The sequence below is a fragment of the Podarcis bocagei genome (assembly GCF_964188305.1).
Source record: "Podarcis bocagei genome assembly, chromosome: 10".
NCBI lineage: Eukaryota > Metazoa > Chordata > Lepidosauria > Squamata > Lacertidae > Podarcis > Podarcis bocagei.
In genome coordinates this window covers 11,819,960-12,108,317 of record NC_138135.1, presented here as the reverse complement: position 1 = coordinate 12,108,317, position 288,358 = coordinate 11,819,960, and the positions used below count along the sequence as shown (strand labels likewise).

Genomic DNA, 288,358 nt, shown 5'->3' with positions numbered 1-288,358 from the left:
ACGAAAACTTCGGTAAAGATGTGCAGTATTTTATTTTTTAAGAATCTCGGTGCAGCAACTGCAGGAGCCGGGTGTGTGATGCTGATTCATTCAAATAAATAGGTTGTACACGGACTTCAGTGGGAGGAGGATATTCCAGGTCTGAGGGAGGGGGGGTGGTTTACACATTCCAGTCTGAGTGTGCTCCGAATTACTTGATCCAGAATCAATACTACTGCAGGGGTGGCTAATTTAATGCTGGTCAGTTAGCCTGGGACATTTTCTTAACTCTCTTTTACATTTCACCACCATGCCAAAAGACATAGGATCGTAAGAGTTGGAAGGGACCCAAAGGTCATCTAGTCCAACCCCCTGCAATACAGGAATTTAAGGAAAGTCGGAGTTTCTGCCCCTTCCCTTTCATACACAGATCCAGTGTCTTCATGCTCAGTGGCGTAGCGTGGGGGGTGCAGGGGGGCCGGCCGCACCGGGCGCAACATCTGGGGGTTAGGGTTAGGGGGCGCAAATCCACGGGTTAGGGGGCGCAAATTACTTGCCTTGCCCCGGGTGCTGACAACCCACGCTACGCCACTGTTCATGCTCACTAGTGATGCATCAGTAGGGAACCAGCAGTTATTCCTTATTCACTAATCCGGGATAAAACAATGTGCCAGGACCTCAGACAATCTCTAAGGGGTGTGTGTGATTTATTCCTGATGGGGGTGATCTATCCTTATACCAGCCAGTGTGAGTAGCACTGCAATCCTACCCCACTTACCAGGGAGGGGTGAGCCCCACTGATTCTAATGAGCTTGACTTCTGATTAGCTAAGAAGATGGCTCAGCAAGAAAGCACTGCGATCCTATCCGCGCCTCCTCGCAAGTAAAGTCCCAACAGGCTCAATGGGACTTGCTCTCGAGTTAAGTGTGTATAGGACTGTAGCACTCAGCATGTATCTGAAGAAGTGTGCATGCACACGAAAGCTCGTACCAATAACTAACTTAGTTGGTCTCTAAGGTGCTACTGGAAGGAATTTTATTGTGTTTTGTTTTTTATTTTGTTTTGTTTTGTTTCGACTACGGCAGATCAACACGGCTACCTTACCTGTAACTAGCACTGAGCATGTTAAAGAAGAAACATGCACCCCCCCCCCAAGAAGGGCCGGATCTAGTGTGATCAGGTAGCTAACAAAATAATGTGGTTCTGTTTATCACGAGCCAAGTTAGACCAGTAAAGCATCTATTCTGACGGACAGCAGCTTTCAAAAGGGAGGGGGGGTGTTATATTCCAGTCGCCTCCCTGGTCCTTGGGATCCTGTAGGTGGAGAGGGCGGGGATTGAACCTGCAGTCTTCTGCATGCCCAGCACGTGTCCTTCATTCAAGCAAAGGGGTCCCAAAGAACTCGGGGCTAGCTGACAGAGAGCAAAACCGCCTGGCCTCTCCGAGTTCCTCTGTGACCTTCTAGATTACTGGCACCTGGTCTGAATTTCCCTGTCTCCTTGCTGGGGGAGAAAGGAGGGGGGCTCGGAGAGCACACATACACACATGCAACACACACACACACACACACACACACACACACACACACACACACACACACACACACACTTCATCCCGTCGCCGAACTGCTTTTAGCCCGCATACAATTGACTGGAATAGGATTATGTTACGTTTACTGGGCTGGGATTTGACAGGGAAAGCAGCGCAGCGCAGGTAAAGCTGTGTAAACAGCCCCGAGCGAGGCATCGGAGGGTTATGGAAGGGACACGGCCCAGGGCTGAGATGTGAAGGCTTCTCTTCTCCCAGCCCCCCACCCCATCGCAAAGCAACTCGGGTTCCCCGGGAGTGGGAGGATTCGGGGACAACTTTTGTTGCGCGTGGGGGTCGGGAGAAAAGGGCGCGTCGCTTCTTCCTTGCCAAAAGCGGCTGGACGGCGCACGCTTCCCTGGCGAAGACAGACGTGAGACACAACAATCTCTGCAAAAGGAACCCAAACAGGCGAGCCCTGAATCCCTGTCCGGGGGGGGGGGCGGGGGACAAAAGGGAGCGGTTGTTCAGCGCCCGAAACGTCGATCAAAACCAAACACCCGAAAGGGGAAGAGGAGGGGTCGCCTTTCCGCGCACCCTGGTGAGCTCTGCAAGCCTGGACCGAGGGCTTCGGCTCAGCCGCGCGATCCTAACGCAGGAGTCACACCAAGCGAGCCTGACAGTGCCTGCCTAACGCAAAAGAAGCAAGTCCTATTGAATTCAATGGGGAGGGGGGCTACTCTCAGATCAGCTTGTCTGGAATTGCTGCCTGCCTGTCTGCCTGCCCTGTGGAGGCGCTGACACCCCTAGACCAGCCCTGCTCGGTGGTGCCGGCGATCAAGGAAATACTGTAGCAGCTTTGCAAAGTTTCAAAAGAGCATCCGCCTCGTGGATCTCAGGGATGGCAAAGGAGAGCGGTTCGAGCACGTGCTACGGCGCTTCCACTGAACTCAACGGGACTTCGCAGATGCTTAATTCAGACTGCAAGGCTGCTCCCCCCCCCCCCTGTCTGAGCGCGGAGAGAGGATAACCCCTTCATCGCTTTCAACTTGGCTTGCCCTTCGTTCTCATTGGTTTTCTGGCGCTTTTTCCTATAACGTTTTCCCTCTTTCTTTCTTTCTTTCTTTCTTTCTTTCTTTCTTTCTTTCTTTCTTTCTTTCTTTCTTCATCGATTCTCCATTCTCTGCCAACTGTGGAAGCCTGGAAAGTACCAAGCCTGACGGGTCAAAAACTGGAAATTCGTGCGTATTGCAGGGAGAAAAAGAGGAAGCGAAATAACGCCTCGGCCAGATCTTCCAGATCTTCCACGCAGGCCAGATCTTCCTCCACCGCCACCGACGTGGTGGCCAGCTTCCCTCTGAAGATCTCGAGAGATCGGGAGAGACGTGGGGGAGGCGGGGTCCGGGTAGACCCTCTTTCAGACCTCTAGAAATCTGACTTCTAGAATAAAATTTGGGGAGAGGCCCATTTGAGAAGGGGGGCAGATGGTTGGTGAGTAGGAAGGTGGCCTAAAGGAAAATATATACAGTCTCTCTTTTCTTTTCTTTCCTACCCACCATTCCCCCCCCCAAAAAAAAAATCCTTTTCTGAACTTAAAAGATCCGCTGCCTTCAGGACAGTTTAAAAAGTAAGCAAAAGTGATATACGGGAGAATCAAACCGGCTACACCAGTCCAGGAAGCGACCCTTCCCCCTTCTACATTCCCAAGAGAGGGAAAGAAGACGGTGCGGAAATAGGGGGAGTCGAAAAGTAAGAAACAACCTCGTCGCAAGCCACGCTTAGGGTTTTGGGTTTTTTTTAAGGGTTTTTAATTTTCTAGAATCTGCACGGGGATCTCCCTTCGGCCCCGCGCATCCCCGCGCAAACTGCAAGGCTGCCTAGGATCCAGTCAGTTTGAGCTTTGGATCTAGTTAAGTTTCACTTTCTCCGCTGGGAGCCAGGAAGATCCCACAAGATTTCCTGGTGGATGGTGTGTGCGCGGCGTCGTGGGTGGAGGGTTTAAGCGAGCGACAACCATCACCGCATCAACTCGCCCCCTTTCCCTTCCCCACCCCCTGCAAACACGCAGGCCAGCTTGCAAGTCAACAGATACACACTTCGGGCACCTTGTTGCCCTCCCTCCATAAGAGCCCCTTCCCAAAAGAACAAATACCCCTGCGCGCTTGCTTGATTGCTTGTTTGTTTGTGTCCACACGGTGGTGTGCACGCGCACTTGAACAAACCGCGCGTAGAGAGGAGGTGGTGAAATCTCTCTCACACACACCGACACATAGTGCTTCTCTCTGCCGGCGTCTCTCGCGCGCTCCCCCCACTTAGCAGTAGGTGTTTAAAAAGAAATTCCTCAGAAAGGCTCTCTCTATTGAAACCTACAATCCTGGGCCCGTTCGCTCAAGCTTCTGAGCAGACATGTCTAAGAATCCGGAGATGTCTTCAGAAACGTGCAGTTCTGGGAAATATAACCGGCGCGAGATAAAGATCTTGTCTTTCCCCGCGTCGATTTTAAGGCAATAGATCTCTCAACCTTTACTCTCCTCAAGACCCCCGAATTCTTTTTTTTATTCTGGCGCCTTTCCTTCAGACCTGCTCTGCGCGAGTGTGGAATTGGGAGTCGTGTCCGCGGGCTCGCTGCCACGTGTGAATCCGGAGCACTTGTACTTCTGGTTGTTATGAGCTTGAAAGGAGCTAAGAGGAATGCATTGGGGGGGGGAAATACACGGTGGCTGCTTGAATGCAAGGTTTGAGTACCTCTAAGAGCAGCCCTTTGACCCTGCTTGGGAACCCAACCCTGAAATTGATTTGTTTATGAATGCGTCGGCTCTTAGATAATAATGCTCTTAGAATGGTGTCATGGTGTCAATCAAAATGATACCTTTTAATAATTCCCCCATCCCCCACACACACCTAGACATTCTCTGGCCTCTAGAATAGTACATGAAGGGCCTGTGCTTTCTAAGAAGTTTCTGTAACTGAACAAAGAAATTAATCTTGGCTTAATCTTTTAGGCACCTTTCCAGGCCTAAGAGTTTTTTGGGGGGAAGGGGGAGGACCAAGCCCTCAAAGTTTTTTGTTGATGTTTCTCTGCTGTTCAGACCTGTCGTGTCAAAAACAGAGGAGAGGTGAGGGTTGATGGTGGTGCAAGGTAAATAAGAACCCATGAACCTTGTGTGGTGTGAACACATGGTCTTCCCAGGCCTGCAGAAAGATGACAGACAGGAAGGAATTCCTGATTTCTGAATCACCCTCTTCTCTAGAAATGGATGTGGAAGAAAGGCTGAGCTCTCTTCAATATGAGATACAAGGTTCTTGGTTTCAGCTGAAGCTCCAGGCCTTCTTGAGAAGTTAGTCTTATACCTGGCCTGCATGTTAGCCAGCTGAAATAAATTTATTTTAAATATCTGGTGGGTGTGCTTGTTTAAGCTATTTAGATAGAGACAGACAGGCAGGCAGACAGACAGATAGATGAGAAAGAGAGAAGATAGACAGACTGGGCCAATAAATCCTAGATTCTAATAAATCTCCCAGGTAATAAACAAACCTGTAAACCAAGTCAGTCTTCACTTTTATCCTCAGTGTGGGCAGGATAGCACCAGCCCACCTAGAGGATTGTTGTGCAGATTGTTCTGGGGATGTAGCTCAGAGTTGCAGAACCTTTGGCCTTCCAGATGTTTGTTGGACCACAACTACCATCATCCCTGACCATCGCTCCATGCTAACTAGACCTGGTTAGAAACGTTCCAACAACATCCGCAGGGCCAGAGGTTGCTCATTCCTTATGTAGATGAACACTTTGAATACTAAAGCACTATATACATGCTAAATGCAATTCGGAAATATCTCGGTGTGTCTACATATGCACATAGAGGGGTGTAGGTGTCTGTACAGGCATCCATTTAAAACTCTAAATGAAGCCTCTTGGTTGGGTTCATTAGCCTGGAACAAACCTTTGTCAGTAGTATACCTACAACTAACAAAGCATTTAAAAACAAAACGTGATTTCATAGACTTGCCAAAACAGCCCAGTTTGTACTGAACGTGATTGTTATCGACTAATCCCGAATTGCGGGCTGCCCTGTAATTTAAAGAATGATTCATTGGAAATCTTAAGGAATTTCGCATCTATAGGATGATGGTCCACTGTACAGTTTGGAAAGGTCACTGCTTTACTCTGGGTCTCCCTCTCTGGCTATCTTTTCATTCGGGGGCTTCCTTAGAAAACTGAACAGAGCGATGAGAGGAGGAGCAAAGGAAAGACCTTCCCTCTTGCATGGGGTGGGGTGGGGGGCGTGATGGGTACCGCCGTGATCACTGTCCTGGAATAGCCCCCTTGTTTGAAGTCAGCCGTAGTCAGCCACGGCACTGCGCCACTGCAAATTCACGCGCGCGCACACACACTCACACATTTTTTTCTGGCATCTGAAGCCAATATTTTTTTTTGGGGGGCTGCTCATTTCTACCGCCATCAATTCTAGAAGCAAAAGGGAGCTGATCATTCGGATTGCTATTTGGATCAACGGCTTTGGAAAGCCGACGTGAAAAGGAAAGAAAAACCAGACGGTGGAGGCTTTCCTTCAAGAGCGAAAAATTGGCCCAGTGACCCAGGACGGTTGGGGGGGGGGGAGTAGATTGGCGGCCACAATCATCTTTGCATTGAAATCTCTGTGCGCCGGATCCACAGCCTCTCTAGGGTAATGTCAGGCAACGCTGCTGCTCCAGAACCCGTTGGATAACATATTCCAGCGGTTGGACTAGAAGCCCCATTGAGCGCTCGCTCCTGTTTAACTGGGTCGTGAAGTGTGGCGGAACGGTTAGCACGCGGGGTCACAGACACATCTTTTTCTCGAAAGTGCGTGCCTAAGCAAGGTGTGCTTTCGCACACTCACCGGGTCACGGAAGTCTTGGAGTAATCCCGGAGAAAGTGACACGCGCGCGGGCGATGGAGACGCGCCGCTTCTCGCTGCCCAGAGGAGAAACTGACTCGATTCAAAGCGACATCGACGAATATAGCAAGGAGACACCCGCACACAACCCAGCGAAGACGGCTAAGTTGGAAACATAGAGTAATACGCACTTCATAGAACCTCGAGAGCTTAAATCTCTATGACCCGCGCGCGCGCGCACACACACACACACACACACACACACACAAACACACACACACACACACACACACACACACACACAGCTGGCAGGAACTTCTACATCCCCCACAACACAATGAAGTGCATCGCAACGAAGAAACGCACGACCCTCCGGGAAATCGTTCCCCTTCATTTCTGTGGGGTTCGCGCAGGAAGACATAACCGCCAGATTCTGCCCCAAAGCAATATAGATCGACGCGCGCCCATAAGCGAAGCAAATGCCCAGATGGAAGCTCATTGTGTATTAAGCCAAAAGGCACACACCCCCCCCCCAAAAAAAAGAGGAGAAAAGGCAAAAATATGTGATCTGGATGCCTGGAAAGCGGATCCATGCCCAGAGAACAAGCTACAGAGATGGGGGACTTCTGCAGCTACCTGAAACCGTCTCCTCTTTCTCTGGAACTGTCGCCGTACGCCGGTGAATTCCGATCTAGCGACCGCAAAAGTCCACAAATGCATCATAAGCACACCTACCTGGAAGGCCGGTTGCTGAAGTCAGCTTACTTCCAAGGAAAGTATCAGAATACTTATGGCTCCCTCCCCCTCCCCCTCTCCCCTCCCCGCTCTGCCTTTTGCGTGGGAGGAAATTCCGTTGATTTTTTTATTATTATTATTGACTTCCTTCGAAGTCAGCAACACTCACGATCCGGGTCAATCCGAAAACCCGCGAGGGTCAAGAGACTCGTGAGTACTGGGCTGAACAAACACGCGTGCGCCGCGGTCAAGGACGCGCCGAAGTGGGGGTCACTTCTTTCTTAGCAGAAAAATAAAAAAGGCTAGGTGTTTCAAAAAGGAGAGAGGGCAGGACAGAGCTAGGAGAAACTGTTCCATTCACACAGAGATCTAAGGAAGCCTGTGAACCAAGGGGAGGAACTGCAGCAACGCGAGCCCCTTGTTCCAGATTAGTCTCGTGGATTTCCACAGCGAAACCAACGAGAAGGATTCGAATTAAAAGCAATATATATAGAAAGGGCCGCTCCGGTTCTGTCTCGCACGCGCACACCTACCGCTTTGCAAAGGGAGCTCTTTAGCAAATGCGTTGCACGCAGGACCCGGCAAAGATTTCGCCATCACGAGCATCTCCTCTCTCTCCCACCCACCAGTCCCATTTTCAAACAGCGATCTGTCAATTGCGGGTGTGAGAATGCGCAGGAATACGCTTGCCGCTTGCTTACGATAAAAGTCTTCCCCACGCGCGTTTTTACGCCAACAAAATGCAGGCTTCTTTGTTTATCCTTTCTCGCGAAGGGAACAAAACACACACACAAAGATTCTCCAACGATCCGAGCTCTGTTCAAAATGAATTTCGTAAAATTCCGCAAGCCCCACACTCCCGCCGCCCCAGCTCGGATCTGTCGTATCCAGACAAGACTCCTCTCTGCAAATCCGGCTTGACACATTTCAGGGGTCCTTTCCAGATTCCCCTTTCAGGTCCACGAATTGAATTGCGGTTATCATTACGCCCCAGGTGGCTGGGTCTCGTGTCCCTCGCTCCGTCCCTCCTTTCTTAACGCAACACTGCCCTTAATACCTCGCGCAACAGAATCCAGAGGCTAAAACGGCTCCGGAGAGAAGGGTGCCTTTGATACGGGCAGCGCCTGCCAAGGGGCGATTGTTTCTGGATCCACACGGCACTTAAGCAAAGGAGGACGCGCCTTTTGAAAGCGGCTGGGACTAAGAGTTTCCTTCTCCGGCGTAATTTCTTGGTGGATCCGTTCCCCTCGCTCGCTTCCATGTTTCTATTCCTACGCATATTTATATCCCCGAGCTAGCATTTTAATACAGTTGCAGTGCTTAATTTCTCCGATCCCATTAGAAAAACAAAAACAACCAATTGCATATTTACTACTGGAAGAAGGTGCAGTCGGAATTGTTGATACATGCAGGTGTGTTCAGTATCCTGAGAGTGCCCGCCTGATTGTTTTAGGAAGGAGAACTAGTGATGCCAAATTACTGAATAACCAAAGCGAAGGAAGCTGAATCGGAGCGAGCCCGCAGACGTTATTTGCAGGGCACGGCAGGTATAAATTGTGGAAGGGATAGCAAGGGGGCTTGCAGATTTTACAGCGGATTAAAGGAAGATGGAAAGTAACTGGCGGGACTGCAAAGATGGAGGCAGACAAAGGCGGACCTTGAAAGTGAAATTGACAAGAGACAGGGAGCATTTTCCCCCGATGGTCTAGACTAGACTCCAATGGAATCTCTTAAGCATCTCTATGGAATCTCTATATGTATCTTCACGGATACATATAGATTAGAAGGGCGATGCTTTATCTCGATGTTCCAAGCCTAATGAGAAGACATAGGCTAGAGAAGGTATTATGGGCGTTAAATAAGCGTATATCCTTATTTGATTGAATTAACGTATCGGTGTTTTTAAATTGCTCGCCGCTTCCTAAGGCCCAAGGGAGGGTAGCAGCAAACTCGCATCAATTAAATAAACACTATTTTTAAAAAATAAATAAATAAAAAGAAATCCCCGGCATCCATTTGATTTTATTTCGATGCAAGGACGAAATTATCCCCTTGGGCTGCGCGATGGATGTCACGCAAGATTATGCATCCCAGTTATCGCGCCTGCCTTTGCAGATACCTGCCGGCCATCATTTCACCCCCAAGGAAATGTGGGGTTCCTGAGCGTTCCGCAGGCTTTCTACGAAACGCGGGCCCGTCTAACGTTGGCATTCTCTCTCTCTTAGAACCAGGGGCGATTTCAGATATTTTGCGTGGACTTGCTCCCCCCAGCACCCTCCCTGCTCCACCAGGACCAGCACCACCCTAGTCCGGAGGCTTAGCCACAAGCCGAGTCGGGGCTGCCGAGAAACCTGCAAGAGGTCATCTGATCTCACAGGGGGAAAGTCCGGTTCACCCACCTTCCCAAGTCCCCTTCCAAGGTCACCGAAGAGGAAAGGAGGGATGGGGATAGAGAGGATGTTGGAGGGGTGGAAATATATCATCCAAGTGCATCCTGAGAAACACTATTTACGGATCGTTCCGTTCTGTGCAGGCTTGTGAAGGAGATTCTCGACGGGGTCCCCCGCCTTGACCCACGTGGAAAACCAGAGACCGCGCAAAGAGGAGAAGCCGAGGGGGAGCTGAGGAATGGCTCTCTCTTTTTTTGCACTGACCTGGGAACGAGCGCCGAGAGCGATTTATCTTCTCTCGATCAGCTGGAGAGGTGCGCTCAGGAAAAGCAGCAGAGTCCACCCGCGGTTCTTGCCGGTGCCGCCGTCGGGGCCGCGCGCATCGCCGAAGCTGCTGCCAAGCCGAGATCGAGGGATCTGGGTGATCCGCATCCTCCAAGCGCCCAGCCCAAATCTCTCTGACCTCCCTGCTCCTCCTCCCTCCCTCCTCCCTCCTCCTCCTCTTCCTCACCACCGTGCGAGAGAGAGAGAGAGAGCGGAGCGCTTCCGGGTTGGAAAGAGGGCAGAGAAAGAGTGAAAGAGACGCAGGAGGGGAGGGGAGGGAGAAAAAGAGGACGGGCGGGTCTTTACGCAGCCACCCCGCGAATCGCAGGTGGGGTTTGGGGTGGGAAGAGGAGGGGGGAGGGGAGGGGAGGAGGCTTCTTCGGGAATCGAGTGGAGCTGCATGTGATGTCATGGAATCAAGCCGGCCCGGGCCCGCCTGCCGCTGTCGCCTGAAGGATTGACAAAGACAGGCAGGAGTAGCCAAGAAAGCTCGCGGGGGCTTTGGGGAATAACAAATAAAAGAGCCAGGAGCAGGGGGAAGCGTGTGGTCCGTCACAGGGGCTTGGCGTCGGAAGCTTTTGTCATTGACCAAAGTCGACCTGGATCTAGGGCGCACGGTGCGCTTTCTGGAGGGAGAGAGAGAGGGTCCTCGCCACCATGCGCGCATTTAGGGAGCAGAGAGCTGACACGGAAACATCCACCCGGAGACACCTCCGCAGCTTTAAAAGCACAGTTCCCTCACCCAAAGGATACTGGGAACTGTAGTTCAGCGCCTAGCAAAGCTCCAGTTCCCAGCACCCTGGAGGCAACTACCCCTGCTCGCAAGATTCTCTGGGCGGAGGGATATGCGGGGTGGGCGCATGAAATCACTCTGCGCGCGCGATTGTTTGTTTGTTTGTTTTATGACGTCTCTTGCTTTCTTCCCACCCAAATTAACGCCCAGATGGGGGGGTTGCGGGGTGGGGGAGGGGGAGAGAAGGAGAGAGGCAAGCAAGGACCCCTCTCCTCCAGCGTGCGCGCGCCCCCGCGCCTGAATCCAGACATAACAGCGAAGGGGAATGAGACAAAACACGCTCACGTCCACCAATCGCGCCCTGGAGAAGCTGGACTGAAATCGATTAGACTTAGCGTGGGGTGGGGGTACACACGACCCTTGTGACACATTCCCTTGTGAGCAAATGCCATTGTTCCGCTTCATCACCCACCCGTACGCGCATTAAGGTGTTTCAGGATTGGGACCAGTTTGGCTTAAGTGGATTGTGGATCGAGGGCCTGGAAGGGAACAGCAGCACCCCTCGGGGAGAGTGGTGGGAGAGAAACCCCACCCCTCTGTCTTTTACACACACACACACACACACACACACACACACACACACAGTGTCTTATCTCTAACTTAGCTTTAGCCTCTTACCTTCTTAATGCCTCCGGAGGCGGCGACGGGGAATCCCTGGCCGCAATTTGGGGTATTTTTCGACAGCAGCAGCCCCTAAACCCACGTCAAGTCCTTCGCCATTGTCCGAGGCCAAACTATACACTCAGAACAGCAACAACCACAACAATCCTCCCTCTAGCTCCTTAGAAGCTGCAGAGCCACATTTAACCCCTGCTCCACCGACAGAGATGTCCTGATTCCGTTGTTAGGACCTTGCCAAGCTCCCGTTTCCCTCCCTTCCTCCCTCCTCCTCGCCGGTCGTTTGAAAAGACGGTGAGCATAAAAAAAAAATTAAAAAGAGCCTTGGGTTCCCCTATTATTTTTACCTTGTCGGATCTATAAATTACACAGACAACACAGAGACATATACAAACCGCTATAGCTATTTAAATCTAATAGAATAGGAGGAGGGAGAAGGACTCGTCTTTCTCAGTCCCTGAAACCTTTCGGTGGCTGCAAACGTGTCCTTTCAACACAATGTTAAATGCATTTACTTGTAAGTAAGAATCAGGTAGCTTCACTTTTTCGCTAGAAATGACATGTTAGGAAAAGACAAGCTTTATTTCCCCGAAAGCTGAGGCTGTTAATATCTTTGAAGATTTTCCAAGTTTCTATCTATCTGTCTGTCTGTCTGTCTGTCTGTCTGTCTGTCTGTCTGTCTGTCTGTCTGTCTGTCTGTCTATCTATCTAATTATATAGGTAAGATACGTAGTGTATGTACGCGCGTGCACACACACACACGTGCGCGCACACGCACATATAATCTGCACAAAAGATATAATGATGCGCGAGACATGCGCTCTCTCGCACAGAGAGATCAATTTCTCTTCCACCATCTGTTCCATGGATTCCTTTGAATCAAGGCGGGCATAGAAGCGGGCAACAGAACGCCCGGTCAACTCCCTTCATTTCCACCTGGTTTAAGGGCTGGAAGTTCTTTCTGCGCCTATGTTTTCCTGCCTCACAAAAGAACAGGGGGTGGGGTGGAGATTGTCCGTGACCATCGCCGATGAGAGAAAGAAGAACAAAAGATTTGGAGTGGGAAGTGCGGCTGCTGAGATGCGCGTAGGTGCCCTGAATTCGCACGCGCGCGGGGAAAAGATCCACTTTTCCTTTGCCACGTGCGTGTAAAGCGTGGACACTGTAGGTATGCCGCCTTCCTTCTTTGCTCCCCGCTCAGCAATCTTTCTTTCTTTCTTTCTTTCTTTCTTTCTTTCTTTCTTTCTTTCTTTCTTTCTTTCTTTCTTTCTTTCTTTCTTTCTCTCTCTCTCTCTCTCTCTCTCTCTCACACACACACACACACAAACACGAGCAGCGATCAATCATCTCCTTTCATTTGCGCAATCCTGCCCAAATCTCCGCAGATGTAAAGACACACACACACACACACACACACACGTATGGAAAAGACCGACATAATAAATCCAGAGCATCGACCGCCCACCCCACAAGTCAAATGATAACGATTTCCAATCGGCATGAGTTTGATTTTCCAACTGTATTCACATTTGCTTGAGTTTACACCAGAAAACGGCGGTCGGGTTTAGGGAAGACTCACAAACCACAAGGCCGTGAGAGCCAGAGGTTGAAATTGACTAAGCAAAAGAGGCAGCCAGGCTTATTTGTTTTTGATTGTTTTCTGGGGAAGGTAAACTCGTTCTTCGCAAATGGCTTTGTCCTGGCCAATAGAATCAGTACTCAGTTTAATATTGTTTATTTCCCATCTTGGGCTATGGATTATATTAAGCATCAGTGCAAGCTGGGAATGCTAGTCGGATGCAAATTGAATCCCTTTTTGCTTATAGGCTTAATTTAACAAGGCTGAAGCAATATTATTATTATTATTATTATTATTATTATTATTATTATTATTATTATTATTATTATTATTATTATTATTATTATTATTATTATTATTATTTTAATGGGTTTGAATACCGCCCTATATTTCGCCCTAACGGAAGAGGTGGGGTTTCTCTGCAGGGTTGAAAGAGCTTTTATTCTCTGCTTCCCTCACAGACCTCCGCTGAAATCTTAAATCAGGGGGTGTAAAATGAGCACATTTATACCTAGCAAATATCTTCTCCCCGCGCCGTCCCCTCTTCCCCGCCCCCCCTTCCTTTCTGTTGACGTGGGGAGTTTCCTATCTGCACTTCTTAAGTGACTCTCCCTTTCTAAGGTGAAAGGTAACGCGATCTGACGTCCACGTCTATCTTTAGCAAACAAATTCAATTAAGGTAATAAATTAAAGATCGTTTTGGGGGGGCGGGAGGGAAGGCGGCGGCGGCGGCCTGAGCGTGTCTGCCTGGAACAAAACAAAAAAATTGCCACTCACGGATCATCATAAACTTAAAAAAATAATAATAATGCCAATATCAGAAACAAATCAGTGGCTCGCTGTTGGGTAAAGCAGAGGGGGTGGTCTTGAAACTGAATGAAATTGGAAATGTAAGCACAAAAGGCAGATTTGCAGGGAAAGAAGGGAAGAGAATTTGGGGGAATGGGAGGGCGCCAGAGAAATGGGGGGGGGCATAAACACAGAGAACCTGAGACTGGGTTAGCACAGTGCCATGAAGAAAATGGCGGGGGGTGGCGGCTGGAGAATGAAATTAATGGTATATATGGGAAATAGATAAGCAAGGAAGAAAGGAGGAAAGCGATCGGTTGATGTCTTGGGTGATAAGGCGAAAGTCTCCCTCCGTCCCTCCCCAGTGGCGCTGTCTACTATCTATCTCGGCAAACCCACCCGCTCTGGAAACTGACACGCGTAATTTCGCTCATTGTGACATCCTCGAGTACTTCCCCAGTCTGGGAAAGGGCTTGGGGAGAGACACACATTCGGCTGATGGTGTCTCCATCTATCCATCCCCCGTCCTTCCCACCCACCCCAAAATAAATGGGGGTTCTTCCTCAGCCTCCGAACCGAGCCCACCAAGCTCGGCTTCTCCCTTAGTACTAGCAGAAAGCAGCCACGTGGCTTTCCTTCTCCGTTCACACACACAGAAAGAGAGCCCTCCGAAAGCTTTGGCAGGCGATTCAAAGGTTACTGACGCGGCTTGAGACGAAAGAGGACCAATTTAAGTCCCTCTCGCCAGTTAGATGGATGGCTGGAGCGTAGATGTTTGATTGTGGTAGACCATTGGCTTAGAAATCATAGAATAGGATTCGTGTTTTTTGAGGGTGAGGGTGACCTCTTTTTCACAGCAACGCACACGTGTGTATGTGCGGGGGCGCGCGAGAGAGAGCGCGAGTAGGATTCCAGCGTAAAAGCCATGATCCTGGCGCCACCGTTAACTAGAGCACTGAGACTGGGACTTTGTGTGAGGCCCTGCATGTTTACTCGGCGGTAAGTCCCACCGAGTTCAGTACCACGGGCTCCTCAGAAAGTGTGCCGGCATGGGAGGGCGAGAGCCTTAGGCCTGGATTGGAGAGACTCTGGGAAATCCGTGTAACTCTCACGTGTAGCATGTTCATGGGAAGGGGATTAGGGGCCTGATCCCCAGCGTATTGCTTAAAGGTAGGCCTACACACACACACATAGGCCCACCACTGAGTTTTTCACCGCATCCCCGGTTGTTCCAGAACCAGGTATCCTTCTCTCCACTCGCTTCGTGAAATGTGGTCGTGTGCATTCGCCTTCTCGCCACCCAATAACCTCAGTCACCATCGCCTGAACTAGGCCGTCTTCCTTTCCTACGTTGCCGGACCACCCCTTATGGCAATCGTTCCATAAGAGTTTTCAGGGGTCCCTTCACTTTGTAAAAGGGCCGCCGCCAACTGAGTGCAACTTTTTCTCCCAAACCGGCGCACGCACGTGTTATGCTCAAGTACAAACCGAGATGAAATCCTATCGCTAATGTTCTCTCCCTGCTTATTTAACGCCATAGTTGGTGTGATGGCTTTGAGCCATGCTAAAGATCCGGAGCAGCGTAACCACAGTCCTGCCACACACACGCGCGCGCGCGCGCACACACACACACTGCTATCACAAGCACTGTGATGGAAGGGGAACGAGGACCAGTTCTCGGTTCCATTGGAACTGAATTCATTTCAACGGGGCTCGCTCAACAAATCTACCCCACTGGATCGCAGGCTCTTAATTGTTTTAAATTCTGCCACGATCCGTCCCCCCTTATCACTATTCTCCCGCTACCTCTCTTCCCACCATCGATTCGCTGCTTTTATGTCTGTGCCTTTAGAAATGATTTCCGTTAGACCTAGAATTAAAACATGTCTGCTATTGAAGAAATGTGGGATTTAAAAAATAATAATGTGTGTGCTTGTGTGTTTAAATCAATGCCTTTGGAATAAATGAAGGTAGCTATAGATTTCCTACAAACAGAAAGGCACACTTGAAAATCCCCACTCTTGAAAAAAATATACGTCTCGTTTTATTTAAAATTTCGGTTCCCAATACACGTGTAAGTAAGTGCACGTTTGTATCGAGGGAGGGTGGCGATTAAGTGGGTGGGAGCGGTGGTGTTAATTAAATCTTGCTGTTGGGCTCAAGTAACGTCGAAGTGATTTTTCATTCTGAGCCTGCCATCTTTTCGCCTGCGTGTCTGTGTGTGTGTGAGAGAGAGAGAGAGCGTGCGCGTGTGTGCGGGCGCGTGTGTTTTATGACGTTTCCTTGCCTCTGACTTTATTTTAAAATATTAGGCGAGGTGAAGAATTATAAATGATTTCGTCCTTATCTTTGCCGCTCACATATCCAGGATCAGAGGAGCTGATTAAGAAAGGAGTCAGAGGCAACGCTGGATTCATAATGATTCAGAATAATGAATTCTTATCTCTGGTTTCCAGATTATCAACCTTTCAGCTTCCAATGTTTTGTTACTTGGGATAATTTATTGCATCTAATACATCACAATGGATCTGATGGCAGAAAGCGATGGGGAACGTTGTGAAAAAGAAGGAGCCCTCTTTCTCTCTCCCCCCCACCCCCACTCTCCCCCCTTTTTTGAGGACAGCAAAAACTGCTTCCTTTAAAAAAAAAAGGCAAATTTTAATTGGGGAAAATATAAAATAGATCTGATATACCCCAAACCGAGATGTTCACTGCTTCTTTAATTAATGTGTCAATTTCAGCACGAAATTAGCAAAATCGACTCGCTTATGTTCTCAGAACGGAGAAGGGTTTAAATTTTTCATTATTTACTTTACGGAAGGGGGGTTCGAAGGGGCGCACACATATACACACACATATCACAAAGCCAAGTTAAGATAAGATGAAATTTGCATCTGTTAAAAAAAATAAAAATAAATGTATAGGGGTTTTCCCCCCTCCTTTTACTAGTCCCTCACAAATACACACCTCCCGCGCACATATATGAAGCAAAAAAATCCTATATATATATATAGGAAAGCACAGAGCCAAGCCGAGATAAGGTGGAATTTGCATCTTTTTTATATAAAAAAATGTGATTGTCTATATACTTTTTCCTTTCTTTATTCAACCCCTCCCGCCCTCATATACCCCCCTCCCCAAACACAAGTGCATGTGCAGAAAACCAACAGGGGGGAAAAATCGATTCGCCATTTGGACGACCGATTTCATTGTTGTTTATAAATCAGGACCCATGCCCTCCCCTCTTCTTTCTCTCTCTCTCTCTCCCCCCGCCCCCAAAATTCGTTGAAGCAAATCTTTTGGCTGCTTTGTATGCAAATGAACGCGGAGACGTGTTTGTTTCTCGTTTGCCAAGACTTAAAGAGGTATTCCCCTGAAATTATATGCGTGCAAATCGGAAAAGTAGGGTGGGATGGGGAGAGCGTTGGAATCTGTTGACAGTTAGCGACACGTTCAGAGGACCTCCAGCTCACCCCCCAAAAATGGAAAAGCCGCTATGGTGAAGCCGGATCCTACCCCTCTTTAATCAGGAATAAGTCCCGAGGAAGCTTACTCTCTAGCAGGCGTGTTTAGCTAAGGGCTGCAGTTCCACTTGCTGGAGACCTCATTGGTTTCAGTGAGACCTACTCCCGAGGAGGGATCGAGGCCAAACATCTCTGAAAAGGAACCACCAATCGGCGGAACCTTTATTTTCCTAACACCCACCCGCGATCGCGACGTCCCTATCTTTAGCCCACCTCCGATAAGCTAATACCTTATTTACTTCCTCTGTGCCGTTGGTTAACCGTGCAGCAGGAATTCCCTTTTTTAAAAAAGCATCTTTGTTGTTTGCAATTCGGTGGCGGGGAGTGGGCGAGGGGAAATTTCTCTTTTTTGGAAGGGAGGGGCGGCGGGCTCGTTGCCCTTTCCGATCCCCCCACCTGAGTTGCCCTTGACGCCTCCGGATCAAGGCTGGTTCTAAATTGGCCGGGGCGCGTTTGAAACGCGCCCAAGCTCATGTCCGCCTCGCAAGAGGTGGCTCGGTGGGGCCCTGTGTGTTTTGCTTCCCCCGTCTCGGCAGAGGAAAGGTGTCAGGCTCCCTAACGCGCGGCGTCCCTTTGCCAGCTCCCTTCTAAAAAGCATCCAATCGGATTCATTATGGGCTTGATTGCTGGAGGCTTCCCAGCGCTCTCTTCAACCCACGCGCGCCTTGTCTCTCCAAGCAGGCGCGCGTGCGAGCATCAAAGAAAGAAAAAAGAGAGAGAGCTTCCTCGAAGGATGAGGGGGCTGGCTGGGGGGAGACACACAATCTCACGCTCCTTTTTCAAAGCGGAAGATTGAGCTGATCCTCTCTTCCCCCACCCACGAGGGATCTAGGTGATCGTTTCTGTTTGCTTCCTTGTTTTGTTGTTGTTTAGTCGTTTAGTCGTGTCCGACTCTTCGTGACCCCCTGGACCAGAGCACGCCAGTCACTCCTGTCTTCCACTGCCTCCCGCAGTTTGGTCAAACTCATGCTGGTAGCTTCGAGAACACTGTCCAACCATCTCGTCCTCTGTCGTCCCCTTCTCCTTGTGCCCTCCATCTTTCCCAACATCAGGGTCTTTTCCGGGGAGTCTTCTCTTCTCAGGAGGTGGCCAAAGTATTGGAGTCTCAACTTCGGTATCCGTCCTTCCAGTGAGCACTCAGGGCTGATTTCCTTCAGAATGGATAGGTTTGATCTTCTTGCAGTCCATGGGACTCTCAAGAGTCTCCTCCAGCACCATAATTCAAAAGCATCAATTCTTTGGTGATCCGCGATGTTCAGTGGAAGCTGTTCCCAAGTAAGTGAGCGAGGAGTGTTTGGTCCCTGAAGGTTTTCTAGAAAGTATGTTCTGTGACATTCCTCCCCAAGGAATTTCAAGTCAAAACCATGGATTCAAGCTAAGGTATCTTAGATTTTACTTAGGAGCATATACATAGATTGTGTTACCTCCACACACACACACACACACACACACACACACAATCCCAAGGGAAGCCATTACAGTATTTGCAAAAGTATTTCAAGTACTGACACATGTGTTCAGAATATTGGCCTCATCCACAACCTAGTGAATTCTGAATGGTTGAAATCATGTGGACTAGCACCCTGCTTCAAACTATTAGGCAGTAAATCCAATTGATTTCCGTGGAATTCATTACCAAGTAAATGTGCTTCTGGTCAGGGCCTAGGGCAGCTTAAATCCAGGCACCCTAGTGTCATTGAGCACATTTGGTTTATCTCTCTATTGGCTTAACCTCTCCCACTGAAATCAGCAGAGCTGAACATTGACTGCAAGCCTTGGGACATTCTCACTCAGCAAAGCTAAGCCAACATGCATAGGATTGTGTTGTCTGACTGTTCTTCTTTGGTGATCACTCTTAGCCGAGTAATATTGTCTTCCATAAACACGGTTTTAACAATGAGTCCGTAAGTGACTGTGGAGGCCAATTCTGGACCCACACGTCCTGACTATATGATGCCCTTATATCCATACCTTGCGCGTATGTGTATGTAGGAAAGTATACATCTGTGTGTGACTTCTCTGGATCAAGCCAAAGTCCATGAGATCAACAGCACTCTCCACATTCACATTTCCTAGCAATTAGAATTTTTTATGTTTTTACATGTGTTGGAAGCCTTCCAGAGTGACTGGGGCAACTCAGAAAGATGGGCAGAGTATAAATAATAAAACTATTATTATTATTAATTATTGTTAAAGGTATGTTCCCTCTGGTTCCAGAGGTAACCTATAGCTATCATGACTGGTATTGATAGTCTCTTCCCCCCTGATTCTGTAGATCCCCCTTTTAAAGTCATCCATGATGGTGACCCTCATCAGATCTTGGAGCAGGGAGTTCCATAGTTTAACTTCATGCTATGTGAAGCTATTACCATACTTCCTCCTGTCTGCCCTGAGCCTTCTAACCATCCAGCTTCATTGGGAGAAGCCAGGTTCCTTTCTCTTCACTATATATAATTTTATAAAAGCTGTGCTGTCTCCTAAAGGGAAAGGGACCCCTGACCATTAGGTCTAGTCGTGGCTGACTCGGGGTTGTGGCGCTCATCTCGCTTTATTGGCCGAGGGAGCCAGCATACAGCTTCTGGGTCATGTGGCCAGCATGACTAAGCCGCTTCTGGCGAACCAGAGCAGCGCACGGAAACGCCGTTTACCTTCCCTCTGGAGTGGTACCTATTTGTCTACTTGCACTTTGACGTGCTTTCGAACTGCTAGGTTGGCAGGAGCAGGAGCCGAGCAATGGGAGCTCACCCCATCGTGGGGATTCGAACTACCGACCTTCTGATTAGCAAGCCCTAGGTTCTGCGGTTTAACCCACAGCGCCACCCACGTCCCTCGTGCCGTCTCCTACCTCTAAACAAACAAGAACCAGAATAGTCTGGAGCATTTCCTTACTACATTCCCTTAACATGCTGGCTATTTGTTTCTGCCCCCTTTCCAGTTCCATACAGTGGTACCTCAGGTCAAGTACTTAATTCATTCTGGAGGTCCATACTTAACCTGAAACTGTTCTTAACCTGAAGCACCACTTTAGCTAATGGGGCCTCCTGCTGCTGCCGTGCCGCCGGAGCACGATTTCTGTTCTCATCCTGAAGCAAAGTTCTTAACCTGAAGCACTATTTCTGGGTTAGCGGAGCCTGTAACCTGAAGCTTACGTAACCTCAAGCGTATGTAACCTGAGGCACCACTGTACTGTGTTCCCATATGGTGTGTTAGCAGAGCCCTATAACTGGATCAGACTAAAGGCCCATTTCACCAAGTCCAGCATCTTCGTCGCACTGTGGCCGGCCAGAGGGCAATGGGAAGCTCAGAAGTGGCACCTGAGCGCAACAGCAATCTCTCTCCACTAGTATTTCCCAGCAGCTGACATTCAGAGGCCTATTGCTTCTGTGACAGAGAAGGTGGGACACAGCCACAGGCTTGTAACCACTGACAGCCTTGCCACAGAATTGTAGAGTTGGAAGGGACCCTCTGCAACACAGGAACATGCAGCTGCCCCATTGTGAGGATCAAACTCGCAACCTTGCCATTATCAGCCCCATGCTCTAACCCAGGGGTCAGCAAACATTTTCAGCAGGGGGCCGGTCCACTGTCCCTCAGACCTTGTGCGGGGGGGACGGACTATATTTTGGAGAGAAAAAGAACAAATTCCTATGCCCCACAAATAACCCAGAGATGCACTTTAAATAAAAGCACAAATTCTACTCATGTAAAAACACCAGGCAGGCCCCACAAATAAGCCAGAGATGCATTTTAAATAAAAGGGCACATTCTACTCATGTAAAAACATGCTGATTCCCGGACCATTCGCAGGCCGGATTTAGAAGGTGATTGGGCCGGATCCAGCCCCTGGGCTTTCGTTTGCCTACCCATGCTCTAACCAACTGAGATGTGCAGGCTGGCATGGCCTCCATGAATTTGCCTACAGTGGTACCTCTGGTTACGTACTTAATTCGTTCCAGAGGTCCGTTCTTAACCTGAAACTGTTCTTAACCTGAAGCACCACTTTAGCTAATGGGGCCTCCTGCTGCTGCCGCGCCGTTGTCACGCGATTTCTGTTCTTATCCTGAAGCAAAGTTCTTAACCCAAGGTACTATTTCTGGGTTAGCGGAGTCTGTAACCTGAATCGTATGTAACCTGAAGCGTATGTAACCCAAGGTACCACTGTACTTGTCTTTTAAAGACATCCTTAGCTGGTGGTCCTCATTACCTCTTCTGGGAGCAAATCCCCTTCGTTTAACTAGGGGAAGCGCTAGTATCAGAGAGAGTAAACAACAACTGATCTCTATCCACTTTCTCCCACTCAGGAGTGAAGCGTGCATGGCCATAGCACCGAAATTTGTGGGTGCCCAGCCCCTTCGTGGGGAATTTTGTGGGTGCTCAGGCGTCCAGAACCCCAGGGCTTTGGCAACTATGCTCCCACTCATGCCTAATCGTTTGCACTTCGACCACGTCTTCCCCTAAATCTCCCCTGTTCCAGATCCTTTACGGTTTTGGTTGCCCTTTGCATCGATTATTTAATGACTGAGCCATGCACAGTACTGCAAACACGGATGGGTATGGCATTCTCAAGATACCTGTGCGCATTGCATCCTCTGCGATACATACCAGGTGCAATATAACTAGATGGAATTTAGATAATCTTTAATCAAAGCCCATAAAGGCAATATCCCCCCACCGTGAGGACCTATCCTCCTGGACGTTTTCCCGCGCTTGGATGCATGTTTCATTTTCTCGCATTATCTCCGCTCTTAAACTCGCCTCCTCGGTTGCGCTGCCAAGCGCCATTTGCATAATATTTGCAGTTGTAATTAGCTGATGAGCATCTCCCGGTCTTTCTCCCCTCCCCTCCTCTCCCTCTCCCCCCCCCCCGCCCTTTGTTTTGCCTGCAGTTTGGGTCTTCAGAGGCTAGCAAGTCTTTTTTTTCTCTCTTCCAATATTATGACTGTCCCCGATAGGATATTGAATATCTCACATCTGCCGTTCATTAAAAAAAAGGAAAGAAAGAAAACACCACCACCCTCTTACCAGAAAATTTCAGAAAGGGAGGGGGGAAGGAGAGCGTGAATAGGAGAGTCCTTCCTCACAGACAAAATGGGAGGAAGACTTTGGGCGAGACCCAACACTGGACACACTCAGAATGGGCCCATTGAAATCAATGGGCAATTTAACACTCTGAGCATGGCTAAGGTTGATCGTCACCCGCTATCAGGCGCCATCCGATCACTGAACGAGAAAAATAAAACCTCACTATGTCAGCAAGTTTCCTTTGATGTGCATCCGCAGAGCTGTGGAGTTTTGTCTTAGTGGGACATTTCCAGGTAAGGCGGAGACCCTAAACGCTCGCGGGACAGGAAAGAAAATACTAGGGCTAGGGGTTGGTTCACACGTGACGGCGTCATTCTCGGGTGTTGACTTGCACGTGTGAATGGTCCCGCGACGAGCAAACCCCGCATCTGGGCCTTTCCCGCTTGGGATGGCCATCAAGGGACAAGTTCGAGAGGCTGTTCCAGTAGTCCGGAGGATGCCCGTTTTCGGCTCTCGAACCTGTGCCCTTTCAGACGTTGTTGAACTACAGCTCCCATCACCCCTGCCCATTGGTCGTGCGGACTGGGGTTGAGGGAGGTGGCAGTCCAACAAAATCTAGAGGGACACAGGTTCCCCGCCACGACCATTCCATTCTCTTCACACGTGACGTTTCCCCTGCAAGGACGTGCACGCTGCAGACCCCGTTTTACCCGGAGGTTGAACCCCCCTGGAATACTCAGGACTCTTCCAGTGCCATTGTACGCTGTTGTAGGGGAAATGTCGCGCGTGAAAGGCAGATTAAATTCAAGGCATTTTACTATCCAGACGCCCACGCGACCAGGGCAATCCCCACTAGCGTGCCAGCCCAAAACTCATTTATCGAAAGTTAAGTCAGTGCATTGGAGCTCGGCAGGAGAACTTACTGCCTTTCATGTGGGCACCTCAGTGATTCCTCATATTGAACCCTTTCACCCCGAAGGACTTGCATTTAAATTAAACCTGTTTAATTCTATTGAAACCCATGGGTCGAATTGAGTAGGCTCAAAACGCAACTTCCGATGAACCGATCTGCACTTCCTGACACCATCCGCTCCTGCCCTCACCACCAAGGGTCTAATTCGGAACCTATCTGGACCAATGTTATTTTACTCCGCATTAATGAATCTGGAGTTCCGGGCCCCATCCGATTTTGCTCTTGGCCATAGCTAAGGTGGAATCGAATCCGTTTAGCCCTAGACGAAAACTGTGTGTGTGTGTGTGTGTGTGTGTGTGTGTGTGTGGATGGGTTCGAAATCTACCCCGTACAAAAAAAGAAAGAAGCAAAAACCATCACTCAGAGGAGTAATATACAGAATTAAGTGGCTTCCTATATACTCCTAAATAATCCCGATCCTAAATCTCCTGCCTTGGATCAATGGATTACATTAAAAAAAACAAGGACTATAAACCAGTTAACATGAAATGCTTGGGATGAAACCGAAGTCTCCTTTTTTTTCTAAGGGAAAAGAAACAACAAAAATGTGATTGTAAGCCACTTGGTGACCGAGACCTGTTTTTTAACCCCATTATAGAAGTCTGGACAGCGCTAAACCCACTGAGAGATCTAACAGCGGCAACAATCACCAATTGTGCTGTGAATTTGACTGGTGTAGAGATCGCAACCATACTGAGTTTTGGCTTAAACTCAACCGGCTTGACTCAAGTCTAGTAGGACCAAGGTACCAACCTTCTAAGGTGACTGGAATTAACAGGCTTGAAAGCAGCCTCAAGAGGAATGAATTTGCATTCATTAACTGAGTTGGGGCTGGTGTGGAAGAAAATGCAATTGCTTTAGAGCAGGCATGGGGAACTTTTGGCCCTCCAGGCGTTGCTGAACTACAACTCCCGCCAGCACCAGCCAATGGCCCGGGAGGATGGGAATTGTAGTTCGTCAACATCTGCAGGGCGAAAGGTTCTCCCGTGCCTGCCTGGCTTAGAGGAATGGAGAGATCTTTTTTTTTTGCATGCGTCACATACCGTTTACTCTCGAGTAGTCACATTAAGAGGCAGAAGGGGCGGAACCAGACTAAGGAGACCGTGGTGTGGAGAACCATCGCTCTTTCTTACTTACTTCTTTATTTATTTATTAAATATAGACCGCTTTATCATTAAAAAATATCAAAGCAGTTCACAACTTTTCCCTTCGGATTTTATTCTCTTCCAAAACACTCTAAAGGAAAAAAATTGCACCGGATACTTCTTTTAAAAAGTAATTTTAAAAGTCTTACGACGAGTTCCCACGCATATTTAAGATGAACCGCCTCTCGATCCTAATAAATACGCTTGGACTCGATCCAGTCACAGAGGGACACTTAACGATGTAATCCTAGCCATGTCTTCTCAGAAGTAAATCCCATTGAATTCAGTGGGGCTCACTCCCAGGTAAGCAGGTGTTGGATTGCAGCCTTGCGATGACAGTTTCGCTTTCGCTGGGTGGGGCCCAATACTTACTGAAAGTAAAAAGTCCCGTTTTTAGTAAACTCAGCCTATTATTGGGTGGCGATCCAATCAGGGCAACGAAACCTTTGTCACTGATTGCAGAAAATATATCTGTTTATTGCATTGTTGAATGGAAATTAGTCATTTGAAAACTCACTTAAAACCTAGTTTATATCTTAATAATCAGTGATACATATATATTTATGTACCGAACATTCATCTTAAAGACCCTGGACAAAATATCCAGACTGAAGGAAGGACTTTGACTGCCCCATTGATTTCACTGGGGCGATTTAAGGCTGCAGTCCTCACTAACCTTTTTTTTAAAATAGATTTCACTGAAATCAATTAAGTTGCCTGTTTGAGAATAAACACTCCATTGAAATCAAGAAAACATTTTTTTCTCCTTTCAGTAATATTTCACATTGCTATCTGTGGTTGAAATCTTATATGCTTTTACTTGGGAGTAAGGTCGTTTGAAAGGATGGGGCCTGCGTCTGTTAAAAGGGATCAGGTGGTTAAAAGGGCCCTGTTTTGGTCAGGCTGGGGCCTTCATCAGAATGGCTTCTGCAAAGATAATTCCAATTTGACTAAACTTTTAGAGTTCTTTTGTGGGGTGAGCATCAATAAGCATTCTGATAGGGATATCTGAGATATAGGGCTTGCTTGGACTTTCAGAAAACTGTTGTCAAAGTCCCTAAGTAGAGGCTTTTGAATAAACTTATGGGGCAAAAGCTCAAGTCCTCATGAACTGGTAACATGAAGCAGAGAAAAAGAATAAATGGACAGTTCTCACCTCGGAAGTATGTAAGAAATAGGGTGCCCCAAGGATTTGTGTTTGGACCCATGCATTTCAACTTGTTCAGGGTTATGTATTTTGAACTCTATAGTTCCCATGAGCCCCAGGCAGCTGTGGGAGTTGTAGTTTGAAATAGCTGGGGGGCACCAGGTTGGGGAATGCCGACCTCAGATTAGAGGCAAAGGGGGGGGGCAGCCATGTTTAGAGCATAGCTGTCAACTTTTCCCTTTTCTTGCGAGGAATCCTATTCGGAATAAGGGAATTTCCCTTTTTAAAAAAAGGGAAACGTTGACAGTTATGGTTTACAGACCACACAAAATTATTCACGGCAAGAATAAGAAAATGTGAGTGTGATTGTGCTCCAAAGGGATCTCTCCAGACTGGGAAGATGAGCAGAGAACCGTACAGCATGAGACTCAAAGTTGTGGGTTCAGCTTTTGCCACATTGGGCAAAAGATTCCTGCCTTGCAGGGGGTTGGGCTAGATGACCCCCGTGGTCCCTTCCAACTCTGCAGTTCTATGATTCCGTGAAATGCGAGCTGTGGCTCAACACAAGGATGTGTGTAAAGTGGGGGGTGGGGTGGAGAACTGCAGTGCTCCAGAAATTGGGAATTGGGAGTTCAACAACATCTGGAGGGATTCAGGTTCCTCAAGCCTGCTGTACAGTGAACCACTCCTTCTTTGGCGATCACTCGTAGCTGAGTAAGATTGTCTTCCATAAACACGGTTTTAACAATGAGTCTGTAACTTATGACTGTGGAGGCCAATTCTGGATCCACACGTCCTTCCACAGTGGGGACATTGGTTTCCAGGCGGGAGTTGACCACAGTGTGGATTTGCCAAGCGTGCCTTCCTCTTAGCACGTTTCTCCCTTGCGTCCTGAGTTCGGGTGTCTTCAAAGCCCATGACACCTTTGGCTGTTCTCCAACTGGAGCACACTAGGGCAAGAAACCCTCACCACGTGTGTGTACAGAACTGGCAGGGACTGACCAGGAAGGAGAACTTTGGGCTGCTGAGATATAGCACAATGAAAAAGGTCGACCCTGTGTGTGTGGCAGCTGTGAAAAGGAAAGGAAAGGGAAAGGATGGATAGCACAATTGCACACATCACAACGCCCTTACGCAAATCTATATGTTGCATCGCAGCTAATAAAGAGGGAACACGTGTGTGGACTGCTCGTCATCGATCCACCACTAACCCGCTATAACTCTGCGCCAAGGACATAATGCAGAACAGACCCGCAAAGGAACCCTTCAGCAATCGAAGGGGTCGTCATTCTAGTGCCATTAAACTCCAACTTTTATACCCTGCACTTTTTTCACCCATGTGTGCGTAATCTACCTCTCTCTGAGGACCGCCAAGCGGCAGACAAAGTGGACTCCAGCCTTTAAGGTGCCACGAAAGACAGCCTCTCTGTCTTGTGGGCTTTTTAAACAAAAAAACAAAACAAAACTGCAAACTGCAAACTGACTAACGCCTCTGCAAATGGACGCACCACCCACACGCATAGGCAAAAGCGGGCGAGAGAGATTAAAGTTGGAGTAAATGGGAAAGGCGAGAGCGCGCGAGGGAGATCCTTTTCCATTCTTCCTCGCTCTGCCTCCTCGGTGTCTGGACATTTGGTGCTGGGCGGGGAGGCGGAGGCGCGCGCAAAGAATCGGGGCTGTTATTAGCCGGCAGGGTTATTAAAGTCCTTAATGAATGAGTGTTTGTGAGATCCGAGGTGGGGGAGAGAGAGAAGGAAAGAGGAGGAGGAGGCGGGGAAAAGGCCGAGGGGACTCGACTTTCATGCCAATCTCCTGGAACAAATAGCGAACATTTAACGTTTACACCCTGCCTGGCGACTCGCTGGCGCTCGGCGGACTCCTGATCCGTCCCCGAGACGTCCAGGGAGCTTTTGGAGAGGACTAGAGTTTCCAGCTATCAGGTTCTCGCGATCTGCTCCCCTCCGCCCTTCGCGCAGAGGGCTTGGGTTTCAGGGCTGCGCTGGCCCGGGGTCTGCAGCAGCGCCAAGGCGCGCTTCCCCGCGAAGCGCTGTCAAGGAGGCCGATGGTGGTGGCGCAGGGGGGGCCCGAGGTCAAGGCGGGCTGGGCAGCCGGAGCCGCCGCGGAGGCCGGAGCAGAGGCTTCTGGGAAGACACAGGGAAAGAAGAGGGGCTTGGAACAGGAAGGGTGGGAAGGGGAGAGGCAGTGCGGCCTAGGGGTTTCAGCCCACAGGGGAGGGAAAGATTGGGGTGGGCGTTTTACGCACGGGTTGCGTTTCCAGCAACCTGCGCCGTTTGCCAAGGGGCGAGCCTTGTCGCGCGTGCCAGATTCCCCCCCCCCCGTTTCTTTCTGAGAAAGGCAGAAAGACCCATCTCGCGTTACAGACAGCCCCCATCCTCAACACGGGACATACGAAGCTGCCTTGTACGGAAGACAGTCCATCTGGTTCTCCAGAATTTCAGGCGGGGAGTCTCTCCCAGCCCTTCTGCATGCAGGACAGATGCTCCGTTGCGGAGCTGCATCCTTTCCCTCAGACCGACAAGGCTTGGTCTGAGGATTTGAGCGCAGAGAGAACCCCCTTTACCTAACCGCTTCTGATGTTTTAAACAACTCTTTTTTCTTTGATGGTGTATTGCTGTAGGGGGCTGTTGTTTAACACGAAATATATATATTTTTCTGCCCTAAAAGGGGTGGGGTTAGAACTATTTTCTTAAGATATGTAAATGAGTTTTAGCCTTCTTTTAACTTCCCTCTTTAAAACCCACTTAATAACCTGGGTGAGAAAATGTGTATATTAATCATTCATTTTATTAAAGGAGAAGAGGATTCTGAGCACATAAGTAAGCCAAGAGGTCCAGCAATGAGAGGGGTGGGCAAGTTCCTTATGGGGGCCCTTGCCCCTTCTTTCCCCTCTGGTGCTATCTATGAATGAGCGGCCCTCTCTGTCAGAAATAATGGAAACTGTATGATCATGTACTTGTGCTTCAAAGCTGAGATGTCTCTGTTTCACACATGCAAACCATCACTTGGAAGTTGCAGACATCAGGTGATACCTGTTGCCTCTTTTAGTGGGGTGACTCTTATAAGACCTGTTTTTTATTTGTAGAGATGGGGGGGGTAGTTTTTCATTGGTTGGTTTGTGGTAATTGGTTTTAGTGTTTATATTGGATTTGTAAGCTGCTTTGGGTCATTTTGTAAGAAAAGGGACTAAATAATAATAATAAATAATGCAAACCAGCACCAATCATTAGAAAACATTCCAGTCACCAGTTATAGTTATAATTATAGTTATAGTTACACATTTATTAAATAATCAAACTTCTATTCTGTCCTTTGTTGGGGGATTATGGGGCGGTTTACAATATAAAAGCACAAAAATGTATAACATAATAACCAATAAAAGACTGCACACATACCCCAGTTTAAAAGCCCATAGATAGTTTAATCAATCAAAGGCCTGGGAGATGAATATATATAATGAAGGCACCAGACGAGCCTCCCTGGGGAGAGCATTGCGCAAGTGGGGAGCCACCACAGAAAAGGCCCGTTCTTGTGTTGTCACCCTCAAGACTTCTTGTGGAAGGGCCTCAGATGATTATTGCAGGATGTGGGGCAGTTTATATGGGGAGAGGTGGTCCCAGTGGTGTAGCGTGGGTTGTCAGCACCCGGGGCAAGGCAAGTAATTTGCGCCCCCTAACCCATGGATTTGCACCCCCTAACCCGTGGATTTGCGCCCCCTAACCCTAGCCCCCAGATGTTGCACCCAGTGCGGCCGGCCCCCCTGCACCCCCCACGCTACGCCACTGGGTGGTCCTTGAGGTATTGGAGTCCTGAGCCATTTAGGGTTTATAGATCAAAACCAGCACTTTGAATTGAGCCCGGAAACTAATTGGCAGCCAGTGCAATCAGGCCAGGATCAGTGTAATATACTCAAACCGTCTTGCTACAATGAGCAACCTGACTGCTGAATTCTGCACCAGCTGAAGTTTGGGAACCATCTTCAGAAGAAGCTCCTTGTGTAACGTGTTGCAGTAATCTAACCTAGAGATTACCAGAGCCTAGAAAACAGAAGTTAGGCTATCCCTGTCCAGATAGGGGCGTAGCTGGGCCACCAGCCAAAGCTGATGGAAGGCACTCTGGGCCACTGAGGCCACCTGTGCCTCAAGTGACAGCAAAGGATCTGGAAGTAACCTAACTCCAAGCTGTGTAAATGCTCCTGCAGTGGTTCTCAACCTGTGGGTCCCCAGATGTTGTTGGACTGCAACTCCCATCACCCCTGAGCTCTGGTCCTGCTAGATAGGGATGATGGGAGTTGTAGTCCAACAACATCTGGGGACCCACAGGTTGAGAGCTGCTGCTAGAGGGTGTTCAACCTCATCAAGAGCAAGCTACCTCCCATCCATCTGGTCTAGGGAATCACCCACTAACAGGGCCCCAGTCTTGTGAGCCATGGAACCTCCATGCTCAAGGGGAGTATACGCGGGTGGCGCTGTGGTCTAAACCACTGAGCCTCTTGGGCTTGCCGATTGGAAGGTTGGCGGTTCGAATTCCCGCAACAGAGTGAGCTCTCATTGCTCTGTCCCAGCTCCTGCCAACCTAGCAGTTGGAAAGCACACAAGTACAAGTAGATAAATAGGTACCGCTCCAGCGGGACGGTAAACACCGTTTCTGTGCACTTTGGTTTCCATCATGGTGTCACATTGCGCCAGAAGTGGTTTAGTCAGGCTGGCCACATGATCTGGAAAGCTGTCTGTGGACAAACGCCGGCTCCCTCGGCCTGAAAGCAAGATGAGCCACAACCCCATAATCGCCTTTGACTGGACTTAACCGTCCAGGGGTCCTTTACCGTTTTACCTATACCTTTGAATTTCAGTTGCTGTTGAGGTGAAGGGGACAAGCAATGGCAGGAAGGCTGATTGCACTCTTGATAAGAGAATGTAGAGCTAGTTAAACCAAGGATGGGGAATAATTTTGTCCCCAAGGGTAGCACACAGTGGCGGAATTCTGATAACTAACTTTCAGAAGAGGTGGGCAGCTACCCTTGCAGTCTTCAAAAGAGGTGTGCTTGGCACCTTCATGATACCACTGTCAGCGAATGCTGAATATCTGCCACTTCACCCTGGCCTTTGACACCTGAGATGTACGTATATTTTTCAGGACTTGCCAAATTTCTGTGGTTGTGAGTTGTTTCAGTGTTGTGTTCGAATGGCTGTAAGCTGCTCTGGGTCCTTAGTGTGAAGGACAGATGATAACAACAACAACAACAACAACAACAACAACAACAACAACAACAACAACAACAACAACACCCAAACAAACAACAAACACCACATAACACATCAATGAACCACACTAAAATGCATGAAGTGAGAACTGGACCATAAAGAAGGCTGATCGCCGAAGAATGGATGCTTTTGAATGATGGTGCTGGAGGAGACTCTTGAGAGTCCCATGGACTGCAAGAAGATCAAACCTATCCATTCTGAAGGAAATCAGCCCTGAGTGCTCACTGGAAGGACAGATCCTGAAGCTGAGACTCCAGTATTTTGGCCACCTCATGAGAAGAGAAGACTCCCTGGAAAAGACCCTGATGTTGGGAAAGATGGAGGGCACAAGGAGAAGGGGACAACAGAGGACGAGATGGTTGGACAGTGTTCTCAAAGCTATCAGCATGAGTTTGACTAAACTACAGGAGGCAGTGGAAGACAGGAGGGCCTGGCGTGCTCTGGTCCGTGGGGTCACGAAGAGTCGGGCGCGACTAAACAACAACAAAATGCATAGCTGAAAACTGATCAGGTAAACCAAATCAAAAGTAGGTAACATCCCACTCCTAATCTTACCCCTCCCCTCCCAGATTCAGTTAAGAGTACCCAATTCAGCAAGTTATATTGCATGCATTACTTCCTGCAGCAAAGAGACAGACATTTTATTTATTATTTGAGTTATTATTTGGATTCGAAAGTCAGTTTTCCCCCAGAATGGAAAAAATGCACGATTTCCCCCAGTTATGTTAATATAATCCAGAAAAAGAGTGCCAGACCACAGCGGGGGAGGGGGAAACGGAATCCACTAACTTTGCTTTCCCTTTTGACAGTTTCATTGCAAAGGTCAGTTTTTCTACCATGGCCACATTCCAGATATGAAGCCTTGCTTCCAGGATCATAGTTTCGGCTAATTTCTAGGCTTTAGCTATCTCTAGCCTAGCTACCATTAATAAAAAGGATATAAGAGGCTGATACAGTGCATCACTTCTCCCTTCCCATACGTTGTATGACCAGGCAGAGGGCCTTCCCGCCCTGTGGAACGCCCTCCCATCAGACGTCAAGGAAAGAAACAACTGTCTGACTTTTAGAAGACACCTGAAGGCAACCCTGTATCAGGAAAATTTTAATGTCTAATGTTTTACAATTTTTGATGTGCTGTAAGCTGCCCAGAGTGGCTGGGGAAACTCAGGCAAATGGGTGGGGTATGATGATGAGGATGAGGATGATGACGACTCAGTTATTTCCCCTTTATCTTCCTCTCTATCAATATTTTGATTTGCAAGCTCTTTGGGGCAGGAAGTTCTTAAAAAGAAAAGTTGTTCTGCAAAGCATCATCCATGCTATATGTGTGGCAATCAGTGGGAACTGCAACTATTATGATGGTGATAACGGTGGTCATATAGAGGCTGTAAATAACACTGATTTGAACACACAGGACATTGGTGGTTAGCATGAAACAGAAGATGGAGGGCTTGTTCACATGCTACCCTTTAACCAGGCACAGGTGATCTCCCCTTTTGTTAGGGGAGGGCAGAACTTCAGTTAACTATGTATTTTTATTGATTTGGGAGGGGAGCTGCCCACCTGGCTACGCCTATGTGTGCAAGTGTTTGCGTGGAATAGCGTACATTTGCTGATTTGTAGAGCTCAGTCACTGTGTACTCTGGTAGACAGACAGCTCACCCCTCAATGATATGACCTGCCAATAGTTGTAGGAGTGAGCAGCCCAAGTGTTTGTGTACACAGGTTGTGTGCTCATCGAATGCAACATGCAAATACCCTACAGTCAAAGTCCTATAGCTGCTGTATATAAGTGCTTAACGTATCATGATTGAAGAAGATTGCAAAGCAAAGGTTCATTTTTCTGGAATCTCACTGGCCCTTTCATTTGACCATGGCAGCATGAAGGAGGTTAAGGCTTACTCTTACTAGGGAGTAAATGCCACCGAAACCAATATGACTTACTTATGAGTAAAATCTTTAAGGGTTGCGATGCATGGCTTACCCAGATGTAAACCCTATGAACCAGAGGGATGTATAGGATTACATTGCACATCTCTGATACACTATTGCATGGAGGGGGGGGGGACTCCTAGTCTGATGGTCCGGCGCTGTAGTATAAACCCCTTAGCCTCTTGGGCTTGCCGATTGGAAGGTCGGCGGTTCGAATCCCTGCAACAGAGTGAGCTCCCATTGCTCTGTCCCAGCTCCTGCCAACCTAACAGTTTGAAAGCATGCCAGTGCAAGTAGATAAGTAGGTACCACTGCAGCTGGAAGGTAAACAGCATTTCTGTGCGCTCTGGTTTCCGTCATGGTGTCCCGTTGCGCCAGAAGCGGTTTAGTCATGCTGGCCACATGACCTGGAAAGCTGTCTGTGGACAAACGCCGGCTCCTTTGGCCTGAAGTGAGATAAGCGCCGCAACCCTATAGTCACCTTTGACTGGACATAACTGCCCAGGGGTCCTTTACTTTTACCTTTATTTTAACATCCATGCCAACACGACCTTACAAGGGGCCCCTCGGGACTTTGTGGAAAGCATGGCCTCCATGGGGTTGTCCCCAAATAAGTTTGGCCCAACTCCTAGCCATAGAAATGCCTTAGATCTGATGTTCACCTCTCAGGAAGTGGGTGAGCTGACACTAAGTTCCACTACAACAAAAAAAGTGGCATGGTCAGATCACTTCTTGGTGCAGCTAGACTTCTCTGTGAGCCTTCCCCTCTTCAGAGAGGTAGGACTGATTCAAATGATCCATCCCTACCACTTAATGGACCCAAATGGCTTCCAGAGAGTGGTAGGGGATGCCTTATCCCATGTTGATGGCCTTTCAGCTGATTCCCTGGTGGCCTGCAGGAATGCAGAGTTAACACCAAGAAGAACTGTTTGACAGTGGAATGGTCTCCTTCAGGAGGTTGTGGGCTCTCCTTCCTTGGAGGTTTTGAAGCTGAGGTTGGATGACCATCTGTCATGGATACTTTAGCTGAGATTCCTGCATCCTGCATGGCCCTCAGGGTCCCTTCCAACTCTATGAGGCTATTGGTCCATCTATCTCAGACTTCCTCAAACTTGGCCCTCCAGATGTTTTTGGCCTACAACTCCCATGATCCCTAGCTAGCAGGACCAGTGGTCAGGGATGATGGGAATTGTAGTCTCAAAACATCTGCAGGGCTGAGTTTGAGGAAGCCTGATCTAGCTCAATACTGCCTACACTGGATGGCAGTTGCTCTCCAGGGCTGCAGGCGGGATTCTCTCCCAGCCATACCTGGAGATGTCGCAACTGAGTAGTAGAGTGGCTGCCTTGAAAGCCTAATGTCCCAATGGCATCTTCAGATAGGATGTTTAGTAACAATGATAATTTATTATTTGTACCTCGCCCATCTGGCTGGGTGGCTTCCAACAAAGATTAAAAATACATTAAAATGTCACACATTAAAAACTTCCCTGAACAGGGCTACCTTCAGATGTCTTCTAAATGTCAGGTAATTGTTTATCTGTTTGACATCTGGTGGGAGGGCATTCCACAGGGCAGGTGCCACTACAAAGAAGGCCCTCTGCCTGGTTCCTTGTAGCTTTGCTTCTCACAGTGAGGGAACCGCCAGAAGGCCCTCAACAAACACTGGACCTCAGTGTCTGAGGAGAATGATGGGGGTGGAGATGCTCCTTCAGGTATACAGAAGGGGTTTGTTAGACAAGACAAACTGGTTTAATTTGCATAGGGAAGGGGAGACGTCTTAGGAAGGGGCTAGAGGCATGTTATAGGCAGCTTCAAACAGATAGCCATTCCGGGTGGAACTGGATTGCTTAGAAACAGAGGAAAGTTATAAGTGAAGTTCTTAAGAAGTTTTGACTGGGATGAAGAGCTGTGCTTTTACTATCAGAACAGCTAGGCTTCGTCCCTCAAAGAGGGTTGGTTAGTAAAATTCCAGTTTTCTTTCCATCATTCCTCATCTTTATTTCCAGTTCAAGAAATACATGGTTACAGGATGCCTCCTCCCAACAATAAGCAATATTCTGTGAACCGCCTTGAGACCCCTGGGTATAGGGTGGTATATACATTAAAATAAAATAATAATAATAATAATAATAATAATAATAATAATAATAATAATAATAATAATAATAATAATATAATACAGTGGTACCTCGGGTTAAGGACTTAATTCGTTCTGGAGGTTCGTTCTTAACCTGAAACTGTTCTTAACCTGAAGCACCACTCCCTTGGCCAGTAAAGCGAGATGAGCGCCGCAACCCCAGAGTCGGCCAGAACTAGACCTAATGGTCAGGGGTCCCTTTACCATAATGGCTGGTATCATCTTCTATTTCCTTTTTAAAAATCATCTACCCCCCCATCTGAGACGCACAAAACGCATATTTCTCTTTATTGCATTTATTCATCACTTTCTCAAAAAAAATAAATCTCAACATCCACAAACAAAAAATGTATTTCTATTTATTGCTTTTATTCATCGCTTTTTCATTTATTAAATTCATTCATTCAATGCAATTCATTTATTGCATTTATTCATCACTTTTTACCAATATATATAAAACTCTAAGCATCTTACAAATATATATATATAGTGTCAGCAGCTTGTTGAACATTGAAAGCCAAATACCCAGAACAAACGCAACAGAAGAAAAAAATTCTGGCATATCATGATGCAGTAATAATATTTCTACATATATCAAGAGCAACAGACAGGAGGACGGATCCCATATATCACATCACAGAGGACACAGATAGATGCAGCCGCCTACAAATATGCCTCCGACCCATGTGTGTGTATAATATATACATATATTCTGTATCCCACTAAGGGAGCCTTTCCGGAGAAATTTCTCAAATACAGCAGTGTAATTTCTCCGCTGATTTTGATTGACATGCTGTCCCTGGGATCATGTGTTAATCCCTTCCTCACTCAAGCCTTTTCATAACTCATTTCTCTCTGCTAGATGGAAACTCTGATGGTTACCGAGGCAACCATGATAGCGCTAAGCCATTTCCCTCTCTGCAAGGAGACCATTATTCCGCCTGCATAGACCATTTGCAACAAAGGTCGCAGCAAAGTCATCCCCAGCACAGCACACGTTTATTAAACTTTTATTCTTTGTTTCCCTCTGTCCGTCCCTCCTCTGCCCACCCCACCCCAACCTCTGCTTGCAACTCTCTTTTCTTAACTGAGATGCTAGTTTGGCACTTGCATATATATATATATATATCTATGAATGAGAAGGGAGGGGGCCCGCACTCAGCAACGCAGGCCGCAATAACGGAGGCAGATAATATTGTTCCTGAATTGCATACACATACAAAATAATAATAAAAATAAGGCCAAATCGAGAACCTGGAGCCTGGGCAGAGCATGTTTACACAGGCAGGCTTCACATCAGTGATTTTGGTTTGCCTTTTGTCCCTTCGGTTCGGTGAGGAAGTTTACAAAAAAAACCCAAAATAAATAAAAACAAGGAAATTAAAATGTTCAAGAAATCGATGTAGGGCATGAAAGGGAGCCAGACTTTTGAATGGCACGAACCATGTTGCTTGAAGGGAAGGATTAATATATTAGCTTTCCCATCCAAAAAAACCGATATCCGCCTTAATATCTGATTATAATGGGTGTTATCCGGCAACTCCTGCAGCCAAGCTGGTGCAAATATGTTGCAATGCTTTCCTTTGGACCATGTCAATGAGGCCAAGAGAAGTGTATTGTCATCTGGGCAGCCCAGGTCCTCCATGCACGCTGCCCAGGCTTGTGCTGCCTGGAGAGGTCACTTCCGGCTGCTAATGCAACGGTTTGACTTCACTCCTGGAGGCTTACTCCATTGTCTCTCAAGATAGACAGATGCCAACAACAAGATGCCAGAAAAGATGGAGTCCATTTAAGGCATAAGAGTCACCACCTAATGGGGTGGGTGCGGCTCTGTAAATGAAATGATGATGATGATAATGATTTGTTATTCATACCCCGCCCCATCTGGCTGGGTTTCCCCAGCCCAGTGGCGTAGCGTGGTGGGTGCAGGGGGGCCCGGCCGCACCGGGCACAACATCTCGGGGTTAGGGTTAGGGGGCGCAAATCCATGGGTTAGGGGGCGCAAATTACTTGCCTTGCCCCGGGTGCTGACAACCCACGCTACGCCACTGCCCCAGCCACTCTGGGTGGCTCCCAACAGAATATTAAAAACACGATAAAACATCAAACATTAAAAACTTCCCTAAACAGGGCTGCCTTCAGATGTCTTCTAAAAGTCAGATACAGTCATACCTTGGTTTTCGAACCGCTTAGTTCTCAAATGTTTTGGCTCCCAAACTATTTTTGGAAGCTGAACATCCGACAGGGCTTTCACAGCTTCTGATTGGTTACAGGAGCTTCTTGCAGCCAACCCAAAGCCGCGCTTTGGTTTCCGAAAGTTTTGGAAGTCTAATGGATTCCATTCTACTTCCAAAGTATGACTGTGGTTGTTTATTTCTTGGACATCTGATGGGAGGGCGTTCCACAGGGTGGGCACCACTACCGAGAAGGCCCTCTGGCTTCTTAGACTCTCACTTCCAACCCCATGACCATGGGCCATGTTGACTGGGGCTGATGGGAGTTGGAGTGCAACAAGAGGGTCTCCATCCCAGTCCCAACCAATGCTTTGAGACCATGGCCCAGAATTCCACGATGATGGGGTCACCCATTCTCCCTGAGGTTTAGAACTGGAGACTCAGGGGGTGGGGCTTGGGAGTTAGTAGGTGGGACTTGTCAGGTCAAGGGGCGGAGTCCAGCTGGATCAGAGCAGAGGGTTTATGACTGCAGTCTGGCTGCTCCTGTTGCCCCATAAAGCCTGATGACCATAAATGTAAAGTAAAGGGACCCCTGATCATTAGGTCCAGTCATGGCCGACTCTGGGGCTTTGGTGCTCATCTCGCTTTATTGGCTGAGGGAGCCGGCGTACAGCTTCTGGGTCATGTGGCCAGCATGACTAAACCGCTTCTGACGAACCAGAGCAGCACACGGAAATGCTGTTTGCCTTCCCGCCAGAGCGGTACCTATTTATCTACTTGCACTTTGACGTGCTTTCGAACTGCTAGGTTGGCAGGAGCAGGGACTGAGCAACGGGAGCTCACCCCGTCACAGGGATTTGAACCACCAACCTTCTAATTGGCAAGTCCTAGGCTATGTGGTTTAACCCACAGTGCCACCCTGCGTCCCTTTTGATGACCATAGGGTGGAACTAATAGCAATTCCTCTCAGACTGAGCAGAAAATAGCCCACTCTCTTGGTGCTGGCTCCTCCGCCTAGAGTTTTGCTCCTTCCATTGGACGCCCTGAGACAAATAAGTCTGAAATTCTGATAGTCTTTAAGCACCCAGTGTCTTGTATAAATCAGACCCATTTTCTCCCATGTGACTGAATGGCTGAAAGAGGTGGACTTTGGCCATATGGCGCCTTGAGCAAGGACAAAGTTTGGCACCCCCCTAAATATTTCTTATTTTCAAAACAATTCTTATTTTGCAGGGACATCCACGGATTTACAGAACCCACCCCGCTTTCTGATTTGATCCCAGAATTTCCCGCTTTTCCTTAGGATGTCCATATTTTCATCGGAGAAATGTTGGTGGGTATGGAATGGCTGTAATCACATTTCCACTCGGTCACCTTTTCCTGGTGTCGCACCGAATGCTTTTTTTCTGCCTGGCATTTATTTTGGACCTATTATTGTTACCTTGATGATCACAAGGAAAGGAAAAGCACTGTGATCATGCGTGGCTGTTTCCCTGTTGCATTCGAAGCTCTACAGTCCGATGGCCAATCAGGGCTCTAGAGTATTATTTATTGCATTCGGCGTTTGCCATCAGTCATGGGGGCGGGGGAGGGGAACTTAACAAAGACACGGCGGGGTTTATCTATAAGCAGCTAAACAAACACGTCTTGCTCCTCCGTTATCTACTTGTTAACAAAATGCTATTGGGCGGCTCGAAACATCAGCATTTACTGCGCGAGGGCCCTTTATCCAGGATGATGTATAGAGAGGCCCATCAATTAGTGCAGAGGATTTGTTGATATATCTGCCATATATTCCCTTCTCTTCCCCAAAGCTCCCCTGATTTCTATTTATTTATTTATTTATTTATTTATTTATTTATTTATTTATTTATAATAAAAAAATTCCTTCCAGTAGCACCTTAAAGACCAACTAAGTTAGTTCTTGGTATGAGCTTTCGTGTGCATGCACACTTCTTCAGATACACTGTGCATGCACACAAAAGCTCATACCAAGAACTAACTTAGTTGGTCTTTAAGGTGCTACTGGAAGGAATTTTTTTTATTTTGACTATGGCAGACCAACACGGCTACCTACCTGTAACTGGAACCATGGAAGGCACCTTATTTATTTATATTCAGAATAGCAAATTTAATCCAGCGCACCACAGCTTTCAAATATTTGAAGACCCAATCTAGTTTTTGTAGCCTCGACTGGCACGGCGACCTTGAGCCCGCTCAAACTTGTGGCCCTTGGATCTGATGTATGGCTTAGTGTGGCTGTGTGGGGTTCCAGGGGCCTTGCCTGTAAACTTCGCGAGCCTTCCTGGGTCCAGAAAGCAGCACAGTTCCTTGGCCCTTGGGGGCAGCCATGGCCAACTGGTCAAAAGTCATGATCTGGCCACCAGCTTTCAGGATGCGGGTACGGGCTCCTCGGATCACTCTCAGGGCACAAACCTTCAGTTTGGGGATTTCCTGGATGCGAACATCATCGGTCACTGTACCCACCACGACAGCAGTTTTGTTCTCCCGGCCTGGGAGCTTCATCTTACGGATCATGCGGGAAACGGACAGCGGAGGCCTGTTGGTGTGACTCATAAAGAGCCGTTTCAGAATCACCTTGTTGAATTTTGCATTGGTTCGTCGAGCAAGAAATCTGTAGAGCTTGACCAGGAGGCGAAGGTAGATATCCTGACTCTTAGGCTCTTTGCGTCGAACCTTCCGGTCCTTGTTGTGGCGTATGTCGACTCCCATGGCAGCGTCAGCGGCGCCCGAAAAAAAGGGCTGATTTCTTTATTTTTAATTTTTGAAAACAATGTTGTGGTCCGTCTCGTGTACTGGGTAGCTGTTGAACATGCATGCCATGGAAGGGATGATCAATTAAACCATAGGAGCATGATTAAATCTTAGGAAGGTGCCTTGTACCAGGACAGATTCTTGGTCCTTTGATGCCAGAGTTGGGCCACATGTTCCCAGTTCATCACACACCTGTGTGCATTGTGCCAGCACAGTTACTTTGATCAGAGTACAGTGGTACCTCGGGTTAAGAACTTAATTTGTTCTGGAGGTCCGTTCTTAACCTGAAGCACCACTTTAGCTAATGGGGCCTCCTGCTGCTGCTGCTGCGCAATTTCTATTCTCATCCTGAAGCAAAGTTCTTAACCTGAGGTACTATTTCTGGGTTAGCGGAGTCTGTAACCTGAAGCGTCTGTAACCTGAAGCATCTGTAACCCGAGGTACCACTGTATGTTATTGAGAATCTCAAAGTGGACAAGTTCCCCTGCGACTACAGAGGCAAGAATGTTACTTGCCCCAAAATGGAAAGAAGCAGAAGTCTCAGCAAAGGAAGAATGGATACAGAAACTTGTGGAATATGCAGAAATGGTGAAACTTACCAGAAAAAAAAGAAATCAAGATAATGGAAATGGTTTATTGAATATTTACAGATAAATTGTAAACAGATAAAAACACTGGCAGGATTATTGTAATAACCTGCAGTTACATAAGAGCATACATTTAAAGAAGATAAATAAATGAGTAAGTTAAGTGACTTTGGGTATGCAGAAGATATTAAAAATAAATTTAAGGAACAGCAGAAAGAGGGGGAAGGCAGTCAAGTTTTAAAATGTCAAAATGATTGTAAAATCAGTGAAATGTATGGATCTGAAAAGTTTTCTGTGTGTGTGTGTGTATCGGACAGTCTCCTGTTTATGGGACTAGTGAAATAAAAAGGGGGTGGTGGAGAGAATGAGCGACAAAACTCAGGTTACATACCTCAGGTTACAGACACTTCAGGTTACAGACTCCGCTAACCCAGAAATAGTACCTTGGGTTAAGAACTTTGCTTCAGGATGAGAACAGAAATTGCATGGTGGCGGCAGTGGGAGGCCCCATTAGCTAAAGTGGTGCTTCAGGTTAAAAACAGTTTCAGGTTAAGAACAGACCTCCAGAACGAATTAAGTACTTAACCTGAGGTACCACTGTATTTTCTTACATTTTTACTTCCCTGCCTTACGTCTGTGTTGTACCTGTTGTATTCCTTTTATCTGTGTCCATAACAACTGTTTATTTTCTATTTTCTATTTCAACTTATATTTCAATCATTCATTTATTCCCCTTCCCTTGCCTATTATTCAAATCCTGCTCTCGATTTCATTTGCCTATAGTTTATTCTCAAGTAGTCTGAAAAGAACCTCCCCTCTTTGACAAAGTTCTCGTCTTCTTGATCTCTTCTTTTTGCTTTCAACTTTGCCATCTCTGCATAGTCCATTAACCGCATAGTCCATTCTTCTTTCATTGAGACTTCTTCTTCCTTCCACTTCTGCACATACAGGATTCTGATTGTAGCAGGATACATAAACAACTTAACCACCTCTTTTAGGATCTCTGCCCAAAAACTTGTATCGTTAAGTTGGCTTTTGAAATGTGACATTTCCCCCCCCCCCAACAACCAGTTTTTCTTTAATATGCCATGGATATGTTTAACTCTCTGCTTTTACACTTAATCCCAGCTTGTTATATTTCCTGCCAAAGTGTGGGTTTATAAAAATGTAAATAAATAGAGAGGTTCGGTGTTAATCATATACTCAGAGTAGACCCACCAAAATCAATGGACTGGAGTAACGTAAAGCTATTATTTTTCCATAGGCCTGCCCTGACTATAACTTAATTGGATAACACCCCTTGGCTTTGAAGCAGCTAACATTGATTAAGATCGCAGCTCATTTTTAGAAACTCACCCATATCAACTTTCAAGTCAGCAATAATTAAAAGAGAAACCAGGAAGCCAGCTAAGTTGGGGAGAGGATGACTAAAATTGGAAAACCTCACTGCTAAGAAAGCAGTTTCAAAGGGACAATGATCATGCATCTTATGACATCTCTTGCAGTCAAACTTAGCTCTGAACTCTTGCGATGAAACCTTTCAAGTACCCAGGACCATTTAGGGTTTGAAAGGTCAAAACCAGAACTACCCAGTAATGACATACCCTCCACCATTTCTCTGATGAAATAGGGATGTCCTATTCCATAATAGTAAGGGACGCGGGTGGTGCTGTGGGTTAAACCACAGAGCCTAGGACTTGCCGATCAGAAGGTCGGTGGTTCAAATCCCCGCGACGGGGTGAGCTTCCATTGCTTGGTCCTTGCTCCTGCCCACCTAGCAGTTTGAAAGCACATCAAAGTGCAAGTAGATAAATAGGTACCACTCCGGTGGGAAGGTAAACGGCGTTTCCATGCGCTGCTCTGGTTTGCCAGAAGCGGCTTAGTCATGCTGGCCACATGATCCGGAAGCTGTACGCCGGCTCCCTCGGCCAATAAAGCGAGATGAGCGCCGCAACCCCAGAGTCGGCTACGACCTAATAGTCAGGGGTCCTTTTACCTTTAGCTTTATTCCATAACAACAACAACAACAACAATTTTATCATTTATAGCCCATTCATCTGACTAGGTTGCCCCAGCCACTCTGGGAAGCTTCCAGGATATACAAAAACACAATAAAACATTAAACATAAAAAACTTCCCCATACAGAGCTGCCTTCAGATGTCTTCTAAAGATAGTTACTTGGCTCAGGGGTCGCATAACTCCATACTCTCCAACATTTCTCCGATGAAAATAAGATCATCTTAAGGAAAAGTGGGACATTCTGGGATCAAATCAGAAACCAGAATGGCTGCTGTAAATCCTGGACTGTCCCTGGAAAATAGGGACCTTTGGAGGGTCTATAATGACCACTGTGCCTTTTCCAGAAATGCTTCTATAAATTTATAGAGGAAGGTATAGCAATCCCCTCTGTTTCCAGCTTTCAGGCATTGCCTACAGCAGGAAAGAACAAGGAAACTTGGGGGAACCTGAAGTTTGCATAACTAAAAACCAGTAGAGACTGTTCCCTTAGGAGAAATGGAACATTGCACCATCAAGTGGAGGAACACACACACACACACACACACACACTCATTAAAGTGCTGTAATACCACTTTAAACAGTCATAAAGGTAAAGGTAAAGGACCCCTGACAGATAAGTCCAGTCGTGAACAACTCTGGGGTTGCAGCGCTCATCTCGCTTTACTGGCCAAGGGAGCCGACGTTTGTCCGCAGACAGTTTTTCCACATCATGTGGCCAGCATGACTAAGCGGCTTCTGGCTCAACGGAACACAGAAACCAGAGCAGTGCACAGAAACGCTGTTTACCTTCCCGCCGGAGTGGTACCTATTTATCTACTTGCACTCTGACGTGCTTTTGAACTGTTAGGTTGCAAGGAGCTGGAACCGAACAACGGGAGCTCACCCCGTTGTAGGGATTCAAACCGCTGACCTTCCAGCAAGCCCAAGGCTCAGTGATTTACACCACAGCACCACCAGCGTCCCTTTTTTTAAACAGTCATGGCTCTCCGTGAAAAAATTCTGGGAGCTGTGGTTTGTTAAAGGTGCCAGGAGTTGTTCAGGAAACTTTCCTATTCCCCTCACAGAGCTACAATTCTCAGAGTTCCCTGGAAGGAGGGATTCATTCTGGGAGCTGTAACTCTTGGAGGGGATTAGAGGGTGTCCCAACAATTATCAGCACTCTTAGCAAACTACAGCTCCCAGAATCCTTTGGAGAAAGCAGGGAATGTTTAAAGTGCTTTAAGGCATGGACGGGGCCTTTAAAACACATGCAAAGTGCATTTCCCTCCTCAAAAAATTCCGGGCGCTGCTGTAGCCTACCTCTCACAGAATGACAATTCCAAGCAACCCAGGCCAAACTACAGTTGCCACAGCATCCATTTCTGATACAGTGGTACCTTGGTTCTCAAACATTATCCATTCCGAAGTCTGTTCCAAAACCAAAGCATTCCAAAACCAAGGCACACTTTCCCATAGAAAGTAATGCAAAATGGATTAATCCGTTCCAGACTTCTAAAAACAACCCCTAAAACAGCAATTTAACATGCATTTTACTATCTAACGCAGGCTTCCTCAACCTCAGCCCTCCAGATGTTTTGAGACTACAATTCCCAGCATCCCTGACCACTGGTCCTGCTAGCTAGGGATCATGGGAGTTGTAGGTCAAAAACATCTGGAGAGCCGAGGTTGAGGAAGCGTGATCTAACGATACCATTGATCCATAAAATGAAAGCAATAATCAATGTACTGTACTATAAAATAAATAAGACAGTATTGTAGATGATACAAATTAAAATTATTTTTTTTTCTTACCTGCACTGATGTTAGTCATTGTTTGGATGGCGGGCTTTTATCCATTTCCACAGTCACACAATCAATCAATCAATCAATCAGTAGCTGAACTGGGTTTCACACAGTCACAAAAACAAATAAACTGAAAAAACTGCAAAAACAAAAATGCAAAATAAATAGCAAAAACAAAAGTGCCAAACGTAATCTGTTCCAGAAGTCTGTTTGACTTCTGAAATGTTCAAAAACCAAGGCGCAGCTTCTGATTGGTGCAGGTGCCCCAGAAACAACAGCTGACAGCCGCACCAGATGTTTGGCTTCTGAAAAACGTTCGAAAACCGGGACACTTACTTCCGAGGTTTCAGCGTTTGGGAACAAAGGCATTTGAGTCCCAAGGTACCACTGTACTTCAAATCGCTACGAGTTTGCCTCAAATCACATTCATCGTTTGCCGAATCTGCTCTTTTGACTTATCTATACATTATTGCGTTTTTGATCCGAGTGATTGTAACGTTTTTTGTTTTCCCCTTGCTATTATTCTCGTGACAACCCCCTTTGAGCTCAGAACTGTTTTTGGGAAAGGGGAACGCATATATTAAATCAACTTGCAGGAAATCCCTCCAGACTTGGGGTCATTGCTAGACATTCCACATCCGTCCATGCAAGATACAACAGCATGAATGGAATATCAGAGCTAGAGGAGTTGATGTGGGGATCAAACTGCTATCAGGAGAGCCTGTCGGATGTGTTGATGATTTACGGGTGGAAAAAGTGAGAGGACGTTACAGTCCGGAATGCTCACAGCTTCTAATGGTCTATCGTCATATATTATTAGAAAACAAACCAGGACCTGCATTGTGGGAAAATGATTTCCTCTGCTGATTAATGAGGCCTGGAAATCAGGAAAAACAGTCTTAAGGTGTAGGCACTACCTTTTATGTATGTTTATCTCTTAAAGTTTATCTCTTGAGTTACAGAGACAGTCTCAGATTGAAAAATGGCACAATGCTTGGAATTGTTTATCTCTTTATTTCTTTGCATATAATTTATACTCTGCTTGATTGCAAAAAAAACCACACCCTCAAAAGATAAAGCAGTAACAACAAGAAAAAGTCACAACCATACTTTAAAACATATACACATGTTAAAAAACTAAATCAAACTAAAACTACCACAGCTTTCTAAACATCTAGGCTGTTATGGGCATCCGTTTGTCTCAAGAGACAATGGAGTGCGCCTCTGCGGGTGAAGCCAAACTGCTGTGTTAGCAGCCTCCTTGGGGCATGAAATATACTCAGAGTCGAGTGTGAATTTCATGCTCTTTATTCAGCTGATAGTAGCAATGAATGAAACTTTCCCCAAAACATTTAGCTATATATACATTATTTACACAATGGGCCCCACGTGATTGGCTAATTCCGGGCTGCTCCTGTAGGCCAATCATGTTGCGGATTCACCTCCTCCAGAAGCCTGATTGGCTGCTTCCCTGAACAGGGCTGCCTTCAGATGTCTTCTAAATGTCAGGTAGTTGTTTATCTCTTTGACATCTGATGGGAGGGCATTCCACAGGGTGGGCGCCACTACCGAAAAGGCCCTCTGGTTGGTTCCCTGTAGCTTTGCTTCTCGCAGTGATGGAACCGCCAGAAGGCCCTCGGCGCTGGACCTCAGTGTCCGGGCTGAACGATGGGGGTGGAGACGCTCCTTCAGGTATACTGGGCTGAGGAATGCTGTCCATCAGTATTTTCATTGTTTAGATCAGAGTGAGCAACCTGCAGCCTGACCCTCAGTCTAATTTCATGTGAGAAGGGATAACCCAGAGGAAGAGGAAGAGGGGGGAGAGAAAAGCTGAAACAAACCAAGTGATGGAAAGAACAAAAGGGGAGAAAAGTTTTCTGCAGGTGATCAGTTCAGAGCAAAACCTTCGGGAAGATTGAAACACTCTGGATATACAGTGGTACCTCGGGTTACATACACTTCAGGTTACATACACTTCAGGTTACAGACTCCGCTAACCCAGAAATAGTGCTTCAGGTTAAGAACTTTGCTTCAGGATGAGAACAGAAATTGTGCAGCAGCGGCACAGCAGCAGCAGGAGGCCCCATTAGCTAAAGTGGTGCTTCAGGTTAAGAACAGTTTCAGGTTAAGTACGGACCTACGGAATGAATTAAGTAGTTAACCTGAGATACCACTGTATTAATAAAAATGCACACAGAAGCAAGTCCCGCTGTGTTCAGTGGGAGGTTTCCGACCAGGTAGCCGAGTAACGGACAGCAGCCAAATATTTCAAACACACAAATCAATCACAATCCCGTTGCTTTACATGGGAGCCTCAAGGCAGGCAACTGAATCTAATGGGACACAGCACTGACCTGGGGAACTCACTGCCACAGTATGTACAAATGGTGATTCACTTAGGCACCCTTCACTCACCCCCAGCCGTGAAGGGACAATCCCTGCACTGCAGTCCTGCGTGGTTGTGATGTGTGGCTGTGGATACTGCAACTGCTTGGGCGTGGGTGGATTGCATGAGTATTTTCCACTCGACTACCATCCGGAAAACCAATGTTAAGGTGGGTGGGGAAAATCCCTGTGGCTGTTTTCTCCTGCTCTGCTTGGGTTGCACACAGAGTTTAAAGACCGCCTGAGCCCTTATAGTCTGTTGTTATTATTATTATTATTATTATTATTATTATTATTATTATTACTATTACCACCATTATGTAGGGCTGCCTCTGAAGATGGCTCAGAAACTTCAGCTAGTGTAGAATTCGGTGGCAAGATGGTTTGAGGATATTACCAATCCTGGTCCAACTGCACTGGCTGTCAATTAGTTTCCAGTGCTAGTTTTGACCTATAAAGCCTTAAATGGCTCAGGACCGCATTATCCCAAGGACTGCCTCTCTCCATATGAACCTACCTGGACCCTGAGGTCATCTTTTGAGGTCCTTCTTCATGTGCCTCCTCCATGAGAGGTCCGGAGGGCGGCAACACGAGAACAGGGCCTTCTCTGCAGTGCCTCCCCATCTGTGGAATCCTCTCCCCAAGGAGGTTCACCTAGTGCCTTCATTACATACCTTTAGGTGCCAGGCGAAAATGTTCCTCTTCAACCAGGTCTTTGGCTGCTTGACATCCAATGTCCTTTTAAATTTGTTGTGGGAGGGTGAGGAGTAATTGGCTCGTCGTCGTTCTTATTTTTATTACGTATATTGTGGTTTTTATATTGTAATTCTATGTTGTGGGCTGCCCTGAGATCCAGCATGAAGGGCGGTGTACAATTTTAATAAATAATAATAAAAACGAGCCCTGATATTCCAGCCCAGTCGCTGGGGAGCACTATCTCACTGTGTGACACAGGCCTGAGTCGGAAATCTAGTGTTGCCAGTCTCATGCTCTGAAACACTCTCAGGCCCTCTAAGTGTCCCTGTTTTCCAGGAACAGCCCTGGATTTCCTGATGGGGAGCCACTCAGGAGGTTTCCAAGGAGTGGACATTCCCCGCCCCACCTGGAGATGCCAGGAATTCAGTCTGTGACTTTCTGTAGGCAAAGCAGATACCATACCCAGCCAGCGTGGTGTAGTGGTTAAGAGCAGTGGACTCGTAATCTGGTGAACCGGGTTCACTTCCCCGCTCCTTCACATGCAGCTGCTGGGTGACCTTGGGCCAGTCACACTTCTCTGAAGTCTCTCAGCCCCACTCACCTCACAGAGTGTTTGTTGTGGGGGAGGAAGGGAAAGGAGATTGTGAGCCACTTTGAGACTCCTTAAAGGGAGTGAAAGGCGGGATATCAAATCCAAACTCTTTAAATAATAAAATTATGATGGTAGTGATGATGGAATAAGACGTCCCTATTTTCATTGGTGAAATGTTTGGATTTGAAGAAGAGTTTGGATTTGATATCCCGCTTTATCACTACCCGAAGGAGTCTCAAAGTTAACATTCTCCTTTCCCTTCCTCCCCCAAAACAAACACTCTGTGAGGTGAGTGAGGCTGAGAGACTTCAAAGAAGTGTGACTGGCCCAAGGTCACTCAGCAGCTGCATGTGGAGGAGTGGAGACGCGAACCCGGTTCACCAGATTACGAGAGTACCGCTCGTAACCACTACACCACACTGGCTCTTAACCACTACACTCTTAACCACTACACCTCTTATAGGTTCCATAGTTCAGAGGTCACATCACCCCATACCCTCCAACATTTATCCGACGAAAATAGGGACGTCCTAAGGAAACAAAGGTCCGTATAGTTAAAGCTATGGTTTCCCCAGCAGTGATGTATGGAAGTGAGAGCTGGACCATAAAGAAGGCTGATCACCGAAGAATGGATACTTTTGAATTATGGTGCTGGAGGAGACTCTTGAGAGTCCCATGGACTGCGAGAAGATCAAACCTATCCATTTTGAAGGAAATCAGCCCTGTGCTCACTGGAAGGACAGATCGTGAAGCTGAGGCTCCAATACTTTGGCCACCTCATGAGAAGAGAAGACTCCCTGGAAAAGACCCTGATGTTGGGAAAGATGGAGGGCACAAGGAGAAGGGGACGACAGAGGATGAGATGGTGGGACAGTGTTCTTGAAGCTACCAGCATGAGTTTGACCAAACTGCGGGAGGCAGTGGAAGACCGGAGTGCCTGGCGTGCTCTGGTCCATGGGGTCACGAAGAGTCGGACACGACTAAACAACAACAAGGAAACAAATGGGACATTCCGGGATCAAATCAGAAACTGGGACAGCTTCTGTAAATCCAGGGCTGTCCCTGGAAAATAGGGACCTTTGGAGGGTCTGAGATTCTGTACCATAGAGCTACAGTGAGGACTGGATTGTAATGGTTATATCTGCAGGAGTTGCACCAGAGTTTGCCTTGGTTTGACTTCAAGAGCCCCAACACTCTGAACATTCATTTAAAAAGAATTAAAAAGTCTCTAGGTTTCCAAGAAGAAAAGTTATGAAGCAAAATGTGTAGGTAATCTTCTAAGTGATATCTGTTAGATGAACCAGCCTGGCTGCTCCTTTAGTGAAGTCAGGGCTGTGACTGAGAAGTGAGTTGTTTGGCCAACAGGCTATACAGCAATCCCTGGGGTACTAAAATGCTGCTGTTTCCCCCATAGTTTCCTTCCTTCCTTCCTTCCTTCCTTCCTTCCTTCCTTCCTTCCTTCCTTCCTTCCTTCCTTCTTTCCTTCCTTCCTTCTTTCCTTCCTTCCTTCCTTCCTTCCTTCCTTCCTTCCTTCCTTCCTTCCTTCCTTCTTTCCTTCCTTCCTTCCTTCCTTCCTTCCTTCCTTCCTTCCTGAGATCAGGTACTCCCTGCACATTATTTTCATTGCACAATAAATGTGGATGGGTGTTAAAGACTTTCCACCAAATGACAAATGAGAAAAAGGTTAGAACTTGGCAAAGAGGTGCAGGTATGTTTCCTGCTGTGCAGAAGCTGAAGTCTGGGCACTCATCAAGAATTCAAGGTATATAGTTAACTTTCAACACAATGGGGCACATGTCTATTCAGAAGTAAGCCTCTTTGTATTTAATGGGGCTTACTCCTAGGTGAGTTAGGGTTACCATATGTCTGGAATTTCCCGGACATACCCTGAATACTGCAGTCAGAAGAAGTGTTTGGGTGGAAATCAGCAAAATGTCTGTGAAAACCAGTTTTGCTTTTGCTACTTTCCCTTAAAAATAGCTAAAAATGGCAACTTTTGCCCCCAAAAGCTCAAAACTAAAAAACAACAACACTCAGCCACTTTGGTGTCCGGATTTTCACATTTTGAAATATGGCAACCCTAAGGTGAGTGAATTCAGGATTACAGCCGAGGCTTTCTTGGAAGGTATAGTAGGGTATATAGTCATATAATATCACCAAGTATAGCACATGGCATTTATGAAAAAGTTAAGTCACAAACTTAGAACTGCCCCTCTTTGAAAAGCTTTCACACTTGCATTTGCCACTTGGTGGGGATTCTGTAACATCAACCCATATTTATTGTGCAACCATGTTTGCAGAAAATAATTTATCTGGAATACCTGATTTCAGATGAACCCCTTCTTAATCAAGGTAGACAATAAATAAAAGTTTATTTGAGAGCTGTGAATCTGCACGTGCTCAGAGTCCTTTTGTTTGTTTGTTTTTGTTCAGGAAAACTTGCTGTTGTTGTTGAGTCGTTTAGTCGTGTCCGACTCTTCGTGACCCCATGGACCAGAGCACACCAGGCACTCCTGTCTTCCACTGCCCAGCGGCGTAGCGTGAGTTGTCAGCACCCGGGGCAACGCAAGTAATTTGCGCCCCCTAACCCGGGGCAAGGCAAGTAATTTGCGCCCCCCCAACCCCTAACCTGCGAGTTGCCGCTGGCGCTGCCGCGCAAACAACGCTGCTTGCCCGGAGGAGGATGGAGGCAGAAGCAGCCACCGCCTGTGGCTGGGCCGAGGGGATGGCGGCGGCAGCAGGGTGCAGAGGCTGCCCGTGCCCGGCCAGGCGTCGGTGGCGGCGTCGGCGCTGCTGCAGTGGCTGCTCCTCCTGCGAGCAGTGAGCGGAGCGCAGCCACAGCGACGGCGGGGGGCGCACGCGCGCTAGGGCGCAAGGCTGGCGGTGGCGGCGGGGAGCCCGGCGGAGGAAGGAACTTGTCCCTTCCCTCTGGACTCGCGCCCCCCCAGATGTTGCGCCCGGTGCGGCCGGCACCCCTGGCACCCCCCACGCTACGCCACTGCCACTGCCTCCCGCAGTTTGGTCAAACTCTTGCTGGTAGCTTCGAGAACACTGTCCAACCATCTTGTCCTCTCTTGTCCACTTCTCCCTTCTCCTTGTGCCCTCAATCTTTCCCAGCATCAGGGTCTTTTCCAGGGAGTCACTTTTCCAGTGAAAACTTAAAAGGTAAAGTTAAAGGGACCCCTGACCATTAGGTTAAAGGTAAAGGTAAAGGGACCCCTGACCATTAGGTCCAGTCGTGGCTGACTATGGGGTTGGGGCGCTCATCTCGCTTTATTGGCCGAGGGAGCCGGCGTACAGCTTCCAGGTCATGTGGCCAGCAGGACTAAGCTGCTTATGGCAAATCAGAGCAGCGCACGGAAACACCATTTACCTTTCCGCCAGAGCGGTACCTTTATATCTACTTGCACTTTGACGTGCTTTTGAACTGCTAGGTTGGCAGGAGCTGGGACCGAGCAATGGGAGCTCACCCTGTCACAGGGATTCGAACTGCCGACCTTCTGATTAGCAAGTCCTAGGTTCTGTGGTTTAACCCACAGCACCACCCGCATCCCAACCATTAGGTCATGTTAAATTTGTTAGTCTTTAACAAGACTTGTTTTGTCGTGCTTTATTTCATGTGTTCCTTTGCAGGGGAAGGGGCCACCCAACCACCTTACTCTAGCCTTGGCTGTAGCCTAGTGGTGTCTCAGCCACTGTCTGGCATCTCTGACTGAAAGGACCTTGGGTTCGATCTCTGAATGAGACCTTAGAAACACAGAAAGCTGTCTTGGTATATTTAGCTCATCATTATCAACACTGACTGCTCTCCCTTGTTTCAGGTAAGGGGGTCTGTCCCTAAAGATGGCAAGAATTGAACCAGGTTAGCCCTTCCAACCTTAGTGAGCTGGTGGGGAAAGGAGATGGCAGGAGGCTGCATAGACCCAGCTCAGGTACCATGCCCATATTTGTTATACATTTCCGGAAGATGACTGAGTTGTCCTCTTGCATCACACTGGTATATCTTGAAGTAGTAAAAGTGTGAGAAAGATTATCTGATCTGAAGTTGAGTTACAGCTCTTGCCTGGGTGCTGATGAAGGGCACTTTGAGCAGAGATAAACAGATTTGACATTGCCCAAAAAATTAAAATAGTCAGGGGGTGGAAAGCATACACTCACACTCAGCCTAGGCATTCTTTGCACAACACATCTGGGGTTTGGATCTGGGCCCATGGATCTAGAGCAACAAGTTTGTCCGTAGAGAATCCCAGGCCTGAGTGAGGCTCCTTTTAAGAAGCCCTCTCTGCCTACATCTCTTTTTTTTTTTTTTTTATAAAATTTTTATTGGTTTTACAGAATTTTTAAGAAAAACAGACAAACATTAAGAATAACAAACATACACGTATAGTTTCAAACATATTTTCATAAACCTCCTTTCTAGGACTTCCCCATACCCCCCCTCTCTGCATCCCAATGTCCATAGTTCAACTAGCAACTCCCAGTTATTACTTTCCAATCTCTATCCTCTTAGTCCTCTCTTACACTCTGACCTTATGTCCCTGTACCCCTTTGTTTCTGGAAACTACGACATTTTAACATTCATTAAGTTTATAGTAGTCCTTAAGATAGCTTTTAAATTTTTTCCATTCTTCTTCTACCGTCTCTTTTTGTTGGTCACGGATTCTGCCTGTCATCTCGGCGAATGTCATGTAGTCCATCACTTTCATCTGCCATTCTTCCAAAGTGGGTAGGTCTTGTGTCTTCCAATACTTTGCGATAAGTATTCTTGCTGCTGTTGTGGCATACATGAAAAAAGCTCTATCTTTCTTTGTCACCAATTGGCCGACAATGCCCAAGAGGAAGGCCTCTGGTTTTTTAGAAAAGGTACATTTAAGTACCTTTTTCATTTCATTATAGATCATTTCCCAGAAGGCCTTAATCTTCGGACATGTCCACCAAAGGTGATAGAAGGTACCTTCAGTCTCTTTACACTTCCAACATTTGTTATCGGGCAAATGATAAATTTTTGCCAGCTTAACTGGGGTCATGTACCACCTGTATACCATTTTCATAATGTTTTCCTTTAAGGCATTACATGCCGTAAATTTTATACCGGTGTTCCATAACCATTCCCAGTCAGCTGACATAATGTTATGTCCAACATCCTGAGCCCACTTAATCATAGCCGATTTAACTGTTTCATCCTGTGTGTTCCATTTCAACAACAAATTGTACATTCTAGATAAATTCTTAGTATTGGATTCTAACAATTCGGTTTCTAATTTTGATTTTTCCACCTGGAAACCGACTTTCCTGTCCTGTTTAAAAAATTCCATTATTTGTCGATATTGGAACCAATTTTCCACTTTATGCTTCAATTTCTCCTGACTTTGTAATTTGAACTTATCTCCATCCTGTTCTAAAATTTCCCAATACTTCGGCCATCCGACCTCCATATTGAGTTTTTTCACTGCATTGGCCTCCACTGGTGACACCCATCTAGGGGTTTTGTTTTCCAATAGATCTTTATATCTTATCCAAACATTAAACAATGCTTTTCTAACAATGTGGTTTTTGAAGGCACTGTTAACTTTATCATACCAAAGATATGCATGCCAACCAAAAGCATTATTGAAACCTTCCAGATCTAAGATGTCTGTATTCTCGAGGAGCATCCATTCTTTGAGCCAGCAAAAAGCTGCTGCCTCATAATACAATTTTAGGTCCGGCAGGGCAAAACCCCCTCTTTCTTTAGCATCTGTCAATATTTTAAATTTAATTCGGGGCTTTTTGCCCTGCCAGACAAATTTTGAGATATCTTTGTGCCACCTCTTAAAACATTCCATCTTATCAATAATCTGCAAGGTCTGAAACAAAAACCTTGTCTCTCTGCCTACATCTCACATATCTTTGCCCAAAACTTCATCTTGACTTTGGAATCTTAGCTAACCATTTGAAACCACCCCAGAAAGTTAACTTGGTTGTTGTTTGTGTTATTTGGTTTGGTTAAAAGATAAAATACTGAGTATAATAAAAGGAAGAATTCCCTGGATGCCTAAGATCCAGAATTGAGGCAAGTACTTGCTAGTACTCTTTTATACTCCGGGTATAGGGTGGTATATAAAGTTGTCTAATAATAATAATAATAATAATAATAATAATAATAATAATAATAATAAAGTCCCAGTAGAGATTTAAAATCACAAAGCATTCAGCAAAGCATGGAAATAAAGGCTATTAGGCCTTTAAAATATCCCCTTCTAAATTGCTTCCAAAGTTCCCCACTTCCCTTAGCAGAGAAAGAGACCCCATGTCTGGTAAGTTAAAAAATGGTTTACTTACAAACTCTTCAAAGGTCAGATTCAATTGCTTTTCCATATTGCAGAAGAAAAGACAGGCAGTACAACTTACCCGTATTTTTCGCTCTATAACACGCACCCGACCATAACACGCACGTAGTTTTTAGAGGAGGAAAATCCGTAGGCATGCCACCCGTAGGCATTCCCTCCATAACACGCACAGACATTTCCCCTTACTTTCTAGGAGGAAAAAAGTGAGTGTTATGGTGCAAAAAATACAGTAGGTTTCAAAACAGTAAATGTTTCTTAATTATTTCCATAAAAACACCAAGTTGACTTGCTTAAGCCACACACTCTGGGCTAAGAGTGATCAGACCTCTTTAGCGATGGGGTTCACATGGTGGAAGAAGAGAGAACAAAGATTTCACAACGTTTCCTGCTGAGGTGCAAGAGAGTGACCTCGCTAAACCTGGCAGGACATCTTACTCTATGGTCTTAACCCCTTCATGCATTAATTAAAGCATGTTGGTTATATGAGGCTGGAAACTTGACAAGCTGATGCTATGGGGAAGTTCCATAACTCAGTGGTAGAGCAGGTTCAGTTCCTGGCATCTCCAGGTAGGGCTGGGAGCGATCTCTATCTGAAACCCTGGCTAGATGGACCAATGACCTGACTTGGCAGAAGGCAGTTTCCTGTGTTCTTGCTTCTTACTTCCTGTATTCCTCCACTAGATACTAAGATGTACTTTGATGGAGGAGTTGAGAATTATTGGTTGGAGATTTCAAGCCTCTTCCCCAAAGTACAGTTCCCAGATTCCTCCTGAGGAAGAGAAATGGCTAGGGAACCAAGTGTCAGTTTCCAGTGTGAATATATGCCAAAAGTTTGAGGGTTCGAGTTCAAGGCTCAGCAGCCCAAAGCATTAGGAGGCTGAAGGGAAGGAGGAGGAGGAGGAGGAGGAGAAGGAGAAGGAGAAGGAGAAGGAGAAGGAGAAGAAGAAGAAGAAGAAGAAGAAGAAGAAGAAGAAGAAGAAGAAGAAGAAGAAGAGGAGGAGGAGGAGGAGGTCCCTGGAATTCAGAAGAGCTTAATGTGATAGGAAGCAGCAATCTCCCTTAACTTAACATGCAGGAGATGTCTGCAGGAATCAATATGCAAACTCCAACCACATCACTGTTGCAGCTGCCCTCCATGTAGGCAGAAGGCTCCTTGCTTCACAAGGTCACCCTCCACAAATTGGATGGGTCTGGAAACCAAGCCTTATGAGAACCGGTTGAGGGAACTGGGTATGTTTAGCCTGGCAAAGAGGAGAGATGATCAGTGGCGTAGCATGGGGGGGCAGGGGGCACAAAATTATGAGGGGGTGCAACCAGGCACCCACACGCAGGTGTCAGCTTCTGTGGGGATCCCCGCCCTGGAAAGGTGGCAGAGCAGTCTGGTGGGGAGGGCGCTCTGGCACTCTTGGTGGCTTTCCAGCTCCTGGTGCCAGCAACCCATGCTACACCACTGGAGATGAGAGCCATCTTCAAATACCTAAAGGAGGATGGAGCAAGCTTATTTTCTCTTGCTCCAGAGGCTAGGACCCAGTGGGGTCAAATTATAAGAAAGGAAACTCCAACTAAGTATTAAGAAGAACTTTCTGGTGGTAAGAGCTGTTCATCAGTGGAACAGACTCCCACGAGAGGCAGTGCTTCCTTGAAGGCTTGGGGTTTTTTTTGTTTTTTTTAAAAAAGATATTTATTAAGGTTTCCAAAAAGAAAAATTACATATATTAAAAAAAAGAAAAATAGCAAAAAGAAAAAATACAAAGTACAGAAAAAATAAAAAAGACTTAAAAAAGAAACCAATCTTTTCATGCCTTACATTTCATTTCCTTGTTTCCCAGACCTCCTCACACCTCCCTTTTTTGTATTCCAGTTCAGATAATTAATTCAGCAATTCCTTTCCCTCTTTGTTTTTATCTTAATCCTTTAACTTAATATATTATAACTTTAGGCTCTCACCTATTAACAATCCATTTTTACATACGCCTTATAACATTACTGCTAAAACCACTTAACTTCATTCTGACATCATTCTAGCATTCATTAATTTTACAGTATTTCTGTAAATAGTCTTTAAATTTCTTCCAGTCTTCTTTCACCGACTCTTCTCCCTGGTCTCGGATTCTGCCAGTCATTTCCGCCAATTCCATGTAGTCCATCACCTTCATCTGCCATTCTTCCAGAGTGGGTAGATCTTGTGTCTTCCAATACTTTGCAATAAGTATTCTTGCTGTTGTTGTGGCATACATAAAAAAAGTTCTGTCCTTCTTTGGCACCATTTGGCCGACCATGCCCAGGAGAAAGGCCTCTGGTTTCTTCAGAAAGGTATATTTAAATACCCTTTTCATTTCATTATAAATCATCTCCCAGAAAGCCTTAATTCTTGGGCACGTCCACCAAAGGTGAAAGAATGTACCTTCACTTTCCTTACATTTCCAACATTTATTATCGGGCAAATGATAGATTTTTGCAAGCTTGACTGGTGTCATGTACCACCTGCATAGGCGCCGACTCCATGGGGCCTGAGGGGGCCCGAGCCCCCTCAAAAATTCGTTTGGGGGGGCTCCGCCCCCCAATAATCTCGGGTGCCCCTCCAGCAGAGCGCCACCGCCGCCCCTCCACCAGCCCAAAATGCACAGGGTCGGGCTGCATGCCTCCTGCCCTCCCTCCCGAGCAAAAGCTCCACCCAATTTCCTTCGGAGCTGATTAATAGGTGCAGCACGCTCTCCCCTATTCGCTCACGAGGAGGCGGTGCCACTTTATCTGCATATTCATGAGCTTATTTATTATTCATGAGCTTTCGCGGGCTCCCCCAATATTTTTTATAAGTCGGCGCCCCTGACCACCTGTATATCATTTTCATAATATTCTCTCTTAAGGCATTACATGCCGTGAACTTCATATCTGTGGTCCATAACTGTTCCCAGTCAGCCATCATTATGTTATGTCCAACAGTGTGACGCGGCAGCTAAAAAAGCCAATGCAATTCTGGGCTGCATCAATCGGAGTATAGCATCTAGATCAAGGGAAGTAATAGTGCCACTGTATTCTGCTCTGGTCAGACCTCACCTGGAGTACTGTGTCCAGTTCTGGGCACCACAGTTCAAGAAGGACACTGACAAACTGGAACGTGTCCAGAGGAGGGCAACCAAAATGGTCAAAGGCCTGGAAACGATGCCTTATCAGGAACGGCTAAGGGAGCTGGGCATGTTTAGCCTGGAGAAGAGGAGGTTAAGGGGTGATATGATAGCCATGTTCAAATATATAAAAGGATGTCACATAGAGGAGGGAGAAAGGTTGTTTTCTGCTGCTCCAGAGAAGCGGACACGGAGCAATGGATCCAAACTACAAGAAAGAAGATTCCACCTAAACATTAGGAAGAACTTCCTGACAGTAAGAGCTGTTCGACAGTGGAATTTGCTGCCAAGGAGTGTGGTGGAGTCTCCTACTTTGGAGGTCTTTAAGCAGAGGCTTGACAACCATATGTCAGGAGTGCTCTGATGGTGTTTCCTGCTTGGCAGGGGGTTGGACTCGATGGCCCTTGTGGACTCTTCCAACTCTATGATTCTATGATTCTGTGATCTTGTGCCCATTTAATCATAGCAGATTTCACCGTTTCATCCTGAGCATTCCATTTCAACAGCAAGTTATACATCTTTGACAACTTCCTTGAAGGCTTGTAGGCAGAGGTTGGATGGCCGTCTGTCATGGATGATCTAGCTGAGGTTCCCGCATTGCAGGGAGTTGGACTAGATGACTCTCACAGTCCCTTCAAGCCACAGGCGCCTTGCTGCGCCTCGCATTCGGGTGGGTGGGTGGCCACGTGGGATGTTATGTGCATGTACATGATGACTGCCGCATTAGGAGAGGCCAGCCAGGACGCCTCCCAGTGTTACATTTGCGCACCAGGCCACATTGGCCGCCCTGGGGCACCTTCCCACCAGACCACGTTGCGTTGGGGTGCGCCTGCTTCCAACTCTAAAATTCTGCAGCTACATGAAGCTGCTGATGTGGGAGGTGTCCTTCCCCACTGAACTATCAGTCTTGATTAACAGATTAAACGAGTATTTTGCTGTGAGTCACCATGTGACCAATGCAATTATCCATTGATCAGGGCCATGGTTACGTGGATTATAATCACCAATACAGAGAATGCCATCAAGGTACATCCATAAGAGTGTTAGATCCTTCTGGATCAGGCCAATGGCCCATCTAGTCTCACATCCTGTCCTCACTGGTCTTAACCAGATGCCTGTGGGAAATCTGCAAGCAGGATTCAAACACAAGAGTCCTCTCCCTTCCTGTTCACACCACGGTCATACAAGAGTCAAAGGTAAGACAAGGTCAATGTGAGCCAGTCACGGGAGTCTTTAGCATATGTGCCGCCGGGGTGCAAAAATCTGCCCAGTGCCCCCAAATCGTTGAGTCTGACAAGCGCCACCGTTGTGAATGACAAGTGCTGCTGCTGCTGCGGTGCGTCTTTGGTAAATAAGTGCACTAAGTCAATACATTTCAGTAATACATAGGTATATATGTACAGCGGTACCTCGGGTTAAGTACTTAATTCATTCTGGAGGTCCGTTCTTAACCTGAAACTGTTCTTAACCTGAAGCACCACTTTAGCTAATGGGGCCTCCTGCTGCTGCCACTCTGCCAGAGCACAATTTCTGTTCTCATCCTGAAGCAAAGTTCTTAACCCGAGGTACTATTTCTGGGTTAGCAGAGTCTGTAACCTGAAGCGTATGCAACCTGAAGCGTATGTAACCCGAGGTACCACTGTATTTTGTTTTTCAAGTTTGATCAAAATTATTTATTATTTCATAACAATTTAACTTCCTTCCGCAGGGCCTGTAAGACAGAGCTATTCCGCCTGGCTTTCAATTTGAACTTAGCCTGATCTTTTATTCCCCTTCATTCCCCCTCCTCCCCTTTTATGAAGCTCTGGGATCCCACAGCTAATTCTCCCCTGGTCTCTTCGCTGGCCCAAATAGGACTAATTTAGCCAGCTAGCCCTGGTTGGATGGATAAATTGATTTTTGAATTCTGAATTTATTGCTATTCACTTTTAATACTATTTTTATGCTGTTTTTTGTTGTTTTAAATTTGTTGTTAGCAGCCCTGAGCCCGGTTTTCTGAACTGGGAAGGGCTGGGTATAAATAAAAATTTATTATTATTATTTATTATAACAAGTAGGTAGTTAAGAGCTTAGGTTGCTTCAGCGCCGGGCGCCGGGCGCCCCCCAGAGTTCAGCGTCCAGGTGCCCCGTACCCCTTGCACCCTGGGTAAAGACGGCCCTGGAGCCAGTTAGACTGACACAAAGTATGTTTCAGCTAGGAACAAACCGTAATGCTACCCATAATGCTACCCGGAGAAGTTAGACTTTGTGTGGAGGGATTGGAGCAGAGCAGGTAGCGTGACTACCTTAATCCATGAGCAATCACTGCTCAGACATTTTATAATCTGCAGCAGATAACAAGGATGGTGATGAGGAGCCAGAGGCCAGCTCGTAAATCATTCGGATGGGGTAGAAGAAGGGCCAATAATAGCAGTGGTGGAGTCAGCGAGACGTCTTCCATTTGTTGACCCAGCTTCTTCACCGACTTAATCCTGGCTTTGGTTCAGCAAAGACGGCCTACAACCCATTTCCTTGCTCCCTCCCTAATCCGGACAACTCTCTTTAATCTAGGTTAGAAGCAAATGCAACTACTAATTAAAGAGTCTTCCATGGAGCTGGCAGTTGCCAGAGAGTGCTCTTCATTCCCGAAGACCACAAATTGCTACCATTAACATATTGGCTGATAAGCATCTCCCATGCAAGGAAGAAATTGTGATGCAAGTGCCTGGAGAAAATGCTCCTCCTCCTCCCCCTTCCTCCTTGTTTTCTTCTACTACTTCTGGGTTTCTGGGATCTGGGGCCGAGAATGTAGAGGTGCCACTTCAATGAAAGAGGAAATGAGGGATGTCTCGACTTTAGGAAGGGCTATGGTTCTGTGGCGGTGCATCTGCCATGCATGCAGGGCTGGCCCTACAATGAGGTAGAGTGAGACAGTTGCTGAGGTGCAGGCAGTAGCCAGAAATATGAGGACAATGTTCCCAGCTGCACACCTGGTCCTTCAGCGCACTAGGTTGATGAAAGCTACAATAAGGCATCTACATCCCGCGGGATATAAAATCCAAACTCTCTTCTTCTTCTTCCCTGAGCTGTTCAAGGCAGCTGAGCCAGTGTGGTGTAGTGGTTAAGAGCGGTGGACTCGTAATCTGGTGAACCGGGTTCGCTTCCCCGCTCCTCCACATACAGCTGCTGGGTGACCTTGGGCCAGTCACACTTCCTTGAAGTCTCTCAGCCCCACTCACCTTACAGAGTGTTTGTTGTGGGGGAAGAAGGGAAAGGAGATTGTTAGCCGCTTTGAGACTCCTTCGGGTAGTGATAAAGTGGGATATCAAATCCAAACTCTTCTTCTTCAGAGATATGAGATGATCAGAGCCCCCCCCCCAAACTTGAAGCATAGGAAGTCCCAACAAAAAAATTATAATTTAGGCAGAATATTTGGCCTATTTGATATGTTTTTGTATAATTTGGAACATTAAATGTGATTTGATTGGATTGTTAAAATAGGAAACTTAATAAAAATTATTATTATTTTTTAAAAAAGAGAAGTGCTAGAGCTGAGCTCCTTTCAGCTCCGGCTGCAAAAAAAGAAGCCCTGGCTATCGTGAAGATGTCACTAGCACACTTGATGTGAACAGGCAAGAGAACAGAAACCACTGATTTAATTTGTGGGCATGTAGGGTATGAGATGTTCTGATCTGCGCTAATTGTACACGAACCCCAAGAACACAACGTACAGTATCACTCTTCCAGTTGGTGCTTCTCTCGCTTTCTTCTCTCTGTGTGAACATACAGATTGTGTGTGTGTAATGTAGATGTGTATCTTCCTATATATATACAAATGTAAGGCTGTCATCACACAGCCCCCATTGGAGGATCTGCAGCACCACGACAATAATTCTGCATTTGCATGAAGTCAGAGTGCAGCCCGGATTGGAGGATCTGTAGAGCCACATGACAATTCTCCGCCCCCGCTCCCTGCTTCATTCAAATATCTGCTGTTGTTTTAAACCACCACTTCTCCTCAGTGCCTGCCCTTCTTACTTCCAGGGCCACGGCTGTCGTGCAACTTCCTTCTCTTTTACTCCCCGACTCGCCATGGTTGGATTAGACTAATGATGACACATGTAGTCCAGCATCCTTTTCCCACAGTGGTCAACCAGATATTTATGGGAAGCATGAAAGCCGGACCTGGGTGCAAGAGCACTCTCCCCGGTAGCAGCTACCTCTGGTAGAACATGCCCATTGTTACTGTTGCTGTTGTTTAGTTTCTGAGCACAATTCAAAGTGTTGGTGCTGACCTTTAAAGCCCTAAACGGCCTCGGTCCAGTATACCTGAAGGAGCGTCTCCACCCCCATCATTCAGCCCGGACACTGAGGTCCAACTCCGAGGGCCTTCTGGCTGTTCCCTCGCTGCGAGAAGTAAGGTTACAGGGAACCAGACAGAGGGCCTTCTTGGTAGTGCGCCCGCCCTGTGGAATGCCCTCCCAGCAGATGTCAAGGTAATAAACAACTATTTTACTTTTAAAAGACAACTGAAGGCAGCCCTCTTTAGGGAAGTTTTTAATGTCTGATGCTGTACTGTTTTTAATATTCAGCTGGAAGCCGCCCAGAGTGGCTGGGGAAACCCAGCCAGATGGGCGGGGTATAAATAATAAATTATTATTATTATAGTCATTTAGTCGTGACCGACTCTTCGTGACCCCATGGTCAAATTTGCAAGTAAGGGTTTTGTCAGTCGATCAATTGCTTGCTCATACTGCCCACAATGCAGTAGGATATGGTTCATGCAATCGACGTCCTGAGAACATAAACAAAGCCTACGATATTCTGATAATGGATGCCTCTCAGTTTACCATTTAAAACTTCTGAAGGAAAGTTTTAGATGGTAGACTGAGAGTTCCATAGTTTAACCATGCGCTGTGTTGAAGAAGTATTTTCTTCTGTCTGTCCTGAATCTTCTAACATTGGATGTCAATAATAATAATAATAATTTATTATTTATACCCTGCCCATCTGGCTGGGTTTCCCCAGCCACTCTGGGCGGCTTCCAACAGAATATTAACATACAATAGTCTATTAAACATTAAAAGCTTCCCTAAACAGGGCTGCCTTCAGATGTCTTCTAAAAGTCTGGTAATTGTTTTTCTCTTTGACATCTGGTGGGAGGGCGTTCCACAGGGCGGGCGCCACTACTGAGAAGGCCCTCTGCCTGGTTCCCTGTAACTTCACTTCTCGCAGCGAGGGAACAGCCAGAAGGCCCTCGCGCTGGACCTTATTGTCCGGGCAGAACGATGGGGGTGGAGACACTCCTTCAGGTTTACTGGGCTGAGGCCGTTTATACTGGACCCTACTTTGTTGGCTACCACCCTCTGCTCTCCTCGCTTTTTCAGTGCCACGAATCCTTTTTTAAAAGCTGCATGGGGAATCGGGGGCCCTTTTAGAAGCCATTGGACTATCTATACCTCTGTTGTGAACCGACCTGTGATCTTCGGATGAAGGGCGGCATGCAAATCTAATAAATAAAAATGAAATCCATGGTCATTGGCCATGCTGGCTGGAAGGTCTGGCCCTTCCACTTGTCAGAGTGAGGCAGCTGGTGAGAGGTGGGCAGAGTTATGGGTGCCACTCCAACAGTCTCACATCCCATAAACTAGCCTGCTGCTCTGGTGTGTATTTGCAGGAGAATGCCCCATCGCTAGTATCAAAGGAAGGGTGAGCTACCAGTCTGGGCTGCTTTTGTCCACGGAACTGAAAGAAGCACATTCTTGTTCTTTGCCTTAGATGACAAAATGCCCTGATTCCAATGCCACCTGGTTCCCCATTCCTGCTGCAAAGGGGGGAAAGTGATCATCTGAACCCACTATAAGATCACGGGGAGAAGGCCACAAACTTCTCCATCGCAACTTTTCCATGGAGAGGCATTTGTGCAGAGCTGAGCGTGAGGCACTTAACCCGAAGGTGTAACGCAGGCATTCTTTTGCAGAGATAATCTTCCTTTGGAACAGTCTGTAGAGCAGAGAATATAATTTCTGTGGGTGACAAAGTGTTTTCTTTCTCTTCTCCCTCCCCCCCCCCCAAAAAAAAACCCGCTCTGGAAGGTGTCTGCCACTAAGTACAGTGGGGATCTTTATCATCTGCTGCCTGATTTGTGATTCCAAATGTCCTGGGGAGAAGAGAATTGGAGAGTATCAGAACCTCCCCAGTTTGCCCGAGCTTTCGAGAGATAAAATATAGTGCATTACCCTTCTGTATCACCTAAACCTCTTTTGTTCCCTTTTGAATAGGACGATTAAACAAAGGCCGACTAACCAAATTAAAGTATAAAATGAACGCTGAGATATGGAGACCTTGCCAGCAAGAATGTTAATGAATGAAGTTCACTGAAGCCATGCTGGCTAAGTTTTCAATACTAATAGTTTTATGTGCAATCTTTAGATCGCCGTGGGGTATTTTCCCTCCCTCCCTCCCTCCCTCTCTGTTCAGAAGTTTTTAAAAGTCTAAAAGTGGATGCATTTCCATGCCTGCAGAATGAAGCAGATAATGTTCTGAATAACGTCTCTCTCTCTCTCTCTTAACAAATGGTGTCAGTCACTCTCTCTCTCTCTTTAGGAAACGATCTTGATTTAATGCAATTGTGGGGGTAGGGAGCCTTGGGTCTGTTTGCCATCTTCAAGGCATGAAGCAACTGTTGAGCCATGTGCTCAGCAAATCAGATGTCGTAAAGTGCAGCCTGGCAGATTGCTAGCCAGATGGGTGCGAGGTGGAGCCTTCAAAAGACCATCACAATTCTTCACTCGGCTCTCGGCATCCAATATTTCCTTGATTAGTAGTATCTATAACCTGTTCCTCTGACCACAAGCTCTCACGGCAGCACACAACTCGTTAAAATGCAGCCACCACCTTGGACGGCTTTAGAATTAGACAATTTTTTGGAGGAGAAGACTTTTAATGGTTACTAGTCATGATGGGCCTGTTGTTTTTGTCCATGGAATTTTCATGGCAGGGATACTGGAGTGGCTTGCCGGTTCCTGCTCCAGGTGGATCACGTTTAGTCAAAACTCTCCACTATGACCTGCCCGTCTTGGGTGGCCCTGCATGGCATAGCTCATAGCTTCTCTGAGTTATTTAAGCCCCTTCGCCACGACAAGGCAGTGATCCATGAAGGAGAACCTTGCCGACAAAGGTCCGTATAGTTAAAGCTATGGTTTTCCCAGTAGTGATGTATGGAAGTCAGAGCTGGACCATAAAGAAGGCTGATCGCCGAAGAATTGATGCTTTTGAATTATGATGCTGGAGGAGACTCACTGGAAGGACAGATCCTGAAGCTGAGGCTCCAATACTTTGGGCACCTCATGAGAAGAGAAGACTCCCTGGAAAAGACCCTTATGTTGGGAAAGATGTTGGGCACAAGGAGAAGGGGACGACAGAGGATGAGATGGTTGGGGAGTGTTCTCAAAGATACCAGCATGAGTTTGACCAAACTGCAGGAGGCAGTGGAAGACAGGAGTGCCTAGCGTGTTCTGGTCCATGGGGTCACGAAGAGTCAGAAACGACTAAACAACAACATAGCCAAGAAAGGGGAGAGGAGAAATTGGCTGTGACATGTTGAGAGGCCTATCCCCACCCTGATAAAGCATTAGGTGCTTCCCTAATGGATGAGGGGCAACAAACTGTGCTTGAATCTCAAGAAGACGAAGCCTCTTTGGGTGGGTGGTTCTCGTGCTCAGGAAACAGGCAAGTTACCTACTCTGGATGGGGTTGCACTCCCTCTGAAGGAGCAAGTGCGTAGCTTGAGGATATTCCTGGAGATACCCTGGCCAATAGAGGCCCAAGTGTCCTCTGTGGCTACGAGTGCTTTTGACCAGCTGCATCTGGTTCAACAATTATGGCAGTTCGTTCCTGGGCAAGGTTAGGTTGACCACTGTAGTCCATGCGCTGGTAACCTTGAGGCTGGATTACTGTAATGTGCTCCACATGGGGCTGCCCTTGGGTGTGATTCGGAAGCTCCAGATGGTTGCTGATGGAGGCATCTGGTCAAAAATGTGTGACACCAATTTTTTAAAATTAGGAATTGTAGGTGCTGAAATTCCAAGGGAGCAGAAAAGACTTTTTATGTATGGAACGACAGCGGCACAGATATTGTCAGCCCAGAGATGGAAGGAAGACAAAGTCCCTACCAGAGAAGAATGGCAAATCAAGTTGGTGGACTATGCCGAAATGGCAAAACTGACCAGAAAACTCAGGAACCAGAAAGACCAAAACTTTAATAAGGAATGGGGAAAATTAATAATTTACCTTAAAGACCACTGTAAGCAGTTGAAAACATTAGCAGGACTGCAATAACACTTGTAATGTAATGAGAAATATGGACATAGCGGAGTTAGAAAAAACATGAATTATTGAAAAAAAGATTCAGTAGAGAAAGGTTTAATAACAGAATCTATGGAGGGGAAGGTGGGAAGTCCAGAGGTTAGGAGGAATCTTTTAACTGTGGGTATGTTGTGGTGGGATTATAATTTTAAATATGTAAAACAAAAAATATTTTTTTAAAAAAGAAAATGTGTGATGCCATTGTTAAAACAGCTTCCTACCGAGACGGTTTCGAGGTTCCTGATTTAATTTACAAAGCCCTGAAGAACTTAGGTCCAGGGTATTTTAGGGATCGCCTGAACCCTTATATCCCAGCTTGATCACTGAGATTACGTGCAGGAACATCACTGGTCATTTCCCAAGTTGGAAAGGCTCATTTGACAAGAAGAAGAATCCGAGTCTTTAGTGTCATCAGCCCAGTCCTATGGACTACTCTGTCAACACAGATTCAGCAGGTGCCTTCTGTACTAACTTTCAAACAGCTGCTGAAATTTGTTCTAGTCAGTGCCCCTTCGAGACTGGGTGTTAAACACAAGGGACTTTCAAAGAAGCCGGCAGAAAGGGACTGAGAGAGATTTAAGAGCCTCGGACGTGAGGTTGCCAGGCTAATAATAGATGGACTATTGGACTATGGTTTTGGGATCGAAACCGGGGTAGGGAGGGTGGGGTCTGGAAATCCAAAGGGGGCTTGATCTTTTTCATTCGGTGTTTAATTTTGTGTTGCTATTAGTATAAGAATGGGGAATCCGTGGAAGGGAAATAGGGTCGACCTTAGAAAAAGCTCTCTACAAATGACTGAGGTACATAAGTGAAAAGTTGATACATAAACTGAGTTAAATATAATAATGAATTAAGGTTAAAAATTTATTATAAATAAACATAATAACAAATTAAGGTTAAGAATTTAGAGATAAGAACTTGTTGGATAAATATTTGGAATTGGAATACAAGAAGGGGAGGGGAGGGGAAGTCGCGGAAAAAAGTTATTGAAAATGGGACTGTAAAGAATGAATTCTTTTTTTTTCGTTGTTTTTTTCTTTTGGTTTTTTGTATTACTTGAAATTCTAATAAATATTACTTTTTTTTAAAAAAAGAAATTTGTTCTAGTCCACCAGGCCTGTACAGGCAATTAAGAAGACATGCTCCAAACAATGGTTAACCTGCATTTAACTTTTTATGGCTTTTATTGTATGGTTTTGTTTCACTGCTGTAAACCACTGATAGTATAGTGGCATACAAATAATACCGCTCAGTGTAACTTTCCTGCTAAACGTAATAAATGAATATATTTGCAAACGTTGCCACAACCATCTGTCCCCTCCCCAATGTTTGCTTGTGTCCAACGGAGGTGAAATTTTGCGTCTGAATGGAATCCCCCCCCCCCCTGAATTTACAGGTGTTGCCCCTGTGCATCTACTATTAGGGCCCTTGCACTCATCTGAGTTTGTTCTGCCAACCTAGCAGTTTGAAAGCATGCCAGTGCAAGTAGATAAAGAGGTACTGCTGTGGCGGGAAGGTAAACGGCATTTCCATGCGCTCTGGCTTCCGTCACGGTGTCCCGTTGCACCAGAAGCGGTTTAGTCATGCTGGCCACATGACCCAGAAAGCTGTCTGTGGACAAATGCTGGCTCCCTCGGCCTGAAAGCGAGATGAGCGCCCAAACCCCATAGTTGCCTTTGACTGGACTTAACCATCCAGGGGTCCTTTACCATTTTACTTTTTCTTTTCCCCATGAGTTTAAACCCTCTGCGCCATTTTGGAGCCATACATTTGTTGAAATTTCTCCTTGGGCTGTATGCAAAGGTTCCCTTCCTCCAATGGAAGGGACTTTTTCCAAAGAAAGGAATCCCTCCATCAGAAAAAGCGGACCTACAGACCCAAAATCTGCACCTGGTCTCTAACGACTGGGGGTATCCAGTCCTCGACTCTACCCAGTTTTTGTGGCAGCCACAACACTTGAAGCGACAAGAAGTGATGGTAATGGAGTCTGCCAACCAAAGTGGGATTTATTTATTTACTTTTCATGGTGGAGCTGGACCAGTGCCAAGTGATATTGAATGCACCAAGATTCCCGACCCAGAGAGAAGCTAGATTCTTATAGAAAAACAACTCAGTTAAGTTATAAACATTCCCTTTTAAGTTTCCTTAAATGCAATGCAGGAGGTAGGATTCACATTTTTTACAATAGATTATTTACCTCTTCAAGAAATGCAGTGAGATGTCCAGTAACGTTTACAAGTTTTATGGCAACCTTAGTTTTTCTGCTCTCTGACAATGGACACAGATAACATACGCCTCATGAACACTCTTCATTTGCCTTTAAAAAATAATAATGATCAATGTAAAAAGGCTCACAAAACAACTACAGCTCCAAAAGAGGAAAAGTTGTGGCTGCAGTGCTGACTTAAGCAAATATGAATGTGGTCAAGCCTGATGACTTACACAACAATCTGGAAATAGGGAGGTGATCTCAGCTCAAAATTCTTTTGGTACTATTAAATTTGGTAAACTCTCCTTTTGTACAGCTGGTGAACTTTGTGGCATTTGGGCTTTATATACAGGAAACTGGCAGACCGTATCTGAAAACTGCAGGTGTCAACTTTTTAAAAGAGAGATGTGCTAATATGTCAGAGCTTGGGCAGCAGATGCCATTCAGAGAGAAGCAGCACGCTGAAGGCCTCACGCACAGTGGATCCGCCACAGCATGTGGCATTCAGCTTTCCGGGCTGGAGAGGAAGCTGAGAGGTTGCTGGAACAACCTCCTGGCATTGCAGGGCTGTGGGCAGATGGTTGGTAACAACTGTACACTCTGAGCTCTCTCTCAACCCACTGAGGGCAACCGTATAATAATTGCAGATATAGAAGGTGAAGGAAGTTGAGATAAGTAGTGGGGAATCTTCACCCAGAGACACATTTCAAGCCATGCCTGTGGTGGTGACCCCTGATTTATTCTGGAAAATGAGGACCTGCACAATGACACATAAAGTTGGCTGGAAGAAGACCGGTCTTCCCCTGGGAAGCGTTGAAGGGGAAAGAGATGGACCTCCTCAGATCCTCAGCTTCTTCTTTACCCTAAACCGTATCTTCTGCATGCACCATTCCGTTCTTTCGCACCTCACTCTTTTAAACTGCGGTGGAGCTGTTGCATGGCATTTACCCATTGCAAATGTTGCATGTGTGCTTAAATGATCGTGTTTCCCAGAATATACAAGGAAGTGTTAGGCCCTGTCCTTTCGCAAGCATTGGCTCCAAGGTCACTGAAAGCATGCAGGCACCACTCAGAATTGTCAACACTGTGCATGCATTCTGCTGTTTAAACCCAACGGTCATTCTCACATCTGCAAGTGTCTTCAGGTATGGGAATAACCCAGAAGGTTGCATCTTTAAAGCATACCTTGAGAAGCAGCACTGAAAAGTAGGTGCATCTGGGTAAGCATTTTCTAAGCTCCGCCCCACACTCCATCAGTATATTATTGGGGAATTCTAGAAAATGCTACGCTGCACCTTAAAAATAATGTAAACCGTCCTGCTGCAATCTGTGAAAATAACAGAACCTCCAGAATATCTGCCTGAGGAAAAATCTGTTTATGCAAATAACTTGGACACGCCTGTGAAATGTGCAAGCGACAAAGAGGGCAGAATGGGAGGGAGGAGGGGGCAAGAGTCTATATCACATTATTAGAGGCTCAAGGAGCGCAAAAACACACAAACACAAAAGAAGGAAGTTGGCCACCATAGAAACTTTCCCGTCTTTTAAAAAAATAGAAGTTATTTCACAAAAAGCTCAAGCATGTTTATTAAGGTTAGGTCTTAAAAATCAAGGAGGGGCAGGAGGAGGAGGAGCGAGAAGAAAAGAGGTTTCATATATTCTTGTCAGAAAAATATTTACCAGGAAGCTACCCCACCCTGTGTCTTTAATGATTATCTGGCTACGCGGAAGCGAGAGCTGCGGGAAAATCATTTGAGTGGCTCCCAAGGGACAGCCGCCCACATTTGGGAAGACTGTCCTGTTTCTGAAAGGACAGAACTCTGAAGAGGTGGAGGGGAAGCAGCTGGAAGAAGGGCAGCAATATGTACAAGTGTCAGCAAAGCCGTGGCCGATCAACACAGCTCTCTTTGGCCATAGACTCTCTTGGCTCTTCAGCCGGTGAGTTCGTGGCAGAGAATTCCTGATCTAGGCCAACACCGTTTGACGAAGGAGCATCAGGGAGGGAAGGACAAGCAGCCAGCTCAGGGCGGACAGTGTGCATTTGTCCCCGATTCTCTCAAGAATCACACATCCTCAAAACTTGATGGCGACGAAAGGAGTCAGGGCTGAAGTGCTGCAGCGACAGTCTGGCCGGTCTCCCCAGTGGCTTCAGTGTGCTCTGTGTTTCCCCTTCTTGTGTTTTTTATCTTTCTTTTTGCTGGCACACCTGGAGCAGAACCACTGCATTTCTTCCGGGGGAGCAGCCGTGATTCCGACGCAAAGCCTGTGGGTTGGAGAACACAAGAGGCAAATGTAAGAAAATGAATGAGGGTTCCCAATAAGTGAAACACCAGCTGTTGTTTTTAACTAGGGCTGCAAGCGCTACTCTTTTGCAATTAATCCTGGAATGGAAGAGTTGGACGGGACTCTTAGGGTCATCTATTGTAGTCCAAACCCTTGCAATGAAGGAATTGACAGAAGCTTGTTTTGCAGATCTGACCCAGTTATATTGTGGGAAGGGACCCTCTCACTAATCTAAAACGGGGGTCAGACAAATTAAATCATAGATAATAAAAAACCCAGTGACATAAATAACTCCTGTTATTTAAAACCTCTGGGCACTGCATTGTGCATTATTTTGCTTATGATAAAGGGATGATATCTGGGTTCCATAATAACCATCTTAATTTCTCACATACACCTAATAACTCATGAACTATTATTCCTTTTCCTTTTAAACCCTTCTTGGCTATGAATAAAGTAAGATACTGAATGGGTAAAATTAAGGTGAGCCCAAGTTACTCCCTTATAAAAAAAAGTTATTTAAATGGCACGGTGTCACTGTATTAATGCGTTAAATTTATGGCACCTGGTTTGAATTGTAGTTTATGAGTAGTTTTGTAGTTGTCCTTTATAACAACTATGCTATATTCAAAATGTGTGCCTGCAAGTAAATAATGTAATTTTCTTTAGGACATTATATTTTGGCCATTCAGACCCCAAATTCATTGGTTGTGCTGTGCTGCACTTACAGTGGTGCCCCGCAAGACGAATGCCTCGCAAGACGAAAAACTCGCTAGACGAAAGGGTTTTTCGGCTTTGCGTTGCTTCGCTAGATGAATTTCCCTATGGGCTTGTTTCGCAAGACGAAAACGTCTTGCGCTTTTTTTTTAAAGCCGCTTGAAGAGGCGCAGTTGCGACGGACCGTGCTTCGCAAGACGAAAAGACTCGCGGAACGAATTCTTTTTGTCTTGCGCTGCACCACTGTACCTCTCTCCCCTCAACCCACTCCCCAGAATTCACTTGAACTCCTTTAAAAATCCCACCCACTTTGAAGCAGCTGATACTCTTATTTTAAGATGATGCAGGTTAGTGAAAAAAACATTTCAGGTTTCTTTTGTATCCTTTGTGCGGATCAGTTATAACTCTAAATGCACAAGATGATTAAGAATATCAGTTAACTGATCCAGCCCCCCAACTTGTGGAGCGGGTCTAATTTTGCGGCTGGAAAAAAAACTCGTTAAGATTTGGCTAAGCGTAGAATTAAGTTCAGATAGCTTCATATCCCGACTTCAGTCCCGTGTGAAGGGAGCTCAGTACTGCACATAGGGCAAACAGCAAGCACACAACTCTCGTCTTTGTCACTACTGACAATCTGGTCTCTTTAAAAGTCAACCAGCAGTTGGTTGGGACATTGGAGCCATCACACTGTTGGCCTCTGCTGCCTCAGGAATGGCCGGATTCAAAAGCAGGTGAAAATATTGCCTGCTTCATATAAGGCATGGAAGATTGTAAAAGAGAGAGGTAGCCAAGGACAGATAAAAGCTATTCTCCAGCTTGACTTTAAGTGGCAGGCACTCACCAGTGGTACCAATCGTCACAGTCGTCGCAGCCTATCATCGCACTGCCGTCATCTGGCTTCTCGCAGCCGGGACAGATCCAGATCTTGTTCCCCCATTCGTCTCGGATCTGGGATAAAAAGGAAGGGGAAAGTTGATGGCTTAGGGGTGTGTGTGTGTGTTTTTAAAGGCACTTCATGCAGCCAATTACTTCCCAAAGCGATTCAATAGAGAGAAGATTATGTGCCACCACACTCTATTTACATAGACTCAATTTATGAATGTGTGTGTGTGTGTGTGTGCGCACACACACACACACACACACACACACACACCTCTCCACTATAAACTGTTTCTATATATACATATGCCTGTTGTTTTTGACCATGGAATTTTCTTGGCAGGGATACTGGAGTGGCTTGCCGGTTCCTGCTCCAGATTGAGGACACAAGGAGAAGGGGATGACAAAGGACGAGATGGTTGGACAGCGTTTTCGAAGCTACCAACGTGAGTTTGACCAAACTGCAGGAGGCAGTGGAAGACAGGAGTGCCCGGCGTGCTCTGGTCCATGGGGTCACGAAGAATCGGACACAACTAAACGACTAAACAACAACAGTATATACATATACATAACGGTTTTGCACTTCCACATGACTCAGGAAGCTGATATCTGGTACCTGTGCAGACCTCCTGAATACTAGAAAGTACCCCGAAATAGTTGCAGTATTTCCATGTCACTTCCAGGAAGGTAGAAACCCAGTGCACACACAGCCCAAGATATCCTGATTATTAGAAGTCTAAAAACGGGACTTTCACTTCCCAAATCTTATGGTAGAAACTTGTGACGTGCCATTTTGTCTCATAATCCAGGCCAGCAGAGACTGCTAAGCTGACCATGAGATGTAATGAATGCTGTGCAGGGAGACATTGCTTTTTCGCACACAAGAAAGAGAAAGAAGGTCTTGGTGGAGGATCTTCTGTAAGTCAGAGAGTGGCTCTTCTTTACCCATAAAAGATCACGACCCATATATGCCCGCATCTCGCATCTCTGCCTGCGTGTTGATATGTGTGCAAAATATTTCTGACTTGTGGGTGGGGTAGAGGCACCACTAACTGTTTTGGGGAATACCTTTGATATTTGCTTGCCACAGTGAATGAAAAAAAAATCTCCATTTGTTTATTCCAGTGGTTCAAGCGCTGCACAAACTGCAGAAGACAATCTTGATGACGTGTCCCTAATATATACAGTCTGGGGTGCAGGTATTGCTGTGTTATTACTTATTAGCCAAACTCTTCCAACTCAACTAACTGATAAGATCAAGGGTATAAAAATTGTTACTGAGTAACTTTCCATTCCTTTGACATTTGTGCCATGGCTCCATTTACTGAAGGGTAAATGGAAAAGAGAGAGAGAGAGAGAGAGAGAGAGAGAGAGAGAGAGAGAGAGAGAGAGAGAGAGAGAGACATAGAAGGTTTACAGCATTCAGAAACAGGCTGGTGGAATCTGCCTATTCCATTCAATATGGAAGCATATTCAGAATATGACAAAATAACGTTTCCAGCCATGCCGTACATTGCAGCTGTCTCCATAGCAAGCTGCTTCAGGTAATTTCTATAGCATGTGTAATTTCTATAGCATGTACAACGAGCTTCTCGTGTCATCGCTCTTTAAAAGTTTGTTTTTACAAAATAAATAAAATAAATAAATCTCTATAAAGATAAATCTGATAAATGAAATTATAGGGTAAGTTTACAAAACAGTTGACAACTCAAGTATTAACTGAATAAATATCTGATAGAAATCATGAAATTCGCCCCTTTTTAGACTTAGATGACTTCATGACTTATGTGAAAAGCTTCACGTGCGAGAAAGGATACAGATAATTATGAACACACGCAGAGATCTGTGTCGTCCTTTTTGCTACACAGCCAACCCTTCCTCGTGGCTGCTTTATTTTATAACTTGGGGGGTTTAAAATGCTTCTATGGATGCAAATGCAAAAGGTGTTGAGTGCTTTCACTGGAAAAAGAAAGCCCCACGGCTTGGGTCTCTGAGTGCTGGACTAGGGGCTGGGGAGACACGAATTTAAATCCACACTCCTCCACAAAGATTGATGGGTGACCTTGGGCTAGCTGCTCACCTCTCACCCTACCCCGAACCGCAGAGTTGCTGTGGAAGTAAAAAGGGGGCGGAATCAAGTGGGCTGTCTCAAGTTCCTTAGAGGAAAGGCAGGATGTAAACGTAAGAACAGGAAGCGACCAGTATGTCTGCCTTAGGTCTGTACCAGGAAGCTTTTATTGTCCGATGTGTTGTTGTTAACAGTCTGCTGGAAGCCACCCAGTTGGATGGGCGAGGTACAAGTAATAAATTATTCTTATTCTTATTCTACGTCTGGTCAGTGCCCAGATGGGAGACCCCAATGCATGACACCTTGGGCTCCATGATGGAAAGGAGGAAAGACATAAAATAAAACGAACGACTGAATGACTGAATGAATGAACCCTTGCATGAAATCAAGTTGCCTTATATACTGAAGTAGGCCACTGGTCATTCTAGTGCAGCGATGGAGTGCCTCCAAGTCCCATCAGCCCTAGCTAGCATGCCTAATGATCAGAGGATGGTGAGAGTTGTAGGTCCATAGATCCCCCATCCGTGATCTAGCCCAATATTGTTTCCTCCAACTGGAACGACATAATACCTTCCTTTTCCTTCTTCCTCAGAGCCTTTTACCTGGGATTGTGCAGCCTCTACGTTCAGCCTATGGTCCCTCCTCAACCAATATCCATCTTAAGGAACTTTGATTGTATGGAATGGGTACCTACGATGAGTTTTCTCAAAGGAAAAAGGTCCCGCGGTGAAGCATATTACTGTAAGTTTAATGGATCACGTGCAGAAATTACACTGCAGCTTGCTAGCGAAGGAGGAAAGCTTCACATGCTGGAAAGCATAAAACTGCAGGCGCAGAATGACTGTAGTCCACAGGAGTGCCGGGGAAGTGTCTAACCTGCTTGGCCAGTTGTGTTACGGAAACACTGGGTAAAATGGGCCTTTCTGGCCAAAGGCAAACAAGGATCAATTACAAGCAACTGATTTGCAAGGTTTTCCTTCCTGCTTCACAGACTGAGAAGGCTTAGAAAGTGGGCCTTGAGTCCCTCTACCGTAGTTCTCACCGACGGAGATGGTGGCTTTGTGATTAAGACGTGAACTGGAGCTAAATCCCTACCTCAGACTTCCTTGTTTGGCTACAAGATCAGTAACTCCGCCTGTGGTTCAGTTGTTCACCTGTGACATGGGGAGGGAACTTCCTTTCTCTTTCAAACTCCTATTTTCTATTTCCTTTCTCTCTGAATCTCCTTGCCTAGACCTCATTTTGAGGTCTGATATTTTCTGAGCCAGATTTATATGGCACCCAGCAAAAAAAGCTGTGGCCGTTTGCTAAAACCTCATGAAATCCTAAAAGTCACGCATTTCACTTTATGGATTGCTTAGTCTTTAGTATTTCTGCTGTGTGTGTTGTGCGTTTAAGTGTTGTGTTTATGTGTTTCTAAGTTGGAACCAGAGCAGGTTAGCTGCACTTAAGTCCTACTGAAACCAATGTGAAAAGTTATTCATAACTAACATATCTTCAATGGGTGCAACTAGCTTGCCCTGGCTCTAATCCTGAGTGTATAACCCGGAGGGCTAAACATTTGTTCTTAAACACATCACAGCAATTATGTTTACATGTGAAATGTGAATATTACGCAAACACAGGCAGTCAATCAGGACTCCCAGCACAAGCCTACTCTGTTTAGAGCTATAGATCTGCTTTTCACCCTTTATGTGCTTATTATGAGAAATGCCAATGATTGCTGCAAAAAGAGAGTGAGAGAGTATGGTGCTACAAGCTGGAAATGCAGAGATCTGAATTCTCTTACAGGTACTTAAAAGAGCAAAGTAATAAAAAATGAGATCCCACAAGCCTTGCGTTACTTAAAAGTTCATAACTATGAAAAGGATTTCACAATCAAACAGGTGCTTTAATATTTTGGGCATATAAATCTCCATCCTCTGTCATACAGTTGTGTACTTTTCCTTGTTTATATCTACTCTACCATTCAGTTTTAAATGACACACACATGTAGGTTTATACACGAGGATGCATATAGACATCTGATAAATGTCCAAATCTGTGAATGATACTATCTGCTATGAATTCTTAAGGTTTTTAAGGAGGGCAGTGCCAAGTGCCCAAAACCTGTATATTCACTGGTTATTTCAAGGCCAATGAAGTGCCTCTGGTATATAAGCTGATTTAATTTCTGCCATAACTGTCACTGACCGAAGGGCAGGTGTAAATGCTAAAAACAAGATGGAAAAATAAATAAATCTGGTTTGGGTAATATGGTGAATCTATCATGGCAAACGCTGGACTTCCACCTGAATAAGGCTGAAATCTGGTTATTGGCCAAAGGTGCTTGGTCAGCCTTCAGATTTATCAGTAAACATCAGCAATGCATATCTCATGTACTGTAGTTTGTTTTGGACATTTACCAATAGGCCTCAGTAAAGTTTCCTGTTTCACAATAAACATTCACAATAAACATTCTTGTTGACTCTTTGTTGCTGTCGTCCTTAAGCAAAGATTACTACCATCTTTTTAATGTACATAAAATTCTTTTATTCAGAAGGCGATACAGGCTATTTTACTCAAGAGCCAAATAAAGTAGGATAAAGAGTGTATCCCTTCTAAAGCCCAGGAAGTGCTTCAAAGCAAAATAGCACTTTAGGTTTTATTCACAAGGTTACAAACATGAAGACAAGGATGTTTAATAAACTTGGCATAAATCGTTTTGAAGGAGGTCATCAAAGCCTGAACACGTAGGTCTCATAACAAATAAGTTAAACTTAGCATGGGCTATTTGAGTTCAGTTTGCTATAAAAATTAATAGCTCTTAAGTCTCATTTCCACAACTATTTATGTGATATTGAAATGATTTGCTGGAAACAGGTGGACTTATGGACATGCTATCAAAGAGTCCCCCAACTGGAATAATAATAATAATAATAATAATAATAATAATAATAATAATAATAACAACAACAACAATAATAATAAATTCTTATAGCACCCTATACCTGTAGATCTCAGGACAGCCCACAGCATAAAATTATAATATAAACAGCACAAAATACATTAAAAAACAACAACAAAGAGAAACCAAAAATCCCTCCCATGTTTTGTTAGCCCCAAAATGGAAAATGAGTGAGGTCCCAACTAAAGAAGAATGGCAACTTAAACTGATGGAATATGCTCAGCTTGCGGACCTAACGTATGGAATAAGAGAACAAGAAGAACATACATTTAAAGAAGGTTGGAAAAAATATTTATTGAATATACTGGGGGGGGGGAGAATAATTGTGTACACTCGAAAACATTGGTGGCATTCAGATAAATTCAACAGTGTAAATAAGTTTTGATGGATGTGATAATGGAATACTGAATGGTTTAGCTTATGTAAAATATGCAGTGATTTATGTTATGTAAAATGAACCATGGAAAGAGAAGAAGGGAAGTCACTGATATTTTAAGGTTATTTAAATGAATACTCTAAATTGTAAAACAGAAAATTTAATAAAAATTATATGTGTGTGTGTGTATACATACACACATATATACATATGTATATATATACATACACACACACCCACACACCCACACATATGTATATACACATATGTATATACACACACATATATAAACACACATATACACATATGTATATACACATATGTACACACACACACACACACACACACACACACACACACATATATATATATATATATATATATATATATATACACACAGTGGTACCCCGCAAGACGAACGCCTCGCAAGACGGAAAACCCGCTAGACGAAAGGGTTTTCCGTTTTGGAGGTGCTTCGCAAAACGAATTTCTCTATGGGCTTGCCTCGCAAGACGACAGCCCATAGGGAAATCTCCGGGACAGCGGGGAAGCGCAGCGCGTCTTCCCCACTGTCCTCGGACCTCCGCCCGCCGCGCGGCATCGGAACGAAGCTCCGATGCCGGGCGGCGGGGGGGGGGAACGCCTCCTCCCGCCGCGCGGCATCGGAACGAAGCTCCGATGCCGGGCAGCGGGGGGGGGGACGCCTCCTCCCGCAGCGCGGCATCGGAACGAAGCTCCGATGCCGGGCGGCGGGGGGGAACGCCTCCTCCCGCCGCGCGGCATCGGAACGAAGCTCCGATGCTGCCGCGCGGCATCGGATGGCTTTCCTGAAGACTTGGGGTGGGAGGAGGGTTTTCCTTCCCACCGCCAACATTCAGAATGCTGTTCTGAATGTTTGCGGTGGGGAGGAAAAACCCTCCTCCCACGCAAGCCCCGGGAACAGAGGGAAAGCGCTGCGCGCCTTCCCCTCTGTTCCCGTACCTGTCCTGAAGGCTTGCGGTGCGGAGAAAAGCCCTTCTCCGCACCACCAGCCTGGCAAGCGGTTTCCCTAGGAACGCATTAATTGATTTTCAATGCATTCCTATGGGAAACCGTGCTTCGCAAGACGAAAAACTCGCAAGAAGAAAAAACTTGCGGAACCAATTAATTTCGTCTTGCGAGGCACCACTGTATATATATATATATATGGATATGGCACCGGATGTCAATCAACCAAGGGCCTGGTTGAAGAGGAACGTATTCGCTGGGCTCCTAAAGGTGTTTAATGAAGGCGCCTGGTGAGCCTCCCTGGGGAGAGCATTTCGCAAGAGGGAAATCGACACACATTTTGTACTGAAAAGCATCCATGTACATACCACGTAATTACTGACAGTCTCCGTCACCACACTCCTAACGGGACCCTTGGAGCCTCCCACAGCAGGCACTGCAGGAGACGGTGGTGGAATCGCAGCTGGGGAAATGATAGCAGGAGGCATAGGAAGAACCCCGGGAGGAGGAGGTGGCGTCACGTGGACAGGAGCTGGTGCCGGGGATGGTGGAGGCGGTGGCGTCTTGGGCCGAGCCATGACCGATGGTTTAGCCTCCGGTGCCGACACCACTTTGCTGATGACGCTGTTGGACAAAAGGGGGGAAAAGAACGGATGTAACAGTGCACTACGATGATGCCCAGAAAAAAAACAGAGGAAAACCCGCCACAGATTTTTATCAAGGCAAGATAGCCCTTGAATAGTTTTCCTTCCCATTCATGAACCATATAGTGCTAAAACCAAATTTTGAAAATTTGCTTGCTTAAATCTTGCTGATTTTTAAAACTGCATTTTATTGCTTTTTCACACTGCTTTGAGGGTCTTTATGAATGGAAAAGCTGCTCCTAAAACAGGGGAACAGGCTGGAGAACTCACTCTTTGTGCTCTATATCAAAATGTCCCAAAAGTCACATGATAAAGAAAATTTGAAAAATCTGCATTATGGCTTTCATCAGATTACTATGAAAGCAGCCATATCTGTTTAGGATCAATAATGTATATATGCAATATATAATCAGCACCCAGATATTAATTGCTGCCTTTGCTAGAATCCATCACAGGGTGTTGTTATGGTAAATACATGCTAGAAGTAAAGCACTGCGCTGGCAAAGGATTGAGGCAATCAATATTTATTTATAGACAACTGTTTCCTACACAGCAACAGGCAGACAAGTTATCAAATGGAAGAGAAAACCACAACTGATGAGGGAGAGGAGAGAACCCACAAGATTAGTCTAGGGTGGAGCTTACAGAACCAGCAGCCTATGGACAAAGGCCATATCAAAAGATTACAACTGAACAGTCAACTTGTTTAGCTGATCAGAATGAGCTTATGTCAAGAACCCAATCCTGTTTCGATTCCGAAAGCTTAGCTAGCAGGGCAACGATGCTGATTTTGCAACGTTTGCCTATGAAGGGAAAGAAAAAGACCCCAAGCATGAAGGAAGACAGGAAGCAGATTGGAGTTGCCATTTCACATACAAACCAGCATTTCCAGTCAACATGGGTTGCCCAAAGGACAAATAAATAACGGATTATTTCCAGATAAATTAGATTAATGGGCCTAAGTCATGCCTATCAATGTCAATGGGTCTAATAGCATTTGATACATCACAATATCAATAAATACTACTACTAGTAGTAGCAGCTGTGCATTAAAATAGCAGAGGAGATGCTGAACTAATTCAACTTTGGATTTTCAATACGACTCAAAATCCCACTTTTGTTTTGCGAGGAAGTAAACAGAACAATGCCTACCAACACACATGGGATATTTTCATTAAAAGGGGATAAGCGATCCTTTAATGACACAACTAACTCTTGCTGACAACACTACACTGCAGCTATTCTGTGCGGCTTAAAGTACAGTGGGGCTAAAAGCTTCAGCCATAGACCTACATCCAGGGGAAAAAATAAATTATTTATTAAATTTGAATACCGCCATTCATATGAAGACCACAGGGTGATTCACAGCATAAAAATTCAAAATGAGAACACAAAATGTATAATAAAACAAGAACAAACCAATCGCCCCCTACCCACAAACATATGGGTAAAAACCAAAGGCCTGGTTTTAGAGAAATGTTTTCGCCTGTTATCTAAAGATGGTTGCCCAGCTCTGGCATTTGCACACATATCTTCCCACCACAAAAAGTTATGGTTATGCTGCTGTCAAGTTTTGGAAGCAGAAGGCATTTTGTGCTCCCCGCTGCCCTGCTGAAACAGCAGCAGCAACAAACACAAGCGCTCTGCAAATTCTAGGCTGAGGAGGAAGAGAGTCATTCACAGGTATGAACAATTCGAGAACAAGGGAAAGAGGAGGACTTTTCTCAATGTGGAACGCCTTCTCCAAAAAAGCGCCAACGGAGACCACCATCTTTAGCAGACAAGACATCATGACTCCCTTTGGGTGGGGGGAAGTGGAGATTCCAAGCTGTATTCTTATTAAGAGTGTGTGAGAGCGTCAGCGTTGGTTGCTATGATGTGCCTAACTCGAGAGGGAAAGAGGGATATAAATTATATAGACAGATAAATTGGCAATTAGGAAGATATAGAAGAGACAGAGGAGATGCCAAATCAGGTATGACACAGAGCAAATTGCATTTAACGGGTATCCTATCCTTCTGGGATTCCTGGTGTCTATAGAGAGCAGCCAGTGTCTATAGTGAACTTCTTGCTCAAGGTCCAAGATTGGTCCTCAGCACCTGGTAAGTCTGAATAGAGTACGGAAAAACATTTTGAACAGTCATTAGTATGCACGCTAGTTGGCTGTGCAGGACGTTTTCGGCCATGATAATATAACTTGCAAGCAACAGTCTGGAGAACAGCAAAACCGGGTGATGCGTCTGACGTGGAAGACCGACATGCAGTACTCACTTACGAAAACAAATGAGTGGATGGAGATTGGGCAATTCAACCTAATGAAATCTACGAAGCTGCCTGATAGGATATATGAAGGTAAGATTTCAGTGTAATCTGCCTGAGCTGTTGGGGTACAGAAAGATCTAAATATGTATGGGGGAAAGGTAGAAGCCCAGCTTAGGCTTAATCACGTCTTGGTTACAGAAATGTAAATTACATAGTCAGGTGTCATAATGAACGCAACTTACAAAACTGATAATGCTAAGTGGTGATCAATCAATATTACAACTGTGTGAAAGAGTTCTGCTCTATATGCCAAAGTACTTGATGTGTGCAACTGAGTGCTTATGTTATGTATCTACACCAGCCTCCCTCAGCCATCCAAAGGCCTCCTGCTGCCTGAAACAGCTCCACCCATCTTCCCATACTGCTCCTTCTGCCTGTACCTGACTCTCAAAATGCCTCTGGTCCGCAACCTGCCTCAATTCCTTCAAGCCTCTCCTCAAAACTCACATTTCCAGGATGATTGTAGATTGTCCCCTTGGTCTCTATGACACTGTGAGTAAGCCATATAACTGACATGATCACACAGGGTGGTAGTCAATGCTAGTCCTACTCAGAGAAGACCCACTGACGTTAAAGGGCATGGATAACTTAGGTTCATTCATTTTAGTGTGTCTACTTTGAGGAGGACTTTGCTGAACACTCTTTCCCCCCATTGTATCACTCTGTCTATTTTAGACTGAAAGCTCCTTAGGAATTAGGGATTGCTGTCTGCTGTTTGTAAAGTGCAAATGCATATAAACAAATAATATTTGCACCAAACTGCTTCTAACACTCAGCCGTGGGCAAATTCAGTTGAAAACAATGCAGTGGAGATGGTTAGCACCTGCACTCCGATGTGCAGTGTTGATTAAGTGTCAGCCCTGCATTGTTTGCAATTGACTGTGTGCTTGGAGGTACATCTGAGTCCACACCATGCCCTAAATTATCTGCAGAGCAGATTAATTTGCACACATGGAAGTGAACCCAAGTTGCCTTTTAGAACACAAACGAGGTGAAATAATTTCAGGAAGGTGCATGTTCTTTGAGGCCCATTCCTCCCCACCCCTGATCCGAAAGATGGCAAGGAATCTTTCCCCCCTTGCAGTTTAAAGGAGCTTATTAATGGAGGCACGTGGGCTGGATGGGTGCGCACCGGAGGCTGCACCTGCTTCCAGCCCAATCCCTCCCTAGTGCAGGTCCCAGGCTAAAGGTAAGCAAGTAGCACCCAGTTTGCTTCCCTGTAGTCTGTTAAGGTCCCAACTCAGCCAACAAAAGAGCTTGAACCTCCTTGCTCTTTGCTGGAATAGTTCTTTGGCAGCAGGAAGGCAACATGCATGCACAGCTTTCGGTCTTAGTCACTTTTCTGGGGTGTGGTGGAAGCCAAGGGGTTCTATGACATTTTCCTGCACACCTGCTCACTTCTCCCCATGTGCAGGGACCTACTTCTGCACTCTCCCATGCCCAACTTTTGATTTGCATGTCCGCAAGGTTCAAATCCCAATTTTACTAACGGGGAAGTGATTGACTGGCTCTGTTTGAAGTGCAGGCTTCAAACGTGTGTACAACAACAGGCCTGGCCTGTTTATCTCAGGTATCACATCCAAGATCTGCGCTACGAAGAGCACCCAATGGAGGCTGGCCACCACTCCCTTCAGCTAATGAAGCTCTGGCACAGCAGGCAGAGAAATGGTTTTGGCTTACGCCATTTGATTGCAATGGGGCAATCTCAGAGGGGGATGGTGACTCTCGCCATCCTATTGAAGGCAGAGGATGTGAGTGTGGCAACATGCAGGAGGAGACAGAGCCAAGTCTAATGATGATTAATAAGGTTCCTTTGATCATGCCTTGAGTGCCATGGGACTGAGCCGCACTGGGGCTCCCTGACAGATGACCTTGCTCCTGCTTCTTGATCTATCCACAGTTTTTTGATGCCATTGACCATGGCATCTTCCTGGCTCGGGTCCTTGGAATGGTAATTGGGGCACTGCGTTACACCAGATTTGGTCCTACCTGCAGGACAGAGTCCAAAAATGCAGAATTGGGAGAGCGCTTTTCAGCCCCCTGGCAGTTACGCCATGGGGTGCTGTGGGGTGCTATTTTATACCCAGTGCTGTTTAATATTTGCATGAAGCCAGGGGGAAAAGTCATTAGAAGCTTTATGGCAAGGTGCAATCCGTGTGCAGACGACACTTGGCTCTGTTCCTCCGTAACACCTGAATCAGGAGAGGCCGTGCAGGGCCCGGACTGGTGCACAGATGCAGTGGTGAGATGGAAGAAAGGAAAATAAGCTGATCTAGAATCTTTACAAGACAGGGGCACTGTGGGTGAATGGGTCCTGTGTCTCGAGAAATTAGTTGCCAGCTCTGCACTCCCCACCCCACCCCGAAGGAGCACTTTCAGTTCACAGTATGGGGGTTCTTTTGGACCCAGTTCTGCCACCGGAGGCCCAGATGGCCTCTGGGGCTAGAAGAGCCTTTTACCAGCTGTGCCTGGTATGACAGCTGCAACAGATTCTGGACCAGGGGAGCCTGACACAGTAGATCAGGCATGGGTGACTTCAAGACTGGATTACTGCAATGAGCTGTGTTCCGTGCACTTCATCTGGGAGCTGCAGCCAGTGCAGAATGCTACAGCAAAGTTGGTGACAGAAGTGAGATCCTGACAGTTTATATATATATATAATACACAATGAAAAAGGAAAAACACCCATTGCACCTATACCATACAAAAACAAATAGACTTAATACAAACCAACTCAAAGACACAAATGACTTCCCGTCTACTCCTTAATTCAAGTACACATACTTGTTGCCAATACAAACTATTATCATAATTTAACTGCATCTTAATTTATCTTAGGGCTCACTTAATTCTTAAAGCTACTACTGAAGTTAATGAAATGCTGCGACAGAGTTTAAGCTACTGTAATTATTTTTCAAATATATTTTGAAGACTTCCCATTTGGATACAAATACCTGTTTTGGTTTGTTATTTATTTTTTCAGACAATCTGTCTAGTTCCGCATATTCAATCAATCTTTGAATCCATTCCTGCATAGATGGAAGTTTATCAAAATTTCCAATTTGCAGCAATTAGGACTCTTGCTGGCACTGTAGCGTATAAAAACATATCCTTTGTTTTTTTAGGAAAGTTTAAGTCCGTAATTCCTAGAAGATAAGCTTCTGATTTTTTATTGAAAGAGATTTTTAACAGTTTTTGCAATTCTAAATGGATGCCCTCCCGAAACACCTCAATTTTCTTGCATTGCCACCACATATGGTAAAAAGTGCCTGATTTTTCTCCACATCTCCAGCAATCACATAGGATACCTTTATACATCTTGGAAAGTTTCCAAGGTGTTAAGTACCATCTAAGCTGCATTTTTTAAAAATTCTCTCTTACAGCAGATCCTGACAGCATTGGACACTTCCACATAGAGAACTGCACTGTTTGCCAATTTGGTCTATAAATCCTTTATTTATATATTTATCATTATATTCATATGCCACCTTTATTTTGCATGGATCACAAGGTAGTGTACATGGTTCTCCTCCTCCCCATTTCATCCTCACTACAACCCTGTGAGGGTTATGAAAAAGAGGAGGAGGAAAGGGAAATATATGAGGCTGAGGCTCACTCTTGCAGCTGAAAACCATAGTTTCCTGCTACACCTGAACCAGGCCTCAGGCTTAGGGCTTATACTCACACAATTTATACACAATTATTCCCCCCCTTTTAAAAACTATCTTAATTCATCATAATGATGCATCCTATCTGTCGCAGAGTTTCTGAAATAAACATAATAAATATTACAGCAAACTCAATTCCCAACCAAAATGGTCAAAGGCCTGGAAACAATGCCTTATGAGGAACGGCTAAGGGAGCTGGGCATGTTTAGCCTGGAGAAGAGGAGGTTAAGGGGTGATATGATAGCCATGTTCAAATATATAAAAGGATGTCACATAGAGGAGGGAGAAAGGTTGTTTTCTGCTGCTCCAGAGAAGCGGACACGGAGCAATGGATCCAAACTACAAGAAAGAAGATTCCACCTAAACATTAGGAAGAACTTCCTGACAGTAAGAGCTGTTCGACAGTGGAATTTGCTGCCAAGGAGTGTGGTGGAGTCTCCTACTTTGGAGGTCTTTAAGCAGAGGCTTGACAACCATATGTCAGGAGTGCTCTGATGGTGTTTCCTGCTTGGCAGGGGGTTGGACTTGATGGCCCTTGTGGTCTCTTCCAACTCTATGATTCTATGATTCAATAATGTCCTAGCCTGTGGATTGCTGCTCCCATACATGGCAAGCATACTCCGTTTTTCGGTGGAGATTATTCTGCTGCTCATTTTATATGCAGGTAGAAAGCTCTCACACACCGACAGCAGAGATGGTTTGCAGATAAAAACGGCTTCCAGTCAGAAACCCCAAGCTGCACCACATCCTGAAACATTGGTGTACAATACGTATCGTCCAACACAAATACAAAGAACAAAAAATTATGCAGAGTGCTCGTGCACACTATTTTAATTGTCGCTGCTTATTTTATATTCCTTTTCTTTTTGTTTGTAAGAATTATGGTAATAACTGGAAATGGAAGACGTTTGGCTGGCTAAAGACCAGAGGGAGGGACTGAGATCTGGACAAGGGCTAAAATGCTACACGTTCTACTTCAAACTCATAAAACTCTTCCACAAACTACCCTTGCTTCCAGAGCCTTCAGCAGATAACATCCACATGCGTAGTTTGCAGTCATGAGGACTATGGCCTTTTTCATTTTTAAAGTAAAACCCCGAGAAAGTGTAATCGTGCGTCAGGTTCCACAGTGCATGGTGAAAGTGGAGACTGCCCCCCACAATTAAAAACGCTGTTGCTTTCCCAACATGCCACCATGCCACATTCTTTCTGAACCGGTAGGAGTGAGCATGGGAATCTCTCAATGTGTAGTTAGTGACAATTCCTTTAAAAACAACAATGACAGCACCCCAAAACCCCAAAACCAACCAGGCCCACACAGAATCTGCCCAAAGCACTGGGATCACAGATTAGCTCCTCGATGGGTTGCTTTACCAGGCAGGGTTTATTCTGACACAACGATACCCTTCATTAAGAGATAAAAAGTAAATTAACAACAACAAAAATCACCACCCCAGAACGAAGGAGGTGTATGTGAGAAAAGCCTTGAAGCCTTCTTGGGATGAGTCTCCCAAGCAACCACATCAACCCAAAGTTAACAAGGTACCACACACACCACTCCCTTCCCCTGTGATGTGGGAATGGGAGAAAGGCTTTGGCAAGGAGACGGTCTTGCTCTAAGTACGCTTCTCATCGTTTTTCTTGAAAAAGGGGCTACTGGAACACAAGCAGCACAGTTCCCAACGCTGCAACGGAGCGTGGCTATTTCTTTCATACATTTCCGCTGTGGTATCAGACAAAACGCTTCATGGTCACTGGGAACTACTGAAAGCTCTATGTACACAAGGACGTTCCCACCGCCATCTTGGGGGATTCCCCCTCTGCGCATGCAAATCATTGCCACGCTCATCAAAGAGGGCACCCTTTCTGTCTGCATCACGACTGCTGCGTTGAGGTGCTCTCTTATCCTCCCCAACAAATGCACAAGATAATAGCCTAATATCCCAAACAAAGTGGGTGGTTTTCCTTATGGCTACCTTGGGCAGTGCTGCAACGATTTGGGGGGCGGGTGCTGGTTGGTTGTTGTTGTTTTTTGCCTCCAGAGGGGCGCCATTGAAGCTCCCAGCCTGTGTGTGTGCGCATAAGCAAATGAGTGTGGGGTGTGTGGCAATCTGGGTCTTTGACCCGGGTGAAATAAAGCCCAGTTTCGCCCCTGCCTTAGGCTGACATTTGTCTTGTGCTGCCTGGCTCCAGAGCCATAAAACACTACCCATCATGGCACACCAAATCTGAGCGCAGTCTTTTTCCAAAGTAGCCGAGGGCAAATCGTTATTGTCATATTCAGCTTGGACTTGGAACTTTCATTCCATTCTACAGGACGGAGCTCCCCACACGACACATTCCCAGGGAAGGCAAAGCCTTAAACCTGCAAGGGAAGAGCAAGTTCTACCAGTCATTATGATGCCACAGGTAGGCAGGCAGGCAGATTGTTTGGGATGTAATTGGCTTGCACAGACGCAAGCCATGACATGCTGTATCTGAGGCACAGCAAGACTCTTGAGATGTGAAATAATTTCCTATCTTTGGAAGCAATTTATTTGATTTCAATCTCATCCTTTGCAGGCCCAAAGCACCATGACTGATGAAAATAAACGGGGGTGGGGAGAGTGTCACCCCACAAACGCTAAAAAGGAAGCAGCTTTTGAAAGTCAGATTTGATTCCCAGGCCTCAAAGGCTGCTGTGCCAAGTGATCCACAAGCGCAAGTGTGAGGCATTACCAAAAAGGCATAAACGATGTTTCCCCCCCCCCTTGAGAAATATTTAAGATCTGCATCTAAAGATCTGCATCTGAAGAAGTGTGCATGCACATGAAAGCTTATACCAAGAACAAACTTAGTTGGTCTCTAAGGTGCTACTGGATAATATTTTTTCTTTTTTATATATATTTTGACTGCATCTAAATAAGTAAATAAATCTAAATTCTGTGCAAAGAACTGTGGCAGTTCTTTGAGATGAGTTTACTCATCTTCTGTTATTATTTCTGTTCTGTTCTATTATTTCTAAATTTACTCATCTTGTTATTATTTCTGTTCTGTGGTCATTATTTGGATTAAGTAGAAACGCATGTAACTTTGTAAATGTGTGATTGTGGGCAAGGCCTTTCCTATAGCCATTCTGCCCTCAATGTCTTACACACACCCATGCAATAATTGTATTTATAAATACACACAAACGCAGGCTAGCAGCAGACCAACAATACTGCTCCAATACTGCTGCCTTTCCTGCTGACCTCCTTTCTCATCAACGGCCCCAAACCCCTTCTGACCCTAGCCTAGAATGCTAACTTCTGAAAAGTTTGAATGTTTGTAATATTCCTTAACACCACAGCTATGAAAGTCTCATTTCAATCAACTGATGCTGGAATTCATAGACATGCATTTACCTTAGTTTTATTACTGAGTTTATCTGATTGCGGGGATAAACTGCAAAACCACTATGTTTTTCAAAATCTCAGTGTTCTTGCTTAAATATGATACCTCAACCCAGCTCTCTACAACCGCAGAAAGCGCCCTAAAAGATTACCCAAAGCTGGCGCTGATTTAATATATAATTTACAAGTGCATAGATTGAAAAGCTATATAGATTAGGGCAAACGGGAGATAAATAGTGGTCTCGTGTACTTAGCCACACTAGTAAGCCACATACCTTAGTAAGCGAGGGGTTCTCAAAACTCTGTCCAAATGAGGCCCGCTTACAGTCTTTCAAAAAATGAGTTCACTGCACAATAAATATGCATTTGTTTCTCACACTGCCCACAATTCTCAAGAGTATGATTTTGTTCCATGGACACTGCACTTTCTGAGTGCTCTGCAAGTAAACAGCATTTACATGGGAAAATGCAGCTACTATTGTGACTGAAAAGGTGACTTGTGGGAGTCTTGTGCAAAGGGGAAAAAATGGGTTTGGGGCGTGCTTTGAAAGACTCAGAGAAATGACTGCTCGAGGACCTATTTCGATAGTTATCAACACCAAATACACAAAAAGAATTAGCTGTGCATGTCTGCCTTTGTGGATAGTGACATTATATAGTTTACTGCAGCAGCAGGGAACCTCAAACCCATACTCCTTATTAGGTCTGATAAGTCACTACGTTTGGCCTGTGAGGCCATTTTGGCCAAACCACACCAACATATTAGTCCCTTGACATAATATATAAGGTGTGGAGACCTGTTATCTCTGATCAAAGCAATAAGGTAAGAGATAAGGAATATCTTCTCTCCGGTCAAAGCACTAAGACTTACCTTACTTAGCACTGTGGTGCTTAGCGCTAAGACTGAAGATAAGCCTATGCAACCACCTAAGATCATATGAGGTCCTGTACACCTGTTAAAATGGCCCACAGAATCCATTTTGTTTCACACCCCTGGTTTTGTCACTAGGTGGCAGCGGCCAATTTCCTGAGTAGCACCAGAAGTTTCCTGTTGCTTCCACTTCTTGTTTAAGAGAGGTGATAAAGTTCTTCTCTAGCATCCTGACTAATGTGTCTTCTAGCCTTCTATGACATGACTATGCCAGAAGTGTACTGGAAGAAGCAACGATCACTAGTGTTGAAGCAATGATTCTTCAACATCAACTTCATCGGACTGGTCATGTTGTGTGGATGCCTGATTATCGTCTTCCAAAGCAGCTACTCTATTCTGAACTTTAAAATGGAAAGCATAGTGCTGGTGGTTGACAAAAGAGGTTTAAAGACTGTCTCAAGGCAAATCTAAAAAAAAAGTATAAACACCAACAACTGGGAAACACTTGCCTGCGAGCGCTCCAATTGGAGAACAGCCTTTACCAAAGATGTCATAGGCTTTGAAGACACTCAAACTCAGGACGCAAGGGAGAAACGTGCTAAGAGGAAGGCACGTTCGGCAAATCCACACCACGATCAACTCCCGCCCGGAAACCAATGTCCCCACTGTGGAAGGATGTGTGGATCCAGAATTGGCCTCCACAGTCACTTATGGACTCACTGTTAAAACCTTGTTTATAGAAGACAATCTTACTTGGCTATGAGTGATCGCCAAAGAAGAAGAAGCCAGAAGTCCAAGTTTTGAACCAACGGATTTCTAATAAGACTAAGGGGAAATGGCACGGTGTCTTTCTCTGCAGAGGCACAATCACTAAACCCGTCACTGAAATCTAGCGTGTCTACCAAAGACGGCTGCCTTTACAAAGAAAAAGGAAACGAGGTTTAATACCTCAGTCTTAGCTCTATGATGCAAACAATTCCCACATTAGTTACTGCTGAAGCAAGCAGCTACAAAGTGAAATTCTACTTTTTGTGCAATTTTCAGAATAAAGACAGTTGCATTCTGAGTCAGAACTGTTATTAAAGCAGAAAAGCACAAAACATAACTTGAAAAGGGGTATCTTCCTAGGCTGTGGGCAAGTGAAGCCTTCTACAGATACCAATGCAATGTATCTTCTTGAAGACTCTTCACAGTCCAAGAATACTTGTTGACCTTGATTAAGGTAAAGATCTGGACCAAGCACAATTACAGTACCCGTGTGCCTTCTAATAAGAAAGAAGCTGGTCATTAACAGACACCTCATCACACAGTTGCACAATGCAAATAGACACAAGTCAATGGAGGACATTGAGGCTTTTGTCCATGCTGTGCATGCTTCTTCATCAGCAACTAAAAACAGGCTATTCACGGAGGCCCAGAACTTCGAGAAATCTTACTCCGTATCAAATCAGAATACTTCAGCAATGCTTCAGAGATGACTAGAAAGTGCTTTGCTAACCATGGACTAATGAATGAATTAAAGGCTCTATCTATCTATCTATCTATCTATCTATCTATCTACTTAGGAACAGAAGGAAATCATATTGATGTGTCACCGTCTATGAAGGAAATTCTAGTCCTTATCTGAGCCAAGCAGAAAGTATGGGGGGCTGATACTGGAAATGACATAGAGAACAAAATCTTATCTTGAGATTACTGCCGAAGAAATAGATCAACACAGACAAAAGGAACCTTTAATCACCACACTGTTACCCAACAGGCCTTGTAAAAAGCCAACAGCTGGCCATTGCGCATCCGGGATGCCAATATTATTCAGCTGTTATTGATTACTATTCAATGCATATTGATATACGCCCTTTTCTTGGAATTACCTGCTGTAGTGTTGTTGCTCAACTGAAAAATACTTTTGTTTGCTTTGATGCACTGGATGAACTTGTGACGGACCATGCAACCCTATTATAGGATCAGAATTCCAGGTGTTCCAGATACCCTACAATTTTCACCATGTTACCACTGGCCTTTACTATTGAACTCAAACAAAAGGTGAGCTATAGAGAGCTGGACAGACTTCAGAGAGACAGAAAGACCCATGCATTTCTCATGTAAGTTCCAGATCAACTCTACTGATAGCAATTCTGGGCTATATCCAGTAGCTAATGAGAGAATAAATACAAACACGGCTTCCAACTCCATAGAAGCATCTCATTCCAAAGTGGCTTGACCTAGGGGGAAAAATGCTGTTTCAGATTAGGCAGGAGAGGTAACGAACATTTCTACAACTGCTGCAATTTAGTGTCGGAACTACAATATTAGGAGCATAGCAAACTCCAAGTACATGGAAGACATGAGGAAACACACAGATAATATTATGTTGGGAGATCAACACAGTGAAACCCAACACCATCATCTTATTCCTGAAAAGGTACAATCACCAAATGCACGAGTAGTTTCCCAAACTCCAAGATTATTTACAGTGGTGCCTCGCAAGACGAAATTAATCCGTTCCGCGAGTCTCTTCGTCTTGCGGTTTTTTCGTCTTGCGAAGCACGGCTATTAGCGGCTTAGCGGCTATTCACGGCTTTAAGAAAAAGGAAACAAACTCGCAAGAACTCGCAAGACGTTTCGTCTTGCGAAGCAAGCCCATAGGGAAATTCGTCTTGCAGAATGACTCAAAAAACGGAAAACTCTTTCGTCTTGCCCGTTTTTCGTCTTGCGAGGCATTCTGCCAGAGCCATCCTGAAAGACCGAAAGCAATGTTACTACTCAGAAGGTCACTCACTCCTGCTGAGTTATTCAGAAACCTTTGTCAAAATAAAAAAATTCCTTCCAGTAGCACCTTAAAGACCAACTAAGTTAGTTCTTGGTATGAGCTTTCGTGTGCATGCACACTTCTTCAGAAACCTTTGAGTATTTTTAGATATGAGTGACTGAATGGGTGAACCACCAGATGTTTCAACTTGCTTTTCTTTAAATCTAAAGGGAGAGACGTGTAGAAAGTGTCATTTTAGCCATGAGGCGGCAATGAACTTAGTTGAATCCGGGTGAAGGGCTGGAGCTTCCTGTTGCTGTTCTGTTCTTGTTTAAGACACAATAAAGCTTTCTGATTGATATGACCTCTGAGACTTACATGGCACTATCTCACATCCAACTAGACAGGGGACGTCTTCATGCTTCGGGAACTGAACTTTAAGTCAAACGCAGAAAGCCATTCTGAAAAAGTACCTAGCAACTGTAACTGAACGCCACCAGTTCTAGAAGTATGCTTCCAAAAGTCAAACTGGAGCTCCAAAATAGCAGCTATCTACAACATGGATGCTTGTTCACACAAGTCAAGTGTTTGGGATATGGCATTCTCTCTCCACATGGGTTTGGGGTGAAGTAGGCTGACAATAAGAGGGTGGCAGGTGGTATAAGACCATGAGTCCTTGGGGAAGGGTGGTAACTCAATGGTGCAGCATTTGGTCTGATCATCTCCAGGTGCAGCTGGGAATGTCCCCAACCATCTGAAACCTTGGGCAGCCGCTGGCAGTCAGTGAACTGAATAGATGAACCAAGGGTAGACAGCAGCTTCCGACATTCCTATGGTTCAAGGGAGGTGGACCCCAAAGGAAGCAAGATGCCTAAGAAAAACAACCCCCCCAGCTGATTTGCTACCACCACCAAATCTGTACCAACCTATAAGCAGGGCAATAACTACAGAGACTGCCTTATTTACTATCAACAGAAGTACAACTGAAGGAGGCCCATAGATACTCTTTTGCACTGCTCAGGAAGAGGCAGGGGATGATGGTGATGATCAGAATTTGTTAGTTGCTTTATCTTTCGCAGGGTAACCTGAAGCTACTTACAACCAAACAAATAAACAGGCAACCCCCTGCCTAGATACGTTAAAATCGAGAGGAAAGAGAAGTGCATTAAAAGCATCCCACCCAGTTCTAAAATGCCACAGATACTTAAAGGCCAAAGATGTGGTTACAGAGGAAAGGCACTTAAAGACGCCTAAAGAAGTACAATGTTGGCACCAGTGTACCTGTTGCAGCACCTCACCTGCAACAAATACCCAAATCAAGGTACACAAATCGAGGAGGAAGGATGGGTCAACTGAGAGACACCACTCTCCTGCAAGTGTCTGCCAGGTCTTCACGGAAAGACCAGCTGCACACACTGAAAACCACAATCCTGTACCTCTACAAAGTGAAATAAAATACCCCTGCTGCGTGGTGCCCTTTCAAAAATAAAACTGTGCTTGAATGCAAACTCTGCACAACAGGTTCTGGGTGTTTCTCTGAAGCAAGCGCAAGAATGTTGCCCACACCTCTGCATCTGCGGCTGGGGGCCTTGGCACAATTCTGGTTCCCAGACATATGTAACTAAGGAGCCAAAGATGTGCGCGTATGTTTGTCTGTTGCCCACACTGCGTTTGCCCTGCAGGAAACACTGATGTGTACTAGCAAACATGTTTCAAGCTGTTCTCGAGCACCCTTGGCCACACCATATTGGTAGGTGTAGGGAACATTAACTACATTTGAGGGAGGAATGTTAGGAGAGCTCTTCCCTGTGCCACCAAGCTTGTAATGAAGAAATCCTGCAGGCATCCACCTTCAGTTCTGTGGCCTTGGCATGGTAAGTGTTTGGTTGGCTCCGACTCGTTTGTGCATGGAGCTCTGCTCAGGCAGGTATATGTCTCAACTTGCCTGAAGCTCTCTCATTTATTATTATTTTTTATAATTGAGATGTACACATCACACACAAGCGCGCCTCCGTCACTCTTGTGCAACAGAGAGCAGAATCAAAGAATCTTGCATCCAAGTAATTGGTCTTTTCTTCCCAATGACTCAAACGTCTTTATGGATTCACTTTGGGAGTCACTGCTTGAGTGCGGCCCAACAACAAAATGAAAATAATTTTGCACCTGCTCCCCCACCTAACACAACCCAGCGGCATAATTGGTGCGGTGGCTTCTGTAATTAAAAGGAGAGAAGAGGACCTAAATCAACACTGGGACATGTTCTCACGCTTAAAATCCAGGTTGCCTTCAGGAGAAAGCTAAAAGGGTGATTATTTAAACCTTCTGGAAATGGCAACGTTATCTACAACAGCATAATTTACTGCAAACATCTACTCGGAAAGAAAAGATGGCCTGGTTCTCTTGGTCACGAGGCATAATATGCAGACTTCTGCAACTATAATATGCAGGCCTTGCAACCATCTCACCTGCTACCTGAGCAGCCTATGTGCAATCCTCACACTTTACCATTGTGTGAGGAGGACAGAGAAAACTACTGCATGAAGCACAGCTTGCCCTTGTCAGAAGTGGCAGGCCCTATCAGTTCTGAGGCTGCCTTTCCCAACCCAGATTCAACCCAGAGTTTGAGCAACTCTAGACCTAAGCCTGCTGGGAAGGGACTTTGGGGGGTGCTCACACCTTTATGGGTTCCTCAGTAATCTAAACATGCAAACAAGGAATGCCTTCCTTAACTGAAACACCCACCCCCACTGGACATCATTTGATCATGGATTTGTGGGGAGCATCCCTGTCACATTTAGTTTAAGAATAAAGTAATAATCAGTGTTAGAAATCAAGATATGAAAGCTAGTATCTAAATGGCACCTTAAACCCGAGGTTATGGGCGCAACAATGGAACGACTAGGCACATTTCTTTAATAACAAGAATGCAAAGCTGAAAATGAATGAACCGCAGCTAAAATATTACGTTCGTTTTTCACATGGTCTAGTCCTTCCCCTGCCCACCCACTTAATATTCTTAAGAAGGTCTCTTCTCCAGTCTTCAGAGAGTGGCTGGAAGTGAGGAGGCAGAAAATGGTCCTCCTTTCCTTCCACTCTGCAGTTTTAATCTGAAATCCTAGGCGCAGTACTGTGCCAAGAGCTCAGAAACCACTTGCGCTAATGAAATTCCCTGCTGCAAAATGAGCCTAGAACTATGGTAGTTTCGAACACTGGTAATAACGGATGCTGATAACAAGCTACATATATAAAAATAATTTCCCTCCCCTGCCCAAGCTTTGGATATGTATGCATTACCACAAATATAGACTGCGGATATTTCTATACTGGGAATAATATGGAAACAAAACCGCTCATTGTATAATTTGCCCCCACCCATGCCTTCGCTTTCACAGTACATCCTTTATTTCCAAATGTTGCATCTGAACATATGTGCTACTTGACATACATTCTGAGATAACAGAACCATAGAATCTGCAGAGTTGGACGGCACCACGAGGGACAGCCCCCTGCAATGCAGGAATATTTTCGCCCAATGTGGGGATCAAACCCACGACCCTGAGATTAAGCGTTGATAATGTCCTGGAGTAAACTAACAATCTCTACTGGGAAATTTTATTTGGTAATCAAAAGTGTGGTGGAGGTGAGTGAAGGAGTTATTATTTATACCCCGCCCATCTGGCTGAGTTTCCCCAGCCACTCTGGGCGCCTCCTAATCAAATGTTAAAAACAATACAGCATTAAATATTAAAAACTTCCGTAAACAGGGCTGCCTTCAGATGTCTTTTAAAAATAGGATAGCTGCTTATTTCCTTGACATCTGATGGGAGGGCGTTCCACAGGGCGGGTGCCACTACCGAGAAGGCCCTCTGCCTGGTTCCCTGTAAGCTCACTTTTCGCAATGAGGGGACCGCCAGAAGGCCCTCGGCGTTGGATCTCAGTGTCCAGGCTGAATGATGGGGGTGGAGACGCTCCTTCAGGTATACAAGGCCGAGGCCGTTTAGGGCTTTAAAGGTCAGCACCAACACTTTGAATTGTGCTCGGAAACGTACTGGGAGCCAATGCAGATCTCTCAGGACCGGTGTTATATGGCCCCGGTGGCCACTCCCAGTCACGAGTTAAGCACTCAATAGCATCTCCCCTCCCTCCTTAGGATACATGTAAAGTAAAGGTAAAGGGACCCCTGACAATTAGGTCCAGTTGTGCTGACTCTGGGGTTGCAGCGCTCATCTCGCTTTATCAGCCGAGGGAGCCGGCGTGCAGCTTCCGGGTCATGTGGCCAGCATGACTAAGCCGCTTCTGGCGAACCAGAGCAGCACACGGAAACACCATTTACCTTCCCGCCAGAGCGGTACCTATTTATTTACTTGCACTTTGACGTGCTTTCGAAATGCTAGATTGGCAGGAGCAGGGACCGAGCAACGGGAGCTCATCCCATCACGGGGATTCGAACTGCCGACCTTCTGATCGGCAAGTCCTAGGCTCTGTGGTTTAACCCACAGCGCCGATAAGGTTCAAATCCTCTTGTCTACAAGTCATGGAGAGCTGCCCTTCCTGTTCTGAGAAATGGGTATCCCTGGAGACCCTTGGAATAAGACATCCACTTTTCTCCAGAACTGAAAGAAGCTCCCACCTGCATATAGGCTAACCTGATCTCAAGGGTAATGGTTTGAATGAGAGGAGTTAGGCAGAAACCCCCTTTTTAGACATCACAGAGACAGAGCTGGCCATTGACCAGCAGCCAGAGATGTCTATTTGAACTTTCAATATACTGATGAGATAGGACAGACTCTGCTAATACCCTCAAGCACAGCGCCTACAATGAGGAGCATTCACTCCCACTGTGCACTGAAAAGGCCAGACAAAAGGAAAGGGATCCAAGTCTGCTGCCTCTTTCTGTTAATTTAACTACATGTTTTTAGGAAAGGAAGGGAGAAAAGGTCCACACATGAGGAACATTCCCAAGCCTTCCATGACAATGTGCCGTTTCATTTCCTCTTCCTCTCATTTCTACATATAAAAAGAGAAGATTTTAACTTATCTTATCCCTGGGAGTCTCTGGACAAGGTAATAATATATATCACAACAGCCACAAAGCAGACAAATTAAAATGAACCGAATCAGTGCTAAATGTTGGGACCACGCAATCTGTCAGCTTAACACCTTTTCTCCCCCAAAAGATGCCAGCCTGAAGAAAAATTCTATCACTAAGTAGCTTTTAGCCAGTCTATTCTCCTTTCAAGATCCAGGGGAAAGGCTAAAAAATGGGACACACTAAAGTTTCAATTCTGTTATCCCACCATTAGCGCTTAGCCATTCACTGCTAAGTGCTCCTTTGTGCAATAATTGGGCTCGCCATTAGGTTTGTAATCAACAGAAGACACTGGCTGCCAAGTCCGCACTGTCTCCCGCCCCAGCTGTGCCTTAAAGCCTTCTACCGCTTTCTCTCTCCCCCCCCACCCCAAAGTATCACTTGTTCCCTGTCTTCCTATTTAATTCCACAGTCAAGTTCTCCTCCAGAGCTTTCTGCTGAATGGGAAGTGTCTCGCGGGGTAACCAACACTGCCCGCAGCTGCGTCCCACAATAGCTCCCTCCTGCTTGCGTTACAGCTTGTGGAAGATTTGGTCACGGTGCCCTAACTGCGGCAAACAGTGGTCCGATTCATAAAAACGTGCAGGAGGAGGGGCCTTCCAGCGGGATCCCTTTACCTGTTTCCCCACCACAAAACAAGGAACTAAATGGAATGGGTCGTGGGCGGCTTGGCCTGTAACGGAATCCCGCTGCCTGACAAGTCAATAAAGAGGCAACCCTCCCCTCCCCAGCCACACATGGAGAGCCAAGGTTAGAGGCAAACACAATTTGGATAGGCCTACACAGGGAGCTTAATGAGCCCCATTATTTGGCTATTGTGGGCAAACACTATGAAGCCAGTAATCTAAATTACCAAAGTCTGAATAACTTGTCGCTAAATGGCACACTGAGTTCAAAAGAAACCTTACAATGGCTTACTTATTCACCCTTTCAGAGGAGGACCATTGTCCCACCAGGAGCCCAGGACGAAGAAGGGATCCTAATACACATTCTGAGTGTTTTAAATTTATAAGAATCGCTGGACTACAACTACACTGCTCTGCAGCACCTGAGCGTAACACAACCCTCCCCCAAAAAATCTTATATGCGCCTCTATAAGGATCTAGTTATTTCCCTTATGTTTGTCCTGCTTTTTGTATTGCCCAGTCTTGGTCATTTTGAGTCAGAGTCAAAGCTTCTCAAGGCTTAATAGTTCCTCTTCTGTTAAATCCATACCTTCAAACTCTGGGGTGCAGGCGCTAGGGATCTGCAATTTGCCATAGCTCCCCTGGTGCATGTCCACTCTGCCAACCTGTCACACTTTGTGTGTTGGACCACAGCAAACTCTACTGCAACCATGGCAAATGCAATTGCTGAACAGGGTGTGAAATTATTGCAGGCTCTGCTCATGTGAAATTTCCTACTTTGTGCAGGCACTGTAATGCAGAAATGAGCATATATAGATAGATATAGATATAGATATAGATATAGATATAGATAGATATAGATATAGATATAGATAGAGATAGAGATAGAGATAGAGATAGAGATAGAGATAGAGATAGATAGATATATCCCATAAAGACAAAATCAAACTGTACTGCTGTGAAATATCCATACATCGTTAAATGGATTCAAAATATTTAAATCCGTTTTTAAATTTAAAATATAAACGTTTAAAATATTTCGTAAACTTTGTAAAAGCTTTGTAAAATTTCATTCTAGAGCTTCACCTTGGTCACACAGATCTTATTCATGATTCTCTCTATTGAAGGCAGACACTGTACGAGCGTCGAAAATTACTGTGCTACAGTGATAAATAATCTCACCTCTTGGTCAAGCAACTCTCTTTCAACCTCAGTTTTCCTCTCTGCAGTATGAGGACAATAACCCCAACCTGCCTTTCAAAGATAGTTGCAAGGTTTCCTGAAAAATTTTGACTACTTGACAGCGTCATATAAATGCTATGTATTATCATTACTGGCCATGTTCTTCCAAGCTGGTGTGCTTTAAGTTTTCAAAGAATGCACAGGATCAGTTGTAGGCATGTCCAATTTGGTACTCTCCAGATGTTGCTATACATCCTCAGTTAACACAGTCAATAATGGAGGCTGAAGTCCAATAACATCTGGAGAAAGCCAGATTGACACCAGTGATTAAAGTAAAACTAAATTGGATGCTGAAGTCTTGCTTAATGATTGCTTCATTGGACAACATCAAGGCCCACTGAGTCCAGCATTCTTTGCAAGATTCCCAGTAATCATCTCGTAGCCCACCAGAAACTGGCCAGTGGTTTGGGTCAAACATTTTTTTTTTTAAACTACAGTAGTGAATGGGGATGCCAAAGAAATCCCACTGGCAGAAAAACATTGGCTTTGTGTGAAATATTAATATATCTGGCAAAAAGGTTAATCAGACAATAGTTCTAAAAAAAAAAGCCAGTTTGTGACAACAATACACATTAGTTGCTCAAAAATCTATTGGCAATTTAAGTTCAAGAAGTCCACACAAGCCCTTTCCAGATAACCAATCTTAAATGCCTCCCCAAAGAGAGTGAATTAGTGATCTTGTAGCCTGATAACACAGGAAAACACACACATATGCACCAGCAGATCATTCAAATCATATAAAAAACGGTCATAGATTTCTCTAAAACCCAGCAAACTAATAAGTCCCAGATCCATTAAGGATAAGATCTTTCACAATAAATTAAATAAAACAATTTATTGAGGCCTGGGCTTGAGATAAAATAGATTTACTGGTTGACCTTTTATTCATTTAAAGAACAAAATTAGCTCTAATTGCATTAGAATGGAATCCAGTAAATTTCTTCTAATGTGGCATTTATGCAAGTGTTGCTGTAATTGTTTACTACAAAGATAGAAATGCTCTGATTATAATCTATTTTCCACTTGGTTTTAGTGTGCCGTCAAAGCACTTGCAAGAAACCACCACCTGGGATGTAACATGTCCTCTACACTTTGCTAGAGCTAGATTTGAATATCTAGTGACCCAAACCTGCATTTAAATTATGACAAAGGAAATCCGGTTTTTAAATAAGTTAGTGCATATTTTATTTGCTGGTGGTTCACCCAGCGGAATAGGTCAGCCTTTCCCAGTTTGGTGTTCGCCAGATATTTTGGACTACCATTTCTACCAACCCTGAAAATGTCCATGCTGGTGGAAGTTAGAGAGTTCAACTGCACCTAGAAGACAGCAGGTCAGGGAAGGCTGGAGTAAACAGAAGGGCTGTAACAGGGGTCTTATATGAAACTCAGTAGATGAACTTTATGCATTTGCTTGTGGATAAGACAAATGTTATGAAATGAAGGTGCTCTATCTGTTTTTGGTTGATGCATATAATGAAACATAGAAGGCACCATCTTGGAATAAGCAATCCCTTGGGTGTGAAAAAAGGAACTGATGAAAACAAGCAAAAGCCTATTTTCAGATGGTGCATATCACCCACCGCTTATCCAAATACATAAATGGTTAACCATTATTTTGCAAAATGCTGCCCCGTTGATCGAAAAGGTGCCCCTGATAAAACAAGTAAATGAGTAGCAACTTATTTATCAAATGTATATCCTGCACTTCGTCCCAAAGGAGCCCAGGGCGGCAGAGAAGACATTTGTCCAGATAATGGGGTTTGCACAGTGGCGTAGCGTGGGGGGTGCAGGGGGGGCCGGCCGCACCGGGCGCAACATCTGGGGGTTAGGGTTAGGGGGCGCGAATCCACGGGTTAGGGGGCGCAAAGCCACGGGTTAGGGGGCGCAAATCCACGGGTTAGGGGGCGCAAATTACTTGCCTTGCCCCGGGTGCTGACCCCGGGGAAGCGAACCCGGTTCACCAGATTACGAGTCCACCGCTCTTAACTGGAGAGCCAGTGTGGTGTAGTGGTTAAGAGCGGTAGTCACGTAATCTGGGTAACCGGGTTCGCGTCTCCGCTCCTCCACATGCAGCTGCTGGGTGACCTTGGGCCAGTCACACTTCTCTGAAGTCTCTCAGCCCCACTCACCTCACAGAGTGTTTGTTGTGGGGGAGGAAGGGAAAGGAGATTGTTAGCCGCTTTGAGACTCCTGAAGGGGAGTGAAAGGCGGGATATCAAATCCAAACTCTTCTTCTTCTTCTTAACCACTACACCACACTGGCTCTCTGCTAGCTGGAGCTGAAGGCTTTCCATCCTTGAGGAAGAGTGGATTTTAGTGTGGGCCCAGAAATTTGTGTGTGAGAGTGAGTGTGTGCGTATGAGAGAGAGATGGCAAGAGGCTCAGAGCAAAGTCCAAGACCCACTCTCAGACATGCTGAAAGTTAACTGCCCAAAGCAGCGTGCGTTATTAGAAATCTCTTGGCACCTTGTTGGGAATCTCAAGTAGGGAAAGCACTGCTGAGCTCAGGTTCCCATAGGGATCTGGTTGGTCACTGTGAGAACAAAATGCTAAACCAGATGGGCCTTTGGCCTGATCCAGCAGTGTTCAATCTGAACAAGAGTGGCTTACGAGAGCAATTTTAAAAATAAACAAATCCATAAACGATAAAACAGGAACCATACAATTTAGCAGCTCGGGAGACAACAGACTAGCATACCACAAGATCGAAAAAGTCTGGGGACAGGGATAATGTCCACCTGGTGGTCAAAGAGATCTTTGGTTTGGGTCAGTATCTTGAGGGTGGAGTTCTAGAGACTTTCCCCCAGTCACTATCCACCTCTGATGACTATCTTAAGACACGAGCAGGTTCAGGTTGAAGAACTGGAGAAGTCGGACCTTAAGGTTCCCAATTCTAAGCTGTCTGGAAACACTTGTTATCTCTTTCATACCACAGCATAATAGCCAAGTATATGGGTGCTCCTGAGAAAGAATCACATGTGATCTGAAATAAGTGACCAGGAAAGGAAGGGGCAAGGAGACTTTTAGTAATTCCACGACTGTGAGAGAAGTTACTGACCTCACCTCCAAGATGAAGGAGGGAAGAGAGGCTAGAGGACACAGAAGGTAGGAGAACTAAGAAGTGCAGACTTAAATAGGCAATTGGCATATATGGGGGGGGGGGGAGAGAAATTGCAGAAGCGGATGAAAACAAGCCACCTGCTCTGGGCACGAAAGCACCCATTTAGATGAAGCAAAGCCAGGAATTTAGATGGACATTTTAAATAAATGTTAGAAATTAGAAATCTCCATCTCTTGCTGGCTGTTTGTCTAAGCAGAGACGACCAAATACCGAAAAAGCAAGCTATGTTCTTATCTGTACGGAAAGGCTCTGTAAGACAGGATTGACGGACCTTAATAGAAACAGTCTGAGGGATGCAGACCTACAGTGGTGTTGCTCTGCTTATTTGGTCCAAAGAATTTCCAATTCCATCCTTCTAGTAGAGTGCATAAATCCCTCAAATCAACCTGCTTCTTTTCAGCTTTTATTTTTAATTTTTAAAAGAGACGTTTCTACATCATTTCGGTTCCCTCCTTCCCACATAGATACTAATGAAATGTCAAAAGATGCTCTGTAAATACTGACAACACAAGATGCTAAAGGCACAGAAACCGAGAGGTTAATTCTACACGTCGTGGTGGTTATTGCCCTAAAAGGCCTGAGCTGGCAGTGAGGCAAGATGGTGGCACTGTGGGTGAATAGTTCCCATGTCCGAGAAATTGGGACAGCTGCCAACCCCGGATGGGGTTGCACTTGCCCTGAAGGAGAAGGTTCACAGTTTGGGGATGCTCAGGTAACTTCAGTGGCTACAAAGGCCTTTTACCAACTGTGACTGGTTCAAAAGCTATGGCCATTCCTGGGAAAACCTTGCCACGGTACAGTGGTACCTCGGGTTAAGTACTTAATTCGTTCCGGAGGTCCGTTCTTAACCTGAAACTGTTCTTAATCTGAAGCACTACTTTAGCTAATGGGGCCTCCTGCTGCCGCCGCGCCGCTGCTGCATGATTTCTGTTCTCATCTTGAAGCAAAGTTCTCAACCCGAGGTACTATTTCTGGGTTAGCGGAGTCTGTAACCTGAAGCATATGTAACCTGAAGCATATGTAACCCGAGGTACCATTGTAATTCATGTGTTGGTTACTTCAATACTGGATTACTGCAATGCACTCCATGTGGGGCTTCCCTCGTGCATGATCTGGAAGCTGCAGTTGGTGCAGAACGCTACAGCACGATTGTTGACAGGAGCGAGGCACAACTCCACTTACCATGGTAAGTATGCCCCCCACTGAATGGAATGCGTTCCTCTCAAACCTGGAATTGAGGAGGGAGGGAAGGTTGTCCCTGCAGCCGTGCTGCCCTTTGGAAGCACAGTACAGTACGACTGCGGGGATAATTCCACTTCCAAGTAGCAACAACAACAAACAGTGTGACAGTGTGAATGTGGTGCAAGGGAGGCATGCAGAATTTGGATACTCCTCTTTCTACAGCACAAGTACAAAGGTGCATTACGCAGAATATAAAAGCAAGACAGTTGTGGACATGGCAAAGGAAGAACTGAGATGGTGCACTTTGGATTTGCTCCAGAAGCTTCTTGCTTTTAGCTGTGGCTTTCATTTTCTAGTGGGAGCTTGAACCTTCTCGCACCGGATGTCATATAGGATGTCAGGCCACTGGGATGGGGGGCAGGATGTGCTCCAAATGGCCTGGAAAACCTAACTAGGCTGATGGGCTGGAAACTCCCCACCACTGTCATAGACATTTCCTTTCCCTTTCACAAAGGAAGGCTGTACCACCAGACTTCATTTCTAGAAAACACTTGGGCACCTCGTTTTTCAAGTAACAGCTCTTGCTTAGTGTCCTCGTCTGTGTACAGGGAGAGACAAACAGAAGCCCTGAATCTATGCACGCAAGTTGCATGACCAGAGATGGCACCCCTGAATAGTAAGGTAAAGGTAAAGGGACCCCTGACCATTAGGTCCAGTCGTGGCCGACTCTGGGGTTGCAGCACTCATCTCACTTTATTGGCCGAGGGAGCTGGCGTACAGCTTCCGGGTCATGTGGCCAGCATGACTAAGCCACTTCTGGCAAACCAGAGCAGCGCACGGAAACGCTGTTTACCTTCCCGCCGGAGGGGTACCTATTTATCTACTTGCACTTTGACGTGCTTTCGAACTGCTAGGTTGGCAGGAGCAGGGACCGAGCAATGGGAACTCACTCTGTCGCGGGGATTCGAACCGCTGACCTTCTGATCGGCAAGTCCTAGGCTCTGTGGTTTAACTCACAGCGCCACCCACGTCCCTTACTCCTGAATAGTATAAAGGCTCTATTTGGTTGCAAAATTAAACATTCTAAATCATGACGGAAGCCAATTAGCATGCACGTTTGTCTAGGCAATATATTCATTAGAAATCGGGGAATAGTTCTTTAAACAGGATTTGCCAGGAGGAGGAAATAAACAAATGGGATGACACTGCACCCAGCCCACCCACCACCAAGATTTTATCAAATGGGGTTTACTTTATACTTACATCTTGTCCTGACCAGCCCCCACTCTCAGCGTCAGTCTCGGAATCACGGGAGACGGTGCAGGAACAACAGGTTCCACTTTCATCTGCTAAAGGGAACACATTTAACTGTTAAATGGGCTGCATCTCCTAAAGAGAAATGTAACACTGACAGTGGGACATTGCAGGAAATTACCGAATTTTTTGCTCTGTAAGACTCACTTTTTCCCTCCTAAAAAGTAAAGGGAAATGTGTGTGTGTCTTATGGAGCGAATGCAGGCTGCGCAGCTATCCCAGAAGCCAGAACAGCAAGAGGGATTGCTGCTTTCACTGCGAAGCGATCCCTCTTGCTGTTCTGGCTTCTGAGATTTTTTTCTTGTTTTCCTCCTCCCAAAACTAGGTGTGTCTTGTGGTCTGGTGCGTCTTATAGAGCGAAAAAATACGGTATTTTACGGGAAAGGAAGCACGTAACTTTACCACGGAACAGATTCTGGTTAAAATGAGAAAAGGCTGCGCAGCAGATTTTGCATTTACTCCTCACGACAGAATGGTTTAGTGTGATATTTAAGTGGAATTTTTAAAACTGTGCTGTCTTTGTATGACATTGCGCTGTGTAAATGGACATAATTCCATCCCCAAGATACCTGGAATCCAAAAGTTTGGTTTGAAATGAAACCTAAATGGTGCCAAGGACCAGGAATCAGAGTCTTCTTAGAATCACAGAAGTGTAGAGTTGGAAGGGTCCCCGAGGGTCATCTAGTCCAACCCCCTTCAATGCAGGTGATGAAGGCAAATATAAAGGCCATCTGGTGTCAAAAGGAAGATGGATTTGGCTGAGCCCTCCTGGGGAGGTCATTCCACATACTGGGTGCCACAACTAAAAAGGCCCTCTCTGGTCACCTCCTACCTAACTTCAGAAGGCAAGGTCAGTCAGAGGAAAACTTGGAAGGATTCTAACTAGTAGATTAAAGCTAAAGCGCACCTGAAATAAATACAATGATGGCCCTTGAACTTGTTTACATGTTGAAGTCATTCTGGCTCTGGTGTGTTCTTCTACAATAGAAAACCTCATATGCTATATTTCTAAGACAGACAGACAGACAGACAGACAGACAGACAGATAGATGATAGGGTTTTTCCTTCTACTAACAAGTGGTAGTTTTTCCCATCTCAGTTTTTTATGTCTTTGCATTTAAAACTGTCCCTTTCCTTAAGAATCCTCAGGAGGCACTGATATTTTGCAAAAGTGTATTCAAAGTTAATTGGCCGAGAGCCAGTGGATGAATCAGCAAGGTGCCCTAATAAACACCATTAATCACCTTCCTCTCCAGTCTTTGGCTTTAGGATTCAGTGCAGACACTCACACAGCAGGCTAGGCTTGTACGTCATTGTTTGTTGTCATTTATTCAATGCGCTATATAACAGGAGCTGGCAAACACGCACACAGGAATTGTCTTCTTGGGCTAAGAGCAAAGACAATCTGGTCCGGTGTTCTGTTTCATTAACAGCCAACCTAAGGCACTTCTGCGCTTCCAAACAAGGAGTAAAGACGGGGGTCTTCCTATCCTGTTTTGTTCCAAGCAACTGGCATTCAGAGATATACTGTATTGGGAAGTTCCATTTGGCTCTCACAGCTAATACCCATTGTTTGTTGTTTCAGGTTGCTACCGTTCATAGGGAGTCCAAAGGAAAGGGGTGTGTGGTGCTTATACCCAAAATCTCTCGGTGACAGCAGAATTGGGGGGGGGGGACGGACAGCACCCTGGATCGGAGTACAGTGGTGCCTCGCAAGACGAAATTAATCCGTTCCGCGAGTCTCTTCATCTAGCAGTTTTTTCGTCTTGCGAAGCAACCCTATTAGCGGCTTAGCGCTATTAGCGGTTTAGTGGCTATTAAAGGCTTAGCGGATTAGCAGCTAAAAGGCTATTAGCGGCTTAGTGGCTTAGAAAAAGGGGGGGAGCGGAAAAAATCGGAACACTCGCAATATGTTTTCGTCTTGCAAAGCAAGCCCATTGGGAAAATCGTCTTGCGAAGCAGCTCAAAAACGGAAAACCCTTTCGTCTAGCGGGTTTTCCGTCTTGTGAGGCATTTGTCTTGCGGGGCACCACTGTAGGACTGCTGCCCATGAACACATGCCTATGTGTCTGGGAGACTAGGCACTTGTTATAGTTCCATTCTGTTGGTAGTCTTTCCTTTGGATAAAGGTAAATGGTAAAGGGACCCCTGACCATTAGGTCCAGTTGTGGCCGACTCTGGGGCTGCAGCACGCATCTCGCTTTACTGACCAAGGGAGCCGGCGTACAGCTTCCGGGTCATGTGGCCAGCATGACTAAGCCGCTTCTGGCGAACCAGAGCAGCGCACGGAAACACCGTTTACCTTCCCGCCAGAGTGGTACCTATTTATCTACTTGCACTTTGACATGCCTTCAAACTGCTAGGTTGGCAGGAGCTGGGACAGAGCAATGGGAGCTCACCCAGTCTCGGGGATTCAAACCGCCGACCTTCTGATAGGCAAGTCCTAGGCTCTGTGGTTTAACCCTCAGCGCCATCTGCGTCCCTTATATACTGGCTGTGTATCTTGATAGACTGAGTAGAGCAAATTATTACCGAGCTAATGTTTGCGTGTGTGAATGTAATCATTATTTGTTTGTTTGTTTGTTTGTACCGCACCCATCTGGCTGGGTTTCCCAGTCACTCTGGGCAGCTCCCAACAGAATATTAAAACACAATAAAACATCAAACATTAAAAACTTCACTAAACAGGACTGCTTTCAGATGTCTTCTAAAAATCAGATAGGTATTTATCTCCTTGACATCTGCTGGGAGGGCGTTCCACAGGGCGGGCGCCACTACTGAGAAGACCCTCTGCCTGGTTTCCTGTAACTTCACTTCTTGCAGTGAGAGACTTGCCAGAAGGCTCTCGGAGCTGGACCTCAGTGTTTGGGCAGAACAATGGGGGTGGAGATGAGGCCATTTAATAATGTAATAATGTTTAGCTTTTGAGCTGCTGTTTTGTTAGCACTGTTTTATAGATTATAATTATCAATAATTGTTTTTGTGATGATTTGCCAATTGTGTAAGTCGTGTGCTGTCAACTGTGATGCTGCAGTGTGAGGTGAATGGTTTATAGGCCACTTTGGGATTTGCTTGAATGGAAGTGGCACAGAAATACAGCCAACCATCGATACACCTGCCTTACATGAATTCGCCAACTTTATTAGAAACTATCTAAGCTGGCAGCTGTCACCAGTTCTTGTGACTAAGCTACACAATGGTGAAATACATCCTATTGAGACTTCAGGACCTGCTATTCAGTTTCTGGGGGTAACATTCTAGTAAAATGGAAGAGGCAGAAAATTGTGTGACACTGTGCTGTTTAGTTTGCACCTTAAATATAGCCTACTGCTTGTTGCTTTATGATGTTCTGAAGCCACCAAAGATGCCACTGTATAAACAACTGTAGGAAAAACACTGTTTAAGGAATAAATTTTCAAGTGTCAGCATCAGTTGTAGCAGACATTTTATCTAATTAGAAAAGAAATCTTAACAGAAATCATGTTATGATTTTTTCTCCCCAATGACTAGTTTTCAAGCATGGAGATCCACCCAAAAGCTTGCTTACTTATAGGGTTAACTTTTGGGTCTCCTAATTTTTGTCCAACTGTCACAATCCGGAAAGGTTCCAAATGGTAACCTGAGTCTTTGCATTTAACAGGAAACCAGGAGGTTAGAAGAACCTCTGTATGTCTGTGAGAGAGAGAATAGATGCGTGCAAATGCAAGAGAAGCAGGAAAAGGTGGATGTTACGGAAAAGGTGGATGTTAAGGGAACATGAGCTTTCATTGGTTAAAAAATTAAAGAGCTGCAATTCTGGAGTAATACTGGAAATTCGGGCCAGCAGAAGAGCATTTACAGTGGATTACTAAGCTTCCCAAATCACCAAAGAAGTAAAGTCCAGCAATATAAGACTCCTTTGTAGCTAACTAAAAATACATTGTCAGTGGATTTGTCCAGTTTTATGTATAAGCAATACTTCTTTCACCTGAACTAATACTAGTAGTCATATAAGCCCCTTATTGCCATGTGCTGCATTTGCCCCCCTCTTTTTTTGCTAATCTTCAAGGATTTAGCTTCTTTGCCACATACCTCAGGGCACCAACTGATAAAGCTCAAACTCTCCGTTTTTCCAGGACACCAGCAGAGCGGCCTTGCAAAAAATGAAAATCACTCAAGAGATTTAAAAGGGGGGAAATTTATTTTCAAAATCCTGACTTGCAGCAAAGAGGTGGACTTTTTCGACTTTTTTTTTCCTCCAAAGCTTATCTGTCTAGATCAGTTTAAATTTTAATTCTATCCAGGGACTCTTTCATGCAGCCTGGCTTTAAAGTTTATCTTTTGACAGGGACTTTTCACCAAGGTAACAGGAAGCTTTGTCAATGTAATCTGCCCGAGCTTATATGGCTTTCCCTATAATACAATATATTTTAGGGCTACGAAGAATAGACTTTTAATAGGTGGTATTGTTCCATTATATTCCTAATGTTACACTGAATTCTAAAAAACCAGGAGACAAAACCTAGACAAGAACCAGTTATGGAATGGGAGTGGAAAACTACATTCACATGAATTATTTTTGAGTTTGTTCGCATGGTATGGTTTTGGTATACATAATTCCACCCCTTGCCCTGTATTGTGAAAGGCTGTGGCTATGATTAGTTATTCCAAAACTATTGTCATCTATACGTATTTATTTATACATGGTTTTCCACTGGGTAAGTATAATCCCCTACCTAGTTTGGTTATTAAGGGGATTTAAAGCGTGATTTCTTACCCCAAAGATTGCAAGCTAAATAGAATAAAATAAAAAGAGAAGTAGAGAGAGAGAGAGAAAGTGAAGAGGCAAATGGCTGGGGTGGATGGAAAAAGGGGAAGGTTGGAAAAGATGCACACACAGTTGCTAAAACCCAAATGACCTGATTTTCTCACTAAGGATACCACCTTGTCACGCACCTCCTCCCAAGCAGACTACGTATCTTTGAGCTGAGACAAACTTCCCTTGCCTAAGCCTGTTCTTTCCCCAGGACCTCCTCTTTTCTCAGAGAGGAGGACCACTGCCTCTCTGAAACTGGGGACAAGATTAACTGAGACAATACAGATGCCTCTCACCAATTATCTCCAATTCAGCCCTCGCTGCAGATGGTTGGGCTATGGGGAGCGTCTCCACCCCCATCGTTCTGCCCGGACGCTGAGGTCCAGCGCCGAGGGCCTTCTGGCGGTTCCCTCATTGCGAGAAGCAAAGCTACAGGGAACCAGGCAGAGGGCCTTCACGGTAATAGCACCCGCCCTGTGGAACGCCCTCCCACCAGATGTCAAAGCGATAAACAACTACCTGACATTCAGAAGACATCTTAAAGCAGCCCTGTTCAGGGAAGCTTTTAATGTGTGACATTTTAGTGTATTTTTGGTCTCTGTGGAAGCCGCCCAGAGTGGCTGGGGAAACCCAGCCAGATGGGCAGGGTACAAATAAAATAATAATAATAATAATAATAATAATAATAATAATAATAATAATAATAATAATTATCATCAGTATTGGCAGCCTGGTTTACTGCTCGTGAGGGAGCCCCATCCCCTCTCCTGCATGGCCAGGAGAACTTCTACTGAGTTTTGTTTCACTTTTAAATGTGGCAGCTAGCCTGGTAATAGGGAGCAGTTACTAGTTACTGGTCCTAAATGATCTACAATGGCTCCCAGTACCTTTCTGAGCACAATTCAAAGTGTTGGTGCTGATCTTTAAAGCCCTAAACGGCCTCTGCCCAGTAAACCTGAAGGAGCATCTCCACCCCCATCATCCAGCCCAGACACTGAGATCCAGCTCCAAGGGCCTTCTGGCGGTTCCCTCACTGCAAGACAAACAGCTACAGGGAACCAGGCAGAGGGCCTTCTCGGTAGTGGCACCCACCCTGTGGAACACTCTCCCATCAGATGTCAAGGAGATAAACAACTATTTCACTTTTAGAAGATATCTGAAGGCAGCCCTGAAGGGAAGTTTTAATGGTTGATGTTTTACTGTTTTACTGATATTTTTAATGTTTTGATTGGAGCCGCCCAGATGGGCAGCATATAAATAATAAAGTTGTTGTTGTTGTTATAAAGAGGAGGGAGCAAACTAATGCCAGTGAAAAATAGCAGCTAGATGTACATAGAGCTGATTTATTGGCATACAGGACAGAAAATGTAAAGTACCCTTTTGGAGATGCAGTGCTGGACCAGTAAAGACAAGAGGCCATAAATAAAATTTCCATTTTACCCTTACCTCCAACACCCCTGTTGTCCTATTCATCTTTAGAATGCAAGCTTTCCTGCGTATGTAGTCCCCTATATCAGGGGTGTCCAAACTTTTTTCAAAGGGGGCCAGATTTGATGAAGTGAGGGCCGACCCATGAGGGCCGACCCAAGTTGTTGACCTTTTCTTAGGATTGGAGTTGCTGAGCTTTTTTAAGGATTGATGTTATTAAGGTGTTTTGGGGATTTTACCCCAGGAAATAAACTGTCACAGGGGCCTGACCGACCGGCAGGCCAGATTAGGTTCTCAAAACGGACTTTGGACATGCCTGCCCTACATGAATAGTACAGGTACATTAACTTGAACGTGCTCAAATTTTAAAAGAAGACTTAGGGTAGGGTAAAGGTGAAAACTGCAGGAAAGGTGTGGATTTAGGGATCTGTTAACTTTTTAAACTTTCATAATTAAAAGACCAACATAAACAGAACTGCCCAAAGGCCCGTCTAGTCCAGGTAGCCAACCAAATGTCCATGGGAAGCCTGCAAGCAAGACCTGAAAACACTTTTGTGATTCCAAGTAACTGGTATTTGAAGTCATACTGTCTCCAACAGTGGAGGGAGAAGAAAGCCTTGACCTCTATCTGTCATGGATGCTTTAGCTGAGATTCCTGCATCGCAGGGGGTTGGACTAGATGACCCTCGAGGTCCCTTCCAACGCTACAATTCTAGGCTTCTATGATTCTGTCAGCCTAATTTTACTACTGTGAAATCCTTTCAATAAATTCAGTTTTTAGGTTTAAATATTTTACTGTTTCAGAACCCTATGAAGCATATATTTAGATGTTGCTCCGGTATAATTCTGCTATGGTGTGGGAAGCTGAGCAATAAAGAACCCCACCACTAAAATACACCAATTCCTTACTTTTTCGTGTTTGTGTTTCTCTTTCTCCTTTTCTTTCTTCTCCCTCTCCTTCTTTTCCTTCTCTTTCTCCTTCTTCTCCTTTTCCTTGTCCTTCTCCCTCTCCTTCTTCTTCTTCTTCTCCTTCTTGTCCTTCTTCTTTTCTTTGGGCTTCTCCTTCTCCTCAAAGAGTTTTTCCGGAAGGATCGTCGGGAGGGCCGGCAACAGCGACGGGAGTTTCATGGCAGCCGGGGTGCTGAACAAGGGCAGGGGCAGGTCTTTGGGAGGCAGAACAAGAGGCACTGACAAAGATTTATTCTTGCCTTTATTTTTCTCTTTAGCTTTCTCCTTGTCTTTCTTGTCTTTATCTTTCTTGCCTTTATCTTTCTTCTTGTCTTTATGCTTCTCTCGTTCTTTCTTGGTGCTGCCATCTTTTACCTTGACTTTTGGCTCATCATCAAAGTCTTTAATTTTGAACTTGTACGGATCCAAGTCATCATCTCTGATCAAGTCCTTCCACGGAAATTTTACTTCTTTGCCTCCATCTTTGTCTTTATCCATGTCTTTGTTTTTCTCCTTGTCTTTGTTCTTCTCTTTATTCTTCTCCTTGTCTTTGTTCTTTTCCTTCTTCTTCATTTTTGTCTTCAACTCTTTCTTCAGCTTCTTCATAACTTCTACTGAGGAAGCCAGCTTAGTTTTCTCCTCGTAAACTTTGAGCAGAGGCTCTGGAGTTGGTGGAGAAGCAGAGGGAGATGAGAAATAAGGGAAGTTTGCCGGCAAATTGGCAGGAGGACCCATATTTGCTTTTCGAATGACCTCATCTATGGAGTCATCCATCGTCCATGAAATGTCTGAGCTTGACGTTCCACCAGAGGGAGGAACTGGGGTGCTTCCTGCTTTATTTAAGCTGCTGTTAGCAGAAACAGAAGCTTTGGGGGTTGTAGTCTCTGACACAGAGAGTCTTTTAGGGCTAGTGAAAACATCCCCTTCCGATTCTGACCCTGAGGAAAACTCGAATGGGTCCGGGTCCCGTTCAGCACAAGCACGAGCAATTACAGCATCAATGGAATCGTCAATTGTCTTGTCAAGCACGGCCACTTTCTTCGCCGGATTCTCACTGTTTGGTTTCCCAGGGTCAACGGGGGTTGGCCCTTGTTTTATTTGGATATTCTCTTTCCCCATCTTTTCACTTAACGCTGCCAAGGGCGTTCTACTCGGGGTCTCCTGCTTAACTGCTACCTGAGGGACATGAACCGGAACCTTTGGACTTTTAGGACTTCTGGGGCTCTTGGATCGGCCCGGCGATTTCTTCTCTTTGGGTCCAGTTTTTGGAGAGCGGATGGGGCTTCCGGCCACTGCTGGTGATGGAGGAACTTTGGGCGCCTTAGTCTTCTGCCCTGGGGAGTTCGTTTTCACCTTTGCTTTAGGTGTAAATGCTCTGGGCTCCAACGGTTTGGAAACCGGCAACTGCGATTTTGCAATGGGAGCCAGTATGGGTGGTTCTGGAGAGAGAGGAGCCACATCGGCACCATCCTGAACGCAAACCGGGGAAAGCATGGGGGGCACCTTCTGGGCATTGATGGAACTAAGAGGCTCACGCGGTTCCACCGTCCCCTCTGGACTATCTCCTTTCACGCTAGCTAGTTTTGGCCGCTTCGTGGCAGGCATTTCCTCAGATTCGGGACTTTCTAATGGCCTCTTGCTCAAGTAGTTTTCATCGTTGACAGCCTCCTCTTCTTCCATTTCTCCCTCTTCCTCCAAAGGTACTTGCATGGCTTCTGCTGAAGTCCCGCCATCAGTGGGCACCTGCTCTTCCTCTTCCTCTGTTGAAAGAAACAAGTAAAGGGAAAGTTGTTAGCTTACTTAAGACAATGGCACAACTTTCTAGAGAGATCACAAGAAGTAAGCTCACATGGACTGAATGACTCAGTTTAAGAACTGTACAAAAACAAAGCATTTCACTTATCAGATACAGTATACGGATTAAATCGTACACAACAGCACTTTATTCACCCACCCACCCACCCACACCCATATATATAGTATTATTTTCATATTTTCAGAGAAATCCATTCTCAAATTGTGGTCCATAAGAAATTTCTCTAGTGCTATTTTTTAAAAAATCCATTACATCTACCATTTCAATTGGAGCCCATTGCAGCATCTCCCTCCACGTCAAGTGATTGTCTGCTTCTTTGAATCAAAATATCACAACCAGAGTAGAGATTCTAGGTGTGCTGGATTTCACTAGCAGGCCAAGGAAATATATATCCTCAGAATAATAATAATAATAATAATAATAATAATAATAATAATAATAATAAATTTTATTTATATCCCGCCCTCCCCAGCCGAAGCCGGGCTCAGGGCGGCTAACAACACTAAAATAGTGCAACATTATAAAAACATCATAAGAATTAATTAAAATCAAAATTGATGGCAACCATAAACTAAAGTATTGTAAAGATTGCCAAAGGAGGGAGTCAGGCTGTGCCCTAACCAAAGGCCTGATGGAACAGCTCTGTCTTGCAGGCCCTGCGGAAAGATGTCAAGTCCTGCAGGGCCCTAGTCTCTTGTGACAGAGCGTTCCACCAGGTTGGAGCCGCAGCCGAAAAAGCCCTGGCTCTAGTTGAGGCCAGCCTAACTTCTCTGTGGCCTGGGACCTTCAAGATGTTTTTATTTGAAGACCGTAACTTCCTCTGTGGGGCATACCAGGAGAGGCGGTCCCGTAGATACGAGGGTCCTAGGCCGTGTAGGGCTTTGAAGGTTAAAACCAGCACCTTAAACCTGAGAGAGAGAAATGTCTTATTTCCTTCCTTAAACCAACCAACCAACCAACCAACCTGAAACCTTATTTTTACTGAGTTTCACTGAAGTTACATGTAAAGTAGCAGCAAGGAAGGAAGAGCGAACCAAATAAACCAAAAGGAAACATAAACAACTCTGACTGACCACCGTGAGTTTTATCCAGCACTGTGTGAGTGGACTTTCACTAGCACAGCAGGGTTTCCCGTTTCTCTCCCAGGGGTTCTCTCCCTAAGCACCCCTAAATATCTGTTCCAGATTGTCCCCCAATTGTCTAGAACAGATTCTGCATGTGTGCAGGAAGCTGCAGGGGAAAGTAGGAGGAACAGTCCATTGTGCAAGCGAAAGTCTGTTGCATGAGCAAAACATCAGCGTTGGATACAATCCCAAGAGTATATATATATATATACATTTATGTATGTAGTGGCAAGAAAATATAGCTGGTCATCTAGAATCAAATGTCCCCTAATATGTGACACTTTTTGCTTATATCAGGGTGTGTAGCTTAAAAAAATATCAATGTAGCTACATGGAGTTGTATTCAATGTTTCCCCCCCCCCTGTCTTTCCTCCCAAAGGAGCCCAGGAAGGCAGGTTAGTCATATTCAGAGTCGACCAACTGAAATCAAAGAATGAGATTAATTTAGGTCCATTAATTTCAGCAGGTTTACTCTGAGTAGCACTTGGTTGGATACAACCAACGGTTCAGTCACAAAATGATTCTCTCGCTCTGCTACTGTTAAATAACCTCTGTACATTCATTTACCCAACTTCACAAAAAAAAAAGTCTGTCTGGTTTGACTTTAGCAACATGAGAGTGGGTGCAGTACACACTCGTCTTTTGCTTAACTATATAACAGCCCTCTTTTGAAGCTTAGTAATTGCAAGAATTTTAAAAACTCCAGCATGAAAGCAACCTGTAGATGCTATTAGTGAGGAATACCAAGAATTATTCGGTTTTTGGAAGGTGGCTGCAAGGAGGAATGAGTATGCAATTTTGTTATTTTAACAAACATTTTTTTTAATAAAATAAAATAAAATATTATTCTGAAACTGTGCAAAGTCTTCCTTTATTCTGAATCCAACTTAAAGAATCTCATTTGGAAGAGTTTCCTTTCAGGCTATGGGAGGGGATGTTTCTTCCCTCTAAAATGTGTCAATGCCCCGATTTAGGAGAGTTGAGTCAAGAGCCCTGGGCTGAAGCATGAATGAGTGCCAGCATCACAAATTAAGTAAAACGAGCTAACAAGTCGAGCTTTTGCCAAGGCCCAGAGGATTTACAGCAGCCAGTCCAGAGTGGAGACTTTGCCCGGGGATAAAGCCTTAGCCTTCTGTGAAAAACAGAAAAGTGTTAGGCAGTTCAGTTTTGCTTGGATGGGCATGCACATTTCTGTCTCTTAAAAAAAAGAGAAAGAGAAAGCAAATCACTCTTGACTGAGTCGGCACCTGCTAGAAATAGACTGAACCGCCAGTTTTTGTGCTGCAGGTTTCTCTAATCTGGTTCAATCATTATCTGATCTATTATGGGAATGAAATATGCTTTCTTGCCCTATAATGGTATGAAATAAGAGGGGAATGAGTGGTGGTGCTGGAAAAACATTTCAAATTCATAGGGAACAGCTTCCAAGTTATAGATGTCAGCCCAATGCAGGCCTGGAAAAATGCCTTCGCGTTGCTTAGCTTCCTGCATCAAATTCCAAGGGGCCCAAAGAACTATGATTCCCCCTAGCCCGTTTCAGAAAATACCTCTGATCACCCGCAAAAACACCATTCAATAGCTCCTCCTTCCAACAGTCCATCAAGAGTTATTAACAAGTCCTCTAAAAGGTGTTTCAGACAGATGTTGACAGGCCTACTAAAAGCCAAAGATATTCAAGGTATCTTGCGTTCTTAACAAGAGCATCTGCAAAGTTAAACCTCTTTCTAGATTGTATCAATTCAGACAAAAGGTGAGCTTTGACATGATTTTGTTCCTTCACAGCAAAATACAATTTTTTCTTCTATTTATGAATACGATTTATAGGCTACCTATAACTCACGTTCTCTGGGTGACTATAAACGCACTGTACGTGCAGAAACCCAAATGTCAGGGGGAAAACTAAGTTTGAATTCTTCTCTCTGACACGCTAGTTTTCCGTGTGCAGGAAATATTTCTGGATACAGGAGGATTCGATCCTATGAGCCCCCACCTGCAGCCTCAAAACAGGTTTACCTCTTCACCTGTTCTTTGTGAGCACTAGGCTTGAGTAATTGTGCATTGCCACTCTTCAATACCCAGGACAGCTGATAAATAATTCCAGGTTATACCCTGAATGAACGCAGTGCTACAATCCAACAATCTGACAGCAGCTCACAAGAATTATTAGAGAGAGAAAGAAATCCTAGCCATTTTGTATGGCATGGGATGGGGGCAGGCTGCAATGGAGTGCCTTACACTTCCTAAAGGCCTGACTTCCTCCACTGCTAAAATGGAAGAGCTTGAGTAAGCAAAATGTTAGCCGATATTAGGGATGCTGTAGCAGAGAGTTGTGGACCTCTTTCTACCCAAGGGCTGAATTCCAAGATGGGAAACTTTCTGCAGCAGAACCAAAAGCAGAAGTGTGCAGGGTGATGGACTAACAACTTCTTCTTCTTCTTCTTCTTCTTCTTCTTCTTCTTCTTCTTCTTCTTCTTCTTCTTCTTCTTCTATTTATATGCCAGCCATCTGAGTGGGTTGCCCCAGCCACTCTGGGCAGCTCCCAACATAATGTTAAAAACATATTCCAACCTTGAAAAAAAAGAGAAGAGTTTCCCATTAAAGTGGTACCTCTGGATGCGAACGGGATCCGTTCCGGAGCCCTGTTCGCATCCTGAAGCGAACGCAACCCATGTCTGCGTGTGATTCGCTGCTTCCGTGCATGACGTCATTTTGAGCGTCTGCGCATGCGGGAGCGGCAAAACCCGGAAGTAACACGTTCTGTTACTTAGCCGTGCAGATCAAAATTTGGGAGCGTATGAATATTTGGCTTGGTTTTCACCCTTTGCCTAAACAGAAAATGAGACTTACAGACTTAGGCCTAACTTTGGGAAGGAGGTTTTAAATGAAGATTTAAAATGGGCAACGTTTAAAACATCACTCTAAACACCACCACAAATCAACATTTTTTAACTTCCTCTCCCATGGAGCAAAGGGCCTACACAGTTGTTTCCATACAAACATACCCCAGCATGGGTCAGATTCCCAAGTGCTATGATGGCAACATGGGGGGAAAGCCATGGCATGTTGGTTCCTGAATCTCTGTAGTAACCAATGAAGGATCCCTTAGGATCCTTGGTCTTTTCAAAATGCCAGCTGAGTGGCAGCTCCTGTGACAGGGAGATGCTGCACTGTAACAGCAAAGAGATTTGAGCTATGAATGGGGAAGCTGCTGGCTTGAATCCCATCTCTGTTGTGAATTCCCCATCGGCTTACATTAAGGTATGCTCGCTCATCCTCAACTCCTCAACTGCAATATGGGACCTAGTTTACAGGGTTGTTAAAAGGCTCACAAAATAACGTGAAGTCCCTGGAACACTCTGAGGTGCCATATGAATGCAGTGGTACCTCCGGTTACAAACAGGATCCGTTCCAGAGGCCCGGCCGTATCCCGAAAATTCCTTAACTGGAGGACTGCTTTTGCGCACACACGAGTGGCAAACCTACTTCTGGGTTTGCCGCGGCCATAACCCGAAGATTCCATAACCTGGAGTTTACGCAACATGAGGTACCACTGTATTGTACCTTTGTTGTTGTTCTTGGCATCCATCTGCCTTGAGAGACAACTGAGTGTGCCCTCTGGGGTGAAGTCAAACCCCTGGAGAATCACAGCGCCTGCTGTGGCGGCAGAGGCCAGTAACTCCTAACTGCTCCCCTGGCAGCACCTAAGTGACCCCTCCGGGGCTCAGGCCTAGGCAATGTGTATGGAGGTCCTGGGCTGTCTAAGTGACAAGACCCCCCTCTCAGCCTAGCTGATGTGGTCCAAAGGAAAGCAGAGTAAGATGTTTGACAACAGCTTGGCTGCAGGAGTTGCTGGAAGGAGGTATACAAGGCAGCATCCAGCCATCTTAAGGACTCCGCTCTGGATTTGTGCAGGGTTTACTTGCTCCAAGGCTGTGGGTTAGTTATTTGCTAAGAGAAAAACTACCATCTTCTTCCAAGCAAGTCATTGCTCAAGCCCCTGGGGGGAGTGCGGTAGTGATAAGTTGTTTCTTACTTGTCTGCAAGGTTGGCTGAGGCTACCTAGTTTGTTTTACCATTTATTTACTTAGTAATTTCCTGCTGGGAAACCATGCAAGAAGTATACACATTTAAAAGCATAAAGATCATCAAAAATACTAAAGTACAATAGACAGCAGTGTAAGACTAGCAAAACGTCAACTTGCATGCCTCCGTTTTGCAAGTTTTCACAGCTAGAGGTCCTGCAGATGTAATTATCGGCTTGTGTGTGCACACACTTTTCTTTTTTTAAAATATCACTTCTGGAGTTCTCAAACAGGACATTCATTTTAACGAAGACTTTTAAACATCAGAAGGTAAACTGACTGTAGATTTATTTTTTTAAACTTGGGTTTAAAAACTTTGCTATTTGCCCTTAACCATAAGGGATAACGCAGAGCAGAAAAGTCTGAATGTAAAAACCAAACAGAATTAATTTCTGCATGGGTAGCTTCTGAAGAGAGAGGGTGGAAATATATTATTGCATGGTGGTGCCAAAATACTGGTCTGGGTTGCTGTTTTTCCTGTTTAGTACCATTAAGAACCCTCAGCTGAGAAATGTGTTAAGAATACAGTAACAACCAAAACCATCATCATGCATTTATACTGTGCTTTAAGAGTACCCAGCTTTGCTTAAAAAAATAAATAAATTATGTTGTGCTATACATTAGTTTGGTTGGGGATGCCTTGCCGTGACCACCACATACCTTGGAGATAGCAAGAAAATGACGGCAGTATGCAAGAGATACACAGTGATGAGCAACACACATGCGAAATAATTGGAAAATGCAGCACAACAGTGACAAAAGGGCAATGAGAAAGGGAGGGAGATAAATGGGTGGTACACAGGAGATACAGGTAGGCCCCATATACCTGCCAGACATAGGGGCAGCACGCAAAGAAAAGGACATGTGACTGGGCTCACATGGGAAAGGGAGACACAGAGAGATGGGCAGAGAACACTGGGACTGGCTGAACAGGAATTTGATGCAAGCTTCCAGTAGCAGCTGCAGCAACAACAAAAACAACAACACAACAACAGGATTTATGTAGTGTGCTAAAGTGTTCAAAATGTCTCATATATTCTGTATTTTTCCATGTATAAGACTATATTCCCCCCCCAAAAAAAAATTAAAATTGAAATTGGGGGTCGTCTTATACACACTGAATGTTGCAATTAAATAGTCTTAACTTGGGGCTCAAAAAATAGGGGTCATCTTATACATGGGGGCGTCTTCTACACGGAAAAATACGGTATTTAACCCAGAGTTCCTTGCAATAATCCTGCAAGGTAGGCCAGTATTGTTATCCCCATAGTGCAGGTTCTTTTTGTGGAGGCAAGGGGGAGAGGTGCAATGGCTGAGTTAGTTAGTTAGTTGCTTGCCTGATATCCCTGGCGAGCCGATGGCTCAATTAAGATTTGTAAACCGGAGAAGAGAGATCATCCGTGAGTTGCAGAGTTCGATTTTAAAGGAAGAAATGTGAAAACATGGTGTGTGTGTGTGAGAGAGAGAGAGGGGGGGGGGGGAGAGAGAGAGGGAGAGAGAGAGACAGAGGAAGCTATGCACAAATCCCATATAATTCTAAATAATTTCATTTGCTATGCTGGCAACAGTCCAGTTGCTCATCATCATATTTTTTTCCTCTGCAAGCTGCAGCCTACACTGCATCTTACCTTAAGAAGAGCAACAACCAACGGGGGGGACGGGACGGACGGGACAGCACAGAGTCAAAAAGCATCAGAAACAAACAAACCGCAAAGCTGAGCAAGTTTTCCTAGGATGTTTGCAACAGGCTCTCTCCCCCCCCCACTCTATCTGCACCTCAGCAATAAATCAGGCTTCTTAGACCAAAGAACTCAGTAAAGTATATGCACTATATTCCTTGTTTAAACATATTTCATTTTTCCCCCCTGTTAAAAATGAAATTATTAGCAAAGACAAGGTAATTAGGCAGTGACAACTTGCACACTGCAACCAATCAATAACAGGAGTATATTAACTGGGCTGACAGTTGTGTGACGCTGATGGGTTATAAATGGCTCGAGACTGACCTGCGGAAACACAGCCTTTCCCTAACATTCTGCAGAATGAAAAGGAGAGAGCCCTAAAATGCTATATAAGCAAGCTAACCTGAAATGACACCTAGTATTATAAATGGCCTAATCTATATGTTAATATGGTTGTATCACATAACTGCAGCAAGACTAAGATAACAATATGACTTTGGGGTTTCTATGGCTACCATCCTGGGCGAACGCGCCGAAAAGTGCCTCATTGCTGACACCACACAAGCTTTCCGAGGGCTTCTCTTTGGTTATTTATGATATGATTTATGATAACGACAACATCTCCCATTTTCTCCCCTCGTCAGATACAATAAATTGCCATCGTTAATCACTGCTCTTGGTTCAGACCCGATTACAATAGTATAATAGGGGCACAGCTATGGTAATAGTGTGCATTAAGGTGAGATTTCTCACACCCGCTCGTTCCCGATAAAAGAAATATGAATTTGGAGATCATCCGAGACAATGTCACTATCTGGAGTATTTCAATAATCTCCCTTTTCAAGTGCTGCTGGGTTGGAAATTTCTGAGCCATCTAAGATCCTCCACCGATCCTCTGACAAAAGGTCATGTTTTACGATCTGCAGATTGGGAATCCAGGCAGTATTTACACTTCTCAAGTGTGCTGCCACTGGAGTGAGCTGGCGGGGGGAGAGGGATGGCGAGTAAACAGTTTCCCCAGCCTGTGCTTACTTATTTAATACTGTGGAGAAGGGGCTTCTCGTGTTAGCACTGACAACGTCTTGTTTTAAAACAAATCCCCAAATTCACTCATTTTAAAACACAGGTGCAAACAGGCATTACCCAACGCAACAAGGCCATCTATCTGCCCTGCTCTCAGCTGTCTCTTCCCTATTATTTGACACCAGGGGAGCCCACAGGGAATGTAGGAGACCTGTAGCAAAGCAGAAGCAGAGACTATCGATGGCTCTCCATGGTGAGAGACAATATGCTTCTGAATTCCAGTTGCTGTAAACCGAGGAGGGGAGAGGGAGAGCACTGTTGAACTCAGGGGGTCTGCTTGCATCTATCTGTTTGGCCACTGAGAGAACAGAATGCTGAACTAAATGGGCCATTGCACACACATACCCCCTGCAAAATCCCAATCAGCATGCCTTGGGTGACAATTTTAACAGCACAATGCTAAAAATAAAAGCAAGTCAGTATGGCATAAGACTATCCAAAGGCTAGTCTCAACTGGATGCCATGTACAATCCCTCAGAGACGGACATCTTTTCAATCTTCCCCACTCATCTTCCTGCCTCCATTTTTGTTAAAAAGATCACTTAAAGCACACATAAACAAGAGGTCAAGGTTCTCTATGATTCTTTCCCTAGTAAAAGGGAGCCCTGACCATTAGGTCCAGTCGCGGACGACTCTGGGGTTGCGGCGCTCATCTCGCTTTATTGGCGGAGGGAGCCGGCGTACAGCTTCGGGGTCATGAGGGTACCTATTTATCTACTTGCACTTTGATGTGCTTTCAAACTGCTAGGTTGGCAGGAGAAGGGACCGAGCAAAGGGAGCTCACCCCATTGCGGGGATTCGAACTGCCGACCTTCTGATTGGCAAGTCCTAGGCTCTGTGGTTTAACTCACAGAGCCACCCGCGTCCCTCTCTTTCCCTAGTAAGTTGACACAAATTCATGCAATACACCAGGACCTACCTCACAAACCCTGCTTTCGATTTACACGATGGCATTACTGGGTTGTGGTCCAGTCTAAGATGGTCTGCAACAGCAGCACTACTACCATACAAATATATATTTAAAAAGTAGAAGCAGGGGCCCCACAAATGTATGCCTGTGTTAAAGGTGAGTCCCTAGTCTGAAAATAGCGAAGACAGCGGTAAACTTGGATCTGCCCACAAGCTGAGATGGCAGTCAATCAGGTTCCCTGACAAAGTGTTTGCAAACAGGTTTATCACATTTCCACCCTAACGTTTTAGATGTACACTTGGTATAACGTATTAGGTGTAAAGCTTAATGAAAATAATATGGCATGACCCTTGGTTGCCCCAGCCATATATTTTCAAGGACAGGGATGTGCTACTGAAAGAAGAGAGAGGGAGAGAGAAAAGGCAAGTCAGCTGGAGTAAGTCCCAATCTATCTACACCCTCTGCAGGCTCCTTATGAACTTCCCTACCTAAACACAAGCTCTGGTTTAAAAAGGCAACATTCCTTCCTGGTTGCTTCCATAGCAGGCTGCTAATGATACCACTCTCGATTCACACTCTTGTTAAAGACGCTTTCGTTCAAAGCCAGCTTCAGAGATCATGGTGAGAGAGGCAGCATGAAAACCTAGATGGAAAGATACTGAAATTTGCACAGCACACCCCTGCCAGGTGTTCCTACAAATTGGCAGCAAAAGACAAATTGCTTATGTGCGCATACAAGTTGCTCTGCCCCCACTAAAATAAACTGAATGCACTTTTTTAAAAAAAGTATCAATACAGGTGCTTCGCTTCTGGCACATTGCATCAGAATAAGGTATTCATAGCTCAATTAGCCAAGTATCTTTTGGCGCAGGGTAGATGAGATCTAGGCTGGGTTAGATTTGCAAAGAGCAACCTATAAAGGCAGAACTGCCACTGTTATGATCTTGTTCCTCAGCCCTTTAATAGATTTACACATCACTTGGGAAGACAAGCGAACTAATACCAGTGTACCGGAAGAAGCAAAGACCACCAGTGTTGAAGCAATGATTCTTCAACATCAACTTCTTTGGACAGGTCATGTTGTGCAGATGCCTGATTATTGTCTTCCAAAGCAGCTACTCTATTCCGAACTTAAAAATGGAAAGCATAATGCTGGTGGTCAACAAAAGAGCTTTAAAGACTGTCTCAAGGCAAATCGGAAAAAAAAGGAGTATAAACACCAACAATTGGGAAACACTTGCCTATGAGCGCTCCAATTGGAGAACAGCCTTTACCAAAGGTGTCAAGGCTTTTGAAGACAAACTCAGGACGCAAGGGAGAAACGTGCTAAGAAGAAGGCACACTTAGCAATTCTATACCGTGATCAATTCCTGGCCGGAAACCAATGTCCCCACTGTGGAAGGATGTGTGGATCCAGAATTGGTCTCAACAGTCACTTACGGACTCATTATTAAAACTGTGTTTATGAAAGACAATCTTACTCAGCTACGAGTGATCGCCAAAGAAGACCAGAATTAGAACATCTTGTTCCCTGCAGTAAGTTGACAGCATCCAGAGGATTTAGTGGGAGACAGGCAATGTTTTTGTGTTGTCAACATGTCCCCACCCCTACACCCCCCAAATGAGAGGCATCAGTGCAAGAGAATAAGACTGGGACAAGTTAGGGAAACAAGCAAGGACTATGGATTCCTTGCAGAAAGTAGATAAATGGAAAGGGGACGTCAAACTGAGATGCAAGATAGGAAGCTAATTAGAGAAGTGCTTTTGTACCAGAAGGCTGGGATAGGAATGTTTTGATAAATAGAATAAAAATTTAAAAAATAAGTATTTCCTGGAAAAAACAGAATGCAGTGTAGAGGCACATGGTGGCTGGTTTGTATCAATTGTGCAGCAAATTCAGATCTGAAGCTCCAAAGGGGGACTTGGTGAAGGTTTGGAAACCTCCGAACTGAATAACATGTAGCTCATTTGCTGCACCATACAAGGCTAGATCGTCACCAAAAAGAGAAAAATGAAAAATGGCTACTGCTGACATTGGCCTCTGCAAGTTTACACCAGAACCTTCACTCAGCTCTCACCTGTGGCTCCTAGAAGCTGTCAGCATGCGACAGAAGCCACTATCCTGAGAACAGCTTTGACAGGCATGCAAATACAAAGCTCCAGAAGATTGAGCAGAGAAGACCAAGAGTGGATCCAATGGTCAAGAGTGGATCCAATGGTCAAGAAGAAGATTGAGCAGACAAGACCAAGAGTGGATCCAATGGTCAAGAGGTGGATCCACTCTTGGTCTTGTCTGCTCAATCTTCTGGAGCTTTCTGCACGTGCTCTAGAGGTAAGTGAGGGGCAGATGTGGCTCATCAACCTGGGAAAGTCAGGTAATCTAAGAGGAGAACTTTGTTCCTAAAATTCTTCTGCCTTGCAGGATATCTTTGGGGGAAGAAAAAGGCTAAATCCTACACAAATCTGGAGTCCCTAAGACAGTTGGATGGCACCTTGTATGCCTCCTTCCAGCAACTCCTACAGCCAAGCTGGTGCCAAACGTTTGGCTGTGTTTTTCTTTGGACCACATCAGTGAGGCCAAGAGGAGGGTCTTGTCGTCTGGACAGCCCAGTACCTCCATACGCACCAGGGAGGTGACCTTGGTGCTGCTAACGAACCAGTTTGACTTCACCCCTGGAGGTGCACTCCATTGTCTCTCGAGACTGACGGATGCCAGCAATGCTGTTAGTTTGAAAATGGTTGACATGCGAACAGCCCTGGAACTTTTCAAGCCTCGATTAAGAGTCCTTGGGCATATGCATGCACAGATACAGAACACTATTTATAATAAGTAACTGGAGAGGGGGAGAGAAATTGCACGCTCAAGTTAAAATAAAGCATTAAATGCTCTGTGTCTTGAGGGAAGAGGCAATAGGAGTCCCTCCCCCTATGTTTTTTCAAACCTAAGACTTTAAGAGGGTAGATCATAGCTTTGAAAAGAGCCTCCCCCTGCCCGTTTTATCACTCAACAAGAACTCTGTTCGCTTCTCTCCATGTTCAGCTGGCCTCCTTCCTTCTCTGTGCTTTCTACTTCTAACCCATTCCGCGTCAAGTGCCCCTAGGACTGGGAGTTGAGGAGTGGGGGCAGGGGGCGGGCAGGCAGGGAATTATCAGGTAGTGTGATCTTCCATGCAGCTACACAGTAGCACCTCTCAGGCGGCACTCAGCAGCCATTTGAAACTGGAGAGGAGAGCCCTACTCTCTGTCAGCTTCAAAACGCTGCTGTCAGCACCCCTGGAAAAGTGCTACCAGAGCACCGGGCCATCACGCTGAGTAATAATTCTGCGGGTAGTTTTCTCACTCAAGCAAGCAGCGAAATTTAGAGGGCATGAGAAAAATTAAAACCACATCCACTCGAAGGCCTCTCGCTGTTTACGATGACCTTAGGCTTTTCTGTGGAGGAGGGCTGCGGAGATCTACCGCTTCTCCTCCCAGAACCTCATGCATCAGTGCAATGCCTTCTGATAAATCTCTCTGCTCAGGTCCTGGAAACTGAGCAACTGTGACGGGAATGGGGCTGCAGAACTGTTGCAAGAAGAGGCAGAAGGGTCGAGGGCAAGGGCACTAGTTGAAGTGGCGTTTTCTGCTGTGCACACCCTATCTATGTATTTTCTAAGGTCTGGATTAAATTACTGGTCAATTAAATTGTCATTTGTATAGTTCAGAATCAAAATAAAATGAAACACTCAGAGACTCTCTCCCTATATGTACCTGCCCTTGTATCAGTCAAGGTAGCCCTCCTTAAAATGTCCCAGCGCTGGGATCTCCTTGTTTGGCACTGACAAGCCTTTTCCGTGGTGGCACCCCAGCTCTGCTGCCCACTTCCTCTTGAAATTCAGATGGCTCTCATGCTGCAAGAATTTAGATCCCACGTAAGGACCTGGTTGTTTGCTAAGGCCTTTGATGTTATATTTCTGTTTTGTAATATGCAATTTTAAATGGTGGCTCGCTGTTTTCACTGAATTTACTGTAAAGCCCTTAGAGATTTTTGGGTGTCGGTAGATATATAAAGGGTAAATAAACAGATTGCACACATCCTGTGCTGGGGAAGACATCGCCTTAGAAAAGGCTCTCTCTCCAGTCAAAGAGAGAAGGCATATTAAGATAATACAAATGGTTGTATTTTAATAAGACCTATTATCTGTATACTAAAGTTACTCCATTGAACTTTCAGAAGCTGTAAGAAAATAGCCATTTGGTTCACACATAACAATGAAGCCATCTTGTTGTTAAGCCAAGTTGTGGTTGTTGTTGTTTTTTTGTATATCTGGATCCAGCCCACTAACTATGGTTTGTTTTCTGTGATCCCAGTTTGCAAATTAATGCCAAGGCAAACCATGGCTAAGCTAGAACATGTGGCCACTTCACTCTCCCTGGTTCTTCCTGCTGCAACAGTGCTCAGACCTAAGCTACGGTTTGGCTTATTTTTATGCCTGATCCTACACTCGTGATTTGTCCTACTATAGACAACCCATGAGCCCTGGTTCATGTACACTAAGCCAAACCATGGCTTAGCTTCAAGAAGCATGGCAGCAAAAGATCAGGGGAGGGGCAAAGCCTGTTCTCATTTAGCAATGGGTTGACTGGGCTGATGTGGGCAAACTCAACAACCTTGATTAACTGCAATTTGCTTGTTTACCATATCTCAGACATCTGAAGAGGCACAAGGAAGAACAGTTAGGAAACAAACCAAGTTTTGTATAGATAAGCCATTACTTATTAGCTTGTCTGTGAAACAAACCATAGGTAAAACAAATCAAGGGTTAGCATGGTTTCGACATGCCTTTCTTTTGGAGAATTCAAGTTGATGTTTAGGAACTGGGAAGACTAAGGGCATCTAGGGATGTTATACAAAAGGATCAAGGAACAATTCCTCCTTCCTCTATTTGTACTTCCTGTATGATACCTGAGCAAGAACCCACACAGGCATTCTTCCAGGCTGAGATGCAAGAGATTCAGATCTGCAAAGAAATTTATTCCTCTTGCCACAGGGTTGGGGGGGGAAACACACTAATCTGCGCTTTTGTTTATCTGCTGCTCCACTTTGCTTGACGAAAATGATGGCTGGCTCCTAGACTGGCGACGGCTCAACACCAACAGAAGGTAACCCACTTAAAATAAAATAAAAAGGGGGGGGGAGAAACAGGATAAGGTGTCCAAAGCAGTACAATTAAAAAACAGCCCTCTTCAAACCGCAGCAAGGCTTGGCCCCTGGTGCTCCAAGTGACCTTGACAAATGAAAAGTGGGTGGGTGGGGGAGGCGGGAAAGTATCTTACGACCTGGGGCTCTAAAACTATTTTAGAATGAGCTTTGAATAATTGTCCTACAATATGAGTTTCCTGATTAATTGCTTAAGATAAGGTCTCCTTTTCCTTGCTGGCCTCCAGTGGCTCTCCCTACTTCCCATAATCACTTGTGTCTCAGTTTTCCCCCTGCACGTTGGGAACGGCTGAGAAGGAGAGAGAGAGAGAGAGAGAGAGAGGGAGGGAGGGAAAAAATGAGATACACAATTCCATTACTTGAGGATTAGCCAGAAGATAACCCTACGTATTCCATTACTGACCATTATTTGAGTAATTATGCAATCAAATTGAGTCAGTTTGAAAGATACCCTAATTGTTTTCCAAGGTTTGCTCAAGCAGTGCATCCAACTAAGTCAAGTTGTGCCTGTGCACAACACAAAACTACATTCAGATTGCCAAGGAGAAATTAAAAGGAAAGCATTCCACTTGCTAGAAGCTAATTAGGCTGTTGAAGGGACCAACTATATAAAGTAAGGAGTTAAGGATCTAGTCTGATCAGCCTTATGCCACAAATCATCCATGATGGCGAGCAGAACCCAGGCGGATGATCTCCAGGTGTTGTTTTCCCAGCTACAGAAATGCAAAATTGGATTTTGCCATGATGTTTCTGGCAGTGGTGATAGCACACACACACACACATTAGAGAAGAGACTATTGCCTAAAGCTACACATCTGCATGTGTGTTACCAAACAAGTTCAGATTCCAAAGATAGGAAAAGCTGGTGGACAAATGTCACACACAGACGCACAGAGAGAGAGAGAGAGAGAGAGAGAGAGAGAGAGAGAGAGAGAGAGAGAGAGATTCTTTGAGTAAGTCCACAATTCTAAGCAAGCTCACTTAGAAGCAAATCCTATTTAAAGCCAACATAATTTTATTCTTAGTAAATATGTTAAAGAGGACATGAGGCCTTAACATGAAGAGGATGGTAGAGGAAAGACGGTATTTAACACGCAATATAGATGCCCCTTAAAGAATCTGAATTTTCAGGGTGGCAAGAAATTTCCTGATGGGCTTGAACGGTGGCGGTCCCTGAAACAATCAGGCAGATATCTAGCAATGTAAAACATTTTCTTTTTCCCTTTCTTCACTGAGTTGCTTAGCTTAAAGGGGGGGGGGGAGCGGAGCCCATTATTTTAGTTCAATTTCTATGGTTGATTGCCCGCTATATCAAAGATGCATATTCCATCCCTTCATTATATTTGGGTAAACATGCATACACCCCTCTGTAATTATAGTGGGGTGTGTGAACACAGCGGAGAGCAGAAAGGAAGGAAAAAGTAGATCATGCATGCCAAGCTGGCTTTAAGGAGTTTTTATAAATCTGCCCCTCAGAGGGCAAAGACCCTGATGCTACTCACTAGCTGCCTGTAGGGGAAACCACCAACAAAACCAGAGAGAAGAGAGGTTTAAGGCAGCAACCGGCATGAATTGCTCATACAGAGCAAAACACCTAGACTGGGGGGTGTTCCCTAGATGGATTAGCCTCCTGCCACTTTAGGGGTCCTGTGATGGGATGATGAGCTGCTTGTGCGTAAAATCGTAGTCCCTCAGAGTTTGTTCAAGTCCACAAACCTCTGTCTGTGACGGAGCCCCTCAGACATGGCTCTTCTAGTCACTGGCAGATTCCGACAGTGGCTGCTTTTGGAATCGCTTCCAACATAAAAGCTCCTTAACGGAAACACGTCTTCTGGACTCACGGCGTGACAGTTTCCGGCGAGGAGTGGGTCTCCCTATGGGAGGTCCAGAAACCTCCCCACTGTTCTCGCTGGACGTGTCCCTGAGCCCTCCCTCTTGCTCGCTTTCCCTCAGAGACCCACCTCTCCCCCTGCTGGTTCCTGCTTCAGCTGCTGGGTCTCTCCCAACCTCCGTGAGCCCTTCCACCACCTGTCCCTCCGATGGCAGTTCCCTGACAGGTCCCAATGGAGGAATACAGGAGAATAAAATGAATAAGAAGAATTTTTCAGGTTTATACATTTCAATAATTTTACAGTCATTTTTACATTTCAAAACTTGACTTCCTACCCCCTCTTTCTGCAGTTCCTTAAATATATTTTTAATATTTTCTGCATATCCAAATTAATTTGTTCATTTATTCATCTACTTTAAATATATGCTCTTATGAAACTGCAGGTCAGGGTGAATAAAAATCAATGATTAAAAAAAATCGGATTCTTAAAAATTTAAATTCAATTTTTAAAATTTAAATTGGATTTTTTTAAAAAAATGCTGTTGAAGGAAAAATCTTTCTAAAGACAATAATGTAACTTAAATAGAAAACTATCAAAAATCAGATTGTTGCTATTTCCTTGGCATCTGATGGGAGGGCGCGACTACCGAGAAGACCCTCTGCCTAGTTCCCTGTAACCTCACTTCTCGTAGCGAGGGAACCCCCAGAAGGCCCTCGGAGCTGGACCTCAGTGTTCGGGCTGGACAATGGAGGTGGAGATGTTCCTCCAGGTATTCAAGTATAGTTAAAGGTCAGCACCAACACTTTGAATTGTGCTTGGAATTTATTTCCCTTAACTATAGTTCCCTCCTCCAATGCTCAGCTGCTACCTGTGGCACAACGAACAGCTACACCATCTAACATTTGAACCAACTGAAATATGAGGAGGTCAAAACCCCAGACTCCCTGTTTCATGTGTCCAAATCGGAATATCTCCCTAGGCTCCACTGAATGAATTCACATTCTCTTTCACACTATTAGCTGTGCGCGCACACAACTATGGCTGCTTTGGCACCCCCAACAAACAATTCTTCAATAGGTGGACATGCTGGGCTGTGAACACACTCCTACGTGGCTTGGACAAACTCCACTGTGCACAGGGGCTACGGTGGATGGATGAGTAAGGCTCATCTGTCCAACGTGAGGGCCTATGGAATAGTCACAAGCAGGCATCACACTTGCATTGGGCCTGTCCAAGTCAATACCAACAGGTATCAGCTCCACACAAACAGCACACCTGTGTGTGGATATCTGATGGGGTTAGAGGTGCCTGACTGGTGGAGCAGGAACACACAATCCCGTTGTCACACCTATACATCCTGACTCTCAAAAGCTTTCTGTTGGGCTTACTTGATCTTCCCTTTCCATCTCATAAATCATACTTGTTGGCCACCAAGAAACCATGAGCAGGTCTGTACCTCTGAATGCCTCAAGAACTGTTCTCGGTTTTTTTTATTCCTTGCTTATTATATCCTGGATCATCAATCCAAGATATTATTTGGGGTGTCAATGAAAGTTTTTTTGTTTTAATCACGTAACTGTCTTGTCTTTGAACTTATTAAACATTTTTAAAAATTTTTTAAAAAAGAGAGATTCAAAGCCCACCCCATGTCACAAACCTTTGGGTGGGCAAAAATCTCCTTACTTAATTTATCCTCAGAACATCCCTGCAAGGTACGTTGCGATTCCCCCCCCCCCCCCCCGGGCACAGATAGGAAAATTAAGATTGAGATAAGGGTTTTGCGCAAAGCCACCCAGTGAGTAGTAGCTGGCTGAGACTGGATTAATTAACTAATTGAAATATATATACATCAACAAATCTCAACAGAGGCACAATTTTGAGAGTGTTAATGAAAAACACCCACCCTCATTGACTAAACAATAGGGACAAATCACTTAGCAGTTGGGAAACGCCTTAAACCCACTGCCTTAGCCAAGAGATGTATCACGATAGCTTACAGTCATCCGGGTTAGAGAAGAAATAGAGGCATATTTTATATATATACAGTGGTACCTCAGGTTAAGTACTTAATTCATTCTGGAGGTCCGTACTTAACCTGAAACTGTTCTTAACCTGAAGCACCATATTAGCTAATGGGGCCTCCTGCTGCTGCCGCGCCGCCTGAGCACGATTTCTGTTCTCATCCTGAAGCAAAGTTCTTAACCTGAAGCACTATTTCTGGGTTAGCAGAGTCTGTAACCTGAAGCGTATGTAACCTGAAGCGTATGTAACCCGAGGTAGCACTGTACATATATATATATATATATATGTATGTATGTATGTATATATGTATATATGTGTGTGTGTGTGTGTATATATATATATATATATGCTTTCGTAGATTTTCACGGGTACAGGAATGCAGGTTTTGGTGTCTTCGGGTGTCTTCCCGTGTATATATATAGGGAGAGAGAGACCTGAAATGGTTTACCACCCTGTAGAGGGCTAACATCCTAAACATTGATACTAGCGTCAAAAGAATCTGAAATATTTCTTCTATCCTATTTGCATCTAATGTATTTGCCTGCTGTGTGTGTGTGTGTGTGTGTGTGTGTGTCTTAGGAACACCTAATATAATACATGGATCTTGACACAAAATCCCCCCCCCCCGAAGAGTGAGACTGAGAAGGTACAAACTACAGTCCTTTCAGACTGCAAATACTGCAAATTGCTATACTCAGATTTTATTTCAGGCATCTGATGAAGTGGGCTTGAGTCCACAACAGTCCATGCAACAAACCAACAAACTAACTAACTTTAAGGTCTTGCAGGACTCTTTGGTGCTTTTTTTGCAGTATAATGTTTTATTTTCCTTCTTGTCCTGCCCTTTAGGACTTTGCAAGCATAGCCTTGCCCCTCCCTCTGTTTCTCCTCAATATCCACATCTCTCACAGTTTCAAGTTAGACAAATCAATTCCTTGCTGGCTCCTGGGGCTGGAAGGAGCAGTGACCAAAAAATACCCACTCAGGAGCTACAAGTTTGCATATTTCCCACATAGGCGCCTGGTTGGCCACTGTGAGAACATGGTGCCGAGTCTTTTGGTCTGGGATGATCCAAAGATGCTCTTCTGCATGTGCAAAACACTTCTGTGTTCATGCAAAGAGAGCAGGTGCCAGTTTCTCCTTACAGCACCCTCTAATTAACTCAACAAAAGCCAGTCCCAAGGATTCCCTGACCTTCTGGGATGGGCCTTCTCAGGTAGACTTCCCCTGGAAGGGGCAGTCTGAAAAGTCCTCGCTCATGCGTAGGTGGCAGAGTCCACATGCCTCTGTGGGTAACATCCCAAGTCTTTCACATGCAATGAAAAAAAGTCAACACCAGCAGGAATTAACAAACCCCCACATTTAAAAAAACCCACAATTCCCAATGATTGGTGGTTGGACATTTGTGTGTGTGAGGCACACAAGACTTTGTCCACAGACTCTGACTCTAAAAATGTAGAGTTCTGGAAGAGATTTCTTCTTTTGCATACTTCTTGAGCGTATTGGGGGGGAAGGGGAGAAGAGATTTATGGCATGGAGCGTGAACTGTGGATAGTCTCATGATTCGGTTAGAATGAAGAGTGAATCTTCTCAGCCGTAGCTGGGCAACTTCTTCCAAGTTAGGATTAAAGCCACTGCTTGGGAGGCTTCCCTTTTAATGGATAAGAGAGCGCGGCAGAGGCTGCTCAGCCAACCTCCACTACCGCTTTACAATTTGCTGATGAGCAAGGCTCAAAACCGGGTGGGGAAAAGGAGGGAGATTATCCTCTTGCTGCAGCTTGCCATGTTGAGGAACACCCAACCTATTAATCTAGTTACATGCCAACCAGTAAGCAGCAGTTTGATCAAATCCTATTAGCAACAATATGCCATTGCCCACTTCCTCCAACCCACCCCCCCAATTTGTCTGGGATGCTTCGGCAAAGAACATACAAATGCAAAGTGCAAATAGTAACCTTAGCAGCTTCATAAATCAAGGCAGTATTTGCTGCTGGGTTGGTGGCTAAGCTGGAGGAAAGGCTGAAACTTTGACCTTGTCTCTTGCAGCTTTCTTCACATGTTCCTGAAACCATTAGATGGGTCTTTCAGCGCCAGCCCTACATATCTAGGGGAAGGACGGTGCTCATTGCTTCCAGTCACCACTAATGTTTGGGAGGACTTCACCCCAAGTTCTTAACAGGCAAGAGGTTTGTATTAAGACAGAAAAAAAGAACAGTGACATCAAAGGTTAGGAAAATATGGTGTATAAATAAGACACTTGCTGCTTAAGGTGAGCGTGTAGATAACTGTTTGAAAATTTTACACCCACCCCCCCAAAAAAAAATCCCTAAGGGAAAGTCTTTCAATTTTTTAAAAGTCATTTGGTTTCTTCAGAATACTGAAACAGAGGTTGCCTTGCCAACTTTCTCTGTCAACAACGTCTCCAAAAACATTTGAATCTTGCCTATTTTGGCTTGTACTAACCGAGGAAACCAAATGAACACTAATTCAGAACCAAATAGTTAATAATCTTTTAAGTCAAAATAAAGCAGGGAGGAAATTTTGGATAAGAGTTTCCGGCAAGACTACTTTATTTTTAAAGTGCACAGTGTGTGTGTGTGTGTGTGTTTGTAGCATGGTGGAAGCTGAATAAAAGCCCATCTTATTTTCAAGTCCTTAGAAAACATTCCTACCGCACATAAAGTTAAAGACCCGTATTTCTTTTCCCAATCAACGTATCCTAGGCAATCTATCATCTAGATGACTTTTTACAGATATTTTAGGAACAGAATAGGATTTCACCCAGGAGCACACCATAAAACAAATCTACGCTTTCAAGTAGGTCTTACTAGCCTCATCAGCTAGTTAAAAGCCATGTGCGTTAATGTGTTTTCTAACATCTAGAGAACACCAAAACATCCTGGCCATCTCTCACATATGAGACTTATGACAGGTGACAGCTCACACTGTAATGTACCGAGAAATTTTATGACGGTGGTACTGATGAAGTCCCTGGCAGCAACTGGCCAAGCTGCCCTAATACCACAGAGAAGGACCAGGAAGAACCTTCTCAGAAGGGTCATGGCTCAGGAGTGGAGGATCTCTGACATCTCCAGGTAGGGCTGGGAATGTCCCCTGCCTTAAACACTGGAAGGCAGAAGAAAGTCAGTATAAACAATACTGAGCTGGAAGGGCAATCTGACTCAGTATAAGGAAGCTTCTTATGTTCCTACGTTCTCTGGCTGCCAATGGTGGAGTTCATGCATAGGCAAACTCAGCCCTCCAGATGTTTTGAGACTACAAATCCCATCATCTCTGACCACTGGTCCTGTTAGCTAGGGATGATGGGAGTCATAGTCCTAAAACATCTGGAGGGCAAAGTTTGCCTATGCCTGGTGAAGCTGTTCAGATCTTTCACAGAAGGGGGGGAAAAGAGGGCCTTAGTAAGTAGCAGATGGAGGCCTAGAATGCAGCAAAATGAGGGAATGTGATATGGAGTGGAAGGATGGGGGAGTTGGAAGAGGAAGTAGGTCATAAAGCTAAAAAGAAAAACCAAAGGGGAAGCAAGAGGTGGAGGAAAAGTAAATGAGCAGGAAGAAGAGATGTGCACATGGCTAGAAGCTAAAGGTAGATAAGGATGATTTTTTAACATGGTGATTGAAAAAAGTTAGCCGAGTCACTGACTACAGTCCTCTAGTCAAATGGAAAAGCCCCCACATTGCCAATTCACTTATATGTAGGAGGACAGGCTTTTTCTGCAAACACAGGCCTATATATTTCGATGGCAACAGCAACCTTACAGAAAACACATTGGGAGGGAGCTTTTAAGCAGAACTGGGTAATTTCCAAGGAATCCAAGAAGCAGCAATGCAACTACAAAGAAAGCAGGCATTTACTAGTATTTCAAAACACAAGAGAGTTTCTACAATTTAGGTAAGAAGGCTGGAGGGGGGGATTGGAGCAAGCTAATATATATTTTGACTGGGCAAAACATAATAGCAAGTCCAAGTGATCACAAAGAACCAAGCACCAGTCTCAATGGAAATGCTATTTATGGAAGTATCCAATAAAGTCCTTCAGCCAACGCAAGGATTTCTGCTTTGCACAACAGAGCTTCTCCTACCTTTCCTCTCCCCGCGTCCCCCAATCTGCTCCATAGGGTTGGGAAAACCCCAAAACAGATTTGGGGGGCACAGGGGCAGTGGAGAGGGAGGGGAAATCCCATTGCACAAGCAGAACTACTCTGGGTATGACCCTGTGGCTTTATGCTTTTATAAACTGCACTGGCTACCAATTAGTTTCCGGGCTCAATTCAAAGTGCTGGTTTTGACCTATAAAGTCTTAAATGGCTCCGGACCGCAATACCTCAAGGATCGCCTCTTTCCATATGAATCTACCCAGATCCTGAGATCATCTTCTGAGGCCCTTCTTTGTGTGTCTCCTCCTCGAGAGGTCCGGAGGGTGGCAACACGAGAACAGGGCCTTCTCTGCAGCGGCTCCCTGTCTGTGGGATGCTCTCCCCAGAGAAGTTCGCCTGATGCCTTCATCATACACCTTTAGGCGTCAGGCAAAAAGTTCCTTTTCAACCAGCCTTTGCTTGATTTGATTGACATCTTATGCCCTTTTAAATTGTGGGGTTTTGGGGGGAGGGACTATTGGATTGCTTTTATGTTATGTATTTTGTGGTTTTATATTTTGATTTTATTCTGTGAACTGCCCTGAGACCTCCAGGTATAGGGCAGTATATAAATTCAATAAATAAAATATCAAAATAAAAAATATATATTCTGCTGGAAACCGCCCAGAATGGCTGGGGAAACCCAGCTGGTTGGGTGGGGTATAAGTAAAATAAAATAATAATAATAATAATAATAATAATAATAATAATAATGCTGTTAACTCTTCAGTGTTAAAATATATTTTTTTCTTTTTCAATTTGTATTATTTTATATTCTAGTCCTGGAAGATAGCATTATTGGTTTGACTTAGTTTCATGCAGGTGATGTATTTGTGTAGGTGTGTGTGTGTAAAATTAAGAAAATCTTCAATAAAAATATTAACAGAAAGAAAACACCCTCTCACCCAGAACGGTACCATTTTACTCAGCCTTTACTATGCTGGTGGTCTTTGCCCTGCACCTTTTATCTGAAGACCATTCTATGTGGCTTGTGAAAAAAAGTCATTTTTCAATTCCCAATTAAGGGGGAAGATATCAAAATTGCACAGCCCCCTAAGAGCATACATGTTAAATAATCAAGATATTTACCTATATTTTTAAAAGAAAGCGCTTGCAGTTTCCCCTGGGCACAGAGAGGCCTTTTGGAAATAATGTGTTGATTCCTTTCATTTTATTAGGTCTGTTAGCAATGTGCTAGCGTTTGAGTTATAGCCAATTCAGAAACGCTCGCCATCCTATTGCTGAGGCTTAGATGAAGTGCTTACACAGAAAGGTGTTCTACAGACTTTGGCACTTCTTTTCTGGAAGTTTTAATAGCTGTAGCATTCTGTTCCTGTCCTTTCCCCCCCTTTCTGAAGATTAGGGTGGAGAGAAGGAAGAATTATCTCTAGAGAACTATAAAAGATAGAATTGATTTTTGGTAAGAAGTCTGTAGAAGTTCTTAATACTACCTTATCTTTACTCTTCCACTGACTAAGCTCCTATCTTCGGAACTATCCTTCCCAATGTTATCTATCAGAAAAGTAGCTTTTGAGGATGGGAAATAACATTTAAGTTCCTCATTGGCTCAAATATGGCTTTGTCCGAACTTGTAATGCCGAATTTAGGCTCCACGTTGGGAAGGTACTCTGTGAGTTGAGCGGCTTCAACCATTTTGCTGCTGCAGGAAAAATCATCGCGAGGCTTTGACTACAAAACTTTTTGCCATGCCGTGCGGCAGAATTTAACTGACGCCGACTGATCAGGGGCAGCTGATATGGGTTGACACTGTGCCACTGTATAAAATAAGCAATGTATGACACCCAAGGTGGGGTAATCAATAGCGTGTTGACTTTGGGTGAACCTGGGCTGAAATTCCGAGTCAGTCATGATGTTCAGTGAGTAACTCCCAGTCTAACCTACTTCACAGGGTTGTGGTAGATGATTTTTTTCTTTAATGGAGCACCTTCATGTTTTGCTGTCTTGAAGGGCAGTTACAAATGAGACAAACATCTTAGATATGTTTGAAAACCTCACAGATGCCAAATAATTTCCTGAAGAGGACGCAACAGCTGCATATAAATCAATATTCCAAGAAGCATTTTTACACAGCTAAAATTCTCAAGGTCAAAAGGCTTAAGTATTGAAGGAATGCAATGGTCTTGCTTGTACAGCATATCCATTGAAATGTGTATCAGCATCTGATACACATTGTCTTCCCGCCAGGCTGGGGTTATGCATATGAATAACAGCTTCCTTTTTATTTTTGGAATTACCTTGGCAACTAGCGCAGGGAATATGGAGAAGAAGAGCCCTGCAGATCCTCACTAAAGACCCGCAGCTGCTGCCTAGCAGACTCTCCAGAGGGTGGTGGGGGGGGGGACTTTTCTGTTCATCTGCTGAGGCAAAATATTTCTGTCCTTAGGACTTCCAGAATTCCTGCTATCTGAAGGAATTCTTAAACTGAGACTTCATTCCCTGGTGGACTGACTCAGAGCTTACGACGGTCCGCTTTGGTGCTCAATGAGCTCTTGTGCTGTGTTTGAAGGAGAAATATGATTTTCTGGCCAGCCTGGAAACCGATACTTCTTCCCACTGCAGAGATTTTCACCCTATTCTGGCCAGCTTAAATACAGCACAGTTATTTTTACTGATATCGCTAATATGGCCATTCCCAGAAATGCAAACATTTGCTGGACACAGTCCAACACAGATTTGGGGATTGCAAGCTTCAAACTGCTTACTCTGGAGGAGTGCCAATGGAGTCAATAAGGCTACTCCGATGAAAGTGATATGAGGATCCAACCCAGATCTCCAGTATGAAATTTTGAGGCTTGCCTGCTTCCTCAGGAAACAAAATAAAATGAGAAAGTGACATACTTCGGAGGGAAAAAAGTCTCTTCTTCAGCTAAGTGGCACAGACAAGGCTTCCTCCTCCAGCCACTTCCATTTCCATCAAGCGGTTCCCAGGTTCCCAATCCCAGTCCTGTCTCTCAATTCAATTTTCCTCCTGACGCATACCTATGTGCATATGTGGTTTATTTGAAAATTGGTAACCTTCATTTCGAGAGAGTTAGGTATTATGGAGGACAAAATACAACACGATGCTTTAAAATATGGGAAGGTTTGCTTAGATGGGAAACTTTTCTCCCTATGCCTGATACACCCATGCCTAAAGTACTACACCCCCACCTTCAAATTCATGCTCAAATTCTGTGGAGTCTTGGCTTAAATCTATGCCCAACTAAAATAAAGTTTAAAGTAACTGAACTGCAAGTGCTCACATTCCCGTTTCCCTTCTTAATCTCGTCTCCCCAAGTTCCACAGGGCAGAGACTGGTTTTCATACTGTAAAACACAATCTGTAAATGAAATACTTTCCCCTAAATTTCCCCTAAATTTGCTTTAAAGTCTAGTAGAATGACTAACTGATGTGCATGTGTGTAGTAGATGTGAAGATTGCAAATACAGTATGGAGCTTACCAAAAAATTCTCAGAAATGTGTCACAATTGTGTGTGTGTGCATGTGTATGTGCGTATGCACACACATATTCCCAGCAGCAGCACAACAGTTGTCCTTTCCCTGTAAATTAAGCAAACAAGGATGGCATCTGCACTTCTGAAAAACACCTGATGTGCACTGACAAATATAGGCGAATTTTTGATTTTCTTAAAACCTACCAGTAAATATCAGTCTTCTGACATCTACCGTAATGCCACTCGCTACTTTGAAGTGGTCGTTAAGAACTTTTTAATTTTGCTTTTAATTTTTCACTGATCTTACTTTTGCCCTTCTACAAATGTTTGAATTTACTGGTATGTTTGTTCAGTTTTTCAATCAAACACTTTTTTCTGCCCTGCCCTAAATGATGGGATAGAAATATTAAATAAATAAAAATAAAATAAAGCGCAGATCAGTGCTCCTTCATGCTTCCAATTACTTAGAAGTTTAGTACCTTCATTTTCCTTGGGGCCATGCAACGTCTTGTGAAGACAGGTATCTGCTCTCAAAAAGGTAGGGAATCATTTCCCCTTTATTGGGCGACATCTAATGGCGTCAGTCTACTTGTGCAACAGGGTTCCACTCATGCCCCCCTGAAGCCGAAGCCTGTTTCGGAGGGCTGGGGGACTCTAGAAGCAGATGGATATGTGTGTTTGTGAGGGACTGCAGGGGAGGAAAGGAAGGGGAAGTCAGAGAGGATGGGGAAGTCCCTGACCTGTATGAAGCTGGGTCCTGTCATTGCCAGTAATTTTATCATGATCCAGGTTGCCATTTTGTTCCTCCCTAAAGCTGACTATTTCTCCTCCTCAGTCTGCTTTGGTGTGCCCCGCAGCGCAAAATAAAATGTCCAGGTTTTTATTAAGTAGCATAAAAAAAATTATCTTGATAAAGGGCTCCCTCGGAACACATTGGAAGCCACATCCATCTGTTCAGGTGTCTTTTTCATTTTCAAGCTGTAAGTGATCCTGTTTTATATGTCTGAGAGTAGGGAGACAACCTGGAAAGCACAACTCCTGTTGAGCTTCTTACACATAACAAAGGAAATAAAATCTGTGGCTGGTGCCCTTAATCAGCAGGAAAAAATGGCATAACAAGGGCTCCCCCGCAGCAGTTTATGAATAAGCGTTAGACAAAACTCAGAGAGCATTTAAAAGCATCAGTGACTCTTCAACCAAGAACGGTGAAATTACACTGGCATACTTGATCTGAGAAAAAAAAGTCCAAACAAGTTTCTCCAAGCTCATATTCTAGCATAGCAAAGCAACTAGTAACCCAACCTGTAACCTAAACTAAAAAGTATTTCATATCCTTTCTCAAAGGAGTTATACGTGCAGATATTTTGGGGGCGAATAAAGTATCCACATGGGCAAATTTCAGCTGTTATCACTTTGGGCTGTAATTATGACCATTTCGGACTGATTATGGAAATGGCCATGCGGAAAGGCAATACAACTGCTCCTTTGAATGCACCTTTCTCAAAAGCACCATTAGCTACCAAAGCATCCCATAGGGAGAAAGATGCTAAGATAGAGATAGTGCTAGAAGCCTGAAGCACTGGAAAATGACACATTAAATTGGCTTGTAGGCCACTCATTTAATCACCTATGGTGAATAAGAACTGCTACCAGATGATCCAGCAGGTATGAAAGTTGCTGTCCTTTCATCCCATTTAAAGCTGACAATGTCCTTGCAATGAGTTGAATGAGTGTTGAAATTTAGGCTAGCAAATTCGTGGGATAAAGTACCATATTTTTCGCTCTATAAGACGCACCAGACCACAAGACGCACCTAGTTTTTGGAGGCGGAAAACAAGATAAAAAATATTCTGAATCTCAGAAGCCAGAACAGCAAGAGGGATCGCTGTGCAGTGAAAGCAGCAATCCCTCTTGCTGTTCTGCCTTCTGGGATAGCTGCACAGCCTGCATTCACTCCATAAGACGCACACACATTTCCCCTTACTTTTTAAGAGGGAAAAAGTGAGTCTTATAGAGCAAAAAATACGGCAACCTTTGTGGACTAATCTGCAATAATGTCCCCCCCGCCGCCGCCGCCGCACTACAGACCATTTAAATTTTTGTCATACCAATTTTACATATTTATGTCAGGCTTTCACTGATGGATCTAGACCTTTCTTTCCTTTATAAACAGCAACAGCATCAAGAATGGGCTGGCCAAGTTACAATGACCCAAGTCTGAAATGGCTTCTCTGAAATCAGCGGAGCTGAAACTTATATATATGGGAGAGTGGATTAAAGTGTCAGAATGCAGTTCAAATAAAGTAAACCAAAAAGAGAGTAGAAAGGGGATGCTTGGAATTGATTTTTCTAACGAGGCATTTACAGGCACTCAAAACATGATCTCCACTTAAAACATAAAATAGTCATTGTGCTGATTTGCTACAGTACGGCTCGCTAAAGGATTTGATTCCACATTATCTGAAACTAGGTAGTTATCCAAAGTCTCATCTTCGTAATGGAATGGAATGTACAAAAGCAGAGCATTCAATTTAACACACAATATATTATCTATACAAATTGGTCCTCATTCAACAGACAAACTTAAAAACCAAATTACAGCAGCCAACCAATTTGTTACATTCCCGGCAGAGGAAAAACACACACCACACAACACTAATACTACCGACTAACCGTACTGATCTCTCTAATCCGTTTCCCCCCTCCCCAAATAAATTGCAAGCTATCCTAACTACATTTCTACAAAAGTCAAGCTTGTATGACTTTTCAGATAGTGAAAAACTAGTGTTTAAGAGTAAGTGGAAAGTAAACATGTATGTTTCCTGGTATTACTACTTTAGATTTTAAAGAAAAAATATCAAGGTGGTTTACAACACATTAAAACATTGATTAAATAATGAATATTACTATAAATTTCAGGAGGAAACTCTTTTTAAACCCATGATAATACTGTATTTTCAAGAAACTGTGATGATGTGCATACTGCTTGCAGGAGGGTAGGACCAGTTCTTATATATTAGATATACTATCCTCCTTTTGCAGTGCTACTTATGTGATTTCTATTTCAGAACCACAAGAGGTTGTTTTCAGGATGTACTCAAGAATATCAGCAGTTAACATAATTCTGAATTTGCACTCCCTAAAGCTTAAGAGAGAACTGCTGCTCTTCCCCAGAAATGCAGCTAACTTCTACATGCGAAGTTCTTTTTAGCACAACGTACAATGTTGTGCTTTTAAATTGCAGCAACCTGCCCTGGGAGTGTATGGTAAACGGGCCAGAGTAAGAAATCTAATCATCACTGCAATAGCCACTGCTAAGGAGTCCTTAAAAAGAAATAGATCTATTCTCCACGACGTTGTCCAATCAAGTGCTACTAAGTGGTTAAAGTGTTGTGGTTCTCAGAACAAAGGGATACAGTGATATAAGGTCAGAATATAGAGATGACTAAGATGACAGAGGTTGGAAAGTAACAATTGGGAGTTGCTATAAAATTATGGACATTGGGATGCAGAAAGGGGGGGGGGTATGGGGAAGTCCTAGAAAAGAGGTTTATGAAAATATGCTATGAAATTATACATGTATGTCTGTCTTTTTAAGTGTTTGTTTGTTTTCTAAAATTTTGTAAAACCAATAAAAATTTTATAAAAAAAAAAAATCAAGTGCTACTAAGTTACTTTACCTAAATTGACCTTCCATGTTCAAAAGCAATATACCTTCGAATCACAGGTGCTGAGGTCAAACAAAAGGGGATCAGCCATCACTTTCTGCTGGTGTGTTTTATGCAAGTATGACAAATGAAATTTACAGAGACAACTCAGAAGTATCGATGATGCGAACATTCACTTCTAACAAAGAAACAACAGGTTCCTTTTAAAAATACCAAGCAAGTCTTGGCAGTCATAAGTGTGACAAGGTATCTGAGGATTTCCCATAAGAACATTAAAAATGATGGTTTGAGATCAGGCACCATTCAAACTGCATGCATTATCTCATTTAAAATGTACCGTATTTTTCGCACCATAGGACGCACCGGACAATAGGACGCACTTTGTTTTAGAGGGGGGAGAACAAGAAAAAAAAATTCTCCCCCTCTCTGCCCAGCGCCCCTTCAGTGAAGCGGCAGGAGGCGCTGCACAGAGAGGGGGAGAACTCTCCCCCTCTTGTTTTCCCGCTCTAAAACAAGGTGCCGTTCAGGCGTCTACCTTAGAAGCCTGGAGAGCGATAGGGGTCGGTGTGCACAGACCCCTCTCGCTCTCCAGGCTTCAGGTTCCTTTCGACCTGCTCTTTGGGGCTGGTGGGGGGAAGCCCACCACCAGCCCCAAAGAGCAGGTCAGGGAGCAGCGGAAAAGTGCAGCGGAGAGGCTCCTGCCATAGCCGTGCGTCATCTCTCCAGCCGGGAGAGGGTCGCGGGGCGATGCTTTAGCCCCGCACGCGCGCTCTCCCGGCTGGAGAGGTGACACGGGGCTGTAGAGGTTCCTGCCATAGCCGCGCGTCACTTCTCCAGCCAGGAGAGGGTCGTGGGGCTATGGCGTCTTCGCTCCATAGGACGCACACACATTTCCCCTTCATTTTTGAAGGGGAAAAAGTGCGTCCTATAGAGCGAAAAATACGGTATATACAATTTGAAAACAAATACTGGCGAATTCACTAAATTCAGCTACCAACTTTAATTTTTTTTTATAAGAAGTGCTCTATTACCAAAGCTGAAACACTTGCAACAATCCTACTTCAAATTCTGCGCCCCCACTAGCGTTTAGTAGCTTTACAGCCTTCTATCAGAATGAAGTTTATCAGATCTAGTCTGAAGGAAGGGTGTTAAAAAAAAAAAAAAAGTTTGCACAAACACAACCTTCTCATTTTCAGGTGAGGAACAAGCAAAATATAATCTAGTGCTTCCTGCCATAAATTCCAGTTCCAAAAGATGGAAATCAGCACAATAAATGGACTCCATTCAGAAGGGGCTTTAAGTGAGTTTCGGGATACTCCCATTGATTTATCTCTCTGAAACCCTCCACAGGTGTTGGATTTTGTTTTTTTGTTTTTGCTTTTTTACAGGTTGATAAATTAATGACTTTCATATGATTAGCGATTTTCAAAATACTCTCAACTTGGAAGCCCTAATGATACAAGATTCCAACTTTTTAAACACTATTAAAGGTGAATAAAGCCAAGACAGCCAGCGGGATCGATCCCGCTCGCTGTCCTGGCTTCTTGCTTAGTCGCGTGCAGCCTCTCCCGGGCAAGGGGAGCCTTCATCCCCTGCCCGGGAGAGGCTGCCCACGGCTAAGGCTCCCCCAAGAGCCACACTCCCTTTAAAGAGCGTGCAGAGTGTGTGTGAGGCTCTTGGGGGCTTTTCCCCCAAGGAGAAAAAGCCCCGAAGAGCTCCACGCGGCTCTTTAAAGGGAGCGCTGAGCAGAGCCTCCCACCTGCATTCGCTCCATAAGACGCCCACACATTTCCCCTTACTTTTTAGGAGGGGAACAGTGCGTCTTATAGAGCGAAAAATACGGGATTATTCTGCTGCTCTACGTATTGATGGCATGTATTTTATCAGTTTTTGTTTGCCACGCTGTAACTCTAACCGGCCAGTAGCGTACATCTATCAAATAAATAAACGACCATGGAAATGATTCAAACCACAGCCAATACGTTAAAAATCCACAGGTTTTCCCATACTAGCTCAGAACAACTTCCTAATTCTGATAGTTGACAGAACAGTATTAATAAAATAATAACAACAACAACAACAACAACAACAACAACAACAACAACAACAACAACAACAACAACTCTGGGCGGCTTGTAGCATATATTAAAACAAACAAACAAATCAAACATTAAAAACTTCAGGACTTAGACACCATCACACATTGTTAGAGCAGGGGTGGGCAACCTGCGGCCCTCAACGTTTTTTGGGGGACTGTGGTTCCCACCATTCCTGACCATTGCCCATGCTGGCTAGGGCAGATGTGAGTTGGAAATGCAACAACCTCTGGACAACCAAAGGTTCTTTGTCATTAAATTAGGTGAACAATACAGCCTCAAAAATGACTGACGTGACAACTCCAACACTAGTTGCCTGTTCCTCCCACTGTATGCACCAGAGCATGTTGCCCACACACTACTACGTCATGTTTCTATCATGATAAATCCAGGGGTTGCTGCATGTGTGTGTACTTTCTCCTGAGAGGGCAAAAAGAGCGCATGCACCTTGCATGTGGATTGGCCACCAGTTGCCTGGAGATAGCCATCACTCCTTTGCAAGAAACTATAACAGACAAGGACTAGCCTCATAAAAAACCAAAACACACAAAACACTATTCTGCATGGGCAACCCATCACTGAATAAGTCTGATCAATAATAAGGGTGTGCTCCTTTGCCCATTTCCGCGGTTCTGTTTAAAATTCAATTCTGAACCACCTGGGACTCTATCTGTAGCATCTATTTGGAAGCTCCAGTTTGACCTCTTGCAAGTAGATGAAAAGGTCCGGAGGGAAAATGGCGCCAGAAGACCAACAAGCCCTGTATTTCATGACTTGATTGTGCCCTCATGAATAATAAGTTTTCCCTTGCAGGAAGTGAATGTGTACAGTCCCAATTTGGATTGGCACAGGGTTACTATCAAGAATGTATGTTCAGCTGAAACCAGAGCTTTTTTGTACGCACTGCAGTGCTATAAGGGACTTGTAGTCAGTGATCAGAGGAATTCCTCCAGTGGGCCAGTGAGTGTTTATTCAGGGGAAGTTTCTCTGTGCCTACACAGGACCTGGATGACTCAGGCATCATCTCTTCTTTGCTGTGCCTGGTTTCATCTGCCCACCCCCAAAGACTTCTTTTAAATTTGTTTTCTAAAAGAACTATTAAAATGGGAGGGAAAGTCTTTCAAAGCACTCGCCATCTATGACATTTAGCATCATTAAAAAGAAACAACAACCAAAGAGGAAGACAAATAAGAAAGAGGTAGGAGAGAAAAGCGAGACGCGCAAAGGTCACTGCTGTATTTGGCGTTGGAAAAGCAGACTCAACAGCAACGGGAATTTGTCTCGCTTTAAAACTGTCCCAAGAAACCAACTGCCTATTAGGTGGCACCACTGTCATGTGTTATTAGATGGAAGTAGAACTTGTGTGAAGCTAAGATGCCAACAAACCCAAGCTACAGTGGGGCGAATTCCTTTGAAATCCACAGACATTTTATTTGTGAATTTAAATACTTGAGTATGAATACTATCACATCTATTTTCATGATCTAGTTCATGTCCTGAATTCTGAAGTCATAATTTGCATTTTTTTCCATGCACACAGACCACGACAAGGAGCAAGGATGGAAACATACACAAGGTCATGATGTCAGGATCTAGGGTAAGTTTAAGTAGACACGAGAGAGAGGGGAACTGGACACAGGACTGATGTTTTGGGGGGTAGCACTGGGTTCACAAAAGAGACATCGTATTTTTCGTCCCATAGGACGCTCCGTCCCATAGGACGCACCTAGTTTTTTTGGGGGGAAATAAAGGAAAAAAATTTTCCCTTTATTTCCCCCCCAAAAGCAGGTTGGGGAAACCGAACCTGCTGTCCCCCGAGCTTGTGGGGCTGGCCCATGTCTGTCCAGCGCGCGGGGCGCTCTGCTTCAGGGCGCCCCGCCCGCTGGGCAGCAGGCTGCGATCCGCAGCGTGGGGAGCCCTGCGGGGAACTCCTGCAGGGCTGCCCACGCTGCGGATGTCTGCCCGGCGCGCGGGGCGCTCTGCTTCAGGGCGCCCCGCCCGCCGGGCAGCAGGCTGCTATCCGCAGCGTGGGGAGCCCTGCGGGGAACTCCTGCAGAGCGCCCCACGCTGCGGATGTGTTCCCAAAGCGCCGGGCGCTCTGTTTTCAGGGCGCCCGGTGCTCCGGGAAGCAGGCTGCTATCCGCAGCCTAGACATCCCTGCGGGACCTCCCGCAGGGCTGCCTAGGCTGCGAATGTGTTCCCGAAGCGCCGGGCGCTCTGCTTTCAGCACGCCCAGTGCTCCGGGAAGCAGGCTGCTATCCACAGCCTAGACAGCCCTGCGGGAACTCCCGCAGGTCTGCCTAGGCTGTTGATGTCTTCCTGAAGCCTGGAGAGCGAGAGGGGTCGGTGCGCACCGACCCCTCTCGCTCTCCAAGCTTCAACGAAAGCCTGCATTCGCCCCATAGGACGCACCCAGATTTCCCCTTCATTTTTGGAAGGGAAAAAATGCGTCCTATAGGGCGAAAAATACGGTATAGGACTGCATAGATTAAGTCATGATTGGGGCCGCCGAAGTGAGTACGATTTAAGCTTGTCTTGATTAACTTAAGCCCCATCAATTTCAATTAGTCTCCTCTAAGAATGACCAAGCCTACACCCAACCCATAATGTGCATTTTAAAACAAGGGCCAAACTAGAAGTGATATGGCAAACAAATTTGTGGGTCTCACATTTGTATCTATAAAGTAGGGTGGCGGAGAAGGCACACACTTAGTTTTGTGTACAAGGTGAGAGAAGCTAAATTCTCCCCACTTTATCTCTTCCCACTCAGCCACCGCAAGCATTTTTATCCCACCAGGCGCAGATTAATGAGGCTGGGATAAGAGGGATGGTAGAGCCTCGGTCCTGTGTCTCCACCCCCATCGTTCAGCCCGGACACTGAGGTCCAGCGCCGAGGGCCTTCTGGCGGTTCCCTCGTTGCGAGGTTACAGGGAACCAGACAGAGGGCCTTCTCAGATGTGAAGGAAATAAGCAGCTATCCTATCTTTAAAAGACACCTGAAGGCAGCCCTTTTTAGGGAAGTTTTTAATATTTAATGCTGTATTGTTTTTAACACTTGATTGGGAGCCGCCCAGAGTGGCTGGGGAAACTCAGCCAGATGGGCGGGGTATAAATAATAATAAGTTGTTGTTGTTGTTGTTATATCATCATCATCATCATCATCATCATCATCATCATCATCATCATCATATAGACCCCCCCCACCCCAGCAACCCCACACACATATGGTGTGTGATAATCGGGTGGGTAAAGGAACATAAATACCTGCCTAGTTGGAGACAGTAATGCTCCTGAATACCTGAATACCGAAAGGGAGAGTGCTCTTGTGTGTGTGGGTTCCCCACTGGCATCTGGTTGGTCATTGTGAAAACAGGATGTTGAACTTGACGGGCCACTGGCGTGATCCAGGAAGCTCCTCTTCTTACATTCTTATGGCTATCTGGTCACACAGACCCTCTTTCCCAGCCCAAATTTCACTCTTAGTCAAAACATGTGCTTATGGCGCAGAATTTCTTCCCTTTCTGCCCTGCGGATTCACCCACCCTGGCGCCAACCTCAGAACAGCAAACAAAACGGCATGTCCCAACGACTGAAATGCCCACTGACGACATGGAGCTATGAAATGTCTTCGCCGTCTGCTGCATGGAATGAAGAGCTGCCGGGTAGCACGGCTGCTGTGAGCAAGTTAACGTCCTTGAGTCTGTCATCAGGTACAGAATAAGCCTTTATAGAGAAGTCATACTGTCCCACTTCCTGGCTTCTGTCAAGCGAACAAAACCCCAAGTACTAAACACATTTCATGCCTTGGAGTATCAAATGTTCTTTGCTAGCAGTCGAAATGGAACTCTGTTCATTTTCATTACTGCTTCATATGAGAATGTTAGCTCTATTCATATTCCACATTCGAGATGTTTAACCTGAGCCCGCTGTATGAAAAGTCAACCATGTGTGCATAAATTCAATATATTCTTCCCATTTGTGGCAATACAATGGCCTACCTTACAGACAGCGATGTTTGTATATTGATTCAAAACTATTCTCTTCTCCACCTGCCCAATTCATTTGGCATATTTGAGTAGAAGTCAGGGATATTTGGGTTAAACAACAATTTTATCATCACTCACGACACATTGTGTTTAGCACAAAAAGTGATGTCTGTACAACCGACGCATGGGGAAGGGGTTCCATTTCAAAATCATGTCACGAAAAAGGGATTTTTTTTTTAATGTACTTTGCTGATAAACAGGAAATATATTATTGCTACAGCTAACATTTTTAAGGTAAGAAAATAAACACTTTAGCTACATTTGTAGGTTTAAAATAAATTCCGGTGTGTGGGGGTGTTAGCTAAATCAAAGCCATATTTCAAGTGACAAAAACGTGGGACATTCATGAACACAATACACTTGAATGAGTCAGTAGTGCATACCAAAAAAGATCTAATGTAAGGGGAAAAAAATATTCACAAGGAGAAACTAGAGAAGTTAGAATTCTTTGATTGCACGATCAAAATAATTAAGATTGAAACTGGAGGTTTGAGGTCACAGAGGGCAGAAAAGTTTCAAGAGAATCTGAAAAGCAGTAAACTCCATTTAATGGGGTTGTAAGGCTCCCAATATGCAACAGACTAACCAATAAGGAGTTATAAGGTCCAGACCTAAGAACTGAACCATGGTTATGGCAGATGAATAGGCTTCAGGCTCATGTACTGCCAGATCCCTTAAGCTCTGATTTCTTCCCTCCTGTCCTGGTTTCAGCAAACCATAGGCTGTCATGCTGCCTGAATCTGGCAAACTATGGTTTGCACAAACCATAACTGAAAATCTGGTTCAAACTGTTATTTGCAATTCTGGTTTGGAGGGAATGGAGGCGAACAGTGCTTTGTGTATTAAGGAAAAGGGGAAGGAAGTCGAGCAAGTGGCCAATGCCAGAGGCAACAGCTACTCATATCCAAGATGAGAGGTTAGTAGAAAATCTTCTGCATTAACAGCGTGGAAAGCAGGTCAGCTGCTTGAAAGATAAGTGCTGGAGACCTTTCTTATGCAAACCCATGAGAGAGAAGAAAGGAGATTGATGTAAAGGCTGATGATGATGTCATGAGGACACTGCATAGGCAGAGCAGGTTGGCTGTGGTTTTCTCCTCTGCAAATTTTATGAGTAATTTTTATTCTGAGGGATGGGGTTTTTTTTGTTGGAGTGGGGAGTTTGGGAGCAGTCCAAAGCCAAGCTATCATTTCCCTCCATCACTTCCTCTTCCTGCTGAGGCTCCCCAAAGGCACCTTTTCTACCTGGACCAACAATAGTACTTTATATTAAATGAAGCACGGCTATTTTTCAATGGGTCTTGCTCCCAAGTGAGCGTGCATAGGATTGCAGTCTTGGTCTCTGCGCGCCATAGGAAATGCTGCCCCTGATAACAGAATACGGAGAAATAGACTTAATAAATAACGGGACAAGCTTCTATGTGATGCACTGTTTTGTTTGTTCGACGCCTCACAGCTAGGAAGCTGCCCCCCCTTTAAAAAATGAGATTTCACAACCCTGTTAGCAGAACAGGTTTGGATAACAGTCATTTCAATGCATAGGGACAAGAAGATGCTTGGTACAAATGGGGAATACAGTGGTGCCCCGCAAGACGAATGCCTCGCAAGACGGAAAACTCGCTAGACGAAAGAGTTTTCCGTTTTGGCGGTGCTTCGCAAAACGAATTGCCTATGGGCTTGCTTCGCAAGACGACAATGTCTTGCAATTTCCTGCTGGTTTTTTTCCCTCGCCCCCTTTTTCTAAGCCGCTTATCAGCTGATCTGATCAGCAGATAAGCCGCTAAAAGCCGCTAAAAGCCGCTAATCCGTCAATGGGCTTGCTTCGCAAGACGAAAAAACCGCTAGACGAAGAGAATCACAGAACGGATTCTTTTCGTCTTGCGAGGCACCACTGTACCTGTTAACTGTTATACAAATCTGATCTGAGCCTCAATTTTTGGGGTGCATGTTAATCAGGTAAAACATACAGAGGCAAAGAAGAGGAATGTCAGCAAATGCAACATCCAAGCTGCATGCTGTAAACCTGGATTTTGATAGGAAGCTGGACTTTCCAAGGTGCATCCTATGCTTACAACAGGTCAGCTAACCACCAGTTAAAGCCTCACCCATGTGCACCCTTCTTCTGGTGTGCAAAACCAAATGAATGTTTCACAGTTCCTTGTAATGCAAACCAGAGCGTGCGAGTATGAGTAACCAAGACACACCAAAGTGATTGACGTTTGCTGGCCATCAAGACCACCTGCCTAAAAACGGATCAGCTAGAAGCTTGTTATCCTGAGCAGGAACAAGTCCTGAGCACACCGGGGTATTTGAGAGGCTCAGCCAGTGTTAAATGAGTCCTAAATATCATGTCCCGGTTAATCACGTCAGAGCAACCGCTGAGTGTTGCTTTTGTGAAGAAATGCTTATGAAATTATCCTTGCAAAAAACAACAGCACAGGCGCTAGCTAAGCAATATGTTAAAACTTCCCTACAGCGGTGGAATATCTAAAACAATCACACCGCATATATTAATTGCTTGACAAGTTTTGTCTTTCAAATGCAATTCATCCTTGATGGAACATCACAAGAGTGTCTCAAACTCATAATATGCTGTTTATCCCTAAAGTCTCACCGAAATGAAAGTTTTCAAAACCGCTGTAAATAAGCACCTGGGATGTCTATTTTACTTTTTGGTTTATCAGTGTAGAACTTCTTTGTTGGCTACGCAAAAACATTTTGTAAGGGAGATTCTTCTGCTATGCTATTTCTAGTAAAAAAACAAAAAAAAAAAAAACAGCAGTGAGGCATGGTGAACTAGATCTCAGTTTTCAACTTCCAATTTGGTCAAATCATCAATAAAATCCTACACACAGTTACCTGTGGGTAAGCCCCATTGAACACAGCAGTGCTTACATCTGAGTAAATATGTATAAGGTTGCTCTATTTGTCTTGGTTCTCCTATAAAAAAGACAATAGTGTCCAGTCACAGGAAACAAAACCCAGGTTGCATAGCAATCCAAACGCTTAAAAGTAATATTAATAATGATGCTATCTTTGAAATCTCACAGCACTAAGAAAACAAATACTCAACACTGGCCTAAAACCTCACTTTGGAGAGTATAGCAGAGCTGGTCCAAAGTGGGGGATGTTATACTTCAAAGTAAAACTAATTATGTATTTCACTAATTACATTTCCAAAAGACACACAGAGCATTACCAACGAACCCTGCAAAATCGACAAGAAAGCAAAGTCGACGACTGCCCAGGCCTGGAAAAAAGCTCCTGAGAATTACCCAGGGATTCCAACTTCCCTCAAACACAGGAGCACTAATATCATCCAGATTTGCTGGCCCAGCCTCGAACCATCTCAAGAAACTGTTTACATTAAAGTTGGGTTCAGCTGGAAGGTCAGCTAACATTTAAGGCTTTCGAAAAAATCGGCAGTAGTCTCGTCTCCTCTAAAAAAAGAGAAGGGGGGTAAGAATTAAAAAGAAAATCATTAACTTGACACATGAATGAAAACTAATTTTGTTCTATTTGCTACTAGAGGAGGGGGAAACCAGTCAGTAGAGGAAAAACACCCCCTGCCCCCCAGAAACATTAACCTTAATATCCAGAAAGTTTCATGCAATATCTGAGAGCTTTTAAGCTGCAGCTACTGTATTGAAGCCATAATGAAAATAAAAAGGTACTATCTCACACAATTAGCTATGATTTTTATCGGGTCTCTGGCTTTAAACCTGCACATGTATATCAAGTAAGCGAGATAAGGCTTTTAGATTGTACATATTCAGACTTTATTCCCTAAAAATGGCTTTGATGAACACCGAGGAGATGGCCGGAGATTATTTGCCAGTTCATTATGTCCTGAGCAAGGATCAATACAAGCTGGTTTTATTTGGGTCAGGCAGAGAAGACTACAACTTTACATCTTGCAACTGATAAATGATAGCAATAAAAGTAAGGTCTGCAAGAAGAAAGCGAGCCCCTAGTTCATCTAATTGTCGAAAGTACCTAAAACGGAGTGAAAAACACAACCTGTCTGGAGTGTTTTAAAGGGCTTGTGTAATCCAAGCAGATTGCAAGCTGTAATTTTTAACACCAAAGAAAGAGATAACTCACAAAGTTGTTCAGAGGGGTAAATAACTGCAATACAGTGACATCAGTAGACTTTAAAAACTTTAATGTCAACACAGTTTGTGTGAATGATCAACACTTCAGATGATTCCAGCAGCTTGAGAAAAAGGGAGATCATTTAAATACTTTTTAAATTTACAACCAGTTGCTGTGCATGGGACAAGAATTTCTGGTGTCCTTTACATAAATTTAAGACAAGGAAGCTGGAGAGAAGCAAGCAAATGAACTGCAACAAAGCATAAACATTATTTTGTGCACGTAAAGGAATGTGCTGTTTGGAATGTGGCACACTTTTGAACATACAAAAACTGCAAGTATGATGCTTGCTTCTGTGCATATCAGAAATAACTCAAGTTGCTGTCCTAGACTCAGTTTCCCAGTGAGTCTGATCAAACTTGCTGGGACTAGTTGCTAAGTGGACATCTATAAGATTGCACTCTTGGAGATTCTAGCCTTGAAAGAATACTAAAAGCTTTTTATTCTGCTGCAATAAAACTGCAAAGTTCACATTCTTCACTGGAGGAACTTAAAAGTGGTAGTGGGGAAATGAATATCCACCAACCAAACAGTAAATGTACACTTGCAGAGTTTTGCAAATCGGGGGTGGGATGGGATGGTGTTAAGATCTCTACTCTGAATTGCTGGATCAAACTTCTTAAGAGGCAGGAAGGGACAAGCAAAAATGAAATTTGGAAAGGGGAAAAAAATCAATTATGAAGCGCCACGGCCTTAAGAGGTGAGTGTTTTTGCTGAAGGAGTGCCTGGCACCAAAACCATTTCCAAACCTCTCTGTCATTCGGACACAAAAGACACAAGAGACTGTTTAGACTACTAATAAGACAGGAACCTTTCAAAGCCATGCTATGCTATTCAACAGTGGATGGCGGCAGTCAAGAAAACAATTCCTTGGAGATGAAAGCTGCCAGCATGTGCCCTCATGTAGGAATCCTATACCACAGGGGAAGAAAGGTAGGTGTATATATCTATGTCTGTGTGTGTGTGAGTGTGAGTGAGTCAGTCAGGGAGGGAGGGAGGGAGGGAGCGAGCAAGCAAGCAAGCAAGCAAGGGAGAAGGTAGCTTCAAATCACTCTGGAGTGACAATCTCTCTTTCCTACATTTCACCTTAAGTGGGAGACTGGCATTGGTTTCAGCAACCCCAGCTGACTGCCATCTGCTCTTTCATACCCACGTGTAACATTACAGCCTGCATGTTTGCAACCTCTTTACAATTAAACTGGCATGCAGCGACAAAGGACAAAAGAATACCACCTCCACTTTAATAAATATTTGAAGGCAGGCTTCTTTAGAGAGGCAAGAACAGAAACAAGCATAGTTTTAATATGGTCACAAAAATATTATTATTTTTTTCTTCCATTTCACGAAGCAAAGCGAGATCTCGCTCAAGTGCCCCTTATGAAATTACAGTAATCTAAAACCCGAGATCTCTACTAGCGCCAGACTAAGAGTAACTGCAGAACTTCATAATTAACACATCTCTCCTATATGTTTTCAATTCTGCACATTTACAGCTGAAAGCAAACCCGTGTAGCCCAATTTAATTGCATTAAAAATGAAGTCATTTTATTAAAACCAAACTTGCTCAGAGAAGAATTATTATTATCCAACCATTTCCCTCCTTAGCTTCTTTCAAAAGGTATTCAAAAATCAAATGAATGTTCAGGGAAAGCTTTTTTAAAAAACCAAAAATAGACTAATTGCATTGCATGCAAAACATTGGATCTGTTTCACAAAGTTTGTTTACCATGGGGGGGGGGAGATGTAATACCAATGGCAAACTTTGCTATGCCAAAACAGAATGAGTTGGATGTATACCTGCTTTCAAATGAGCTAAAATGATTATACTGTAAAATCATTAGTCCAATATACTGTCAAAAGCCTAGCTTTAAAAACTTAATGATACATGTATTTTTCTGCACCACACAAAACGCATTACATACATTTGCATTACCTTCTGAATTTGGAGGTTACGCCGCATTAAATGTGGCAAATAGAAAGTGCTTAGAAAAAAAGCTGGAATTGGTACTGGCACAAAACAGGCATGTAACAGCACTGCCTGCTTCCCTCAAAGCATCATTTAAAACTAACTAAATAAAAACAGACTGGTATAATATTTTTTTTATCTTTATTTGCAGTCAATGCACTCACAGGCTCCATTTAGAAATGACTTCTCCCCTCATTATCAAGGACAATGAAAATGATTTGAGCTGATTCCAGTGACTCTTAAAAATACAGTCATTTCTGGCCTAGATAAGATGTACGTTTAGCAGTTACTTGGTCAGATCCGTCTGGGAAAGGGAAGTTTCTTGAGGTGACGACAGGGCAGCTTCACTTCTGCGATACCTCCTCCTGGAAGCAGGGGGCAGCATTATTCGGGAAGGGGAGATTTGGAAGGAACGGAAAACCCTGTTGCGATTCTCCCATGCAAACCACTCCCAACCACCGTCCACATGGCAAGTTGTGACCCACCGATAGTCACAGGCGGCTGATGGGCCAGGTCTTCTAGCTACACTGGGGTTGCTGCAAGGAATGCCACAAAATAATGTCGGAATGGAAAGAGCCGTAAAAGGAATCCTGCTAGAATAGAGGGCCAGTTGGGCACCCAGCCCATAGCAGCCAAACCATAGTTATGCGAGGCCTGCAGAAACAGCGTGAAGGTGACAAGACCAAGGTGGAGGTGAGGATCTGAGCCAAGAAGTGCCAAGTTCAAACTTCCAAGTGCTATGCTACACCAGTTCGTTGAATCTGGCAGAATGCCAAGAAATTTCTCCATGGATAATTGTTCTGTACCAGGGGTGTCAAACTCAAATTCATCGGGGGCCGCATCAACAGTTTGGTCACCCTCAAAGGGCCGGTTGTATCTGTAGGACTATGTGTCCACTATTTATTATCATAAATTATTGTCACTGCATTTGATTGTAGTTTATGGTCCCTATACCACTGTAAAGTGACACGGAAGTGGTCAGTATATCCAAAGTTTACCGCTCAGACTTTTAAGCAAACTTTTAAGCAGAATAATAAGCAGACCCTCCCTAATAAGCAGCCCCCCCCACATACATCATATGTACTTACAGTACAGGAGAGAAGGGTTCAGGCAGCCGTTGGATCTGTCACATCACAGGATGGCATGCGCTCAATATAAAAACAAGTGGAGGTTTCCTGTGTAGAACGGCTGGCGCCGCTAGAGGGCAGACGTTCTCTGGCTTGTAGGCTGCCGCGCATGCGCTGAAGAGGCGGCTTTCTTGTGTCAAAAAAAAAAAAGCAAGAATAAAAGGTGAAGGCTGGCGGCCGGCGGCAGCTACACGGGCCACATGACGAGGTCTGGCGGGCCGGATTCGGCCCGCGGGCCTTGTGTTTGACACCTGTGTTCTGTACTATGATTTCCACACACACCCCAGGACCATGGGGGGCGGGGGCGGAATACATACAAATGTGTTTAAATGGTGTGACCAGCATAATGGGGCGTCTGTTTCAAATGCTCGATGAGGAGCACCTGACAGGTTGTCTTGCAAACAAAGCCCCACTCTCAATGAAAAATTATGGGGTTTTAAAAAAACATAGAAAACTTCCAACAATGTACCTAAAAATTCAGTATGCGCTTACTCAGGCTTACAGCCAACAGTTGATATTGCTGTGCCTTCTATAAGATGCCGACCTAACTTTTCTCAAGATTCTATTAACAATTGAACTTCAGTCTTCTCATCAGTTGCAAAAAAGACCCTTCTTCTTCCCTTCCCACACTCCCAAACCACAGGACCCGAGTCAATGTAATTTGAGCATTGTTTCTGGGAATAGAATTCAGCATCTGGAAGAAGGTGGAAAAGACAGACGATCTTTGTCCAGCACATTATTGTTTTTAGAACGCAGCCATCTGAGCATGTTTGTAGTATTTAAATAAGACTGGTAACGAAGAGGCAACTACCTAGATCCTTCTGGCCATGGAATCTCTCATAACAAGGACGATAATGCATGTAACTATTTCCAAAGGCTGCCTATCTGATCAACACATGACAAAGTGATGATATTGCCCCAATTCAAACACCCCACAAATTCCGTGGTGAAGCAAGTTTAACTTGGTTTAATATGATGTGAGAATTGGCAAGCAATTGTTTGCAACCAACCAGAAATACAGAATCAGAAATCATGGTTTGACGAGGGCTTGTAAAACATGGTTTATGCTAACAATGGATTTGGCATAATACGTATCTTACCAAGGTATCCTAAGAATTAAATGTGAATCTATTATGAGAGCAAAACAACTAATGATAACTTCATAAAAACAACATTGTAGCAAGTGGCCAATAGATTACTCCCCCTGTTTAATGACTTTAACAAATTGGATACATGTGGATATATAAATAAATATGTGCATCTGAATGAAACAAATGTTTTCTGAAGCCAGTATCTAATGGTTATCATTTTGAAGTTGTTTTGTGCAGGCTACTTTGGCTTTTTAAAAATGTTCAATAATTACTGATCTGGGAACACAGTCTCTGACATACCATAGTTACTGCTGTTGCTCCACCTACAGAAGGCTTGTCCTATAGAAACAGGAGAGCTGAACAGACAGACAATGAAAGGAGATTAGAATCTTCAAATTATGATGTACCTGAATGTTTGGAAGCAAAACCATGCTTTTAAGCTTTAACCTATGGTTAACTGCAGATCACGATTTTGTGTGATGTTCACATTTAGTCAGAATGTGAAGAATTGGCTATCGGGCATGAAACTCTATGTAACTGCATAGCTATGAAAGGAGATGTGAATGTTGCTTATGTGAATTTGTTCCATAATGTGAATTGTGGAGCTGAAAGTTGGACTCCAGGTCACAAACATAAGGATTTGTAAAGAGTATTTTATGAGGATCTGAGGCTCTCCTTGCATGTTCAGAAGCAATGACATGAAAAGAGAGCTTTGCACATGCTGTGTGTAACTCATCATAACTTAGTTTACTTACCAATATCCATGCATAAAAATAAACTGGAAAACCACTTACCGTATTTTTTGCTCTATAAGACTCACTCTTTCCCTCCTAAAAAGTAAAGGGAAATGTGTGTGCGTCTTATGGAGCGAATGCAGGCTGCACAGCTATCCCAGAAGGCAGAACAGCAAGAGGGATTGCTGCTTTCACTGCACTGCACAGCTCTTGTTGTTCTGGCTTCTGAGATTCAGAATATTTTTTTTCTTGTTTTCCTCCTCCAAAAACTAGGTGCGTCTTGTGGTCTGGTGTGTCTTATAGAGCGAAAAATACAGTATGTAACATCTCCTTTGAGTCCTTTTTGCAAGCTAAATGATTACCAGATAAATTCTGGTGACAACTATTAGTGTAATGGGGGGATTTGGAGTAAGTTTAGCTTGGCTTGAAAATGTCAGCAGGAGAATCCACTGGAAAACTTCCTACAAACAATATGACTTCTCTCTCTTCACCCAATTTGTTTCTAGCTGGGTCCCAAATGCAAAACAACAACAAGTACTGTCATACCAAGACCCAGGCAAGGCTCCCGTTACGTTTTCTTCCAACCTCCCATGTGTTCTTATTTGGCAGAGCTCCAGAAGATCTTTGGTTAGTACAGACGCATAAACAAAAAATTATAAATTTAAGCGTATCTTATTATGCAAGTACAAATAGGCACTGCAAAACTAAAAGACCACCCCCCTTAAAAGAAAAAAATACCTGCCCCCAGAAAACTTACAGAGAAAGTAATGCCAGGAGGACTGGAGAGAATGTAAGCTATAACTTTTAAGCTGGATGTCTCCCTATGGAATGGATCCTTTTAAAATACTCATTCATCTTCGGAGTGAAGAAGCTGTGGCAATCTGGAATCCAACAAGCTATACCGTTGCAGGGTACTTGGGTGTTCTTAAAATAAACATTTCTTCCCTTTGTGTGGAAATGGCGTTCTTTTCACTCTACATCTTTAGAAACAAAAGTCTTTCAAAAAGTATACAGAAAAACCTGCAGAACTCCCCCTGCACGTTTGCATAACTCAAGTAAGATATACAACGGAAATGAACCTGCAAAGCTATTGCTGTAATGCAAACCATCACTGTCTACTGTCACCATTTAATTTGCATTACGGCCCTCTTTAGACACAGATCCTCCATTTAAAGGAAACATTATACAAAAAAAAAAAAAAAGAGGAGGAAAGAAAGAAAGGAAGGAAGGAAAGAAACGAAACTTTCATTTTTCTTTGCAATATTTAGTTACTTGGCTTCGTTTCCATCCCATCTCTTCCCAGAGGCTCAATGCAAGTAATGACAGTTCGAAATTAAATGAACATGCAAAACAATAAAACACAAAATAGCCAATTAAATAAAGATTATTCCACACCCGATTAACCCTGGCCACTGAATACCAATCCTAACAGGAAAGTTTTACAGCTCTTTCAAGAAAGTATTCCAGCTCAAGCTTTAATGAATTTCATGGGGAAGGGGCTTCCATCATTTCTGACTAACTAAAGCCATTAAATATCTATGAAGCAATTTTTGCATAGTATCGTTTATATTAGTTCTGGCATAGTAAGCGAACTATTACTGTACTGGGAGGGCAGAGGAGGAGGAACTACTGGATATTCCTTTAAAAGCATTTCAAAACAGTGACAAGGATACTGAGGTCGTCTGACACTGGTGCTGTTATGCTCCAAGACAAATTAATATTATGCCGATACACATTCAACGGAGGCTAACGTTGGACTTGAACATCCTGATGTCACTACTTTTCTGTACTTGTTCTTAAAAATGCGGGCATGGAACAGAGTGAGTGGCAAAAGATCTAGGCTGAAATCCGCATTTAGTTAAGAAGCACGCTGGGTGATCTTGGGTCAGGGGCTTTAGCCACTTCTCAGAGTGGTAATAAATAAATCAAAATACACACACCAGGCCTTTGGCTGATTAACATTCTATGGCCCTTTAAATATGATTGTGGGAAAAGGGGTTATTGGTTTGTTTTTCTTTTATTATGCTTTTTGTGTTCTCATTTTGTATTTTTATGTTGTGAACTGCCCTGTGATCTTCAGATGAAGGGCGGTATACAAATTTAATTTAATAATAATTAAATAAATAATACACTAAAGACTCCATGAAGGCATGTATAGCTCCTTAAATGGCTCAGGACCACAGTACCTCAAGGACCGCCTCTCTCCATATGAATTGACCCAGACCCTGTGATCACCATCTCAGGCCTTTTTTCGTGTCACCTCCTTGAGAGGTACAGAGGGTGGTAACATGAAAACAGGGCCTTCTCTGCGATGGCTTCCCATTTGTGAAATGCTCTCCCCAGGGAGACTCGCCTGGCACTTTCATCTTTAGGCACCAGGTGAAAACACTTCTCTTAAACCAGGCATTTGAATGATTAACATTCTATTGCCTTTACAATGGGGGCTACTGGTTTGTTTTGCTTTTGTTTTATTGTGTATTTTGTGCTCTTATTTTGCATATTTATGTTGCGAACTGGCCTGTGATCTTTGGGTGAAGGGTGGTATACAAATTTAATAAATAATTATGATAATAGCTGCAGTTTGGAAATATGCTGGTGGGTGGGTGCATTGACATATAGGGATCCAAGGATGAAGAAATGTTGCACTAATCGAAGCTTGTGTGGCTGGCATTAGGCAAACAGTCAGGGCACCACACAGAGAGGCTCAGAAGGATCCAGCTCACGGGGTGCGAATCTGCTGTACTCCATAAAAATCTGGAGGGCAACTCCCATCCTCCCTGACTACTGCCACATGCTGGGTAGTGCTAATGCAGTCCACCAACACCTAAGACTCTAAGTAATTTACTAAATTTATATTTATGGTTTAGGTTTACAAAAATAACCAATCAGCAGAACCAACAGCAAAACAAAAAAACCAACCCACCATGATGTTGGTTGCATTTGCAGCATAAATCATCAGTGGTTACAATTCTTGGCACTTGCAAGTTTGTGATGAATTTTGTGGGCTCTCTGCCCTTCTGAAAGAAATCATGTCCTACAAGGCAAACACTTCCCCATTAAATCTATGGCATGCTGCTTTCTTTACATGAGCAGTTCATTCCACTGACATCAGTGAACCTCTAATGTATACCTGGAGCAAACTATCAAGGTCAGAAGCCAGAGTATGATCACAGAGCAGAATTTCCCTCTAAGGCGTTTTACGTGCCATGCAGCCAAAGGTACAGCAGCTACGAAACTTAATTTCCTGTCCTCTGTGTGTGTTTAATTCTCAGCCATAAAGTTATATTAGTATCGGTTTTTCCTTAGGATTTCCTCCGATTTAAGAAAAGGGAACAAACTGTGATTGATTACCTATTCTTAACGCTGAAGAGTTTATTTGAACATGCAGCGTGAGAGTAAAATGGAAGGCACCGATCGGGGTCTGAATGTTCTCATATATACAAGATCACACACTGAAACAAACACAGCTGGGATTGATTTCAGTAGATTGAGGTCTAGCTGTACTTACTGGGTTGCCTCTGGGCAGAGACCTGGAATTATACACCTTGGTACATGAAAAATTATTGTTTAGCGCAAGGAGCAATTGTAAGCATGTCTTTTAGAGAAATTTAAGAAAGGAATACAGCGGGAAATGGTGAATATTTAGCTGTTCTACCTAGAAATTCCAAGAAAAAGAAATATTCTGAATACGAGGTTGCGAGTTTTCTGGTTCTTAGCACCAAGGAAATCTGCACAGCCACCGTGAGAATTTTTATCTTATGTCTGGATGGGACTCTACATCAGGATTTAGCCCACAGCGGGTTCTGAACCTCTGCAGTGAAGGCTGTCATAGCACCAGATGCAGCTATCAAGCTCCAGCTCAAGGAGGGATTTGTGGCGGATGCAACCCAGCTAAGAAGGAGGTTTGGATACTGTGTTCCTCCCTGAGAAGCATTATTTTGGTCTTTGCCTACGAGTTGCCTTCCTTCCTAACCTGACAGGAATACTGTGCACCTTTGTGGGGTTCAAGAGCACAATCAAGCAACAAGCACAGAGTTACAACTTGTCAGGGAATGGCAAACAGTCATGCCAGGCAATTTAATGGGCACAAACTCAGAAGCGTACGAAGGGTGTCTGTAAGAAGCTCTGTTGTTGTTGTTTAGTCGTGTCCGACTCTTCGTGACCCCCTGGACCAGAGCACGCCAGGCACTCCTGTCTTCCACTGCCTCCCGCAGTTTGGTCAAACTCATGCTGGTAGCTTCAAGAACACTGTCCAACCATCTCGTCCTCTGTCGTCCCCTTCTCCTTGTGCCCTCCATCTTTCCCAACATCAGGGTCTTTTCCAGGGAGTCTTCTCTTCTCATGAGGTGGCCAAAGTATTGGAGCCTCAGCTTCACGATCTGTCCTTCCAGTGAGCACTCAGGGCTGATTTCCTTCAGAATGGATTGGTTTGATCTTCTTGCAGTCCATGGGACTCCCAAGAGTCTCCTCCAGCATCATAATTCAAAAGCATCAATTCTTCAGCGATCAGCCTTCTTTATGGTCCAGCTCTCACTTCCATACTACTGGGAAAAGAAGAAGCTCTACTGCCAATCAATTCTTGGGGCATGCAAGGGCTCTCTCTTTGGTGCAGGCCAGATAGCTCGGTCAGCAGAGCATGAGGCTCTTAACCTCAGGGCTGTGGGTTCGAGTCCCGCATTGGATGAAAGATTCCTGCGTTGTAGTGGGTTTGGTTAGATGGCCCTCGTGGTCCCTTCCAACTCAAGCTACAAGAGGAAAACAGCTCTAGAAATCTGCCTGCCTGCTGGCTCTTCTGGTGTGCATGCGTGGTTTTGCAGTTCTTTCCCCGCCATCTACACCTTTGCAAACAGGAAGCTTGCACAGGCATGGCGTGGAAGATAATCTTGTTAGGAGGAGCATTAACTTCCACTGACATATTCAACAATTACAGAAGGGCAGGCCTACTATGGAGAGCGGCTGCTCGCCGGCCCACTTTCCATTGCCCTTAGAAACTCAAGGAGATTCACAGCATGGTGTTGCTAGAGAGAGAAATCTGGAGCCGCAGAGAGAACTGTAGTTACAACACGGACGCTGCTCCACCTACCTTCCACTGCTTCCGCATCCCATTTGCCCTTTCTATTATGCTTCTCCTCTGTGTCCTTAATTGGAGGGGAGCAAAGGAGGGCTGAGCCGAAGTTTAGGTCATGACATCAAAGAGTGCCCATAAAATAAACAGTTTCCAAGGAGAGCTCTAATACATTTCAAGCTGTGAAAATAATTAGTTCGTTCGACAACTGCTAACAGGGAACGGTAAGGGTAAAGGGCCAAAGGGATGTGTAGAAAATGGCGCTCCAGCTAAGTCCGGGCGAAAGCGGTACTGTTTATATGCCTCAAAACTAGGATCTTACGCATCACAGGAAAGGACAAAAGTGTGTCCAACTGTGAAATAGCGGAGAGGACATGAAAACTATTCCGTTTGATCAAGTTTGCCAACAATTGGTTCTTAACTTTGCAGCCAAGATTGTGCATGTTTTAAAATACATATGTATATATTTCAAAAGTTGGTTAGGAACATAAGAATTACAATGAAGGTTCAGGTCACAGGAGTAGCCAAGACAGCATGCAATTTCCAACTGTTATCCATTCAGACTCACAGTCTGTGTAGGATGGAGAAAGATGTCCCCCAAATTCTATTTTTAAATTGTGCACCATTAACGGCGGTCACTGCCCCTACTGTGGCAAGGAGTTCCAGAGGTTAGCTCCCAGTTGAGGAGAGAAATACATCCTTTTGTTTACCTTACACTTGCCATTGAATCAGTTTCACGGAACGAACCACAAGTTCTGGTGCATTGAGATAGGGGTACTTTTTCCTCTAATCACATTTCTATTTTTGTCTCTGTGAAATTCTTTTTTAAAAAACCAAAAAAACCCAAAGGCACTTGATGAGTCTACCAATGCAATGGCTTACCACACAGAATCACACTGGGCTACGACCGCATCTGCTTTTACTGTGAATCTTCTGTGGCTATCCTTGTGACTAGTGACCGGTTTGAGAACCACTTCTCCGTTATATGGATCACACATTCTAACCTCTGTCTTTTTTTCTTCCGACACTAAAAAAGTCTCACACTCCCCATTACCTGCTCACGTATCAGAATAAGCAGAATCACACACAATATTGTGAAGTGGGCACAAGATATTTACGTAGAGGTTTATTTTCAATTCCTTTCCTAACAATCTCCAGCTTCTTTGGTTTGCTTCTTTCAGGGCTGCAACACACCGACCTAGCACTTCCCTGTGAATTTTTGTTAAGGCTCCCTAAAATCTGATTCCCTAAGTGGTTTCACTTGATTTGTAAGATTTCATCAGCCTACATAGTTATTTCTCATCCTCTAATGCCTAAAGTTTGCTAAGTGCTGTGCAGAGATTAAAAACAGGTCTCGGGCCTAGTGCGCATGACATGTTAAGCCAAACCATGGCTTACTGGGACCACATGAACGTGGGGACTCCTGGAAAGGAGCCTTGTGATAGCTTTGCTCCTCCCTGGTCTTTTTCACTTCCCGGCACACTGAGCTAAGCCAAGGCTGAGCTAACCATATTGTGTGACTCTGGGCTCCTGGTTATGCTCTCTCCTTGCTAAACCCAAGCTTCCTTAATGCTAAGATAGCCATGCAGTGAGATGGCAATACAGTGGTACCTTGGGTTACAGAAGCTTCAGGTTACAGACTCTGCTAACCCAGAAAGAGTACCTCGGGTTAAGAACTTTGCTTCAGGATGAGAACAGAAATCGTGCAGCGGCAGTGGGAGGCCCCATTAGCTAAAGTGGTGCTTCAGGTTAAAAACAGTTTCAGGTTAAGAATGGACCTCCGGAACAAATTAAGTTCTTAACCCGAGGTACCACTGTACAACAAGCTGCAATATTAGTTAAACTACCTCCTCTAGATTGAAAACTAAGCACTATCTCATTCAGTGATTCACCAGGATTCCACACACACACACACACACACACACACACACACCATAATAGCTCTGCATGGTTGAGACTTGAAGAAAATTATTGAGTAACAGGCTACTTGAAAATAACTCTCTGCTGCTAGCTCCATGCTTTTAAAAGACTCCACTCTTGAGTAATATATATGCCTGTGGGCTCCCTTATCAAGGGGTTATCAATGTATATTGTATTTTATTCCTAAAAGCTTTCATTAGAGGTTATTATTATTATTATTATTATTATTATTATTATTATTATTATTATTAGAGGGGTGCATGTGGATGGTATAACTGATTCACACCTGAGACAACTGAGGTGGATTCATTCCATTTTGTCAGTCATTCTGTTTCCACAGCACTTTTTGCAGAATAAAAAACCAAAGCAGAACAAACTCCAAAATGAAGTTGCCCAGGCCAAGGGGAATTAGGCAAGCCTCACAGAAATAAAAGGAGAAGAATGATGAGAAGGGGGAGCAGGAGGACATGGAAATGAGTGGAGGGGTAAGGGGAGGGGGAATGAGGCACAGTGAGCCGGGGACTCACTTACTTAAGTGGCTTCACAGAGAAAAGCGATCAGCACCTTTCCCCAGGAGCCCCTTTAATCAACCTTGATGCAATTTCACTAAAGCAAATTCTATTTAATTTCATTGTGCCTGACCAAGCGGTACAATTCCTACTTACTGGACACTTTCTAGCCTTCATCAGGGCTTTCACAACAGCATTCATTCCCTTGGATTTATCAGTGCATTTATCGCCACATTTCCTAAAGCGCCAGCTCCATGAGGCAGAACCTCATGCTCAATACTTTATTTGTATTCCACAGACCAACCTTTGCATTCGCAGCCGTTGTTACTCTGATGATTTGCCCTGTTTCTAGGAGAACTCCTGCTGCCTTGCAATGTAATCACTCCAATATACGAACATACATCGCAGCTTGGCATTGTGCTTCCACAAGATTTTATTTTTAAAAAACAACAACGGAACAACAAATAGGTATTTTGATCAGCAGCACAGTCAAATCTGAATGTAAGAGATGCAGCAAGTAGGGACATGAGAGTTATTTTTTAACAGTCAATAAATTTTGAAATGAAAAGAAGTGGTCAGTTTGCAACTGGAGAATCATAACATGTTCCAGGCAGGGCAAAACCAGCCATTAGGCAGGGTGAAGCCTCTGCCTCAGGCGGCAGAAAGTTCTGAGGGTGCCTTGCCTACCCTGCCACTGGTGGAGAACTGGCTTCACGAGGTCTTGCCAATGTTGCCTCTTCGCCACTGGCAGAGGTAGTTGGGCAGGCAGTGCAGGCAGAAACAGGGCAGGGCTACATTTCCCATTTTGCCTCAAGCGGCAAACCAGGATGCTCCGCTCCAGCCAATGAAGAACTTGTATTCTTCCACATTTAAATATTTTAAGGACCTAACGAGATAACTAGTAGGGTGACTTCACATGCTGCATTTTCACAAAGGCTATAAAAGTAGAGAATCAGAGCTGAGGAACGTTTGATCTTCCAGATTCTGCTGAGCTGCAACTCCCATCATCGCTGACCATTGGGAATGCTAGCTGGAGCTGATGGGAGTTGGAGTCCAACAACATTTGCAGGGCCTACCATTCTCCCCCAGATCTAGTATAAAGCCTGTAGCTATGGCAAGAACCAAACTCCTAAACTTAATTGGGTTCCTTCCTTTACATAGCCAGGATCCAAAGAGACTCGTGTGGATGCACAAAAAGCTTCTGTATAGCTGCCAGCAAGGGGTAGTCACTGACCTTTTCTTCCACTGGTGGTCACCTGGCCACCTGATTGCTGTGGCAATCCTTCAGGGGTGAGGGGGATTACTAGCATTTGAAAAGCAATGACAAACCTAGACAGCATCTTAAAAAGTAGAGACATCACCTTGCCAACAAAGGTCCGTATAGTAGAAGCTATGGTTTTCCCAGTAGTGGTGTATGGAAGTGAGAGCTGGACTATAAAGAAGGCTGATCGCCAAAGAATTGATGCTTTTGAATTATGGTGCTAGATGAGACTCTTGAGAGTCCCATGGACTGCAAGAAGATCCAACCTCTCCTTTCTGAAGGAAATCAGCCCTGAGTGCTCACTGGAAGGACAGATCCTGAAGCTGAGGCTCCAATACTTTGGCCACCTCAGGAGAAGACTCCCTGGAAAAGACCCTGATGTTGGGAAAGATGGAGGGCACAAAGAGAAGGGGACGACAGAGGACGAGATGGTTGGATAGTGTTCTCGAAGCTACCAGCATGAGTTTGACCAAACTGCGGGAGGCAGTGGAAGACAGAAGCGCCTGGCGTGCTCTGGTCCAGGGGGTCACGAAGAGTCGGACACGACTAAACAACTAAACAACAACGACAAAGAGGCTGCCATTGAAAGGAATAAATAGCACACAGTGCTTTGGATTCTATATACTGCAAACCCCTGCCTACTCCTGGAACCCCATTACAAAGGGCCACTGTCCACAGATTCCACTCCCTGTTCCACGCCAATGTATCTTACGCTGGTAGGCAGCAAGCGTTTTTCTGTGGTTATATTTTATTATGGAACTCAAGACAGTAAAGAGGAACAGGGACCACCTTCACAGAAGGCAAGAATGATGGAAAATGCAGAACCTGACTGCGCAAAAGAGTCAAGGTTATGATTTATTAGCCACTGTATATTTTCTACACCAAAGTACAACTTGATGCCAATTACATTCAAAAGAATGGCTCATCTTCCCCACAAACCAAGTGCAATATGTTTATTAAACTGTTTATATTATATACCTTGCTTTTTCTAAAAGCCATTACTTCACTGATAGCATCTTTCTGCTTCTCCATTTAGAGGCAATTAAGGTTTCTGCACATATAAGCACCTTAAGAGACTGGCTCATAATGATTGCTACCGACTGATTTTTCAAAGGTGTTATTACACCTTTTGTGTATTTTTAATTTATAAAAAAGCTCTCAAGTGTCAATTGGCAGAACACACTGCACACATTATTAATGTTACTTGTGTTCATAATTGCAATTAAGCGTGTTTCATGTTCAAAGTGCATTCCCAGAACCACTGTGGGAGACTGCAGGTGGGGGAGGGGTTTGCCAGAGATTTTGAGGCCAACTGAGAAACCATGACTAAGCAGGTATCTCAGTCCCCACAAGGGCTTTCCAAGGGGAGCATAAAATGCAGGCCTAACAATATTGAACAAACAGCCATACAGAATCCCAGTAAAATTTTGCAAAGTGGAGGTTCTCCAAAGTGGGAGCAGTTGCCGGGACCATATAACACTGATGCTGAAAGATTTACAATGTCTCCCAGCACATTTCCGAGCACAATTCAAAGGGTTGGTGTGGACCTTTAAAGCCCTAAACACCCACGGTCCTGTATACCTGAAGGAGCGTCTCCACCTCCATCCGTTCAGCTCAGACACTGGGCTCCTCCTCCGAGGGCCTTCTGGCGGTTCCCTCACTGCGAAAAGTGAAGTTGCAGGGAACCAGGCAGAGGGCCTTCTCGGTAGTGGCGCCTGCCCTACGGAACGCCCTCCCTTCAGATGTCAAGGAGATAAATAATTATACTACCTTCCATAGACACCTGAAGGTAGCCCTGTATTTGGAAGCTTTTAATTTGTGATATCCTGTTGTGTTTTTGTATATTCTGTTGTAAGTCGCTCAGAATGGCTGGGGCAACCCAGTCAGATCAGCAGAGTACAAGAGGAAAAGGAGGAGGAGGAGGCTATTTCCAGAAACTGCTTAGATTCTGACCTGCTTACTATCAGGCACCACAGACCAAAGCAAACTAATAGTTTGGTAAAGACTCATGGCCAAGTTCATCCATTCTACAAGGCATTATTTGGAGCATATTCAAAAGTGCAATAATAAAGCAAGGCAGGCAAGGAAAACATGATCTGCATATATTTCATATTATAAATGAAAAGGTGAAGACAAAGCTTATCAGAATAGATTCAAATCAGCTCAAGTGGTCTCCATATTTTCCGTCTGCCAGAGATGGGAATTAAAGTATTATGTTCTGGCAATGTTTGAGCTTCAATAGTTGATTAAACCCAATTTAGCTGAGCCTCACAAAAAGAAAACACACACGCGCACTCACAAAAACCAAACCCGTATGAGAAGGTTTTTTTAACAAGATCCTGTTCTCCTCTATGACACACTTCCAGAAATAAACAGCACCTCACAATATCTGAGTAAAATATAACTAAACTTGACTGAAAGATCCTGGGAAAAAATGTTGATGACCAATAGCAACAGGCTATCAAAACTCAGCTGCAATGCAATACCGTGTTCCACTCAGGCCCCGTTTCAAAGGAAAGTCGTTTTCAATGGTTGGGTGGTCAAACACAACATTAAGTAGCAAGCACTAAAAAGTTAATTGAATGTTTGCCAGTGGACATACGAGCCATTTTTATACTGGATAATTAATTTCCTTGTTTTTATAAGAATTTTAAAGAGTGGACAACATGCACCCGGGGGTAATTAGCTTCATTCAAGGGTAACTCCCGATTTCTGCTGCCACGGGCCTCTTCTAAGCTTTTGTAAATGAGAGTAAAACTAACCCTAGTACCCTGTTTGATAATTTTCTTATATATACCTCCACCTTCTCCCGCTCACATTTTTTGGATAAACTAAGGTATGTTGTGTTTCAAGTCGTAATCGCACCATGTGCCCTTGCAGCCTAGAATCAACAGTTTAACACCTTAATATTCACAGGGATAAATGTTATCTTAGAGTCCCGGACTTAGCTGAGCGAAGCTGTGAACTGCTATCCCCAATACGCAATCCCTACACAATCTCTCAAAAGCTGCCACTTCAAGCCAAGTCTCCAAGATTCTCCATTCTGTGTACTGAAGCACGATGACAAGAGAGGGCCTTTTTAGCAGCGGCGTCCCATCTGCAGAACCTAGTGAGATCCACCTTCGCTAACATATTTCCTGCACCACATAAAGACTTCTTTTTTCCCATGCTTTTGACTGAATAAGATGATGCTATTATTAGTGTGCTGCCAAAGCTTCCTGTGGCTGTTTATTGTATTTATCTCATGAAATTTATACGCTACTTGATTGTAAAAACAAAAACCCTCAAAGCAGTTTACAAAGGGTATTTTTTTTAAAAAAAACAACAACAATTGGGGGTTGTTTTTGTTTTATGCTACATTTGTTGCATGTTATACCCAGATTCTGATTTGCTTGCACTTTGCAAAGTGTGCATTATGAGGAAGACTGCTTGAAAGGCTTGCAAATTAAAACTCAACTCCCACTGTGCTCCGACATAGCAGCATTGAACACTCATGGCCAAAGGGAAAGGAGAAGTGTTGCTAGGTAGCAGAAAGGCAGGAACTATGGAAAGATATAAGAAATCTGCCTCCTAAAATGGAAATTTCTCAACATGAAGAAGGTAGAAGGCAATTTTCATAGTGACATTTGGGATTGACATGGCAAGAGTTTGCCATTTTGGAATAATGGGACAGAAAGATCGGTGGGTTCTGTTTCAAGGCTAAGAAGCAGATAAAAAACTTTTAATTTTTATTGCATTCTGACTCTGTTAGCAAAACTGCTCATCAGGCTTGTTTTTTATGTTGTTATGTTGCTCGTTTTGATGTTGTCCACCAAGAGCAGAGCATTTCAAGGGTGGCTTCAGGGCCACGTTGACATCTGTTAGTCACCTACGGTGGATTTCACCTCTGCCCCTTTGTGTAAAAAAAATGAAGCAACCCTTTAGAGAGTGTGCAACACCCAACAACTCTATAGCACAATTCTGGGCTGTATCCAATGTTAGCTACACTCAGTGCAGACCCTTTGACACAGACGTAACAAACTTACGAGCAACATTTCGTTGGGTCTGCTCTGGGGAATGTAATTCTCTGTGTTCAGCACCAAAACTAGCCAAAGGATGCACATGTACACTTGAAACCACACCTGCACCTGGTTAAGTAGCCGCTGGCCCTTTCTCCTTCTGGAGGCAAGAAATAAATGCTCTGCCCTCTGCTTCCTACCAGCTCAATTATGTGCTAAACAAGACAGAGATGAGCTACGTCTTTCTTGCTTCCCAAGAGTATTAATGAGCTGGCAGCTAAATCCACAGTGGAGCTATGGTGGCTGAACACATAACTCTCTCTCTCTCTTCTAGAGCCCTTTAACTACAAGACTGGAAGCAGAGACAGGAAGAGGAAACAATGACCAAATGAAGGGGTCATTTCACCCCAGTTATTAATTGGGCTGCCTTACCATATATCGTCTTTCAAAAAATCATGGGTACTCTATTATCCTTATGCAACACTGTTGGGGAACCTGTGGTCCTTCAAGATGCTGTTTGACTACAACTCCCATCACCCTCGACTCTTGGCAGTGCTAGCTGGGACCGATAGGAGTCGGGAGGCGAACAAGATGCATCCAATCACTTGTGTTCCTTGGGCCATCACTTATGCAAGAATGAACGAAGAGCCACTGTTTTGCGTTCGGTTTCCTACACTGGACAACCAGTTGCTTCTTAGTGGGCTGTGAAGGCAAGAGCCCTCCTCACTGTACGTCATCCCCGCTTGATACAAAGAGCCTGTTTCTGTCCTGGTTCCCACCCTGAATGCTGCCAAGGAGGCCCTTAAGGGTCTGTAAGAAAGAAAATGTTATTTGAGGCACGGCTAGAGACAGATAATAGCATCAGGGAGGCTGGGACGGGACAAAAGCTGCTTTTAAAGGTGAGATGTGGTGTGTTCACTCGTGAGACTTTTTTTCCTCCCCACAGGTATGATGTGCTTGGAGGAGCACGCTTCTCCAAGGGGCATGGGTCTCTTCCTAGGTGTAGTGGCACCTAGTTTGCAGTGATGGGACAGAGGTCATCGCCTCTGGCTCCTCCTCCTCCAGCTGCCCAGCCTCCTCTCCTTACCGCCTGATGCCCTCCCCTGCTTTTAAGGGATCTCTCCACTCCATAAATGGGACAGGACATGGAGCTAGCAGGACTGCCTCTCTCTCCCTGGTCTCTAAAGACAAAGGAACTGGGAGGGGGCTCGTTCCACTCAGGCTGCTCCCCACCAACAGCACCCTCTGTGCCCCCCTCCTTTTCTTCCTCAGCTGACAGCAACTGCTGGCCCAGCCCCAAGCTAGTTGGGATCACAGGACTCACTACATCTCCAGCTATCCTACTTTGCCAGTTTTTGTTTCTGCGAGATTCGAAGATCCTCTAGGACAGCGGTTCCCAACCTGTGGGTCCTCAGATGTTGTTGGACTACAACTCCCATCAGCCCTGAGCTCTGGCCTTGCTAGCTAGGGGTGATGGGAGTTGTAGTTCAACAACATCTGGGGACCCACAGGTTGAGAAAGGCTGCTCTAGGAGGTTTTATCCTCAACTGCTGTATGTTGAACAGACATAGACTTGGGCTGGGATCTGTTCATTATGGAGATATATGAAACAGACAGGACCATTTCAGAGTGCAGGCAGGAACCACTCTGAGATCTACGGGTACAGGGCGATAAATAAATTGATTTAATATTAATATTAACAACAACAACTCCCTGCAGGCTGTACACTAGCACTGTAAGGAGTGAAATGGACAGAAATTTGCCCCTCTATTTCTACTTGTAGGGGATTTCTTTTACATATAAGGGCAGACTTACAACGTCTCATCCCTCAGTAGCCTAAAGAGACATAGGGTTGTATCTGAATATGTCATAACCAGAGTAGAAATTGGTGGGCATTACTAATGTAAGTCCACTGACTTCAGCAGGTCTAGTCCATGGATGACTGAATCAGATACAACCCATAACGCTGGCACCAAGTCTCCATCCATGTGTAGATTGTGGAAGTCTGCTAATAATGCTTCAAGACATCTCAGGAAGGCTAGCAAAATGGAAGCGAAAAATATCAGTAACTAGGAAGGCAAAATAAAGAAGTTAGGAAAAGAAGGATACCCTTGAAAGTGGGACAACATTCCCCACATCACAACAATTTGAAGTGCTGCCTATCGCCATGGAAGTGAAGACCCAACCCGTTTCCTACAAGCCAATGTCTCAAGGTCACAGTCTTATAGTCTACCTTCTGTTCTACAATAGAACACGCAATTAGGTGGGTTTTTTTTTTTAATCAAACACAAATTATTTCACCGCAAAAGGCTTTCAAGGCTCTAACACTACTTACACACGGTAGAAGCGTGTAACGCTGTTGCGGTCAAGTTAGCGCAAGATATGCCATTTACACTGGCAATTTTCCACGAACAACAAAGACCCAGGCCAGTTGATGCAACGTTTTCAAATCGCATGTAAACTATTTAGATGAATTCTTTTGACTGCCAATCCCAAGGGAGCGGAGGGAAAATGATTTGTTTTACCCTCCGAGCTCAAAAGCTCTCTTGGGAGGTAATTCAATTGAAATTTCACATTCAGAGTAGCCAGGCAGTGATAAACAGATGTTTAAATTAGCTGCATTACGCCATAATCAAACATCTTAGGAGGGGGGGTGGAGAGAAGTTTTGTTTTTCAATCAACACCACAAAGGGGTGTGTGCTTGCAGGAAGGGGGGGCTGCTTTTTGGTATTTTTAGAAGGAATGTTTTTCATACCTCTGTAATCAATCAACCACAGTTAGGACTTCTTGAGACACAGAAACCTCTAACAACATGGAGAATGTGCAGGCTCATCTGGCATTTCATTTATCTGATAAGGAAAGCAATATTTTGGCACGGGGGGGGGGAAATCTTCAAAAATTCAGCATGTTTTCAAATTTTATTTCCTAAAGAAATCGTTGGGCTGTACAAATTTCTGCTCTTCTCCAAGCTCCCCAGCCACTAGTTTCATTAATTCCAGAGGAAACTGGCAGAAGTATGAGCCAACTAAGAATATATACCGTATATTCTCATGCAAGGCTGGCCTACTGATGGAGCTAGGCTTCCCTCCTTTGGGAAGAAGATTGGGGCATGATGGGAGGGAGCGGGCACTGGTGGAATAGCTGCACCACCAAACAGATTCCACATGTACAAGAGACTTGTCTAAGACATGCGCGCATAACTGATATCCAGTACCAACTTGAAGATTTTCTTACCCTACGTCACAGGGGAACTTAGGGGTGTGCTCTAACTGGATGTGGCAGCCTTTGAACCCACGTTAGGTGGTAATGATGGTTGGCCCTATATATATTGGTCTTCTAACTTCTGCTAAACTGGCTTCAAATTGGTTTAAATTTGTAATGTGAAAATGCCATGGTACTCATAATAACATACAACCAGCCCGGCTGGAGCAAACCAAAGGCCTACTTTGGTAGGCCTTTAATAATAATAATAATAATAATAATAATAATAATAATAATAATAATAATAATAATAATTTATTATGTATACCCCGCCCATCTGGCTGGGTTGCCCAGCCACTCTGGGCAGTTCCCAATCGAATATTAAAAACACAATACAGTGGTGCCCCGCAAGACAAATGCCTCGCAAGACGAAAAACTCGCTAGACGAAAGGGTTTTTCGGTTTTGCGTTGCTTCGCTAGACAAATTTCCCTATGGGCTTGCTTCGCAAGACAAAAATGTCTTGCGCTTTTTTCTTAAAGCCGCTTGAAGAGGCACAGTTGCGACAGACCGTGCTTTGCAAGACGAAAAACATCGCAAGACGAAAAGACTTGCGGAACAAATTATTTTCGTCTTGCGAGGCACCACTGTACAGCATTAAAAATTAAAAACTTCCCTAAACCGGGCTGCCTTCTGATGTATTTTAAAAGTAGGATAGTTGCTTATTTCCTTGATATCTGACAGGAGGGCGTTCCACGGAGCAGACACCACTACTGAGAAGACCCTCTGTCTGGTTCCCTGTAACCTCACATCTCGCAGGGAAGGAACCGCCAGAAGGCCCTCAGTGCTCGACCACAGTGTCCGGGCTGAACACTGCTCCTTCCGGGCTGGGGAGATGTTCCTTCAGGGATACTGGACTGAGGCCGTTTAGGGCTTTAAAGGTCAGCAGCAACACTTTGAATTGTGCTCAGAAACGTACTGGGAGCCAACTAGATGGACTCCCTCCACTCATGCTTCCCAGAAACTGGTATTCAGAGGCATAGCATCAAAGATTCTGGAGTTCATAAAGCCGTCGCTGGCTTCTTCGTCACCCATAGCCTTCCTTTTCAGAAATCAACTAAAAGAATCAGTAAGCCAGGCTGTCAAAAGGAAGGTCACTAATCCCAATGGCCCCATATGCTCCGTAAGTTGGAATATAGTTTCGGAGGTATCTCACAGAAAGTTCTTCTACTAATAGGGAAGTATCCCATGTTAGTCACACACTCAAACCATCACTTGTTTGTTCACAAATGATTAATTTGTTCCCAGGAGCTTGTGGGGGGGGGGAGTATAAAAAACTTTAACCAGTAAAGGAAAATGGTAGTTTAGCTCACCCGGTATTGACTTAAATATAAAATATATTTAGAAAAAAAATTATTAGTAATATATTCAGGTAGGAATAATGTTGTTGTTTAGTTGTTTAGTCGTGTCCAACTCTTCGTGACCCCATGGACCAGAGCACGCCAGGCACGCCTGTCTTCCACTGCCTCCCGCAGTTTGGTCAAACTCATGCTGGTAGCTTTGAGAACACTGTCCAACCATCTCGTCCTCTGTCGTCCCCTTCTCCTTGTGCCCTCCATCTTTCCCAACACCAGGGTCTTTTCCAGGGAGTCTTCTCTTCTCATGAGGTGGCCAAAGTATTGGAGCCTCAGCTTCAGGATCTGTCCTTCCAGTGAGCACTCAGGGCTGATTTCCTTAAGAGTGGAGAGGTTTGATCTTCTTGCAGTCCACAGGACTCTCAAGAGTCTCCTCCAGCACCATAATTAAAAATAGGAATAATAGGAATAGTAGGAATAATAAAGTGTGCCAAATGTGTGCAGTGAAATATCCATTGTCTTATTTATTATGTTCAGTAATTAGAGACCAATGGCCCTTCTAGTCCAGCATCCTGTTCTCACAGCGGCCAACCAGATGTTTGTGAGAAACCAGCGAACAGAACATAATCGCTCTCCCCTCCCATGGTTTCCAGCAATCAGTATTGAGAAATATTGTTGCCTCCAACTGCGGAGGCAGAGCACAGTCATCATGGCTAGTAGCTGCTGATAACCTTTTCCTCTAAGAATTTGTCTAACCCTCTTTTAAAGCCATCCAAATTGGCTTTCACTGCCAGTATGGTGCAGTGGTTAAGAGCGGTGGACTCGTAATCTGGGGAACCGGGTTCGCGTCCCCGCTCCTCCACATGCAGCTGCTGGGTGACCTTGGGCCAGTCACACTTCTTTGAAGTCTCTCAGCCCCACTCACCCCACAGAGTGTTTGTTGCGGGGGAGGAAGGGAAAGGAGAATGTTAGCCGCTTTGAGACTCCTGAAGGGGAGTGAAAGGCGGGATATCAAATCCAAACTCTTCTTCTTCTTCTTCTCTTGGGGGAGGGAGTGCCATAGTTTGACTATGCATTGCATGAAGAAGTACTTTCTTTTATCGGTCTTAAATCATCCAACAACTGTTAACCGATGTTAACTAATTATCATAAATATGATAAATATATAGAACTGTATATTACCCAAGCCCCCCCCCAGATAGACAAAGTGATGCCTAATTCAACATGTCAAAAGACTAACAAGTTTACCCTCATTGCCTCAACAACCCCCTTACAGATTGCTTCATGGGAAACTGCATGCATTTTGGTGTTTATTGTTTTTATGGGACGCGGGTTGCGCTGTGGGTTAAACCACAGAGCCTAGGACTTGCCAATCAGGTCAGCGGTTCGAATCCCCGCGATGGGGTGAGCTCCCGTTGCTCAGTCCCTGCTCCTGCCAACCTAGCAGTTCAAAAGCACGTAAAAAGTGCAAGTAGATAAATAGGTACCGCTCTGGCGGGAAGGTAAACGGGGTTTCCGTGTGCTGCTCTGGTTCGCCAGAAGCGGCTTAGTCATGCTGGCCACATGACCCGGAAGCTGCACGCCGTCTCCCTCGGCCAATAAAGCAAGATGAGTGCCGCAACCCCAGAGTCGGCAGCGACTGGACCTAATGGTCAGGGGTCCCTTTACCCTTTAAGATAGTGTTGACTAATTTAAGTCCCACTAGTTTCAATGGGCTTCTCCTCTAAGCATGACCAAGCCAATATTCTTCCCACTGTCTTTCAACCTAACCTGCTTTGTGAGGCCAGAGTCCATCAGAACACCATGTATGTTGCCTTAAACTTATTGAGATATAAATAGAATTGAGATTATTAATAATAAATCATTGTACACTAGCATGCACATCTAAGTCGTTATTTACTTTGAAGAGCATTTTCCACTTCCCTTTACAATGGGTGGAATCAGTTTTATACATTCAAGTTACACACAGACCACTGCACTCCTTTCCTGGCTCTGCCCCAAAGACACAAGCCCATTTACTAGAAAAAGTGGATTTCAAGCTGAAGGCAATAATAAGATCACAGAGGCCCAGTTAAAGTTTCACGGCTAGCCGGCAGCGTGCAGAACACAGCCAGGAGCGCCGCGAGAGGCATTTCACAGGAAAGCTTGATAGACACAGTGACAGACCCAATGCTAAAATTCAAGTTCACTTGACCCCGAGGTTACCACCACACTGCGGGCTACTGCTGTGGTCTGCTTTTTTGAAACCCAATGCAGCCGAGATAAAAACAGGGGAAAGCAACCTTTCCCAGCTTCATTTGCTTTAGGAAGCTGAAGCCCAGATTAATTTCACACACAGAGCCTCGTGGGCTGTCTTAACTAACATTTAGAGAACACCAATGCAAAATGTAACACATGTTGTTCCATAAAGTTTGCAAGTTAAGAAGTTCTTGTTTAAGGTAGCTCTGCTGTGTTCCAAGTTGAGAGAGAGAGAGAAATAGAGAAATTTTGGAAAGGGCTTTACAGAAACATTTCATATGCAACAAAGGTAGGTCTAGCCTTCCTGCCCTAAAAATAATCCTGAAGTTAACTGGTCACATTGCATTCCTCTTCAAAACATGCTGTTGTGTCATTTGCTTTTGGCCAGAGATTACGTCTAGAGTACTACAAAAAACTGTTCTATAATAAGCTGAGAATCTAATAATAATAATAATAATAATAATAATAATAATAATAATAATAATAATAATAATAATAATTTATACCCCACCCATCTGGCTGAGTTTCCCCAGCCACTCTGGGCAGCTCCCAATTGAGTGTTAAAAACAATGCAGCATTAAATATTAAAAACTTCCCTAAACAGGGCTGCCTTCAGATGTCTTTTAAAAATAGGATAGTTGCTTATTTCCTTGACGTATGATGGGAGGGCGTTCCACAGGAAGGGAGCCACTACTGAGAAGGCCCTTGCATGCATGATTACATTTTAACACGTAAACTTCCACATCAGGTGTAGGTTTCCCAGCTCAGCAGGAACTCACAGAAATATTCCTGTGTCTGAAAATGGGCAATGAGCAGATAATACAGCACTCTGTTTTACAAGGTTTCCAGGGTTCTTTATTAATTCCTCAGCTTTAATCAACCATCACGCCTGCTGCAGGCGTCTCCCCTCTCTCCCAAGGACATTACGCACATAAATACATAGCTTGGAATCATACAGACGAACCGTCCGTCTTGCTCACACAGACTAGTATCTCCCTGTAGGGTTTCAAACAAGGTTCTCTCCCAGCCAAGGATTGAACCTGGAACCTTCTGCGTGCGAAGCAGGTGCTCTACCACCAAACTATAACCCTTCCCATAATCCGCTAGGAGCGGGGACATCCTAAATGACTGGCTGCCATGGCTCCTAAGAATTTGATATTAACGGCACCAAACTATCTTCCTCCGTTCTCTACGGGGCCAGCTCCTCAAACAAACAAGGCTGCCTCCCAGCAATTTCAAAAGTTCTGCTGTGGATGTTTAAGGGGGGGGGGGGAGAGAGAGTCATTTGCTTGAAACACAAACCACGTTTCAGCAATTGGGAGCCAGGTTTCCAAACCAGGACGTGGAAATGTCAGGCGCAGTGCCAAAGAAGAACTGAGTGAGATGGGAGGACTTCACGTGCAAGGAGGGCTGGGGAGGGGGGTTGAGGTTGTGATCCTGCAGCCCACTCCAGATCACGCATCGTGGTTAGAAGTATTTCTTCGCAGCCGCCGCTCAATGTATGCCTAAAGGGTATCTAAGCAACAGCTGCCAAGATATTTTGTAAAACCAGCTCTCCATTAGTTGCATTTTACTAAAGCATTAACCCATACGCTTTTATTATTTACAGAAGAGAGGCCTCGTCGGCTGTGCAGCTTCAGTTTTATTTTTAATTGTGAAGGCCTGGCAATTATTCAGAACTGTTCTAACCAGTTAAGCAGCAACAGAAGCAAGACCTTCGTTTGTTGCGCACAAGGCTCTGCCAAACACATACACACCAAAACGCAGCCATACAGAGTTGTGGGTTTCCCCTCTGTTTCTGTTTTTAAAAATAATTTTTTACCAGCCCATACTGTAGCCAGGTTTGTATCGCAAGGTCAACAGCAAACAGTATTTTTGTGTACTCTTCTAAATGCCAGAGAATGTGAGAAGACCTCTACAAACGCGGTGCAAAGAAGCTTGTTCCAGGCAAGGTTGAAACAGTGGGTCAGAAAACTGGTAGGGCAGGACAGGTGAAACGGAAAATCCCTGGAAATTGACTGGGGGCAGCTAGATATCGAGTCTCGAAGCGTTTACTAACTCTACCAACTTGACTTCAGAAACCAGGTGCTATGCCAGAACCCACAGCAACTGATCCGGCCAAAACGCTCAGCAGGAAATCAGCCTACCTGCCTTGTTCATTCTGTGAACTAACTGCTCTAAAAGCATTCAGTTATGGGATAAAGTGAGGGAAGCCTGGGAGGTTTGCAGAGAGAGTACGTTGGCAACAGGCAGAAGAACTATCATGGGGAAGTCTCACTACCTGTGGTTCACAAATGACATGAAAAGCCTTTGCCCTCCACAGTGGCAATCCTGAAATTAAAGGGCCCAAAACCATTTGCTCCTTTATGGTGATGCGTTCAAGAGTCACGGTCGCAGAAATGCAGGAACAGACATTTGCCTTGAAGAGGATGCTGTTTTAAAGAACACACACACACAAATGAAAATGCCCACTATGTACTCAATATCAGCCCAAAAGATGGTTCTGAATATCAGTTGCTGGGAACGCCAAAGGGGAATGCCGCATTCAGGACCTGCTTGGTTGGCAACTGTGAGAGAAGAACTGTGAACCAGTTGGGCCGGCGTCGTTCTAAAGGCAATTTCACCCACTAGAAAAATTCCAGCTTGGGTACATTATTGTACTTTTAAACAGCACAGTATAGTGTTTCTGCCTGACCCTTATTGAGAACTTAAAAGTGGTTTGTTTTTTAAAGTAACCCTCCTCCTACAGATTTCCGCATCCTAAAAACAAGCGAGCAACTTGTCTTGAGCACTCAGGCATCCACAGCCCTCAAAAAAACTTTGGTTTCACCTGGGTTCTCTTCCCTCAGTCAAAAGCAGAGCAGGAGAATCTGAACAGGGGGAAGAGAGTCCCTTCCTGCACAAAACAATACTGAACCTAAGTGTCCTCTATTCTGGAGGAAAATAAAGTTTATTTTAATAAGATTGACCCTGTGACATGCCCTTTGAGAGGCTCCATCCTGTGACAATGATGGTGTTTCTTAGCAACCTCCCCTTCTCTGTCCCTTGCCTTTGCTGGCATTGTCGAACTACAGTTACGAACACAGCAGCAGCATATAAATTTAAGAAAGCGCACCAGGATCACTACTTATCTCCACTTTTATTTTATTTTAACCATTAGCAACAATTATGAGCCATCTTCCTTTGAAAGGCCTAGTAATTAAGGATGGCGGTCAAACAGTGGGTGTGGTAGGAAAAGATAGCAAGTGCCGGGTGGGGGGTGTTGTATTCTTTGATAGCACAAAGCCAACAAGCAAAGCAGGCTGCTCATGTTGGTGTCATTCCTTCGGAGTTCATCGGTTGTGAGTGAATGAGCTCCGCCTTCAGAGCGATAAATGCACATTTTGATTCGTTTCCCCCTTGAAAGCCAAGTGCGCTTTCATTGGCAGGCTGATTAAAGTGGAATTAAAATGTTCTCCAAGGAAAGGGGGGGGGGAGAAAAAAACTTGTCACCTTTTCTGCAATGCTATCTGCCCCCCTTTAAGAGATAAGGACCCTCTTTTTTTTTCCTGAGTCACAGACACCAGATACTTTGGGGTAAATTAAGAAAACTCATTACATTTTGAAAAGGACGATTGTTCCTATTTTTAAAGCTCTCGTTTTTCTGAATATTGGATTAAGGCGCTGTGTTACAAAAGATAACTTTGGCAAAAACGGTCTGGTGGTATTTGGTTCCCCACCCGCTCATTAAATTCCGGCTCAATCCCAGAAGTCCTCATCAACAACTCCTTAACCCCGCAAAAAACTTTGCTCCAGAGACGATGTACACAGAGTTTGGTCTGTGCGCACAATGATGCGTGCGGGTCTACGCTAGGTAGGTGGTGGTCAACTGGCCGATTTCGGGTGGACCACCTAGACCTGTTGGCTGCAGGACGTCAGCAAACAGCTTCTCATGCCGTTGAGCTAGAATGCATGCTTTCAGAGAACGGCGCAGATAGTTTTGCCTGAACTGTGAGGAGTTCCCTGGTGACATCCTCGCTTTGTAAATTTAAAACACACAGCAGTGGGCCTCAGGGATCACAGAAAAGCAAAAAATGAGAGAAGACCACACAAGACTGGTCAGCAAACTTTTGGCCAGCCCTCTCCCGGGTCCACCACACAGGGAACTTCACCTACATGCAGGTAAATGGGCCGCAAATCAAAGGAGTGGTGGCAAATTCTGAATGCCTTTTATGTGAATAAGCAAAATGAAGAAACGGGTTTGCTATGTGCAGACGCGGTACTCATGAATCCACAGCACCAGAAGTTTACATCTTCCTCTATTTAAAAACATTTAACTAAGAGACTTGAGTACAAAGCCCTGGAGAGAAAAATAGTAGAAAAGTAGTATAATTAGGGGAGCAACACCAGCCATTGCAAGTGATATTGTTATTCTCCATCAAGGAAGCAATAACTTTGAGGAATAATCCCCTTAATGAACCACCAAGATGGGGTTCTGACTTCCTAATTAAATTAAATTAAAAGTGTCAGGTATCAAACCTCGGTGGTAACAATGAGCTGAAGCTACGTAGCTGCCTCCCAACATGATCACATTAAGTAATACTGATTTTAATTTCTGGGAATAAAACAGTTATGCAGATGGCCAACCCATTATGCCATAAAACAGATGGGGGAGGGTGGAGGTGGAGGCACATAGCGGCACTGAGCCGAGAGATTCTCACTCGTGTGGCAAAATCTGCCGGGTGCTGAGTCTGGAGTGACACTGTGTCCCATCTCTGTCTTTACGCATAGCTATTCTGGGGACAACTCAAGACACTTCCAGTGCCATGGGCAGAACAGCAGGATAGGAATGGAAACAGATGCATGAACGGCGCTTGGAAGGCTTGGCAAAAGGTTGAAACACAGAGCTGACTAAACTGGAAAACTGGATGTTTTAGCCCAGAATCATTTTTACCAGTTACTGAACCATTTCTCCGCATTACCTGAACGGCTAAATTTGAAACACTGCCGCAAAAAACAACAACACTATGTGCATTGAAGACAGTAAAAAAAAAAAATTAAAATGCCCTGAATCACAAACATGTTTAGCTATAAAGTTCTGGGCAGAGGTATTAAATTATAAAGACTGATGTTATAAAAAGATGATTGGTTTGTTTATAGTGACGTGGCAGGTTCAAAGAGAGGCGGGTAAGGGACTGACAATGGAAAAGGAAGTTTAATTATTACACCCCGTACAATATCAGAAAAATCCACGTCACCCATGGCAGCCTTTTTCACAATGTGGGGGAGCATTTTGGGGGATGAGCTCATAATTATTCATTAAAGATTCAAGCAACTCAGTTTAAAAACTATGCATGATCAGCCTTTTATGTTGGTATATATTTTAAGTTGCCAGTTGCTTCTCTCTCTCTCTGCAAACAAGGTGCTTACCAAAGACAGATTCCTGAAAGCTTTAAAAATTCATTAGAATCTTGGCAATAAATATGGCCAATGTATTTTACTGTAACAGTATTGATCGCAAAGCACTTGACTTATCTAGGGAGATAAAACTTATCTTGACCTTGTCAAATACGAACAGTCTGGACTTAAACACCCCCCCCCCAACCCACACACAACCAATCCTACGATAGCCCCTTGTGGGGGGAAATAGACACACAGAGATAACACAGAGATGATACAGAACAGTACATGAGTATTAATGTATTGGATGAAATGGGAATTTACCTTCACTCTTCCACCCACCCTAAAATGACATATACTACCATTTACACATAGAGAACAGAAATTTCTCAAAGGAGGGAAAAAAGAAAAATAAAGAAAAAACCGTGAAGCTTGCTAAACTTGAAGAGTCCGTGTGGAGTCCTATGTGAAAAGTTACCCAATCCCATCAGATGCTCAGGCACCCAGCAAAATAAAATAAAAATAGCCCTATCCCTAGGGTGCCACAAGAAGCAGAGCCCTGCAAAGTGTTCTTCCGTAACTATCTGAGGTTTTTTTATTAAAAAAAACCCAAAGTCCATTTAATTAAAATCTGAAAGCAGTACCACCTTTCCCAAAGAAAGCATTTTTTCCTTGCAATAGGAAAATGGGTAAAAAAAAAAAAAGCCTTTGTTTTCGTTTGGGGGGAAAGCTAGAGAGGTCTTCTTTAAACGCTATGCATTTTATATGGGGGAAAAACAGCACAAAAGAATCAAGTTCCAATTGCAAAGTGTTCCAAGGGCGTATGTGACTTTCATAAAAGGAACAAGAGCTCTGAGCACCCCATTCTAACAGCCTATGGTCCAATTTGGGGATTTCCTGTAGAACTATCTCCTGCTGCACTTACAAGCTTCTGTCCATTCCCATGAAATGTTCTCTTTATACTGTTGGGGGCACAGGCTGACATTCCAGAAGAATAATATTTGGTTAATGCTTTCTACTTTTAGTTGCCGTGCTTACGATCTAAACAGCTTCCTCCAAGCCTCATTTATTAAAAGCTCGCAGAGGAAATGCAAGAGAATTCGCTGTCCAGAGGTCGTCCACATTAATCGCATTGTCAAAACTTCTCGGGAGCAGAGTTCAGCTATTTTGAAAAGTTTTTTTAAGCTAAGAGAGAGGGAGATAAGAGAACCTTTCTGCAAAAATTAATCCTGCAGCAGTTATAAATCGGAAGATTCACTTGTAGCAAAACTTCTGAATTTTTATTTTATTTTTAAAAACCCTCTTAATATTACAGTGAACGTTGCAATGATGGAAAAAATGTGCCACGAGATCTAAGTGTGCTGTATCCTCTTTGAGCCCGTAAGACACTATGTGCTATTCTGGCATTCCCTGGGGAGGGGCAGGGGCGTAGCACCAATATTTTTTGAAATTATTAATAATAGGCTGTTTAGGGGAATTTAGATGCCTCAAAGTGAACTAGTTTATAGCCATAATAACTACTTATGCTGTTCATTAAACAAGTGTTAATTACGCTTGGGTGTAGTATAATTTAGATTTCAGTGTGCTGAACGCCTTGAACAATATTGTATAACTGCTCTGCAAAAAATGCAGATGAAGCAAATTAGAAGGGAAAGTGTGCCAGGTAAGAGCAGAGGGCATTTCGCTTTCTCACTTAATTAAAAACCATATATGTATTCGGCACATGTACGATTTTGTGTCTCTTCATACACATAATATTCCCCAGTATTACTCGAACATCTGAATGCCAAGACAAACAACTGTACATTAACAGTATTGTTGCAAAAGTGCCTGCAGGAATTCTGCACGTCTGTTTTTCACTCTGGGCACCTAAACGATACATAAAGTTTTGTATTTCCTCCTTAGATAGTGCTTAGCTGATAGAGAGCGTGCAACAAAACCTCTACATTTAGATGAGCAACAGTGTTTTCCATTGAGTGAAGACAAACAGGCTGAAAAACAACACTATCCACAGCAATGGCACAAAGAATAAGGCTCCATTGCTAATTATTCAGGAAACTGAATTTAATTACAGAGAGAACATTAAACGCTTTCCAAAACTGGAGGGGGGGTAGCGGAAAACCCCCACAACCAACCCTGAAGACAACTCCAACAGCCACTAGTGCTACAACAGTGCCCTCTACTGGTTTAATAGCATATTGCTAGAAACCATATAATGCGAGTGAATGAAAATTGTACTTTTCATTTGAACAACCAATAGTGCAAAGGTTTAAAAACACACAGTGTAAAATAATTTCCTCACACACAGGTGCTCAAAACATAAAACAAACCCCCTCAAATGGGTTGCACTGTTTTTCAGACACAGCTTCAGCTGTTCTGTGGAATCGGTTCTTGAATTTTATTTATCAAATTGATACTCTTGCCCTTCATGGCAAACAATCTCGGGGCCAAGTCACATTCAAATAACGCAAACGCAAAACACAGAACAAAACCAGTCAATAAAAGCATGCCTATCTTAAATATTTTTGTAGCGTATATCTTTTGTGTGTGGTATCTTTGCAAGCTGCTTAGAGACGATCGCAGTTCAGTGGTATATACATTATTTAAATAAGTAATCGGCTTCCTATACCACTTATCAGGTGGCACAACATCTCTCACTCCCACCAAAAGCCTGGAGGAGTAGAAGGGTTTTCAGCTGAACCAGATACACCTCGGGGGGGGGGGGAGCGTGTTCCACAGTCAGTGCCACCACTAGTAAGTCCTCTTCTGACCCAAAACACCTTGAGATTTGCTTGGTGATGGAATAAGAAGAGAGGCCTCCTTCGCTGGTCTTAAAGCCCAGGCGGATCAATGCTGGAAGAGGTGCTCCATCAGAAAACTGGGTCCAAACTCAGAGATTTCTACGTAAGCTCTAAAACCTTGAGTATGGTTCAGTGGGTATATAGTCAGTTGGCTCAGACTATTCTGAATCACTGGTGTTTTTTTTAAAGGTTCTGAGCACCAGTCACTCTGGCCTCTGCATTTTCCACCAGCTGGGTAGCCTCCAAACCATCTTCAAGGGCAGCCCCACGTAGAGTGCATTTCAGTAATCTAGCCTGGAGGTTATCAGAGCATGGAGGCTTGAGCTAGAAATGCTCCCAAGCTATGGATCTGTTCCTTTGTGTGTGCATATATGCATGCGCAACTGTGCACAGAACAGGACTCTAACCCAGTTCCCAGACATGCGAGTCACCAACCCACAGAGGCTCCATCTTGTTGGGATGGGTATAAGCTTGAATTTATCCAGCTCAATGCTGCAGCCAAGCCACATCTGTGTGGCCTCGTCTGATTTAGATGACAGGGACAAGCAGAGATGAGTGTCAACTGCATGCTAACTCCTTGCTGTAAGATGCCCTGAGAACTTGGGAATATTGCTAACAAAGAAGATCCCACTTGCATTCTTCACCCTTATATGCTGTTTTGCATCCGAAGAAGCTTGAATGTGCTTTCTGGATGGTCTCCCATCCAAGAGGCACAGGCCTGTGTTGCTTTTCATTTCCTGGACCCAGTCTTTAAAAATAACAACACTCATTCCCCTCCAGCCCTTAAGATGAAAATGCATCTATGTCTTCATGATTTCCCACAGCTGGCATAGAGAAGAAGAAGAAGAAGAAGAAGAAGAGTTTGGATTTGATATCCCGCCTTTCACTTCCTTTAAGGAGTCTCAAAGTGGCTCACAATCTCCTTTCCCTTCCTCCCCCACAACAAACACTCTGTGAGGTGAGTGGGGCTGAGAGACTTCAAAGAAGTGTGACTGGCCCAAGGTCACCCAGCAGCTGCATGTGGAGGAGCGGAGACGCGAACCCGGTTCCCCAGATTACGAGACTACCGCTCTTAACCACTACACCACACTGGCCCATGGCATCCCTTTCCACATTGTCAGGCAACCTGCAAGGCTGTCTTTCCAACACAGACTCCAGTTATGGTGGTCCACGTGCAAACTCCTGCTGCCCACCACATGCCAATGGCTCCTCTCCGGCCACAACACTTCTTTGCAACAACAGAAATCTACACCGCAGCAATTGATTTGCACAGCAGGACAATTTGGGAGACGCCGACGACGATGTTTTTCATCTCTCCATCCTGTGAGCTGGCCCAAAAGCTCTAGAAAAACGGACTTTAGAGAATCTGAAAGTATCTGTCCACCTAGCCTATAGTAAACTACAGGCGCCACCTCAGAATAATTGTGTGTTTCACAGGCATCGGTGCCAACTTGCATGTTGTGAAATGCTTAAATAGCACATGCTCTTACGCAAGCTCCCAAACACGGGTGTTCTTCCTCCTTCGCTGCTCCCAAAGCCACACCAGTCCCAATTGAGGAAAGCACCACAGAACAAACTTTGATTACTTTGCATTAGCCGGAACAAGCGCAGCAGAGATTATTGTTCCAACAAATGAATACGCACGTATCCGTATGCAAACATTTAGAGAAAAGAGGTCGCTTTGAATGTCACAATAGCCAAGAAAAGTAGCCTTGCATTTGCTTTGCTGCCATTCTACGGGTAGGAAAATTCTAACTCGAACCCTTCTGAGAGGACCTAGCCAATAATGTGTTTCAACTGAAGAGGTATGTAGCAACCTGAACTAAGAAATTTGGAAATACTGTACAGTTCTTTTACAACCAGTGTTACATGTTTGTGGCAGAGAAGAAAAGATCAGCCACAGTCCATAGGATATTCCAAAATAATTTGAATCACATCAAAATATTCTGCCCAAGTTCAATGTTTGCTAGATAAAATGCCTAATTATTGTTCAATAATATTGAAAATGTGCTACTGGAATATAAATGACACGTGGAATCATACAGAGATGACAGATATTATACAGAGACGTACACAGCATGTGAGCTTGATATTAATATGTCTAGAGAAATGCCACCAATGTTTCTAGCAATTCAGCACCAGCGATCAGACCTGAATGAAGACATTTTTATCGGGACATATTGAAATATTGTTGAACTGTATAGAAAACAACAACTACAAAGACAATGTAACAACAGTGTCAGTTTATTTCCCGCCCTTCACCAGCAGGTCCCAGGTTGGGTTACAACCATTTAAAATTCCACATTGAAAACAGTTTAAAACAAATTAACAACCACAGGAATAGGGTGGGTCCCAAAAACACATATCTCAGGTGTCAAAGGCCAGGTAAAGAGGTCCATACATTGTTTGGAGCAAGGGACACCAACTCCATCAGCCAGAGCCAGTATAGCCAATTGTTAAGAGCTGTAATCCAACAGGCACCATGTTGGCTACTGGAGGTTTAGAGTAACTGAATTCACACTGAGCCTTCTAGTCTGGCAGACCCTGCCCTACTGAACTCCTAGCCGGCAGGGGCTAGGAAGGTACCATCCTTCCCTCCCTCCATTCAGATGTCTCCTGAATACTTTCTTGTTTGGACAGGCCTTTGCAACATGCATCTTCTTTGTAACCCAATCAGTCTTTATTGACGTTTTAAAATTAAGTTCTTACAGATACCTTTGCCAACTTTGTTTTTAATATGTTGTGTTGTTTTTAAATTCATGATTATAAATTCGCGAATAAATAAATAACCGTATTCATTTGCTATCGGTTATATTTGCTTCTTTACTCTCGAATGTGCAGGCACAAGAGGGTGCAAAACTGCAGACCAGTCCCGTGCATTCATCTTCTAAACCTTCCTCTCTGAAGGAAATCTTGCTGTGCAATTAACTGCACCAACAGATAGGCCCATGGCCTATCAGCACGGAGTTCCATCCTACATCCTATGTGTAATGTAGAATTAGAACGTTACAGGATTCTCATCAGTAAGTGTCTATTACAGCCTAAAGCCCCAAACCTTCTTACTTCTGCCACATGGATTGAAAACTCTCTCTTGGCCTCATTTTCGCTCACATAGGTTGATTTATTTGGAATTTTCGCATTTGCTTTTCAACAGGAGTGGCCTGCCCTAGCGGGACACAGCCACAGTAACAGCCTCCTAGTAGCAGTACCACTGGTTGCAGGTTTGATCCCTGTATGGGACACGCTGCATATTCCTGATTTGCAGGGGGTTGGACTAGATGATCCTCAGGATCCCTTCCAATTCTACAATGCCATGGTTCTGCTTTTCAACTACGTCCTTAAAGCTTTTCACATAAAAATGTCCTCCCACCACCAGAGGTTAGGTGGTGAGGTAGTAGACAGAAGTACAGTAACCTCTGAACCAAGGTGTCTTATTCAGGGTCTGCAGATTTCCTTCACATCCAGAAAAAAGGGGTGATCAGCCTCACATTCTGTAACTCTAATGAAAAGCGAAATAAAGAAAGTTTCTGCCTTTCCTAACAGTTCTCTACAGAGGAAAAATGTAAATATGTCCTAAAGGTCAGCAAACATGAGTTATTTCAGGTGAGGAGGAAAGTCTCCCTTTAGTTATCAATTACATATTTTATTATGTGCTTCCCCCCAAAAAAACACCACACCAAACAAATACACTAGAGATCACTGTGCATTGCACAATTATTTAGAAGGGCAAAATCAATGGCATGATCAAGTTGAGTCTGGGTCTGGTGCCTGGTCAGTGAGGAATTACTTAAGCAATGTTGATGAAACACTTTGAACACCCTAAGGAACTATATCAATCTTATAATTAAGTACTGATCATTGTTTCAGCCTGTTTTTTATTTTAGAATTTTGTGAGGGGTTTTTTTTGGGGGGGGGGTAAGACACCTTGACGATTTTTTCTAGTAAATGGAAAGGCAGTATGTACATTTCTTAAGGAATAGTAACTATGGTGTTATTACTAAAACCCAGCAGGTTTTCTTTCACCAAATGTCATTCGATTTTGTTGTTTTGCTGTTTAAGAAGATTTGGTCAGGTCCACAAAACCCAAAACCATATATAAAATTGTTTCCTCTCTGCAGCGCTTCCAATTCTTGAAACACTGGCTTCTGCATTAACAACACATATAAATTTGCTATGCATGCAAATTCCGTCATTTGGCGGATACTGCTTTCTTTAAAAAAAAAAAAAAATCCAGAAAAAGTTGCACCTTTGGTGCCGCTGTGGCTTTAAAGGCACATGGCACAGAAATAAAAGCCTCTTTAATGGATGCTTTTAAGTTTTCCCATACAAAATCAAGCATTGCTTTGTTTCGTATTTAATTTGCAATAGGATACCCAGCAGCTTAGCTAAAAGAGCTTTCCTGGCCAGGGACTCAGCATCGCCTGCTGAGATGGGCTCCACGCAGAGGCAAAGCGCTATCGGAGGCCAGCTCCGCCAAACAGCACCACGTTCTCTTTTAAAGTTAATCTGAACATGCCGGACTTGAGGGGAAATGAAAGGTGAGTTTCTCTCCCTTCCTATGGCACGGAGACTTCCTGAGCAAAGCTGACTGGGCAAAACCTGCCATTTCCTCCTTGGTATTCCCAACTGCGTCTGTCAGACAGAGTTAGAGTGGCACACATGGGGGGGGGGGGCGACCAAAAGCTAACACAGGAAAAAGTACTTTACACAATATAAGGACTCTTGTAAACTCTTATTATCCGAAAATGAGCCCCCACTCCCGCCAATATTTAAAATCACAAAGCCAGCCTGATACTGACAACAAGCCAAAAGAAAACACGCACACATATATCTAGGAGACACCAGAACATTAACAAAATACCACATATTTACCGTATTTTTTGCACCATAACACTTTTTTTCCTCCTAGAAAGTAAGGGGAAATGTCTGTGCGTGTTATGGAGGAAATGCCTACGGGTGGCATGCCTACGGATTTTCCTCCTCTAAAAACTACGTGCGTGTTATGGTCGGGTGCGTGTTATAGAGCGAAAAATACGGTATTCCAATACTGGGGAGGAGAGTGGGATGCACAAAAAGCTGGCAGGGGAGTTTTCCAGTCCACTCACTGGAAGCCAAGGAGTATAGCAAAAGTTGCCATGCAACAGTTGGGTTCAAATTCCTGCTTAGCCTGGAGTCTCATTGGGTGGTCTTGGCAAACTCAACTCTCTTGCAGCTTAACATGAGATAAGGAAATGATGTAACCTGCCCCGATCCAGTGGGGTAGGGTGGGGAAGCAATCCAACACCCTCAATTCTCAACCACACTTCCTCGGATGCAAGCATCATTAATTTTCAGTAAGAACCTGCTTTCAAATATACATGCCTTGTATCCCAAGCTAAAAAGGAGAAAGAAAACCTAACCAAGTCAGCCCTCAGAATGGTGTTCTTCTGGCACATCCAAAATGACCAATTGCATTAGCTAAGCACCTTCCATAGTGACCCTTTCCCTTCTTCCCAGCACAGACACTCATGACCACAATGTTCCTCACAACCATAACTGAACACTGTGGGTTTTCAGAAATATCTTTTATTGATTTTTCAACCAATTTACCCACTTCCCACCCTGCAGATACAGGTTCCTTGGGGGAAAGAACTGTTCCACTCTGGGTGGCTTCCAACACATATACAGTGGTACCTCTGGTTGCGGATGGGATCCGTTCTGGAGGTCTGGTCGGATCCCGAGGTTTCCGCAACCCGAGGACTGCTTCTGCGCATGTGCGCATGGCAAAACCCAGTAAAATACTTCCGGGTTTGCCACGTGTGCACCCCGAAGTTCATGTAACCGGAGGGTTATGTAAACAGAGGTAAGACTGTAAAAGCCTAATAAAACAAACATTAAAAACTTCCCTATACAGGGTTGCTTTCAGCTGTCTTCTAAAAGTCGCACAGTTATTTTTCTGTTTGGTATCTGATGGGATGGCGTTTCACAGGGTGGGTGCCAAAACCGAGAAGACCTTCTGCCATGTCACTATAAAGTTACCATCTCCTCCTTTTCCGTCTAATGCGTTGTGACTTCCTTAGTTAATTTATAACTAAACCCCGTTATTGGTATTGGATTATGTTCATATTCCAGTGGGATTATTGCTGGCAGTATACCCCAGCAGCAAAATCAACTGTCTACTCCACAACATGCTCATGCATTTTGCCCTCAACGTCCAAATCAGAGGTGTGATGTGTCCATCCACTTAAGGTGCGATATTCCCATAGATGCCACATTTCTGTTGAAGATGCTCAAACACATCCTTGCTGGCTCAAGTAACACCAAGAAATGAGGGGGGAGACAATTTATGGAACACTTCATGATTTCAATAAAGCAGAAGGCTTTATATCCACATATATGAGCCCTAAAAAAACAGCACCTAGCATTTCAATGTAGTAACTACATTATCAGTGGTGATGGCAGTGGTGGTTAATAAATTACATTTTTATCCCCATATTCTACATGTAAACCCCATGTACAACTCACATATGCCACAAGTAGAAAACAGGGCAGTAATCTGGATGTTATTTCATTCATGCAATTCAATGTGGGTTTTGCAGAATTTGGGGTTTTCTGTTCCTGTTCTTTTAGCAGAAGATGGTGGCAGGCTTGGAACACCTTAAGGCTTTTGGGAAGAGACACGTGCAGAAACACAAAACATGCAAACTGGGACTGGCAAGGAAAATAAGGCAGAAATGAACGGGAACTGAAAAAACTACTGATGTATGATTTTCCTTTCAAAATCAGTTGCACACTGCATTTTCTGTTGTTCTTTTTTAATTGCTCATGCTTAGTTTTTATTTGTGATACCCAGCAAACACCCATTTATTTAAAAATATATAAATAAGATTTTTTTTTAAAAAAAAATGTTGTGTGAAACCAAAGAAGGGAAATATGCCTCCACCATACAATGGGCACAATCTGCCTGGAACTTATCAACAGACGTTATTAAATGAATAGGAACTCCTCAAGAGCTCTATACACAGAACAAGGGAGTTCCCTGTGGACTGTGCTTATTAGACTAATTTGAAACAGATGGATTCTGGGGGAGAAAGGTTCCTGATGCTCCAAATGTAATGAGATCCTCAAGTTGTACACAGTACAGGAAGCAAAGTGACCACCAAATAAAGCAAAACATTAACAAGAAATGCAGTGGGAGAGAACAAAATGGAATGACGGCTCAATTATGGGATTTTAAAAAAAATATCCTTGAAATAATCATGCTATGAAACTAAAATCATTAACCCCCCCCAAGAATCAAATTTATTTGCTAAAAACCAGTGGTCATTACAAAAATGGAAATATACGCAAGTTGTAAGGAATGTACATTTTTACACTGGGCTCCATTTTGTGCTATACATTTTTGTCTGATCTATTGGGCTGATAGAGTAAACAAAGAATCTTTGTACATAAATGTATTTATTCCTATCAACCAATAAGTAACAGATTATCTCACTACTGTTCCAAAAAGCAACTGGCCCAGTAATCTCTTTCAAAGTCGTTTCCCAAGGGGAATTATATAGGCAGCAATACAATATATAATGGGAAATTATCTTCTACTTCTCTCTGGCCACAAATGTAAAGATGACAATAAGCACACACAGACCTTAAATATATGCTGTGAGCACAGCATGACGCATCAAAGCAATAAATGCTCTCATCGCATAATGTGGAAAAAAGTTGTATGGAAGACCACAATCAGATTTAACAGAAAAATAAAATGGTAAGAATTGCCTAGTCTAAAACAACGTAATTATACGTTGTGAACCGCCCTGAGACCTACAAATGATGGGCAGAATATAAATTTAAATAACAACAACAATTTCGTACATATCTATTGGAAATTTGCTCCATGCAACGTTTTTTAGGCAACCTCATATAGAGCATATGCTTTAATTTAACCATTATGGAAGCAAAACTGTACAAATTGTGGGCAATAGCAAAGGAAACCCAACCTCGAATTTCATCATGAGAACAGGAGCGTCATGTGGGAGGTTTAAGAGCAAAAAGAAATTTGGGGAGTTTCCAGTTTGATGACATTTGCCCACCCCACACTTCTGTAACATGTGCCACTTGTCTAAGATCTTGTCTAAATGACCTCCTTGAAAGTGGGCAAAGTTTAACAGGGTCTTAGTCACTTGTACCGTTAGAAGTCTTGTCGATTCCAGATGCCCTGCCCGCATATGATTCTGCCTAAGCAAAATTCCTACATACTTAATAGGGTACAAGTTAAGGGTTTTAATATTATCCATCCTTTTATCAAATCACATTAAACTTAGTATCAGCACAGCTCAAAGGAAGAAGTTCCTTTTTAGAAAAATGATCCAAGATCTCTACGAAGACGCCTCATAGTTATCACTGTAACGGATACAAGTGCCATGCCAACTTCAGAAACTAGTATGGAAACTTCGTCATCAAAAAATGTGGGAGATAAATGCTGAAGATTAAACAAAAATGGCACAGACATCAATGTCCTACGGTCCTCAGAGCAGGGACTGTATAGGCCAGTTAAACCAAACCCAGCTTTAAGGTCAATATAAGAAGAAAGATTTTTAATTAAATTTAGTGATTCTCTTATCACAACATTTGTACTGAACAACTTAAAGCAAGTGTCTGTCTGACAAATCAAAATCTGAAAACAGATCAAAAATTGCACATATTCAGAGGAGTAGCTGTGTTAGTCTCTTCCAGCAAAAACAGCAGAGAGTCCGTGGCCCCTTAAAGACCCACAGATTATGGCGTGCCACGTGAACCCACATTGTGTCAGATGAGCCAAAAAAACTTATGTCAAAGAAAATTTATTAGTCTTTAAGGTGCTACACAACTTTCTCCCCCCCCCCCCATAAAGCTATAGGCTCTTTCTAGATATATATGGACCAAAACAGAGCACCTATGTATTCTCGGCTTTCCTTTAAAGAATCCATTCTATCCTTCCACTACAGTATTGTTTTCATCAGCATCAATTGCTAATTTCGGCAATATAGGGATTAAATCTTACATATGAAATCCAACAGACTTACGAAGCGATAATTCTTGGGTCTCTCTTGGAATAGATACAAAGCTTGACTCCCATCATAATTGAATCTTACCAGAATTACAAATAAGTAAAAAGCTTTGGAAATACTGGGGCCCACCAATTAATATTTTGTATATAAATTGGGGGGGGGGGTACCATATCCTCATGAGATGCAATTATTAGCAAGATCCTGAAAAAGCTTTCTAACTTTGCCCTCTGTAACTGGAGGCATTAAGGTGTATTCTTAATATCAGGGAAGGTTACTGGCAGACACTTCATTGCCAAGCTATTCCAAGAATTAAATAGAGATTAAAAATGCTCTCCCTACTGTGTGGGTAACATCTGTGTTCAATGGACTATTTGGTTTCCCTCTTTCTATTAGCCCCAAATATACAGAATAATGGGCTTCTTTTTCAGTCAACGTTGTTCTCCTTTATTCTTGACCCCATGACAATGAAACTAAAACAGCATTTTGTATCTCAGCAGTGCAATTTCTCCTTCAATGTAAATAATTCAGGATCTAATTAGCAGGTTTTATGCACCATAGAACAGGTTTTTTTTTCCAGCAGGTGGCTGAACTGAATAACTATTACGCTCTTCCTCTGAAATTGTGTCCTTTTATATAGGTTGAAGCATTAAACTGGCAATTTTCATTTAATTTTTTAAAGAATTTGCATGGAAGTAAATAAAAATTCCAGCCACTGCAGAGACTTAAGCCTAACCTTCAACGCAACACCTAATTTATTCAAAATGATGCTACAGTCGCAACAGGCTGCATCCCTCACTTGTACTTATCCCATAGATTGATTAATAGCCTGAATTTCCCAGTCTTGGGGTAGCTACCTATCTAGGCTCATCATGCACCTTCAGTTGTGTTTTTAAGGCAAACACATCCTTCTAATCAGTATTCTTACAGTATTCTCCTTGTTAACTACATCAAGTAAGATCTCAGGCAAATTTTAACAATATTTTCAAAAGGACCACTTGATTGACACTCTGTAAGGGGGGGGGATACTGAGCAGACTCCCCCCCCCACCCTCACCTGCCCAGTCTCTGCTCACATCCCATATTATTCTCCCTTTGAAATCTGTCTTCCCTACTGGCTCTCCTCTAACGGCATCGTCTGTCTGCTTCTCAAGCTTGGCTGCCTTTCTCATTTTGTCCGTTTCTCCTGTTGCTTCTCCCTGCTAGGTCGATGAATACATGGAAGCTCATTTGTACAAAAAGCAATCAGTGTCTGGCACTTGACAAGTGGAATGGCAGAGGGAACTTAACACAGACTTTTACAGTACTTAACCACCAGGCATGGGTAGTTGACAGGAGAAGCTGTTTCAGGCTGGCCTCCTAGCCAGAAACGCAAGGGAACAGGGAGACAGGAAGGCTGGCTATACAATACAGACTTAAGAGCGTAGCACTGCAAAGCTTCTCTGCCTCCAAAACATGCTGCCTGAAAACCGGCAGCCTATCATGGCTACTAAAATTACGATTCAAAATGAGAAGAGAGAAGGAGAAATGGGCACTCCTCACTGTTTCCAAAGGGTGACACACAATGCAGGTATTCCTGTGTAATGGCGGCTTTGTGTCTCCCAAAAGCAAGTCACATAGGCGGGCAATATCCACAGCCCTTTTGTCCACTTGGCCTATGCTAGGTTTTCATCCAAAAATTTGCGACACATAACAGCAGCTCAGCAAGGTCTCCCGCAGAGACCCAAGACACACAGGTTTCAACCCTACTCTGCCACCAACAGCTGCTGCGTTGTTTTATAAATCTCGGCTTCCCCAATTTTGTGTCTGTTCCACCCACCCTTCCTATGATTCATCATTACTTTGCTTCCCCATATCTGCTACTTCCTGCACCTTTCTTTCCCCAAGTCTGCTTTCACCCATCACATTCAATCCCAAACCCTATTCCTTCTCTGCCCGATTCCCATGGTCACTACCCCGCTCAAACTATTGCCTTCCATTCCACCGGGCTTCTGTCTCATCACAGGTTAGCCAACAACTGAAGAGAGGTAGTTGGGTAACAACCAGCCTTGGGGATTTGTCCCTTTTCTTGAATTAGTCTTGAATTAGTTTTTCCAGCAAAGTGACAGAATTGGTATTTGACACAGTGGCATGTTCTTTGCTTTCATAGGGTACCTCATTCTTGCCTATGATTGAGACAGACACCCTAAAAACACAATGGGTTTTATCCAATGTTAGTCCTACTCAGAGTAGACCCAGATAAACTAAAGATATAACTGAGGCCCATTAATTTCAACAGGTCTACTCTAAATATAACTCAACTGGAGACTACTCAAGGCACTATATATGAAATATGTCCACCCACTGTATTTCCTAATGCACTGTCCTCATAACTACAAGCTTATTAAGTAATACTAAATCCACCGTTTAGCAATGGTCCTCCATTCTTGCCATGGCCTTTCATGCTAAACAAAGCAGCTATCTTTGATCTAATCAGGATTATACAAAACAGAATCTCTGTCTCAACAGAGAAAAGGGAAGATCTGTTCCTCCCTAGATATGGAGGCGATCATATCTATTTACATCGAATGGCAAGCAAAATAAACTAATTCTATATCCAGAAGACAGCAATTTGTTTAAGCTTGAATGTGGTATTTCAGCTCACAAAGACCAGCACACGCAGCAGACAAGAGCGCTAACCCGATTCATTTATAAGGTAGGAGAGCAACACCTGCTGGTCATGGGTTATAGTAAATACACAAAAGTCTCCACCACAGAAAAACTATCCAAGCAATAGGCACTAAAAACAAAAACTTCACTTCTCAATAGCTACACACATACAAAATATTTGAGAGAGATAATAATGTGAGAAGAAACTGTCAAGTTTCACCCATGGTAAATGTACGAACAAATAAATTCTCAAGGGCCACTCACACAACCTTGCAGCCGACGCTGGCTCAAGAATGTAGCAAATGAGGCTGTAGCCTATACTGGAACTCCACTGGTGCAGGCCCCTCCCATATTGTCAAAACCAGCTTCAGGGTTTGGGGGACACACCCACCCCGAGATTTTGTGGTGCACGGAAGGAGAGGAAACGTTAAGTCTCATTGGGCCCAGTGGAGCCACATGTGCAGAACACTGACTGCAACCCACAGTCAGCTCTATTTGGCAGAAAGCGCTTCAGATTCTGAATTATGTACCTAGAAATGGAAACCTGCAAAAACTCACAGGTGTGTCGTGTTGTTGACAACACTTCTCTGTGTGTCGGTTCCATGCATCCACAACATTGGAGCATGAAATGAATACATAACACAGAAGTATGGTGTGACCATGCTTGGAATACTATGTGCAGTTCTGGTGGCTGCATTGAAAAGTGGGTGTCGCAAGCCTGGAAAAGACGCAGAAAGGAGTGATCACAGAGCTGGAGCAATATGAGGAAGGTTTACAATAATGAGTAGTGGCACGCAGGAGCACATTTTGCTGTTCAGGGTTTTCCAGTTATGGAGGAAAGCCCCCTTTCTGGTCATCTTGTGCCTAAATTCAAAACATGGTGGGACTCAGTGGACAGGTTGTGACAAAGATCATATGGTCCAGGCAGATTCATATGATATAGACCTGCCACATTTTGCTTCAGATGAACTGAATGTAACTGTATGACGAATGTGTGCCTTTAGGATGCAAATTTTACACAGTCCATAGGAACTTTTATTTATTTCTACCTTGGCTTTTCTCATATTGTTAGTACAAAGCAGGTGTCAAAAACACTAAAATATACAGTGGTACCTCGGGTTACATACGCTTCAGGTTACATACGCTTCAGGTTACACACTCCGCTAACCCATAAATAGTGCTTCAGGTTAAGAACTTTGCTTCAGGATAAGAACAGAAACCGGGCTCTGGCGGTGCGGCAACAGCAGGAGGCCCCATTAACTAAAGTGGTGCTTCAGGTTAAGAACAGTTTCAGGTTAAGAACGGACCTCCGGAACGAATTAAGTACTTCACCCAAGGTACCACTGTAATATAAATAACTGAAATTGCTATCCAAGTGATGTCTAATACTATATAACTCACAAAAAATGCAACAATCAATACCATGAAATCTGCACAGGGCACAAGGTTTGGTTCCTATTTGTATTTGTTATTTTAGGAATTGGCCCAATCTGTTCCGAGTTGCTCTATGGTCTGTCCAATTTGGCTCATGCTTGGGATCTGAAGCAGCTTCACTGAAAACAAATTTCACTTTAATAGGAAATCAAAGCAGACAGAAGTGGATGAAATTTGCAGGCATAGCAGCCCCTCAAAAGTGTCTTAAACCTGCCAAATTATAAAAAATATGTAGAGATTTGATTTGGGACGGGACACCTTGATTTTTGTAGAAAAGGGAAACATTTCCAACTTTTTATTTTATGTTCCAGAGAACTATATGAAATATGCAGCCACAGTCGCCCCTTAGGTTTCACGAACCCTACAAAACATTTCAAGAGGAGCAAACATACAACCCTACAATAGGACTCCTATCACTGGAACGAAAACCTTCTCAGATACAAGGACTCTTTGCGCCACTTTATCCTCACTGACATATTACTGTCCATCTGTGTAAGTGGGTTCTGAGGCACAGTTCACTCAGCGTTCCAAACTCATCAGCTGAAGTTAGTAGCTCACAATAATTTTCACCAGCCTACCTACTTGCCATGTCTTTTGAAGCAATTCATAGCACATTAAATTCCTGAAAAGAGGTGGTGGAGAAGAGAACCTACTTTTTCCACGGTACAAAACCTGGTTACTTCCCTGTTATTCTTACTCACCCATAGTGACCAGGTGAATGTCTAAGCGAAAATTTGGCGCATTAATACACATCCCAATATGCTTTGCTCACATGCCAAGTTGTAATCCACCCCATGACCAATCTTAACCCTACAATGTTTTTAATTCAGGTTCTTCACAACTTTTATCTGGGAAAGCAATGCTGGGACATTAGTGAATTGCCCCAAACCTAACAGGGCTGAGCAGTGATTCTAACCCAGCTCCGTTTCCTACAATGGCAGCTCTTTGAGCCATTTGTCAATGAAGCCAGTGGAACTACCATGGTAAACCTGAACAGCAAAATGTGCTGCCTGCCACTACACGTTATTGCAACACTCAATTCTGCTGCTAGATGTAATGTATCCTCACGATGCGAAACAGAAGGTAGCAGACTCCAAGCTTCCTGAAATGCAAGCGAGCAGGCATTACTGCTCAAAAACAAGCAGATAAAAACAAAGCAAAGAAATTGTTAATTTCTCACCTTCTTGAGAAGAGACAATGGGTGGCATGTAATCAGGAATATACTCTTTCCTCTCTTCTGCATCTTTGCTTCCAGGCTGGGGGAACTGCAGGACATTATTCTTGCTGACAGGGTATAAGGGGATTTGATGCGCAAAAGTGACTGGCTCAATATTGAGTATGTAATCTTCCAGCTCATGCAGGTTGACCCCCATAAGATTGAAGGCCTCACCTACATCCTCCAAAATTGGATCTGTCCGGCCATCTGTTAAAAAAGAAAAGGAAAAAAGGAATCAAGAAAGGTTTTGAAAGCAAACATTGCAAGTGCATAAGAAATATGTTGATTTAGTAGCTTCAAAAGGAAAAGCAGCAAATCAGTGTCAAGAAAAGTCCCAGCTGCCTCATTGCCTGGGTGTCCAAAAATCTGATTCTGGCAACTAGGAATATCAACACTTTTTCACAGGGTTCTTTAGGTCCCAAAAAACACCTGACACTGCACTACTCGCATTTAAAATATTTGTTTCTACTTCTAGTTCAGACTTTTAAAATATATGCACACAAGGCTACAGCGCCATTGGAATAATTTATATCCATACATGATGGTGAGTCAAACTCAGGTGGCCAAGAATTACAGAAGCAAGTCAGCATGCCAGTGGCTCAACCTATGTGTAGATGCAGAAAAGTGATGCCCCATGATAATTTGTGGGGAACAGAAGGGGACGGGCAGGGACCTGGAAGACTTCCTGTCTCTTTTAATTCCAATGCTTTCCTCCATCACCATCAACACGACCTCCACAAGGGAGCCCCTCTGGGAAACCCATTTGGTTGCAGGGATATAAAAATATGTATTTCACCATGTGGTAGAGTTTAAAGACAACGAGGTGTCCATGTGGCTGCAGGTGTCTTAGGCTCATATAAGCTCACATGACTCCTCAGACACTCACCTTTTTAGCAGCTGAAAGTATATACATTATTGTGCAGCCATATAAATATGAACAGATTACCCTTGTTAGTTCCCCACCACCACCACCACCGCAGACACTAGTTTTATTTGGACCATCTGTATGGAGTACCATCACATCCTCTGCTAGTCCCATCTCCCCAGTGCTAGGGGAAGGTATGAAAGGGAGAGGTCTACTCTAGGCACATTACCCACCCACCCCGGTTTAGAGCTCTGAATGATGAGGATATGAAATCAAAGTGGGGAGCCTAGAAAAGCAGAGGAGACTCCCCTTGTCAGGCCTTCCCCTCGACATGTGGATGGTGGAGGACAGGGGCAGCAAGGGATGGGCCTCCTGTTCTGGTGCTCCATGAGAAGTTACAGAACTACCGTATTTTTCGCACGATTGGACGCACCGGACCATAGGACGCGCCTAGTTTTTTTGGGGGGAAATAAAGGAAAAAAATTTTCCCTTTATTTCCCCCCCAAAAGCAGGTCAGGGAAACCGAACCAGGTCGAGGAACAGCGGGATAGTGGCGCTGCGCCTCCCTGCTGTCCCCCGAGCTTGTGGGGCTGGCTGATGTCTGCCTAGCGCGCGGGGCGCTCTGCTTCAGGGCGCCCTACCCGCCGGGCGGCAGGCTGCTATCCGCAGCTTGGGGAGCCTTGTGGGGAACTGCTGCAGGGCTCCCCACGCTGCGGATGTATGCCTGGCGCGAGGGGCGCTCTGCTTCAGGGTGCCCCACCCGCCGGGCGGCAGGCTGCTATCCGCAGCGTGGGGAAGCTTGCGGGGAGCTCCTGCAAGGGTCCCCATGCTGCGGATGTGTTCCCAAAGCGCCGGGAGCTCTGCTTTCAGGGCGCCCGACGCTCCGGGAAGCAGGCTGCTATCCGCAGCCTAGACACGGCTAGCGGAGCGCTAATCCCGAAGCTTGGGGCGTGCGGAGCTCAGCGTGCCCCAAGCTTCTGGGCGCCGGCAAGGTCTCCGCTAGCCCTGGGAGAGCCCCGCGACGTCGCGGGGCTCTCCCAGGGCTAGCGGAGACCTTGCCAGCACCCAGAAGCTTAGGGCGCGCTGAGCTCCGCACGCCCCAAGCTTCGGGATTAGCGCAGTGGTCCGCTAGCCCTGGGAGAGCCGTGCGACGTCGCGGGGCTCTCCCAGGGCTAGCGGAGACCTTGCCAGCACCCAGAAGCTTGGGGCGCGCTCAGCTCCGCACGCCCCAAACTTCGGGATTAGCGCAGTGGTCCGCTAGCCCTGGGAGAGCCGCGCGACGTCGCGGGGCTCTCCCAGGGCTAGCGGAGACCTTGCCAGCACCCAGAAGCTTGGGGCGCGCTCAGCTCCGCACGCCCCAAACTTCGGGATTAGCGCAGTGGTCCGCTAGCCCTGGGAGAGCCGCGCGACGTCGCGGGGCTCTCCCAGGGCTAGCGGAGACCTTGCCGGCACCCAGAAGCTTGGGGCGTGCTGAGCTCCGCACGCCCCAAGCTTCGGGATTAGCGCAGTGGTCCGCTAGCCCTGGGAGAGCCGCGCGACGTCGCGGGGCTCTCCCAGGGCTAGCGGAGACCTTGCCGGCACCCAGAAGCTTGGGGCGCGCTCAGCTCCGCACGCCCCAAACTTCGGGATTAGCGCAGTGGTCCGCTAGCCCTGGGAGAGCCGCGCGACGTCGCGGGGCTCTCCCAGGGCTAGCGGAGACCTTGCCAGCACCCAGAAGCTTGGGGCGCGCTCAGCTCCGCACGCCCCAAACTTCGGGATTAGCGCAGTGGTCCGCTAGCCCTGGGAGAGCCGCGCGACGTCGCGGGGCTCTCCCAGGGCTAGCGGAGACCTTGCCGGCACCCAGAAGCTTGGGGCGTGCTGAGCTCCGCACGCCCCAAGCTTCGGGATTAGCGCAGTGGTCCGCTAGCCCTGGGAGAGCCGCGCGACGTCGCGGGGCTCTCCCAGGGCTAGCGGAGACCTTGCCGGCACCCAGAAGCTTGGGGCGTGCTGAGCTCCGCACGCCCCAAGCTTCGGGATTAGCGCAGTGGTCCGCTAGCCCTGGGAGAGCCGCGCGACGTCGCGGGGCTCTCCCAGGGCTAGCGGAGACCTTGCCGGCACCCAGAAGCTTGGGGCGCGCTCAGCTCCGCACGCCCCAAACTTCGGGATTAGCGCAGTGGTCCGCTAGCCCTGGGAGAGCCGCGCGACGTCGCGGGGCTCTCCCAGGGCTAGCGGAGACCTTGCCGGCACCCAGAAGCTTGGGGCGCGCTCAGCTCCGCACGCCCCAAACTTCGGGATTAGCGCAGTGGTCCGCTAGCCCTGGGAGAGCCGCGCGACGTCGCGGGGCTCTCCCAGGGCTAGCGGAGACCTTGCCAGCACCCAGAAGCTTGGGGCGCGCTCAGCTCCGCACGCCCCAAACTTCGGGATTAGCGCAGTGGTCCGCTAGCCCTGGGAGAGCCGCGCGACGTCGCGGGGCTCTCCCAGGGCTAGCGGAGACCTTGCCGGCACCCAGAAGCTTGGGGCGTGCTGAGCTCCGCACGCCTTAAGCTTCGGGATTAGCGCAGTGGTCCGCTAGCCCTGGGAGAGCCGTGCGACGTCGCGGGGCTCTCCCAGGGCTAGCGGAGACCTTGCCGGCACCCAGAAGCTTGGGGCGTGCTGAGCTCCGCACGCCCCAAGCTTCGGGATTAGCGCAGTGGTCCGCTAGCCCTGGGAGAGCCGCGCGACGTCGCGGGGCTCTCCCAGGGCTAGCGGAGACCTTGCCGGCACCCAGAAGCTTGGGGCGTGCTGAGCTCCGCACGCCCCAAGCTTCGGGATTAATGCAGCGCTCCGCTAGCAGTGGGAGAGCTGGGTCTCCCTCTGCTAGCAGATAGCTTCCTGAAGCCTGGAGAGCGAGAGGAGTCGGTGCGCACCGACCCCTCTCACTCTCCAGGCTTCAGCGAAAGCCTGCATTCGCTCCATAGGACGCACACACATTTTCCCTTGCTTTTTAGGAGGGAAAAAGTGCGTCCTATGGTGCGAAAAATACGGTACTGATCTCCACGATCCCTGGGAGAGATGAACTGTCCTTAGAAGAACATAAGGATCTGCTTTTTACCTTCTTAGTTCACTTAGCCCAACACTGTCCCCTCAACCTACATCAACTGAATTGGTACTTATTTCTACAATGAGCTATTTCTTTTGCGTTCGTAACTTCATACCATTCTATGTTCATGTATATCTCTTGGGAGCACTTTTTCCCCTGTGATAACCCAAGTCCATTAAGTATCCTATTTAACCTGCTTCCCTCTTAAACATGGCATCTGTTCTAACAATCCGAATGCTACAAGTTATCCCACTGAGATGAACCTCCGGGTCCCTTCCAACTCTATGATTCTATAATCCTCTTCATTCATTAAACATGCACTTGTTGTTGTTTAGTCGTTTCGTCACGTCCGACGCTTCGTAACTAAACATGCCCTACTGCCTTGTTAATCTCCAGATCCACCACGAGAGGGCACCCCATCCATTCCCGACAGTAGTTGACAGTTGCAACATTTTTTCTCCCACCTCAATTACAAAAAGGCCCACAAATATTTGTGTTTGTGTTTATTGTGTTTATATACCCGCTTTTCTCCCAAGCAGCTCAAGGTGGTTCTCCTCTCCTCCTTTTATCCTCACAACAACCCTGTGAGAGAAGACAGTGACTGGCCCAAGACCACCCAGTGAGTTTCATAGCTGAGTAAGGATCCGAACCCTGACCTCCCAAGTCACAGTCCAACACGCTAACCATTACACCACACTGGCTGGTAATGGCAGGCAGTCAAATTGTGTACTTGCCCAAACCCTGACTGCCTCCACCAACCTCATATCCAAAGTCCAATCAACTGGGAATAACTCTCCATAGGTCCCAATAAGGGAAGAATGGTTACGGAAACTAAAGGAGTATGCAGAAATGGCGAAACTTACCAAAAGCGTAAGAAATCAAGATAACATTTTTTTTAGAAAGGAATGGAAATGGTTTATTGAGTATATACAAATAAACTGTAAACAGATCAAGACACTGGCAGGATTATTGTAAAAACCTCAGAATATATGAGAGAATAGACGAGTAAAAGTATAAGTTAAGAAAATTTGGAGCATGCAGGAAAGGATGAAAATGAATGTAAAGAACTGCAGAAAGAGGAGGAAGGGAGTCGAAGTTGGAAATGTTAAAGTTATGGTTAAATAATTGTTCTGATTTATATAAATGAAAATTATAAACAAAATTATATTAAAAAAGAGAGTAAGTCTCCATACACCCCTCCAAACTGGAGAAGAGAATAGGAACCAATCTGTGCCCCTCTTGCACGATTACCTCCTGCAAGACAAACAAACAAGCTGGCAGAGTAGAAGGCTGCTGTGCCACCAATATTTCTACCCAGACTTCTTTCTGCCAGCTCACTTGCTGCTTTGGAGCTATCTGGTATTTAGGCTGACCTCAGTCAACCCTGTTCCAACATTAAATGCACCCATTTTCTCCTTCATCTAACGGAATCCTCATCTCTTCTCTTTCCTTCAACCATAATTCCCAAATAGGGAGCAAACAGGGAAACTGGATACTAGGCCGTGAGACGCCCCAGTCTTTGGTCCACCACTTACAGAGAATATAACCCTATCAATTACCTTTAGCACCACTTTCCTATCCACCCCTTCAGTGAAAACTGAACTCCATACCCAAAAACGCAACTAAAGAGCTAAAGGAGAGCCTGGCCACTGTAACATCATGCATTGATAAACTCAAGATTTGGCTACTGTAATACATTCTATGTGGGGCTGCCTGCAAAGCAATTCTAGAAGCTGCAGCTAGCTACAAAATATGGCAGGTGGGCCATTCTGGGGTTTCCTACTGCTCATGTGTTGCCAATTAGTTACCAGACTAGGTTTAAAGTTTTGATTCCAACCTATAGAGCCTAAAACAGTTTGGGACCAAGTTACTTGAAGTCACTGCACCCCTATTTGATCACTACTACAATCAGCTGGGGACGCAGGTGGCACTGTGGGTTAAACCACAGAGTCTAGGACTTGCTGATCAGAAGGTCGGCGGTTCGATTCCCTGCGACGGGATGAGCTCCCGTTGCTCGGTCCCAGCTCCTGCCAACCTAGCAGTTTGAAAGCACGTCAAAGTGCAAGTAGTTAAATACCTTCCAGCAGGAAGGTAAACAGCATTTCCGTGTGCTGCTCTGGTTCACCAGAAGCCGCTTAGTAATGCTGGCCACATGACCTGGAAGCTGTACACCGACTCCCTCGGCCAATAAAGCAAGATGAGCGCCGCAACCCCAGAGTTGGCCACGACTGGACCTAATGGTCAGGGGTCCCCTTACAATCAGCTGACTGGGCCCTTCCAGAAGTGCAGCTTGAACTTCTTATGCCTAGTTTGTATGTGTTGCCACAGATGGCTTGGTAACAGTGTTAGAAACTCAGGTATATAATCTAATTGCCAAATGGCGCTTTAAATCTAGGTTATGTTTGCAGCAATGGAACATCTAGGCGCATATTATAATTATTGTGCAATGGGGTTTATTCTTCTTCTTCTTTTCATTTCATTTCTATACCACTTTATACTTTAAAGAACAAATCTCAAAAGTGGTTTACAATACATTAAAATATCAAATAAAACAATACAGAATAAAACAAATTCAAGCTTCAGGGGAAATATTTCAGATCCTTCTCTAAGTGACATTTTGCTTTCCTCAGTCGCCAGCCTGGCAACTAGAGATCCCCACATGGTCGCAATTAGACCCACACTAGTTGCAAAATGGGCCTGCCACCGGGCTAATTTCTAGCACTGTTCGGTAAGCTAGTCACTGAGGCTTGGTAAACTTCGTGAGCTCTGCAGGTCAGAGGACTCCCACACCTGCTAGTAGAGGTTCAATTGGCAGTGGCCAGGTGGAGGTCTTTTTCTGCGGTGGCACCCTCTTTATGGGACGCAGGTGGCGCTGTGGGTTAAACCACAGAGCCTAGGACTTGACGATCAGAGGGTCGGTGGTTCGAATCCCCGCGACGGGGTGAGCTCCCGTTGCTAGGTCTCAGCTCCTGCCAACCTAGCAGTTCAAAAGCACGTCAAAGTGCAAGTAGATAAATAGGTACCGCTCCGGCGGGAAGGTAAACGGCGTTTCCGTGCGCTGCTCTGGTTCGCCAGAAGCGGCTTAGTCATGCTGGCCACATAACCCGGAAGCTGTACGCCAGCTCCCTCGGCCAATAAAGCGAGATGAGCGCCGCAACCCCAGAGTCGTCCACGACTGGACCTAATGGTCAGGGGTCCCTTTACCTTTTAACCCTCTTTATGGAACTACCTCCCATCTGATCTCAGGCAGGCACCAACCCTCATGACATTTCAGCACCTACTAAAAATGTATATTTTCAGGCCTTCACCCATGTGATTCCAGCAGGTTGTTAGATTTTAATTTTGCTCTGGATTATCAGCGGCATTCTTATTTTTGATCTGATTAATCTTAATGCTGATATTACATCCAAAAATTATGTATATTGGACCGATGTGGTAGGTGGCACTGAAATTTCAAAATAAATAAATAAGAGACTGAAATGTGGACTCTTCCCTCAGCCACAAACTCGTGGAGGCTCTAATCCTACACACGTCTTCCTGGGATGAAGTCCCTCTTAATTCCACGGGATTTACTTCTCTTTCGTCATGCTTGTGGATGCAGAACACGTGAACTTAAGTAGGCCGCTGTTTTCAGCCTCAGCTCCACTCCTGCAATACTGAGATAATCATACGATGGTACCATAAAGGACTCTTGTAAAGAATGCCAATATAATGTTTGTGAAGTGCTTTGAGGATTACTCAGGGCTATATAAATACTAGTGTTAAATACATGCTAGTCCAGGAATGCATAACTACACCCCTTCTCTGTCATCTTTATAACAACCCCTTTCCCCCCTTCTGGTAGGCATCTGGTTGGCCACTGTGAGAGCAGCATGCTGGACTAGATGGGCCACTGGCCTGATCCAGCCAGCTCTTTGTATGGTTTTTTAAAAACATTATTTATAAAATTTTTCAAATATAACAATAAAGGAAAAACATTCCATTCAAAATATACATCCAATTCTAATCTTTCCACTTTCAGACTTCATTCAGTCTATCTGGAAATTTTCCATATTATCACAATTATTCACATTTCTTCCATCTGTATTTTTTTTTAACCAAATTAATATTAACAATTATTATAAAACAATATTTCTTTCCATTATTATCACAGAGCTTCTTGAAAGCCTACAAACGTTAATTGTCATTCGGATATATTTTTAATATACTCTGTAAATTTATTCCAGGCTTCGGTAAATCTTTGGTCTCGCCGGTTCCGAATTCTCCCCGTTAGTTTGTCTAATTCTGCGTATTCCATCAACTTCATTCTCCATTCTTCTTTCATCGGGATTTCTTCCTGTTTCCATTTTTGTATGTTCTTATGTAAGACAACTCCAGCCCTTCACTCCATGAACCTGCGCCGCCTCCGCCTCTGAAGACAACCACACAGTGATCCTACTCCCCCCCTACACTCAATATTAGTCAAGTGACAACAACCCACGTGGGCATCACTCTCTTACTATGACAACCTTATGGTCCTCCCCACCTACCCACTTCTTACCATAACAACTCCATGGTACACCAGTGTCCACTACTCTAGTCACCTCGCTCTCCAGAACACCATATGCCCCCCATCGACTGCAGCCCCATGGCCATATCATGCCACCACTATAACAACCAACTTGGGGGGGGGGTCTCCCCAGGGAAGCTTGCAAAAACATTCGTCTTCTCCCAGGCTTTTGGCTGATGAAACAATCTACAGCCTTTAAAACTGTATGTGTGTTTGTTTGTCACTGTGGTATGCCTTTTGTGGTTTTTATACTGTAAATGACTCTGTGATTCTCGGATGAAGGGCGGTGTAGAAATTCAGTAAGTAAATAAATGAACAGCAAACCCCACAGCCCTCCTCTGCCTCCCATACTGCAACAACCCCCCACCCTGCCCCCCATATTTATTATTATTATTGAATTTATATTCCACCCTATACCTGCAGGTTTCAGGGCAGTTTACAGAATAAAATCAGTATATAAAACCACAAAATACATAACCAAAACAACAACAACCCAATAACCCCCCAACACATTTTAAAAGGGCATAACTGAAAACAGTGAAAAAACTAAAAAAAACAAAACAAATTAAAAGCAATTTAAAAGAAGAAGTGCCCTCCAGTCCCATGGCTGCATCCTGACACCTCTATGCCCACCCCATCTCCACGTCCCCCAAATATCTGCTCCAGCCCCAAAGCCACGTTGTGCCAGCCCCACGCTCCACCTACCTAACTCCAGCCCCACATCTACACCGTGCCACTATGATAACCCCAAGGCCCTCCTCTGCCCCTCACACTATGACAACCCCCCACACAACATATCCGCTCCAGCCCCATGGCTGCATCCTGACACCTCTATGCCCACCCCATATCTGCTCCAGTCCCAAGGCCATGTCGTGCCAGCCCCACGCTCCCCCTACCTAACTCCAGCCCCACAGCTACCCTGTGCCACTATGATAACCCCAAGGCCCTCCTTTGCCCCTCACGCCACAACATCCCCACACACCCCATATCCGCTCCAGCCCCATGGCTGCATCCTGACACCTCTATGCCCACCCCATCTCCACGTCCCCCAAATATTTGCTCCAGTCCCAAAGCCACGTTGTGCCAGCCCCACGCTCCACCTACCTAACTCCAGCCCCACATCTACACCGTGCCACTATGATAACCCCAAGGCCCTCCTCTGCCCCTCACACTATGACAACCCCACACACCCCATATCCGCTGCAGCCCCATGGTCGCATCCTGACACCTCTATGCCTACCCCATATCTGCTCCAGTCCCAAGGCCATGTCGTGCCAGCCCCACGCTCCCCCTACCTAATTCCAGTCCCACAGCTACCCTGTGCCACTATGATAACCCCAAGGCCCTCCTCTGCCCCTCACACACCCCCACACTCCCCCCACACACCCCATATCCGCTCCAGCCCCACTGCCACGTCGTGACGCCTCCACGCCAACCCCACAGCCACTTTCCCCCATATCCGCTGCAGCCCCACGGCCCCCTCCCCCAGGATCACCACAAGTGCGCCCCCATTCCTTCCTCCCCCCTCCCCGTGACAGCCCCGTCGCCATGGCGACACCCTGGCACCCCCACCCCACACCCCGCAGCCGTTACTCACAGAGCTCGCAGTAGCGCCGGCAGCCTCGGCCCAGCGAGTGCAGGTACCTCTGGAGGACGTCGGTGAGGAGGTCGCAGGCGGAGAGCTGCACGGCGTCCCAGCCCAGCGCCTGGCACACCTGCGCCGTCGACACGCGCAGCAGCCAGCGCGAGTAGCTCTCGCACATCCTCACGGCCCCGCAGCCATGGCCTACCCCCTCACGCCGGAGACGTCGACAGCCCCGCAGCAGCAGCAGACGCCCCCCGGGGTCCCGCCGTTAACGCCAATGCCACCAGCGCCCACCGCGACGACGAAGACGCCGCCGCCATCTTGGGGTCGCCCGGGCAGACCGCGCCGGCCGAGCCCAGAGCCAGCAGCCAGAGCGAGCCGCTCGATTCGCTCCGGCGTCGGCTATCCAGGAGGACGGGGGGAGGAGGAGGCGTGACGTCACGCCGAGAGGGGCGTTCCCTTCTTCTGCCGCCGCGGCTCTTCTTCTTCCCTCACTCGAGGAAGACGGAGGGAAGGAGGAGGACGAAGGGTTGTTGTTGTTGTTTAGTCGTTTAGTCGTGTCTGACTCTTCATGACCCCATGGACCGGAGCACGCCAGGCACTTCTGTGTTCCACCGCCTCCCGCAGTTTGGTCAAACTCATGCTGGTCTCTTCGAGAACACTGTTCAACCATCTCGTCCTCTGTCGTCCCCTTCTCCTTGTGCCCTCCATCTTTCCCAACATCAAGGTCTTTTCCAGGGAGTCTTCTCTTCTCATGAGGTGGCCAAAGTCTTGGAGCCTCAGCTTCAGGATCTGTCCTTCCAGTGAGCACTCAGGGTTGATTTCCTTCAGAATGGATAGGTTTGATCTTCTTGCAGTCTATGGGACTCTCAAGAGTCTCCTCCAGCACCATAATTCAAAAGCATCAATTCTTCGGCGATCAGCCTTCTTTATGGTCCAGCTCTCACTTCCATACATCACTACTGGGAAAACCATAGGTAGCGGCGTTTTATTCAAGCAGAAACCGGATTCTGGTGCAAGTTGTGCCGGTTAGAGGTTGCTGCAAATGCATGCCCTGCAACATTTCTCGGATGAAAATAGGGACGTCAATAATAATAATAATAATAGAAGAAGAAAAGCATAATAATAATAGAACAACAACAACCATTTTATTATTTATACCCAACAACAATTATTTTATTATTTATACCCAACAACAATTATTTTATTATTTATACCCAACAACAATTATTTTATTATTTATAACCAATGTGATACGAATTTTGAGGTCTTAGATATATGGTAATGTTCATAAGTGTACCAACCAAGCTCGTACATAGATCAGCACAGGAAGACCGACCTGGAACCATTTTGATTCCTAAACTGAGCAAATGTTTTCTCTGCAAGGTCAAAGTGGGAAACCTCCCCATTGTCTCTTTCCTCACAAATCCTGTCTTAAGGGCACATTTAAGATATGAATAAGGTGTGAGCCTGTGACCTGGCCCAGGGACTAAGTATTTATCATTACAAAAGACTGACCAGGCTACCCAGGCAATCCAATCAAGTAACCTGCCAGACAGGAGATAAACAACATTCAAATTTCTGTTTTTAGACCGCCTTTTCTGTGATGTAGCTATTATGTATCTCGGGGTGGTCTTGATCTACAGAGTGGCAATTTCAAAAGTCTTTATAAGGCCTTGTGCGCCATTTTTCTGGGTTCCTCCTCCTCTCCTGCGGGTGAGGGGAGCACCCTGTTGCAACAGTTTAATAAAGATCAAGTTTACTAGCTGCTTTGCTTCTCAATATTCTCTGGTTGGCCTCTCCTACCAATAGGGAACCTATGTAAGGACTCTATATGGGCTCTTGGATACCCCATAAGGGAAAAGGGCAATTTTTGTTTAAAACACCAACAAAAGCAACAATTTTATCATTCACGTTTTATACTGTATTTTATGCTCTTTTTTGTTGCATCAATTAAGTGTTTTAAATTTGTTGTTAGCTGCCCTGAGCCCGGTTTTCTGAACCGGGAAGGGCAGGGTATAAATAAAAAATTATTATTTATTATTTATGTCCAGTAGCAACAACAATTTTATTATTTATACCCTAGCCATCCGACTGGGTTGCCCCACCCACTCTGGGCAGCTTCAAGCATATAGGAAATCATAACAAAACATTAAACATTAAAAACTTCCCAAAATGCTTTTATTTAGGGTTGCTGTCCTGTCTCTGCTGCGGATCACAGTGGACTCCTTTGAATCTCTTTGTGTCTTAAAAAGGTTAAGGACCCCTGACAGTTAAGTCCAGTCGTGAACGACTCTGGGGTTGCGGCGCTCATCTCACTTTACTGGCCGAGGTAGCCGGCGTACAGCTTCCGGGTCATGTGGCCAGCATGACTAAGCCGCTTCTGGCGAACCAGAGCAGCTCACGGAAACGCCATTGACCTTCCCGCCGGAGGGGTACCTATTTATCTACTTGCACTTGACGTGCTTTTGAACTGCTAGGTTGGCAGGAGCTGAGACAGAGCACCGGGAACTCACCCCATTGCGGGGATTCGAACCGCTGACCTTCCGATCGGCAAGCCCAAGAGGCTCAGTGATTTAGAGCACAGCACCACCCATGTCCCCATTGTGTCTTAGGTCTATGTAAAGTGCTACGAATTGCGACCCCATAGTCGCCTTTGACTGGACTTAACCATCCAGGGGTCCTTTACTCTCTTTTTTTTAACCTCACGAATTGCAGGGGCTTGATGAGCTTCAAGGTCCCTTCCAACTCTATGGATGCTGCTGTTGTCTGATCGTAGCTAAGCTCTGGAACTCATTGCCACTAGAGGCATTGATGACCACCAATTTAGAATAATAGAATCACAGAATCATAGGTCTTCTGGGACTTGCAGCCAAGATGGCCATCAGGTATGCCGATGGCACCTTCTCACTTTAATATGGCTTAACCAGAGTACATTTATATACCAACTTTGGCTTCCCAGCTTCATGGCTGGGTGAGGATTCGAACCCTGGTCTCCCAGGTCCTAGTCCAGCACTCTAACCACTGTACCACATAGAACACTGGTACTGTACCTTTGCAGGTTACATAACATTCAGATGATATAAAATACGTCTTTGCAGCCCCAAAGCTAAAAGAAACAAAATGGCTTTTAATTACAAGAGCACAAGGAGTTTTAAAGGAGACTCTTCTCTTCCATATGAGAGCAGCAAGCAGCAGCCGCACTCACTGCTGGATAGTTTGGGCACTAAGAGGATCCAATTCCCTCTCTCTTGAAGCAGCAGCCTTAATTTTCCATGAAGGATTATATATATTTTTCCCTCTAATATTTAAAAAGGGGCAGAAGTTAGCCAAAACTCCCCCCTTCCTGCATTAGCTATCCATATCTGTCGGGAATTTGCTTTTTTTACCATGCCAACTATAAAGCTGGGCATTTGTCCCATTTTAAAGCATGCTTGGACTGGAACAATTACCTTCTAGTCTGCATTACGTTTTGAATCCAAGTTTAGGGCAAGCCTGGGAAAAATGTCATCTCTCACAATTGGGTTTTAATCGAGGACAGCAGCAGGCAAATTGATACTCTGAAGAGGCAATTAGTCCCATCTTGGCAACTCTCTTATAGCTGCTTCCGTAACAAATACCTAAGCAATCCACGGAGGTGATAAACCTGGGTTTCGGCCACTGGTTCCCAAACAGTTGGGGGTACCACCCCCTTGGTTCCATAAACTCACCCCCAGTACACCCTAGCCTATAAAAAACATCGTTCAGAAAAGTAGTTGGCAAGATCCACTTAGGAAGAGAACAATAAAATCCAAAACAGTAAAAACTAATTGCATATTTATTCAAAATCCAGTTAAAACTATTCAGGTTAATTAATTCAACAAAATTGATTAGTTTGATCCAGTGAAGCGAACTTTTTGAAGTCAAGATAGTCATTTACAACTCCAGTGCCCCTCTGCTTCTTACTCCTAGTTAATTCCACAGCACCCCACTAGTCTAGGTCATGGGTAGGCAAACTAAGGCCTGGGGGCCGGATATGGCCCAATTGCCTTCTAAATCTGGTCCGCGGACGGTCCAGGAATCAGTGTGTTTTTACATGAGTAGAATGCTTTTATTTAAAATGCACCTCTGGGTTATTTGTGGGGCATAGGAATTCATTCTCACCCCCCCCCAAAAAAAATATAGTCCGGCCCCCCACAAGGTCTGAGGGACAGTGGACCGGCCCCCTGTGGAAAAAGTTTGCTGACACCTGGTAGGCTATACCACTTGGACCCTTGCATGGCTGAATACTCTTCCCTATAAAAGATATACAGTGGTACCTCGGGTTAAGTACTTAATTCGTTCCAGAGGTCTGTTCTTAACCTAAAACTGTTCTTCACCTGAAGCACCACTTTAGCTAATGGGGCCTCCTGCTGCCACTGCACCGCTGGAGCACGATTTCTGTTCTCATCCTGAAGCAAAGTTCTTAACCTGAAGCACTATTTCTGCGTTAGTGGAGTGTGTAACCTGAAGCGTATGTAACCTGAAGCGTATGTAACCTGAGGTACCACTGTACTCCCTGCACATAGAAAATTAGCATATCAAGAAGGGTGCAAGCCTAGACTTAACTCCCGACATGTCATTTTTAAATAAATGTAGAACATAATTTTTAACGGGGGTAAGCATTCACTCCCAGCTGAAATGCTGCAGCCCAGACAGCAGGTTACAGAGCTCAGTGCTAAGGCCAGAAGGATAGACCAGATTACCTGAGAGGTGAAAGGGAAACATTCTGATCCCAAACTGTTGTCATGGTCCGGCTAAATGCTGAGAAATGGTGGGAGGCACCAGCTGGCGAACCGCCAAGGGAAGAAGGTATGAAGAGGGAGGAGCAGAGACAGGTGCGTTGGCATAGTCTCAGATTACTTGGGAAGAACCCAGTGAAGATTTAGGCAGCTGTTGGAAGGCAGGGACCTTCACCCTCTACAACTGCAAGTCCTACTGAGAAGAGTCACCGTGCTCCTTAGGTCTGGCACACCTGGGCAGACCTTGTTTCTTCTAATAAAGAGTTAACTTCACTTACTCAGTGTGATTTATTACTGACACCTGTTATTCCCCCCATCCGTATAGTTAAAGCTATGGTTTTCCCAGTACTGATGTATGGAAGTGAGAGCTGGACCATCAAGAAGGCTGATCGCTGAAAAATTGATGCTTTTGAATTATGGTGTTGGAGGAGACTCTTGAGAGTCCCATGGACTGCGAGAAGATCAAACTTCTCCATTCTTAAGGAAATCAGCCCTGAGTGCTCACTGGAAGGACAGATCGTGAAGCTGAGGCTCTAATATTTTGGCCACCTCATGAGAAGAGAAGACTCCCTGGAAAAGACCCTGATGTTGGGAAAGATGGAGGGCACAAGGAGAAGGGGACGACAGAGGACGAGATGGTTGGACTGTGTTCTCGAAGCTACGAACATGAGTTTGACCAAACTGCGGGAGGCAGTGGAAGACAGGAGTGCCTGGCGTGCTCTGGTCCAGGGGGTCACGAAAAGTTGGACACGACTAAACAACAACTGCAAATAACCATGGATCACTTCATACAATGGTCAGACATAAATGTCAAGACATAACATGAATGTCACAGGTGTTTCACAGCACACTGATCAGGAATAAGAAACCTGCAGATCTCCAGGAGTTCCAGATTCCATCGACCCCAGCCAACAAGGCCAAGTATTATGGAAGCTGTGGTTCAGTAACATCTGAAGGACCATGTATCCCCCAACCTTACCAAAGATCCTCGTTGCTCCCACCAGCCCCAGCCAGAATGATCAATTGTCAGGGATAACAGATGTAGCCCCAAACCTCTGGAGGGCACAAGGTTGGGAAAGGCTAGTATATAGCTGGAAAGGTTGGCATCTGTCTTTCTCAGGAGACAATGGAGGATAACACCTTTAGGAGTGAAGTCAAACTGCTGAAAGGTAACAGCACCTGGTAGCAGCTTGTGAAATGGCTCTCAGTTGGACTAAGTATCGTATTTTTCTGTCTATAAGACACCCCCATGTATAAGACGCCCCTATCTGGGGGGACTCTGATTTAAGAAAATGGGAGATCTATCCATTTATAAGACACCCCCAAATTTCAGACATTATTTTTTAGGGGAAAAACCTAGTCTTATACACAGAAAAATATGGTATTTCTTGTGGCTAAATGTATATAACACTGATGTATTCTACATGTCAGAGCTAAATAAATTTCTATACTGTTTAGGTAGTTCTGATTCTATAATTCCCAAGAGAAAAGCTGCTGGTTTAGGTTTTTTTTTACAAATGTTATCTTAAACATCTTTTCCAATTCATTATATATCATTTCCCTGTAAGTTTTAACCTTATTACAAGACCACCACATATGAAAAAATGTACCTTTCTCTTTACATTTCCAATACTTACTCGATTTTGATTTATACTGTACATTTTTGCCAATCTACTAGGTGTTAGATACAATCTATATAACATCATATAATTTTCTCTCAAAACCATAACATGCTGCAAGTTTCATATCCGTATTAGTCATTCCAATGCTTCCATGCCAATATTCAGTGAGAATCTGTGGCTTGAGGTGTATATCGAACATAAGGAAGGCGTGTGAGCACATCTAACCTACTTACTGCATTGTCTTCACCCTAGGGCACGGCTGGTGAAGCTGTTGCCCTCCAGATATTGTCGGACGGATAGAACTCCCATCATTCTCAATCACTGGCCATGGTGGCTGGGGCTGATGGGAGTTCGGAGTCCAACCACATCTGGAAGGTTACACGCTTTCGCTTCCTGTTCTAGCGCAGAACCTTTACCCCCATAGCCCTAATTTAGCCCGGCAAGTCTCAGGGCTTGGACTGCAAACCACAGCCACGTTGCCCACACCTGCCATCATGTGATCTGAAGCTTAAATGCTCCCTATTCTTTATTTTCATCAAGAAGTCCACACTTTTAGAATCTGCCGGCTTTCTCTAGACCCCCGCATGCGAACAGAAGGCAGTGCCGAGTTCGAAAGCTCCAACCTCTTCATGCAACAGATTGAGAGCATGCTTTATCGATTTCCCGATTCTTCCTCTGAATTGCCAGCTTCAAAAATGTTCATCTGTAGAAGATTTATGCTCCAGCCTCACCAAAAAAAGCAAAGTGTTGCTCGGTCATCCACCTTCATTGTGACGTCAGGTGATCTGACAGGTGGGCAGACTCAGGTTACCAAATTTAGGACTGAAGCTGTAATACCTTAACACCAAATTATTTCACTAAGTTTTTTTCAAACTTACAACGGAGAGATTTTGGATGTTACCATAACTGCATAGCTCTCACTTACATCAAAGAGGCTTTTGCACACACACCCTTTCTGTCTCTCTCTCTCAAGGTGTCTGAAGAACGTTTTTAATGAGATTGACATGCTGGCTGAGAGCATAAGACACTGTTGTTTACTTGTATTGCAGTCCAGCCACCCCCAGTTCCACATACCCAAAGAACCATGCCAGCTCTTTTCATGTAGGACTTTATTATAATATGATTTACAAACAGTTGGGATTCTTTGCCTGAAAATCCTTCACAGAATGAGAGACCAATAATTTCGTCTCTCTAGAAAGGAAGCGGGATAAACTGCTTGCCAGAACAGCTTTTCTTCTTTACCTACAGAGAAAAACATTGCATTAAGGGAAGTTTGAATGTCACTCTGACGGGATCGGCAGCTTTGTTTACTAATTGCTAAATTGCTGCAGAACTTGAACGGTTTCTCATTTTCTCCTTGCTGTGTTAGTCCTTTCTTAAAAGTTTCATTTTAAAAATTCTAAACAGACCACGACAGCACTGTAAAACATTCCATAGAATGCAATGGACCTATTAAGTAATTTAAACTATGGAAGCAGTCTTTACATCAAACTGATCTCAGTCTATTGAAACTTTTAAACTGTATAAAAGGCATTGTACAGTACAATAAAGGTATTGCTAATAGAAATGTTTATGCAACTAATTTTTTTTTGGAAGACATCATCTCAGATGAGACATAAAGTATGTGTTGTTGTTTTTGTCAAAGCTATTGTCATATGAAAATGTGTACAGATTTTAGAGATCAATGCTTGTGGTTAATTGATTTCTGTTTCTTGAATCGGGTGACAGTCCTTTGCAAAAGGTAACTCACAAAAAGTAACTGTGGAAATATACCAGCAGATATGCCTATACTTCAAAGACCAGTCTGATCTGAAGGAAATCCTTTGCCTTTGTACAACGTGGTCATCGTAAGTGCCATGACCTAAGTGCAAGAAACTTTGCTGCCTGTTTCCTCAAAGCACTTTCTACACTCCCACTTTGCAGACACTTTAGGACAGGCTTCATGAGTAGGGAAGAGATGAGGCAGGACTATCTTTAAGAAAGAAACTGCCTTTCGATTATTTGCAACTCTGTAATTTCTTGAACTCCACTGATAATCCCACCTCAAGGATGAGACAACTGAACATCTTGCTGTGGAATTTTAAGTACAACTGCAATGTAGTATTTCCAGAACATTTGAAGCTACACAGTTAAAGATAGTATCAAGCATGTCTCTACAACACCCTTCCACCATATCTCTCTAGCGCTGTCTAGAAAAACATTGCACTTTGATCTCATTTCTGCCAAATGCGTGGATTGATTTTAAGCAAAATTCTGCAGGGTGCAAGTATTCATGCAATACCAGGCATTCATAAACAAGCACTTCTAGAACAAACATCCTAAGTACTTTAACTACATTCTATTTTTTATTTATTTCACCACCCTTTACATCTATTTTCCAGCACCACTTTACCTGTTGACTTTGGACGACCCTCACTTTCTGATTACCCCTTAGTTCCTAGTTGTGGAATGGTAAAAAAAAACAATACAAAAACATGCAGTGAAGCAATTAGCAATGTAAATTAAGGCAAAACATGCAATGCATAGCAAAAACACTGTTGGAAGTCAGATCAACTAAAGAGATATACTGATTAACACATGGATTAAAGTCACAATTGCTTTCCATTATACAAAATGCCATTTTTCTCCAGCTTAATTGCATGATTTCAAGGCATGCTGAGGATGCACTTCTGCATTCTGTGGAGAGAGCTTGATCCAAAGGAAAGCTGCAGACTGAACTTTTCAGGGGGAAAAAGTTTAAGTCAGCATAGAACCAACATAGGGAATTCACTGCCACGAGAGATGGAGACGGCCACTGACAGCCATCTAAACTGATGATTATTAACCATAATGGTTACATGGAGTTGCTGTGTTCAAAGGCAGCGTACCATTGAATGTAAGTTGCTGGGGAGCAAAGACCACTGAAGGCTGTTGCATTCTGTTATTGTCTGTTGTCTTGCCAAAGGCAAGCAGGGTTCCTCTCCATTCTTCCTCAGCCACCCAGGACCTAACAATGGGAACTTGGACGCAATGTGGCTAGTGTGCAGCCTTAATAAGCACCCTTCCAAAAAACACATGTGCATCAACTCAGGTGCAGGACACAGAGAAAAGCAATATCCTGCAAGAAAACTCCAGTATTAGCCAACAACCACTGCTGTATGTTTGGAATTAACGGGGAGGGGGTGGTGCCAAACTGTGCCATGCACTGATCACTGATTTTTTTTAAGCATAAATGGAAAATTCGCTGCCCCATTCAACCGCACGGAACAGAAGGCCTAAAGGTTGGAAACTCGTATGCCAATACTTACAGAGCAGCAGCACCAGAGATGATCTCAATAAGCTCCTTGGTGATGACAGCCTGGCGGGTGCGGTTGAATGTCAGAGTCAGCTTGTCAATCATCTCAGCTAGAAAGGGAGACGGGAGAAGTTCAATGACAAAAGTATCAATAAATCTTAAGCTACTCAACCATTTTACTTTGCCCACTGGTTTTAAGTAAAGAAGTGTTTTGAGTACGTTATATAATCTACTTTCTTGCTTGCTCAGAACCAAGGACTTAAGTTACTTTAAACTTGAAATTTTGTAAATATTGCAAATCGCTGAATATGAAAGGGTACAGCATCAAGGATTCTACCAGCTACTTTCTGGGCCAAGGGCTAATTTCTATACTGTCTTTTCTATCCACAACAATTTCTGTTATAGCTTTCCATTATAATGAACTCTAGCAATACTGTCTTCAGGCAAGTGCAGTGCAGTCCTATCTACAATGCTCAGAATCACGCCCTATTAAGTTCAATGGTGCTTACTCCCAAGTAGGTGTGCCTAGGACTGAACAAAGCCAAGGTCTTTTTGTAAAGCAAATAACTAAAAGACAGCTATTCTAGCTGGTATGTAAACATGTGGGATGTGAAACTTATAGCAGTCAAGTACAACATTCCTACAGTGGACATGTTGGGGGATGTTTTGTACCATTCAGGAGAAAACTTCCTGTTTCCTCCTGAGTTGGGACAGACTTGAATTGCATTTGACTTGAATTAGATGAAGCCTATTCTGGGCAGAGGAGCAGACGTTCCTCCGTGTTGTTTTGTTCTTCTTTTTCTCCATTTTGTGGTTCTGTATGTTAGGTAAAGTGACTGCTCAGTTGCAGTCACTTGGAACCAGTTCCCTTATGGGGCAGTTTATATAGTTATATACTTGTGTAACCTAAGTCTGCCTTCAGGGATCTATCTGTGAACCTGAATGAATCTGTTACACTACTTTTATATTCAGTTTAATCAGATTCTCGTGTCTATTCTTTTTAAGAGGGATCAGAAGGGATCTTACCAGGAATCTTGAGTAGTGAGGCCCAGACGAGCCAGCAACAAGCTAACCGCTGTGTAATTTTAAAAGGGGGATGTTTGGAACTGTGCTAGGATATGGAACTTGATAGCGCAAGTTAGGAAGGATATCATTAAATAATATATCCTCTCCTACCTCCCTAAACATCCCCACAAAACAGAATCTTGCCTGCTCTCCACTGGGCCTCTTATCTAAATTTTGGTAGTTTCTGCTTTTGCTGCTAACTTATCACTGTAAACTGCATGGAGAGTTCCTTACAAGCATTCTTGCTGGCATTGTCCATAGCAGTCATCCTTGCACTTTGCTCACTAGTAGTAGACTCCTTTAATGAGTAGTAGATGATGTTTGCCAATGTAAATTCCTGATAGTTTCGCAGGACATCTGCATCAATATCATCATAGATACTAAGGCTTTCTGAAAAACGAAGAACAATAATATAGGTGGCTTGTTAGTTAACATTTATCAGATACAGTAATAGCAAGCCAAACACATATATGATGGAATTTCAAAACCACTGCAGATTAGCAATGAGCTTTTTTTTTAAAAAAAAAAGAAAAACACACAGGAAATCCTTAGCTTTCCAGCTATAAGCAATTTCTATTTTACAAAATTCAACTGGCACTTGCACACTGTTAGCTCTAATCTTGCCTTTTAAAAAGCAAAATAAGAGGCAAAGAATACAATAGTAATAATAATAATAATAGTAACGACAATGTGTCTATATACAGCATCGATAATTTTAGACCAAAATTCTTTGCTTCCTACCCACACAGTGTGTGCCACAGGGCAATGGTTTGGCCTTTTGCAATTAAGCACTTATGGAAACACAAACTTTAATCAGCATAAGAAGCAATTGCACACAAGGGGGAAATGCCCCTAAAAATGCAGTTATTTACTAGTCAAAGTCTACTTACCAGCACCAGAAACAGTCTCAAGAGAATAGATGGGTTTCTCATCTGTCTTGTAGGAGATGACGGACCTAAAAGAAAAAGAAAGCTCTGCTGAACAGTTTTAGTGACATGGCTTGAGAAGATCTGCCTGCCAAATGTTAAAATCCAGACACACTTAAGCAGCATGCAGAACTTCCTCTATTATCCTGGTGGCGCTTGGAGCCACCAAACAGAAACCCACATTCAGACACCAAGCAGAAACCCACATTAAAACGCTAAACTATATTCAAATCTACTGACCTCTCCCTGCCCAAATCTTTTATTCCCCTTGAAAATGATGGAATTTATGCTTTCTCTTACCTGAACCGATTATAGATGACTGCTCCTTCATCAAATTCGTATCCAGAATTCAGCAGTTCCAAGGCAATGACCGACGCATCTCCAAAGGTGGGAGGCTTCCTCCCCACTTCCTTGAAGTTCAACAAGAAGTTCTTGCTGTGTGTCCTAAAACAAAAGCAAGCCCGCGTGTAAAGTAGACCCGGCCACAGCGAAACACGCTTGAGTTATTATCCAACTGCTATGAGTTCTACACGGGGCTGGTTTTGAGAAGCCCCCAGAAACTTCCCCTGGCCCATAAATGCAGCGGCTAATGAGGGCGGCACCCATTGCTAGTGTGATTCTCCCTTACTGAAATGATGGCATAGACAGGAATGTTTACGAATACCTAATGAAAGTTAATGATGATGATGATGTAGACAAATGCTCCCCACTAGGGACAGCATTCTGCAACTGGGGACCCACCACTGAAAATGTCCTGTCGCAAGTTGGCACCGACTGGGCAACCCCCCATGTTGGCACCACCACCAAGGTCTCTCCCCCCCCCCAGTTCCCCTCCCCTTCTTTCTTTGTATTCCAGTCAACTGAGCACCTCCATCCTTTTCACCATCCACTACATTCTGGGGCTTAAACCTGCCTCAACCTTCCAGCTTCTGAGCAATTAAGCCTTAGCCCTCAAGCATAGGTGCAGTGATCCCATGGTCCTGTCGGATGCATCCTACATATCAGCTCGCCCTCAGCAGTCTTCGGGTAAGTATCACTGCCTTACATAACAATTCTGAGCATATTCAGTTGCTCCTAAGACAGCGTTCTCAGAAGGAAGCTCATTGCAGCCTTTGGGATTAATGCAAAACTACCAGTGGAAAAGGATGCGGGTGGCGCTGTGGGTTAAACCACAGGGCCTAGGACTTGCTGATCAGAAGGTCGGCAGTTCAAATCCCCGCGACGGGGTGAGCTCCCGTTGCTCTGTCCCTGCTCCTGCCAACCTAGCAGTTCGAAAGCACGCCACTGCAAGTAGATAAATAGGTACCACTCTGGCGGGAAGGTAAACGGCGTTTCCGTGCACTGCTCTGGTTCGCCAGAAGCGGCTTAGTCATGCTGGCCACATGACCCGGAAGCTGTATGCCGGCTCCCTCGGCCAATGAAGCGAGATGAGCGCCGCAACCCCAGACTCGGTCATGACTGGACCTAATGGTCAGGGGTCCCTTTACCTTTTACCAGTGGAAAGCAAGGTTCAAATTCAAGGAAAGGGCTGCTGTTCCCCATTACCTCTGAAGTATGCCTCTCAGCTTGTCACCGATTCCGACTAACATGACCTCTTTACCCGCATCTGTGAGGGCGGTGACTTGGCTCTTGATATTTTTAGCCACAGAAGTGTGGATAGCACCGCAGAGGCCACGATCGGAAGACACCCCTATGAGAAGATACTTCTTCTTGTCCTCAGGGGCCTTGATTTCCGCTTTTTCATAAAGAGCTAGTAAAGAGAAGAGGGGGCACAGCCAACAGCAGGCATCATTAGCAGCCATCAAAATACAGCGGCATCAAAAGATACGTGGTAGAACTTCCTTCCCACCATCTGTCATGGATGCTTTAGCTGAGGTACCTGCATTGCGGGGGGTTGGACTAGATGACCCTTGGGTCCCTTCCAGTTCTAAGATTCTATGAACTACAGTACTTCCAATAAGAACCACTTCTACAAGTAATACTGCCCCACCACCTCTGTTACTTAATCAAATACCAACGGACGGATCAAGATCATGCAACAGAAACTATGAGCTTCTTCAGCATGATTTACTTTTCTGCATTTTGAAAGCTTGTTGACGACCCAATGTTTGAGTTAGCAAAACTGCAGCACACACCATTTGACATTAAGTCACAGCCTACATGCTGTGACAGGGAACCAGGCAGAGGGCCTTCTCGGTAGTGGCGCCCGCCCTGTGGAACGCCCTCCCAATAGATGTCAAAGAGAAAAACAACTACCAGACTTTTAGAAGACTTCTGAAGGCAGCCCCTTTTAGGGAAGCTTTTAATGTTTAATAGACTATTGACTATTGTATTTTAATATTTTGTTGGAAGCCGCCCAGAGTGGCTAGGGAAACCCAGCCAGATGAGCAGGGTATAAATAATAAATATTATTATTATTATTATTCCATCAGAATGAAGCGACTGTTGCACCTCCAGTAACAGCAGGTGAGACACTATATGCAATCAAGGACAAGAAGAGTGCAAGGTATTTTCCGCACAAGCACAGAATATGTCAATGACAGAATACAATGTTCTGAAATTTTCATCTTAGCAACAAAAGCCACTCTCAAGTTTCTAGTCATGACCATATAGATAGGCTCTTGAGTGTGTGAGCAATACCTAGCAAAGTGTTTAAAACCAAAGGGGGCTCAGAGGTTTTTCCAATAGTGATGGGGTAGGTGGTTCAACATCTTGAATAGTTTCTTATCAACCCCCTTGTAGCAGAAATACTTTAAACAATGTAAAATTACAATGGCTTGTATCCAACAAAGTTCTTTGGTGACGCTTGCACAACATAACTTCAAATTCATTTCCCCTCCTGCAATGTCATCCCCCGCTCCCCGGTTCTGGGGTTCCCAAACATCTTTGCACTAATGGGACGACTTTGTTGGGAACAATCCAATATATAAAAATATGCTTGATTCCCATACATTTATGGAGGCTGCTGATTTCAGTCTATTTTGGTGTAGAATTTGGCTTGGCAGTTTGAATTTATTTAGAACAATATTTAATGTTGTTTTGGATTACTTTCTTTAAAACAAAACTTGGTATTGTATTTTATATTTGTATCATTTTCTAGAATTCTTTATGAGTTTTGTATTTTATTATTATAAATTATTGTTCTCGAAGCTACAAACATGAGTCTGACCAAACTGTGGGAGGCAGTGGAAGACAGGAGTGCCTGGCGTGCTCTGGTCCATGGGGTCACGAAGAGTCGGACACGACTAAACAACAATTGTAAATCACTTTAGGGCATCTCTCAATGTGTGAAGCAATATATAAAAGTAAACAAGAAAGCAGGTAGGGAACCTTTGGCTCTCCAGATGTTGTTCACTGGTCATGCTCGCTATGGCTGGAAGGAATTTAACATCTGGAGGACCACAGGCTCTTTATCTCTGCTTTAAAGGACCAGGGCTTTATAAATCTAGAGAAACATCAAACTTTTGAGCTAACTTAACGTATCATCGTTTCCAATGGCCCATAGTTAATGCAAATTTTAAAGATGATTTGCAAGTCTACTTATAAGTAGTTCATCAGAAAGTTATGTCAGAAAAATATCCCTCCTGTTGGTTTCTGCTTTCTTCAATGTGCAGCAAATGCTTGTCACAAGACAATGTTTACATTCCACAGTCAGAGTTACTGTTGGGTTCCCATGGGAATGGGAGACTGGATGTGACGTACACTGGTTTCCTGTTTTTCAGTGTTCTGTCGTTTCTTTGTTAGAGAGGGAGTTGCTTCTCTGCTCTCACAGAGGCAAGACGTATGTCTGTATGCTCTCAGCATAGCTTGTAAATAAACTTCATCATGTAGCACATCACCTGCTTATCCTTTCGTTGCGTGATTACGCTCTGCTTGGGCTCAAGATAAGACGAGCCTGTATCAGCTCCAGATGGGCAGGAGCTGATCAAAATCTCACACCTCCCACCCCCCAAATTCCGCCCCCCCCCAATGATTTAAAGGCTATTCCTGAAGATCAGCCACAAGAAAGGCAACTTTGCTTACCCAATGCCCCGACTCCATAAACTCTGGCAGGCTTTAACTCTCTCTCTGCCCTGGAATACTTTGCTGCGGCAACCATCTTCATGGACTTGGTAATTTTCTGGATGTTCTTGATGGACTTTAAACGCCGGGTAACTGCACAGATGAGAGTGAATGAAGAAAGGGAGGATTTCAAAGAGACACTGAGAAAAAGAAGCATTAAAAAAGGATCTAATTGAGCACTGGTCTCTGTAACAAGTCAAAATCAACCCATCTGTAGAGCATTGGTGTTATGCAGCCAAATCTACCAGTGAAGGGATGAATAACCAGATGTTTGACTACAGTTCTCATCACCGCTGACCATTGTCTGTGCTGACAGGAGGAGGAGATGAACAGCGTCTCGAAGATCACAGGTTTACCTTCTCTGCAGTCGTTTTTGACATTTCAGGGTATGCATCTAGAACAGAATACTTACTATCTTTCAAAGTTGCCATATTCCTGACTTGGACCCTGAAAAAAAACAACACAAAACAGATACTTCGTTTCTTTAAATGTTATTTCCCGCTGGTAGAACGGTGATTCACAGTTTTTCTAGGTTCAGAGGCACATCTGAAGGCCTAAAGAACTGCTATAGGTACCAAAAAATAAATAAAAATAAAAATCACAGGTGGTACTTGGCAATAATAATAATAATAATAATAAAGCCAGCAGGCATCTGGGGAGAAAGACTTTGGCAATCCCACCTGCCACTGAACCAAATGTTTTTTGACTATACGTGATTTTGGTTTTAGCTGCTATCCCTGGAATGTTAACCCCAGCGTAACCTGAGAGTTGCCTGTATATATTTATCATATTCATATATATGCCAACAGTGAATTCATTCTCCGCAACCAAAACAGCCTCATCTATGCATAAGAGGCAGATACCAGCAGGCATGAGTGAGCCCCAAAGTTGGCAGATGTACAAAAATATATAAATCAATGGGGGGGAGGGAAATCCCCCCAAGGCAGCCTGAGGTTCAGTAGTCACAAAGCACTGGTGCTTTGCTGTTATGGGAGTGGAGTGACTAGGAACACTCAACACTGCAACATTTTGTTGCAGGGCTCACTTGCTATAGGTAGAAAACTATGGAGTCCCACTAAACAGCAAAGCAAAGATGCTAAAAAGCAAGCTGGGAAGTCGACAACCCATGCCAAAACGATTGGGCAGAAACCTTGACAGGAGGAGGGCAACCCTGTCACTCCTTTTGCAAAGGGAAAAGAGATATTTGGTGCAGATACACGGGTGCGCCACCCCTGCCCTGCAAATCCCACCACACTCCTTAGACTGGCGGTGGAAATAATGCCGGTTAAGCATTGCAGTGCAACAGCAAAATGCCGGGGGACGGGACGGGACACAAATTGAAAGATAATTATAAACGCTGCCCCTTCCCAGGATGTGGAGAGGAAAAGAAGAGGATGAAGGTTAAGCTTCACAGATCAGCCATAGACCGCTCTGCCTCCTTCCTTTTAGCAAATGTTTTGTGCCACTGGGGAAGTGGTAATTCTGTATTGATTTGTTTTGGATGTTTGTATGTGATGCCAATAAAAGGTTTGATGATGATTACAGACCAGCTGTTTTTTCTTTTTTTGCATTCTGACGGAAAAATGCAACTAGCAGCCTGAAATGTAGAAAATTATAACCTTGAGAGGGAAGATATTGGAGGTTGAATGGGACATATCTGCTGCCTAATAATAATAATAATAATAATAATAATAGCAGCAGCAGCAGGTCAGGTTTCAACCGTGGCTCGTGGGACCTCTGAGCATGTGCAGAGTGCCCTCTCTCATTGCCCCCTCGGAGCAGAAGGGCCTTCACCTACCATTGCGGCTGCGAGAGGGCTGCGGCGGCGGCGAAGGCGGCTCCCCGGGACAGCATGACGGCAGCGGCCTTTCCTCGTCTCCTTCCGTCCCCGCCTGCGGCCTCCCTTCTTCTCCTTCTCTTCCAGGCGCGGCCCTTCCTTCCCTCGCGCGCTGCCCGCCCGGACCCGGCGGCTTGAAGGTCAGAGAGCCACCACCGCGCATGCGCCGCAAGAGCTCCACCTCGGGCGCGGGGCGAATGGTAAAGGAGGAGAAGGCCACGGCAGGCGAGGGGAAAAGACAGCTTCCGGGTGAAAGGGCGCCGGAACTTGGAGCCTCGCTCTACGTTCGTCTCTATGGTCCGCCACAAGGGCAAGCCGGTCGGGTTTTACCTCTTCCGGACTCTACGGTTTAAACCTCTTATGCCGCGCAGGGGTGGACCATAGAGATGAGGGGCGAGAGCGGCCCTTCTCCCACGTGATCCCATAGAGATGGTCCATAAATAAATTTCAGCATCTGAATACATTGTACGTGCGTGTTTGTGTATAAATACATTATAGATTAAATACACTAGATCTATAGGTAGAGAGATGCGCATTTGATATATCTATCAAATATTTTTAGTCTATATATTATATCTATATATCTATATATCTATATATCTATATCTATATCTATATCTATCTATCTATCTATCTATATATATATATATATCGTAGCTGTCAACTTTTCCCTTTTCTTGCGAGGAATCCTATTCGGAATAAGGGTATTTCCCTTAAAAAAAGGGAAACGTTGACAGCTATGAGACATATATATATATATATATATATGTCTATATATATATAGACTAAAAACATTTGTTAGATATATCTATATAGACATTTAGACTGCGCATCTATAGATCTAGTGCATTTAATATTAAATTTAATAAATGTTATATTTAATATATAAAAATATTTCACATCAATATCTAATCTATAATATATATGTTTGTGTGTGTGTGTGTGTGTGTGTGTGTGTGTGTGTGTGTGTGTATGAAGGATATGTAGCCTAAATACATTTGATAGATATATAGATCAGCTGTTTGCCACTTCTTTTAGCAAAAAAAGAGGGATAATTATAAGAATTGCTTTAACAGTGCAACTGAGCCGTATCAAGGCCAGGCCCTATTGAAAACAATTATATTTAAAATACTAAATACTAAATATTAAATTATATTTAAAAAACGCATCTGCTTCCACTGCTGCAAGTGTTGGCGTCCTTCTGTCCAAATTTGGAACCGGAAGTCAGCGTCTCTCTACCCCTCTACCCTTTCGGTGGCCCCCGTTCTATGGGCATGAGGGTTGGTTATATTCGTCACTTCCGCTTCCGGCCTTTCCTAACAGGGGGGAGAGAACCCGGAAGCGGCTCTGGTTTGTTGTTCGTTTGCTGCCCTGTCGCTCCGCCGCCGCCGCCGCCGCCGCCGCCATGGGGAAGACGGACTTCCTGAGCCCCAAGGCCATCGCCAACCGCATCAAGTCGAAGGGGCTGCAGAAGCTGCGCTGGTACTGCCAGATGTGCCAGAAGCAGTGCCGGGATGAGGTGAGAGAGGAAGGTTGGGGGGGGGCGTGTTGTGTGGAAGGTGCCCAGTAGAGCCTCCAGAGCCAGGCGCAGCATATCTGTTTCGTGTTTTATCACCACTGCCATCATCATCATCATCATCATCATTATTTTATCTTATTTACCACTCTTTGCCAAATACCCCAGGGCGGTTCACAACAGAAAAAAGAAAATACAAAGCGAGAACGCAAAATACAGTGGTACCTCGGGTTACATACGCTTTAGGTTACAGACTCCGCTAACCCAGAAATAGTACCTCGGGTTAAGAACTTTGCTTCAGGATGAGAACAGGAATTGTGCGGCGGCATCAGGAGGCCCCATTAGCTAAAGTGGTGCTTCAGGTTAAGAACAGTTTCAGGTTAAGAACAGATCTCCGGAACGAATTAAGTACGTAACCAGAGGTACCACTGTACATAACAAAAGCAGAAATGAAAACAAAGCATTAATTTCCCAGTTGTTGTTTAGTCGTGTCCGACTCTTCGTGACCCCCTGGACCAGAGCACGCCAGGCACTCCTGTCTTCCACTGCCTCCCGCAGTTTGGTCAAACTCATGCTGGTAGCTTCGAGAACACTGTCCAACCATCTCGTCCTCTGTCGTCCCCTTCTCCTTGTGCCCTCCATCTTTCCCAACATCAGGGTCTTTTCCAGGGAGTCTTCTCATGAGGTGGCCAAAGTATTGCAGCCTCAGCTTCAGGATCTGTCCTTCCAATGAGCACCCAGGGCTGATTTCCTTAAGGATGGATAGGTTTGATCTTCCTGCAGTCCATGGGACTCTCAAGAGTCTCCTCCAGCACCAGAATTCAAAAGCATCCATTATTCGGCCTTTTTTATGATCCAGCTCTCACTTCCATACATCACTACTGGGAGAACCATAGCTTTAACTATACGGACCTTTGTTGGCAAGGTGATGTCTCTGCTTTTGAAAATGTTATTATTATTATTTTATTTGCCCCCCTTTGCCCGAATATCCCAGGGCTGTTCACAACAGAAAAAAAGAAAATACAAAGTGCGAACGCAAAATACATAACAATAGCAGAAACGAAAACGAGGCATTCATATCCCCACCCACCCACAAACATTTGAAAAGCTGCAGAATTTATAAATCTATCTGACCGACAGACGAAGCTTCACAGGTATGTTGCCCCTGGACATGGGGGCTCTGCTTGACATTAATGGTTCATCACCTTTGCAAAAAAGGACTCTTGTGTATCTTCTGGAGTTGTTCTCGAGTAAGATATGCTTTGGAAATCCGCTCAGGTTAAATATCTCTGATAATTTAGGATACTGTACACCCTTGGAACTTACAACATTACGGCCTTTGGCTAATTAAATCATCTACGAGCTTTTAAACTATATCTGTGAAGGTGGGGATTATTGTTTTTGTTACTATGGTGTGTATTTTTGTGTTTTACGTTGTAAACTGCCCTGTGATATATGGATGAAGGACGGTATAGACCTTTAATAAATATGCAGTAATAATGATATCCTGTGAACCGCCCTGAGACCCCCAAGTATAGGGTGGTATTTAAAAGCAATTACTGTAGTAGTAGTAGTAGTAGTAGTAGTAGTAGTACAGTGGTGCCCTGCAAGACGAATGCCTCGCAAGACGAAAAACTCGCTAGACGAAAGGGTTTTGCGGTTTTTGAGCTGCTTCGCAAGACGAATTTCCCTATGGGCTTGCTTTGCAAGACAAAAACGTCTTGCAAGTTTGTTTCCTTTTTCTTAACACCGTTAATACAGTTGCGACTTGACTTCGAGGAGCAACTCATAGAACGCGGTGTGGTAGCCTTTTTGAGGTTTTTGGTGATTTTTGAAGCTTTTCCAAAACTTTTCCGACACCGTGCTTCGCAAGACGAAAAATTCGCTAGACGAAAAAACTCGCGGAATGAATTAATTTCGTCTAGCGAGGCACCACTGTAACATAAAAGATTTGTGTCTGGGTACGAAAGCCGTAAGCAACGTCCTTCCAGAAAATGATCAAGGAAAAAGCTTCACACATTTTGCATTTCCACCTAAAGTTTTATTGTGGGGTTTTTTAAATGCAGGTTGCTTGTCATCTCTGAGTACAACCGTCTTTTTACATTTCCCTCCTAGAATGGCTTTAAATGCCATTGTATGTCAGAATCTCACCAGCGACAGCTGCTGCTGGCATCTGAAGATCCTCAGCAATTCATGGATTATTTTTCAGAGTGAGTTTGGCCAATATATTGGCACTGTTTTTACTGCTGTTTGTTAATTATTGTTATATATTATAATCATACAAAGTCATATCACGGAATTCAGTGCGATACTAGGGAAATCATTTGGTCAGTTCATGTTTTTCAGCTTGCCTCACAGAATAATTTCCCACCTTTACTTTTCCTGCATGGTGTTCTGTTCTGCAATTTTTTGTAGATTTGACCTGTATCCATAATCTTTTAAAACACTTTCTAGAAAAAGAAAAACCTTAAATACCAGGACAAAAAACAATTAAGCAAGCAGCACAACCTTTTCAGTGTGGTGATTTGCACATACAAAGAATTTTCAATATGTGGATGGTTGTTGAATGAAACTGGAGCATAGTGGAGGCTTCCCCCATGGGGAATTGATCTACCCTTATGTGATTGGGACCTGTGATTGGGATCTTCCTGTTCATGTGCCAGAGTTTCAGTATAATGAAGAGATCAAAGTCACATCCAGCTCTTACCTAGGAAGAGTTCTGTGTTACTCAGAAGCTAGCATACTTGCACACAAATGGAAGCAGTTATCTTCATATCTGATTTTGGTCAGACATACATTTGCTGCAATTGTCCCTTTTATATTTCCCTAGGGAATTCCGGAATGATTTCTTAGAACTTCTCAGAAGAAGATTTGGTAAATCACTTGGTTGGAACAGAATCACATTTCTTAAAATTCAGAGTTCTTTCTATCTAACTTCAGACTTGTTATTAAGAGCCTTTTTTTCCCTTCTAGGAACAAAGAGGGTCCACAATAATATAGTATATAATGAATATATTAGTCACCGAGAACACATCCATATGAATGCTACCCAATGGGAAACTCTGACGGATTTTACCAAGTGGCTAGGGAGAGAAGGTAATTCTGTTTGTGAATGGATGGCTTCCAAAAAGGAAACCAAGAAAGATCTAGGAATTCTGGTGTTGAAAATGTCTGAGAGCATTATCTTTTTAAAAAAAAATAATAATATTTATTAGAGTTTCAAAAAAGTTACCAAAAAAAAGAAAGAAAAAGAAAAGGAAAAGGAAAAAAAGGAAAAAAGAAGAGCAGAAAATACAAAATACAAGAAAATATAAACAATTAAAAACAATTCCATCTTTCCATGTCTTATCTTTCATTTACTTGTTTCCCTGACCTCCTCACACCTCCCTTTTTTGTATTCTAGTTCAATTAAATATTTCAGCAAATCCTTTCCGCTTAGTTTTTATCCTAATAATTTATCTTAGTGTACTATAATTTTACATTCTCGTTTCACCACTTAAAAAATCAATTTTTACCTAATCTTTTATATCATTTCTGCTAAAACCACATTGCTTCATTCCAACATCCTTCTAACATTCCTGGATCTTGCAATGTTTCTGTAAATAAATTTTAATTTTTTTCCAATCTTCTTCCACCAACTCTTCATTATCTTGCTGTTGCGAATTATTCTATCTTTCATTCAGTTGTTCCAAATTCATCTAATCCAAAGGGACAGTGTCATATAATGGATAGTTGGGCACAGGCTTAATCTTTCTTCTTTTAAAAAAGCAGCAACACGTTACTAGTACTTAATGATTGTGACAGTATGTTTGAAAGTGTGCAAGTAATGGTCTAGCCATTACGATGGGTCTCAAGCCCTCAATGTGTTAGGGATTTTCCCCACATACAAATACAGTGGTACTTCTACTTACGTTCACCTCCTGTTACGTATCCTTCAGGATATGTACACGGCAAACCTGGAAGTATTATTCCGGGTTTTGTCGCATGTGCAGAAGCGCTCTACCGCGCCGCGTGCATGAGCAGAAGCACTCTGTCACCGCGCTCGCATGTGCAGAAGCGGTCCCCCTGGTTGCGGAAACCTCAGGATCTGACCCCGAGCTCCGGAACGGATCCCGTCTGCAACCGGAGGTACCACTGTACAGAGGCTCTGGTGGATTGAGCATATGAGACCAAAAGTGGGTCCAACAGTCAAGAAGGCGGTTTCTGCACATGTTGTAGAAGGAAGCGAGGGGCATATGGGGCTCATCAACCTGGGAAAGTAACCCATTAGGAGCAGGAAAGCTCTGATCCTAAACTTGCACTGCCTTGTGAAATATCTTCAAGAGAAATAACCCTACACAAATCTGGAGCAGAGTCCCTAAGACAGTTGGATGGCGCCTTGTATGCCTCCTTCTGGCAACCCCTGCAGCCAAGCTGGTGCCAAATGTCTTGCTCTGCTTTCCTTTGGACTACATCAGCAAGGCCAAGAGAGGGTGTCTTGTCATCTGGGCAGCTCAGGACCTCCAGACACACTCATAGAATCATAGAATCATAGAGTTGGAATAGACCACAAGGGCCATCGAGTCCAACCCCCTGCCAAGCAGGAAACACCATCAGAGCACTCCTGACATATGGTTGTCAAGCCTCTGCTTAAAGATCTCCAAAGAAGGAGACTCCACCACACTCCTTGGCAGCAAATTCCACTGTCGAACAGCTCTTACTGTCAGGAAGTTCTTCCTAATGTTTAGGTGGAATCTTCTTTCTTGTAGTTTGGATCCATTACTTCCAGGCTTGTGCCCTGGGGAGGTCACTTCGGTGCTGCTAACACAGTGGTTTGACTTCACACGGTTTGACCCTCTCTAGACAGGTGGATTCATAACCCTTGAAGGTTGGGCAGTGCTAGCTTGGGATGATGGGAACTGTAGTCCAAAACTCCTGGAGGGTACCATGTTGGGGAAGTCTGGTGCATACACTTGTAACCATCTTACAGTGCAGATGGCCAGGTGTGGGAGAAGAGGGAATTGATTTGCAGCTGAAAGAAGGGTTATGGGCCCTCTCTTGGGTTTGTAACTGGGAAGAGATTTGAACTGGAGGTTTTTGGCTCATTGCCTTATTCCCCAATCCAGTACCCCAGCTCTCTTTAATACAGCAACAGAGATCTGATAGCTTGCCATGCCACAGCATCAACCTGTGACTAATTTTGTATTGACTGAAAAAGAGCATCTCAATTCCTGGATGTACATTGCTGTTTCTTGTTTCTGAACAACCATAACCATTCTCTTTCTTTGCGTGTTCTTAAGGCTTCTGCAAAGTGGACGAAACTCCCAAAGGCTGGTACATCCAATATATCGACCGAGACCCCGAGACGATCCGTAGGCAGCAAGAGCAGGAGAAGAAAAAGAAACAGGACCTGGATGATGAAGAGAAAACTGCCCGATTCATTGAAGAACAAGTCCGGAGAGGCTTGGAGGGGAAAGAGCAGGTCTGCAAAGGTCTTCTCCATCAGATTCGAAGTGCAAAAGTCTTTGGGTATAACTAGAATGCCCAAGGAGGTTGGTGCCGAAGGGGCGAAGCTATTTTCCTAGCATAGATGGGTCTTCTTGTTTACCAGTAAGCAGCAGGAGTTGGCATGGTGCAAACATTTCAGCAGGGGCACCAGCTTGGCTCTGTCAGCGCATTTGCAGCACATTGACTTGCCTGCTGCTTTGCCTCCCTCTCTCTTGGTAAGCAACAGTGGCCCAGCTGCTGGGAGGGCAAGGCAGCCACAAGGCCGGTGAGCTGCAGACACACTGATAGAGCCAATCTAGTGTTCCTGATGGTGCCTTTGCACCTTGCTGACCTGCCCGCCACCTCCCTGCTCACCTTCCCAATGAACAACAGCGACCCACCTGCTGGGAAGCTAGCATAGTTGCTCTGCTCCACTGGCAAGTGGTTCCTGCGTTGGTGGCAACATCCGCCATCATCCCTCTCTTCCTTTCCTTGATTCCCTATGCGTCCCCGACCTGTGACCTTCCCTGCTGTAGATCTTGCCACTTTCATCTGCCCAAAAGCCACCTGTTCTCTAAAAGGGCTTCACTTGGTCCATAGAGACTTGCTTAACTTCCCTCCTCACTGTTAAGTTTAAACTCCCAGAACTGCTCTGGCTTACGTTCATCAGTGGTGTGCTCAAGCCCTGAAGTTGCTCTGTTATCCTCTCGCAGGGAGAACCGGTCTACACAGAACTGAACAGAGAAAACGAGGAGGAGAAAGGTAAATTATAGTATTTTAATATTTTTAATATTAATTTAATATTTTTTTGGAAGCCGCCCAGAGTGGCTGGGGAGGCCCAGCCGGATGGGCGGGGTATAAATAATAAAATAATAATAATTATTATTATTAAATGGATATGGAACCCTGTGATCTCCCCAGGCAAGGCTTTTGCGGGAACCAATTGGCAAGCCTGAGATTGAACTCATTGTCTGGAGAGTATGAACTAAGAGGGAACATCCTTTTTTCCTTTATTTCAGTGGTATTTAATTTGTGCAAAGGAGCAAGTACTTCAACAGCGTCTCATTCCAAAGCCAGGTCAGTGTCTTTCCAGTTTGCATCTTTTGTTTCTCATCTGCCCTTATTCGGATGGTGAATATTTTGCCAGTCGACAAGTTTGTTCCACGGGGTGCCCCCCATATCCTGACTTTTCTGCCTCTCCCTTCACACCTCAGAGAAAGGAGAACAACCTTTGGGATTGTACTCCAAGCCTGGGAGTTGCTTCCTGGCATGGCAAACTTAACACCCTCTTAACACTCTCCTACCTAAACCCAGTTGCACCATCAGCAACCTTTGTTTTCTGATCCTTGACCAGAAATGGAAGCGGTGGTTTGAAAATACAGGGAGAAATTCAACATCGTGCTCTTGCGATCATTCAGCCCTGTTTTGCTAGCATAAGCCCTTGTATTGCCTTCTACTGCTACGTCTGTTGAATCCAGCCCATAGAATTGTATCCAGTGCTAGCCCTACTCAGGGTAGTCCAATGGAAATTAATGGTAATACCTAACATAGGCTCATTGATACCAGTAGGTCTGAGTAGAATTCCTTTGAATTCAACCCTTATTCACTTGGGAACGGAATAAACCGAGCATGATAGGCAGAGGTACAGAGCAGCATTTAATGTCCCAGCACAGAACTTGAGTTTCTTAGTGGCAATCGGATTGGCACTCTGCTGGGCCAATCAAGCTGCTTCTTGGAGAGGGGGGTGGGCCCTTGCAGCCCCTGTTAAGTGTTATGTTTCTCTGAGAAAGCTTGCAGGCTAAGGCGGCAGGCCTAGCTCCATTACCTGAGAGTAAGCCCTGTTGAATTCACTAGGGCTTAGCTTCTGAGTAGACGGGTTAGGTTTGCATTGTTTGTCTGTGTTCTCTTTTTTCAGTGCGCTTGGATCCAGTGCACTGAAGGAGGCGGGAGCAGCACCCACAGTGAAGCGGAAAGAAATGCCTCAGAATTCAGAGAAAGAGAAGAAGAGGAAGAAGAAGAAAACAGCCCTCGACGAGATCATGGAGGTGCAGTGAGATGAAATTTGCAGGATTAAGTTGCAAATGTGAAAAAAAAGGGAACAAAGCATGGAGATCTGCAAGAAACATAAAGCAGCCATGCGGGGTTAAGATTTCCATCTGAATAGCTTGAAAAAGTAAGAGGTTTACACTTCACACTAACCCGTATCATGGCTTCGCACCTGTGAGTTTCTAGAAAGGAGATTACAGCTGCTTTGCATTTTGCTAAGCCATGGTTTGGTGCATCGTTCAAATTTGGGCTTCTGGTTTCGCCCTCTTGGACAAACCACAACCCATAAACGTTAGGGTGGACCTAGATGGCAGCCCATGGTTGGTCTGGAGAGAGCTAACCAGGAGGAGCAAAGCAGTCCCTATCTCCTCTCCCAGAGCCCATTAATTCACGCTTCTCACTATAATAAGAAGCCCCCTTTCTCAAAAACAACATCTCTCTTTGCACCTTGAGTAAAATTGTGATAGAGCCACCAGGGGCATTGCTGTCTGGAAAAGTGTATGAAAATATATTCCAGACTATAGGTTTTTTTAAAAGTTCAGATTCTCACGGTGGAAATGTTGAGGGGTGGGCTGGGGGAATCATGTCCCTGTCAAGTGGGGTGTGGTCGCATGTTGTTGGTGATAATCTTACCTCTCTGGAAGTCATAAAATTCATTCTTTGGGAACAGGTAAAGCCCCTGTGATTCTGGACAAATCGAAACAACAGAGCATCTGAAGACAGCCCTGTTTAGGGAAGCTTTTAATGTTTGATGTATTACGGTATTTTAATATTTTGTTGGAAGCTGCCCAGAGTGGCTGGGGAAGCCCAGCTAGATGGGTGGGGTATAAATAATAAATTGTTATTATTATAGCATGTGCTTCTCCAGTGCCTATATTATAGAGACATTTGTATTAGCCTCACCTCCCCACTACTCCTTATGTACCCAGGGCTCATAGGACAATTCTATATTCCCCTGCTGCTTTCAGATACCAACCCTGCTACAACATATAACGTTACCAGGTTCTGCATAGTAGCGCTCAAAATTCGTCGGATGATGACCTGTGCCACAAACTGGATTTAATGAATGCTCATATCAAAGTGCTTTGTAAACTGATAGCCGTAGCCTTTTATATACTAATCTTTTATGCTCTTCCACATCTGTTTAATGCTCTTAACCCTTCTTATAGATTTTTTTAGCTGCTTTTAGAGTCTTACAGGTTTTGTATATATACCTTCTGTTTTAATAATTTTAGCTTTCCAAAACGTTTTACGTAAGGGACGCGGGTGGCACTGTGGGTAAAACCACAGAGCCTAGGACTTGTCGATCAGAAGGTCAGCGGTTTGAATCCCCGTGACAGGGTGAGCTCCCGTTGCTCGGTCCCTGCTCCTGCCAACCTAGCAGTTTGAAAGCACATCAAAGTGCAAGTAGATAAATAGGTACCACTTCGGCAGGAAGGTAAACGGCGTTTCCGTGCGCTGCTCTGGTTCGCCAGAAGCAGCTTAGTCATGCTGGCCACATGACCCAGAAGCCGTACCCTGGCTCCCTCGGCCAATAAAGCGAGATGAGCACCGCAACCCCAGAGTCGGTCACGACTGGACAGGGTTCCCTTTACCTTTTAAAAACGTTTTACAGATTTTAAATTATTGCAAAACACCCCCTCTTATGCTGATCTATGACCGTAATAAAGATGGAAGCAACACACTTTAAATATCATCCTTCCTTTGATCTTAAATTTGAACCAGTTATGTGTCCTTTCCTCTCTTAGTTTGAGGAAGAGAAGAAGAAATCTTCCCGGACAGACTATTGGCTGCAGCCTGTAAGTATCCAACGGGGACCTGGACCGTATCATTCAGCGTGCAAGCTGCATTTTCACTTTCAGGCTGGTTCCATCCAAACGATACTCCGTAATGGAACAGATGATTGATTTGCCTGCGTGCCGGTTTTGTGTCCGGACCAAACGATGTGGAGTATTGGAAGGGTAGCACTTTATTTTTAATCTGGGTTCAGAATGAATTTTTTAAAAGTCCACTTTCAAGCCCCATCTGCACGATGCATTTAAAGTAGCATGATGCTACTTTAAAGAGTCACGGCTTTTTTCAAAGAATGCTGGGAAGTGTAGTTCTTTGAGGGTGCTGGGAGTGCTAGTTTTCTGTGTGCATTAGGGAAGGGTGGACAATGGCACAAGGCCAGAGCAGCTGTGACTGCAGTCTGTGGCACAACGGTTAACCAAATAAACAGGGCCTCAGGGTTGCAGCCTAGGTCCTTCTGCAGTGCCTCAAAGGCAGCATCTGCTGAGATCCATGAGAAATGAAAGGAGAGCAACCTACCTGAATGTATTTTGTCTTTTTTAAATCTCTCCCCCCCCCCCCATGAATCAGATGAATTTGTTTTAATTTGTAATTTGAATTGAACAAATGAGAAAAATTGCATGTGGTGGTAATATAAAGGGATTGAAGAATGCTTTTGTTTTTATTTGTTTTTTGTATAATTTTTATTAGGTTTTTCTGTTTTACATTTGAGGATATTCATTTGAACAACCTTAAAATACCAATGACTTCCCTTCTCCTCCTTCGATGATTCAATTTGCATGCTGTAGATCCCTGCATATTTTACATAAACTAAACCATTCAGTATTCCACTTTTAGGGACACGGGTGGCGCTGTGGGTTAAACCACAGAGCCGAGGACTTGCTGATCAGAAGGTCGGCGGTTCGAATCCCTGCGATGGGGTGAGCTTCCGTTGTTCAGTCCCTGCTCCTGCCAACCTAGCAGTTCGAAAGCACATCAAAGTGCAAGTAGATAAATAGGTACCGCTCCGGCGGGAAGGTAAACGGCGTTTCCGTGCGCTGTTCTGGTTTGCCAGAAGCAGCTTAGTCCTGCTGGCCACTTAACCCGGAAGCTGTACGCTGGCTCCCTCGGCCAGTAAGCGAGATGAGCGCAGCAACCCCAGAGTCGGTCACGACTGGACCTAATGGTCAGGGGTCCCTTTACCTTTATTCCACTTTTACATCCACCAAAACTTATTTACACTGTTGAATTTATCTTAATGCTGCCAACGTTTTCAAATGTACACAATTTTCACCCATATATTCATTAAGCATTTTCCAATCTTCTTTAAACATATATTTTTCTTGTTCTCTTATCCTATATGTTAAATCTGCAAGCTGTGCATATTCTGTCAAAATAAAAAAATTCCTTCCAGTAGCACCTTAAAGACCAACTAAGTTAGTTCTTGGTATGAGCTTTCGTGTGCATGCACACTTCTTCAGATACATATTCTGTCAGTTTAAGTTGCCATTCTTCTTTAGCTGGGACTTCACTTGTTTTCCATTTTGGGGCTAACGAAACACGGGCTGCTGCAGTAGTGGCATACGTAAATAGCCTCCCCCCTTCTCTCTTCTCCAGGAAATTGTGGTCAAAATTATAACGAAGAAACTGGGCGAGAAATACCACAAAAAGAAGGCCGTTGTCAAGGTGAGCCTGCTGGCCTTTTGTCTGTCAGCAAACATGTTTGTTATAGTTGAGGGGGGAGGTATTTGGCGTGGTTGAAGCAGCGGTGCTGCATGGCTCAGGGTTTTCCCAGACACTGCTCTGCATCCCCACTGGGCTGCTGCAACTTTAGGCAGGGATGGGGAACCTGTGCCCCCCCCCAATGTTGCTGCCATCATTCCTGGCCAGGCTGGCAGATGAAGTCCAAAAGCCCTGGGTGTGCTGCAGGTTCCACCTTCATGAATCAGAGAGCCCCAGTAAAACCTGGCATTGGACCTGCGAGGGCCGGGTTCATATCCAAGGCCTTTGGGAAAGCCAGGCACCATGGAAAATTCAAGTGCCTTGGGAAAGCTGCACCGCTCAGTCCCAAGTTTCCCATCTGATACAACAACAACGATAATAATAATTTATTATTTATACCCGCCCATCTGGCTGGGCTTCCCCAGCCACTGTGGATGGCTTCCAAAAAAAATTAAAATACTGTGATACATCAAATATTAAAAGCTTCCCTAAACAGTGGACACTCGTGTTGCGAACGTGATCCGTGTGGGATGCACGTTCGCAACCTGCAGTGTTTGCAACCTGCGTCTGCGCATGCGTGGGTTGCAATTCGGCGCTTCTGCGCATGCACAAAGCGCGATTTAGTGCTTCTGTGCATTTGCAACCGCTGGAACCCGGAAGTAACCCATTCCGATACTTCCAGGTTTCGGTGGTCCGCAACCTGGAAAAACGCAACCTGAAGCAGCTATAACCCGAGGTACATCGGAGATCCACCGTTCCATTCACCCACCTCACCCTGGCAAGTGTTCCATTGCCTCTAGAGCAGGCATGTCCAAAGTCCGGCCTGGGGGCCATTTGCCGTAATGGAGAAGAAAGTGCTTTTAAGGAGAGAGGGAAGAAAAAGCGACACACACACACACACACACACACACACACACACACACTTCCTTTAACATTTATTTGCTAGTCAAACCTCATCAAGAGGTTTGTGCCAACTTGGTGTTACGTTCCTGTTCATATTTTTTGAACTTAAAAGTTGACAGACAACCTTTATTACCAATAATATGTAATGTACTTTACAATGTTCCTGACATATATTTCAGTTTCCTGGATTCCCCCCCCCCCCAATCTGGCCTTAAAAATATGAAAGGCAGGGTGATTTAACACCTGTTTAGATTTTTCATCCATGTGACGAAATGAAAGTTATGCCTTTTTGCAAAAAACTTTGCATAAAATAGTTAATTTGCATTTCATTTGATTTGCATTTCATTTCAACGGTTCAAAGAACGTCAGGCAAAATGGTCGGCCCTCACGCACGTTCACTTCATCAAATCTGGCCCTCTTTGAAAAATGTTTGGACACCCCTGCTCTAGAGAATGGGCCTTTTCTGCAGTGGCTCCCCATTTGTGGAATGCTGTTCCCAGAGAGGCTCGCTTGGCGCCATCACTACATGTCTTTAGGCAGCAGGTGGAAACAATCCTCTTTACCCAGGCCTTTAGCCATTAAATAATCTATAGCCCATTAAATTTGTGTGAGGGGACTGTTATGATTATTATTTTATTGTTATGCTGTGTATTATGTTTTTACTATTATGCTGTGTAAAATATGTTCTTAGTGTTTTACACTGCCCTGGGATCTTTGGTTAAAGGATGGTATATAAACTGAAATAATAATAATAATGATGATGATGATGATGTGCATTAATATTATAGGAAGTAATTGACAAATACACAGCAGTTGTCAAGGTGATTGACTCTGGAGATAAACTGAAGCTTGACCAAACGCATCTGGAGACTGTGATCCCAGCACCAGGTAAGCCATCTTGCCAGACCAATAAGAGAAGACTTTGTTGGATCAGGCCCATCTAGTACCAACCAGATGAAAGCAGGATCTGAGCACAGTTTTTGCCTCCCAGGCTGCCTCTGGCATGGGAGATAGAGCCTGGCCAGAATGCCTAGTAGCCACCAACTTGAGATTTCCATTTCCTGTCCCCTAGACCAGACTTCTTCAACCTCGGCCCTCCAGATGTTTTTGGCCTACAACTCCCATGATCCCTAGCTAGCAGGACCAGTGGTCGGGGATGATGGGAATTGTAGTCTCAAAATATCTGGAGGGCCGAGGTGCTTTCTGTTGAATCCAACCACTTTAAAGCCCAGGTGGAGTGATACTAGATTGAAAGTTAGGCTATCAGTTAACCCTTAATTTAAAATTGTAGCAGAGGGGGGAAATCTGTTTATGAAGTCAGTTGACAGACTTTCATAGACTAGATTAACACTGTTAAAACTGTGTTTATGGAAGACAATCTTACTCGGCTACGAGTGATCGCCAGAAAAGAAGGTTGTTTGTTTGTGATTGGCTGTGGTGGACTTTGTTTTCATGTGTGAGTGGGTGTTTTTTGGTGGGTGTTTTTGAATCAGATTAGCCATATTGCTTCGTATGCTGTTGGTGGATTCTTGTCGTTGTCTTGTTGGGCTGTGGATGTGATCAAGGGGAGCCATACCGGGCTGAAGGCATCTTCTTTCACTTGTCCCCGTGTCAGTTTCAGTTTGTTGGTTAGTTTTTCTAATAAGGCTGTTTCCCATACTAGTTGGTACCATTGGTCCATGTTTACTCCCGATCAAATCCCACATTCTCAACCTCCCCAATGCCAGAAGGCAGCAATGAAATTGGGAGATGGAGCTCTGTGAGCTCAGGCGACAGAATAATGTTTTGCATGCAGAAGAATCCAGTTACTAACCCCAGTGTCTGTGCATTCAGAAAAGACAGCTGACCCAGGGTTTCACTCAATCTAAAGCAGATTCACATGTGTTCATGTTTCAGGCAAAAAGGTACTAGTTCTAAACGGGGGCTATAGAGGAAATGAAGCTACCTTAGAGAGCATCCATGAGAAAAAGTTTTCGGCAACGATACTCATTGAAACTGTAAGTATCTTTTCACCCCTGCTGTCTCATGGTGTGCTGTTTGGAACGTTAACAAGGCAGTCCTGTGCTTACTCAGAAGTAAGCCCTACTGTGTCCAGAGGGTCTTACTCCCAGGTAAATATTGCACAGGACTGCTGCCGAAGCCTCATTTTGGGTATTTTGGCACCATAAATGAAATATTAAAATATTCCCCAACCCAAAATGCACCCCCCCTTAGAATAGAGCTCTTGATCAATCTTCTCACTAATCCTGCATAACGCTTTGCCAAGTCCCAGCCTAACCTGTGCGTTTTTCCAAAGCTTGGCAAACTCCTAACATTTCAGTTTCTATTTACTGCTAATGTCGTTTTAAGATTTCTGTGTCATCAGTACTGTTTGCCTAATGGACGAAAGAATCTCTCTCCTTGCCTGTTTTTCTATCCTATTTTTCCTTTTCTGGTCACTTTAGTTTCGTGAGCTTTCCTCTTGAGTAAACAGTACAGTTTGGCAGGGATGGAGAGATTATGAAAAGAGCTCTGCTGGCTCAGACCAAATTCCCATCTAGCCTAGCAATCCTATTCAGCATCATTCACAACTGATCACAAGGGTGGTATACTAACAGCCTTATCCAGCATTGTTTTTTTCTGATCCACTTTTAAAGCCGCCCAGGTCAGTGACCATCACCAAATTTTGTGGGAGAAAATTCCATAGTTCAGCTATCTGCTGCATGGAGAAGTATTTCTTCTTCTTTGCCCTGAATCTCCCACTATTCACCTCCGCTTTCTCTATACCATGTAGAATTTCATATCCTCCTTTCATTTCCCCCCCCTTACTCACCTTTTATCTTCAAATTAAAGGTAAAGGGACCCCTGACCCATTAGGTCCAGTCATGACCAACTCTGAGGTTGTGGCGCTCATCTCGCTTTATTGGCTGAGGGAGCCGGTGTACAGCTTCCGGGTCATGTGGCCAGCATGACTAAGCCGCTTCTGGCGAACCAGAGCAGCGCACGGAAATGCCGTTTACCTTCCCGCCGGAGCGATACCTATTTATCTACTTGCACGTTGACGTGCTTTCGAACTGCTAGGTTGGCAGGAGCAGGGACCGAGCAACGGGAGCTCACCCCGTTGCGGGGATTCGAACCACCGACCTTCTGATCGGCAAGTCCTAGGCTCTGTGCTTTAACCCACTGCACCACCCGCATCCCTTATCTTCAAATTAGGAAGCCCCAAATGTCCTAACATTTCCACATAAGCAAGTCTCTCTAGCAACTGCCTGACTGAAGGTTTCCTTTTGCCTGACTTCCCTTCCCAGGGACCTCTGAAAGGACGTAAAGTTGAAGGCATCCCCTATGAAGACATTTCCAAGTTGGCCTGAGATGATTGGAAGAGCAGACGGACTGGGAGGTACCCTACCTAAGGATGCCTTGATGCACTCAACTCCACTGTGTCGGAGTTTTAGAACTTGTATTTTAAAAAAACAGAATTTTATTTTATTTTTACGTAATGAACCGATGATTTTTTTGTGCCTAAATCCCTTACACATCAAAATTCTGCAACAGTGTAATATTTAATTTCAACTTGTCCAGTGCATCTGATGGGAAGCAGTGATTCCATTAAGCCCTCTCTATAATCTGCTGCCAGCTATAAACAGTTGCAGCCTTCCAGTTGCCTTGTAGAATTATTGGAAGTCAACAAACAAGGAGCGATTCATCTGCCAAATGGGGTTAAAGGTCATGGGTGCAGATTTTGGCCTGCCTGGGAAGGGCTGGACTTATTTATGTACCGTTTGTGAAATATGATATCAAGGTAAATGACCCATCTCGTCTGTTCTCGAGCTGTCGCCCATGAATAGTTGAGTTAGAAGAGGAAGCAGTGCTCCGATGGTTTGCTTCCTCTTCTTTGCTTGCCCTGCCAGCCAGCTCAGTTTGTGGCTAAGCCCAAACCCCATTTCATTCTCCCAGCTAAGGGCGGTCTAAGAAAGAGGCAATTTTCAGGTGCTGGCTCAGTCCTCGCTTCAGTTTTTGTCATGTTCCCCCATCACCACCCTAATGTGATTACAGTGGTGCCTCGCAAGATGAAAAGAATCCGTTCCGTGATTCTCTTCGTCTAGCGGTTTTTTCGTCTTGCGAAGCAAGCCCATTGACGGATTAGAGGATTAGCACTATTAGCGGCTTTTAGCGGCTTATCAGCTTATCGGATCAGCTGATAAGCGGCTTAGCGGCTTAGAAAAAGGGGGGGGGGAAAGGAAAAACCCCCCGCAGGAACTCACAAGACATTTTCGTCTTGCAAAGCAAGCCCATAGGAAATTCGTTTTGCGAAGCACCTCCAAAACGGAAAACTCTTTCGTCTAGCGAGTTTTCTGTCTTGCGAGGCATTCGTCTTGCCGGGCACCACTGTAATGAAAGTACACTTGGAGGAATCCGCTCCCAGGTAACCCTGTGTTAGTCAGGTTATGGCAAAGAATACCCCATGGGAGAGTCTGCCTAGGATCCAAGGACAGTGGTACCTCAGTTTACGAACTTAATCTGTTCCTGAAGTCCGTTCTTAAACCAAATCCGTTCTTAAATGGAGGCGCGCTTTCCCTAATGAGACCTCCCGCCACCGGTGCCCTTCCACTGTTCGGCTTCTGTTTGTAGACCGAGGTAAAGTTCACACACTGGAACACTACTTCTGGTTTTGCGGAGTTCGTAAATTGAATAGTTCGTAAACAGGGCTGTTCGTAAACTGAGGTAGCACTGTAGTTAAACACACGGGGTCCATGCTTGTCGCCGTTTCATGAGCTTTTACCCGATTTCCTTTTCTACAGGCCCTCGTCCTGCTGCAACATTGGCTCCTAAGCCGTCTCTCAGCTTTTTGGAGGTCTTGAGGAGTAGCTGGGAGACATCCTCGGAAGCTCCCCCAGAAGGGGCACCCCATAGCCATTTGGATCCTCTCGTCTGAACCCCAACCCCATCCTTGGATGAAATGGATGGTGTAACACCGGTGACACAGACGTTTATTTTTGGGAAATAGGGAATACGGCAGACCATCTCCATGCTGTTTTCTGCATCTAGCCCTACACCCTCCCTTCAAAATGCTTCAGTAGTTTTGTAAAAAATGTATAATGACTTGTACAGTGATTTTTTTTTATGGCTGTTTAAAAATAAAAGAGAATATTTGACAGTGTGTCCTTTTTCCTCAACGCATTCACAACGATGGGACCTCCTCGAGTTAAGAATATATATTTCCGCCTCAGCAGACAGTGTGAAATAATTGGGAGGTTTTCTTTCCAATAAGCAGCTGGGCAAGCCAAATTTAATTTAAGAAAGAGGACCTGTGTTTACTCCCCACTAATTCAGTCCCCAAACTGCTCAGCGTTCCTAAGTCCTCCTGAAGCAAATGTTGCCCTGTGTACATGTGTCAGAGATCCACCTGGGAACCTCTGTATGTGTGGTGCTCTCAGCAGGGAAACATGCCTGTAGTGATTTAATGGATGTTTTAGTTTAGATTTGTAGCTAATACTGTGTGACTTCTGTCCCAGCTGCAGTGGTGGAAGCCCTGGAGGCTTCGCCAAAGAAACTAAACAGACGACGTCATCCCAAAAAGGAAGCTTTTTATTCCCTTTGAAAAATATATTTTTCCTACCAGGACGACTAATCTTCATATATATATATGATGGCCATCTCTTACTTGGCCTTATTTTCAAACTCCACAATGTATGCCAGTTGCTTTTCTGCTCTTCCACGACACCCAGAAAGGTTATGGAGGACCCTAGATATGAGCAGAGAGATGTTTGCTGTCTTTAGTGGGGAGAAGGTTTCATTGTGCTGGGGTAGGCAGTGCGGGATCTGCAGGCTGCATCTAGCCTGCCAGGGCTTTTCTCTTGGAAAAGGGCTTTTCACCTGGAAAGACAGGTTCACAAGCAAATCACCAGCAGGGGTGGGTGGAGAAGAGCCTTGGCCAATCAGATGCTGGCCATCTCCTGCCTCTGCTTTAGGCCCGCCCACCCTTTCAAGGATGCTTCGGATAGCTGTATAAAGTGGGGACAAGGTAATCTGTGTAGTGACCGTCGAGGAAGCCCTTCCCACTGTTGTGCACGAACCAGCAACGGACAGCAGTCCCAAACACACGGTCCAGGCGGTAGTCTTTCTGTACACCTCTGCAGAAAAAGCAAAATCAAATAAATAAAACCGCTGTGGTATGCAACAAAGCTGAATGGAATAGTCTTCTCATCGTCCTCACTAATCTCTGGTTGCCAGGATGCTGTTTGTTAGGGGGAAACGGTTTCAGAACCGTTTTAGGGTGTCAAAAAAGAGGAACCTTTCTTCACCTGTGGTGGGGCTGCCCAAGTCTGGAGGCTGGTTTGTCAAGGAATGACCAAAATACTCAAAACGTCCCAATCTAACTTCATAGCAGCTTTGTTTACTAAATCTATGGGACAATCAGTTGAAAAGTGTCAGCTCTCATGGACTCTTGACAAGGGTGCTGGTGGCTGGCAGAACTTCCATTTCCCCGAAATGGAAAACCTTGCAGGATTCAGAACTTTTGATTCCGTATAAAAATATGTGGAGTTCAGTTGAAAAAAGAACTCTTAAATTACATGTTTCCCAAAGCTTGGGAGGACCCTGAAAAAAAACTGCCATGTGGTTGGATTTTATATTGTACACAACTCACAGCTTTCCTCCTCACTACAGTGTGAAATTTTGCCCCATCCTGTTCCACAATAAACCATGAACAAAGAGATTCACTGAGCAAAACTACATCTTCACATCCCATTCTGAGCATCTCTGAGGTTGAGAGTCTTTGGTTTCAGCTAACTCAAGTGGTTTACCTGGTGACAGTGAGTTTGTGGCCTTTCACTTCCATGGTAGCATCAGCTTTCCCCCGATCTTGTCCAGGCCGCTCATTATAGATGTGCACGTCTGGCTCCAGCATGAACTGCCCTGGTGGAGGAGAATCACCACTTGACATTAGGCGGTCCTGGGGGGCTGTGTGAGCCCCTCACAAGAACATTTGTAGACGTGGAAACACTCGTTAAAGAGGATTACCCCTTGCACAACTATAATCCCCAAATATTTGGAGGCGGGAGTCAGAATGGTTGCAGATCTAGCATAGCCATTGTTTCCCCAATCCGCTTTACGTTGAAAATGTTGTGGGATCGGGGACCTGTTGTAAATGTAGTAAATGTTGCCAATTTAACCCGTGTGCCATATACACTTATGACAGGTGGGAAGGGCCATGGCTCAGTGGCTGAGGCAGTGCCGGATTTACGTGTAAGCTAAACAAGCTATAGTTTAGGGCCCCACTCTCTTGGGGGCCCCAAAAAAAATTAAAGAAAAAAAACACCTGGATGTACATTTCCAAAATATAAGATAAAAAACAAATAAAATAAAACCTACATACAGCAACAGTGTTTTGTGTTGTGTAGGCTCCTATGACGTAAGTAATGGGCCCCGCCTGCTAGCCTGCTGCCTAAAATATCACTGGTTCGCTCATTTCTATATATAGGGTACCTACATTTTGCATGGACTGTTATGTGCAAATGGCTTTGGATACCTATTAGGTCCATAAATTACCAGAGAGCATATATTCAACAGAAAAAAACAGTGGCAATTTGTTGTTGACAAAGGACAGCTGGACATATAAAGGGCCCCATTACCTTCAGTAGCTTAGGGCCTCATCAAACCTAAACCTGGTCCTGCCTGTGACCACAGTAACAACATTCAGAATGGTTCAGGTGAGAATTCTGTTCTTCTAAAGGGGAACCGCCATCTTTAACTTCCACCCACCCTGGTTTTGAGCATTTCCTCTTTTCCCTAAAGCTCAAGGACCCATGTATACACAGCAACAAGCAGCACTGAACCCCGCTCCCTGCCTCCAAGAGACTTTACCGATCAGGCCGTGCACACTGGAGGAGAAGTTGCTTGCAGGAGGGACGTAGATTCCCAGGAAGTCAACATTGACTGGGTGCTTCTTCCATACACGGTGAAGCACGACCACAAAGGACAAGTCCCCATCCACCGTGATATTGACTTTGTTGTCGCTCTTCACAGAGACCAGCACTCTAGGAGAAACGGCAACTAGACGCATGAGTAGGGTGTTCTGAGTCCTTTACTCAGAAATGTAGTTGGTTGGGCTTTGACCGTCTCATTGTGAACCAAACAGAAGCTAGCTGTCGTGTCCCGTAAACCTGTCAAACGCTGTCTTGGTTGCAACAGGTGTCATCATCCAAAGAGCAGCCTCAGCCATATGGTGTAGAGCAGGCATCCCCAAACTCGGCCCTCCAGAAGTTTTGGGACTACAACTCCCATCATCCCTAGCTAACAGGACCAGTAGTCAGAGATGATGGGAATTGTAGTCCCAAAACATCTGGAGGGCCAAGTTTGGGGATGCCTGGTGTAGAGCAGGGATAGTCCATGCAGTGCTCTCCATATCTTTTGACGGACTACAACTCCCATCATTCCTGGCTGTGATGGCTGAGGCTGATGGGAATTGTAGTCCAACAACATCTGGAGGCTTGCATGTTGACTACCCTCGGTGTAGTGGCTAGAGTAGTGAATTTAAACAGCTATGAGGAGAATGGGACTTTCAGTCTTGGCAACTGATTTTCATGCAATACGAGCACCAGGAATGAGGTGTTCTGCTCATTAGGTCTGACACTCAACCAAGTCTGTGTCTTTGCTGATAAAGAGTTAACTCCATCTTTGAGCTGTGTCATTACAAACCAGCACACACCTTATATAATAATAATAATAATAATAATAATAATAATAATAATAATAATAATAATAATAATAATAATAATTTATTATTTATACCCCACACATCTGGCTGAGTTTCCCTAGCTACTCTGGGCGGCTTCCAATCGAGTGTTAAAAACAACGCAACCTTAAATATTAAAAACTTCCCTAAACAGGGCTGCCTTCAGATGTCTTTTAAAGATAAGATAGCTGTTTATTTCCTTCACATTTGAAGGGAAAGCGTTCCACAGGGTGGGCGCCACTACCGAGAAGGCCCTCCGTCTGGTTCCCTGTAACCTCACTTCTCGCAATGAGGGAACCTCCAGAAGGCCCTCGGCGCTGGACCTCAGTGTCCAGGCTGAACAATGGGGTGGAGATGCTCCTTCAGGTATACAGGACCGAGGCCGTTTAGGGCTTTAAAGGTTAGCACCAACACTTTGAATTGTGCTCGGAAACGTACTGGGAGCCAATGCAGATCTGTATTGCGGCATTGCTGATTTGGGGGGCTCGCATAGTGCCATGCAAGTCTCTTTCCCTGCCCCACACCCGAGGCCGTTTATGACACCACCAGGTGGAGGGCAGGTGGGGGTGGGTTGGAATGCAAATACTCCAACAAAATTTCAGGAACACACACAGGCAACCTGCAGATCACTGTTGGGGCACACAACCTAAAATAACTCTCCCCCACCTAGGGAGATCAACAAGTCTAGGGAAGCCCTGATGCTCATCCGATTTCCCTATTACCTCCTTCGAATGAGGCTTCCTAAATTGGACCAGGAGAGGGATGTGGTGGAGGAGCCATCCTTCAAGCTGATGCCCTCAGTGCTGACTTCAATCTTCAAGCCTTTCTTTTCGAAATTGAACCCGATTTTGCCAAAGTAGGTGTGCAACTTGTTGTTCAAACGCTTCTTGGCCCCAACCAGCTGCCCATTGACAGCAATCCCTACAAAAGAGAAAGAAAGCAGTGTTGGTGTTTCTGCAGATGTACTGCAATCCAGGCTGGCCTTTTTTTGGTCTCTTAGAAGAGTTTGAAGAAGAGTTTGGATTTGATATCCCGCTTTATCACCCCCCTTAAGGAGTCTCAAAGCGGCTCACAATCTCCTTTCCCTTCCTCCCCCACAACAAACACTCTGTGGGGTGAGTGAGGCTGAGAGACTTCAGAGAAGTGTGACTGGCCCAAAGTCACCCAGCAGCTGCATGGGGAGGAGCAGGAAAGCGAACCCGGTTCACCAGATTACAAGTCCACCGCTCTTAACCACCACACCACACTGGCTCTTACAATTTCATCTCCCTGAACGTTTCTGAACTCCCATGTTTCTATGACTGTTTCCAAATGCACAAAATAGCTGCAGAATGGCACTTTTTTCTCCCTTACCGGACTTGGCATCTGAAATTAAGTTCAGGATCGCTCCAGGTTCGGAATCTATATTGAAGCAGATGTTCTTATGCTGCCTCGGCAGGTTGATGATGAAGTGGGGATCGTTGTCGACTGCAGACAGAAACAAATGGTGTATGATCGATGCATGGGTGAGTACCAAAAGTATTTGCTGAGTAAAAAAAATCTTCCATTGCTTATGCAATAGAATGTAATTAATAATAATAATAATAATAATAATAATAATAATAATAATAATAATAATAATAAATTTATTTGTACCCCTGCCACTCTGGGCAGCTCACAATTTGCATTGAGGTCCTTCCTAAAGCTGTCAATCTTCTGCAAAGAAGTTCTTGATCCAATGGTTCTCAAACCGTTTTTTGGCCACCTAAACCTTGGTTCCATGAACTCATCCGCAGCGCCCCCCCCCACCCTGTAAAAAGCCTTATCTAGAATAGCAGAAGCCACAGTAATAAGACAACAAAGCCCAAACAGTAACAATCAATTGGCCATTCATTCAAAATCCAGTTAAAGCTATTTAGTTTAGTTAAGTCAACGAAACTGATGAACTTGATTCAGTAATGCCACCTTCGTAAAGTCTATTAGTCCCACCCCACCCCCACCTCTGTAACTGTGTTGACCCTTGGGGAGCAATACCCCCCGGTTTGGGAATCACTGCCCAAAGCAATGGCAAAAGGGCAAAGACATAAGTGAGAATCAGACAGGCTGATCTCAAAACTGAACTGCAAAAGAGAATACACAGAGCAATCATGAATTACACCCCGCAATGCCACTCTTAAATCATGCCCTGTGTGACACACATTGCACCTGCAAATGGGTTTTTGCTATTTCCAAACTCTGCATTGCAGTGGTGCCTCGGGTTACATATGCTTCAGGTTACAGACTCCGCTAACCCAGAAATAGTGCTTCAGGTTAAGAACTTTGCTTCAGGATGACAACAGAAATCGTGCTCTGGCGGCACGGCAGCAGCGGGAGGCCCCATTAGCTAAAGTGGTGCTTCAGGTTAAGAACAGTTTCAGGTTAAGAACGGACCTACAGAACAAATTAAGTACTTAACCCGAGGTACCACTGTAACTGAAAACAACCCCCACCCCACCCCACCCCAAAGGGAGCTCTAAGAGAAAACAAACTTTGCAATACCACCAACTTGATCTTGGAGCTTTTCGCTCCAGCGCTTTACAAATAACACCCAGTTTTGAGCCAATTGACTTGTCTATGCACCACTGTGGTTCCTCCAAAAAGAAAACTATTTGGAAGTGGCAACAAACTTCCTTCTTTCGAATTGCTAGAATATGTGACTCCTCTGCAACGTGCGACCAACAAACCCCAGCCTGAGCAGCCGTTAAATTGTTCTCTGGATTTTAGGACCAAACAGAAAAGCGCACAATGTTAATTGCATGGAATCATTTAATGTGTCCGGTGTTCTTTAACTATAGCAGCCACAGGTGCAAAAAAGAATTGGGATTGTGGCATGCAAGGAGTTAACCCTTTCCATGCTTCTGAAACCTCCCCCCACCCGAAGTTTTCTGCGGAGGGTAGCAGCTGTGGGGGAGAGCTTCATTGGCAAAGGAAGAGGGTTAAATATTTCCTCTCTGTGTACCCATCAGTGCTGGATTAGACAATGGGCAGACAAAGCACATCCAACTTTGCTGGACTAGCTTAAACCCCACAACAATTTATTGTTATTCACGTTTTATACTGTATTTTATGCTGCTTTTTGTTGCATCAATTAAGTGTTTTAAATTTGTTGTTAGCCGCCCTGAGCCCAGTTTTCTGAACTCGGAAGGGTGGGGTATAAATAAATTATTATTATTATTATTATTATTATTATTATTATTATTATTATTATTATTATTACTCCACACTCTCCCCCCATAGATTTATTAAAGAAAGCACAGATTTATTGCAACACATGGAAAGATCCGATTTCCTCGCATCATTTCTATTTACGTCAGTGGGAAGCCCCCTGGTTTAGCTGGGGATATGGAATAAAAAGAGAACATGTACACCCCAGGCTGAAACCAAGGGACACTCTTTCCCCTACTCAAATGTAGCCCCCTAAAAACTCTTTCGCTCCCATGTTCACATTCACCCCCGTACAGTGGTGGCAGAATGCAGGAAGATCAACAGTAGATGGCGCCAGAGCCAAGGGTAGAACGCAGGAAGACTGACAGTAGGTGGCGCCAGAGAGGCAACTATTTCTAGTTTTGCCTCTGCCCTCCTCCCAGCTGAGTTCAGAGACAGTGGGATGGAAATCCAGCACAGTATCTTCTACCTGCATGTATCCCGCTTTGAGGTAGGTTCTTTGTGCCCAAGGATGTGTTGGAATGACCAGGCTTGGACTGGCCTAAAAGTAAAGGTCCTGTTGTGGGAGAAGATTGGGGAAATATAATTATCCTTCTGGTCAGTAGCAATCTCTTTTTGGAAGAAGGAAATATTGTCAGAATGGAAACCGCAGCTGCGTTTCAGTTACGTACTCCTCGCAGCAAAGGTGTCCTTGGCAATACTGGAGGCGTTGGCCATAGAACGATGACTTAGAACCAACCGCATCGTTAGTAACGCACTAATTGCCATCTTCATTCATGGCTGGGCATTGTTTTCTTTATTTATCCTAAAAGCTAATGCTTTATGGGGGATATATCAGGGTAAGAAATAAATAAAATGTCCTATCTCAAAGATATCAGTAGTCTATGCAACAACGACAAACCCTGGTTTTATGTTGCCAGTATAAAAATTTCCTTATTCCACAATATAAAGCGGGATGTTCTTATGTCAATGCAGGCATAATTCTTGCATATTTCTTAGTTATGGCTGCTAAAACAACAACAACACCCAAATGCAATTAATTCTTGAAGTGTCTTTTTTTTTTTTAAATGCCCCCATGCTCATTAAAAAATGGCCCATGTTTATATCACTGGAACAGAATGCATCATAATACTTTAAGTGTCAGTGGCCAATCAATGGGTTTTCCTGGACGCATGGGAACTGGGCAGCAAAATGTGTTGGAAAACCCAGACATAGCTGCAGTCTGAGCAGCTAGACAAAGGCCCCTCATCACACTTTCCTCCATTATGACAAGATGCATCTAAATCACAGTAAAGGTAAAGGGACCCCTGACCATTAGCTCCAGTTGTAACCGACTCTGGGGCTGCGGCGCTCATCTCACTTTATTGGCCAAGGGAGCCGGTGTACAGCTTCCAGGTCATGTGGCCAGCATGACAAAGCCGCTTCTGGCGAACCAGAGCAGCACACGGAAACGCCGTTTACCTTCCCGCTGGAGTGGTACCTATTTATCTACTTGCACTTGACCTGCTAGGTTGGCAGGAGCAGGGACCGAGCAACGGGAGCTCACCCTGTTGTGGGGATTCGAACCACCGACCTTCTGATTGGCAAGTCCTAGGCTCTGTGGTTTAACCCACAGTGCCACCCACGTCCCTTAAATCACAGTAACTATTTCTAAATTAGCACATGCTCAGACGGCAGTAGAGGAGTAAGTTTTAATGCTCCTGATGCTCTCTCTGGTTCTGTATCTAGATTTGGGCCAACAACCCTTCAGACAGAGGACTTCCCTTCATAAAGGAGGACACACAGCCACCTTGAAGTGAGGAAACCCAGATGGCGATAAAAAAGGGGGGAGGGAAAGAGTCCAACATCTATTACCTGCATGTATGGCAGAAATAGTTGGACCCATGACAGCCGCTAACGGACCCTGAGGTTTCACCGTAGGTTTCGCCCAAGATGGGATGGAATTGTCAGTCGGTGCTGGGCCAATAACTAAGGATCCTGTTCAGATAAACCAGAAGATAACTGTCATGTGCAATTAGCGCATTAACCACAGAGCGTTTGGGTTTCGCTTTAACAGCCTCGGTCCAGTATACCTGAAGGAGCGTCTCCACCCCCATCATTCTGCCCTGACACTGAGGTCCAGCACCGAGGGCCTTCTGGCGGTCCCCTCGCTGCGAGAAGCTAAGTTACAGGGAACCAGGCAGAGGGCCTTCTCAGTAGTGGCACCCTCCCACCAGTTGTCAAAGAGAACAACAACTACCAGACTTTTAGAAGACATCTGAAGGCAGCCCTGTTTAGGGAAGTTTTTGATGTTTAACAGACCACTGTATTTTAATACTTTGTTGGAAGCCGCCCAGAGTGGGGGTGGGGTATAAATAATAAATAAATAATTAATAAATAATAATAATAATAATAATAATCATTATCATTATCATTATTATTTAACGGTGCAGCTCTCATTTTAACATTTGCATCGTTACCACAAATGTGCCCAACGCAGCCATTTTTAATTTTTTTTAAAAAAGGAGTTAGCAGTGCAAACTTTGAAGCAGTAGAGGCTGGTCCATTTGGGTCAATGGGGCGCTGCTTCACCAACCCTCCCTCGGTTCACTTGCCGCTCTGCCTCCTTACTCACAACCACTATGGAGGGTTTGCTCTGCTTATTGGCTTCCTCCCATTTAGTCTCAGTGTGGCTCCTGTGGAACTCAGCAGGGCAGAAGGGGGGGGGACTAGAATTAAGACAGTGCCTCTGGTTCCAGCTGCTGTTGGTCTCCCTGCCTTCGGCCCAACTAACCTCAAAGGGCACCAGCCATCACTGCCTTGATGATGATGATGATGATGATGATGATGATGATAATAATAATTATACCCTGCCCTTTCCGGTTCAAAAGCCTGGCTCAGGGCGGCTAACAACAAATTTAAAACACTTTAAAACAATTATAAAGGCAGCATAAAATACAGTATAAAAACATGAATAACAATAAAAATCAAAAATCAGTTAGATAATCCCCAGGGCTAGCTGGCTGAATTGGTCCTACTTGGGCCAGCGAGGAGGCCAGGGGAGAATTAGCTGTGGGGTCTCAGAGTGGGTAATCTTCATAAAAGGGGAGGGGGAGGGAAGAGAAGGGAAATAAAAGATCAGGCTGAATTCAAATTAAAGCCCAGGTGGAATAGCTCTCTCTTACAGGCCCGACAGAAGGAGGTTAAATCCTGAAGGGCCCTAGTCTCATGGGACAGAGCATTCCACCAGGTTGGAGCCATCACTGAGAAGGCCCTGGCCCTGGTGGAGGAAAGTCTGACTTCCTTAGGGCGCGGGTCCTTTAAACTGTGGTTATTCATGGACCTTAAGGTCCTCAGCGGAGCAGAGCAGGAGAAGCGGTCCCATAGATACGAGGGCCCTAAGCCACAAAGGGCTTTAAAGGTGCACAACCATAGCGTCACCTAGCAAGAGAATCCTTCTCTCCACCATAAGGGTGTGTCCGCACCAGGGCCATCTTTAGCATATGCACTGCTGGCGTGCAAAGATCCGTCCAGTGCCCCCAAATTTTGATGTAAGAGGGGGGCGCCAGATACATTGATTCTGCAGCTCTTCCGCAAAAGAGAACGGAAATGACCCAGCAATCGTGGTCGACCGGTTGGACATCCCAGAGGGAGATAATTAAGAGCTTAGGTGGATTCAGCGGCAGGCACCTGGCGCCCCCGGAATTTGTCGCCCAGGTGCCCCGCACCCCTTGCACCCCAGGGAGAGATGGCCCTGGTCAGGACAGCAAGAAGAGGAAGAGTTGTGCATCATAAACCTTTCTTTTTCTTTCTTTCTTCTTTCTTGCAATTGACCAGTATACACATGGGCAAAGCCAGAATTTATGTTGGAAGGGGGGGGGGAGAGAACTCAGCTATCTGCCAAGTGATTGGTCAGTTAGTTTAAGTATTTTTATTTACCGTATTTACGTGAATCTAATGCGCCATCGAATCTAACGCGCACCTCAGTTTTCAAAACCTTGAAACCCAGAAAGTATTTGCTATGTCAGCGGTGTTTTTCAAGCTTGCAATCGAATTTAATGCACCATCAAATCTAATGTGCATGCTAATTTTTGCGATGTACGGTAATTTGGCCAAAAAAAGGTGCGCAGTACATTTGAGTAAATACGGTATTTACTTGATTTAGGGGGGCAACTGCCCTCCTGCCCCCCTAGCTATGCTCATGAATGTACACATTTTACAAGATAAATAAAAATCTATTATAAAGGCCTTCTAAAACAATATAGGGCAATGTACTTAAGTTGTCAATTTCCCTCCCCTAATTCCCATCACAACCCAAGAGCCTGATGAGAAACAAGGTTTTTCGTGTGTGTATTTCTTAAATCACCTCTGATAGAAACACAAACAATTCTGGTATATGGCATGATACATATAATATTATACACTCCAGGTATCCTGAAAGAAACCAGCACTTTGAAAGATGCATAACAACAAGGCATATACACATATAAAACGCATATGTGCTAATACTTGTGAAATTATGTTGCAGGACTGTAGGGCTACATGGGACTTGATTCTTCAGTACATATAATATACTTTTGTATCTGTACCATTTTGCATATAATTAGTCAGGCTTTCCCCACGTTTGTTTTTAAACAGCAGTACTCGGACAAAACTGGGTGCCCCATTGTGGGCAAAGCTCAGCGGGTTCCGTTGTTTATTTATTTTTAATTTCATGAAATATATGCACTGCTTGATTGCAAACAACAACCTCAAAGCAGTTTACAAAAAGGACAAATCAATAAAATTATGAGTGAAAACAGGCAGAACATTCAAAAAATGAAAAGCAGCAATAAACTAAAGAACACACCAGCATTCTAGATGCCCGGGTAAAAGTAAAAGTAAAGGGACCCCTGACCATTAGGTCCAGTAGTGACCGACTCTGGGGTTGCGGCACTCATCTCGCTTTACTGGCCGAGGGAGCCGGTGTACAGCTTCCGGGTCATGTGGCCAGCATGACTAAGCCACTTCTGGCGAACCAGAGCAGCGCACAGAAACGCCATTTACCTTCCCGCCAAAGTGGTACCTATTTATCTACTTGCACTTTGATGTGCTTTCGAACTGCTAGGTTGGCAGGAGCAGGGACCGAGCAACAGGAGCTCACCCCATTGCGGGGATTCGAACTGCCGACCTTCTGATTGATTGATTGATTGATTGTTTGTTAAGGATGCTGAGAGTTGTTAGGAGACCCCTTTCCCCCTCACAGAGTTCTTAGAGTAGTTAAACAATCTATCCCTCCTCACAATGAACTCTGGGAATTGTAGTTTTTGTGAAGGGAATGGGGGGGGTGTCTCCTAACAACTCTCAGCTTTTCTATCGGACTATACATTCAAAGTGGTAATATAACTGAAATATACTCGGAGTCAAGAGTGGATTTCATGCTCTTTATTCAGCTCATAGTGAGGAATGCAAGTTCCCCCGAAATGTCTGTTTTACATACATTATTTACACAATGGGCCCCACGTGATTGGCTAATTCCGGGTCTCCCCCTCAGGCCAATCAGGTTGTGGATTAACTTCCACCAGGAGTTGGATTGGGTGGCTCCTGCAGACCAATCAGACTGCTGTATTTTGGATCCTATTGTTCTAGGACCAATCAGACTGCTGCATTCTGAATCCTATTGTTCTAGGACCAATCAGACTGCTGCATTCTGAATCCTATTGTTCTAGGACCAATCAGACTGCTGCATTTTGGATCCTATTCAACTCAGTACATAACAATAACGCTTCAAAGAGTCGTCTCTGCAGAGCATCCTGGGAACTGTAGTTTGCTGAGGGTTTGCTGAGACTTGTGAGGAGACCCCCTTTCCCCCTCTTAGAGCTACAGTTCCCAGAGTGGTTTAACAATCACTCCTTCTTCCTAGGGAGCTCTGGGATATAAATGCAATAAATAAATAAAAATAAAATACCCAGGCATTGTAAGACCCATGTCAGCTGCTACCTGGCTAACGTTGCAGGAGTCCTCAGAACCCCAGGTGGTCTCTCCCCCTTCAGAGAACCAGCAGGTGGTGGTGGTGGGTCTTATTTCAAGAGTTTTGTTATTCCTTTTCACCGCTGGAAACATTCTGTTCATTTGTTTTCATTCAGCCTTCCTGGCCAGTTTCTGACTTCTCCTCTTTACATAACGTCTACTTCTAGCTACCACAGACCTCCCCTTTCTCCTTCTCTCCCTCTTCCTCCCTTCCAGTAGGCTCCTTGGGGCAGCCTAATTTCTTTCACAGCCTGTCCTGTTCCCTTCCACCTCCTCTTGGCTCCTTCTTCACTCTCGCTTTCTCCAAGCTTCCTCTGTTTACCTTCAGTTTCACTCCTGTCCCCCTCTTTGTGCTGCTGGTACCGGCTGGTACTGAGCAAGAACCTCTCAGGGATGCTGCCGTTTAATCTGCTGCAAGACTCCCTCAGCAGCCTCCTGCCCACCAGCCTTGCCCATCCAGTGCCTCAACTGTGCATTGGGTCAGCCACAGAGTCGTAGTGCTACCCCTTCCCCTTAACCCACAGACGAAAAAGGTAAAGGTAAAGGTACCCCTGACCATTAGGTCCAGTCACGGATGACTCTGGGGTTGTGCGCTCATCTCGCTTTATTGGCCAAGGGAGCCGGAGTACAGCTTCCAGGTCATGTGGCCAGCATGACTAAGCCACTCCTGGCGAACCAGAGCAGCGCATGGAAACGCTGTTTTCCTTCCCGCCGGAGTGGTACCTATTTATCTACTTGCACTAGTATGCTTTCAAACTGCTAGGCTGGCAGGAGCTGGGACCGAACAACGGGAGCTCACCCGTCGTGGGGATTTGAACCGCCAACCTTCTGATCGGCAAACCCTAGTCTCTGTGGTTTAGACCACAGTGCCACCTGCGTCCCTACTAACCCACAGACAAAACTCTGCAGCAAATAAAGTCATAGAATCATAGGGACCCCTAAGGACCATCTAGTCCAGGGGTCAGGTCCACTGTCCCTCAGACCTTGTGGGGGGCTGGACTATTTTTGGGGGGGAGGGGGGTAATGAACGAATTCCTATGCCCCACAAATAACCCAGAGATGCATTTTAAATAAAAGCACACATTCTACTCATGTAAAAACACGCTGATTCCTGGACCGTCCGCGGGCCGGAATGAGAAGGCGATTGGGCCGCATCCAGCCCACGGGCCTTAGGTTGCCTACCCCTGCCCTTGATCACCTTGGTCTCCCTCCTCTGCACACCTTCCAGCTTGTCAACATCCTTCTTAAATTCTGGGGCCCAGAACTAGACATGGAATGTGTGGCTTATGGCACTGATAATGATCTAGTCCATGGGTAGGCAAACTATGGCCTGGGGGCCAGATCTGGCCCAATCGCCTTCTCAATCCGGCCCGCGGATGGTCCGGGAATCAGTGTGTTTTTACATGAGTAGAATGTGTCCTTTTATTTAAAATGCATCTCTGGGTTATTTGTGGGGCATAGGAATTCACTCATCCCCCCAAAAAAAATATAATCCAGCCCCCCACAAGGTCTGAGGGATGGTGGAACAGCCCCCTGCTGAAAAAGTTTGCTGACCCCTGATAGTCCAACCCCCTGGTGCAACGCAGGAATCTCAACTCAAGCATCCATGACAGATGGCCACCCAACCTCTGCTTAAAAATCTCCAAGGATGGAGAGCCCACAACCTCTCAAGGGAGACCGTTCTATGGTTGAACAGCTCTTATCATCAGAAAGTCCTTTCTAAGGTTTGGTTGGAATCTCCTTTCTTGGATTTTGAATCCATTGGTTCACATATTACCCCTTGGAGCAGCGCAAAATAAGCTTTCTCCATTTGACAGCCTTGTAGATGTTTTAAGATGGCTATCAGATCACCTCTCGGCCTTCTCTTCTCCAGGCTAAATCACAATGGGCTTAATATATTTCAGTGGCTTCCCCTGTCTTTAGGTTTTGCACTCTCCTCCCCCATATGGTCACTGCAGGGGGGAGGGGGGAGCGAGTGAGCACAATGCAGAGACCCATTTTCTCTTACCGGCATGTATGGCTGATGCCGTTGGGCCCATGAGGAGAGATGAAGGATCTTTTGCCCCGGATGTGGGCTTGGCCCAAGCTGGGATGGAATTCTCAGGCTTGGGGTGGCCAACAGCTAAAGCACCTGTAAGAAAAAGGGAATGAAATTACAACAGACCCATGAAAAGGTAAAGGACCCCTGGATGGTTAAGTCCAGTCAAAGGCGACTATGGGGTGTGGCGCTCATCTCGCTTTCAGGCCGAGGGAGCTGGCGTTTGTCCACAGACAGCTTTCCAGGTCATGTGGCCAGCATTACTAAACTGCTTCTGGTGCAATGGGACGCTGTGACGGAAACCAGAGCGCATGGAAATGCCGTTTACCTTCCCGTCGCAGCGATACCTAGTGTGATGGCCTGGGATTTGGACTCGGATGCTGAACCTGAGGGATCCCAGGCTGCACAGGAGTCCCTGCCTCCAGAACCAGCTGAGCTGGGGCTGGGGCTTGAGCCTGAAGGGTCCTCACCTGCAGTGGCGTAGCGTGGGTTGTCAGCACCCGGGGCAAGGCAAGTAATTTGCGCCCCCTAACCCGTGGATTTGCGCCCCCTAACCCGTGGATTTGCGCAGTGGCGTAGCGTGGGTTGTCAGCACCCGGGGCAAGGCAAGTAATTTGTGCCCCCTAACCCGTGGATTTGCGCCCCCTAACCCGTGGATTTGCGCAGTGGCGTAGCGTGGGTCGTCAGCACCCGGGGCAAGTCATTTGCGCCCCCTAACCCGTGGATTTGCGCCCCCTAACGCGTGGATTTGCGCAGTGGCGTAGCGTGGGTCAGCACCCACGGCAAGGCAAGTAATTTGCGCCCCCTAACCCGTGGATTTGCGGCCCCTAACCCGTGGATTTGCGCAGTGGCGTAGCGTGGGTTGTCAGCACCAGGGGCAAGGCATGTAATTTGTGCCCCCTAACCCGTGGATTTGCGCCCCCTAACCCGTGGATTTGCGCAGTGGCGTAGCGTGGGTTGTCAGCACCCGGGGCAAGGCAAGTAATTTGCGCCCCCTAACCCGTGGATTTGCGCCCCCTAACCCGTGGATTTGCGCAGTGGCGTAGCGTGGGTTGTCAGCACCCGGGGCAAGGCAAGTAATTTGTGCCCCCTAACCCGTGGATTTGCGCCCCCTAACCCGTGGATTTGCGCAGTGGCGTAGCGTGGGTTGTCAGCACCCGGGGCAAGGCAAGTAATTTGCGCCCCCTAACCCGTGGATTTGCGCCCCCTAACCCATGGATTTGCGCAGTGGCGTAGCGTGGGTTGTCAGCACCCGGGGCAAGGCAAGTAATTTGTGCCCCCTAACCCGTGGATTTGCGCCCCCTAACCCATGGATTTGCGCCCCCTAACCCGTGGATTTGTGCAGTGGCGTAGCATGGGTTGTCAGCACCCGGGGCAAGGCAAGTAATTTGTGCCCCCTAACCCGTGGATTTGCGCCCCCTAACCCGTGGATTTGCGCCCCCTAACCCATGGATTTGCGCCCCCTAACCCTAACCCCCAGATGTTGCGCCCGGTGCAGCCGGCCCCCCCTGCACCCCCCACGCTACGCCACTGCTCACCTGCGCTGGATCCTCAGGTGCAGGCTCCAGCTGAGTCTGCTCTGGCTCCTGAGGTGATGGAGGACCCATTGCCTGCAGGTGCTCCACTCTCAGCCCCGGCAGAGGAAACTGAGGTTGACTCTGGGTCCGGTAACCCTCCAGCCTCTCCTGGGCTGCAGAGGCTCAGGGCAGAGAGGCAGAGAGTACCAAGTTCCTGCAGGAGGAGTGTTCGCCTCCAGGCCAGGAGAGGCAAGTCACCAGAGGATCGGGGCAGGTAAAAGCCAGCCAGCCCCAGTCCCAAGTTGTGGGAGCAACATTGTTGGTTGCTAGTTCCTGCCTGAACCCTGTCCTGCTTTTCTGCCAGAGCTTCTGACTGGCCCTGGCTCCCTGCTTGCATGCCTGTTCCTGACTTCACCTGACTCCCTGCCCTGCACCCAGCTTCAGCTACTATGGACTGCCTTCACATTGCACCTTCAACCACGGACCGGACTTGGACCTCGCCTCTCAGGTAACCCACGGGACCAGCACACTTGCACTTGACGTGCTTTCAAACTGCTAGGTTGGCAGGAGCTGGGACAGAGCAAGGGGAGCTCACCCCATTGCAGAGATTCGAACCGCCGACCTTCCGATCGGCAAGCCCAAGAGGCTCAGTGGTTGAGACCACAGCACTACCCACGTCCTTTACCTACAGACCTATGTAGCGCTGTGTCGTACCCTGACAACTGGGAATAGTGTGGAACCAACCTGGGCAGCACCCTCTTTTGCGGTCTTGGGGCGAGTCAGCCAACATCAGCTCGTCTCCACTTGGGCTCTCAATCAACATCGCTGTGTATGGGGTCACAATGTGATGGTCCAAAGACATCTGCAAGATCTTCTTTGTGATGTTCCTTTTCAGGGCAGCCGTAGTGGCCAGGTTTCTAGGTGGTACAAAAACAAATTATCTTAAAGGTGTGGAAGATAGAACAAGCTTCTTTTCTCCTGGGTAGGACTCAAACCAAGTTGCAAGGAAGGAGATTTGCGATTCAACATTACAAAGAACTTTCCAACTGTTAGAGCTGTTTGACTGTGGAATGGTCTCCCTCACCAGCTTGTAGACTCTCCTTCCTTGGAGGTTTTTAAGGAGAGGTGGGATGGCCATCTGTCATGGATGCTTTAAAAGAGATTCCAGCATTGCAGGGGGGTTGGACTAGATGACCCTCAGGATCCCTTCCCTTCTATGATTCTGTGATTCTATGAACCCTCTCCACTACCAAGGAATGAGTGAATCTGTCAAATTTTGTTTCTCTCCCTTTCATATCCATATCCATTTGTGAATATATATATATATATCGGTGGGGGGAGAATTTCTCAAACTGTTTCGGTTTGCATGTTGCTTCTTAAGGGTAAAGGGACCCCTGACCATTAGGTCCAGTCGTGACTGACACTGGGATTGCGGCGCTCATCTCGCTTTATTGGCCGAGGGAGCCGGCGTACAGCATCTGGGTCATGTGGCCAGCAGGACTAAGCCACTTCTGGAGAACCAGAGCAGTGCACGGAAATGCCGTTTACCTTCCCGCTGGAGTGGTACCTATTTATCTACTTGCACTTTGACGTGCTTTCGATCTGCTAGGTTGGCAGGAGCTGGGACCGAGCAACGGGAGCTCACCCCGTCGCAGGGATTTGAACCGCCGACCTTCTGATCGGCAAGTCCTAGGCTCTGTGGTTTAACCCACAGCGCCACCCGCACTTCTTAAAGGGTGATTTAAGCAAGTTTGCCTTTAAACTGAGCCAGTCACTATCCCACTCCACAGAATGTGTATTAATTGTACAGTACACAGAATCACTAGTACTCGGTCCCAACTAGCATTATTTCAGAGCTAGAATTACAGAAATTCTTTCTCTTCTGGGAAGGCTCTAAGAAATCCACTGAGTGCTTTCCTTCTCACCTCTCCGCCATCAGTTGGTTGATGGTAATGTAGGCCCACAGCTTTTCAGTGAATTTTGGGTCTGCATGATTATCTTTGCTCAGGAACTCATCCAGTCCCTCAACATCGGCCAGAGTCTCCAAGACCAGCTGTGCATTGGACTAAAAATGGGGAAGAGAAATAAGAGAGATACAAAGACCTTTTGTGAGAAACTTCCCCTCAGGTGCTATGTTGATGCAAATAAAGTGTTTCTTACCCATCCTTCAAAAACAGGAATGGGAAAATCGGTCCATTTCTAGTTTCTCCATTTTCCAATCAAAAGTTCAGCTCTTCACATTTCCATATTGGTTTGGGAATTCCTGATTTTAAAAGTCCTCAATAAAATTCACCAGCATTTTAGGGAGAATTGCTCCTAATATATGCACATTTCTATATGCAATTTTGGCTAATTTACTTAATTTTGCAAGCAATTTCCCCCAAATAAAATGCATCTGTTGCATGTTATTTTCGCTAAGATATGTATCTCACATATGTTTTACCTAGTCTATGCATTTCTGTACATGTTGCAAGAGATGAAGAAGTGCATTGCAGATGTGAATTCTGAAAGATGGCTGCAATTTGGTTTGCAGTTCACCTGGTAAATAAAAAACTGATTCAAATTTCACCCCCCACCCCTACTTTCCCACAGTGGCATAAACATCTGCACTGGGGAAAGAGATAAATGGGCAAACACTATACTCACGGCAGTGGCTGTAATCATACTCTGCAAGTGTTGCACGTTTTCAGTGTCTACTTTTCCTGCTACCACAATCTCAGAGCCTCCAAAATAGTTCTGGAAAGTGTTGTGGGTGACATCGGACACCATTCCGTGCGGGTAGTTGAACTCCAGCTTTTTGAGAAGTGGCGTGGAGACTTGGTTGTAGAATTTCTGCAAAACCCAACGAGGAGGAGAAGTGAGGACAGCTTGGTTTTTAAGAGAAACTTGCATCAGGCATGTGCAAGATAGTAATAATAATATAATAATAATCTATTATTTATACCCCGCCCATCTGGCCGGGCCTCCCCAGCCACTCTGGGTGGCTTCCAACAAAATATTAAAATACAGTAATGCATCAAACATTAAAAGCTTCCCTAAACAGGGCTGCCTTCAGATGTCTTCTAAAAGTCTGGTAGTTGTTCTCTTTGACACCTGGTGGGAGGGCATTCCACAGGGCGGGTGCCACTACCGAGAAGGCCCTCTGCCTGGTTCCCTGTAACTTGGCTTGTCGCAGGGAGGGAACTGCCAGAAGGCCCTTGGAGGTGGACCTCAGTGTCCAGGCAGAATGATGGGGGTGGAGATGCTCCTTCAGGTATACTGGGCCGAGGCCGTTTAGGGCTTTAAAGGTCAGCACCAGCACTTTGAATTGTGCTCGGAAATGTACTGGGAATCTGGTATCCTAAGAAGAACAGGACAGAACAGCAGTGAGGAAACTGGGGACAGGGAGGAGAAGATGGGATTCAAAAATCTTTAGTCAAGACCCTCTACATTCATTCTATAAAAGTTATTTTTTGTAGGGGTTCCTCCAGGTGTCCTATTTTTAGTGTGCAAACATTCAACTGGCCAGCTAAACCAGGTAAGCACAACTGCTTGCTTCTTGTTCTCTCCTGTCCCTTATTCAGCTAACGTGAACTAGCAATAAGCCTGCTGCTGCTAATGTCCTTTGCGCCGTGATTCCTAAGTGTTCAACAGCCAACTAGCTGGCTGCTGGGTGTTTGAAAACCACAGGCAGGGGATTTCAACAGATAGATAGGACAACCCACCTGCCAATCATGAGACACCTGAGTGTCATGTGATGGACAGGTGGGTTTGCCTCACCAACTTGTCACAGTTATCTGGCCCCTCAAGCTAAAACACCTCTATTAGAAGAAAGGTCCTAATTGTATAAGCTGTTCAACAGTGTAACAGATTGCCCTGGGAGTTGACGGGGTCACTTTCACAGGATGTATTTTTAAACAGAGGCTGGATAGCCATCTATTCATGGATCCTGAACTTCTTGCACCTGCAAGAAGTTAGTTTAGATGTCCTCCAACAACCCTTGCAAGTCTTTGGTTCTATTAAATCCAGATAATTTAACAGATAACCAGATGATAAGATGATGATGATGATGATTTTTGTAAAGAGGATGGATGTGTCATGTTTTCCTTTCATTCTCACCCTCCTTTGTGTTCCATGAAATTTTGTATAATGGGGAGAGAGGGTGGAAATTCACCTTCATTTGAGATGAGGTCTCCTGGTTCCCAAAAACCCTCTGGGCAACGCCATTGTTTTCATGAGCTAGCCTTTTCAGAAAATCATAATCCACGTCGAATCCGATACCAAGGCAGAACAAAGAGATATCGTCCCGAATGTTCTTCTTCACGTTCTTCTGAATTGTAGGCAGCTTAAGTTCTCCTGATGGGGAATGGAAAGGAAGGAAATGGTCACATTCACCCAGGACTGTTCCATTAAAGTGTTGCATGTGAGTCCCAAAATGAAGGAAAAGAATAAATCAAGATGCTGTTTCTTGGTAAAATGGTACCTTGGTTCTCAAACGCCTTGGTACTCAAACAACTTGGAACCCGAACACTGCAAACCCGGAAGTAAGTGTTCCGGTTCGTGAACTTTTTTCGGAAGCTGAATGTGCTCCATTTTGAGTGTTGCGCTTCCGATTTGAGTGCCGCACTTCTGTTTTGAGTGTTACGCTGTCTGTTTTTGCTATCTACTTTGCATTTTTGTCGCTCTTTTTTGTTTCGTTTTTATGACTGTGGAACCCAGTTCAGCTACTGATTGATTGATTGATTGATTGATTGATCATCTATTCCAGGGGTAGGCAACCTAAGGCCCATGGGCCACAAGCGGCCCACGGGGGGGGGGTCATTTAATCGGTCCACGAGCCACCCCCAAACCGAGCCGCCCACTCGGTGAGTCCCCGCGCGCTGCGCTAAACGTGTCTGTGCAGACGCAGTCACTGGAAATCGCGTCTGCACAGATGAAGATGCAGACACTGGAAATCACTGGCACTCACAGCCCGGCCCATGGAGGGATCTCCGCTGGAGTGAACTGGCCCGGGTGAGGTAAACCTTGTCGACCCCTGATCTATTCCGACCCCCTGCAATCACAGCTAAAGAATCCCTGATGGATTGGCCACCCAACCCAAAAAACCCCTTTGTGCTGTGATGCTCTCCCCAATGCTACCACATTATTTCTCTTCAGAGGGGATATAGCACAATAAAAGTGAGACAATCTCCCCCTGCCCCCAAACGCTTGACCGCCCCAATAGCATCATGAGAACAAATATTCATGAATGGGCATTGGAAAGGATATTGTGTGTGTGCACATGCATGCATGCACACAATAGGTTTAACTGAACTCAGTGGTGCCACAGGCTAGTTAGTCATGTTTAGGACCACAAGGAGAAGGGGACGACAGAGGACGAGATGGTTGGATAGTGTTCTCGAAGCTACCAGCATGAGTTTGGCCAAACTGCGGGAAGCAGTGGAAGACAGGAGTGCCTGGCGTGCTCTGGTCCATGGGGTCACGAAGAGTCGGACACAAGTAAACGACTAAACAACAACAACAGGACCACATTGTAGACGCAGGATTCTTACCAACGGTAGGATCTCCATCTGACACCAGCACGATCATGGATACAGAGTTTGGATCCAACAATCCTAGACTTGTAGCTTCATTTAAAATAAAGATGGCCCGGAGAAGGGCGTCGTTGATGTTTGTTCCTGTTTCAAAAAATGAGAAAGAGGCAATAAGCAGACAGATACAGAGGGAAATAGGCGCATTTAAATCCTATTGAATTTAAGGACATCCCTATTTCCCCCAATCAATGGGAGAGTTACAGAGCAGTCCTATAGATGTTTACTCAAAAGTAAAGCCAAGTTCAATGCGGCTTCAATGAGTTGAGTTCAATTGGGCTTACTTCCAGGTAAGTGAGCGTAGTATTGCAGGCATAGTATTCAGTGGGGCTTTCGGACCCTTAATTTTGGAGCACTGAATTCTGAGTACAATAGTTTACTCCTCCTCCTCTTCCTCGAGTTACAATTACCAGTGACCCTTAACGAACTACAGCAGCTAAAATTATTTCAGGGGGAGGAACACGCTTCAAATGTGCTTTACAAGTATACTGCGTACATAATCTGATTTAATGGATCATCACTGCAGATAACTCAGTCGGTAGAGCATGAGGCTCTTAATCTCAGGGTTGTGGGTTTGAGCCCCACGGTGGGCAAAAGATTCCTGCGCTGCAGGAGGTTGGACTAGATGACCCTCATGGTCCCTCCCAACCCCGCCATTCCATGATTCTACGATCACTCACTCCCAAATCATCCCGAGAGCAGAGCTAATGCTTAGCATTCTCAACAAACTACAAATCCTAGGATTCTTTGGGCGAAACTATTACAATTCAATTTGTATTTAAATGATTATAGAGCAGGCATCCCCCAACCTGTGGCCCTCCAGATGTTTTGGCCTACAACTCCCATGATCCCTAGCTAACAGGACCAGTGGTCAGGGATGATAGGAATTGTAGTCCAAAACATCTGGAGGGCTGAAGGTTGGGGGATGCCTCTTATAGAGCTTCCTTGTAGTGCAGGTGGATCCCAAGAACATGAGAACACAAAAAGAGGCTGCTGGATTAGACCAGAGACCCATGAAGTCTAGCATCCCATGTCGGCATCTCCACTCTTCCAAGCTGATAAAGCCTCATTTTCCTCCGGCCAAGCCTTCGGAATCGCCTCCGACGAATAATTAACGACCTGAGCCTTTGATGAGGCCTCAGGCACGTTCCCATTGAGCGGAGTTTCCAACAGCATGCGGAAGTGATGAGATTTATGGCTACATTGCAAAGCGTTTTATTTCTAAGCTATGCAGACAGAAAAGACATCCTCTCTTTATGAAAGCAGAGAGCAATTGAACAACTAAGGAACAAAGGAACAGGAAACCACTAACGTCACATCCTGTCTCCCGTCTCCCGTGAGACTTCCAACAGCCTAGAAGGTCTCTGGAATGTAAACAGAGTCCTGTGACTCCAAGCAGCTGCACAGTGGCAAACAGAAACTAACATCCCATTCTCACAGTGGCTGACCAGATGACTGTGAGAAACCTGCAAGCAGGATTCAAGCAGAATAACACTCTCCTCCTCTCTGGTTTCCAGCAACTGCTGTTCAGAAGCCTTGCTGCCTCCAACCGCATGCATGAGACTCTGTTGCTTATTTTTCTCTCATATATATTGGTGAAGTAGGGCTGCCTTCCCCAACATGATGTCCCTGCCCAGTGTGGTTGGACTCCAACTCCCACCAGCCCCAGTCCGCATGGCCAATGGTCAGGAATAAGGAGAACTGTAGTCCAAAACAGCTGGGGGGGGGCACCAGGTTGGGGAAGGCTGAACGAGAGCATGTCCTGCAAAAGGGGGTTACCCAAGATGGTGAGGCGTCTACAAATGGTGGGCATTCCCCTATTAAAATTTACTCCAAATCCCATCTCCTCCATCACCCTCTTCATGAAGCTCCAAGAAACGTTATCAAATGCTTTTTCTGCATCTATGAACATTAATGCTGCTTTTTTCTCATTTCTCACTTCCAGGTACTCTATAATATTCAATACATTTCTGATATTATCTTTAATTTGTCTGCCTGAAAGGAATCCAGCCTGGTCATGATGAATGAATTCTTTTTAAGAAAAATCATTCTATTTGCCAATACAAATACAAATAATTTATAATCATTATTTAATAATGAGATCTGCCTATAAATCTGCCTATAATTTTTTACTAACGTCACATCCAAATCTTGCTTTGGTATCAAAGTTATATAGGCCTCTTTCCATGTTTCCAGAACTTCTCCTGTTTTTAAAATCTTTCATTGTGTCTTTCAAAGGGTTCACCAGCTGCTCACTTAGTTTTTTGCAATATTTTGCTGTTATTCCATCTGGCACTGGAGATTTCGAGAGCAGGGTGTGTTTAGTCTGGGAATATAAGATTAAAAGGAGATGTCTTCAAAAAGGGAAAAGGATGTCATGGAGAAGATGGATTGGACTAGTTCACCGTTGCTCCAGTGATCTAAGTAATGCAAATTTAATGGAAACAAATTTCAGCTGAAAATTAAAAGCAAGAGCTTGCTTTGGGAGGTGATGGGTTTTTTCACCAGAAGCATTTCAACAGCCGAGAGATGACCTGCTACCAGCAATGCTGTGGTTTGAAGCTTCCTGTGCTGAGCAAGGGCTCGTGCACGATGATCTGCAATATTCCCTCCGACTCTAATTGCTTCTATGATGCATTCCATAAACCTGTTTTGGGACCATGCTCACCTCCATTGGGATGGATCCCCTCAATGTACTTCTTTGCGGCTTCTGTCTCCGATCTGGAGGCTTGCACCAATTGGTCTCTCCAGCACCGGACGTTGTGGTTGAAGTCAACGACTGAAAATTGGTCTGCGGAGCGGAGTTCCCCTAGGATGGTTCTCATGGCTTCAACCGTCTGTAAAATGAACCGTTGCAGTGATAACTATGGTTGCCACTCTCCATTCATATAACATAAAACCATAGAACATTAATCCATTTCACAACTGTAGCACTGCATTGCCTAAAATGACTGGCAGATACTGAATTTTGTTATATTTTGCAACTTAGCGAATTGTGCAATTTTCTTCATCTCGTGAGCTATCTGGACATCAACAATTGCGGCGATGATGACCTCAAATGCAATCCCTTGCCTATTTTCTCAGATGCAAAACCCACTGTCTTCAGTGGAGATTTCTCCCTTGTAAGGGTGTTTAAGATTATGGACTACATTTTTCATTATTAGGGGATAAATTTTAGTTTTAATGGGTCAGAGCCTACCCTGGCTGATGCACAGACACCTGACATGCCGCAAACCCTCTGGCATCTGTTTATATTTCAGGGATACAGGTATGCAGAGATGGCACCTAGTCCCCCAGAGATTCCTATGGAATCTCATAAACCCCGATGCACACTTTCCCTTTCCATTAAAAACCTCTTAGAGGCATGAAAAAATAAACAACCCCGAACCGTTAACAGCTCCTTATCTTAACTCCTGTATCAAGCTATTGCATTGTTAAAAGACCCCCCTCCGAAGTTTCTTATTAAGTTTTTCCAATTTTCACACATACATTTCAATACATGATAATAAAAAACTCCCCCCCCCCCACTTCCCAATCCCCTATTCCAAGGTGTTTCTGTTCCTCTCTGCTGTACTCTGTCTTCTATCTCTTAAACCTCAACAAAACTCCTGGAATCTTCAGTCCCTTCTGTTGTTCATACTTCAAATCCTGCTTGTGTGTTCATCATATACAGTGGTACCTCAGGTTACAGACGCTTCAGGTTACAGACTCTGCTAACCCAGAAATAGTACCTCGGGTTAAGAACTTTGTTTCAGGGTGAGAACAGAAATCGCACGGCGGTGACGCAGTGGCAGCAGGAGGCCCCATTAGCTAAAGTGGTACCTCAGGTTAAGAACAGTTTCAGGTTAAGAATGGACCTCCAGAACGAATTACAGTGGTACCTCAGGTTAAGTACTTAATTCATTAATGGGGCCTCCTGCTGCCGCCACGCCGCCGGAGCATGATTTCTGTTCTCATCCTGAAGCAAAGTTCTTAACCTGAAGCACTATTTCTGGGTTAGCGGAGTCTGTAACCTGAAGCTTATGTAACCTGAAGCATATGTAACCCGAGGTACCACTGTACCGCAAATTCTTAACCCGAGGTACCACTGTAATAATATTTCTTTAAATAATCTGGACATGCGGTGTTTTATTCCCCTCCAAACACATGTTACCTTTCACCAGGTCAAACTGATTCCATTGGTCTTTTTCATGAAGCTCTGCAAAATTTTGCCTCAGGCTAGATCAGAAACGAATGCCACCATCAGGCTGGAAAAAGGTTCCCCTGCCTCTGATTTCTTAAAAAAGCAGCAACAATGAAACCATCTTCTAGCCAAAGGATGACACCTTGCCAAGATGGATGTCTTGTTGCTTCAGCCACTTACCTGCCTCATTTTCAACCCCCACATTGAACCGCTGACATCGATCACAAAGAGGATGTTTTTCGGAAGAGGATCCAGGTTTTCAGGAGCGAAGTAGTGGATAAAATACCCGTTGAAGATCTGCAAAATAAAAAGAAGGGACTCAGCTGTTTCCTAGAAAAGGAATATAGAAGGTACCGTATTTTTTGCTCTATAAGACTCGCTTTTTCCCTCCTAAAAAGTAAGGGGAAATGTGTGTGTGTCTTATGGAGCGAATGCAGGCTGTGCAGCTATCCCAGAAGCCAGAACAGCAAGAGGGACTGCTGCTTTCACTGCGCAGCGATCCCTCTTGCTGTTCTGGCTTCTGGGATTCAGAATAATTTTTTTCTTGTTTTCTTCCTCCAAAAACTAGGTGCATCTTATGGTCTGGTGCATCTTATAGAGCGAAAAATACGGTATTTTATTTTTGGAAGTTCTGAAATGGTCACGACTTCTGGCAACCCTTGCGGGTCATGAAATCAAAATAATAAGCCGTTATGTCTTGCTCATTCCTATGGAATATTTTAGCCTGTGTCTCCCCAACGACTTGGATGATGGACTCAAGGGCATCCTGATCAAATTTGCAGATGACACCAAACTGGGAGGGGTGGCTAACACCCCAGAGGACAGGATCACACTTCAAAATGACCTTGACAGATTAGAGAACTGGGCCAAAACAAACAAGATGAATTTTAACAGGGAGAAATGTAAAGTATTGCACTTGGGCAAAAAAAATGAGAGGCACAAATACAAGATGGGGGACACCTCGCTTGAGAGCAGTACATGTGAAAAGGATCTAGGAGTCTTGGTTGACCACAAACTTGACATGAGCCAACAGTGTGACGCGGCAGCTAAAAAAGCCAATGCAATTCTGGGCTGCATCAATAGGAGTATAGCATCTAGATCAAGGGAAGTAATAGTGCCACTGTATTCTGCTCTGGTCAGACCTCACCTAGAGTACTGTGTCCAGTTCTGGGCACCACAATTCAAGAAGGACACTGACAAACTGGAACGTGTCCAGAGGAGGGCAACCAAAATGGTCAAAGGCCTGGAAACGATGCCTTATGAGGAACGGCTAAGGGAACTGGGCATGTTTAGCCTGGAGAAGAGGAGGTTAAGGGGTGATATGATAGCCATGTTCAAATATATAAAAGGATGTCACATAGAGGAGGGAGAAAGGTTGTTTTCTGCTGCTCCAGAGAAGCGGACATGGAGCAATGGATCCAAACTACAAGAAAGAAGATTCCACCTAAACATTAGGAAGAACTTCCTGACAGTAAGAGCTGTTCGACAGTGGAATTTGCTGCCAAGGAGTGTGGTGGAGTCTCCTACTTTGGAGGTCTTTAAGCAGAGGTTTGACAACCATATGTCAGGAGTGCTCTGATGGTGTTTCCTGCTTGGCAGGGGGTTGGACTCGATGGCCCTTGTGGTCTCTTCCAACTCTATGATTCTATGATTCTATGATTCCCCAAGCCTTTTGCTTTGGTGCCAGAGAGTCCAATTGATAGACGACTATCTAGCCCGCATTTCTAAGCATGCTCCTTAATGTGCTCCTCATCTGCAGAGCTAATGTACCTCCAGTTCGCCAGCTTTGCTGTCTCTGTTGACATCGTAAGTGACCACAAAATGGCCATCGACTGCTGTAGAAGAACAGGTGGGACACTTTCGTTGCTGGGCCACTGTTGGTTTGAAGGACACATGAGCCTTGAAGGGAGATCACAATGGCATAAGTGAGGCATTTTCATGCAACCGATTGTATTTGCAGAAACCACAGCTATAATTTGAATGCAAAACCTGCAGGCAGTTTTAATAGCTCTCCTTTCCCCTTTCAGTCCTGCATTTGCAGATGACGCAGACTTTTTAAAAAAGCTATCTCTCTATCCTAAGTGTTTTTACAGTGCTCCTTGGTTATATTCTCAGGATGGTTTCATGCAGTGCCATTCGCATAAATGAGCAATTTTATGCATGCATGGGTTTAAATAAAGTGGGATGATCTAGATTGTGATTTCAGTGGAAGTCAGCTGCAGTCCCAGTCTGGATTAGGCCCTTTAACATCAAAACATTTTTTCCTTCCACTGCAAAACACAGCTGTGGAGGATATAGAACAGGCATAGGCAAACACAGGACTAAACTGCTTCTGGCGCAATGGAATATCGTGATGGAAACCAGAGCACACAGAAACACCCTTTACTTTCCTGCTGCAGCGGTACCTATTTATCTACTTGCACTGGCGTGCTCTCGAACTGGCAGGAGGCTGACAGGAGCTGGGACAGAGCAACAGGATCTCACCTCGCTGTGGGGATTCGAACCACTGGCCTTCTGATCGGCAAGCCCAAGAGGCTCAGTGGTTTAGACCACAGCGCCATCCATCCGCATCCCTCATGACTAGTAACCATGACTAGTAGCCACTGGTCGCCTTAAACTCCATGAATGTGCCTAAACATTATTTAAAACCATCCAAAACTGCCTCATGAGGGGGTTCCATGTGTAACTATGCACTACATGAAAAAGTACTTTCTTTTATCTGCCCCTGAACCTTCCAGGTTTCTAACATTTCTGAGGTTCACCAGTCTGGACTTTGTGGTCTTAAGGAGGGGGTCCTATTTAGATGGGGAGAGGACTTCCTTCAAAACGTGGAAAGCCACCCGTTTGCGTTTGTGGATCCCTCCTGCTTCTCCTGCTGTGTGGGGCCCTGTGCTCCCGCCCCCAGAATCCTGCCCCAACAGCAGCTCTGTTTCTCCCCACAGGGAGACTGTCCCCATTACCTTCTTCTCTCCTTTGGAGATGGTATGGACACCTTCAAACTGGTCTCCAAGTGAACTGGGGACATGGACAAAGTGAAGGCCCTGAGGCTCGATGATGCGAACGTCCACCTGTGGTCACACAGTGCAGAGGAGTTTAGAAGCAACAAACAGAAACAGTGAAATAACAGGAACATCTCTAGAAAAATGTGGTGCATCTTTCCAAAGCATGCCAGGAAGAATCTCCGATTTAGGATGGCTTCAAAATTACGCTGCGTTTTGATGCATCTTAATATATTCTGATAATTGGGCATGATTTATATTTGTGTTTTGTTTTGTGTACATTGTTCAGAGATGCTTATTTGCGGCACTTCAAATGTGGAATTGCAATTAGTGTTTTTTTTAATTATTTCATAAAATCAGTAGTAGCAGCAGCACAAGAAGAAGAAGAGTTTGGATTTGATATCCCGCTGAAGGAGTCTCAAAGCGGCTAACATTCTCCTTTCCCTTCCTCCCCCCCAACAAACACTCTGTGAGGTGAGTGAGGCTGGGAGACTTCAGAGAAGTGTGACTAGCCCAAGGTCACCCAGCAGCTGCATGTGGAGGAGCGGAGACGCAAACCCGGTTCCCCAGATTATGAGTCTACTGCTCTTAACCACTACACCACACTGGCTCTCACAAGCATTCCTTTGGTTCGAACACGGAATTCGTGTTGTGTTACACAGATTCCTTTTTGCTGAGAGATTTCTGATGAAATATGACCGCAAATTAAATTAACTAAGTCTTTAAAGTGGTGCTCCAAACCCACAATTCCAGCCTTGTCTTTTCGCTTTACCTCCAAGTGTTTGGCCAGCCTGCCTGGCTGAAGGGGGATAACATGTTCGTACGTTGATAGCTTCCTCCGAATTGGCTCTTGGTAATGGATTTCAAACTGGACTTTGGTTCCTCCTGGCACGTTGAGTTCAGCTTTGAAGTTTTCCATGTCCAGGGTGTTGCTCCTGAATTCAGTCATCAATACACACAGGGGAGGAGAAACACCCTAGCCCTTAACATGCCACAGAAATGCCAGCAGTAAATTGAGACAGGGGCAGGTAGAAGACCCCAAACATCTCATAATAATCTTTGCACTTTAACATATTTTCCATTCAGTTCATCAGAAAACAAATCTTCCACACAACCATTTTATTTGATTTGATAACCAATTTAACCTTCTCTTCTAATAATATATGTTGCACCAGGCTTGGGAAAGCTTCCAGGCATCTCAAGATCATCTAGATAAGTGTTCATTGTCGGAGTTCCCCAGAAGTGGATTACAACTCCCATCATCCTCAGCTGATTGGGTGGACCACAACTCCCATCATCCCCAGCTGATTGGGTGGACCACAACTCCCATCATCCCCAGCTGATTGGATGGACCACAATTCCCATAATCCTCAGTTGATTGGGAGGACTATAACTCCCATCACCCTCAGCTGATTGGGTGGACTACAATTCCCATCATTCCCAGCTGATTGGGTGGACCACAACTCCCATCATCCCCAGCTGATTTCGCCAACGGTCAAGGGGGCGATGGAAGTTGTGGTCCAACAGCATCTGAGGACTCAAGATGACACTGATCCACATGATGAGTCGTCATGTGCCAGAAAATCATTAAAAAGTGGGTGAAGCCAGGACACAAGGATTGCTCTGAGGCTTTTGGAGGCCTGGTTCACCAGTCCCCTGACAAGCCAACATCTTGTGCTTCTGCCATATTAAAAATAAGCTTATATGAACCGGGAATCAATGAGCTGGTTCTTTGCCATCCTTCTGGCATTCAAATATAAGGACGGCCTATGTGGATCAGAACAATATTGGCCAGAAACCTGTTTCCAACGGTGATCAGCCAGTTGCCCCTAGAAATCTCTCAAACAGTTCATAATACAGTGGTGCCTCACAAGACAAAAAGAATCCGTTCTGTGATTCTCTTCGTCTAGCGGTTTTTTCGTCTTGCGAAGCAAGCCCATTGATGGATTAGCGGATTAGCGCTATTAGCAGCTTTTAGCGGCTTATCTGCTGATCGGATCAGCTGATAAGCGGCTTAGCGGCTTAGAAAAAGGGGGGGGAGGGGAAAAAACCAGCAGGAACTCGCAAGACATTGTCGTCTTGCAAAGCAAGCCCACAGGAAATTCATTTTGTGAAGCACCTCCAAAATGGAAAACTCTTTCATCTAGCAGGTTTTCCGTCTTGCGAGGCATTCGTCTTGCGGGGCACCACTGTAGTGGTAGTTCTTTGAACAAGAAGGCTACAGACCTAAATATCACTCTGGCAGTGAACTCGGGAGGTTTGCAGAACTACAAGACATGTTTTTAAAAGCCCTAAGGGGTAACATCCCCCCTCCAAACCAAAACTGAGCATTGTAGCCATGGAAAGGGGGCATGGAATGGAGTATCCTGGAATAGGGAATGCCTGGCTGGCAGGCAGTCTGCACACCTGTTCGAAGGTGAGGATAAACCGGTAGTTATTTGTTGCAGGCTCAGCTTGCCATGTCTAATGTTCACTGGGGCACCTATTGCCCATTAAGGTGACCAACACTTTTTATTCGAAAGCCATTTCTGCAGATGGTTCACTATGGCATTCCACAGAAATACGTTCTATAAGGCATTGATCGGCAACAGATTCCCCACTCCCCCAGAGCTCTCCCAATACCTCTGGGAGAGCTAAGCCTTTCTACCAATCTCTTCATCCATTTAAAATGGGCTTTGGGTTTTGGAGACTGAGGCCCTCAAGGAGAGAATTCATCCTTTTAAATTTTATTCATTTGACTCCCACCTTTTTTCCAAGGACCTCAAGATCCCTCCTCCCCATTTCACCCTCAAAACAACGACCCTGTGAGGTAGAGTTGGCCAACAGACACTGACTGGTCCAAGGTCAACAGGTAAACCTCATGGCAGAGCGGTGATTTGAAACCTGGTCTCCCAGCTCCTAGTCCATCACTCTAGATAGATAGATAGATAGATAGATAGATAGATAGATAGGTAGGTAGATAGGTAGATAGGTAGATAGGTAGATAGAAGATAGATGACAGATGAAAGATAGATAGATGATAGATAGATAGATAGATAGATAGATAGATAGATAGATAGATGATAGATAGATGATAGATATGAAGTCAGGTTCATACCTCAATATTCCTGCAGCTTTGCCTTTCGCTCTTGCTTGGGCATATTGACTTCTGGCTGCAGATTTTTCCTTCACGGAACTAGTGAATGTGATGCCGTTGACATTCCTGAGGGGCAGAAAGCCAGTCACAAACAAGGAATCTTATCAACAACTGCAAAGTACTTGGAAGGAGGAGAGGGCAATTTTCTTGTTCTTTCTACTTTTTCATATATATATATATATATATATATATATATATATATATATATATAGCCAAAAATGATATCACCACACACACACAATTTCATCCATGTGTCCCTCAGCCTCCTGGAATGATAAGCTAAGCATGACAAAAATCCCATGACAATTTCTCTGACAATAATTTGACAGTTCTCAAAGGTGATTTATTTTCTCGTTGGTTGATGGGGAATGGTACTGGAGGTGTGAGGAATGCAGGGGAATTCCTTTGTCACTGCAGCACGAGAAATACCTCTAAAGAACGATTGTGATCTGAAAGGAGAATGGTGGTGGTTCCCTCAGGTCCCAGGATGTGGAATAATGTGCCATCGGAAATTTTTCTTGAAATAAATGTGCTTGTGGGAGGGGGTGGGTATGGGTTTGTTTTGTTCTTGTTTTTATTATGTATTTTGTTTTTTGCATTTTTTTATCCTGAGATATTTGGATGAAAGGCAGTACGTATACAAATAAATTAATAAAATTAAAAAGTGGTGTCTGTTTTTCTGCAGGAACCTCTAGTTCATGCCTGGTTCAAGTTTTTTTTTAAAGTAGTTTTTTATTTTATTTTTATAGGCGCTGAAAGCTGCCCAGAGTGACGGGGTATTAATAATAATAATAATAATAATAATAATAATAATAATAATAATAATGATAAAGTCATACCTCAGCTCTCAAACACCTTGGGAGTCAAACATTTCAGCTCCCAAACAATCAAAATCCAGAAGTAATTGTTCCGGTTTTCGAACATTCTTTTGGAAGCCAAACGTCTGATGGGGCTTCCAATTGCCTGCAGGAGCTTCCTGCAGCCAATCAGAAGGCACGCTTTGGAAGTCAAATGTTTCAGGAGTCAAAGAGACTTCCGGAACAGATTCTGTTCGACTTCCGAGGTATGACTGTACCCTCAAGTCTCCCCACTCCTGCTATAGACAGTCAGCTGCACATATACCAACTGGTGGAACCAGGCCAGCTCTTACTTACATGGTAAAGTTGTGAATGAATGCCCCTTTGGGGATCTGAACATCGAAGACCAGGTTCTGCGGGTGCCTGGCTCGGTTTTCCACTTTGGTCCTCACCATCGTGTTGGCCAGTCGAGATGTGATGGTGGACTGGACCTTGTAGCTATGGAGGATTATGTTGTCATCGCCCGCCACCTGGAGGAATCAACATATTGGGACAGGAGTCAGAGAAGGGACAGGTGCAACTCCAAATACAGTGGTACCTCGGTTTACGAACTTAATCCGTTCTGTAAGTCCGTTCTTAAACCGAAACTGTTCTTAAACTGAAGCACACTTTCCATAATGAGGCCTCCTGTCACTGGTGCCCTTCCACCATTCGGATTCCGTTCTTAGACTGAGGTAAAGTTCGCAAACCAGAACACTACCTCCGGTTTTGTGGTGTTCGTAAACCAAATCGTTCGTAAACAGGACTTCAACCGAGGTACCACTGTACGCATATCCCTAGAACTTTCCCCAAGGGATGCTTTGATTCTCTCATGGTTGAGCAACTGGATCCCTTGCTTAAATCCATCAGGGCGCTTGGTGGCGTACAGAACAAACATGCTGCACGGTCCCTTAGTCCAGTGTTTCCCAACCACTGTTCCGCGGCACACTAGTGTGCCGCGAGATGTTGCCTGGTGTGCCGCGGGAAAAATTAAAAAATTCGAAAGATTTTTTTTTTAAAAAGTAAAATTTTCGATTGGGGCGCCGTCACTAGATGACCCCTGGGGTTCCCTCCCTCCCTCCCGCTCTGCGCCTCCCTCCTCCTCCTCTGGGGAGGCCCTTCCTGGCTCTCGGCCAAGGCTTTGCGGCTGCCACTCACTCACTCGCTCGCCCACCCGTCCCTCCATCCCTGCACCTGGCCTCTCCCCCTCCGTCCCCGGCGCGGGGGCTGCCGGGATCCGTAGTCCCCTCGCCCTTGGGCTCCGCACCCGCGCGGGGTGCACGAACTACGTTTCCCAGCGTGGCCTGGCGGGCTGGGCGTTTTGTTTGAAGCGCTCTTCTCCCGGCCATGGAATGAGCGCAGCGGCGGCGGCCGGGCGGGCAGGGGCTCTTCCACGCAGACCCCACGCAGCCTGCCTGCGCCCCCGCGGAGATCGGGCGGCAGGATGGAGCCCGGGGATCCCCGCGGAGGCGGAGCGGCGGAGGCGGAGGCTGCCCCCCAGGTAGGGCTGCGTCGGGGGGGGGTATTTTTGCAATGCTGCATCCGCGCCGGAGGGGACGCATCGGACCGCGGGGAGACCCCTTGGCGGGCGTGCAAGGCAATGCATGCGTGCAGGCGTTGCATGGAGTGCAGTGCAATGCAATGGCAACGCGGCACCCTGCATGCATGCATGCAACTTCCACCGGCGCTCCGGACTTGGCAGGTGAGGGGGGTCCCCAGTGGGCGGCAGAGAGAGCCGGGAGGGCGAAGGGGAGCCGGGGGGAGCAGCGCTGCTCCCCGAGCCAAGCCCAGAGGGGAACTTCGGCGTCGTTGCGCCGGGTGTTGGAAACGGAGGCTGGCGGGGGCCCCTCACCTGCAAAACCTGGTCGCCTCTCATATATTTCGTGCATTGCATTCATCGCCCGCTTTCTCCTCCAAGGAGCTCCCGGGGGCGCGCGTGGTTCTCCCTGTGTTATCCTCGCAACAACAGCCCTGCGAGGTGGGTCAGGCGAGTGGCCCAAGGGAGCACCCAGGGATTGTCCTGGCCAGGTGGGGTGATTTGAACCCTGCTCTCTGCCCGGTCTTCGTCCTCATTTAGCCCCCACATGTGCATGACTGTGCATGACTGAGGTTTCCCCCCCTCGTCTTGGCTATGGTGTGAGTCTGTGCTGTTAATTAATGGGGTTCTGCCTTCGGAGAAGATGAGCCAGCCCTCAAGGAGGTGATTATGTAATTTGCTAGCAATTCATGTCCCTCCCGGCGTGATGCTGCGCGCTGACGTCACGGGGCTGTAATGGTGGTGTGCCTCGAGATTTTTTTCATGAAACAAGTGTGCCTTTGCCCAAAAAAGGTTGGGAAACACTGCCTTAGTCGGAGGATTCTCGGTCTACGTTGGATGACCCAGACAGAAGTGAACAAGAAGCAAAGGCATCATAGAAAAAAAGGCAAATGGAAGCTATGGGGAATGACAGTGCCGGAGTTACGTATAAGCTAAACAAGTTATAGCTTAGGGCCCCACTCTCTTGGGGGGCCCCAAAAAATTAAAGGAAAAAACCTGGATGTACATTTCCAAGATAAAAAACAAATTACTCTGATAAAATATGTATTTTGTTATGTGCAAATGGCTTTAGATACCTGTTAGGTCCATAAATGACCATATAGCATATATTCAACACAAAAAAACAGTGACAATTTGTTGTTGACAAAGGACAGCTGGACATATAAAGGGCCCCATTACCTTCAGCAGCTTAGGGCCTCATCAAACCTAAATCCGGCCCTGGGGAATGGTCAACTCAGCTTATTATCTCTAGGGTGGGGAGATTTGGAGAAGGTTTGCCAAGTGATGCACTTGTTTTGAGAAGCCTTTCCTGAATCAGTCCAGGCTAGAGATCATCAACTGAGCTGACTGTGCCCCTATATTCACTGAGGATCTTGAGAAGGCGGCAAGGAACCCATGGCATGTTGCTGGACTTCAGCTGCCACCAGCCCCAGCAATGAGTGATCATGAGAAGGTTTGTGAAAGTAGACAGAGATGGATCTGTTGTCAGAGGGGTCCCAAAATGAGGACTGGCCACATGAGAAGGCGCCGAGAGCCAAATCGAGCCACCGGCACCCCAGGTGCCTATTTATTCAACAGGCATAATCATCTAAACCTCTAAGCTGTTTACATAACATATAGAATGTACGTTACAATTACGGGTGAAATCAGATGGTAAAAAACAACAACCCACAAGTTAACCTACAGTTTTGCAAGATATAAATAAAATCAGTGGTCTTATAAACATACGTGACAATATAAAATCGCACAACAGATTGCATATTAAAATAAAATGGCGTATAGAAATATACTGATTGCAGGCTAATAACAAAAGACTGTAAAATCCTGTAATTATGTTCTGGAAAGAAAAATACAAGTGCCTTATGACGTGCTCCCCCCCTGAGGTGAGGCGCTTTGTCAATCTGCATTCCAGCCTCCTAGGACAATATTGTGCAACTGTTTCCAAACCCTAGCTGGTTAATATCCTGGTACCTAGATCAAGGGGTTGGGGGGGGGGACTCTGAACAAACAGTGGGATTGATCTCCTGCTAATGGTTAACTGGGTTGAGGGTGGGGGCAGGAAATTATAGAAGAGAAAGAGGAAAAATCAATAGGCAGGCTCACCAATTCTCCTGAGTCGTCATCACCGGATGTGCTTCTCTGGGGTAGGGAGGGGGAGTTGAATGAAATGAGAACCAAGACTTAGACTTCATACTTGTATAAATACAGTGCCATATATACATATAAGCTAAACACTCTCTTGGGGCCCCCCAAAAAATTTAAAGGAAAAAAACCTGGATGTACATTTCCAAAATATAAGATAAAAAACAAATAAAATGAAACCTACATAACAGCAACAGTGTTTAGTGTTGTGTAGGCTCCTATGATGTAAGTCAGGCTTCCTTAACCTCAGCCCTCCAGATGTTTTTGGCCTACAATGCCCATGATCCCTAGCTAGCAGGACCAGTGGTCAGGGATGATGGGAATTGTAGTCTCAAAACATCTGGAGGGCCGAGGTCAAGGAAGCCTGATGTAAGTAATGGGCTCCACCTGCTAGCCTGCTCCCTAAAAAAAATCACTGGTTTGCTATTATTATTTCACGGTATAGCAAGTTTCTAGAGACTAGATTATGAGTCTTTGTAAATTGTGTTTCTAAAGGAACTTTTGTTATTGCCGAATGCCAATGTGTTTGCATTATTAAGTTTGTTATGGATAAAAAATCATTTTAAGTTAAGAGCTTAATAATTATTTCACTATTAATATACCGGTACTTCTTCTTAATTGTATTTCACTGTTAATATACTTATTCTTAATTGTATTTCAGTTCCACAATTACTTTGATAAAATACATATTTTGTTATGTGCAAATGGCTTTAGATACCTATTACGTCCATAAATTACCATATGGTATATATTCGACACAAAAAACAGCGACAATTTGTTGTTGGCAAAGGACATCCCCATTACCTTCATCAGCTTAGGGCCTCATCAAACCTAAATCCAGCCCTGTATAAATACCTTGGGTTAAAAATGGTTGAATGAATAGTAACATACACAGCTGCCTTATACCAAGGGCCCACCTAGACCACTGGTCTACACTGTCTACACTGATTGGCAGAAGTTCAGAGTCTCAGGCAGAGGAAGGTCTATCATCTAGCTGATCCTTTTTTAACTGGAATTGACTCAGAGCCCTCCGGCACACAAAGCTTGTGTGAATGTAAGAACCTAAAGAACTTCAGAAGACACACAAGGTCCAGTGTCTTGTTCTCACAGTAGGCAGTCAGATGCCTCCAAAGTAGGTCAGAAAAAAGTTTCATTGTCCTTTTAATTTTCTGTTGGGAGCTGATTCCCCAGAGTGGCTGGGGAAGCCCAGCCAGATGGGCGGGGTATAAAATAACAACAAAACAACAACAACAACAACAACAACAACAACAACAACAACAACAACAACGCCCGTCCAACTTGCATCTGGCATTGAGAAACAGAGAACCTGCAGCACTGGAGGTGGCAAGCTTGATTCATTTATTCGTGTTTGGTGGGAATGCCCTTACTTTGAAAACTTTTGGGATAGAGTATTCTCCATTATACCTGCAATTACAGGCCAACCCATTTCTCCGAATCCTGCCTTAGCCCAACTGTCTTTGGACATAGACTTAGGCTCCAGCCTGCGCCACACCAAACTAGTCGGCTTCTAACTGACCGCAGCACGATTAGCTCAGCAACGGAAGAACCAGACTGAAATACCCCTGAATATATGGGAAAATAATATCTGGGATATAGCAATGTCTGAGCATCTCACCAGACATAAAAAGGTAAAGGGACCCCTGGACATTAGGTCCAGTCGTGGCCGACTTTGGGGTTGCAGCGCTCATCTCGCTTTACTGGCCGAGGGAGCCAGCGTACAGCTTCCGGGTCATGTGGCCAGCAGGCCTAAGCCGCTTCTGGCGAACCAGAGCAGCGCACGGAAACGCCGTTTAACTTCCCGCCAGAGCGGTACCTATTTATCTACTTGCACTTTGATGTACTTTCGAACTTCTAGGTTGGCAGGAGCAGGGACCGAGCAATGGGAGCTCATCCTGTTGCAGGGATTCGAACCGCCAACCTTCTGATCGGCAAGCCCTAGGCTCTGTGGTTTAACCCACAGCGCCACCCACGTCCCTTTCACCAGACATAGGAGGGCCATTAAAGTTATAATGAATAGAGACACCTTTCAAGAAACACGGTCCCCTTTCTTTAACTATGTTAATGACCGAAATCTCAAGACTTTTTTATACCAAAACGTTCAATATTCTCAGTGGAGGGGTTACGTCGAGTAATATGTTTGAATGCTGAATATGTAAGTGTATGTCTAGAGACAATGGATAAAACAAACTTCATTAGGTGTACTGCTGGAAAAGTGTTTAATGGTTCTTGCATTTGCATTTGTTTAAAAACCAAGTAAAAAAATGTTTGTTAGAAAAAGAAAAAACCACTCAAGGGAGTGCAACATTCCAAGAGCAGATCACCTCACAGGATTTAAGTAATAATAATATAATAATAATGATTTATTATTTGTACCCCGCCCATCTGGCTGAGTTTCCCCAGCCAATCTGGGGTATCAGCTCCCAACAGAAAATTAAAAGCACAATAATACGTCAAATATTAAGAACTTCCCTAAACAGGGCTGCCTGCAGATGTCTTCTAAGATAAATTATTTGCTTTGCAAGGTATCTATTCTGTTTTTCTCCTCCTCTTCATTATACGTCTTTCCCTTCTGTGCTTTGTAAAATAAGTAAATAAGTGAGCAATTTGTACCTGGTATCTGCCATGGTGCAGAGCGGATCTCGCAGAGAACCCATCAATCTTCACATCAACCAGATCCTAGGAAAAAAACCAATGCCAAGATCAGGGGAGCAAGATATGTGTTCAGTTCAAGACACACCAATGGTGAACTTACCACCCGAAAGTGAATGAAGACGGTCAAGCTAACGGAGGCTGCAAGCAACCCAAGATGACTAGACAACAGCAATTCGCTTTGTGCAGGATGCACAATTGATGTGTGTTTGTTACTCCCGTTGCGTACTGATCTGCAAAACGTTATGCCTAGCTGCACTATCAAGAATCAGAGAGTGTTGTCCTGGGATTTGGGATGGAGGAGACATTTGGTTCGGTGCACATTTAAATCTATCAAATCTGCGCTTTCCAAAATGATACGCAAACCGAAACACATCTAAAACTCTGAAATTTGCACATATCCGAATTTTGCAATGGTGCCGAAACTTTACAAGTCGGCTACTAACGAGAGAATATACCCTCGCCAAGAACACGCAGATGCAGAAGCACAAATCCCCATCCGATTGAGGCCCCATTTAAAGCCTTGTTATACCCCGTTAGCGGCCATGGCTTCCTGCAATGAATCCTGGGAGTTGTAGTTCATTCAGGGTGCTGAGAACTATTGGGAGACTCCTATTCAGAGACATCACCTTGCCAACAAAGGCCCGTATAGTTAAAGCTATGGTTTTCCCAGTAGTGATGTATGGAAGTGAGACCTGGACCATAAAGAAGGCTGATTGCCAAAGAATGGATGCTTTTGAATTATGGTGCTGGAGGAGACTCTTGAGAGTCCCATGGACTGCAAGAAGATCAAACCTATCCATTCTGAAGGAAACCAGCCCTGAGTGCTCACTGGAAGGACAGATCCTGAAGCTGAGGCTCCAATACTTTGGCCCCCTCATGAGAAGAGAAGACTCCCTGGAAAAGACCCTGATGTTGGGAAAGATTGAGAGCACAAGGAGAAGACGACAACAGAGGATGAGATGGTTGGACAGTGTTCTCAAAGCTACCAGCATGAGTTTGACCAAACTGCGGGAGGCAGTGGAAGACAGGAGTGCCTGGCGTGCTCTGGTCCATGGGGTCACGAAGAGTCGGACACGACTAAACAACAACAATTTCCTTCACAGACCTATAATTCCCAGAGCTCACTGGGAAGATGGATGGATTTTTCAAGCACTCTGAGAACTGTTGTTCCGTAGGGTGATCTCGGGCTAATCATAACTTTTTGGCCTTGACTACCTCACAGGGCTATTGAGAGGAGGACCCTGTATTCCGTTTTGAGGTCCTTTGAGAATGGGTCAGATAATAGTAATAATAACAACCCACTCAGTGTTAATATTACTAGCAGAAGCCTTTTTCACCCCACTCTTCTGCTGGAAAAGAGACTCCCAGGACGACTTATCACAGAGAAGGCAATCCTTGCCCTCATGCTCATAATTTAAGAGACTTGACCAAAGAGACAAGAGGAAAAGGGAATGAGAGAGGAGGAGGTAAGAAGCAAACTCAGGTATATGTATAGAATCGCACTGCCAGCTGGTTAAATTGGTTCTATCTTACTTAAAGCAACTGTGCTGATTAAGTCAGCAGAGTCCTGTTCCTATTAACTGGGGAATGAGCCCCAATGAACTCAGCAGGGCTTACTTCTGCGTAGACCTGTAAGAAGCTTGCGCCGTAAAGTTCGTAAGAAAGAAAGAGCAGAGGGAGAAATGAAGGCAACCTGTTCCTTGTTTTCCTCCTTGTAGATTTAGGATGTTGTGGCCTAGGATGGAAATGGACGCTTACCTCTGGGTTTTCTTCGATGATTAAATCAAAGCCCCGTATTTCCAAAACAAACAGCAAAACAAAGAAATAAGCGAGAGGCTTCATTTTGTCGCTTTCCTGAGAACGGCAAGCATAAAGGCTGGGTGGAGGGTGTCTCTGCTCTGCCGAACCAAGTTCAAGGAGGAGTTAAAAACAGCCGCCGAAGTCTCTCTAGTATTTTGAAGGCTCTTTAGAAATGCTAACTTTGGTTGGACTCGGGCAAATATTTGCCCGCTAACGCAAGTGGGGGCACAGGTTAGGGGTTGTGCAAACAGCAGCTTCTCCATGCCGGCATCCTCTGATAATGGCTCCGCTTTGGATAGGCTCTGCTCCGCTTCTCTTTGTAGCTTTTGCCCTCTACCTCTGGACTGAGTCACGTGCTATTATGGGAGAGCAGCATGGCCATGGCCCAGGATGGGGTGGAGAGGGAAGAACAAGGGGGGGGGGGTGGAATCATGCTGCAAAGGAGAACACCAAAGAACAGGGGTGGCCTAGCTGGTAACATCCATGGAAGGATCTTCTAGTCCATGGGTAGGCAAACTAAGGCCTGGGGGCCAGATCCGGCCCAATCGCCTTCTCAATCTGGCCCGCGGACGATCCAGGAATCAGCTTGTTTTCACATGAGAAGAATGTGTCCTTTTATTTCAAATGCACCTCTGGGTTATTTGTGGGGCCTGCCTGGTGTTTTTACATGAGTAGAATGTGTGCTTTTGTTTAAAATGCATCTCTGGGTTATTTGTGGGGCATAGGAATTCATTCATTTCCCCCCCAAAAAAATATAGTCTGGCCCCCCACAAGGTCTGAGGGACAGTGGACCGGCCCCCGGCTGAAAAATTTGCTGACCCCTATTCTAGTTAATAGACATCAGTTGGACCTGCAACAGAATGTTGCAGTGCAGGAACCCGGCCACACCGTTCTTTTTTCCTCCCCTGCAGTAGTTGGTCAACATTCAGTGGCCACTGAGCATGCTCAGTGGGGGAGTGGGAAGTCCAATTCAGACAGCCCCTAAGTGTCAAAAGCCCTCTTCCAGCTATTTGAAGGAACCAGAAATTACAGGTGCACCAGGGGCTGGTGGGGCCAAAGGCGGGGAATCGTAGAGTTGGAAGGGAATCTCAGCTACAGCATCCAGGACAGATGGCCACCCAACCTCTGCTTAAAAACCTTCAAGGAAGGAGAGTTCACCTCCTGAGGGAGTCCATCCCACTGTCAAACAGCTCTTACCCTCAGAACATTCTTCCTGTTCATTGGTCGGAATCTCCTTTCTTGTAACTTGAAGCCATTTGTTCACATCCTACCCTCCAGAGTAGGAGAAAACAAGCTTGCTCCATCTCCC

The 288,358-nt window shown here is 45.0% G+C and overlaps 5 protein-coding genes, 2 long non-coding RNA genes and 1 pseudogene across 15 annotated transcripts in view; 3 read left to right on the top strand and 5 right to left on the bottom strand.

Moving 5' to 3' along the window:
- Window positions 1-9,954, bottom strand: part of GATA3 (GATA binding protein 3) — a 76,396-nt gene extending 66,442 nt beyond the window's left edge. Inside the window, exon 1 of one of the 4 annotated variants that reach the window (XM_081210287.1) lies at window positions 9,773-9,954. The gene's annotated coding sequence lies outside the window, so the exon portion shown is untranslated. The other 3 variants (XM_081210289.1, XM_081210288.1, XM_081210290.1) reach the window with 3 other exon arrangements.
- A 29,096-nt stretch (window positions 9,955-39,050) lies between these two features.
- On the bottom strand, window positions 39,051-39,708 carry LOC308596058 (large ribosomal subunit protein eL18 pseudogene; annotated as a pseudogene). The gene has a single exon. The product of its transcript is annotated as a large ribosomal subunit protein eL18 pseudogene (transcript).
- Window positions 39,709-66,683: 26,975 nt separating this feature from the next.
- Window positions 66,684-67,917, top strand: LOC308595893. Its single transcript, XR_014012188.1, has 2 exons — window positions 66,684-67,081; window positions 67,188-67,917. It is a non-coding gene; the product is annotated as an uncharacterized lncRNA (long non-coding RNA).
- Window positions 67,754-210,104, bottom strand: TAF3 (TATA-box binding protein associated factor 3). 2 transcript variants are annotated; one of them, XM_081209913.1, is made up of 7 exons: window positions 209,775-210,104; window positions 199,670-199,912; window positions 111,382-113,180; window positions 104,199-104,284; window positions 78,419-78,674; window positions 71,635-71,741; window positions 67,754-70,056 (listed from the first exon to the last, which is right to left on the bottom strand). In XM_081209913.1, the coding sequence occupies exons 1-7, from the start codon at window positions 209,938-209,940 to the stop codon at window positions 69,942-69,944; spliced, it is 2,772 nt and encodes a 923-aa protein (XP_081066039.1). In that variant the 5' UTR covers window positions 209,941-210,104; the 3' UTR covers window positions 67,754-69,941. The 2 variants fall into 2 exon arrangements, with proteins under 2 accessions (XP_081066039.1, XP_081066040.1); XM_081209914.1 differs by having other exon boundaries at window positions 104,199-104,281.
- Window positions 186,228-199,658, top strand: LOC308595870. Its single transcript, XR_014012156.1, has 3 exons — window positions 186,228-187,192; window positions 189,756-189,925; window positions 198,801-199,658. It is a non-coding gene; the product is annotated as an uncharacterized lncRNA (long non-coding RNA).
- Window positions 210,105-217,238: 7,134 nt separating the features above from the next.
- On the bottom strand, window positions 217,239-227,499 carry ATP5F1C (ATP synthase F1 subunit gamma; the record flags this gene model as incomplete). 3 transcript variants are annotated; one of them, XM_081210490.1, is made up of 10 exons in its annotated part: window positions 227,270-227,499; window positions 225,884-225,918; window positions 225,433-225,564; window positions 222,955-223,159; window positions 221,710-221,853; window positions 221,374-221,438; window positions 220,718-220,873; window positions 219,432-219,528; window positions 218,537-218,581; window positions 217,239-217,386 (listed from the first exon to the last, which is right to left on the bottom strand). In XM_081210490.1, the coding sequence occupies exons 1-9, from the start codon at window positions 227,323-227,325 to the stop codon at window positions 218,575-218,577; spliced, it is 897 nt and encodes a 298-aa protein (XP_081066616.1). In that variant the 5' UTR covers window positions 227,326-227,499. The 3 variants fall into 3 exon arrangements, with proteins under 3 accessions (XP_081066616.1, XP_081066617.1, XP_081066618.1); XM_081210491.1 differs by lacking the exon at window positions 218,537-218,581 and having other exon boundaries at window positions 227,270-227,498; XM_081210492.1 differs by lacking the exons at window positions 217,239-217,386; window positions 218,537-218,581 and having other exon boundaries at window positions 219,428-219,528.
- Window positions 227,500-228,630: 1,131 nt separating this feature from the next.
- Window positions 228,631-245,868, top strand: KIN (Kin17 DNA and RNA binding protein). Its single transcript, XM_081210395.1, has 14 exons — window positions 228,631-228,827; window positions 230,940-231,034; window positions 231,655-231,698; window positions 231,798-231,920; window positions 234,104-234,285; window positions 235,004-235,052; window positions 235,310-235,367; window positions 236,206-236,335; window positions 238,085-238,135; window positions 239,724-239,792; window positions 241,520-241,619; window positions 242,628-242,728; window positions 244,019-244,110; window positions 245,513-245,868. Exons 1-13 carry the CDS (start codon window positions 228,714-228,716, stop codon window positions 244,079-244,081), a joined length of 1,179 nt encoding a protein of 392 aa, XP_081066521.1. The 5' UTR covers window positions 228,631-228,713; the 3' UTR covers window positions 244,082-244,110; window positions 245,513-245,868.
- A 413-nt stretch (window positions 245,869-246,281) lies between these two features.
- ITIH2 (inter-alpha-trypsin inhibitor heavy chain 2) lies at window positions 246,282-287,222 on the bottom strand. 2 transcript variants are annotated; one of them, XM_081209896.1, is made up of 23 exons: window positions 287,008-287,221; window positions 285,208-285,273; window positions 282,538-282,573; window positions 279,216-279,388; window positions 278,023-278,127; window positions 275,698-275,860; window positions 274,887-274,994; window positions 273,697-273,825; window positions 272,107-272,223; window positions 270,412-270,580; window positions 267,705-267,830; window positions 266,327-266,508; window positions 264,820-265,005; window positions 264,099-264,238; window positions 262,918-263,090; window positions 260,627-260,749; window positions 254,485-254,607; window positions 253,100-253,186; window positions 250,801-250,914; window positions 250,170-250,368; window positions 248,577-248,749; window positions 247,517-247,628; window positions 246,282-246,844 (listed from the first exon to the last, which is right to left on the bottom strand). In XM_081209896.1, exons 1-23 carry the CDS (start codon window positions 287,089-287,091, stop codon window positions 246,697-246,699), a joined length of 3,036 nt encoding a protein of 1,011 aa, XP_081066022.1. In that variant the 5' UTR covers window positions 287,092-287,221; the 3' UTR covers window positions 246,282-246,696. The 2 variants fall into 2 exon arrangements, with proteins under 2 accessions (XP_081066022.1, XP_081066023.1); XM_081209897.1 differs by lacking the exons at window positions 253,100-253,186; window positions 254,485-254,607 and having other exon boundaries at window positions 287,008-287,222.
- Window positions 287,223-288,358: the final 1,136 nt, after the last annotated feature.

What these genes read in the sequence shown, in the direction of transcription:
- TAF3 (XM_081209913.1), bottom strand. Translation starts at nt 209,940, where the DNA reads ATGTGCGAGAGCTACTCGCGCTGGCTGCTGCGCGTGTCGACGGCGCAG. An exon ending in AGAAACACAAACACGAAAAA is followed by an intron (nt 104,285 to 111,381) that starts GTAAGGAATTGG and finishes TGTTCCCTTTAG; the next exon opens with CAGATGAAAGTGGAACCTGT. An exon ending in TGTGACGATTGGTACCACTG is followed by an intron (nt 70,057 to 71,634) that starts GTGAGTGCCTGC and finishes TCCAACCCACAG; the next exon opens with GCTTTGCGTCGGAATCACGG.
- KIN (XM_081210395.1), top strand. Translation starts at nt 228,714, where the DNA reads ATGGGGAAGACGGACTTCCTGAGCCCCAAGGCCATCGCCAACCGCATC. An exon ending in AGAAAACGAGGAGGAGAAAG is followed by an intron (nt 235,053 to 235,309) that starts GTAAATTATAGT and finishes CCTTTATTTCAG; the next exon opens with TGGTATTTAATTTGTGCAAA. An exon ending in CCCTCGACGAGATCATGGAG is followed by an intron (nt 236,336 to 238,084) that starts GTGCAGTGAGAT and finishes TTCCTCTCTTAG; the next exon opens with TTTGAGGAAGAGAAGAAGAA.
- ITIH2 (XM_081209896.1), bottom strand. Translation starts at nt 287,091, where the DNA reads ATGAAGCCTCTCGCTTATTTCTTTGTTTTGCTGTTTGTTTTGGAAATA. An exon ending in GGGGGTTGAAAATGAGGCAG is followed by an intron (nt 270,581 to 272,106) that starts GTAAGTGGCTGA and finishes TTCATTTTACAG; the next exon opens with ACGGTTGAAGCCATGAGAAC. An exon ending in TATTTCTGCCATACATGCAG is followed by an intron (nt 253,187 to 254,484) that starts GTAATAGATGTT and finishes CTCCCACAACAG; the next exon opens with GACCTTTACTTTTAGGCCAG.